General features: G+C 43.6%; 7 protein-coding genes and 1 pseudogene across 27 annotated transcripts; 5 read left to right on the top strand and 3 right to left on the bottom strand.

Annotated features, from left to right (window-relative positions):
• The first annotated feature begins 23072 nt into the window (after positions 1-23072).
• On the top strand, positions 23073-24055 carry LOC138916908 (olfactory receptor 4D10-like). Its single transcript, XM_070230513.1, has one exon. It carries the CDS (start codon positions 23073-23075, stop codon positions 24006-24008), a length of 936 nt encoding a protein of 311 aa, XP_070086614.1. The 3' UTR covers positions 24009-24055.
• Positions 24056-30512: 6457 nt separating this feature from the next.
• Positions 30513-31388, top strand: LOC138916909 (olfactory receptor 4D11). Its single transcript, XM_070230515.1, has one exon. The coding sequence runs from the start codon at positions 30513-30515 to the stop codon at positions 31386-31388; it is 876 nt and encodes a 291-aa protein (XP_070086616.1).
• An 8227-nt stretch (positions 31389-39615) lies between these two features.
• LOC138916907 (olfactory receptor 4D9-like) lies at positions 39616-40551 on the top strand. Its single transcript, XM_070230512.1, has one exon. It carries the CDS (start codon positions 39616-39618, stop codon positions 40549-40551), a length of 936 nt encoding a protein of 311 aa, XP_070086613.1.
• Positions 40552-82339: 41788 nt separating this feature from the next.
• LOC138916709 (olfactory receptor 4D11-like) lies at positions 82340-83275 on the top strand. The gene has a single exon (XM_070229973.1). The coding sequence runs from the start codon at positions 82340-82342 to the stop codon at positions 83273-83275; it is 936 nt and encodes a 311-aa protein (XP_070086074.1).
• Positions 83276-89295: 6020 nt separating this feature from the next.
• On the bottom strand, positions 89296-201754 carry PPFIA1 (PTPRF interacting protein alpha 1). 21 transcript variants are annotated; one of them, XM_070229959.1, is made up of 35 exons: positions 201630-201754; positions 199689-199799; positions 198055-198165; positions 197411-197521; positions 195004-195059; positions 190850-190919; positions 187692-187781; positions 185380-185551; positions 150211-150312; positions 149705-149869; positions 148986-149060; positions 148524-148625; positions 148074-148295; positions 146255-146401; positions 144732-144866; positions 143488-143562; positions 143025-143108; positions 140942-141073; positions 139572-139634; positions 138445-138524; positions 134396-134534; positions 131045-131268; positions 128148-128379; positions 122809-122960; positions 121649-121821; positions 121162-121255; positions 115036-115117; positions 114728-114928; positions 107450-107625; positions 107268-107365; positions 96215-96390; positions 95180-95248; positions 94120-94285; positions 91594-91661; positions 89296-90679 (listed from the first exon to the last, which is right to left on the bottom strand). In XM_070229959.1, exons 8-34 carry the CDS (start codon positions 185413-185415, stop codon positions 91603-91605), a joined length of 3459 nt encoding a protein of 1152 aa, XP_070086060.1. In that variant the 5' UTR covers positions 185416-185551; positions 187692-187781; positions 190850-190919; positions 195004-195059; positions 197411-197521; positions 198055-198165; positions 199689-199799; positions 201630-201754; the 3' UTR covers positions 89296-90679; positions 91594-91602. The 21 variants fall into 21 exon arrangements, 15 of the variants coding, with proteins under 15 accessions (XP_070086060.1, XP_070086068.1, XP_070086063.1 ...); XM_070229967.1 differs by lacking the exon at positions 143488-143562; XM_070229962.1 differs by lacking the exon at positions 187692-187781 and having other exon boundaries at positions 201630-201737.
• LOC138916539 (uncharacterized) lies at positions 200542-201524 on the top strand. The gene is made up of 2 exons (XM_070229165.1): positions 200542-200682; positions 200853-201524. Exons 1-2 carry the CDS (start codon positions 200542-200544, stop codon positions 201522-201524), a joined length of 813 nt encoding a protein of 270 aa, XP_070085266.1.
• Positions 201755-206802: 5048 nt separating the features above from the next.
• Positions 206803-208120, bottom strand: LOC138916417 (olfactory receptor 5A1-like; annotated as a pseudogene).
• A 31688-nt stretch (positions 208121-239808) lies between these two features.
• Positions 239809-240747, bottom strand: LOC138916906 (olfactory receptor 5AN1-like). The gene has a single exon (XM_070230511.1). The coding sequence runs from the start codon at positions 240745-240747 to the stop codon at positions 239809-239811; it is 939 nt and encodes a 312-aa protein (XP_070086612.1).
• Positions 240748-259282: the final 18535 nt, after the last annotated feature.

Raw genomic sequence — 259282 nt, 5'->3', positions numbered from 1 at the left:
TATGAGTTCCTTCTATATTTTGGGTATTAACACCTTATATAGGGTTTGCAAATATCTTCTCCCAATTTCTAGGTTGTCTTTTCATTTTATTGATGGTTTCTGTTGCTGTGCAGAAGCTTTTTAGTTTGATGTCATCCTGTAGGTTTATTGTTTTACTATTGTTTATCTTGCCTGGTCAGACGTGGTATTTGAAAGACTGCTGGAAAGACCGATGTCAAAGAGGGTACTGAGTATATTTTCTTCTAGAAGTTTCATGTTTTCAGTTCTCACATTCAAGGATTTAATCCATTTTGAGTTGATTTTTGTGCGTGGTGTAAGATAATAGTCTGCTTCCATTCTTTTGCACGTGACTGTCCAGTTTTCACATGATTTATTGAAGAGACTCTCCTCTATCCATTATATGCTCTTGGCTCCCTTGTCAAAAATTAGTTGTCCATAAATGTGCGGGTTTATTTCTGGGCTCTCGATTCTGTTCCATTGATCTGTGTGTCTCTCTTTGTGCTATTACCAAGCTTGTTTTTTTACTAAACCTTTGTAGTATATTTTGAAATCTGGGGTTGTGGTACCTCCAGCTTTATTCTTTTTCCTCAGCATTGCTTTGGCTATTCGGGGTCTTTTGTTGTTCCATATAAATTGTAGGATTCTTTGTTCTATTTCCGTGAAAGAATGATGTTGGAAGTTTGATAGGAATTGCATTGAATCTATAGATTGCTTTAGGAAGGATGGATATTTTAACTATGGTAATTCTTCCAATCCAAGAGCATGGAATATCTTTCCATTTCTTTGTATCTTCTTCAATTTCTTTCAACAATGTTTTATAGCTGATGGTATACAGATCTTTCACCTCCTTGGTTAAGGATATTCCTAGGTATTTTATTGTTTTTGTTGCACTTGTAAATGGTATTATATTCTTAATTTCTCTTTCTACTACTTCGTTGTTAGTGTATAGAAACGGGACCGATTTTTGTATGTTGATGTTGCATCCTGCAACTTGACTGTATTCATTTATTATTTCTAAAAGATTTTTTAGTGGATTCCTTATGGTTTTCTACATATAAAATCATGTCGTCTGCAAAGTGACAGTTTTACTTCTTTTCTTATTTGGATCCCTTTTATTTCTTTTTCTTGACTGATTGCTCTAGCTGAGACTTCCAATACGATGTAAAATAAGAGTGGTGACAGTGGGCATCCTTTTCTGGTTCCAGTTCTTAGATGGATAGCTTTCCGTTTTTCTCCATTGAGAATAATATTAGCTGTGGGTTTGTCATATATGGCCTTTATTATTTTGAGGTATTTTCCTTCTATACCCATTTTATTTAGAGTTCTTATCATAAATGGATACTGTATCTTGTCAAATGCTTTCTCTGCATCTATTGATATGATCATGTGATTTTTATTCTTCATTTTGTTAATGTGGTGTATCACATTGATAGATTTGCACATGTTGAACCATCCTTGCATCCCTGGAATGAAACCCACTAAATCATGATGTATGATCTTTTTAAGGTACTGTTGTATTAGATTTTCTAGTATTTTGTTGAGTTTTGTTTTCATCGATGTTCATCAGTGATATTGGCCTGTAATTTTCATTTTTTGTATTGTCCTTGTCTGGTTTAGATATCAGGATAATGTTGGCTTCATAGAAAGATTTAGGAAGGCTTGCCTCCTCTATAAATTTGTGTAACAGTTTGAGAAGGATAGGTATTATGTATTCTTTGAATGTTTTGTAGAATTCACCAGGGAAGCCGTCTGGCTTTTGTTTTTTGGTAGGCAATGATTACTGTTTTGATCTCCATACTGGTGATTGGTCTATTCAAATACTCTACTTCTTCTTGATCCAGTTTTGGGAGGTTGTATGATTCTAACAATTTATCTATTTCTTCAAGATTATCCAATTTGTTGGCATATAGCTTTTCATAATATTCTCTTATAATCTTTTGTAATTCTGAGATGTCCATTGTAATTTCTCCTCTTTCATTTCTGATTTTGTTTATTTGAGGCTTCTCTCTTTTTTTCTCGGTGCTTCTAGCTAAAGATTTGCTAATTTGGTTTATCTTTTCAAAGAACGAGCTCTTGCTTTCATTAATTTTTTCTATTTTTTTTTCAGTCTCTATTTCCTTTATTTCTGCTCTGATTTTTATTATTTCCTTCCTTCTACGGATTTGGGGCTTTGTCTTCTTCTTCTTTTTCCACTTCCTTTAGGTGCACTGTTAGTTTATTTGGGGTATTTCTTGTTTGTTGAGGCAGGCCAGAATTGCTATAAACTTCCCTCTTAGAAGCACTTTTGCTGTACCTCATAGATTTTATCATGTTGTATTTTCATTTTCTTTTGTCTGCCAGTATTTTTTATTTCTCCTTTGATTTCACTGACCCAATCGTTGCTCAGTAGCATTTTGTTTATTCACCACATTTTTGTGGCTTTTCTGATTTTCTTCCTGTAGCTGATTTCTAGTTTCTTACCTTTGTAGTCTGAAAAGATGCTTGGTATTATTTCAGTTTTCTTAAATTTATTGTGACTTGTTTTGTAGCCTAATATGTGATCAGTCCTGGAGAATGTCCCATGTGCATTTGAAAACAATATGTATTTTGTGGTTTGGGGATGGAATGTTCTATATATATATCTACTAAGTCAATCTGGTCTAATGTGTCATTTAAGGCCAATGTTTCCTCATTGATCTTCTGTTTGGGTAACCTATCCATTGGTGTAAGTGGAATGTTAAAGTCCTCTATTATTATTGTGTTACTGCATATTTCTCCTTTTATGTCTGTTAATGATTACTTTATATATTTAGGGCCTCCTATATTGGCTTCATAGATATTTACAAGTGTTGTATCTTCTTGTTGCTTTGTTCCCTTTATCATTATGTAGTGCCCTTCTTTGTCTCTTGTTATAGTTTTTGTTTTAAAATCTATTTTGTCTGATATAAGTATTGCTACCCCTGCTTTGTTTTCTTTGCCATTTGCATGGAATATCTTTTTCCGTCCTTTCACTTTCAGTTTGTGAGTGCCTTTAGGTCTGAAGTGTGTCTTTTATATGCAGCATATATATGAGTCTTGTTTTTTTTATCCAGTTGGCCACCCTATGCCTTTTGATTGGAGCCTTTAGTCCACTGACATTTAAAGTAGCTATTGATAAGTATGTATTTATTGCCATTTTGTTACTTTTCATTTTCTAGATGTTTTAGTAGTTCTCTGTTCATTCTCCTTCTCTTGCTGTCTTCCCTTGTGGTTTTATGGCTTTCTTTAGTAATGTGTTTGATTTCTTTCCTCTCACTTATTTGTTCACTTATTATAGGTTTCTGATTTGTGATTACCATGAGGTTCCCATATACTATTCTACATATACAGCAATCTATATTGAGTTGATAGTCTCTTTAGCTTGAGCTCTTGTAAAATCTCTAATCTCTTACTCCCCTCCTCCCACATTTTATGTTTTTGAAATAATATCTAATTTCTTATTTTGTGTGTGTCTATTCATTACCCTCTTATTGTTGAAATAGGTAATTTTAGTACTTTTGTCTTTTAACCTTCATATTATCTTCAGAGGTGGTTGATCTGCTGCCTTTACTGTATTTTTGCCTTTACCAGAGATTTTTATTATCTGTTTGGTTTTTTGATAATTTTCTTATCCCTATATGTGATCTTCTCTTTCCCACTTAAATAAGTCCCTTCAGCATTTCTTTTAGAACTTGTTTCATAGTAGTAAACTCCTTTAATTTTTGCATGTCTGGGAAGCTCTTTATCTCTCCTTCCATTCTGAATGATAATCTTGCTGAAGAGAGTATTCTTGGCTGTAGCTTTTTTCCCTTTCAGCACTTTAAATATGTCATGCCACTCTCTTCTAGCCTTTAGGGTTTAGGCTGAGAAGAGCACCAATAGCCTTATGGGCTTTCCTTTGTATGTCATTTATGGCCCTTCTTTGCTGCTTTTAAGATTCTCTCTTTATCTTTAATTGCGGACATTTTAACTATAATGTCTCTTGGTGTGGGTCTCTTTGGGATTATCTTGTTTGGTGTTCTCTGTGTTTCCTGTACTTGGGTGTCTGTTTCCTTCCTTAGGTTAGGAAAGTTTTCATCTATTATTTCTTCAAATAGATTATCTGCCCTTTTGTCTCTATCTTCTCCTTCTGGGACACATATAATACGAATGTTAGTGTGCTTGATATGGTCCCAAAGTTCTCTTAGACTGTCCTCATTCTTTTAAATTCTTTTTTCTTTTATGTGTTCAGCTTGGGTGATTTCCTCTAGTCTTTCATCCAGCTTGCTGATCCTTTCTGTATCATCTACTCGGCTATTAAGTCCCTCTAGTGAATTTTTCATTTCCAGTATTGTATTCTTCATTTCTGACTGGTTCTTTTTGATATTTTATAATTTTTTGTTGATGTTCTCAGTGTGTTCATCCAGTCTTCTCCCAATATCTATGAGAATCCCTATGAGTTTTTGCTTGAAATCTTTGTCAGGTAGATTGCTTATTTCTGTTTCATTTAATTCTTTTTGGGAGGGGGGTTGTCCTGTTCCTTGGCATGGAATGTATTCCTTTGCCTACTGATTATGCCTCTTTCTCTGTGCTTATTTCTATGTATTAGGTGAGTCAGCCATGTCAACTGATCTTGGAGAAGTGGCTTTATGTAAGAAAAGCCTTTAGAGGCCCAGTAGTGTGCTTCCCTCTCATCAGCAGTCCAAATGATCCATGAGTGACCGCTGTGAGTGCTATTTATGTCCTTCTGCTGTGTCAGGGTTGCTCTTACTGCAGATACTCAAGGAGTCTAGTCTTTCACTCCCTGGCCAGCTGTTTGTAAATTGGGTTTGGGGAGCCCCAGCAGCATTGGCAACAAGATCTAATAGCACACTTTTGTTGCAGTTTTCCTGTTACTTGAGTAGGTACCCAATGTAGTTGGTTGCTAGGCTCAGGGGATAACAGTTGCTGTAGGCCTCAGGCTTGCAAGGCTATTGTCAGCTCTCTTAGAATCACAGTTCTGGGGGGCAGGCCCTAGGCATGGGGAGCACTCAACTGTTTCAGGCTTCAGAAGGTGGGGCAAATCTTGTTTGTGGGTTTTTGTGAAGCACAAGTCTTCTGCCACTGATAAGCCCCCCCCCCGCCCCCAGTCCACACACACCATAAACACAGTCCTGGCTCATGAATACTTCCTGATCTCCTGAAGGGTACTCTGTAACCCCACTGTAGATGTCCCCACCCCTCCACCAATGCCCCCCACAGTTCACCTGGTCCTCACACAGGCCCTGCTTCACAGAGGTGGACACACCAGCCTGTCTGTAGAGGATTAAGGTACCCAGTCTACGCAGGCTGACAAGTAGCATGAGGGCTTGTTGTTATGTGGTTCCAGTCCCTAGAGTGGGCTGCCTGCCCGGGATGAACTGAATTAAATCCACTCTTTATTGGGTGCAGGGGTGTGGCAGACCCTTGAACTAACAAGCCAGGGGAAGAACTCCAATGGCATCTGCCAGCATCTATGTCAGCTCTCCTGTACTTGGTCACAACAATGGCTGCCACTAATGTCTCAGTCTCTGGAGAGGTCTCATCACTCACTGAGATGCACCCAGAGCCTGCCAGGTGAGTCTCTTTTCACCAAAGGACTGTGGAGCTTTCTTTTTGGTGATTTTAGGTTGCTGTCTGAGATGGGTGAATCTATGTATGGGCCTTTTAAGAGCTGGATATTTCCAGCTTTCTTCTGATAGCTTTTCTGGGGTTATTCCCCATTGCAGTTAATAGCCAGTGGAGCCAGATAGTAGGACACTTATCTCAGTTGTGCTGAGTCTGAAGGATGCTTATAGTGGTACAGTGCCCTTACTAAGGGCCCTACTTCTCCAAGGGAGGCTGCATACCTTAGGATGGCTCCCATCTGGCTGGCTGTAAAGCTCCACCACTCACAAAGGTGGCTTCTTTTTCTCTCCATAAGGAATTTCTCTCTCTTCTGCCTCAGTCAGGACAGTTTCTTGTTGTGGGTGTTCTTTTTATCCACATTTCAGTTGTCTGTCTGGGATAATTTTTCCAAGAATAGTTGTGACCTGGCTGTGTTTGTGGGAGGAGGTGAGTTCAGAGTCTGCCTATGCTGCCATCTTGACGAGATCCTCCTTGGTTTTTAGTATTTAAAATTGTCTCTATTTCTTGAACAGATACTTCAACATGGAAGTCAAAGGAAATGGAAGTATTTGAATCACAGTATCTGCAATCTTATACTCAAGATCTGGGCATCTGTGTGTGTCTTTATGAGAACACTAAATCAAATGTTAGATTCAATAACATTTGTTGAGACCCATATACACCATAGAATAGAAACATCCCAGGAAAAATGAGTGTTTTGCAATATTCATGGAAAATGAATGTACAAATTCATTCAATCGGAGTTTCAATAAACCAGGGCTTTGAGTATGTCCAGACAGACACTTGAAATACCTGACAATCATATATGGGAGGATGGAATTTTTTTACTCTCTCTTTCTTCTAGAGCACAAATCCTAGTAAGATTGAGTAAGTAAACAGATTCATTGAAATGTAGCAGTAGGATAATTATTATGATAATAATAATGATAATGTAAGCCTGCATTCCTTCATTTTCATTTATTGGAAACAGCTAGATTTTTTAATTTATAATTTCTTATATTTTAGAAACATAATACAGTGCATGTATTATTTATTACGTAATTTCTTCCATGGGAAGCATCTGATACACAAACACTTTAATATTTCTGCAGGCAAATGGATGAATATTTCCACAAACATGCAATAAATAAAAACTGTGCATGGTGTCACATAAATTCAGATCAAATTTTGCAATAAAATTAATTCACGTCAGATCAGAGTTTACTGCCAAATGTATTCCTAAAAATTTTCCAGCATTCAGAGTTTTGAGATTTCAGAATGACTTGCAAAAAATGCAGAAGCTGAGTAAGAGGGAGTTGTAGTAGGAAGAGTAATCCCCCCACAAAGATATTCACATCCTAATCTTCAGAATCTGTGAGTATGCTATTTAGGTAGTAAAGGAAATTAAGGTTGCAGGTAGAATTAAGGTTGCTAATGAGCTGACCTTGAAGAGGGAGATTACCCTGGATTATCTGGGAGAGGGCCAATAAAATCACAAGGGCCTTCAAAAGTGAAAGAGGTAGAGAGCATCCAAGATGGCGCCGTGAGTAGTCCTCTTTGTCTCTCCCCCTTCGAGTCTACAATTATTTGGACACTTATCTCTTAACAAAGGATATCCAGACAGCATCTCAGGACGTCTGAGATACCCACGCGACTATACATCGGAAGGCGGACGGACTTTCCTCTGGGAGGATGTGGAAATAGGTGAAAACTCTCCGACCCTGACTGAGCAGCCGAGTACCCGCAAGCGGCTTTCTTCCAACGGACGCCCCCAGAAGATCTACACACATCTAGGGCAGGAGCGAGCACACAACAGAGGAGCGACGGTGGAAACAGGTGACCAGAACCCTACCTAAACCCCCCGCAATTACTCCTAAACGCAGAGGGAAACTTTGGAGTTGCACACCTGGGCCCATGGGGAGAGTCTCTCCCCGCCATTGGCGGGGAGACCCCGCCTGGTGTTCGCGGCACTCGGAGGGTCCCAGAGAGAGTCGCTGAGGGTACAGAGGTCTCCTGGCTGCCACTGCCTGCACGGTGGGGCTAGGGATTGCCGGAGATCTCCGAGCGGACTGGGACTGGGTGAAGCTCCAAAGGCCGACTCCACGCCCTGGAGGGGAAGTTACAGAATTCTGCCCGGGCAGCAGAGAAAACTCTCTGTCTTCCATTAGCAGAGGGGCCATGCCCAGCACTCAACTCCAGGAAAGCCCCGGAGAGAATCCCAGAGGGCGGGGCAACCCCCAGCTGCCATTGCACGCCCTGTGGGACTAGGGATTGCCGGAGATCTCAGAGAGGACTGGGGCTGGGGGAAATTTCAAAGGCCGGCTCTGCGACCTGGAGGGGAAGCTCCGGAGTTCCTCCTGGGCAGGAGACAAAACTCTCTGTCTGCCATTAGCAGAGGGGCCATGCCCAACACTCAACTCTGGGAAAGCCCCGGAGAGAATCCCAGAGGGCGGGGCGACCCCCAGTTGCCGTTGCCCGCCCCGTGGGACTAGGGATTGCCGGAGATCTCAGAGAGGACTGGGGCTGGGGGCAGTTCCAGAGACCCAGCTCCGTAGCCGAGGGGGAAACCCTACAGGCTCACAGCAGCCTTAGGGAAAGCCTCTGCACAGCACCAGTAGAAGGCACCTAGCCGGCAGCCACAAGGCTGGAAGACCCCAGGGCAAAAGCAGCATAGCTAGGTGAACTAACCACAGACTGTAGAAAATGCCAATAGCTCTCCTGCAACCCATAGAGGACAAGTGAGATTTTGTGGGTGCCGACAGCAACGGAGCGACAAATATAAGTGATCCCAGCCCTGGCCACTGGAAAAGCCCATAACACCGTTGCAGACCCCAAGGAGGGAGCACATCTAGGTGGGCTGCAACAGTAGGCATCAGCAGCCTGAAGCCCCCCTGTGACGGCCCCCACAGCAGAGGAGGGAATCCAAAGGACCACTGTGACTATGAGGAGGGGCCCAGGCCCAGTTAGCAACTGCAGACAGGGTTCCTGGTTGGTGCAGTATAAACAGCTGCTCCCCCACCGCAGCAGCTGAAACAAGTGAAAGGAGCAACTAAACTCTATCTCCATGCAGAGGCACAAATCAACAACATCAAGCAATATGAAAAAATACATTAAATCTCCAGAACAGAAAGATAGTAACAAATACACAGAAAACAATCCCAAAGAAAATGAGATATATAACCTAAATGATGATGATTTCAAAACAGCCATTATTAAAATACTCAATGAGTTAAGAGAGAATTCTGACCGACAACTCAACGAGTTCAGGAGCTATGTCACAAAAGAGTTTGATATGATAAAGAAGAACCAAACAGAAATATTGGAAATGAAGAACACAATAGAGGAGATTAAAAAAATCTAGATGCTCTGAACAGTAGGGCCGATAATATGGAGGAAAGAATTAGCAATTTGGAAGATGGCAATATAGAATTGCTGCAGGCAGAGGAGGAGAGAGAAGCAAGACTAAAAAGAAATGAAGAAACTCTCTGAGAATTATCAGACACAATTAGGAGATGCAACGTAAGGATTATAGGTATACCAGAGGGAGAAGAGAAGGAGAAAGGGGCAGAAAGCCTATTCAAAGAAATAATGGCTGAGAACTTCCCAAATCTGGTGAGAGAGATGGATCTTCAGGTGACAGAAGCCAATAGATCTCCAAACTTTATCAATGCAAGAAGACCAACTCCACGGCATGTAGTAGTGAAGCTAGCAAAAGTCAACGACAAGGAGAAAATACTAAGGACAGCCAGGCAAAAGAAACTAACCTACAAAGGAACCCCCATCAGGCTATCAGCAGATTTCTCAGCAGAAACTTTACAGGCTAGAAGAGAGTGAAATGATATATTCAAAAATCTGAAGGACAAAAATCTACAGCCGAGAATTCTCTACCCAGTGAAAATATCCTTCAAATACGATGGAGAAATAAAAACTTTCCCAGATAAACAAAAATTAAGGGAGTTCATTGCCACAAAACCTCCACTTCAGGAAATCCTCAGGAAAACCCTCATTCCTGAAAAATCCAAAAAAGGAAAGGGGCTACAAAACCAAGAGCAGAGGAGATAAGTAGAAGGACAACAACAGAGAGTAGCAGCTCTACATCAGAACAGATTAAACCATGGGACGAGAAACAAAGGAAATTGAAGAAAACCGGAAAACAAGACACAAAATGGTAGTGGTAGGCCCCCACATCTCAATAATCACTCTAAATGTAAATGGATTGAACTCCCCAATCCAAAGACACAGAGTGGCAGGATGGATCAAAGAACAAGATCCAACAATATGCTGCCTCCAGGAAACACACCTCAGCCCCAAAGACAAACACAGACTCAGAGTGAAGGGATGGAGAACAATACTCCAAGCTAATAATGAACAAAAGAAAGCAGGTGTCGCTATACCAATATCAGACAAGGTAGATTTCAAAGCAAAACAGATAAAGAAACACAAAGAGGGACAGTATATAATGATAAAAGGGACTCTCCACCAAGAAGACATAACACTTATAAGTATATATGCACCCATCACAGGAGCACCAAAATTTGTAAAGCAACTCTTAATAGAACTAAAAGAAGACATCAACAACAATACAATAATAGTAGGGAACCTCAACACACCATTAACACCAATGGACAGAACATCCAGACAGAAAATCAACAAGGAAATAATAGAAGTAAATGAAAAATTAGACCAGATGGACTTAATAGATATATATAGAACACTTCATCCAAAAACAGCAGGTTACACATTCTTCTCAAGTGCACATGGAACATTCTCAAGGATAGACCATATTTTGGGAAACAAAGCAAACATCAATAAATACAAGAGAGTTGAAATAATATCAAGCATCTTTTCTGATCATAATGCTATTAAACTAGAAATGAACTATAAGAAAAAAGCAGAGAAAGGTGTAAAAATGTGGAGACTAAACAACACGCTTCTCAACAAACAATGGATCATTGAAGAAATTAAAGAAGAAATCAAATTTTATCTGGAGACTAATGAAAATGAGAACACAACATACCAAATCATTTGGGATGCAGCAAAAGCAGTCCTAAGAGGGAAATTCATCGCAATACAGGCTCACCTCACTAAACAAGAAAAAGCTCACATAAGCAACCTCAAACGACACCTAACAGAACTAGAAAAAGAAGAACAAACAAAGCCCAGAGTCCGTAGAAGGAGGGAAATAATAAAAATAAGAGCAGAAATAAATGATATTGAAACAAAAAAGACAATAGAAAGGATCAATGAAACAAAGAGTTGGTTCTTCGAAAGAATTAACAAAATTGACAAACCCCTAGCCAGACTCACCAAGAAAAGAAGAGAGAAATCGCAAATTAATAAAATTAGGAATGAGAGAGGAGAAATCACAACAGATAACAATGAAATACAAGAGATCATAAGAGAATACTATGAAAAACTATATGCCAACAAATTGAACAACCTGGAAGAAATGGACAAATTCCTAGACTCCTACAATCTCCCCAAACTGAATCAGGAAGAAAGGGAGAATCTGAATAGGCCAATCACAAGTAAGGAAATAGAAACGGTAATCAAAAACCTCCCCAAAAATAAGAGTCCAGGACCAGACGGCTTCTCTGGAGAATTCTACCAAACATTCAAAGAAGACTTAATACCTATTCTCCTCAAACTGTTCCAGAATATTGAGAAAGATGGAGTACTCCCTAACACATTCTATGAAGCCAACATCACTCTGATCCCCAAACCTGACAAGGACAACACAAAGAAGGAGAACTACTGGCCGATATCACTGATGAACATAGATGCAAAAATCCTCAACAAAGTTTTGGCAAACCGAATACAACAATACATCAAAAAGATTATACACCATGATCAAGTGGGATTTATACCAGGGACACAGGGATGGTTCAACATCCGCAAGTCAATCAACGTGATACACTACATCAACAAAATGAAAAACAAAAACCACATGATCATCTCAATAGATGCAGAGAAAGCATTCGACAAGATCCAACACCCATTTATGATAAAAACCCTCAATAAAATGGGTATAGAAGGAAAGTACCTCAACATAATAAAGGCCATATATGATAGACCCACAGCCAAGATCATACTCAATGGACAAAAACTGAAAGCCATCCCTCTGAGGACAGGAACAAGACAAGGGTGCCCACTTTCACCACTCCTATTCAACATAGTACTAGAGGTGCTGGCCAGAGCAATTCGGCAGGAAAAAGAAATAAAAGGAATCCAAATAGGTAACGAAGAAGTAAAACTCTCGTTGTTTGCAGATGACATGATCTTATATATAGAAAACCCCAAAGAATCCATAGAAAAACTATTAGAAATAATCAACAACTACAGCAAAGTAGCAGGGTATAAAATTAACGTGCATAAATCAGTAGCATTTCTATACACTAACAATGAACTAACAGAAAAAGAACTCAAGAACTCAATCCCATTCACAATCGCAACGAAAAGAATAAAATACCTTGGGATAAACTTAACCAAGGAAGTGAAGGATCTATACAATGAAAACTACAAGACTTTCTTGAAAGAAATAGACGATGACATAAAGAGATGGAAAGACATTCCATGCACATGGATTGGAAGAATAAACATAGTTAAAATGTCCATGCTACCTAAAGCAATCTACAGATTCAATGCTATCCCAATCAGAATCCCAAGAACATTCTTCACAGAAATTGAACAAACAATCCTAAAATTCATATGGGGCAACAAAAGACCGCGAATTGCTAAAGCAATCCTGAGCAAAAACAAAGCCGGCGGAATCACAATCCCCGATTCCAAAAAATACTACAAAGCTACAGTGATCAAAACAGCATGGTACTGGTACAAAAACAGGTCCACAGATCAATGGAACAGAATTGAAAACCCAGAGATAAAACCACACATCTATGGACAGCTAATCTTCGACAAAGGAGCAGAGGGCCCACAATGGAGAAAAGAATGTCTCTTCAACAAATGGTGCTGGGAAAAGTGGACAGCCACATGCAAAAGATTGAAAATTGACCATTCTTTTTCACCACACACCAAAATAATCTCAAAATGGATCAAAGAACTAAAGATTAGGCCTGAGACAATAAGTCTTTTGGAAGAGAATATAGGCAGTACACTCTTTGACATCAGTTTCAAAAGAATCTTTTCGGACACTATAACTCCTCAGTTGAGGGAAACAATAGAAAGAATAAACAAATGGGACTTCATCAGACTAAAGAGCTTCTTTAAGGCAAGGGAAAACAGGATTGAAACAAAAAAACAGCTCACTAATTGGGAAAGAATATTTACAAGCCACTTATCTGACAAAGGGTTAATCTCCATAATATACAAAGAACTCACACTGATTAGCAACAAAAAAACAAACAACCCGATCAAAAAATGGGCAGAGGACATGAACAGACATTTCTCAAAAGAAGATATGAATATGGCCAATAGACACATGAAAAGATGGTCATCATCGCTAATCATCAGGGAAATGCAAATCAAAACTACACTAAGATATCACCTTACACCCATTAGATTGGCAAAAACATCCAAAACCAAGAGTGACAAATGTTGGAGAGGATGTGGAGAAAAAGGAACCCTCATACACTGTTGGTGGGAATGCAAACTGGTACAGCCACTATGGAAAACAGTATGGAGATTTCTCAAAAAGTTAAAAATAGAAATACCCTATGACCCAGCCATCCCATTACTGGGTATCTCTCCTAAGAACCTGATATCAGAAATCTCAAGAGTCCATTGCACCCCTATGTTCATCGCAGCATTATTTACAATAGCCAAGAGTGGAACCAGCCTACATGCCCAGAAACTGATGATTGGATAAAGAAGATGTGGTATATATACACAATGGAATACTACTCAGCCATAAAAAAAGACAAAATTGGCCCATTCACAACAACGTGGATGGACCTCGAGGGTATTATGTTAAGCGAAATAAGCCAGTCAGAGAAAGACGAACTCTATATGACTCCACTCATAGGTGGAAGTTAACATATTGACAAGGAGATCTGATTGGTGGTTACCAGGGAAAAGGTGGGGGGGGTGGGGGGTGGGCACAGAGGGGGAAGTGGTGTACCCACAACATGACTAACAAAAATGTACAACTGAAATCTCACAAGGTTCTCATCTATCATAACATTAATAAAAAAAAAGTGGAAGAGGTAGACAGAAGAGGAGGTCAGAGTAAGCAACGTGAGGAGTACTTGAGTTGACATGGTTGGCTTTAAAGACGGAAGTATCCACAAGTCAAGGAATGCAGCTAGACTCTAGAAGCTAGAAAAAGAGAAGAATGGGTTCTGCCTTAGAACCTCCAGAAAAGAATGCATCCTGCCAACACCTTGATTTTAGCTTTGTGAGGCCCATGTCAGATTTCTGACCTACAGAATTTTAGGATAATAAATTTGTGTTGTTTTAAACAACTAACTCTTTGTAATTTGTAACAGGAGTAGTAGGAAACTAATATAAGAGAAATGCTTCAATTGGAGACGAAGGGGCTGTATGGACTGAAAAGGGAAAGAAAGAGAAAAATGAATAAAAAGGGTCAGAGGTGGGACAGGGCTCAATCAAGGGAAGGTGCCCACATGTTTCTCCCAAAAGCCTAAGAATGAGCAACACACCATGCACAAATCTCAAGTACAAGGGCAATGGGCTAGAGAAGCCAGTCCCAAGCTGTCATCACTTTAAAACTCTGTATAGGATGAAATCGACCTTCAAATCTGAAGTAAAGGTCTAATTTAACACTCTCATAAATTCCACATGTAATTGGCTAATAGTGAGATGACTTGATATCAGTTGAAGTGCCCCTAGACTTTATGAAAAGAGACTCAGAGATGGAGTCTCAAGCATTTTGTATATTGACTATACTTACCATATTAGAATTTAAAATGTCATCCACTGTAAACTGTATTTGCCACTTTAATGACAGCTAAGTAGTAAAAATGAAGCATTTCCATATCACATGTACTCATTGATTGTAAGACAAATCTTAATTTCACGGATGTTAAAATATGAAAGAAAAGTTCATCTTAGAACTCAAGAAATTGAATACTTAAAAATACAGTCATGTGTCACATAATGGCATTTTGGTCAATTCAGACCACATTAATGACTGTAATCCTACAAGATTAATACCATATAACCTAGGTGTATAGAAGTCTGTATTATCTAGATTTGTGTGAGTACACTCTATGATGTTCACACAATGACGAAATCACCTAAAAATGAATTTCTCAGAATGCATCCTCACCATAAAGCAACACATGACTGTATGAGGTAATCAGTCCATGTCACACACACATACACATGCAAACACACACAGTCACACACAAAGACTTTTCCAAAGAGAGACAGGTAAAAAGTAAACAAGTTTTATTTTGTCAGCCATGTATTTTAGGAACACAGAAGACTGTCGTCAACTCACTAGTACAAAACAGATTTTTATAATCAAATTCTGATCGTCAATAACACATTACATTATTTATGCGCAGTTCATCATTTTCTTGGTATTAAAATAAAGTGTGAAACTTCTATTTTTGCTCACTTTAGGGGACCAAAGATGCTACAGCTACAGTTCCTCATTTTGGAAGACATGAAGATACTTATCTTATGGGAACCTGATAAGATATTCTCTTCTAGACACCCTCCTTTTGTTTCCCAAAGATCCAGGCACATTCAGGAGTTACACTTTTCTCATTGAACATATAAACAAATGCACTCTATGGACTTGCAGCCTTTCAAGAGAAAGAAGTAAAGAGTGCGTTGAAATGTAATTTTTAAAATTTCCAGGATATACTAAAGTATATAATTTTCATGGGAATTATAGGTTACCAAAATGGACTAAAAGAAAGTAGAAAAATCTTAACAGAAAGTGCCCCTCCTCCTGCCCAGCACTCCAGCTCTGCCATCAGACAGACCACCACACAGAGAGAAAAGTAGCCAGCAGCTGAGGGGATCACACAGGTGAAGGAAAGTGCCCCTCCCCCTGCCCAGTGATCTAGCTCAGCAACTGGCCAGAGTGCCACACAAACAGAAAAGGAGTCTGTTTTGAGCTAGGGAGCTGCAGATTGTGGCAAGCTTAGAATACACAGTGCCTGACCCCACTCAGTGGTGGCAGTTGGAAACTGTGAACAGATAATATCACGAGGGGCCGGCCTAGTGGCACAGCAGTTAAGTGTGCATGTTCCACTTTGGCAGCCCGGGGTTCACCAGTTCGGATCCCGGGTGTGAACATGGCATTGCTTGGCATGCCATGCTGTGGTAAGCGTCCCACATATAACGTGGAGGAAGCTGGGCACGGATGTTAGCTGAGGGCCAGTCTTCCTCAGAATAAAGAGGAGGATTGGCAGCAGTTAGCTCAGGGTTAATCTTCCTAAAAAAAATAAAAGATAATATCACGAGATGGAGACAAAAATCCAGGCCATCAAGCTGTATGAAGATATTAAATCTCAAGAACAGAAGGAAAATGACAAGTACCCAGCAATCAGCCCCAACAGCATGGAAATTCACAACCTAAATGACAGAGAATTCAAAATAACTATCATTAAAAAAATATTCAACGAGTAACTAGAAAATGCAGAAAGGCAGTTCAATGAAATGAGGAACTTCTTCATAAAAGAGATTGAAACTATAAAAAGAACCAATCAGAACTGTGTGGAGATGAAAAACACAATGAATGAGATGAAGAAAAATCTGGATTCCCTAAACAATAGAGCTGATATTATGGAGGATTGAATTACCAACTTAGAGAACAGAAATATAGAAATGTTTCAGATGGAGGAGGAGAGAGAACTGAGATTAAAAAGAAATGAAGAAATTATCTGAGAAATATCAGACTCAATTAGGAAATGCAACATAAGGATTATAGGTATTCCAGAGGGATAAGAGAAGGAGAATGGAGCAGAAAGCTTGTTCAAAGAAATAATAGCAGAGAACTTCCCAAACATGAGGAAGGAGCTGGAAATGCAAGTGAAATAAGCCAATATATTTACTAACTGTATCAATGTAAAAAGACCTTCTCCAAGGCATATATTAGTAAAGCTGGCAAAAGTCAATGACAAAGAGAAAATATTAAGGGAAGCAAGGCAAAAGAAAACAACTAACAAAGGAACCCCTAACAGGCTTTCAGTGGATTTCTCAGCAGAAACCTTACAGGCTAGGAGAAAGTGGAATGATATATTCAAAATTTTGAAAAACAAAAACTTTAAGCCAAGAATAGTCTATCAATCAAAAATATCCTTTAGATATGACAGAGAAATAAAAAGTTTCCCAGATAAACAAAAGCTAAGGGAGTTCATCACCACATGACATTCCTACAAGAAATCCTAAGGCCCTCATAGTGGAAAAATAAAAGGAAAGGGGCTACAAAGCCCTGAGCCAGGAGATAAATAGGTAGGCAATAATCAGGAAAATGCAGCTGTCTATTAGAACAGATTAGTAAACACTTAACTATAACATTAAAGATAAAGGGAAGGAAAACACCAAAATAAATATAATCTTGTCATTTTAACACAAACTCACAACGCAAGATGGAAAAAGATATGACAATGATAACCTAAAAGGGGAGGAGGAAAGAGATGGAATTGGTTTAGTCTAATGAAATAAAAGGCTATCAAAAATGCACTAGCTCATCTATAAGATATTTCTATAAACCTAATGGTAATCAGTAAACAAATAATTAAAACAGAGACATAAGGAGAAAATCAAGAAAATCATCATAGAAAACTACTTAACCCAATTGGTAATCCAAAATACATGGGACGAGAAAAAAGGGAAATGCAGAAAATAAGCAATGAGAGGGGAGCATTAAGCCCTCATATATCAATAATCACTCTAAATGTAAATGGATTGAATTCTCCAATCAAAAGACAGAGTGGTAGGATGGATTAAAAAACAAGACCCAACAATATGCTGCCTCCAGGAAACACATCTCAGCCCCAAAGACAAACACAGTCTCAGAGTGAAGCAATGGAAGAAGATATGGATTGGAAAGAATTGGAAAGAATGGAAAAAGAGGAGGATTGGCAGCAGTTAGCTCAGGGCTAATCTTCCTCAAAAAAAAATGTTTATAGAAGGAGAGTAACTCAACATATTAAAGGCCATATATGACAAACCCACAGCCAACATCATACTCAATGGAGAAAAAATGAAAGCCATCCCTCTGAAAGCAGGAACAAGACAAGTGTGGCCACTCTCACCACTCTTCTTCAACATAGTATTGGAGGTTTGGGCCAGAGCAATTAGGCAAGAAAAAGAAATAAAAGGAATCCAAATAGGCAATGAAGAAGTGGAACTCTCACTATTTGCAGATTAGATGATTTTATATGTAGAAAACCCTAAAGAATCCATTGGAAAATTATGATAAATAATCAACAACTACATCAAAGTGGCAGGGTGCAAAGTCACCTTACAAAAATCAGTAGTATTTCTATATTCTGATAATGAACTAACAGAAGAGAACTCAAAGATACAATCCCATTTAGAATTGAATCAAAAGGATAACACGCTAAGGAAGAAATTTAACCAAGGAAGTGAAAGATCTGTTCACTGAATCATAAGCCATTGATGAAAGAAATTGAAGAAGATATATATAAATACAAAGATATTCTATGCTCATGGATTGTAAGAATTAATATTGTAAAATGTACATACTACCCAAAGAGATCTACAGATTCAATGCAATCCCTATCCAAATTCCAATCACATCTTTCACAGAATTAGAAAAAGCAATTGAGAGAAAGAAAAATAAATTCGGAGGCATCATACTTATGATTTCAACCTTTATACTACAAAGCTTTAATAATCAAAACAGTATAGTCTGGCATAAAAACAGACATACAGATAAATGGAACATAATCAAGAGCTCATAAATAAATCCATGCATATACAGGCAATTAATTTACAACAAAGAAGCCAAGAATGTACAATGGGAAAGGGATACTCTCTTCAATAAATGATACTGGAAAAACTAGATAACTAGATGCATAATAATGAAATCAGACCCCTGTCTTACACAGCTCAGAAAAATTATTTGAAATGGATTAAATATTTAAACGTAAGACCTGAAACAATAAAACTCCTAGGAGAAAAAGTCATGGAAAATCTCCTCAAAATTGGCCTTGTCAATAATTTTTTGGATATGACACCAAAAGCACAATCAACAAAAGAAAAACTTAATAAATGAAACTACATCAAACTGAAAGCTTCTGCACAGCAAAAGAGACAATCAAAACATGAGAAGACAACCTACAGAATGGGAGAAATTATTTGCAAATTATGTATCTGATAAGCTGTTAGTATCCAAAACACATAAAGAACTGATAAACTCAATACCAAAAAACACGCAATCTGATTTAAAAATGGGCATAGGAACTGAATAGATATTTTTTTAAACAAGGCATTCAAATGGCCAATAGATACATGAAAATGTGCTCAACATCACTAAGCATGAGAGAAATGCAATTCAAAACCACAGTGAGATATCACTTCACACCTGTTAGAATGGCTATCATCAAAAAGACAAAAGATAAGTGTTGGTGAGGATGTGGAGGAAAGAAAATCCTTGTGCACTGCTGCTGGAAATATACATTGGTACAACCACTGTGGAAAACAGTAGAGAGGTTCCTCAAAAGATTTAAAATAAGACTACCATATGAACCAGCAATACCATCTCTGGATATATACCAAAAGGAAATGAAATTAAGGTCTTGAAGAAGTATCAGCACTTCTATGTTCATTGCAGCATTATTCACAACATTCAAGATATGAAAGCAATCTCAGTGTCCATCAATGGATGGATGGATAAAGAAGGTGTGGTCAGTCACAAAAAATAGAAAGTCCTGCCATTTGCAACAACACAGATGGACCTTGAGGGCATTATGCTAAGTGAACTAAGTCAAACAAAGACAAATATTCTATGATCTCATATATACATGGAACCTAAAAATCTGATCTCATAGAAACAGAGTAGAATGAATGTAGGTTACCAGGTGTTGGGGATGGGGAGAAGTAAGGAGATGTTGGTTAAACTGTACAAATTCCCAGCTATAAGTTGAATAAGTTTTGGATCTAATGTAAAGATGGTGATTATAGTTAACAATATGGTAACAATACTTGAAAGTTTAAAAGAGAGTATGTCTTAAATGATCTCACTACCAAAAAGAACGAGTAATTATGTGAGGTGATGAAAGTGTTCGCTAACACTAAGATGATAAGCATTTTGCAGTTATAAATGTATCAAATCAACACATTATATGCCTTAAACACACTCAATGATATATGTCAATTAAATCTCAGTAAAGCTGGGTTGGGGGAGGAATTACCCATCTCAAACACATAACCTGCATCATGCACTTTTTAATCTGTGCAGGCTAGTTTACAGTACTAAAACAAAATGGAAAAGCAAGTAAATCCAAACCCATCAGCATTCTGCAAACAGTGGAAGTTCATTTTATATAAGATCACATCATTCAATAAATTCAGGTAATCTTAAGTAACTATTATGATTTTGTAGACAGCTTTACTAACATACTTATCTAGATGTATCCAAATTGAGAGTTTCCATTTGAGTAGAGTGTTGGAAAAAAGGAAAAACGTGCATTCCCCAAACGTCATCTAAGTCTTGTTTCTCTACATGCAGAGACTTAGAGCAACATCATGAGACTATAATCATTCTGCATATAATTAGAAACTAGACTGGTAGCAAAGGATTTGAGGTGCAGGTTTTTTTGAGATTTTTGACAATCAAAATGAAACTGATTTGTCTATACTGTCCTCTGAGCCTTACAAGCAATGAAAACTGGACCCTTTTTCTCTCTCAGGTGCAGTATTTGGCATGTTTTAACAAAGTTCTTATTGAGCTATGGATAAACAGATAGATTTCCTCTACTGCCTCTAAAGAATTTGGATATCAATCAAAATGTGTCCGTCTGTGTATGCGTGAATGTGTGTTTACACATGTGAATGTTTCAGTAACTTCTTAATAACTCCCTTTGAAACTTCATCACCAACAACAGAATCAGGCACTGAATTCCACTTCCTTGTCCAATATTATTCCCTTTGCAATTCTCACATTAAGCCTGAGGCTGAGGGATTTGCACGTAAGATAGGGACACAGAGGAAGTTCTTGAAGATGTGATTCTTTGAATCTGCCCTTTCTTTCCTGAAAGGAGAATAAAGACACTAAAATATTTAGTCTTCCAAGAGGCTCTGCCTTCAGAAACAATATTTTGAAGAATTAACATCACTAGTGTCACTAGTGTTCTATTCTGGTCTGTACCTGATGACATACAATTTGTAGTTGGAGTTTCAGGATCAAAGGTATTAGGTAAAGATGTTAAGATTTAGCTAAGGTTAAAGTTATCGATAGTGACATTGAAATGTTGTTATTGATTATACAAACTATGTATGAATAGTTTGACTTTGATATTTTCCAGGTATACTAAATGCTTCAGAGCCAAGATGATCTTCTCAGTGACAGAAACAACAAAGGTGGGTGTTAACTATTGGAAGAGAGGTGATATGTTAAGAGGGATTCAGAAATGTGGTCCACTCAGTGTGAGAGAAGGCATCATTCGTTTGCTGTGATCATTTGAGTTGCTTCTTGATGAGGTAGTCTCAGACTAAGCTCCACATAAATTGGGTTTCCAGAACCCCTTTCTGAAAAATTCTTATCTTCAGACAGACTTTACCAAATTTTCTTTTCTTTGTTTTGTTTCTCTGAGAAAGATTGTCACTGAGCTAACATCTGCTGCCAATCCTCCTCTCTTATGCTGAGGAAGATTGGCCCTGAGCTACTATCTGTGCCCGTCTTTCTCTATTTTACCTATGTGGGATGCCTGCCACAGCATAGCTTGATGAGCAGTGCATAGGTCCGTGTCCAGGATCCGAACCAGTGAACCTGGGGCCACCAAAGCAGTGCATGCAAACTTAACCACACGGCTATCAGGCGCACCCCAAAATATTCTTGTTATACAAAATGAGACCCTATATACATAAGATTGAAGAGGCAAACAAAACAATGTTTTTTCCATCCTATTTCTATCTTTTCCTTAACTTCAGTCAAACATAGATTCACACTATATTCCATCTGAAAAACAGGAATAAAGGATAGTGGTGAAAATTCAATGTCAACATTTCATAACTCTTCACACACAGTAAACACTCAAAAAATAGCAGCTTTTATTACTGATAGAAATCATTATATCTCTTAGCATAGTTCCTATCCCAACCAAATCAATCTCTACTTTTCTCTTGACATTTTACATTTTATCATGCATTATGTTCATCAATTTATACAAATCATTCACTTTCGCTAAGCTGCAAACACTTTAACAATGTGGTCCCATTTGTTCATATACATTTGAACATTGCAATAAATGTTGACTTGCTAAGTATAAGGTGGAATAAGTAATAATTATAAAATTTCCTAAGAATGACCAATAACAGCTTATAAAAAATAGGTATTATTCTAAACATATCTACATCTCTCCCTCCTGTGTGAACCCTCCACTCTCTTAGCTTTGATCCACACAGAGAAAGAGGCAGAAGAGAGTGTGGTTGATAGAGTATGGATGACCTTTCAAAAGTGGGTCACTATCTTTATTCTCTCCCCCACACTCAAGCAAGGATCACAACAGTTACGTGAGATGAATAAGTTCTAGAGAATTGCTGTGCAGCACTGTGGCTATACTGTATTGGAACCCAAAAATTTGTTGAGGGCAGCTCTCATGTTTAAGTGTTATCACAATAAAAGAAATTAAAGATATTCTTTGATATTTGTATTTATATATTGTTTCAATGTGTTTCTTAAAAATAAAATTTAAATATTTAAAAATAATTAATAAAAAATCTGATTCGTATAAGGTAATGACAAAGAAAAGCTACATATATGGAATAACAGGTGACATTTTAAGAAATTCAACATAAAACAGCCAACAGTAAGGAAACTGACTCATGCCACAGCAACATTGTAGTAAGAAACAGAATGATACTCTTTTTTTCTTTTTAGCAAGACAAGACCCTGTGGAAGTCAACAGAAAGTTCGCTAATATGAATATTAAACTTTCATACTATGAGTCTACAGTGGCTGGAACCACATTGTACTTATCTTTCTGTTTATGATTCAGATATTTTGGACATTCGATATATTTGGATGGAAGAAAACAATAGCAAAATTTGAAAACTAAAATAAATTAAATAAAATGTTATGTAAGCATCACTGCTGAACATAAAGTTTGTTCTTTTCAAAAATAGTTTTATAAGAACAGAATTATTGAATGACTTTACATGGGATAATTTGATTTGATCACCAAACTGACTGCAATCTTAAAAATTTAGACAAAACAACAAATCACAAACAGCGCAACCACGCGAGGAACATTCTGAATTGTATTCTTAGTGCTTGAGAAGAAAACAAAATAAATAGCCAAGTCTTTTCAAATGAAGAAGCTTGAAACAAGAAAGAAGTTGACTCAATGGAGCTAAAAAACTGCACGAGGGTCAAAGAATTTATTTTCCTTGGCCTAACCCAGAATCAAGAACTGAACTGGGTCTTATTTCTTTTCCTGCTTTGGGTGTATGTGACAACTCTGCTGGGAAACCTCCTCATCATGGTCACGGTGACCTGTGAATCTCGCCTTCACACCCCCATGTATTTTTTGCTCCGGAATTTGTCTATTGCCGACATCTGCTTTTCCTCCATCACAGCTCCCAAGGTTCTGGTGGACATTCTGTCACAGAGAAAGACCATCTCCTTCAATGGCTGCTTCACTCAGATGTTTTTCTTCCACCTTGTTGGAGGGTTGGACGTATGTTCTTTGTCGGTGATGGCATTTGATCGCTATGTGGCCATCTCCAAGCCCCTGCACTACGTGACCATCATGAGCAGAGGGCGATGCACTGCCCTCATTGTAGCCTGCTGGCTGGGGGGCTTTGTCCACTGCATCGTGCAGATTTCCCTGTTGCTGCCCCTCCCATTCTGTGGACCCAATGTTCTTGATACTTTCTACTGTGATGTCCCCCAGGTCCTCAAACTAGCCCGTACTGACATTTTTGTGCTTGAGCTACTGATGATTTCCAATAGTGGGCTGCTCACCACACTGTGGTTGATCTTCCTGCTTGTGTCCTACACAGTCATCCTAATGATGCTGAGGTCTCAGGCAGGGGAGGGCAGGAGGAAAGCCATCTCCACCTGCACCTCACACATCACTGTGGTGACCTTGCACTTTGTGCCCTGTATCTATGTCTATGCCCGGCCCTTCAATGCTCTCCCCACAGATAAGGCCATCTCCATCACCTTCACTGTCATCTCCCCTCTGCTGAACCCCTTGATCTACACTCTGAGGAACCAGGAGATGAATTCAGCCATCAGGAAACTGAGAAGAAGATGTGTACCTTCTGAGAGGATATAGACTGGTCGCTCACTCCTTCTCACCACCTTTGAAAATGTTCATCAAATAAACCGCATTGACTAAAGGATTTCTAAATAATTTTGATATTTCTACTGAGATGCACACGACTTTCAAAGATTCTGTTTGGCATGCAATAATAATGTAAAAAGATACGTTTCATGTTGCAAAAGGAAGCAGAGAAATCAAACTTTTAGCTGAAGAGTTGCATAATGCTTATGCAATAAAGCCTTGGAAGAAATAAAGAAAAGAGAATATGTATGCACTCAGAAACTTTATCACATTGGAATTGTTGTGGGGGTTTCATTCAGCTCTATTGCATATAATTGAGAAATACAAATGTTGTTTACTTCAGATGTACAACTTGATGTTTTGATATACATATAGATTGTGAAATGATCATTGGGGGAAAATGGATTAAGGTGGGACCTCTCTTGGTTATCACTTACAACAACACGGAAATCTCCAATTGTATAAATAAAATTAACAATAAGAAAAAGCAAATATATATATACTCAGACATTCCCACTATATTCTTGTTACCAGGAAGGGAGCTGAGAAACATAATGCAGCTTGGGCATTGGATTGCTAAGGTCTTTCATGAAGTAATCACATTTTAATGAAGTAAGCACACTCAAATTAAGTTCTTCCTCTGACTTTCTGATATGAGTAAATTAAATAACTACTACCTGAAGATTTTTCCGTCTGAAGCCCACACTCCAGTGGTTGAGTGCAAGTGCTTTGGAAGCCAGCACAGCTTGAGTTAGAATGTGGACCCCAGTAACTATGGGTTCTATGACCTCATGTAGGTCCTTACCCTGACCTTCCTCTGAACCCCACGCCTACTGACCACACTTCCATGACATTGCCTCAGCGACCGGGGCTCAGCTCAAGCACCACACTCAGGACCTTGTTTCCAATTCCCTGTCCTCCTTCCTCCTATTCCCCGAGTAGGGCTATGATTTATGTATTGTATCCCCAGCACCTAGCACAGCAAGTAGAACGTAGAAAACTGTCCAAAAAATGGTTGAGTTAAAGAACTCAGTGAATGAATATCACCTCTCACTCCTTTCTGTTTCTCAAATCATTGGAGAATAGGAGTAAGAAAACAATGGATTTGTTATTATTTTCTGTTAACATGACTCCCTAAAAATGACAGAAACCTATGAAGCTGCTTCAGACTACGCATATACATTCAAAAAGGTTGGCATGAACGGAAAAACATTATTCAATACATGAACTTGGTTTTTATTTGTTTTCTTGTTCTGCTATTTACAGCATTTGGGAGTTTTTCTTTTTTGCCCTTCATTTCTGCAGGTAGATCCTAGATCTTAAAATTTTTGAAATTAGACAAATGTTCATGTCACAGTACAAATGTCAGTTCAAAAATCAGACATGCAAAGGTCCTCAGGTGGGGATGTGCCCAGGCCTTCATAAGAAGATGAGAGGAAGCAAGGAGGAGACAGGTAATAACTGTAGTCAGAGAGATAATGAGGCCACGGGATCAGGTCCTTAGGACCTTTTAGACATTGTGAGGATTTTGACTTTCACCTAAATAAGATGCGATGCATTTTGAAGGGCTTTGAAGAGCAGAATAGTGATGAATGTTTTAGCAGAAATGCAGTGCTTACTGTTATGAATAGACTGAGGTGGGGCAAGGACAAAAACAGGGAGACCAATTAAGAAGCTATTGCAAAAGTCCCAGGAAAGAAATAATGAAGACACAACTTAGGGTAGTAACAGTGGAGGTGGAGAGAATGGTGAAGAACTCTGAAAGTCGAGCAAGTAGGAGTTGCTGATGGATCCAGTGTGGATTTCCTGGTGATGTGTATGTCCTGTGAGAACTCCATCACCCACTTTCTTCATCCGCCCATTGAGATCTCCTTCACTCTCATCTACATAATCCTTTCAGGTCCAATGGCTCCTTCCAATACTTGTGTGTCACACTTCAGGAATTACCCTACATGGGTGAAACTGCCTAAGGAAGTTGTGCAGAATCCCTAAGAATAGGCATTTATGTCCCAACAGAAAAACTACTAGGGGAAACATCAGAGGTAAGGTGGAATTCTGGGTAAACTGACCTAACAGGATTCTTGCTGAAGGCAGGCCAGGGTGATCAAATATCACTTGGGGCATGGTGGATGGTGAGGAACCTGATTACACACTGATGGTGATCAACATGGAGGGTGGGGGATTTTGGCTAAACTGAATTAGCAGAATTCCTGTTAAAATTTGACAATGCAGAGACAAGCATGGAGGTCCCAAAATGGAGGCCTAGTTGAGAAGTTCAGGGGAGCCTGAGTAGAGTTTGGTCAAGGGGAGAATCTTTGTCACTGCTAAAAACTTTTAGATCCTACACAAAAAGTGTGTTCCTAAGGACATGTGCCTGAGTCACATCTTGATTACTCCCACTGAAACCACCTCTCCATCAGTAGAATTTTTCCACAACCACATCCAATCATATGCCCTCTGATAATTCTCACACTAGTTCTGGGATTGACAAATTGGTACATATGATGGAACACTGTGAATCAGTGTGGAAGAGCCAAGGAAATATTATTCCCTGAGTCTGCCCTTTTCCGCATAAAGAAAGCCACTGAAATCACTGGCTTTCAGAGGGGTATTTAACAGAATTTTCTGAAGCCAAATGATTCCCAAGGTTCGTGTGAACATTGTTTAAGATGTTGGAGAAGGAGATTGGAAATTTTAGGTAAGAAACATAACTCTTCATGAGTGTGAATGACTATGGTGTCTGAGCGTCAATGAATAAGCATGAGAAGAGGAGTGAGAAAAACTGAAATCTAGATGGAATCGTTAAGATTAATAAATACACTTTGACTAAAAATAATGCAATATATACCCAAGATGCTGCATTCCAGGGTGAACTATCAGTGGCAGACAGCGCAACTAAGAAATATGAACAAAGAAGATATTGTGAAAGGAGAGTCATAGAAATGAGTTCAGTTTGGAAGTAGGGAGGAGGAAACTCTTTTTTCCTGGGATCCCTTGAATTGCACAAACAAGAGATTTTTCTCATGCTTATTTCATGTAGACGGATCTCCTCAAACTGAAATGCTAAATTTAAAACTAGAAAGAAAATAAAATATTTCAAAAAAAGTTGAAAGAATAGGACAATGAACACCTACATGCCTGTCCTTAGATTTATCAAGAACTAAAATTTTACAACGATTTTCTTTCCATGCCTACATATTTGCATCCTTTTCTTTCCAGCCAAACCTCCCACTCATCAGCAACTGTTATATATTCAAGGGGTCCCCTAAAGCCAGGTCTCCCGTTCTCTCCACTCCCATGTGCCCCAAACATAAATGTCACCTCCTCCATGCAGCTTCCTCTGAGCCTCTTGGTGAGAAATCACCCTTTTCTCACACACAGCTCATCTGTCTTATGACGGTCCCCATCACACCCGTATCACTATTATATTTCAGTTGTTTCTCCACTGGTTTGGGATTATATTCATTTCTCTCAAATAACCTAGACCTCTGCCAATTTTTTATCAATATTTGTTAAATAATGAAATGGAGTAAAAATAGAAGAAAAATGGAGCAGAAGGTGGAGGATGTTGTCTGAATTACGAAAGGTAGTTTGTGAACATGGACCTATTCCTTTCTGACAAACAGGCCTGACTTGGAGTATGAGGTACTGTACCTTCTACCCGTCTGTGTAGACCATTATCTATGGTTTACGTGGAGGTCCCTGTGGAGTGTTTTCATAACTAGGTAGGACCTCCTCATTATCTCTAGTAACTAGATTGAGTTGGTGTTTTCTGGTGATCATTTCCCCACTTTAACTAGTCAGAATTGATAGCTCAGCTACTAATTAGTTCAACACACTCTATTTCCTGATAAGCCTCCTGGGTTAAGGTTACCCAGCATAATACACATCACAACAGATAAGCAGCCATGTGTGCTGAGACTCTGCATATGTTAATTCACCTAATCCCCATAACTTCCCTGTGAGGTGGATATTACTATAATCCCCATTCCACAGATGAAGAAGTGGAGACTCCATGAGGTCTCTCACTTACCCAAATGACACAGTGACAAAGCCAGGACTTGAGCACAGATAGCTCTCACTGCAGAGACCTGCACCAGATTTCTCTGGTCTGCTAGGATGATGTCAGATAAGAAACCAAACCAAGCAAGCACTTTCCTTGCTACCATACACTGTAACCACCCTCTGGGCCACTCTCATTGACAGTAAAAGAAACATACCCCCTATTTTCCCCCAAAAAAGTATGTTTTGATGAAGCTGTTTTAGAAAACATATTCTAGAAAATGTACAGCTCCTCTAAAAGATTGTCAGTACATTTAAAGGAGCTGTGTGCCTGTGACAGTTACTAACCTGGAGTTTTACTTTAAGGTAACACACACATAAGCACACTTATTGCTTAGGCAATGCTCTAAGTATTGATGCTTTTGCATAGATTAATTCATTTAATCCTCACAAAAATCACACAAGGAAGATGCTATTGTTTCCAAATACTGATGCGGAAGCTGAGGCCAAAGGGGTAAAGTAACTTCTCTTATACCGTAACCAGTAAGTACCCAGCTGGGATTTGAACAGGCTATGTGATGCCAGAGGCTGCCAGGTATCTGCCTGCATGCTCTGATTACTCTTGGTGGCTTGTTTAGTCTCCCATATTAAGTAGACTTTAAACAAAATTACATACAGAAGAAAGACAACTTGAACAGAAAGTGAGCTAGGTGAAAATAAATTTCTTCATTTGTACTGGAAAACCCACCCAAAAAGTGAAAGAAGTGACTTTCACCTTTCTTTTCTTTCTGATTATGGTAATAAAAAAGAGATAAACTGTAAAGAAAGAAATTAAGTCCCTTTCAAGGATTCACAAAAAATAAGAAAGGAATTCAAAAGCAAAATGATTATATTGTAAGCACACACTTAACATTTTAGGAAACTGATAAACTGTTTTCAAAAGTGGTTGCATCATTGTGCATTCCCACCAGAGTTACAATTCCTCTACATTTTTGTCAACTCTTCATATATCCACCTTCTTTATTTTAGCCATTTTAGTAGATGTGTACTGTTATCTCACTATGGCTTTCATTTACATTTCCCCAGTGATGAATGATGTTGAGCATGTTTTCATGTGCTTATCGGCCATCCCTATATCTTCTTGTTGAAGTGCCTGTTCAAAGCATTTGCCCCCTGTTTTTTAATTAGGTGGTTTGTTTTCCTATTGAATTTTAAGAGTTACAACCATCCTATTCTTAGGTACGTACCTAAGAGAAATGGGAATATATGTCCACACAAAGACCTATACACGAACATTCATAAAAGCTTTATGTGTAATAGCCAAAAACTAGAGACAATCCAAAGATTCATCAACAAGCAAACTGAAAAACAAAATGTGGCACATGCATACTATAAAAAGGAAAAAAATATTGGCACATGCAAAAACATGGATGTATTTTGTAAGTGAAAGAAGCCAAACAAAAAGAGAGTACACATTGTAGGATTCCATTTATAGAAAGTTCTAGAAAACACAAACTAATAGATAGTGACAGAGCACAGATCAATGGTTACCTGAAGAAGGAAGGGCAGAAGGGACATATTATAAATGGCCACAAAGACATTTTTGCATTGATAAATATATTAACTATCTTCAACACAGTGATGATTTCGTGGGTATACGCTTATGTCAAAATTTATCAAGGTGTACGCTTCAAACATATGATTCTATTTTATGTCAATGACAGCGCAATAAAAAAATAGCATTTAGGAAATAAATTTGACCAGTGAACGTAAGAGAAGCTCTGCGTTACCACTTTTATTTCATAGCTGAGGAGTTATTCAACTCCAGGGCTTTTGGTACCTAAAGTAGTTTAAAGTAAAGACAGAAACAAAGAAATCCATTTAAGGAAGATAAGAACAATAGAGAAGAATTTTACAGCTTTAAAATTTTCTAATTTTTCACACCATTAAACTTGTGATTCAAAAAAAGGAGGAGTGCTTCTGTGAAATTCAGTTGAAGGACAACCACATTGCAGATAGGAGTTCTTAAAGTATTTAAACGGAGCACCCAGTCTGGAAAGAACCCATACTCGTGTGGATCCTCAAAGGACCCCAGTGGTACCTAATAGGCATTGTCTTATCCACACACCAAACTGCATCCATTTTTGTATCCCTTGTGCCAAAATACTCCATTTCTGAATATTTAACATTCACTTGTTTATCTTGGATACTTGGAACTTATATTCCGAGATCACTATTTTTATGCATTTTCTGAAATACTTATAAATTACAGAAGAAAACAATAACTAAATGCATGCTTGTGTAATGAGATGTCATGTAGGACATGTTAGCAATAACCTTGGAAAGGCTCTTCATGTACTGATAACACCTCACTAGTTTTCTGACCTAATACCTGACTCTGTAAACATGAATCTATTAATGGAAAGTAAACACTTTCTGAAATAACACTTTTAATTTTTTCCAAGCAATACGAAGAAGAAGAAATATGATTCAATGGAGTTGGGAAATGGCACCAGGGTAAAAGAATTTATATTTCTAGGACTTACTCAGTCCCAAGATCTCAGTTTGGTCTTATTTCTTTTTCTGTGTTTTGTGTACATGACAACTCTTCTGGGAAACCTCCTCATCATGGTCACTGTGACCTGTGAGTCTCGCCTTCACACCCCCATGTACTTCCTGCTCCGCAATCTAGCCATCCTTGACATCTGCTTCTCCTCCATCACCGCTCCAAAGGTCCTGGCAGACCTTCTGTCAAAGATAAAGACCATATCCTATACTACCTGCATGATGCAAATATTTTTCTTCCACCTGCTTGGTGGAGCGGATATTTTCTCTCTCTCTGTGATGGCATTTGATCGCTACATAGCCATCTCCAAGCCCCTGCATTATGTCACCATCATGAGTAGGGGGCGATGCACTGCCCTCATTTTGGCTTCCTGGGTGGGGGGCTTTGTCCACTCCATCGTGCAAATTTCCCTATTGCTGCCCCTCCCTTTCTGTGGACCCAATGTTCTTGACACTTTCTACTGCGATGTCCCCCAGATCCTCAAACTCGCCTGTACAGACACCTTTGCACTTGAGCTCCTGATGATTTCCAACAATGGCGTAGTCACTACCGTTTGGTTTATCTTCCTGCTTGTGTCCTACACAGTCATCCTAATGATGCTGAGGTCTCAGGCAGGGGAGGGCAGGAGGAAAGCCATCTCCACCTGCACCTCACACATCACGGTGGTGATCCTGCACTTTGTGCCCTGCATCTATGTCTACGCCCAGCCCTTCACTGCCCTCCCCACAGATAAAGCCATCTCTGTCACCTTCACTGTCATCTCCCCTCTGCTGAACCCCTTGATCTACACTCTGAGGAACTAAGAAATGAAGTCCACCATGAAGAGACTGAAGAGAAGACTCATGCCTTCTGTGGTGGAATAGAGTAAGAGTTTCCAACCTCTTCATCACCAAGGACTAAATACATTACTTTTCCCACAAGTTCTATTTACATACTCAAATATGTTGTCAATAAACTAATATACATTTACTAGGTAACAATTTATTTTCTTAGTTAAGTTAATAGGTTGCTGGTAACCCAAGCTTCTGGTAAGCATGAAGGAACTAGTGTTATAGGATTGAGCTCATTGATGTATTTCCATTCAAAGATCAAAGTAACAATGTGTCAATCAGGACAACTATATGGCAAGTGAAGAGAATGATTGAATCCATCTCCTTTTCAAGAGGTAAGTAAACAGAAGCCTAGAGTTAGAGTGATTTGCTCAAGATCCCACATCCACATAATTACAGAGATAAGTCTTCAGATACCCGATTGATTGCTCTTAAACTATGTGGATGTAATTTATTACATTACTGGACCTGTCTATGCCAAACTGTGATCCTGTTCTAGAAAGATTTCATGATCAGTGCATCTGAAGCACACATATATGGGGACATATGGCCCATCACAGATTAAGACATTTTTTCTGCTTAGTTGAACTCTACATGGGCTTGTGACCTCTTGAGAACCTCAAAGGCACACAATGGTTGTCCTCCTGGATTCCTATCAGGAATGAAGAAGGCTTGAAAGATTTCCAATAATGGCCTACAGGGATTTATCTCATGCAGAACTACATGTACCAGATTCACATTCTTGTGGTAGGTTTAGACAAAGGCAGAACCTCAGAGATCCTACACAAAGAGCAAGCCATTCTCATTATTCAAGAACTGATCTTCTAGTCCAGCCTTACCAGGGCCAATCTCAGATTGGCTTCTCCATTGAGAATTTACACTCTTCCCACTTCTCACTGCCCAAGAGAGAAAGGAAGGATTAACGAAGATAAAACTCTAAACAGTCTGTTTTTCAATCTATTGGTGTTTGTGAAGAAGAAGTATAGGCTAGTGTTTTTTGTCTGGGAAATCATGGTAAAAGTAAACCATTATAGCTGAATGCTCTAACCTCAGAGTCATATAGCCTTGGGTCCAAATCCTATCTCTGCCATCCCCCAGTTGCCTAATCTTGAGCAGGTTATTTTATGTCTTCAGAAGTCATAGGTCACCTATAAAAAGGTACTTAATTACATGTCATGGAGTTGTTGTCAGGGTTAAAATGAGATGGTATATGTGAAACATACAATGCCTGGCAGGTAGTATATGCTCAGTGAAAGGCTAATGTCATTTTAATATCATCCAAATGGCTGTGCATTACGCACATTCTGACCCAACCCTAACCCTAATCCCCATCGACCTGTTACACTCTTCTCCTACAGGACCCATACTCCTCATTATTGGGAAAAAACTGATGGGGTAGAAAACATGGGAATGTACGTTGAATTCAAAGCATCTTTCATCTTAAAATTTCCAGCTTTTGGTCATTAAAATATGACAATAGCTTTGCTTATTATTGTTACAACTTAAAGAGTCATCCAGAAACTGTTGAGATAAAGCATAGGAGAGTTTCATATTAAAAGAAGGTAATGGGTCAAATATAAACCCTTGGCTTTTAGAGTAGAGATAAGGGATCCGAACAAGATGTCAGAGCACCCAGGACAGAGAAGGGCCCAAGTAGAGTTAGCCAAAGGATACTGAGCGTTGAGGACAAACTTTACTTATGTCCCACTTTGGATCTGGAATGGCACCATAAGCATTCATTGCCAAACTGGTTCAATTCATTGCAATTGCTTGTCACCTGGTCTATCAATACCAAATTTTTACAATATTAACCTGCTTCCCCTAAAATGAAAATTCTAAGAATAATTCACATTTGTCGAGTCACCGTTCACAAGGTCCTGCTTCCTTTGCTCAGGCAGCACTGGTCGCGAGTCTCTAAGCTTTCCTATATGAAATTGCCTATGAAAAATGCATACCACAAACTACTTTATAGTCTATTTCATGCCAATGTATCCTTTTCTCTCCTTCCTATGTCTCGTGACTTACTCAAATCAGATTTTTATCACTATGTCAGAATTGGATGGCACCAAAGATCTATGGGGTCTGAATCACTAACTGTATCTCAGAAGCATAACCCCAAGAGACCAAGAACCAAAGAACCCTTGCCACATCACTGTCCCTGAGACTTCCTCAAGCCACGTTTAAACACACAACACAATCTGATTCAATAATCCAGGGGAAGGGGAAAGAATTACATCTGATTACAAAAACATCTATCATTGATCTGGATGGTGTAAAATCTAAAGGTGGGCTGCATTTTTTCCAACTAAATCAGCCTTTATTATTTTTAAGCTCTGCTGCTAAGACCCATGGAAAAGTCGACTGGCTGCTCTGGACACACACATAGCTTTCAAAATACCCTTTCTTACATTGCTCCCTGAATCAAATATTTCAATGATCAACATCTCTGGGTACCTGTGAACACAATAACATAAAATAATTCTGAAGTAATTAACCTGATGAATATCAACAGCTGTCACTAGGCTACCTTCCTAGATTCTAAGGGAGCTGTGGGTCTTAGAGATGTAGATTACTATAATTGTGTAGCATCAATGAACACATTGCATTCAACGAAATTGGACATATAAATCCACATCAATCAATCTCTGATAGCTGCCCTGACAGTAGCCACAAAGATTTGATTTTTCCATTACTACTCTTTTAATTAAGCTTTACATCTCAGTCAATTAAAGCAAAGCAATTTTGGTTAGAAGGAAGACAGCACAGCCCCTGGTGTAGTTTAAAATGCTTTCTTCTTGAACCAAGAGGGATGATGCACTGTCTAGAGAAACATATGTGTACTGAAAGTGCACTGGTGCCTCTGCATGTACATGTGAGATGGAACATGGAGATGAGGGAGAGAGAGGAGGAGGGCTTGATGACATTTTAATGACTCCCACAGGAACTCCATTGAATTGGTCACTCAGCTTCCACATCCATATGCAACTACATTCCCTTTACTGATTACTTTAATAGGCTTGTGGCTGACAGACTAATAGACGTAGTTGAGTCATGGTAAGGCAAAGTGGAATTGTTGAATGATATGATTCCCTGAGGTTGCCATTTCCCATATGAAGGAAGAAGATAAAAAAAATCACTAGCCTTGAGCTAGGCTTTCCATTAAACAATGAATTTCCCCAGAACCTACATCTTATAAGATGCAGTTGGAGCATTATAAGAGGATCAATTTCCCACTTGAAGACTGATGTCAGTTAGTGTTGGTGTGTGTGAACTTCTAAAACTGATAAGCTGTTAGGGCTTATTTGTCAAAAATGCTGCCATTGTGTGGAATGTTCCTTTTGAAACCAAAACTCTTAATGAAGAAAAGAAAAAGGTTAGTTTTTCATGACTAGGAAGTTGGGAAGTGTGGCTTGAAAAATATTAGAAGGTCAGTTGACTCGAGGGGATGGGATGTATTCTACTTGGCATGATGTTGAGGTTGAAAATTATTTGAAGGCAATTGAGAAGGTGTTCATATCCCCAGCTCTCAGGAGGGTGATTGCCTTGAAAAACAGCACTCTAAAAGCCTTCCTAAATTCATTATATGCTTCCTAGCCAGCTTTGCTTCTTGTCTGGAAGTAGAAGTTTGGGGCTTTAAGCGAGGTCTTTGAATGGCTAGCTTATCTGTGTCCTCATGTGCAACTGAATATGAATAATGTTCCTAAAATTTTTAGAGATTCATTCAAGAGTAGAGGCTTTTCAATGTTAGGAAAGAGAAAAAGGAGCAGCATTTCCTCAGTGGGAAGCTGGAGTATAGGGATAACATTCAGTTTGCAGGTTCTTACGAGATGCTTGATAAGCTTCTTTCCAAAGGATGGTCCTCTTTGGTGTGATTTTTAAGAAATCCTGTGATCCTTATTTTGACCTTGCAACACATAAAATTATATTTCTCTATCCATTTTCCCCCTTCCTCCTCTTATATGCATGAGTTTCACTACAATGTGCATAATCCTATACTTTCAAAGTATCCTTGCCACTCTTTGCAAAAAGACAGCATCCATAGGAACAGACCAGATCCATTGCTTTTGAGAGTTCATGTTTGAGGAGATGCTACTCAGAACTCATTTCCCCTGCCACTGAAGCACTATGAAGCTGATCCAGGCAGTTGGTTGAGGTACCCACAATGACTATAAAATTTGCTTTCTTCAAACTCTGCTTTTTTTTTTTTCAGAGTCACTTCTGACATCATCTCATACTAAGGCAGTCTCAGTCACAGCTCTCACTCACCACCTGCAGGCTCCTTACACCCACAGACTAACTTGATTTGAAAAAGATTTTTCTGAGCCTTTTTCTTTGTGCCATTTTCTGGGAAGGGCTGATCAACACTTGGAAGAACTATAGTTGCAGTAGTTAAGAGCATAAGTCTTTGGAATGAGACAAATCTAGGATTGAGACCTGGCTTTACCAGCTGGGAGACCTTGAGCAAGTTACTTAATCTTTCTGTGTCTCAGTTTCTCATCTATAAAATCAAGACAATAATATCAATTTCACATGGATATTATAGGTTTTGGAGAGATAAAATGAAGCAGTCAGTACAAGAATCACTCCACAAAAGTTTTCTAAAAACAAACTTCAGCAAAGCAGACCTCCATTATTTTGCCAACATTTCCATAATGTTGAGACCTTGAAAGTAGCATGGACCCCCCCTGGGGCCTGATATCAAGATGATTGGATTTGTAAATGAGGATTATAATCTATTTTCTTTCCATAAAGGATTGTAATATAAATAACTATATCTAAACTGCATACACAAATTTATTTATGTTTCTAAGGAGGTGTATGATACAATACTCTGATTTTTTGAACGCGTCTTAGCTCAAATTCATAAGTGAAAAAGAAAAAAGTCCCTAGAGGAGAGAGAGTATTTGTCACTTACCTCAAGTGTTGAGAAGAGGGCTTTGAACGACACAATCAATAGCAAGATGAACCAGTCCCAGACAACCCCACAGAGGAACCTGGCATGTATAAGGAAAGAAGCACTCACCTGGAGCTGATGAGACTGGCAAAATCAGATTCCTCAGCTGCTTTCAGTTTCCTAAACAGACATACAATCTCATCTACTCCTTAGAAGCACCTTGTGTATGAGGTAGGTCTCATTATTTTCGTGTGGTAGATAAATTATAGTGGTGCAGGCTGAGAACTGACTCTAAGCCATTCCCTGTGAAACTCCCATGTATTTCTCATGAGTTTGGTACAATTATGGAGTGATTTGCCCAAGGCCACACCAACTAGGAAGGTGGTAAAATCCAAATTGCCTGACTGTTCCAGAGGATCCACACATGCGTATCCAAAATGCAAGTGTGGGATATGATACTGTTCAGCACACCTCCTGGATGGAGTTTACAAACATCGTATGCCCAAATGGGGCTATTTTCATATACATCCTCATGATTTTGTACCTCCTCCCTTTTCTTTCTGCCGACTCCACCACCTGCAACACTCTTACTGTCTAAACTGTAAACTTCCTGATGAAAAGATCTATGTTTGAGTCGCCTTTCACTCAAAAAGACCATCTCAATGTCATTATGATGGTTAATTTCTGTCAACTTGACAGGCGACATCGCGCCCAGATTAAACATTATTTCTGGGTGTGTCTGTGAGAGTGTTTCCAGATGAGATTAGCAGTTGAATAGATGGACTCAGTAAAGCAGACTAATTGCCTTCTCAATTAAGGTACACATCATCCAATTCACGGAGGGTCTGAGTAGAACAAAAGGTAGAAGAAGGAGAAATGTGCCCCATTTTCCCTGCCTCACAGTGTGAGCTGGGACATCTCATCTCATTGTCTCCTTCCCTCAGACTGCGATTCACACATTGCCTTCCCTACTTCTCAGGTCATCAAACTAGCACTGAATTATACCATCAGCCTTCCGGGGTCTGCAACTTGCAGACAGCAGATCTTGGGACTTCTCAGCTTCCATAATCACATGAGCCAACTCTTCATTATAATTCTACCTTGTATATCTATATATGTCCTATTGATTCTGTTGCTCTGCTGAACCCTCATACGGTCACAGAAATATCTAGAAGAAGGAAGCAAAGAAGGAAAGAGAAACAGGGGAGGAAAAGAAAGGAGGAAAGGAGAGCACAAGTGACAACGTAATCTATGAGGCTTGTTGCAGTGGTTTCCTCAGCAGAAGATTTGAAAACCATTGACTTATCAGTCCAATATCCAAAAGAAAGATTCTAGAGTGGACTGCTGTCATTCATTAAAATCTGTTTCCACACTCTAGATTAACTGAACAGTGCTTTAGGGGTGATTTCTCCACCTTCTAGCCATGGTAAGTATAGTGTAGGGAATTCTTACATCTGAGATGCTAGAGCCCTGAAATTTCCCACAATCGTTATTCTGAACATGTGTTCGTATCACTCTGTGCCATTGACATAAACACCAAAGATGAGGAGACTGAGATGAATCTGAACTGATGACCATGGGATCCGAAAGGAGGCTCTTATCTTATTCTTCCAGGTCAGCAAAAATGAGAGTGCTGCTTGGGGAAACATGGTCTTTTAAGGATTTTTTTCTGAGGTTTAAAGAACAAAGTAAAGAAAACATAGAGAAACGAAAATCAGAATCTGAGAAGGCACTACATGTGGACAGAAGGGCAACCTGCCTAACACAAGAATTCGGGAGGACCTAAAGTCTGTAGGTGAGAAAAAGATAAAAAGGTAACTCAAGTTGTAGCTGGTAAAGGCTGTAACTATATAACTATAAAAGTAACCATTATGAAGTGGGTCGTCAATTAAACCTCACTTGGATGAAAGTCATTCTGTAGACATGAGATTAAAATGTCATAATCACCAGGTTCATTATTTTTAACTTTCTGCTGAAGGATAATATACAAACATACAGAAAAATGCACATTAGTGTACAGCTCAATGAATTTTCACACAAGCAATAAATTTTTGTAACAAGCACCTAGATTAAGAAACAGAACATTCTCAGTAGTTCAAAATCCTCCCTCATATTTCCTTTAGTTTGGTATACTTTTTGTTCTTTATGTGAACAAAATAAGTGGGTGCACACTTTGTTGTGCCTGGCTTAGACTCTACATTGTGCTTATGAGACATTTATGTTGTTTCATGTACCGTACATTGATCATTCCCATGGCTCTATGGTATTGTATGAATTTAACAATTTATTTATCTTTTCTACTGTTGATGGGCATATGTGTCATTTCCAGTTTGAGGCAATTGCAAACAGTGCTGCTATGAATATTCTAGGATACGTCTTGGTGGAGATGACATATGCACATATGTACATACTTCCTAGGAGTGAAATAGATTATTCTGAGGACAGAGATGTATCCTCAGAAAAATCAATACGTACAACTGAATGAACTATATATATGTATCCATTCTAAGATAGGTGATTAGATAGATATACATAGATATAGGTATAGATATGGATATGGATATAGATCATGGCGTTAGCAGATATAATCAGACAGCAAAGTGATTCTCCCGATTTGCACACCCACCAGCAGGCTATGAGAGGTTCCAGTTGTTCCACGTCTTCACCATCACGGGATATTTTTCATCTTTTTCAGTTTAGCCATTTTGGTATGTAGGTAGTAGTTCCTTGCTGTAATTTCAATTTACATCTCCCTGATAATTCATGAAGTTGAATTGCAATTTGAATATCCTCCTTGGTAAAGTTTTGGTTAGTGTCTTTGCCGTTTTCTCTTTCAACATCTATCTTTCTTTACTGATTTGTGAAATATTCTTTACATATTTTGGACCTGAAGCTTTTCTTAGTATACATATTGTAAATATCCTCCCATTTGCAGGTTGTCTGTTAATTCACATAATGGTGTCTTTTGTGAAGAAACATTCTTCATATCAAATTCATGCTTATTTTTTAATAACTGTCATATTTTGTATTAAAAGTACAATTGAATAGGTTCACGGATCTGTCACCTGTGTTTCAGTGGCCACAGTGATAGAACCTACCTGTTTGGATGACTGAGTCAAAAACCTGGGTCCTCTTCCACTGGTGGCACAGAATTGCAGGCACGGCCACATACATAAAAGATGAACTTCCTCCCCAGGAAAGCATCAGACACAAGTGACAGAAAGACAACAGTAGATTTCATAAAACTTTCTTTAACTGCACTTTTATTTCTTCCAGAGATATACTTCAAAAAGGATCTGGGACCCAATGGAGCAGGGAAATTATACCACAGTGAAAGAATTTATTTTCCTGGGAATTACCCAGTCTCGAGAACTGAGCTGGGTCTTATTTGTCTTCCTGTTTTTGGTGTACATGACAACTCTGATGGGAAACCTCCTCATCATGGTTACAGTTACCTGCGAAGCTCACCTTCACACTCCCATGTACTTCCTGCTCCGCAATCTGTCTGTTCTTGACATCTGCTTTTCCTCCATCACAGCGCCTAAGGTCCTAGCTGATCTTCTGTCAGAGAGAAAAACCATCTCCTTCAGTGGCTGTGTCACTCAAATGTTCTTCTTCCACCTTCTGGGAGGTGCGGATGTGTTTTCTCTCTCTGTGATGGCATTTGATCGCTACATAGCCATCTCAAAACCCCTCCATTATGTGACCATCATGAACAGGGGACGATGCACTAGCCTGGTTGTGGCCTCCTGGGTGGGGGGCTTTGTCCACTCCACTGTGCAGATTTCTCTATTGCTGCCCCTCCCCTTCTGTGGACCCAAGGTTCTTGCCACTTTCTACTGTGATGTCCCCCAGGTGCTCAAACTCGCCTGCACTGACACCTTCACTCTGGAGCTCCTGATGATCTCTAATAATGGATTGGTCAGTTGGTTTATATTCTTCTTTCTCCTCATATCCTACACAGTCATCCTGAGGATGCTGAGATCTCATACTGGAGAGGGCAGGAGGAAAGCCATCTCCACCTGCACCTCGCACATCACTGTGGTCACCCTGCACTTTGTGCCCTGCATCTATGTCTATGCCCAGCCCTTCACTGCCCTCCCCACAGATCCTGCCATTTCTGTCACCTTCACTGTCATCTCTCTTTTGCTCAATCCTATGATCTACACCCTGAGAAATCAGGAAATGAAGTCAGCCATGAGGAAACTAAAGAAACGACTATGGCATTCAGAAAAGATTTAAATTCTATGAAGATGAGCTAACACTAAAATTTAAAGAAAGATATTAAATTTTACTTCCTCAAAGTGTCCAGAGATCACCTTAATGCCAAAAAGAAAGGGGCATCTATGGATACCATGGGGTCCTAAAAGAGGCTGGTCCTATAGTACGTGCTGGGGACCCATGGGTGATACTGCTTTAAGGTGAGACCCATTATGTCTTCCACTACTCACTTTCAATTATTCATTCCACATATATTTACAGAGTACGTATTATGTGCTTGGCAGAGGTGGGATTCAGACTGCTGCAGAAAGATTAAAGATAGTCACTGTCCTACAGGCACACTCCAAGATGCTATAAGAGGATATGGACAAAGTGCAGTGGAAATATTGTAGGCACTTTACTTGAGAGCTTCAAAAGACATTCGACAGTGAGGAGACCTTTTCAAGGGGAAAAAGGTAGAAAGGGACAGTCTAGGCAAAGTCAGTATTTGCAAAGGGAAAGACTGGTGTAAGAGTGTGTCACGTTCATGCAACAGTGAGCTCGTTTTAGCCACGAAGTAGTACACTCCTGGAGTCAATACCAGTACTTGACGTTTGGAAGGAAAAACTCCATCTGTGGTCTCCTGAGCAATGCAAATCTGTGATTTCTACTAGGGACAGAGGATCCCCAAATCACTCCAAGGCCATGGTTTCCTCCTGGCAGAAGGAGGTAATGCTGTAATTGGGAGTATTCAGGAAAAATTAACACTGATGAGTAGAGGCTTTGGACAGCTCACCTGGATTCATGAAAGGCTTAAGCAAACACAGATGCTAAGCACTCCCATGGGAAGCAACTGACTCCCCATTAGAGAGCAGGATTATCCCAATCACAGACTGGATAGGCCCAAATGTCTCATTGTTTCTGTTTTTTTGTTTCTTGGGAGTTTTTTTCCAGGTTTGTTGAGATATAATTGACATGTAACATCATGTAAGTTTAAGGTGTAAAACATGTTGATATGATAAACTTATATATTACTATATTATTACCCCCATAGCATTAGCTACCACCTTCATCACATCACATCACTGGTGCTACTGGACCATTGGGATTCACAGAGAACCAAACTGAAATGAAGGAGATAAGAGGAAAGAAAATTTAATAGAAAGGATGGAATGGTGATCAAAGTAAGCCTGGAAATAGCATGATAATAGGCTAGAAGGTCAGGATCCAAAACATAGAACACTGGAGGAGAGTGTCCAAAGAGGACTGGTCAAGAAGACAACCCTCACTTATCCTCATACTTTCTAAAGGCTAGTTGTAAACAAACATCTAATCATGCAGAAGCTCCTATAGAGACAAATACCATCTTCTTTGTTGATTGCTCCTCCATGTGTTCTATTTTTTGCCCATCACCCAAACATTTTCTGAATTATTATCTAATATGAGACTTACTTGCCCAAGCATAGAATTGAACAAAGACATAGGTTTGTCTTCAGCTGTATCCATCTGCAGACCAAATGACTATTTACTGCCTGGCTCCCTCTTTGCTCTGGCATCATTGTTCTTCAGATCCTACCTACTTTTCACAATGATTCCTCTTTCTTATATTTCTGTTGACTTGACCTTGAGAAAAACCTTTGTGAATGGGCAGAATTTTAAGTAACCAAAGATATATGCAATCAGAGTTTATGTTCTCAACTGTAGGACCCTGAAAATGATAGAAACCCAGCAAAATCCACCCAGGAAGTTGCCTTGGACTGTTTACACATGCAAAACAACCTCATCACACACAGAGATGGAAAGCAATGGAATTCAGGACAACACCATTAAATTTACTTCTCTTTCAACATGACACCAATTAATTATTTGGATTAATCTACCTCTTTCTCAAGGTGGAGACATTTTCTTTGGAATTATTAGATATTAAACTGATTCTAGCTTATTCTACACAGGTCATATATACTTGGTCCTACCATCTGATTTTTTTCTATATAAAGAAGGTTGGTTTTAAACCTCCACAACATTTTTCATAAGCAGATAAATGTATCTACATACACAAACTGGCTGGTTTAGGAGTGATCCTGCCATTCTGGACTTGTTTGAGAAATTCCAGAAGGTTCAGGTTGTTGAAGCTTAATTTCTAGGACTCTAGGATAGTCAGCAAAACAGAAACTATATTTAAGCATTCATGAAGTTTCAGCCACAAAACTCTGCCCTGGAGGGATATGCAGAGTTTTGTTGTTGATATTGTTGAGGCATGACTGACATTTCAAGTCAGAAAGGGAATGTTACCAACAATGCTCTTATGCAATAAAGACAACTATTAGTTACTACTTTATTAGTAATCTATTTCTGTGTAACATATTAACCCATAACACAGTCGCTTAAAACAACACACATTCCTTAAGTCACAGTTTGTGTGGGATGGGAATCAGTCAAGACCTAGCTAAATCTTCTGCTTCAGAGTCTCTCACATGGCTATGTCAAGGTGTCACCTGGGAGCTGCAGTCTCATATGAAAGTTCAACTGGGGAAGGATCCACTTCCAAGCTCACTCACATGACTGTTGGCCAGAACCACAAGCTATTGGATGGAGGGCTCAGTTCCTTACTGGCTGTTGGCTGAAGGCCTTCCTCAGGCCCTAGTCCTATGGGTCTCTCCAACATGGCAGCTTACTTCAACAGAGGGAGCAATCAAAGCAAAGGAGAGTGTGTCAACTAGATAGAAGTCAGTCTTTTATAGCCTCATCTTGGAACTAATATCCTATCACTTTTTTGATATTCCCTTAAGAAGCAAGTCACTAAGTCCACTCTACACACAAGAGGAAGGAATTGCACAACTTCGTTAATATCAGGGCAGGAACTGCAAATTTCTAGAAGTAAACTATGAACAATCATTGAAAATCATGAAATAAACCTAAAAGTTATTTATTCAGGAAGGGTTACAAAAGACTAAGAAAAAGAAATAAGGGGTAAGTGAGAGTCTCAAAGATAATTCAGATATACTGAGCCCTTGTGACAAGAAGAATGATAGTATCAGCTAAGAGAAGTATTTAGTTCTTGATAACAATGCTCAAATCGATTTTAGACATTTTAAGTTACAAGTGTGCAATATATGCAAGTGAGAATATCCATAGACCTATGGTGAGACAAGGTTTCAAAAATGACATTGGGAGTGAGACAAGGGGGAAAATGGAATTCTTTGCTTTTAGGATCTCTGGAACCATAGGGTCTAGAACATGGAGGTGCTCAGTAAATATGTCACAATTAAATACTTGATGAGTGAATGGTACCGACACATCATTTGTCTGCTTATATCTCCTCTTCATGTGAGCAGCTTGATGGAAAACAAGAGCAAATGCATTTCTCAGTCTTTATGATGCTTCTGCTTACATATCTTAATAGGACATGAGCACTCAATCTACCTAGAAATAAAATGGAATGGGCTGCCACACTGGGAGCTCTATTCATTTTCCCTCAGTTCCTACCTCCTAAGGAGACAGACTCTTGTTTGTCCCCTGTAAGCCCTTCAAGCAAAGATATCTGGGCACAAGGTCCATGAGGATTCATCTTCTCCTCTACACTCGCAGAATTTCAAAACCAAAACATGCATGTCTGCACACATCTTCTAGTGCATCTTTGACTTTTCAATAACATTCAAGGAAGCTTCATCACAAATGGAAAGTTTGGCTATTCAAGTTCAACAATTCCATGAAAATATATTCCGTTTGGTGATTCTTCTACCAGATCTTGGGCTGAGATGCTGATTCTCATGGGGCAGTGTGGCAGGACAATGCATAGACAATCAAATATAACAGGATGGCACAGACACAAAGGATAGGAAACCTGGAACACTGTCATTGAGAAGGAACACCTTCAGGAAGTTAAGTAGATTGAACATAGTCCTTGAAGAGTAATTGAAAGCAAGAAGGGCACAAATGTGAAATAGAGCAGAAGTTCTTGGGTGTCCATGCAATGGCGTAAAGCATAGCACTGTGATGTGCAGACAACCAGTAGGCAGCTGGGACATCTATCTCAACATTGTAGGGATCTAGCAGCTAGTTCCCACTTCAGTAATAGTTACCCTATGTCTACTTATTAAGTATATACTTACATACTAAACACTGTAAACCTTCTTCTCTATTACTTCCGTTGTAAAAGCAACTTTGCAGCTTCTTTTTAATCAACTCACTTATAAAATACACTGGCACAAACCCCCGCAACCATTCAGTATGTGTAAAGAGTCTTAACTTTTAAGGATCTCCATTGCCTTTCACTCCCTGTGACTTTGTCCAAATTGGATGTGAACTGGGACTTCTATAGTTGGACTTTGTATAGTTGGACTTTGTTTGTCCCATGTATAACTACAGCAATGGCCACAATCTAGAACTACAGGTCCTTCTGTTCATACCACTGCCTCAGGTATGAATTAGTTCCACTAGTTGAAGAAAGAAAAGGCTATGTCCAATCCAACAAATAATTGTATTTTCATATGTGCACTATTTTGTCATTTCCCTTACAATGGTATATGAAAATACCCCATAAAATTTCAGAGTAGATCTAATTCTCCTCTATATCACCAGTGTCTGGAAGAGTGCCTGACATGTAAGAATCTAGAAGGAAGTGTTGGTTGAATCTGTAGAATGGAAGGAAATGAATGTATGTTAGAAATGATACCAAAATCTACTTAATCTTGGATTTAGTACTTAAAATTGACTGTATCTCTTGAACAGATACCTCCACAAGGAAGCCAAAGGAAAAGGAAAAGATTGAATCAGAGTGTCTGTTATTATACGGAAGACTTTAGCCTCTATGTGGGTCTTTTTGAGATCACCAAATCAAGTGTTAGATCCAAAAACTTTTGTTGAGACTGAGGTACACAATAGAATAGGAACATCCTAGGACAAATGAATGTTTTGCGATATTCATGGCAAATGAATGTACAAATTCAATCACAGTTTTAAAAAACCAGTGCTCTGAGTATGTCCAGACAGACACTTGAAATGAATGGTAATCATATAGAGGAGGATGGGATTTATTTCCACTTTCCTCCTTCTGGAGCATGGGATGTAGTAAGACTAAGTAAACAGAGTCATTGAAATGTAACTATAGTCTAATAATTACAATAATAATACTAATAATACAAGACCATGTTCTCTTATTTTCACTTATTGTAAACAAATAGGTTTGAGAATTTAAAATTTCTTAGATTTTAGAAAGATAAAACAGTGCATGTATTGTATATTATATCATTTCTCCCATGGGGAGCACATGATACCCAAACAACATAATACTTCTTCAGGAAAATGTATGAATATTCACACTAAGTGCAATTAATAAAATCTAGGCATGGTCTCACATTAATTCAGATCTGATTTTGCCACAAAATTAATTCAGGTCAGATCAGATTTTACCACCAAATGGCTTTCTAAAAATCTTCCAGCATTCAGAGTTTAGAGACTTCAGAATGACTGGCAACAAATACGGACACTGAATAAGAGGGGATTGTAGCAGGCAGAATAATCCCCCAACAAAGATATTCACATCTTGATCCCCAGAATCTGTGAGCGTACTATGTTAAAAGGAAGGGAAATTGAGTTTGCAAATGGAATTAAGGTTGCTAATGAGGTGACCTTTAAATAGGGAGATTATCCTCGACTATCTGGGTGGGCCCAGTGTAATCACAAGGGTCCTTAAAAGTGGAAGAGGTAGACAGAAGAGGAAGTCACACTAAGGCGATGTGAGGAGTACTTGACTTGACGTGGCTGGCTTTAAAGATGGAAGGTTCTACAAGCCAAGGAATGGGGCCAGCCTCTAGGAGCTAGAAAAAGTAAGAAAATGGATTCTGCTGTAGACCCTTCAAAAAGGAATGCAGCCTGCTGACACCTTAATTTTAGCCCAGAAAGAACCATGTTAGACTTCTGACCTGCAGAATTGTAGGATAATGAATTTGTGATGTTTTAAGCCACCAAGTGTGGTAATTTTGTTACAGCAGAAATAGGAAACTAATACAAGGCTAATGCTTCAGTTGGAGATGAAGAGGCTGTTGGGGCTAAAACAGGTAAAGAAGAGAAAGACAGATGCAAGGAAAATGGGTCATGGGTGTGAGAGGGACCAACCAAGGGAGGGTGGTCATAGGCTTCACCCAAGAACCTAAGAATGAGCACCACACCCATGCACACATCTCAAATAAAGAGCAATCAGCTAGAGAAGCCAGACCCAACCTGTCACTTTTTGAACTCTGTATAGGATGGAATAGACATTTGAATCTAAAGTAAAGATCTAATTTAACACTATCTGAAATTCCACTTGTAACTGATGAACAGGAAGACCATTCGATGCCCCTACACTTTATGAAAACAGACCCAGAGATTGAATTTCAAGTGTTTTGGATAGCGAATATACTTAGCATAGTGGAACTGAAAATGTCAAGTGCTGTAAAATGCATTTGCCACTTTAATAACAGCTAAGTAGTAAAAATGAAGCACTACCATATTACATGTACTCATTGCTTGTAAGACATATCTCAATTTCAGGGACATTAAAATGTGAAAGAAAGAAAGATTTATCTTTGAACTTAGAAATTCAATTTTTAAAAATAGAGTCATGCACCGGATAACAACATCTTGGTCAGTTTGGGCCTCATTGACAACAGTGGTCCCATAAGATTAGTACCACATAGCCGAGGTGTATAGCATGCTGTATCATCCAGGTTTGTGTAAGTACATTCTATGATGTTCACACAATTACAAAATTGCCTAACAACGCATTTCTCAGAACACTTCCCCGTGGTTAAGCAATGCGTGACTGTATGAGATAATCTGTCCCTGTCACACTCACGTATACACACAAAAACACACACACTCAAACACTTTTCCAAAGAGAGACAGATAAAAAGCAAACAAGTTTTATTTTTTCAACAACAGGTTTTAGGAATACAGAAGACTGCCATCAGCTCACAAGTAGAAAAGAGACTTTATATAATCAAATTCTAATCGTAGATAACATCACATTATTTACATGCAGTTCATCATTGTCTTGATATTAAAAGAAAGTGTAAAACTCCTAGTTTTCCTCACTTTAGGGGACCAAAGATGCTACTGCAACAGTTTGTCACTTTGGAAGCCATGGAGATATTCATCTTATGCCAACCTGATAAGATACTCCCTTCTAGAAACCCTCCTTTTGTTTCCCAAAGATCCAGGTACATTCAAGAGTTACATTTTTCTGGTTGAACATAAAAATAAGTGCACTCTGTGGACTTGCAACCTATCAAGAGAAAGAAATAAAGACATCCATTGAAATATAATTTTAAAAATTGACAGGATGGGAGCCACTCCCATGCCCTAGTGATTTCATTCAGCCTGCTCCACTTTGGGAGTCCAGATTCATTTCCTGAGCACAGACCTACACCAGTTGTCTGCAGCTATGCGGTGGCAGTGGCCCATACACAAAATAGAAGATTGGCACAGATGTTAGCTCAGTGCAAATCTTCCTCAAGCAAAAAGTGGAAGATTGGCAACAGACATTAGTTCACAGTGAATCTTCCTCAGCAAAAAAAAAAAAAAAAAAACTGACAGACTGGAATAGAGCATATAGTTTTCATGGAATATATACATTACCAAGTGGCTCAAAGAAAGGAGAAAAATCTTAATAGATCAATAATTGTAGATGAATTGAAAAGTTGTCAAAAATAGACTCTTTGAAAAGGCACCAGGTCCGAATTGTTTTGTGGGTGATTTCCAATAAATATTTCAGGAGCCAGTAACTCCCAATTTGCTTATGGATTTTAAAAGCTTCTTAACTCATTCTATAAGGACAGCATAACTCTATCCATGAATTAGATAATAGCCCATAATGTATGTAATACTATTACATATCTGATATATGTATACACACCAATTACATCTTTGAACATAGTTGTAAGTTCTCACAAAACATTAGTAAATTACACAACAATGAATTAAAACAATGAAAAATCATGATCAAGTAACGTTTTCCAGAAACTCAAAGAGAAATCCAATTCAGTAAAATAACAGATTAAGAGGAGAAACAGTAGGATTATCTCAATGATGCAGAAAATACTCTATACAAGTCAACCCAAATTCCTAGGAAACGAAACACCTTAGAAGCCAGGAACTAGAGAAAAAGTGTATTATTTGAAACAATATATATAAGCAAGAACAACATAACAAATATTATACCTAATGATTAACATTAAAATAATTTCCATTGCCATCTATAACTAAACATGGATGGCCATTATCACCACTAATATTAATCTTTAAACTTGAATTCCCTTAAAATACTAAAACACAAGAAAAAAATGAGAAAGTATATAAATTTTTGAAAGCTGGAGGAAAAAAATCCATTATCCTCCATTATTGAGGGTACGTATCCAAAATAATACAATGAAATTTCACTGAAAAATTATAGAAAATAATAAAAGAATTCAGAAAGGTGGTCACATACTAAGTCAAATCACATACATCCTTAGTTTCCTATCCACCATCAATAACCATGGAGAAAATGTGATAGAGCTGTTTCAGACAATATGAAAGGCCACATATCCATGAAATAAAGTCTTGATTTAAACATGCACTCACATTAGAAGTGCTTATAGCAAATATTAACTTAAGTGCATGTCAAAATTCACAGGAAATGAAGGGAAGGACTCAGAACCAAAGGTAGATTTAATGCGGGAACCCAGAGAATTGAAAACACCTCCATCAGTGAGAGGGTAAACTGGAAATAAATCCACCTACCAGCAAAGAAGATAGCAGTAAAACTTCTATCCCTCAGTTCAGGCTTTGAATGGAATAAAGATAATCACTTCTAAGAATTCAAAACTTTGACATGAGTTTGGGATTCAAGTTTGTAACGCCTACATGGAATGGGAAGCCCCAAAAAGAAAAATTAACTAAGAGTGATGCAGGGTTAGTAATGCCCTATTATGCCCAAAAGAAACAAATATTTGCCCTCTTAGAAGGAATGCACACTGAACCCAAGCTTTCCAAACTTTCCACATAAATAGCTGTGCATAAATTCATAATTCACAATGACAAAAACCATGCCAAAACAAGCAATTATTAGGAAAAATCGAAAGAGACAACAAAAACACAATCAGACTCTCAAGGAGTTTGAGTACTGGAGTACTCAAATACAGAATATAATATAAATATAGGAGTGAAAAGAAAAAAATTAAAGTAGATACTTTAAAAACATGAGCAAGAAGCAGGATAATAAGGAAACAAAGGAGATTTATATAAAGAGCAAAACAGAACATTTAAATTACAGGCCAATATCACTGATGAACATCGATGCAAAAATCCTCAACAAAATACTAGCAAATCGAATACAACAATACATTAAAAAGATCATACATCATGATCAAGTGGGTTTCATTCCGGGGATGCAGGGATGGTTCAACATCTGCAAATCTATTAACGTGATACACCACATTAACAAAATGAAGAATAAAAATCACATGATCATCTCAATAGATGCAGAGAAAGCATTTGACAAGATACAGCATCCATTTATGATAAAAACTCTAAATAAAATGGGTATAGAAGGAAAATACCTCAACATAATAAAGGCCCTATATGACAAACCCACAGCAAATATCATTCTCAATAGAGAAAACCTGAAAGCTATCCCTCTAAGAACAGGAACCAGACAAGGATGCCCACTGTCACCACTCTTATTTAACATAGTATTGGAAGTCCTAGCCAGAGCAATCAGGCAAGAAAAAGAAATAAAAGGGATCTACATTGGAAAAGAAGAAGTGAAACCGTCACTCTTTGCAGATGACATGATTTTATATCTAGAAAACCCTAAAGAGTCCACTAAAAAACTTTTAGAAATAATAAAGGATTACAGTCAAGTTGCGGGATACAAAATCAATGTACAAAAATCCGTTGCATTTCTAATACACTAACAAAGAAGTAGCAGAAAGAGAAATTAAGACTACAATCCCATTTACAATTGCAACAAAAAGAATAAAATACCTAGGAATATACTTAACAAAAGAGGTGAAAGACCTGTACACTGAAAACTATAAGACATTGTTGAAAGAAATCGAAGAAGACACAAAGAAATGGAAAGACATTCCGTGCTCTTGGATTGGAAGAATTAACATTGTTAAAATGTCCATACTTCCTAAAGCAATCTATAGATTCAATGCAATCCTTCAACAGTTCCAACAACATTTTTTACAGAAATAGAACAAAGAATCCTAAAATTTGTATGGAACAACAAAAGACCCCGAATAGCCAAAGGATTCCTGAGAAAAAAGAACAAAGCTGGAGGTATCACACTCCCCGATTTCAAATTATACTACAAAGCCATAGTAACCAAAACAGCATGGTACTGGAACAAAACAGACACATAGATCAAAGGAACAAAATTGAGAGCCCAGAAGTAAACCCACATGTTTATGGACAGCTAATATTCGACAAGGGAGCTAAGAGCATACAATGAAGAAAGGAGAGTCTCTTCAATAAATGGTGTTGGGAAAACTGGACAGCCACATGCAAAAGAATGAAAGTAGACCATTCCCTTACACCACGCACAAAAATCAACTCAAAATGGATTAAAGAATTGAATGTAAGACCCGAAACCATGAGACTTCTAGAAGAAAACATAGGCAGTATGCTCTATGACATTGGTCTGAGCAGCATATTTTCAAGTCCCATGTCTGACCGGGCAAGGGAAACAAAAGAAAAAATGAACAAATGGGACTATATCAAACTAAAAAGCTTCTGCACAGCAAAGGAAACCATCAACAAAACGAAAAGACAACCTAACAATTGGGAGAAGATATTTGCAAACCACATATCAGATAAGGGGTTAATATCCAAAATATACAAAGAACTAATACAGCTCAACAACAAAAAAACCAACAATCCAATTAGAAAATGGGCAAAGATCTGAACAGAGATTTCTCCAAAGAAGATATACAGATGGCCAACAGGCATATGAAAAGATGCTCAACATCATTAGCTATCAGGGAAATGCAAATCAAAACTACAATGAGGTATCACCTCACTCCGGTCAGAATGGCTATAATTAACAAGACAGGAAACAGCAAATGTTGGAGAGGGTGTGGAGAGAAGGGAACCCTTGTTCACTGCTGGTGGCAGTGCAAACTGGTGCAGACACTATAGAAAGCAGTTTGGAGTATCCTCAGAAAATTAAGGATAGATCTACCATAGGATCCAGCTATTCCACTGCTGGGTATTTATCCAAAGAACTTGAAAACACAAAGGCATAAAGATACTTGCATCCCTATGTTAATTGTGGCATTATACACAATAGCCAAGACTTGGAAGCAACCTAGGTGCCCATCAAGGGACGAATGCATAAAGAAGATGTGGTATTTATACACGATGGACTATGACTCAGCCATAAGAAATGACGAAATCCAGCCATTTGTGACAACATGGATGGACCTTGAGGGTATTATGCTGAGTGAAATAAGTCAGAGGGAGAAAGTCAAATACCATATGATCTCACTCATAAGGAGAAGATAAAAACGACAAAAAAAAATCCACATAGCATTGGAGGTTGGACTGGTGGTTACCATTGGGGAAGGGGGAGGGGGGAGGGCAAAAGGGGTGATTAGGGTCACATGTGAGGGGATGCACTATAATTAGTGTTCGGGTGGTGAGCATGATGTAATGTATACAGAAATAGGATGTACATCCGAAAAAAAAATTTAAAAAAAAATGGAAATGAAAACTATATGAACCGAAAGAACTCCCTGAAATGGAAAACATATAGACAAATGGATAGAATACACAAGAAAGGTGGCTAGGAGACATGGAGAAGAAAACGAACAAATTTAATAAATAATACATCTGACATGAGTTCCAGAAGAAGAAATTTCTAAGAATAAGGAAGAAACACTGCTTTATGAGATACAACTGAGAAATTTCCACAATAGATGAAAAATACAAATTAGATTCAAAACATACCATGAGAGAATACATAAAGAGTCATCCACATATAGTCACAATGTAGCAAAACTGTGAATCACACAGACAAAAAAACGTCATTCCTATACACTAACAACAAACTTTCAGAAAAAGAAATTAAGGAAACAATTTCAAACTCTGGGATAACATCAAGCACACTAACATTCATATTATAGGTGTCCCAGAAGAAGAAGACAGATACAGGGGCAGAGAATCGATCTGAAGAAATAATAGCTGAAAACTTTCCTAACCTTAGGAGGGAAAGAGACATCCAAGTAGAGGAAGCACAGAGAGCATCAAAAAAGGTAAACCCAAAGAGGCCTACACTAAGACACATTACAATTAAAATGTCTAAAATTAGAGATAAGGAGAAAATCCTAAAAGCTGCAAGAGAAAGGCAACAAGTGACATACAAAGGACACCTCATAAGGCTATCAGCTGACTTCTCAGCAGAAACCTTACAGGCTAGAAGGGAGTGGCATGATATATTTAAAGTGCTGGAAAGAAAAAACCTACAGCCAAGAATGCTCTACCTGGTAAGGTTATCATTCAGAATGGAAGGAGAGATAAAGAGTTTCCCAGACAAGGAAAAATTGAAGGAGTTTATCACAAAGAAACCAGTTCTACAAGAAATGTTAAAGGGACTTATTTAAGTGGGAGAGAGAAGGCCACAAATAGGAATAACCAAATTATTGTTTTTAAAAGAGGCAACAAAATCACTGGTAAAGGCAAAAATCCAGTAAAGGTGGCAGATCAATCACCTATGGAGATAATATGAAGGTCAAAAGACAAAAGTATTAAAATTACCTAAACAATGATAAAAGGGTAATGGATACACACACACAAAATAGGAGGTTAGACATGATATCAAGAACTTCAAATGTGGGAGGAGAGGAGTAAAGAGTAGAGCCTTTAGAAAGAGGTCAAACTAAAGAGACCATCAACTCAATATAGATTGCTATATACGTAAACTGTTACATATGAAACCTCCTGGTAGTCGCAAACCAGAAAACTATAATAAAGACAGGAAAACATTGAGAAAGAAACTCGAACATAATAATAAAGAAAGCCATCGAACCACAAGGGAAGAGAGAAAGAGAGAACGTAGTGAATAGAGAAGAACTACTAAAACACCCAGAAAAAAGTAACAAAATGGCAATAAGTACACATTTATCAATAGCTACTTTAAATGTCAATGGACTAAATGCTCCAATCAAAAGACATAGGGTGGCCAATTGGATAAAAACCAAGACCTATATGTATGCATACAAGAGACACACTTCAGACTTAAAGACACTCAAATACTGAAAGTGAAGGGATGGAAAAAGATACTCCATGCAAATGGCAAAAAATAAAGTTGAGGTAGCAATACTTATATCAGACAAAATAGACTTTAAAACAAACACTGTAATAAGAGACAAAGAAGGGCACTACATAACAATAAAGGGAACAACCCAACAAGAGGTTATAACACTTGTAAATATCTACGCATCCAATAAGGGGCACCTAAATACATAAAGTAATTATTAACAGATATAAAAGGAGAAATAGACAGTAACACAATAATAGGACAATGACACTCCACTTACACCAATGGATAGATCATTCAAACAGAAGGTCAACAAGGAAACATTGGCCTTAACGCATTATACCAGATGGACTTAGTGGATATATAGAGAACGTTCCATTCAAAAACCGCAGAATACACTTTCTTGTCAAATGCACATGGAATATTCTCTAGGATTGATCACATATTAGGGGACTAAACAAGTCTCAACAAATATAAGAAGATCAAAATAATACCAAGCATCTTTTCTGACTACAAAGCTATGAAACTAGAAATCAACTACAGGAAGAAAATGAGAAAAGCCACAAATATGTGGAGATTAAAGAAAATGCTATTGAACAACAACTGGGTCAATGAACGAATCAAAGGAGAAATCAAAAAGTACCTGGAGAAAAATGAAAATGAAAATATGACATGCCAAAATCTATTGGATACAGCAAAACCAGTTCTAAGAGGGAAGTTTATAACAATACAGGCCTACCTCAGCAAACAAGAAAAACCCCAAATAAACAGTTTAACAGTGCACCTGAAGGAACTGGAAAAAGAAGAACAAACACAGGCCAAAATTGGCAGAAGGAAGGAAATAAGAAAAATCAGAGTAGAAATCAATGAAATAGAGACCAAAAAAAAATAGAAAAAATGAGTGTAACCGAAAGCTGGTTCTTTGGAAAGATAAACAAAATCGACAAATCTTTAGCTAGACTCACCTAGAACAAAAGAGAGAAGGCTCAAATAAATAAAATCAGAAATGAAAGAGGAGAAATTACAAGAGACACCTCAGAATTACAAGATTATAAGAGAATACTATGAAAAGCTATACACCAATATATTGTATAATCTAGAAGAAATACATAAATTCTTAAAATCATACACCTTCCAAAAGGAATCAAGAAGAAATAGAGAATTTGAATTTTAAAATAAGCAGTAAGGAGATCAACAGTGATCAAGAACCTCCCAAAAAATAAAAGTTCAGGACCACTTGGTTTCCCTGGTGAATTCTAGCAAACATTCAAAGAAGAATTAATGCTTATCCTTCTCAAACTCTTCCAAAATATTGAAGAGGAGGGCAAACTACTTAAGTCATTCAATGAAGCCAGCATTACCATGATGCAAAAACAAGACAGAGACAACACAAAAAAATAAAATTACAGGCCAATATCACTGATGAACATGGGTGCAAAACTCCTTACCAAAATACCAGCGAATCGAATACAACAATATTTTTAAAAGATCATACACCATGATGAAGTGGGATTTACTCCAGGGATGCAGAGTTGGTTCAACATCCACAAATCAATCATCATGATACACCACATTAACAAAATGAGGAATAAAAATCACATGATCATCTCAATAGATGCAGAGAAAGCATTTGACAAGATACAGCATCCATTTATGATAAAAATTCTGAATAAACTGAGTATAGTACGAAAGTACCTCAACATAATAAGGGCCATATATGACAGAGCCACAGGTAATGTCATTCTTCATGGAGAAAAACTGAAAGCTATCCCTCAAAGAACGGGAATCAGACAAGGATGCCCACTTTCACCACTCTTACTTAAATAGTATTGGAAGTCCTAGCCCAGAGCAATCAGGCAAGAAAAATAAATAAAAGGGAGTAAAATTGGAAATAAAGAAGCAAAACTGTCAATATTTGCAGATGACATGATTTTATTTATAGAAAACCCTAAAGAATCCACTAAAAAACTTTTATAAATAATAAATGAATACGGTCAAAGCAGGATACAAAATGAACATACAAAAATCAGATGGGTTTCTGTACACTAACAACAAAGTAGCATGAAGGGAAATTAAGAATACAATCCCAGAGTGACGTCAGCAACATGGCGAAGTGAGCAGTTTTCTTTGACTCTCCCCCTTCAAATCTACAACTAATTGAACATTAATCAGTCATCAAAGAATATCCACACAGCACCTAAGGACACCTGAGAGATCAGCACTGCTATACATCAGAAGGTGGACAGACTTCCCCCCAGGAGGATGTGGAGACAGGTGAAAACTCTCTGACTCCTAGACAGCCTTGTACCTGCAAGCAAATCTCTACTGGCTGACAAGCTCATAGTATCGCCACAGCACCAGGGGCGGTCATGCATGTGCATCAGCAGCACAACTGTAGAAACAGGTGACTATAGCCCCAAGACCCCTGCAATTGCTCCTTAGCCCAGTGGTAAAATCCATGGTCCCACAGCAGCTGCAAGGAGAGCCTCTACTCGGCCTTAGCAATCAGACCTCTGGGAGGCCCTGGGGCAAAAGAGGCTTGGCAGCTGAGCAACCCACCAGCCGCATCTAACACACAAAGCCCTGCTGCAGCCCTGAGGAGACAAGGGACATCCAACACACAAAGCCCCGCTGCAGCCCCAAGGAGGCAAGGGAGACTCAGTGGGATGGTGCAAGTGGATAGTGACAAGTTGGAGCCCCAGTGAGACTGCTTCTTGGTCCAGGGGGAAAATTCACAGTCCCACAGCAGCTTCAGGGAAAGCCTCTGCTCAGCATTAGTGGAGAGGCCCCGCCCAGCAATCAGAAGGCTTGGAGGCCCTGGGCACAAAGGGGCTCTGCTGGCTGAGCAACTGTCGGCTGCATTTAATACACACAGCCCTGCTGCAGCCTGGAGGGGGCAAGGGAGACCCAGCAGGACTGCACGAGTGGGTGGTGACAATTTGGAGCCCCAGCCTGACTACTCCCTTGTCTGAGAGGAAAATCCACAGTCCCAAAGCAGCCACAGGGAAGGCCTCTGCTTAGCCTTAGTGGAGAGGCCATGCCTGGAACTCACAAGGCTGGAAGGCCCTGGGGCAGAAGTGGCACAGCTGGGTGAGCTAACCACAGACTGCAGTAGATACCCATAGCTCTACTGTGGTCCATAGTGGACAAGTGATATCTTGCGGGACCTGACAGCGGTAGAGCTGCAATTCTAGGTGAACCTGCTCCCGGCCACTGAGAAAGAGCATAACACTACTGCAGACCCGAAGGAGAGAATGTGTCTAGGCGGTCTGTGAGAGTAGGCACCAGCAACCCAAGGCCCCCTTGCGATTGTCCCCACAGTTGATGAAAGACCCCACAGGGCCACTACAATAATGAGGAGGGGCCCAGGCTCAGTCAGGAACAGCTGACAGGGATCCTGGTTAGTGCAGATTAAACAGCTGTGTTCCCTCCCCCCACCCCACCAGTAGAAGCAAGTGGAAGCAGTAAGAAAACTCTATCTCTATGCAGAGGCACAAATCCATGCCATCAAGCAGTATGAAAAAATATACTAAATCTCCAGAACAGAAGGAAAATGACAAGTACCCAGAAAACAATCCCAAAGAGACTGAAATCTACAACCTAAGGGACAATGAATTCAAAATAGCCTTCGTTAAAAAACTCAATGAGTTAAAAGAGAGTACAGATAGACAAATCAACGAGTTCAGGAGCTATGTCGCAAAAGAACTTGATACTATAAAGAAGAACCAATCAGAAATGTTGGAGATGAAGAATACAATGGAGGAGATTAAGAAAAATCTGGACTGTCTGAACAATAGGGTCAATAATATAGAAGACAGAATTAGCAATTTGGAGGATAGGAATATAGAAATGCTGCAGATAGAGGAGGAGAGAGAACTAAGACTAAAAAGAAATGAAGAAACTCTCTGAGAAATATCCAACCCAATTAGGAAATGCAACATAAGGATTATAGGTATCCCAGAGGGAGAAGAGAAGGAAAAGGGGGCAGAGCACCTGTTCAAAGAGACAATGGCTGAGAAATTCCCAAATCTGGGGAGAGAGATGGGACTCCATGTGACAGAAGCTAATAGATCTCCAAACTTTATCACTGTAAAAAGACCAACCCCAAGGCATATAGTAGTGAAGTTTGCAAAAGTCAACGACAAAGAGAAAATATTAAGGGCAGCAAGGCAGAAAAAAATAACCTACAAAGAAACCCCCATAAGGCTGTCAGCAGATTTCTCAGCAGATACCTTACAGGCTAGAAGAGAATGGAATGATATATTGGAAACTCTGAAGGACAAAAACTTGCAGCCAAGAATACTCTAGTGAAAATATCCTTCAAATATGATGGAGAAATAAAAACTTACTCAGGTAAACAAAAGTTAAGGGAGTTCATTGCCATAAGACCCCCCTACAAGAAATGCTCAGGAAGACCCTAATACCTGAAAAAAACAAGAAAAGGAAATGGGTTACAAAACCCAGAGCAAAGGAGATAAATAGAAAGTTAAAGTAAGAAAGTTGCAGCTCTCCATTAGAACAGGTTAGCAAATGCTAAGTATAACATTAAAGATAAAAGGAAGGGAAACACCAAGAATAAATATAATGTCATTTTAACCACAAACTCAGAACACAAGAAGGAAGAAAAAAATCTGACAATTATAACCTAGAAGGGGAGAGGAAAGGGATGGAATGGCTTAATCTAAGGAAATAAGAGGCTATGAGAAAATGGACTGTCTCATCTATGAGATGTTTTTTACAAACCACATGGTAACCACTAAACAAATAACAAGAATAAAGACATAAATTGCCAATAAAATATAGAAAACTTCTTACCAGAATTGGTAGTACAAAAATCTTGGGACGAGAAACAAAGGAAACGCAAGAGAACCAGAAAACAAGCAATAAAATGGCAGCATTAGGACCCCACATTTCAATAATCACTCTAAATGTAAATGGATTGAACTCTCCAATCAAAAGACACAGAGTGGCACACACCAAAATAAACTCAAAATGGATCAAAGACCTAAAGATTAGGCCTGAAACAATAAGTCTTCTAGAAGAGAATATAGGCAGTACACTCTTTGACATCAGTTTCAAAAGAATCTTTTCGGAGACTATAACTCCTCAGTTGAGGGAAACAATAGAAAGAATAAACAAATGGGACTTCATCAGACTAAAGAGCTTCTTTAAGGCAAGGGAAAACAGGATTGAAACAAAAAAACAGCTCACTAATTGGGAAAAAATATTTACAAGCCACTTATCCGACAAAGGGTTAATCTCCCTAATATACAAAGAACTCACACGGCTTAACAACAAAAAAACAAACAACCCGATCAAAAAATGGGCAGAGGACATGAACAGAGATTTCTCAAAAGAAGATATAAATATGGCCAATAGACACATGAAAAGATGTTCATCATCGCTAATCATCAGGGAAATGCAAATCAAAACTACACTAAGATATCACCTTACGCCCGTTAGATTGGCAAAAACATCCAAAACCAAGAGCGACAAATGTTGGAGAGGTTGTGGAGAAAAAGGAACCCTCATACACTGTTGGTGGGAATGCAAACTGGTACAGCCACTATGGAAAACAGTATGGAGATTTCTCAAAAAGTTAAAAATAGAAATACCCTATGACCCAGCCATCCCATTACTGGGTATCTATCCTAAGAACCTGAAATCAGAAATCCCAAGAGTCCCTTGCACCCCTATGTTCATCGCAGCATTATTTACAATAGCCAAGACGTGGAACCAACCTTCATGCCCAGAAACTGATGATTGGATAAAGAAGATATGGTATATATACACAATGGAATACTACTCAGCCATAAAAAAGGACAAAATTGGCCCATTTGCAGCAACATGGATGGACCTCGAGGGTATTATGTTAAGCAAAATAAGCCAGTCAGAGAAAGACGAACTCTATATGACTCCACTCATAGGTGGAAGTTAACATATTGACAAGGAGATCTGATTGGTGGTTACCAGGGAAAAGGGGGGGTGGGGGGAGGGCACAAAGGGGGAGGAGGTGTACCCACAACATGACTAACAATAATGTACAACTGAAATCTCACAAGGCTGTAATCTATCATAACGTTAATAAAAAAATAAAAATAAAAATAAAAAAGACACAGAGTGGCAGGATGGATTAAAGAACAAGACCCAACAATATGCTGCATCCAGGAAACACACCTCAGCCCCAAAGACAAACACAGATTCAGAGTGAAGGGATGGAAGATGAATCTCCAAGCTAATAATGAACATAAGAAAGCAATTGTTGCCATACTTATATCAGACAAAGTAAACTTCAAAGCAAAACAGATAAAGTGAGACAAAGAGGGGCAGTTTATAATGATAAAAGGGACACTCCACCAAGAAGACATAACACTTATCAATATATATGCACCCAACACAGGAGCACCAAAGTATGTAAAGCAACTATTAACCAAACTAAAAGGAGATATCAACAACAATACAATAATAGTAGGTGACCTCAACACCCCACTAACACCAATGGATAGGTCATCCACACACAACGTCAACAAGGAAATTGTAGAGTTAAATGAAAAACTAGAGCAGACAGACTTAATAGATATATATAGAACACTCCATGCACAAACAGCAGGTTACCCATTCTTCTCAAGTGTGCATGGAACATTCTCAAGGATACACCATATCTCAGGGAATAAAGCAAGCCTCAACAAATTCAAGAGGGTTGAAATAATATCAAGCATCTTTTCTGACAATAATGCTATGAAACTAGAAATCAACTACAAGAATAAAGCTGGGGAAGGGACAAAAATGTGGAGATTAAACCACATGCTACTGAACAACCAATGGATCATTGAAGAAATTGAAGAAGAAATCAAATATTTTCTCAGACAAATGAAAATGAAGACACACCATACCAACTCATTTAGGATGCAGCAAAAGTGGTCCTAAGAGGAAAATTCATTGCAATACAGGCTCACCTCCATAAACAAGAAAAATCTCTATAAGCAATCTCAAACGACACCTAACAGAATTAGAAAAAGAAGAACAAACAAAGCCCAAAGTCAGTAGAAGGAGGGAAATAACAAAAATTAGAGCAGAAATAAATGAAATTGAAACAAAAAAGACAGGAGAAAGGATCAATGAAACAAAGAGTTGGTTCTTTGAAAAAATAAACAAAATTGACAAACCCTTAGCCAGGCTCACTAAGAAAAAACAGAGAGGACTCAAAAGAATAAAATTACAAATGAAAGAGGAGAAATCACAACGGATACCACAGAAATACAAAAAATTATAAGAGAATACTATGAAAAACTATATGCCAACAAATTGGACAACCTAGAAGAAATAGATAAATTCTTAGACTCCTACAACCTTCCAAAACTGAAGCAGGAAGAAATACAGAATATGAATAGAACAATCACAAGTAAAGAAATTGAAACAGTAATCAAAATCCTCCCCAAAAATAAGAGTCCAGGACCACATGGCTTCTCTGGAGAATTCTACCAAACATTCAAAGATGATTTAATACCTATCCTTCTCAAACTATTCCAGAAAATTGAGGAAGATGGGTCACTTCCTAACACATTCTATGAAGCCAACATCACCCTGATCCCAAAAACCAGACAAGGACAACACAAAGAAGGAAAACTAGAGGCCAATATCACTGATGAACATAGATGCAAAAATCCTCCACAAAATTCTGGCAAACCGAATACAGCAATACATTAAAAAGATCATACACCATGATTGAGAGGGATTTATACCAGGGACACAGGGGTGGTTCAACATGCGCAAGTCAATCAACGTGATACACTACATTAACAAAATGAGAAACAAAAACCATGACATCATCTCAATAGATGCAGAGAAAGCTTTTGACAAGACCCAATATCCATTTATGATGAAAACTCTCAATAAAATGGATATAGAAGGAAAGTACCTTAACATAATAAAGGCCATATATAACAAAGCCACAGCCAACATCATACTCAATGGACAAAAACTGAAAGCCATCCCTCTGAGAACAGGGACAAGACAAGGATGCCCACTCTCATCACTCCTATTCAACGTAGTACTGGAGGTTTCGGCCACAGCAATTAGGCAGGAAAAAGAAATAAAAGGAATCCAAATAGGCAACAAAAAAGTGAAACTCTCACTGTTTGCAGATGACATGATCTTATATACAGAAAACCCCAAAGAATCCATAGGAAAACTGTTAGAAATAATCAACAACTACAACAAAGTTGCAGGGTATAGAATCAACATACATAATCAGTCGCATTTCTATACTCTAACAACAGACTAACAGAAAAAGAACTCAAGAACACAATACCATTCACAATCACAAAAAAAGAATAAAATACCTTGGGGTAAATTTAACCAAGAAAGTGAAAGACCTATACAACAAAAAAAAACTACAAGACTTTCCTGAAGGAAATTGATGACCACATAAAGAGATGGAAAGACATTCCACGCACATGGATTGGAAGGATAAACATAGTTAAAATGTCCATATTACCTAAAGCAGTCTACAGATTCAACACTATCCCAAGCAGAATCCCAAAGACGTTCTTTACAGAAATTGAACAAAGAATCCTAAAATTCATATGGGGCAATAAAAGACCCTGAATTGCTAAAGCAATCCTGAGTAAGAAAAACAAAGCTGGAGGCATCGCAATCCCTGACTTCAAAACATACTACAAAGCTACAGTGATCAAAACAGCATGGTACTCGTACAAAAAGAGGTGCACAGATCAATGGAACAGAATCAAAAGCCCAGAAATAAAACCACACATCTATGGACAGCTAATCTTTGACAAAGGAGCTGAGGGCCTATAATGCAGAAAAGAAAGTCTCTTTAACAAATGGTGCTGGGAAAACTAGACAGCCACATGTAAAAGATTGGAAATTGACCATTCTTTTTCACCATTCACAAAAAGAAACTCAAAATGGATCAAAGACCCAAAGATTAGGCCTGAAACAATAAGTCTTCTAGAAGAGAATACAGGCAGTACACTCTTTGACATCAGTTTCAAAAGAATCTTTTTGGACACCATAACTCCTCAGATGAGGGAAACAATAGAAAGAATAAACAAATGGGACTTCATCAGACTAAAGAGCTTCTTCAAGCCAAGGGAAAACAGGATTGAAAAAAAAAAAACCCCACCAATTGGGAAAAAATATTTGCAAGTCATATATCCGACAAAGGGTCAATCTCTATACTATATAAAGAGCTCACACAACTCAACAACAAAAAATAAAACAACCTGATAAAAAAAAATGGGCAGGGGACATGCATAGACATTTCTCCAAAGAAGATATACTGATGACCAATAGACACATGAAAAGATGCTCATCATCACTAATCATCAGGAAAATGCAAATCAAAACTACACTAAGATATCACTGTACACCCGTTAGAATGGCAAAAATAACCAAAACAAAAAGTGGCAAATGTTGGAGAGATTGTGGAGAAAAAGGAACCCTCATACACTACTGGTAGGAATGCAGACTGGTCCAGCCACTAGGGAAAACAGTATGGAGATTTCTCAAAAAATTAAAAATAGAAATACCATATGATCCAGCCATCCCATTACTGGATATCTACCCAAAGAACCTGAAATCAATAATTCCAAAAGTCCCATGCACCCCTATGTTCACCGCAGCATTATTTACAATAGCCAAGACGTGGAAGCAACCTAAGTTGTCCATCAACTGATGATTGGATAAAGAAGATATGGTATATATACACAATGGAATACTACTCAGGCATAAAAAAGGATAAAATCATCCCATTCACAACAACATGGATGGACCTTGAGGGTGTTATGTTAAGCCAAATAAGCCAGATAGAGAAAGACAATCTCTGTACGACTCCACTCATATGTGGAAGTTAAACATGTAGACAAAGAGAACAGATTAGTGGTTACCAGGGGAAAGAGGAGGTGGGGGGAGGGCACAAAGGGTGAAGGGGTGAACCCACAATATGACTGACAAACAATAATGTACAACTGAAATCTCACAAGGTTGTAATCTATCATAACCTTAATAAGAAAACTTTTTAATAAGAAAACTCATCTGAGGAGTTATGGTGTCCGAAAAGATTCTTTTGAAACTGATGTCAAAGAGTGTACTGCCTATATTCTCTTCTAGAAGACTTATTGTTTCAGGCCTAATATTTAGGTCTTTGATCCATTTTGAGTTTCTTTTTGTGAATGGTGAAAAAGAATGGTCAATTTCCAATCTTTTTTTTTTTTTTTTTTAAGATTTTATTTTTTTCCTTTTTCTCCCCAAAGCCCCCTGGTACATAGTTGTGTATTCTTCGTTGTGGGTTCTTCTAGTTGTGGCATGTGGGACGCTGCCTCAGCGTGGTCTGACGAGCAGTGCCATGTCCACGCCCAGGATTTGAACCAACAAAACACCGGGCCGCCTGCAGTGGAGCGCGCAAACTTAACCACTCGGCCACGGGGCCAGCCCCTCAATTTCCAATCTTTTACATGTGGCTGTCTAGTTTTCCCAGCACCATTTGTTAAAGAGACTTTCTTTTCTGCATTATAGGCCCTCAGCTCCTTTGTCAAAGATTAGCTGTCCATAGATGTGTGGTTTTATTTCTGGGCTTTTGATTCTGTTCCATTGATCTGTGCACCTCTTTTTGTACGAGTACCATGCTGTTTTGATCACTGTAGCTTTGTAGTATGTTTTGAAGTCAGGGATTGCGATGCCTCCAGCTTTGTTTTTCTTACTCAAGATTGCTTTAGCAATTCGGGGTCTTCTGTTGCCCCATATGAATTTTAGGATTCTTTGTTCAATTTCTGTAAAGAACGTCATTGGGATTCTGATTGGGACAGCGTTGAATCTGTAGACTGCTTTAGGTAGTATGGACATTTTAACTATGTTTATTCTTCCAATCCATGTGCGTGGAATGTCTTTCCATCTCTTTATGTCGTCATCAATTTCTTTCAAGAAAGTCTTGTAGTTTTCATTGTATAAATCTTTCACTTCCTTGGTTAAATTTATCCCAAGGTATTTTATTCTTTCTGTTGCGATTGTGAATGGGATTGAGTTCTTGAGTTCTTTTTCTGTTAGTTTATTGTTAGTGTATAGAAATGCTACTGATTTATGTATGTTGATTTTATATCCTGCAACTTTGCTGTAGTTGTTGATTGTTTCTAATAGTTTTCCTATGCATTCTTTGGGGTTTTCTATATATAAGACCACGTCGTCTGCAAACAGCAAGAGTTTTACTTCTTCATTGCCTATTTGGATTCCTTTTATTTCTTTGTCCTGCCAAATTGCTTTGGCCAACACCTCCAGTACTATGTTGAATAGGAGTGGTGAAAGTGGGCACCCTTGTCTTGTTCCTGTTCTCAGAGGGATGGCTTTCAGTTTTTGTCCATTGAGTCTGATGTTGGTTGTGGGTTTGTCACATATAGCCTTTATTATGTTGAGGTATTTTCCTTCTATACTCATTTATTGAGAGCTTTTATCATAAATGGAAAATAAAAGAAAGAAGCTGTAATTACTTTTTGAAGAATTCAACCTCTTGTCCTATTATGCGTCTACATATGGGCCTCAAAGGCTGAATGCAGACAGTAAAACTTCTTTTAAGGGCTTATCAACCATGCCACATCCACTATTTTTTAAAATTTGTACATAATAATTTATAAAACATGCAGGGAAATTTCTTAAAAAATGAGAAAGTAACATCCTGGTCAAGTCAATTAGCTCTAAGCTAGCCATTATATATTTTATTGGTGAAGAATTCACATCTCTTATGATTTCTGGGCAAGGTGTGCTACCTCAAAATGTGTGGGGATTTGAATTTAACAGAATCAGAAAAGACAGTCCTGGTTTTAAAGTGACCCCTACTATCTGGCTGGGGCTCTATTTACTATGCAGCACAAAGAAACATTGTTATTGGACACTATTTTTATAAATCTCTAATTCTCTGACTTCATTATTTGTAATAAAATTTACACAGAAGTGGATATTGTTAGTACAAATATGTCTAAACTTCACTTTTTCCCCCAAATATATGTCAAATAACCTGAACTTGTAATTGGGAATCTTAAAATTTGATTCAATTATTTCTTTTTCCCAACTGTATATCTGATGTTTGCACTCAAGTCAGTCTGTATTATTTAAAACCATCCATGTCGGATAAAGAAGATGTGGTATTTATACACAATGGACTACTACTCAGCCATAAGAAATGATGAAATCCAGTCATTTGTGGCAACGTGGATGGACCTTGAGGGTATTATGCTGAGTAAAATAAGCCCGAGGGAGAAAGTCAAATACCATATGAACTCACTCATAAATAGAAGATAAAAACAACGACAAACAAACACATACCATCAGAGATTGGATTGGTGGTTACCATAGGGGAAGGGGGGAGGAGGAAGGCCAAAAGGGGTGATTAAGCTCACATGTGAGGGGATGGACTATAATTAGTTCTCGGGTGGTGAACATGATGTAATCTACACAGAATTCGAAATATATTATGATGCACACCCAAAAATAAACAAATAAATGAGAAAAAAATTTTTAAAATAAATAAATGAAAACAAAATAAAACCGTCCATGTTAAACCAAAATATAGATCAAAGCAAAAAAGAAAAAGAAAAAGAAAAAAGAATACAATCCCAAATTGCAATGAAAAGAATAAAATATCTAGGAATAAACTTAACCAAAGAGGTGAAAGATTTGTACTCTGAAAACTATAAAACATTGTTGACAGAAATTGAAGACACAAAGAAATGGAAAGATATTCCATGCTCTTGGATTGGGAGAATTAACATAGTTAAAATGTCCATACATCCTAAAGTAATCTACAGATTCAAAGTCATCTGTATCACAGTTCCAACAACATTTTTCACAGAAATAGAACAAGGAATCCTGAAATTTATATAGAACAACAAAAACCCTGAATAGCCAAAGGAATCCTGAGGAAAAAAGAACAAAGCTGGAGGTATCACACCCCCTGATTTCAAAATATGCTACCAAGCTATAGTCACCAAAACAGCATGGTACTGGCACAAACACAGACACACAGATCAATGGAACAGAATTGAGAGCCCAAAAATAAACCCACACATGTACAGACAGCTAATTTTCAACAAGGGAGCCAAGAACATGCAATGGAGCAAGGAGAGTGTCTTCAATAAATGGTGTTGGAAAAAGTGCACAGACACAAAAGAACCAAAGTAGACCACTATCTTACACCAAACACAAAAATTAACTCAAAATGGATTAAAGACTTGAATACAAGACCTTAAACCATGAAACTTCTGGAAGAAAACATGAACAGTACGCTCTCTGACTTAGGTCTTAGCAGCGTATTTCCAAGTACTATGTCTGACCAGGCAAGGGAAACAATAGAAAAAATAAACAACTGGGACTACATCAAACTGAAAAGCTTCTATACAGCAAAGGAAACCATCAACGAAAGTAAAAGACAACCTAACAAGTGGGAGAAGATACTTGCATACCCTATACCTGTTAGGGTGTTAATATCCAAAATATACAAAGAACTCATACATCTCAAGAGCAAAAGTCTATGAACCCATTTTAAAAATGTGCAAAAGATCTGAATAGAGATTTCTCCAAAGAAGATATACAGATGGCCAACAGGTGCATGAAAGGATGTTTAATGTTATTAAATATCAGGGAAACGCAAATCAATATGAGCATGAGATATCACCTCACTCCAATCAGAATGGCTATAATTAACAAGACAGGAAACAACAAGTGTTGGAGAGGATGTGGAGAGGAGGAAACCCTCATACAGTGCTGGTGGGAGCGCAAACTGGTGGAGCCACCAGGGAAAACAGTATGGAGATTCCTCAAAAAATTAAAAATGGATCTACCATATGATCAAGCCATTCTACAGCTGGGTATTTATCCAAAGAACACGAAAACATGAATGCATAAAGATACATGCACTCCTATGTTCATCGCAGCATTATTCACAATAGTTAAGACCTGGAAGCATCCAAGGTGCCCATAAAAGGATGAATGGATAAAGAAGATGTGGTATGTATACACAATGAAATACTACTCAGCCACAAGAAACAATGAAATCCGGCCATCTGTGACAACATGGATGGACCTTGAGGGTATTATGCTAAGTGAAACAAGTCAAAGGGAGAAAGTCAAATACCATGCGATCTCACTCATAAGTCAAATATAAAAACAATAACAAACACATAGAATGAGAGATTGGATTGCTGGTTACCAGAGGGGAAGTGGAGAGTGAGGAGGGCGAAAGGGGAAATTAGGCACATGTATGTGGTGATGGATTGTAATTAGTCCTTGGGTGGTGAACATGTTGTAATCTACGCAGAAATCAAAACACATAATGATGTATCCCTGAAATTTATATAATGTTATAAGCCAATGTTACCATAATTTAAAAAATTAAAAATCAAAATAAGTGAAATATGTAGAAATACCATAAGTTTAAAACCAATTTAAAAAAGGAAAACAATTCAATTTACAATTGCGTCAAAGAGTAAGAAACATAACCAACATAAGCAACAAGGTGAAAAATCTGTTCACTGAAAACCATAAGACGTTGATGAAAGAAACTGAAGAAGAAACAAACAAATGGAAATATATTCCATGCTCATGGGTGAGAAGAATTAATATTGTAAAATGTCCACAATACCCAGAGATCTACAGGTTCAATGCAATCCATATCAAAATTCCAATGGCATTTTTCACAGAAATGGAAAAATAATCCTAAAATTTGTGTGGTATCACAAAAGACAACTAATAGCCAAAGTAATCCTGTGAAAGAAGAACAAAGCTGGAGGCATCACACTTATGATTTCAAACTACATGCTACAAAGACATAATAATCAAAACAATATAGTACTGGCATAAAAACAGACATATAGACCAATGGAACAGAATCACAAGCTCAGAAATAAACCCATGCATATACAATTAATTATCAACAAAGAAGCCAAGAATATACAATGGGAAAAGAATACTGTCTTCAACAAATGGTACAGGTAAAAACTTGATAACATGCATAATAAAGAAATCAAGCTCCTATCTTACACCACTCACAAAAATGAACTTGGAATGGATTAAAGATTTAAGTATAAGACCTGAATGAGGTATCACCTCACTCTGGTCAGAATGGCTATAATTAACAAGACAGGAAACAACAAATGTTGGAGAGGGTGTGGAGAGAAGGGAACCCTTGTTCACTGCTGGTGGCAGCGCAAACTGGTGCAGCCACTATGGAAAGCAGTTTGGAGTATCCTCAGAAAATTAAGGATAGATCTACCATATGATCCAGCTATTCCACTGCTGGGTATTTATCCAAAGAACATGAAAACACAAAAGCATAAAGATACATGCACCCCTATGTTCGTTGCGGCATCATACACAATAGCCAAGACTTGGAAGCAACCTAGGTGCCCATCAAGGGACGAATGCATAAAGAAGATGTGGTATTTATACACGATGGACTACGACTCAGCCATAAGAAATGACGAAATCCAGCCATTTGTGACAACATGGATGGACCTTGAGGGTATTATGCTGAGTGAAATAAGTCAGAGGGAGAAAGTCAAATACCATATGATCTCACTCATAAGGAGAAGATAAAAACGACAAAAAAAAAAAACTGCACATAGCATTGGAGATTGGACTGGTGGTTACCATTGGGGAAGAGGGGAGGGAGGAGGGCAAAAGGGGTGATTAGGGTCACATGTGAGGGGATGCACTGTGATTAGTGTTCGGGTGGTGAGCAGGATGTAATGTATCCAGAATTTGAGATATGATGTACATCCGAAAAAAATAAAAATTTTTAAAAATTTTTAAAAATTAAAAAAAATGTATAAGACCTGAAATCATAAAACTCCTGGAAGAAACAATAGTGACAAGTTTCCTAGACATTAGTCTTGGCAACAAGTTTTTGGACATGACACCAAAAGCACAAGCATCAAAAGAAAAATTAATAAACATTTCTTTGGGACTACATCAGACTAAAAATCTTCTGTACAGCAAAAGCAATCGACAAATGAAAAGATAACCTACAGAATAGGACAAACTATCTGCAAATGATATATCCAGATAAGAGGTTAATATCCAAAATATGTAAAGAACTCAAAGCAAAAGGACAAACAATTCGATATAAAAATGGACAGAGGACCTGAATAGATATTGTTCCAAACAAGACATATATAAATGCTCAACAGTTATATGGAAAGGTGCTCAACATCACTAAGCATCAGAGAAATGCAAATCAAAACCACTGTAAGATATTACTTAATACCTGTAAGAAGGGCTATCATCAAAAAGACAAGAAATAATAAGCATTAGCAAAGATGTGGAGAAAAGGAAACCCTTGTGCACTGTTGGTGGGAAAGTGAACTGGAAAAGCCACTACGGAAAACAGTATAAAGGTTCCTCAGAAAATTAACATTAAAACTATCATATGAGCCAGCAATCCCCTCTCTGGCTATTTATCCAAAGGAAATGAAATCAGGATCTTAAAGAGGTATTGGCACTTTCATGTTCATTGTAACATTATTCACATTATCCAAGATATGGAAACAGTCTAAGCATCCATCGATGGATAAATGGATAAAGACGTGGTATATATATATGATGGAATATTATCGGTCATAAAGAAGAAGAAAATCCTGCCATTTGAGACGGACGTCGAGGGCATTATGCTAAGTGAAGTAAGTCAGACAGAGAAAGACAAATACTGTATTATCTCATATATATTTGGAAGCTAAAACGCTAAACTCATAGAAACGGAGAGTAGAATGGTGGTTGCCAGGTGCTGGGGGCTGGGCAAAATGAGGAGATATTGGTGAAAGCATACAAACTCCCAGTTATAAGATGAGTAAGTGCTGGAGATCTAATGTACAGATGGTGATTATAGTTAACAATACTATAACAATACTTGAAAGTTGCTAAGAGAGTATATCTTAAATGATCTCACCAGACACAAAAAAAGTGGTAATTCTGTGAGGAGATGAAGGAGCAAGCTAACACTACAATGATAATCATTTGCAGCATATAAATGTATCAAATCAACCATTGTAGACCTTAAACACCCATAATGATACATGTCAATTCTATCTCAGTAAAGCTGGGGAATAAAAAAAGAATTACCCATCTCAAACACAGAACCTGTGTCATGCGATTTTTAATCTGTGTAGACTAGTTTAATGTACTAAAACAAAGTGGAAAAGCAGGTAAATCCAAACCCATCAGCATTCTGGAAACAGTGGAGGTGAGTTCTACATAAGAACAACCCATTCAATAATCTGAGTTAATCATGAGTAACTATTGTAATATTGTAGACAGTTTTACTAAAGTAACTTAGCTTGCAGTAATCCAAATTGAGAGATCTCATATGAATAGAGTGTTGGAAAACAGGAAAAAATTGCCTTCCTCAAACATCATCTGTCCTGTGTCTCTACATATGGAGACTTATAGCAACATCATGAGACTATTACAATTCTGTGTATAATTAGAAATTGGACTAGGAGCAAAGGATTTGAGGTCCAGTTCTCTTCTAGGTGTTTGACAATCAAATTGAAACTCATTTCTATATAGTGTCCTCTGAGCTTTACAAGTGATGAAAATTGGACCCTTAGTAGTCCCTTGGGCACAGTATATGGCACGTTTTAAAATAGTTATGATTGAGCTATAGATAAACAGAAAGATTTCCTCTACTCCTTCTAAGTAATTTGGACACCAACCAAAATGTGTCCGTCTGTGTGCGGGTATGTGTGTTTACACATGAGCATGTCTCAGTAGCTTCTTAATAACTCCCACTGAAACTTCATCACCAACAGCAGAATCAGGCACCGACTTCCACTTCCTTGTCCAGTAACACTCCCTTTGTAGGTCTTATATTAAGCCTCAAACTGAGGGATTTGCACGTAAGACAGGGATACAGTGGAAATTCTTGAAGATGTGATTCTTTGAATCTGCCCTTTCTCTCCTGAAAGGGGAGTTAAGACACTAAGATATTTAGTCTTCCAAGAGGCTGTCTTCAGAAACAAAGTTTTCAAGAATTAAAGTCACCAGTGTTCTGTTCTGCTCTGTACCCAATAACTTACTGTTTGTAGTTGGAGTTTCAGGATCAAAGGATTAGGTAAAGACGTTGAGCTTTTAGCTAATGTAAAGGTTACGGATAGTGAAATTGAGATGTCTTTATTGATTATGTATAAATAGTTTGACTTTGATATTTTCCAGGTATATTAAATGCTTCAGAGCCAAGTGATCTTCTCAGTGACAGAAACAGCAAAGGTGGGTGTTAACTGTTCGGAAGAGAGATGAAGTGGTAAGAGAGATTCAGAAATGTGTTCCACTCAGTGGGAGAGAAGGCATCATGCATTTGTTACTTCCTTTGAGCTGCTTATTGGTGAGTCCACCTCAAAACAAGGTCAATGTATATTGGGTTTCCAGAGCCCCTTTCTGCCAAATTCTTGTCTTCAGGCAACATTGTCAAACATCCTTGTTCTGCAAAATTAGACCCTATACATGTAAGATTGAAGGGGGACAAAAACAGTTTATTCCACTCTATTTCCATCGCTTCCTTCCTTTCAGCCAAGTATATATTCATCATACATTCCATAAGAACACAAGTATAACATTAATACTCACTAAAGGATTGTGGGGAAAATTGAATAAATCAGCGTTCATAAGTCTTCAAACATAGTAAATCCTCAAAAACTAGTAGCCTGTGTTACTGCTGGAAATCATGATATCTCCTATCCCCCCAAATCTACCTCTACTTTTCTCATGACACATTTCACATTTTATCCTGCATTATGTCCATCAATTTATACAAATCATCTGCTTGTCTTAGGCTGCAAACCCTTTGACAATGTGGTCCAACTTATCCACATACATTTGAAATTGCAGGAAGTGTGCACTAAGAACAAAGAGGAGCAAATAATAATTGTAAAATTTCCTAAGAATGATCAACAACAGATTCTTGAAAATAGGCGTTATTGGGGCCAGCCCAGTGCTGTAGTGGTTAAGTTCGCGTGTTCCACTTGGCAACAGATGTTACCTGAGGGCAATCTTCTTCACAAAAAAAAGGTGGGGGCATTATTCTAATGATACCATTGTCTCTCCCTCCTATGGGATCCCTCCACTCTCTTAGCTTAGATCCACAAAGGGAAAAACACAGAGGAGAGTGTGGTTGGTACAGTATGAACCACCTCTCAAAAGTAGGTCACTATCTTTATTCTCTCCCCGACACTCAAGCAAAATCACGTCAAGGATGACATCACATTATGCAAGATGAACAAGCTCTAGAGAATTGCTGTACAACATTGTAGCTATACTGTATTGCGTACTTAAAAATTTGTTAAAAGGGTAGGTCCCATGTTTAAGTATTTTGATCTCAATAAAAGAAAGTAAAGATATTCTTTGAGATTGGGATTTACATATTGTGTCAATGTGTTTCCCAATCATAAATTGTAAATATTTTAAAATAATTATTAATCAAATAATCTGTTTAGTATAAAGAAATCACAATGATGAGTTACCTACATGGAATAATTCTGCAATTTTAAGAAATTCAATGTAAAACAGCCAACAGCAAGGAAACTGACTCATGTCACAGCAAGATTGCAATAAGAAACTGAATGAGATCCTTTTATTCAGAAAAACAAGACCTCTTGAAGCCACCAGAATATTTGCTAATATGAAAATTCAATTTGTGAACAATAAGTTCTCAATGGCTGGAGCCATGTCTTCCTTATCTTTCTATATAGTGCTTCAGAAAATTCCTGACATTCAATAAATTTGCGTGGAATAAAAAATAATAATAAAATTTTAAAACCAAAATAAATTAATTAAATAAAATATGCTAGGCCAATGTGACTACTAGACGTAAATGATATTCTTTTCAAAAATAGATTTATAGGAAAAGAATTATTCAATGACGTTTCATGTGATACTTTGATTTGATCATGAAACTGATCATAATCTTAAAAACTGGGAGAACTCAAGAAATTGCAAACACCACAACCGCAGGAGGAACAATCTGAATTGCGTTCTTAGTGCTTAGGAAGGAAACAAAATAAACAGCCAAGTATGATATGAAGTAGCTTGAAACAAAAGTGAGAGAAAGATGACTCAATGGAGCTGAAAAACTGCACCAGGGTAAAAGAATGTGTTTTCCTTGACCAAACCCAGAATCAAGAACTGAACTTGGTCTTCTACTTTTCCTATTGTGGGTGTATGTGACAACTCTGCTGGGAAATCTCCTCATCATGGTCACCATGACCTGGGAATCGTGCCTTCAACCCCCATGTATTTTTTGCTCCGTAATTTATCTATTGCCAACATCTGCCTTTCCTCCATCACAGCTCCCAAGGGTTCTGGTGGACCTTCTGTCACAGAGAAAGACCATCTCCTTCAATGGCTGCTCCACCCAGATGTTTTTCTTCCACCTTGTTGGAGGGGTGGATGTATGTTCTTTGTCGGTGATGGCATTTGATCACTATGTGGCCATCTCCAAGCCCTTGCACTACGTGACCATCATGAGCAGAGGGCGATGCACTGCCCTCATTGTAGCCTGCTGGCTGGGGGGCTTTGTCCACTCCATCGTGCAGATTTCCCTGTTGCTGCCCCTCCCCTTCTGTGGACCCAATGTTCTTGACACTTTCTACTGTGATGTCCCCCAGATCCTCAAACTAGCCCGTACTGACATTTTTGTGCTTGAGCTACTGATGATTTCCAATAGTGGGCTGTTCACCACACTGTGGTTTATCTTCCTGTTTGTGTCCTACACAGTCATCCTAATGACGCTGAGGTCTCAGGCAGGGGAGAGCAGGAGGAAGGCCATCTCCACATGCACCTCACTCATCACTGTGGTAACCCTGCACTTTGTGCCCTGCATCTATGTCTATACCCGGCCCTTCAGTGCTCTCCCCATGGATAAGCCCATCTCCGTCACCTTCACTGTCATCTCCCCTCTGCTGAACCCCTTGATCTACACTCTGAGGAACCAGGAGATGAAGTGAGCCATCAGCAAACTGAAAAGAAGATTTATACCTTCTGAGAGGTTGTAGACTGTTTGCTAACTCCTTCTCACCACCTTTTAAAATGATTGTCCATCAAATAAACCAGATTGACTAAAGGATTTCTAAATAATTTTGATATATCTACTAAGATACACATGACTTTCAAAGATTCTGATTGGCATGCAGTAATAATGTAAAAAGATACATTTCATGTTGCAAAAGAGAAATCAAATTGTTAGCTGGAGAGTTGCATAATGCTTATGCAGTACAGCCTTGGAAGAAATAAAGAAAAATGAATCTGTATGCACTCAGACAATTTTATCACATTGGAATTGTTGTGGGGGTTCGTTCAGCTCTATTGCTTATAATTGAGAAATACAAATGTTGTTTATTTCAGATGTACAACTTGATGTTTTGATATACATATAGATTGTGAAATGATCATTGGGGGAAAATGGATTAAGGTGGGACCACTCTTGGTTATTACTTACAACAACATGGAAATCTCCAATTGTCTAAATAAAATTAACAATAAGAAAAAGCAAATATATACATACTCAGACATCTCCACTATATTCATGTTGCCAGGAAAGGGGCTGAGACACATATTAGAAACATAACAAAGCTTGGACATTGGATTACTAAGGTCTTTCACGAAATAATGTCATTTTAATGAAGTAAACACACTCAAATTAAGTTCCTCCTCTGACTTTCTGATATGAATAAATTAAATAACTGTTACCTGATGATTTTTCATCTAAAGCCTAAACTCCAGTGGTTGAGTGCAGGTGCCCTGGAGCTAGCACAGTTTGAGTTAGAATGTGGACCCCAATAACTACGGGTTCTGTGACCTCGTGTAGGTCATTACCCTGACCTTCCTCTGAACCCCACACCTACTGGCCACATTTCCACCACATTGCCTCAGCGACTGGGGCTCAGCTCAAGCACTGCACTCAGGACCTTGGTTCCAATTCCCTGTCCTCCTTCTTCCTATTCCCCCAGTAGCACTATGCTTTCTTTATTCTACCCCCGGCACCTGGCACAGCAACTGAAACAGAGAAAACATTCAAAAGATGGTTGAATTGAAAATCTCAGTGAATGGATATTGCCTCTCACTCATTTCTGTTCCTCAAATCATTGGAGAATAAGGGTAAGAAAACAATGGATTTATTATTATTGTCTGTTAACATGACTAGCTAAAAATGACAGAAACTTGTGAAGCTGCTTCAGATTACACATATGCATTAAAAAATGTTGGTATGAAGTGAAAAACATTGTTCAATATGAGTTTGGTTTTTATTTGCTTATTTTTCTGCCATTTACAGCTGTTGGGAGGTTTTCTTTTTGGCCTCTTATTTCTGAAGGTAGATCCTAGATCTTAAAATTTTTGAAATAAGAAGAATGTTCATGTCGCAGTACAAATGTCAGTTCAAAAATGAGACATGCAAAGGTCCTCAGGTGGGGCTGTGCCCAGGCCTTCATAAGAAGATGAGAGGAAGCAAGGAGGAGCCAGGTAATGATTGAAGTCAGAGAGATAATGAGGCCACGGGACCAGGTCTTAGGACCTTTTAGACCATTGTGAGGATTATGACTTTCACTCTAAATAACATGAGATGCATCTGAAGGGCTTTGAAGAGCAGAATAGTGATGCATGTTTTAACAGAATTGCAGGGGCTCCTGTTACAAATAGAATGAAGAGAGGTGAGGACAAAAACAGGGAGACCAATTAAGAGGCTACAACAATAGTCCCATGAAAGAAATAATGAAGACATAACTTAGGGTAGTAACAGTGGAGGTGGTGAGAATGGTGAAAAACTCTGAAAGTCGAGCAAGTAGGAGTTGCTGATGGATCCAGCGTGGATTTCCTGGTGACATGTGTGTCCTGTGAGAACTCCATCACCCACTTTCTTCATCTGCCCATTGAGAGATCCTTCACTCTCGTCTACATAATCCTTTCAGGTCCAATGGCTCCTTCTAATACTTGTGTGTCACACTTCAGGAATTACCCTACGTGGGTGAAACTGCTAAGGAAGTTGTGCAGAATCCCTAAGAATAGGCATTTATGTCCCAATAGAAAATCTACTAAGAGGTAAGGTAGAATTCTGGTAAGCTGACCTAACAGGATTCTTGCTGAAGGCAGGCCACGGTGATCAAATATCACTTGGGGGATGGAGAATGGTGAGGAACCTGATAAGATACTGAGGGTGATCAACATGGAGGTTGGGGGATTTTGGCTAAACTGAATTAGCAGAATTCTTGCTAAAATTGGACAATGCAGAGACAAGCATGGAGGTCTCAAAGTGGAGGCCTAGTTGAAAAGTTCAGGGGAGTCTGAGTAGAGTTTGGTCAAGGGGAGAATCTTTGTCACTGCTAAAAACTTTTAGATCCTACACAAAAAGTGTGTTCCTAAGGACATGTGCCTGAGTCACATCTTGATTACTCCCACTGAAACCACCTCTCCATCAGTAGAATTTTTCCACAGCCACATCCAATTATATGCCCTCTGATAATTCTCACACTAGTTCTGGGATTGACAAATTGGTACATATGATGGAACACTGTGAATCAGTGTGGAAGAGCCAAGGAAATATTATTCCCTGAGTCTGCCTTTTTCCACGTAAAGATAGACAGGAAGCCACTGAAATCACTGGCCTTCAGAGGCGTATTTAACAAAATTTCCTGAAGCTGAATGACTCCCAAGGTTCGTGTGAACATTATTCAAGATGTTTGAGAAGGAGGTTGGAAATTTTAGGTAAGAAACATAACTCTACATGAGTGTGAATGACTATGGTGTCTGGGTGTCGATGAATAAGTGTGAGAAGAGAAGAGTGAGAAAAACTGAAATCTAGATGGAATTGTAAGATTCATAAATACACTTTGACTAAAAATAATGAAATATATACACAAGATGCTGCATTCCAGGGTGAACTGTCAGTGGCAGACAGCACAGCTAAGAAATATGAACAAAGAAGATATTGTGAAAGGAGAGTCATAGAAATGAGTTTAGTTTGGAAGTAGGCAGAGGAAGCTCTTTTTTTCCAGGATCCTTTGAATTGCACAAACAAGAGATTTTTCTCAGAAAAAACAATGAGATTTTCTCATCCTATAGATGGATCTCTTGAAACTGAAATCTACAGAGGTTTTTCTTATGCTAAATTCAAAACTAGAAAGAAAATAAAATATTTCAAAAAAGTTGAAAGAATAATACAGTGAACACCTACATACCCTCCCTTAGATTTATCAAACAATAAAAATTTTGTAACAACGATTTTCTTTTGCATGTCTTTCCGTGCCTACATATTTGGATCCTTTCTTTCCAGCCAAACTTCCCACTCATCAGCAACTGTTATATATTCAACTGGTCCCCTAAAGCCAGATCTCCCATTCTCTCCACTCCCATGTGCCCCAAACAGAAATGTCACCTCCTCCATGCAGCTTCCTCTGAGCCTCTTGGAGAGAAATCACCCTTTTCTCACACACACCTCATCTGTCTTTAGACGGTCCCCATCAATGTCATATTATTAAATTTCAGTTCTTTCTCCACTGGTTTTGGATTATATTCATTTCTCTCAAATAACCTAGAACTCTGCCAACTTTCTATCAATATTTGTTAAATAGATGGAGTAAAAATAGCAGAAACATGGAGCAGAAGGCAGAGGATGTTATCTGAATTACCAAAAGTATTTTGTGAACGTAGGACCTATTCCTCTCTGACAAACAGTACTGACTTGGGGTCTGAGGTACTGTACCTTCTACCCTTCTGTGTAGACCATAGTCTATTATTTACAATTCCATAGTCCCTGTGGAAGGATATCATAAGTAGGTAAGACCTCCTCAATATCTTTAGTAACTATATTGAGTTGGTGTTTTCTGGTGATTATTTCCCCACTTTAACTAGTCAGAATTGATAGCTCAGCTACTATTTTGGTTCAACACACTCCATTTCCTGATGAGTCTCCCATGTTAAGGTTACCCAACATAGTACTAATCATAACAGATAACCAGTCATGTATGTTGAGACTCTATGTATGTTAATTCACCTAATCCTGATAACTTCCCTGTGAGGTGGGTATTACTATAATCCCCATTCCACAGATGAAGTGGAGACTCCATGAGGTCTCTCACTTACCCAAGTCACACAGGGACAAAGCCAGGACTTGAGCCCAGATGGCTCTCACTGCAGAGACCAGCACTTGACTTCTCTAGTCTGCTAAGATGTTGTCAGATAAGAAACCAAACCACGCAAGTGCTCTCCTTACTACCAAACGCTGTCACCACCCTCTGGGCCACTCTCATTGACAGTAAAAGAAAAGTACCTCCTATTTTCCCCAAAAAAAGTATGTTCTGATGAAGCTTTTTAGAATACAGATTCTGGAAAACATACAACTCTTCTAAAAGATTGTCAGTACATTTAAGAAGCTGTGTGCCTGAGACAGTTACTAACCCAGCGTTTTACTTTAAGGTAACACACGTATGAGCATACTTATTATTGCTTAGGCAATGCTCTAAGTATTGATGCTTTTGCATATATTAATTCATTTAATCCTCACAAAAATCACATGAGGGAGATGCTATCGTTTCCAGATACTGATGCAGAGCCTGAGGCCAAAGGGGTAAACTAACTTCTCCTGTAGCGTAAGCAGTAAGTACCCAGCTGGGATTGCAACAGGCTGTGCTATGCTAGAGGCCCCCAGGTATCTACCTGCATGCTCTGATAACTCTTGGTAGCTTTTTTAGTTTTCCATATTAAGTAGACTTTTGACAAAATTGTATACAGAAGAAAGACAACTTGAATGGAAAGTGAGCTAGGTGAAAAGAAATATCTTCATTTGAACTGGAAAACACCCCAAAAAAGTGAGAGAAGTGACTTTCACCTTTCTTTTCTTTCTGATTATGGTAAGAAAAAGGAGATAAACTGCAAAGAAAGAAATTAAGTCCATTTCAAGGATTCGCAAAAAAAAAAAGAAAGGAATTCAAGAGCAAAATGATTATATTGTAAGCACACGCCTAACATTTTAAGAAAGTGACAAATTGTTTTCAAAAGTGGTTGCATCATTGCACATTCCCACCAGAGTTACAGTTCCTCTACATTTTTGTCAACTCTGATATGTCAATCTTCTTTTTTTATTGCAGTAACACTGGATCATAACATTATATAGCTTTCAGGTGTACATCGTAACATATTTCGAAGACTGTGTAGATTACATCATGTTCACCACCCAAAAACTAATTATAATCCGTCACCACACATGTGAGCCTAAATCATCCCTTTTGCCCTCCCCTCTCCCCTATTCCTCTATGGTAACCACCAATCCAATCTCTGTTGCTATGTGTTTGTTTGTCGTTGTTTTTATCTTCTACTTATGAGTGAGATCATACTGTATCTGACTTTCTCCCTCTGACTTATTCCACTCAGCATAACCTCAAGGTTCATCCATGTTGTCACAAATGGCTGGATTGCATCATTTCTTATGGCTGAGTAGTATTCCATTATGAATATATACCACATCTTCTTTATCCATTCTTCCCTTGATGGGCACCTAGGTTGCTTCCAAGTCTTGGCTATTGTGAATAATGCTGCAATGAACACAGGGGTGCATGTATCTTTATGCATTTGTGTTTTCAAGATCTTTGGATAAATACCCAGCAGTGGGATAGCTGGATCATAAGGTAGATCTATTCTTAATTTTCTGAGGATGCTCCATGTTGCTTTCCATAGTGGCTGCACCAGTTTGCACTCCCACCAGCAATGTATGAGGGTTCCCTTCTCTCCACATCCTCTCCAACACTTGTTTCCTGTCTTGTTAATTATAGCCATTCTGACCGGAGAGAGGTGATATCTCATTGTAATTTTAATTTGCATTTCCCTGATAGCTAATGATGTTGAACGTCCTTTCACGCGCCTGTTGGCCATCTGTATGTCTTCTTTGGAGAAATCTCTGTTCAGATCTTTTGCCCATTTTTAAATTGGGTTGTTGATTTTATGTTGTTGAGATGTATGAGTTCTTTGTATATTTTGGATATTAACCCCTTCTCTCTTATTTTAGCCATTTTAATAAATGTGCACTGTTATCTCATTATAGCTTTCATTTACATTTCCCCACTGATAAATGACATTGAGCATCTTTTCATATGCTTAATTGCTAAACCTATATCTTCTCGTTAAAGTATCTGTTCAAACCATTTGTCCCTTTTTTTTTAATTGGGTGGTTGGTTTTCTTATTGAATTTTAAGAGTTACAGCCATTCCATTCCTAGGTACTTACCTAAGAGAAATGGAAACATGTATCTACATGAAGACCTCTACAAGAATATTCATAGTGTAATAGCCAAAAACTAGAAACAACCCAAATGTTCATCAACAAGTGAATTGATAAACAAAATGTGGCACATCCGTACAATAAAAGGGAACAAAATATTGGTACACACAAAACATGGATGTATTTTGTAAGTGAAACAAGCCAGACAAAAAGAGAACGTACACCTTTTAGGATTCCATTTATAGAAAATTTTAGAGAATGCAAACTAATGGATAGTGACAGAATGCAGATCAGTGCTTGCCTGAAGAAAGGGGGCAGAGGGGACATATTACAGAGTCACAAGGACACTTTTGGAGTGATACATATATTAATTAACTTATATCTTATTATATCTTAATATATATTAAGACATATTAATTAACTATCTTAAACATATTGATGATTGCATGGGTATATGCGTATGTCAGAACTTATCAAAGTGTACACGTCAAACACATGAGTCTATCGTATGTCAATGATAGCGCAATAAAAAAAAATAGCTTTTAGGAAAGAAATTTGACCAGTGAACAGAAGAGAAGCTCTGAGTTACCACTTTTCTTTCATAGCTGAGGAGTTATTCAACATCCAGGGGTTTTGGTACCTAAAGTATATTAAAGAAAGAAACAAATAAATCCCCTTAAGGAAAAATAGAACGATAAAGAAGAATTTTACAGCTTTAAAATTATCTGATTTTTCATAGCATTAAATCTGTGACCTAAAAAAGGGAGGAGTGCTTCTGTGAAATTCAGTCCAAAGACAATCATTTTGCAGATAGGAGTTCTTAAAGCATTTAAATGGAGCACCCAGTCTGGAAAAAACCCCACATTTGTGTAAAACCTCAAAGGACCCCAGTTGTACCAAATAGGCATTGTCTTATTTACACACCAAACTGCATCCATTTTTGTATCCCTTGTGCCAAAATATTCCCTTTCTGATTATTTACTATTCACCTTTTTATCTTGGATACTTACAACTTCTATTCTGAGAACATTACTTTTATGCATTTTCTAAAATACATATAATTTACAGAAGAAAACAATAATTAACTGCATGCTTACGGAATAAGATGGCATGTAGGATGTGTTAACAATAACCTTGGAAAGAGTCTTCATGTGGTGATAATGCCTCACTAGTCTTCCGACCTAATACCCAACTGTAAACCTGAATCTATTAAGGGGGAGTAAACCCTTTCTGAAATAACACTTTTAATTTTTTCCAAGCTACACAAAGAAGAAGAAACATGATTCAATGGAGTTGGGAAATGGCACCAGGGTAAAAGAATTTATATTTCTAGGACTTACTCAGTCCCAAGATCTCAGTTTGGTCTTATTTCTTTTTCTGTGTTTTGTGTACATGACAACTCTGCTGGGAAACCTCCTCATCATGGTCACTGTGACCTGTGAGCCTCGCCTTCACACCCCCATGTACTTCCTGCTCCGCAATCTAGCCATCCTTGACATCTGCTTCTCCTCCATCACTGCTCCAAAGGTCCTGGCAGACCTTCTGTCAAAGATGAAGACCATATCCTATACTAGCTGCATGACACAAACGTTCTTCTTCCATCTCCTCGGTGGAGCAGATATTTTCTCTCTCTCTGTGATGGCATTTGATCGCTACATAGCCATCTCCAAGCCCCTGCATTATGTCACCATGATGAGTAGGGGGCGATGCACTGCCCTCATTTTGGCTTCCTGGGTGGGGGGCTTTGTCCACTCCATCATGCAAATTTCCCTATTGCTGCCCCTCCCTTTCTGTGGACCCAATGTTCTTGACAGCTTCTACTGTGATGTCCCCCATGTCCTCAAACTCGCCTGTACAGACACCTCTGCACTTGAGCTCCTGATGATTTCCAACAATGGCTTAGTGAGTACCCTGTGGTTTATCTTCCTGCTTGTGTCCTACACAGTCATCCTAATGATGCTGAGGTCTCAGGCAGGGGAGGGCAGGAGGAAAGCCATCTCCACCTGCACCTCACACATCACGGTGGTGACCCTGCACTTTGTGCCCTGCATCTATGTCTATGCCCGGCCCTTCACTGCCCTCCCCACAGATAAAGCCATCTCTGTCACCTTCACTGTCATCTCCCCTCTGATGAACCCCTTGATCTACACTCTGAGGAACCAAGAAATGAAGTCAGCCATGAAGAGACTGAAGAGAAGACTCATGCCTTCTGTGGTGGAATAGAATAAGAGTTTCCAACCTCTTCATCACCAAGGACTCCTTTCATCATTTTTCCCACAGAGTCCTATTTATATACTCAAATATATTATCAATAAACCAACTACACGTACTAGGTAACAATTTATTTTTCTAGTAAATTAATAGGTTGCTGGTAACCCTAGCTTCTGGTAAGCATAAAGTAACTAGTGCTACAGGATTGAGCTGATTGATGTATTTCCATTCAAAGAACAAAGTAACAATGTGTCAGGACAACTATATCGCAGGTGAAGAGATTGATTAAATCCAACTCCTTTTCCAGAGGTAAGTACACAGAAGCCTAGAGTTAGAGTGATTTGCTCAAGAACTCATATCCACTTAATCACAGAGATAAGTCTTCAGATACCCAATTGATTGCTCTTAAACCATTTGGATGTAATGTATTACATTACTGGACCTGTCTATGCCAAACTGTAATCCTGCTCTAGAAAGATTTCATGATCACTGCAAATGCAGCACCCGTATATGGGGACAAATGGCCCATCACAGATTAAGACTTTTTTTTGCTTAGTTGAACACCACATGGGCTTGTGACCTCTTGAGAACCTCAAAGGCACACAATTGTTGTCCTCCTGGATTCCTATAAGGAACGAAGAAGCTTTGAAAGACTTCCCATAATGGCCTACAGGGATTTATCTTATGCAGAACTGCACGTGCCAGATTCACATTCTTGTGATAAGTTTAGACAAAGGCAGAACCTCAGAAATCCTACACAACGAGCAAGCCATTCTCATTATTCAAGAACTGATCTTCTAGTCCAGCCTTACCAGGGCCAATCTCAGACTGGGTTCTCCATTGAGAATTTACACTCTTTTCACTTCCCACTTCCTGAGAGAGAGAGAGGAAGGGTTAAAGAAGATAAAACTCTAAACAATCCAGTCTTCAATTTGTTGGTGTTTGTGAAGAAGTAAAAGGTAGTGTTTTTGTCTGGGAAAGCATGGTAAAAGTAAACCATTATAGCTGAATGCTCTAACCTCAGAGTCATACGGCCTTGGGTCCAAATCCTATCTCTGCCATCCCTCAACTGTGTGATCTTGAGCAAATTATTTCATGTCTTCACAGGTCATATGTCACTTATAAAAAGGTACTTATAATATCCATCTCATGGAGTTGTTGTCAGGGTTAAAATGAGATGGTATATGTGAAACATACAATGCCTGGCAGATAGTAAATTCTCAGTGAAAGGCAAATATCATTATTAATACCATCCAAATTGCTCTACATTATGCACATTCTGACCTGAACCCTAACCCCAACCCCCAATGATCTGTTACACTCTCCTACTACAGGGCCACTACTCCTCATTATTGGAAAAAACTGATGGGGTAGCAAAACATAGGAATATACATTGAATTCAAAGCATTTTTCATCCAGCTTTCTTGGGCCAGCGCCATGGCCAAGTGGTTAAGTTCGTGTGCTCTGCTTCAGCAGCCCAGGGATTAACTGGTTCAGATCCTGGATGCAGACGTGGCATCACTCGTCAGGCCACGGTGAGGCGGAGTCCCACATTTCACAACCAGAGGCACTCACAACTAGAACCTACAACTGTGTACTGGGGGGCTTTGGGGAGAAGAACAAAAAAAAAAGATGGCAACAGTTTTAGCTCAGGTGTCAATCTAGGAAAAAAACAAATTTCTAGCTTTCTGTCATTAAAACATGACTACAGCTTTGCTGGTTATTTTTATAGCTTAAAAAGTCATCCTGAAGCTGTTGACATAATGCATTGGATAGTTTCATATTAAAAGAAAGTAATGGATCAAATATAAACCCTTGGCTTTTCTGGCAGGGATAAGGGATCAGAACAAGAAGTCAGATCACCCAGGACAGAGAAGAGCCCAAGTAGAGTTAGCCAAAGGATACTGAGCGTTGAGGACAAACTTTACTTATGTCCCACTTTGGATCTGGAATGGCACCATAAGCATTGATTAACTAACTGGTTCATTGCCATTTCTTGTCACCTGGTCTATAAATTCTAAATGTTTACCATATTGACCTACTTCCCCTAACATGAAAATTCTAAGAATAATTCACATTTGTCAAGTCACCGTTCATAAGGTCCTGCTACCTTTGCTCAGGTAGCACTGGTCACGAGTCTCTAAGCTTTTCTATGTGAAATTGCCTATGAAAAATGCATGCCACAAACCACCTTACAGTCTATTTCATGCCAATTTGTCCTTTTCTGTCCTTCCTATCTCTTGTGAATCACTCAAATCAGAGTTTTATCACTATGTCAGAATTGGATGGCACCAAAGATCTATGGGGACTGAATCACTGATTGTATCTCAGAGGCATAATCCCAGGAGACCAAGGACCAAAGAACTCCTGCCACATCACTGTCCCTGAGACTTTCTCAAGCCATGTTTAAACACACAACACAATCTGATTCAATATTTCAGGAGAAGGAGAAAGAATTACATCTCATTACATAAACATTATCATTACTCTGGATGACATAAAATCTAAAGCTGGGTTGCATTTGTTCCAATTAAATCAGCTTTTATTATTTTTAAGCTCTGTTCCTAATAGCCATGGAAAGGTTGACTGGCTCTGGACACACACACATAGCTTTCAAACTACCCTTTCTTACATTGTTCCCTGAATCGAATATTTCAATGATCAACATCTCTGGGTACCCGTGAACCCAATAACATAAAATTATTCTGAAGTAATTAACCTGATGAATATCAACAGCTGTCACTGTGCTACCTTCCTAGATTCTAAGGGAGCTGTGGATCTTAGAGATGTAGATTAAGATAATTGTATAGCCTCAATGAATATATTGCATTCAACAGAAATTGGACATATAAATCTACACCATTCAGTCTCTAACAGCGGCCCTGGCAGTAGCCACAAAGATTTGATTTTTCCCTCACTACCCTTTTATTTAAGCTTTATTTCCCAGCCCCCTAAGCAAAGCAATTTTGGTTAGAAGGAAGACAGCACAGTCCTTGGTGTGGTTTAACACACTTTCTTTAACACACATCTGCCACATTCATTTGGTCAACCAAGTCACTGAGGCTGGCCAGGCTGCAGGGGATGAGACCCCACCTGTCAGTGGGAGGAGCAGCAGAGAAGCTGCAGCCCACGTGAAGTTTTGTCGTACGCCATAGTTCATCAAGTCTAAGATGCCATCGTTTGTAAGACACATCCTGACTTCAAAGACACCAAAATGTCACAAAGGAGTCACGACAGAATGGATGAAACGTAGTGCGTGCATGCTGAGTTGTGGTGTAAAATGGGTGGGCTGCAGTTAATGTTCAAAACTTGGGTAAATTACATTCCAAAGTGAGGACCAAGAAGCAATTTTTCCCGACATCTAAAGACTGAGGGTTTAAAACACAGAGGGTCTCCCTAAAATAACTATTAAAATATTATTATAGAAAATGTCACACAAATGCAAAAAGAGAATACTATGATAAACCCTCATGAATCCATCACCCACCTTCAACAACTATCAACCCACACGGTCAATTTGGTTTGACCCATATCCTGACCTACCCCTCCGCCAAGATTATTGTCAAGCAAATCCCAGACACGGTCATTTCATCTGTAAATACTGGGCACACAACACGTGCCCTCGGTTGTAATCATAGTAACCCACTTGGCCCAGCAATGAATAACACCTCCAGCCTTCCTCATGGCAACAGTGAACACGGATTCAGCTCTGCTGGGAGCTGGGGAGGAGAAAGGGAGGTGCGGGAAAGCTGAAATTCTCATCCCCCAGAAGGAGATGCCAAGAGGCAAAGTCCACACTGGAGGAATCGAGAGGCCACATTAAGCACGTGTTATGTAGGAGCCCGGGCGTCACGGCTCCCTCTCTCGGCTCACCATGTTCCCACCGGGGGGTGGGTCCCTTGGGGTAGAGCCAGGTCTATCCATCCGGGTATCTCCCGGGCAGGGCAGCTCTTCTCCAGAATGTCGAAAGGTGGAATGGGGTGAACGGGGGCCTCACAAGCATGTGTCTGTGTGCAAATCGCAGGATCCTGTGAACGTGAGTTTATTTGGGAAAGGGGTCTTTGTAGGTGTAACTAAGTGAAGCGTCTTGAGGTGAGACCATCCCAGATGACCTAGGTGGGCCAGTGACAAGTGTCCTCGTAAGAGACAGAAGATAAGACACAGGGTGGGGCCACGTGAAGACAGAGGCAGAGACGGGAGACCCGGCTCACAGCCCAGGAGGCCAACAAGCACTGAAAGCGGGAAGAGGCGAAGGATGGATCCTCCACGCCAGCCCTGCTCCTCCCTGCACTGGGTGTGCCCTCGGCGTGTGCCAGGTGGAGGGGGCGCACGCAGCGCTGGCCTCAAACAACAGGACTCCAAAAGGTGCCCCACTGAGTCAAGGACACGCGGTTGCAAAACCACTGGCTACTACTCCTCACCGAGGAGTTAAGCTAAGGAAATGTCAGAAACAGAAGCCTCTGAGCTATTTGGGAATGCACTCGATGACATGTCGGTGGTTAGGACAGCACCCACAGCACCCGGACGCCCACCTCGCTATCCACCTGCCGGAGATACAGGGGAGACACGCTCCTCCCCAGACCCTGGGGAGCCCATCCCCATGAGCACAGGACTTAGCCAGCAAAAGAGCAAAGAAAACCCCAAACCCACAATTACCTTAAAGTGCATGATGTGAGACTTGAAAAGAGAAACTTAAGGGCAGCAATTATGAGGCTAAAGGAGGCTCGACAGAGTTCTAGCGGTGGGAAGGGTCCAGAGAGTCTTCAGTGTGGCCACACCTGGCTTGCGAATGGCTCCCATCCCCGCCGACTGCGGGCGAGCCCTGGGACACTGCGTGTGGGGCGAGCAGACCCGGGAGGCGTGGCTGAGAGTGCGCCTAGCACAGCAGAGTGCGCCTAGCACAGCAGAGCTACTGCAACACCGGCCTGTGCTCTCTGCGTCGTTCTGAGCTGACCTTTTGTTAAAGGCGTAAACGGAACCACCGAATGAAGTTTTAATCAAACACCTGCAACTTAAAGAGTCAATGATGACCTGGTCTGCTTCCAGAAGCTTCAGGCTACCCAAGGCTTGCCCAGCTTTGGTCAGGCAAACGGACTGGTGGGTGAAAAAGCAGGGAAGCGCTATGTGCTTTTGAGTCTCACGCTTAAGTGAACCCAAGAACGAGGAAATGCCAAGAAAAGGCTGCCCCCAACAAAACTGGAAAACCAGCCAGCACAGGCTCTCAAGAGAACACCAAACCACCGGATCGCTGTGCCCTGACGGACACCAGCTGGAATGTATTCACCCGAATAAAGAAAACACGTCACTCAGGAGAGGCGGCCGTCAGCCCTGGAAGGACAGCAGAACAGGAAAAGGAAAACCGAGGCGACAGTCAGCAGCGCCCACCCAACACAGCGCGAGGCATGGGGTCGGCCTGGGCATCGTGCACCCTCAGACCTGATGACAATACTGCGGTGGGGGGAGGGCGGGCGACAGCACGTAGGGGCTGAGGCATCGGGTGCCCTGGGCCTGGCGCTGCCAGCCACGAGCGCCGCGTCTTGCCGCCCTGCAGCCGGGCGCGTCCTGCCTGCCTGCCTGCCCGGGCCCGTCGGCGCGTCCCTCCCCTCTCGCGCCGGACTGCTTCATGACTCAGGACTCCATCTGAGCGCTCCGAGACCAGGCTCCCTGGGAACCAGAAGGACACAGCCCAGGGCGGGAGCAGCAGGAGAGCCGGGCCCCAGTGCGCGCATGGACTGACGCGCCTCCGCGCCTCCCTGTGGCCTGCGGTGCCTCTGAGCGCCAGGCTGCCCGGGCCTGGTCCCCCAGGTCTCAGCGAGAGAGGGTCTGGGCCTCGGGGGCCGAGGCGGGAAGCCCCTGGGCTTCCTGGCGGGGACGCCCCCATCCTGTGCTTCCATCCCCAGCTTTTTCATTCTGTCAACTGATTTCTACCCAAGAAAGTCCACTCGACCACACTGCCGCCACTGAATCAGCCTGGAGCCGGAGATGAGCCAGCTGCGGCCGATTTGTCACAGGATGACAGCTTATTCTCAGTATCCTTTATTGGCAGTGGAAAACGCCTCAGTACTTTATTGAAAGAAAGCAATAAATAATACTGTGATAAAAATAGTTCAAAAGGAGACTGTACATACTTTGTTACATAATCAGGAGGTTCACACAAGATTAACAGAAAACAGAATGTAACAACGAAAGAATCGTACAAGGAAGTTAAAAGCAGAAACCGAATGTAAACCGTCCACCGACAAAATGAGCTGTATAATAAATAATGCACCGTGGTGGGAACACATTTCCTGCTGGCTCTTTAATGTGCCATTTAAAAAGGAAAAGTTACACCTGCTACTTAGACAGTCCAAAACGGCTATATCGTCAAAAGCTAAAAATGTACCAATAGGTCCCTCCTTTCAACATGTTTACAAACAAATGTAAAAAGATGATTTACATAAGAAAAAATAAGGCCTTTAGTAGAGTCGCACTGCGTGGTTTCCTGGTTTCAGGGAGCCCGCGCCTTCCTCTTCCGGCACGGGCATCCCTGTGGAGCGCGGTGCTTCCTGCTTGGTCCTCAAAGAGCAGCGGGGCGGGGGCCCGCGTCCACCCGTCGGGGCAGAGCCCGGAGAGCCCCCCAGCCCTTCCTGTGGCCGAGAGAAGTACTCCCGGCTGGGGCTCGTGCCGGGCGCTGAGGACAAGCCGTGCGGGTCTCCAGGGACGAGCTCTGCAAGCTACTGAGAGCCACCAGAGATGCTCACAGTTCTGACGGCCCCTTCAGCCCAAATTTTATCAGAAGCTCATATTTAACACCAGGTACTTTCAGTCTGTTCACGCTGCAGGATAAAGCATTTCTTGCTAGAAAAAGTAGAGTAAGGTCAGTCATTAAAACGCAATTGCTTGAAATTAAGTCTGCTTGTTTCAAAATGATTGTTGTAGAGCTGGTTACATTTGTCAGGATAACGCGCACCATGTCATGATGATCTTACAAATGCAAATGCAGTAAAATCCTCTTCTCTCTCGCCGATTATTATTAAAAAATTAATGATAATTACAATAAACGCATAATTTACAAAAGCCCTGTATCTTTTCATAGGATTTATACATACAAGCATTACAGTACATTCGTTTGAAAGACTAAAATTAGATAGAAGAACAGAATCGATTTGAAAGGATATTTATAGCCTGGATATACATGAAAAAGTAACTAACTATATAAATGAAGTCATATGTTTACATAAATATAAGAAACATTAAATTCTAAAATATTTTCTCTATGGTATTCGTGAATTTTTCACTAATTAAAAACTCTGTAATAAAATATCTTAGGGTCCATGTAACAAGTATCAACAGATTGCAGATCCACTGAATTCTGAAAGGCCGTCTTCGCCGGGTCCCGAGCGCTGCACGGTCATCTGTAGAAGTAGTGTGGGTAAACTGGAAAGGAAGCACAAACAGGACAATCAGCCTCAGGACGGGCCGCCCGGCGCACACCTGCGTCCTGAGGCCCAGCCCTGCCTCCCTGCCCCTTGCGCTGTAGCTGCTTGAGAACTGAGATGAAACGTCAAGGAGTACGCGTATCAATGAGAAAATTCCTTGCTGACTTCCTTTTGGCGTATGTCTAACAGTTACCAATTAAAAAGATTAGGAAACCAATCAAACCTTCTGGCGGAGACGTGAAAAGTGGAGAGCGGAACACAGCCCCCGGCCCTGGTGCCACGAGCAGGGGCTGGGCTCCCAGCCCCACGTCACCCCTTCAGCGCGAGCGGGCTGCTCGTAACTGCACCCCTGCGATGGCAACGCAGCTGTGTGTTTAAAACCACCCACCAGGCCCTCAGGGTTCACGACAGCGTGGCCCCAGGAAACCTGGCTGTGCGGGGTGCGGCTCATTCAAGAACGTGTATTTCGAAGAAAGCCAGCGGGCGCCGCTGACCTGGGAGCGACACCAGCGCGGACGCCAGGGTCAAGGCGGAGAGCCGCCGTGCCGGGCGCTCTCAACCACGGGTGGTCGCCAGCCAAGAGCTGAGCCGGTGAGCTCCTGCCACGCGCTGCTCTCCTGCCTCCCCACCCCCAAAAGACATTAGCAGATACTGAAAAGAGTCCAGCACTTTCAGTTTTAAGGAAAAAATGCAAATACACTTTTTTCCTTAACAAATGAGGATACACGAACCCCTCTGTGACCAACTGTGAGCATACAGAACACCAGAACCACGTAACGGGTGCAGCCGGGCTTGCGTGCGTGTTCCTAAAGGCCTGCAGGAACGGAAACGGGCTCTCCGGGCCAGGCAGCGCCCCCGTGCGGTCACCCGGCCGCCTCTGCGGCCTCCGGGCACGCGGAACCCTCTACTCACCACGGGGCTTCAGCAGGAGTAAGTCCTGACCGTGGCGGCGTCCAGCCTCTGCGCTCCCGACACGCTGCCTGCTCCGACACCGGGGAGGAAGCGTGCAAACACAGCGTGCGGTTAGTCTTCAGACGTCACACGGGGCACACGTACACACACATCTGCACACCTACAACACCACCTACTGAGGGCTCCCAGGGAAACTGCTAGATGGGAGCGGATGAGCCAGGGAAAGAGAACCTAAGCGTCGCCAGGAGGGGCTTCTCTTCAGCCCCCAGCAGCCCTGGGAGCCACTGGCAGCTAATCTCACGACAGCAAGGACGCCTCAGATGATACACACTTCGTGATGTCCTCTGTGTAAGTGACAACTACTTCAGCTGGTAAATTTGTTTCTCCTGAAACTCTCTAGATTTGCAGAGCAACTAGACTTTTCTTCGGGGCCTAAACGTGATATCCCCAAGGCCGGTGTGAGGTAGATAACCCGGGGCAGCGCTAGACACCACGGGGTGCAGGTGACGGGAGTCAAATGCAGGCCTGGCCTGAGGGAGACGCGCCCTCGGGCCACCTGCCCTCCGCGCCTGTCTGAGGGAGCATCCAGGGCACTCCTCCCCAGGGCCGGGCTGCAGGGGGTGGGTAGAGGACAATGACTCATCTAAGAACACTAAAACCCAGTCTCAGTTTCTGCCGGAAGTGATGTGTACCACTGATGCCTTGTTCCTGTCGAGAAACACACGGCACGGCCCAAGAGGTGAGCCCCGCCTCTCCCTTGCAACCTGGACAGAAAATGTGCAAACACCTGGAGCAGATATTCCCGACTGCCAATTACACAGTTTGTGTTCCCTCGGGTCCAGCAGGAACACGTTTTATCAAGAATGTGCCGTGGTTCCAGAAGAGATGGCACGACAGCCGGCACTGTCGGTGAGCATGGGTCATCTTTCCAAACCCTGACCCTGAGGTCCCAGGAGGCCAGCTATAGCTTCCCCGATGCCCCTTATTTAAGAAGGCATTGAGCAGTCCACTCTCCCGGGGTTGGGCCTCAGTTTTCCTACAAGGGTCAACAGCCGTCTTCCATGTAATATATTCCCTACACCTCTCTCTAGGCTTATTTTTAATTTATCTGAACTCAAATCTCAATGTCGCCGTCAATACTGAACACGGGAAGTGTGACTGAGTCTGAGGAAACTGGGCACGAAGCTGTGAAGAAAATCAGAAGGCGCTCCGGCAGCCTATTCAATAAGTGGAGGGCCGAGTTACCGTTAGAGTTATACAAATTACCTCATGCTCCTTGGAATAAGAATGCTACTGAAGACACTGCTACTCTTGCCCCATTAACCAGATCACTGAGCTCTGCAGAGAGATGCAGGCTTCCAGCAGCAGTGCTGCCCTGGGGGCCATCTCACCAAGCGTCCGGCTGAGCGAAGGCTTTACACACACGCGCTTTTCTCTTATTTTGATATAAGCAAGTGAGAGCCAAACTCACAAACCTACATATGGGAAGGGCTAAGAACAGGGAAACTTGTAAAAGCCAACTCAGGACAATTTTTAAAAGCGCTTCCTTTCCCATAGCCGATCCATGGGCCACAGAGATGAGAATGAAGTCCTTCGTAACGGGAGTGTGGCTACAATGGCCCCAGCGGCCAGCACCACACGGGACCAGGACCCGCAGACGCCTCCTACGAGCCTGACGAGGAGCAGCCGTTTCACTGCCACAGCCGCTGAAGAGGACACGGCTGTACGACAACGGCCCTACAGACGGGGAGACTGAGGCACAGTGCTCGAGGCTGTGCCCCTCCTCAGCGGCAGAGCCAGGGTCCACAGAGGCCATCTGCCCTTGATCCTGTCATCGTGGGGGCCGCGGTCAGAGCTGAGAGGTCTGTCAGTAAAGCGCGGCCAACTTGTCATCAGCCGTGTCCTCCAAGCGGAGCGGCGGTCAAAGGGAAAACCGCAAGCTCCATCTGGAACCCTGACTGCAAGGCTCGTGCGCTCCCACGGCCCACCGCGCTCCAGTGACGACCTGCCCAGGCTCACCTTCTTCCTCCTCTCCGTCCTTATGGTGCGCAGTGACAGGGACCAATGCCAGCAGGGGTGGAGGGAGGAAAGGGAAGGCTCACAGAGGGGGAAACTGTGTTCTCTAAGATGGACTCAGTCACCTCTCCAGGTGGAGAGACGTCCCGGGAGCACCCGGCGTGGCCCGAGAGCTGCTGCACCACCTTGCGGCGGAGCCTTCCAGGGCTGCCTGCCACACACACAGGCTACAGGACGTCCACTCAGCACGCCGAGAACACACGCGACGCTCAGCTTTATTAGTTGGAAGGATATGCTAAGATTCAACCAGACAAGACTCTAAAAAACCTACATTATTGTTAAACTGTTATGCACAGATGTTAGGATTCATTTTAAAACACTTAACCTGGGCATGCACCAGTACTCAATGCCTTGTAACACACCCAAGAGGCCATTCTGGATCACTGTTAACATTCCAGCCACAAAGCTGCTCTTGCCGCCCACAGCGGCTGGCCGCCCCTGCACACCTACCGTCCAGCTGCGTCTTCTTCGGCTGCATGGAGGGTGAGGACAGAGAGGAGGTGACCCGGAAGTTGGCGGGGAGAGTCTCTGCGGACCCAGCAGCTAAGCCACGAACATCCTTTGGTCTAAATTTTTTTCTCCAAGAAGGTGCTCTCCTAAAGCTTTTATCATCGTCCTGGGAAATTAAAGGACAGAAAACAAGACTGATTTTAAAATAAAGGACAAAAATAGACAGTCAAGTTACCAGCCTTGAACCTGACTGCTGAACTCGTCACTGCATGTTTGTTCACACCTATTTAACCCGTTCCTGATAACCACAGGATCTACTGTCCCCACCGGGAACTTCTGAGAGTGACGGGCCCAGTAACACTATGTGGGGCCCTCACTGGGCATCGATGAGGACGGCCCTGGGCCGGCCAGGTGCATGTGCCTCCTGTTCATCACCCCGTTTCCTTTCTTATCTTGGAGAAATCATCTTCTTGCCGTATAAGATAATACATTTCTATTTGTCTTAAAATAGTTTCCAAGCTGTAAGCAGTTCTGCCTTAGAGCCGGGGAAGAGCCAGCATGCGCTCCTTTAGCTGTCCTCCTAGTCACCAGGCAAACTCACGTTTTCTTAAGGGGCAACGAAGGAAAGAATAAAAACAGTGTGGGAACAAACCAGTCACGACTGTGTGAGGGGAAATTAACATGTTGCGTTTCTCTAATCTCCTTCTAACAGGTTTCTCCAAAGCACAGGGACTCTGGATTGGGGTCAGACATCCAGAGGTCCCCAAACATAGCCCATGGACGCCATGCCTCGGCTGCCACCAATGTTGATGGGAACAACATTTTTGAGGGCTATCAAAACTTCAATAGCAAATATTTTAAAAACAGAAAACCTCAGACTGAAAATACGAGTTTCTTACTATCTCATTTGTTAACACATTTTTGAGAGCAAAGCTTAGCTCAGGAGGTAAAATCATCCCCACCCTTAGAAGAGAGACTGCCGACGGGGCTCACGTGCGTATAAACAAATAATTCACACTGAATGCAAATTTAAATAAAATTCATTAGGCTGAAAACTCACTTCATCAAACCTTCTGTCCGTCCCCATGACCAAAAGGTTGTTAAATTCTCGTTCCAAGACAGCGCGAGCCTGAAATCATAACGAAACAACAATACCGCAAAGCTTCATCAATCTAATCTGAAGGACGTTAACATATCACAACTGTTTTTCAAATCAAGACTTTTAAAAAGCTCAGGCTATAAACACCTTGAGCCATGACAGCATTTAATTTAATTGAATTAATTAATTTATTTGAGGAAGATTAGCACTGAGCTAACACCAGCTGCCAATCCTCCTCTTTTTTGCTGAGGAAGACTGGCCCTGAGCTAGAATCCATGCCCATCTTCCTCTATTTTATATGTGGGACGCTGCCACAGCATGGCTTGCCAAGTGCTTCCACGTCTGTACCCGGGATCCGAACCAGCGAACCCCGGGCTGCCGAGAAGCAGAACGTGCGCACTTAACCACTGCAACACCGGGCTGGCCCCCACAACCACATTTTAAATTAGGGGATTCCTGCGGAGCCCATGGATGGGCTTTCAGGGAAAGGGACCCATGACCGCTGGCAGACTATCTACGAAAGTGTGCTCTGTGGGTTGGTGCTGGTGGGGGGATGGGGGGTATCGGCAAAAGACATACAATCTTCTGTAGAAGAAGAATAAATTTCCTGATTCTCAGGTGAGCCCGTGTGTCAAAAAGAATCACACAGGGCAATAGAAACAAAATTAACAGAATCTCCATCGGTGTACCTATGAGCATTTCTCTTTCCACGTAAGAACTAAATACATGTCGTCACTCCTACGAGCATATGGACTTGAACGAAGTTTCCCCTTTTTTTTTAATCGCAAGACTCTCATGCTGACAACAGAAAATGGAAGGACAGGCAAAACTAATGAAGAATTAAGCATTGCTGGTTTGGAACCAGTATTTTGTGGATTAGGGATAGTTGTCTGAGGTACTGTGAAGTTTTGTGTCCACTCAGTTAACCAGCTAGACGTCTCCATCAGGAGACCTGACTGAACGCTGAGTGAGAGCCGGGCCGGCTCTGCAGCATACCTGTGTGTTCTGCTTAGGGATCCGTAACAAGAGCGCCAGTGCGCTGAAATCGAAGGTTTCATCTAAGGCCACAAGTGCACCGTGAACGCCACTCTCCACCAGATTGTTTGCATATTCTTTAAGGCCAATTGAGAGGATCCAGCGAATCACTCGATCGTTGCTCCACACAAGCACGTCTACAGGTGAACAGAAACAATTAGAACGGCGTCTGCACAAAGCTGTCTTCATCATGCACACCTGTAACAGCACACAGAAGGTGGGCAGGCAACCGCTGCTGCATTTAGAGGTCACGCCTCGGCCCTCCTCCATCGAAGGGAAACTGTCCCACTAGAACTCATGCTGCCAAAGAACCCAAGAGCAATGAAGTTCTTACGGACATTTATTTTCCAGAGAACAGAAAATGAGGAGGATCCAGGGTCAGAAACCAGAAGGACAGAGAAGAAGCTGAATGCCCACCAGGCACGAGCGCGCTTCCTCTACAGCCTTCAGAGTTTCTGAAACACTTTCTTTTCGTCAGAGAAGGAGTTGGCGCCCTGCTCGATTCAACACAAATCTCTCATTTGTAATCTTGAAGCTTGTTTCCTTGAAGCCTTTTTTGTTGTCTCATTTTAAAAAGAGAGAAACTTAAAGATACTCTCCAGCATATCAGAGACTGGGGGGAAGATCTTACACCACACGAAGTGATCCATTATTAAATTCGCTCTAGTAGAGATCTAAAAATAGCCACTCCATGAAAATATCTCCGGATGCTCACCAATCACTTCCAAAGACAACTTTTGTCAACTATAAAAAGATTTAAAACAGATACAGAAAACAGACAAAACTGATTTACCCATTTTATTTCCAATGCCCTTTTATACTATACACACACACACTATATATATAGTATAAAATATACGCACTACATATATAGTATAAAGTGTGTATATATATATAGTATAAAAGCTGGCTTACGGTTTTTCTTGTGATTCACGTTAGCTCAATCATGACCAGACTATCCTTTAAACGGGCTGTGTCCTCAACCAGTTTTGTCTTCAGTTTCTTTCTTTGTAAAACCTGGGGAAGAAGACAGCACTCACACGCACAGGGTTGTGGGAAGGATTAAATAATTAACCTCTGAAAGTGCTTCGAGTTCTTAAGTCTTACCTATTATTATGACTGTTGTTAGTGATTTCTTTATTCTGAAAATTCTGGGAGATTTTACTTTGAGCTTAATCGTTAACGTCTTACTTAAAAGCAGACTATTGTAGTCGATGCTTTCGAGGCATGCCGGGTGAGAGGCTCCCATTGCATCTCCCCACCTGCGCTCTCACTGAGCCGCCTCTGCCATCGTCCCCTGCTAAGGAGCTCCTCCTCCACCTCCAAGGCCCAGCTGAACCAGCGCCTCTGTGCTGCCCCCTGAGCCCTGGAGGCAGAGACACAGGGCTCCGTCTGTGCTCCTGAAGCCCTCTGATAAGTGGCTAGAGCAGAATCGCCGCACTGGAGTCCAGTGAGCCGATAGCAGAGTCCTGCCCGTCTGTGCCCTGGTGTTACCCAGCAGTGTGGCAGGGGGTGGCATTTCTGAGTGAAGGAGTACACACGTCAGAACAAGTCACAGGAGGAGTGTTCCCCTTGAGACGGTTCGCGCAGACTGACGTAAGCACAAGAAAGTAGGCACAGGTGCTGTGGCTCAGAGGAGGACCGTGCTTCCTCCCAGAGATGCAGGGCGTGGTGGCGCACCCTGGTGGTAAGTCACGAGCTGCCCCACAGCACGGCCGCACACAGACAGGTGCTGTGGTGCTGCGGCCAGGGAGCGAACCTGGGCCGCTGAGTGCTGGGGGCCAGACTTGAACCACCAGGCCATGAGAGGAGGGTCTTCAAAGCACTCATCTCCAACCCTCCCTCCTCTGTAAGGATGCCAGACTAGTTTTCTCCACTTAACAAATTTCCTAATATTTTTAAAAATGGGAAATCACTAACCCACAGCCAGCATCATACTCAACGGGGAAAAACTGAGCGCCATCCCCCTGAGAACAGGAACAAGACAAGGGAGCCCACTCCCACCACTCTTACTGAACATAGTACTGCAGGTTTGGGCCAGAGCAATTAGGCAAGAAAAAGAAAGAAAAGGAATCCAAATTGGCAGTGAAGAAGTGTAACTCTCACTGTTTGCAGACGACATGATTTTATATAGAGAAAACCCTAAAGAAGCCATGGCGGGGCCGGCTCGGTGGCTGAGTGGCTAAGTTCGCGCGCTCCGCTGAGGCAGCCCAGGGTTCGGATCCTGGGCACGGACATGGCACCGCTCATCAGGCCACGTTGAGACGGCGTCCCACATCCCACAACTAGAAAGACATGCAACTAAGATATGCAACTATGTAACAGGGGGGTTTGGGAAATAAAGCAGAAAAAAAAGATTGGCAACAGTTGTTAGCCTAGGTGCCAATCTTTAAAAAAAAAAAAAAAGAAGCCATGGGAAAACTATTAGAAATAAACATCTACAGCAAAGTTGCAGGATACAAAGTCTACTTACAAAAATCAGTTGCATTTCTCTACTCTAATAACAAACTAACAGAACGAGAACTCAAGAATAGAATACCATTTACAATCGCAACAAAGAGAATAAAATATCTAGAAATAGGGGTGACGTCAGCAACATGGCAGCGTGAGCTCACCCAGGACTCTCTCCCCTCCAAATTACAACTAAAAAGAGCAACTGCTTTCCAACCAAAAAAAAAAAAATCCCAATAACAGAAATCCTCACAGACCCACAGCAGCCAAACGACGGAAGGCGGAGAGGCTGGAGCCGCCCTCAGAGGAGCTGGAACGGGGTCTTCGCTCCCTCCCCTAGAGACTGGGATCGCTGCCGTGGGTGTGAGAAGGAGCAGGGGAGGGGCCGTGCATTGGGAGATCGTGCAGGACTCCCACCGCTGGAGCAGCGGAAACCCTCTAACAGGGGACAGCTTTCGCGTGGGGGAACCCCAGCAAGCCAGGGCCCTGGGAGACCAGAGAGCGAGAGCTGTGCCAATCCAGGTCGGCATGAGAGAAAGTGTCCCTCCTCCCTCAACCCATGCTGGGTGCCACCATCGTGGCTGAAGGCGCAGGGCTCAGAACCAAGGCTCTCGACCCCCATCTAGTGGCGACAGGCTGTACCTGCAACCAAATAACAGCATCATGCGCAAAAACCTCTCCTCTACCATCCAGCAATTTATAAAAGTTCCAGTCCAAAAGGAAAACAATAAAAACACAGAATTATGTCCTGAGGGCTTGGAAATGGGTAAAGTAAGTCAAGAGGAGTTCAAAATAGCTATCCTCAAAATACTCAATGAGGTAAAGGGAAATATAGAGAAACAAGTCAACAAGTTCTGGAGTTACTTCACAAAAGAGATTGAAATTATAAAGAAGAATCAATTAGAAACACTAGAGATGAAAAACACAATGGACCAGATAAAACAGAATACAGATTCCCTGAATGCCCGTGTAGACACCATAGAGGAGCAAACTAGCATAATCAAAGACAGGCTGAATGGCTCCAGACAGAGGAAGAAAGACAACTAAGAATTAAAAAAACTGAAGAAAAGCTCAGAGAAATAGCTGACTCAATGAGAAAATGCAACTTAAGAATCATCGGAATTCCTGAGGGCGTGGAAAAGGAAAATGGAGCAGAAAGTGTGCTCAACGAAATCAGAGAAGAGAACTTCCCAAATCTAGGGATTGAGAGAGAAATGTGTGTGGAGGAAGCTTTCAGATCTCCTACATTTGTCAATGTAAAAAGACCTACTGCAAGGTACATAGTAGTAAAAATGGCAAAAATGAAGGACAGAGAAAGAATACTCAGGGCAGCAAGGCAGAAGAAAAGAACCTACAAAGGAACCCCTATCAGACCTTCAGCGGATTTCTCGACAGAAACCTTACAGGCTAGGAGAGACTGGAGTGACATATTCAAAACTTTAAAGGATAAAAATCTTCAGCCAAGAATACTCTATCCAGGAAAAATATCCTTCAGATAGGAGGGAGAAATTAAATCTTTTCCAGACAAACAAAAGCTAAGGGACTTCGTAGTCACAGGACCTTCACTCAAGAAGGCTCTCATACCTGAAAAAAGAAAAAAAGGGAGTAAGGGGTCACAAAACACAGAGTAGGGAGACAAATAGACAGAAGCTAAATAGGATAGCAAATATTCAACTATAGCATTAGGATAAAGGGAAGGAAATCACCAAAGCAAAGATAATCTTATCACTCTAACCACAAACTCACAACACAAGTTGGAATAAGAGATGAAAATAATAATTTCGGAGGGGAGGAGGAAAGGGACTGAAACAACCTAGGCTAAGGAAGTAAGAGACCACCAGAAAATGGACTATGTTATACACGAGATTCTGAATACAAACTTCAGGGTAGCCACTAAACTGAAAAACTGAACAGAAACATAAAACATAAATAAGGAAAAATCTAAGAAACCCAGCCTAAGAAACTGCAGAAGTCAATGGGTAGGCTAAAACACACAGGACAAGAAACAAAGGAAACACAGGAAAACCGGAAAACGAGCAACAGAATGACAGCATTCAGCCCTCATGCATCAATACTCACCCTCAACGTAAACGGACTGAACTCGCCAATAAAAAGACACAGAGTGGCAAAATAGATTAAAGAACGAGATCCAACAATTTGTTGCCTCCAGGAAACACACCTCAGCTCCAAGGACAAACACAGGCTCAGAGTGAAGGGGTGGAAGACAACACTCCAAGCCAATAGCAAACAAAAGAAAGCAGGGGTCGCAATGCTTATATCAGACAAAACAGACTTCAAGATAAGGCAGGTAAAGAGAGACATAGAGGGCCAATATATAATGATCAGAGGGACACTTCATCAAGAAGAAATAACGCTTATAAATATCTATGCCCCCAACACAGGAGCACCAAAGTTCATAAAGTAACTATTAACAAACCTAAAAGAAGATATCAAAAATAACACAAAAATAGTAGGGGACCTCAACACCACACTCACATCAATGGATAGATCATCCAGACAGGAAATCAACAGAGAAACAGTGGAGCTAAACGAAAAGCTAAAACAGTGGGACTTCATAGATACATATAGAATGCTTCATCCAAAAACAGCAGAATACACATTCTTCTCAAGCGTGCATGGAACATTCTCAAGGATAGACCATAGGTTGGGAAACAAGGCAAGCCTCTACAAATTTAAAAAAATTGAAATAATAACGAGCATCTTCTCCAATCATAATGTTATAAGGCTAGAAATTAATTACAAGGAAGAAGCTGAGAAAGGCACAAGGATGTGGAGACTAAACAATACGCTATTGAACAAGCAATGGATCATGGAAGAAATTAAAGAAGAAATCCAAAAATACCTGGAGACAAATGAAAATGATAGCATGCTATACCAACTCATATGGGATGCAGTAAAAGCTCTATTAAGAGGAAAATTCATCGCCATTCAGGGACATCTTAACAAACCAGAAAATCAGCAATCTTAAACTACACCTAACTGAATTAGAGAAAGAAGAACAAACAAAGCCAAAAGTCAGCAGAAGGAGAGAAATAATAAAAATCAGAGCAGAAATAAATGGTATTGAAACAAAAAAGGCAGTAGAAAGGATTAATGAAACAAAGAGCTTGTTCTTTGAGAAGGTAAATAAAATTGACAAACTCCTAGCCAGACTTACAAAGAAAAAAAGAGAGAAAGCTCAAATAAACAAAATCAGAAATGAAAGAGGAGAAATAACAACAGACTCCACAGAAATACAATGGATTATAAGAGAATACTACGCAAAAACTATATGCCAGCAAAATGGATAACCTACAGGAAATGGATAAATTCTTGGACTCCTACAATCTCCCAAAGCTCTCTCAAGAAGGAGGAGACAATCTGAACAGACCAGTCACAAGCAAAGAGACTGAAACAGCCATCAAAAGCACCCAAAGAATAAACCCTCAGGACCAGATGGCTTTCCTGGGGAATTTTACCAAACTTTCAGAGAGGATTTAATACCTATCCTTTTCAAGCTATTCCAAAAAATTAGGGAGGATGGAACACTTCCTAACACATTCTACGAGGCCAACATCATGCTGATACCAAAGCCTGACAAGGACAGCACGAAAAAGAACTACAGGCCAATACCGCTGATGAACACAGATGCAAAAATTCTCAACAAAATTTTGGCAACCAGAATACAGTAATTCATCAAAAGGATCCTACATCATGATCAGGTGGGATTCATACCAGGGACACAGGGATGGTTCAGCATCCGCAAATCAATCAATGTGATACACCACATCAACAAACTGAGGAATAAAAACCACATGATCATCTCAATAGATGCAGAGAAAGCATTTGACAAGATCCAACAGCCATTTATGATAAAAACTCAACAAAATGGGGATAGACGGGAACTACCTCAACACAATAAAGGCCATAGATGACAAACCCACAGCCAACATCGTACTCAATGGGCAAAAACTGAGCACCATCCCCCTGAGAACCGGAACGAGACAAGGATGCCCTCTATCACCACTCTTATTCAGCATAGTACTGGAGGTCCTGGCCAGAGCAATCAGGCAAGAAAAAGGAATAAAAGGAATCCAAATGGGGCGGAAGAAGTGAAACTCTCGCTATTTGCAGACGACGTGATCTTATACATAGAAAACCCCAAAGAATCCATTGGAAAACTTTTAGAAGTAATCAACAACTACAGCAAAGTGGCAGGATATAAAATCAATTTACATAAATCAGTAGCATTTCTATACTCTAATAACAAACTAACAGAAAAAGAACTCAAGAACACAATACCATTCATAATCGCAACAAAAAGAAGAACATACCTCAGGGTGAATTTAACTAAGGAAGTGAAAGACCTATACAATGAAAATTACAAGGCTTTTCTGAAAGAAATGGATGACGACATAAAGAGATGGAAAGACATTCCATGCACATGGATTGGAAGAATAAACACAGTTAAAATATCCACTCTACCTAAAGCAATCTACAGATTCAACGCCATCCCAATGAGAATCCCAATGACATCTTTACAGAAATAGAACAAAGAATCCTAAAATTCATATGGGACAACAAAAGACCCTGAATTGCTAAAGCAATCCTGAGAAAGAAGAACAAAGCTGGAGGCATCACAATCCCTGACTTCAAAACATACCACAAAGCTACAGTAATCAAAACAGCATGGTACTGGTACAAAAACAGGTGCACAGATCCATGGAACAGAACTGAAAGCGCAGAAATAAAACCACACATCTATGGACAGCTAATCTTCGACAAAGGAGCTGAGGGCCTACAATGGAGAAAAGAAAGTCTCTTCAACAAACGGCGCTGGGAAAACTGGAAAGCCACATGTAAAAGAATGAAAATTGGACCATTCTTTTTCACCATTCACCAAAATGAACTCAAAATGGATCAAAGACCTAAAGGTAAGACCTGAAACCATAAGGCTTCTAGAAGAAAATATAGGAAGTACACTCTTTGACATCAGTATTAAAGGGATCTTTTCGGACACCATGTCTTCTCAGAGAAGGGAAACAATAGAAAGAATAAACAAATGGGACTTCATCAGACGAAAGCGCTTCTTCAAGGCAAGGGAAAACAGGAGTGAAACAAAAAAACAACCCACTAACTGGGAAAAAACATTTCCAAGTAATACATCTGACAAAGGCTTAATATCCATAACAGATGAAGAACTCACACAACTCAACAACAAAAAATTAAACAACCCGATCAAAAAATGGACAGGAGACAGGAACAGACATTTCTCCCAAGAAGATATACGGATGGCCAATAGGCACATGAAAAGACGCTCATCATCGCTGATCATCAGGGAAGTGCAAATCAAAACTACACTAAGATATTACCTTACACCCATTAGAGTGACAAAAATAACTGAAACAAATAGTGATAAATGTTGGAGAGGTTGTGGAGAAAAAGGAACCCTCATACACTGCTGGCGGGAATGCAAACTGGTGCAGCCACTATGGAAAACAGTATGGAGATTCCTCAAAAAATTAAAAATAGAACTACCATACGATCCAGCCATCCCACTACTGGGTATCTATCCAAAGAGCTTGAAGTCAGCAATTCCAAAAGTCCTATGCACCCCAATGTTCACTGCAGCATTATTTACAATAGCCAAGACATGGAAGCAACCTAAGTGCCCATCAACAGATGACTGGATAAAGAAGATGTGGTACATATATACAATGGAATACTACTCAGCCGTAAAAAAGAACAAAATCGTCCCATTTGCAACAACATGGATGGACCTTGAGGGAATTATGTTAAGTGAAATAAGCCAGATAGACAAGACAATCTCTGTGTGACTCCACTCCTATGAGGAATTTAAACCTGTGGGCAAAGAGAACAGATTAGTGGCTACCAGGGGAAGGGGGGGTGGGGGGTGGGCACAAAGGGTGAAGGGTTGCACCTACAACACGACTGACAGACGATAATACATAACTGAAATTTCACAAGATTGTAACCTATCATTAACTCAATAAAAATTTTTTTAAAAAATAAAATAAAGTAAAAAATCTCACAACATGAAAAAAAAATACCCAGGAATAAATTTAATAGGGGGTGGGTGAAAGGGGTGATTAAGCACACGTGTGTGGTGATGGCTTGTAATTAGTCTTTGGGTGGTGAACATGATGGAATCTACATAGAATTTGAAACATGCTATGATGTACATCTGAAAGTTATATAATGTTATAATCAAATGTTACTGCGATAAAAAAATAAAAAATAAAAAGATCTATACAAGGAAAACTATAAGACATCACTGAAAGAAATCAATAATGACAAAAGAAATGGGAAGATATTCCATGCACATGGATTTGGAAGAATAAGCATAGTTAAAATGTCCATTCTAGGGGCCGGCCCGGTGGTGCAGCGGTTAAGTGCGCACGTTCTGCTTCTCAGCAGCCTGGGGTCCACCGGTTCGGATCCTGGGTGCGGACGGGGCACTGCTTGGCAAAAGCCATGCTGTGGAAGGCGTCCCACATACAAAGTAGAGGAAGATGGGCATGGATGTTAGCTCAGGGCCAGTCTTTCTCAGCAAAAAGAAGAGGATTGGCAGTAGTTAGCTCAGGGCTGATCTTCCTAAAAGAAAAAAAAAAAGTCCATTCTACCTAAAGCAATCTATAGATTCAATGGAATCCCAATCAGAATCCCAATGACATTCTTCATAGAACAAAGAATCTTAAAATTCACATGGGTCAACAAAAGACCCTGAATAGCCAAAGCAATCCTGAGAAAGAACAACAAAGCTGGAGCATCACAGTGCCTGACTTCAAAACGTACTACAGACCCATAGTGATCAAAACAGCATGGTACTGGTACAAAAACAGGCACACAGATCAATGGAAGAGAACCGAAAGCCCAGAAATAAAACCACACATCTACAGACAGCTAATCTTCGGCAAAGGAGCTAAGAATATACAATGGAGAAAGGAAAGCCTCTTCAATAAATGGTGCTGGGAAAACTGGACAGCCACATGCAAAACAACGAAAGTAGACCACTACCTTTCTCCATACACAAAAATAGACTCAAAATGGACCAGAGACTTGAAGGTAAGAGCTGAAACCATAAAACTTCTGGAAGAAAATACAGGCAGTCCACTCTTTGACATCACACTTAAAAGGATCTTACTGAATACCATGTCTACCCAGACAAGGAAAACAAAAGAAAAAAAGAAACAAGTGGGACTTCATCAGACTAAAGAGCTTCTGGAAGTCAAAGGAAATCAAGATTAAAATGAAAAAACAACCCACCAAATGGGAGAAAATATTTGCAAATCATATATCCGACAAGGAGTTAATCTCCATAATATAGAAACAACTCACACAAATGAACAACAAAAAAAACAAACAACCCAATCAAAAAGTAGGCAGAGGATGCGAACAGACATTTTTCCAAAGAAGATAGATGGATGGCCAATAGGCACATGAAAAGATGCTCAACATCACTAATCATCAGGGAAATGCAAATCAAAACTACATTTAGGGGCCGGGGCCGTGGCCGAGTGGTTAAGTTCGCATGCCCCGCTTTAGAGGCCCAGGGTTTCGCTGGTTCAGATCCTGGGTGGAGATATGGCACCGCTCATCAAGCCATGCTGAGGTGGCACCCCACATAGCACAGACAGAAGGACGTGCAACTGGAGGATACAACTACGTACTGGCAGGCTTTGGGGAGAAGAAGAAGGGGAAAAAAGAAAAAAAAGATTGGCAACAGATGTTAGCTCAGGTGCCCGTCTTTAAAAAAAAACCCAAAGAGCAAAAAACTACACTTAGATATCTTACACCCATTAGAATGGCTATAATCACCAAGACAAAAAACAACAAGCGTTGGAGAGGTTGTAGAGAAAAGGGAACCCTCATCCACTGCTGGTGGGAATGCAAACCGGTGCAGCCACTGCAGAAAACAGTACGGAGATTTCTCAAAAAGTTAAAAATAGAAATTCCATACAACCCAGCTAACCCACTACTGGGTATTTATCAAAAAAAAACTGAAATCCACAATTCAAAGAGACTTAGGTACCCCATGTTCATGGCAGCATTATTCACAATAGCCAAGATGTGGAAGCAGCCCAAGTGCCCATCGACGGATGATTGGATAAAGAGTATGGGGTATATAAATACACAATGGAATACTACTCAGCCATAAAAAAATAGATGTAATCGTCCCATTCGCAACCACATGGATGGACCTTGAGGGCATCCTGTGAAGCGAAATAAGCCAAATGGAGAAAGACAAACACTGGATGATTTCACTCCTATGTAGAAGATAATCAAACTTACGGACAAAGAGAACAATTTAGTGGTTACAAGGGGCAAGGGGTGTGGAAGGTGGCCACAAGGGGCGAAGCGGCACACTCACATGGTGTCTGACAAATATTAATGTACAACTGAAATTTCACAATGCTATAAACTATTATGACCACAATAAAAAAAATACTTTTTTTAATTTAAAGAAACTAGGAAACCACTTAGGCTGCTAATACACTGGGAAGCAGAAATACGCTAAATCAATTAAACGTAATGTACTAGCCTTTTATTTCATTCTGGCTTTCTTCTCTTTTTCTTTCCAGTTCTTTCCGGTCATAATTCAGCCTTCGCAGGCACATAATTCCACACTGGAAGCTCTTTCTATTTACAAAAGAAACAAAATTACAGATGGAAACAGTCAAAAGCCTCCTAGCCAACGAGCAGGAACTGTGTGCAACGACTGACCTGTGGAAGCTGTCCGCCATCTTCAGCTGCCCGCGCAGGTCCTTCTTGGTGAGATAGGCCAGCATGCGCGCGTCCACCAGGCACTCCATGAAGTAGCTGCGGTATTGCGGGAGGCCCAGGCTGGGCAGCCACTCGTTCCCGATCCAATCATGGTTCATGTCCCCGTAGGCGAGCGTCTGCTTTCAACAAGCAAGTACGATCAGTTCAGGAAAAAGAACACCCAAGAGGTCACAAGGGCAGTTTAAATAATCTTTAAACTGGATTTTTAACCTATTACATATCCTTAAAGCTTAAATGAATGACAACACTGTTCTTTATCATTTCAAAATAATTTGATCTCCTATGTACTACCTTTTAAATTTGTCAGTAGAATTTTAACAGAAGGTATTATACCACTGAAAACCTATGACTCATTCGTGTTTATAAATTTAACCTATTTCCCCAACCACAATAAAAATGTAGCTGATAACACATGATCTTTCTGAAGTAATTTTTGTGTATAATAATATAACAACAAAGAATGATCATGACTCATGAACAAGTTTGAAGGATCAATCCACTGTACACAAAAATATCTGTGGCTGGTTTTAATTTTAACACTTTGTTTTCCAAATTTCCTCAACAAAAAATCTGTTAATTTCAAAATCCGTGTAAAAAGTGAACTGAAGGGGCCGGCCCCGTGGCTGAGTGGTTACGTTGGCGCACTCCGCTTCAGCAGCCCAGGGTTTCACCGGTTTGCATCCTGGGCCTGGATATGACACTGCTCATCAAGCCATGTTGAGGTGGCGTCCCACATGCCCCAACCAGAAGGACCCACAACTAAAAGCATACAATTACATACCAGGGGACTTTGGGGAGAAAAAGGAAAAATAAAATCTTAAAAAAAAAGTGAACCGAAAAATAGTTTTAAAAGAAGAGAGAAGCAAGACAACAACTGACAGAACTGAAAGGAGAAACAGAAAAATCCACAGTTACAGTCACAAGACCTCAACCCTCCTCTGACTCAGTCACTGATTGAACAAAGAAGCCAAAACAGGCAGACAGACCCCCTCAGTAAGGATCCAGAAGCCTTAAACAACACTATTGACCAGCTTGACCTAAGTGACGTTTCGTGGAACACCCCACCCAATAATAGCAGAATACGTTCATTTCAAGTGCGTATGGGATTCTCCAAGACAAATCTCAACAGATCTAAAGGGACTGAAATCATACAAACTATGTTCTCTGACCTCAACAGAATTAAATTAGAAATCAATAATAAAAAGATATCTAGAAAATTCTCAAGTATTTGGAAATTAGCATACGGCTAAATAACCCACGTGCCAAAGAAGAAAACAAGAGAAATGGGAAAATATTTCTAACTGAATGAAAGTGAAACACAATCTATTCAAAAATTGTAGGACATGGCTAAAGCAGTGTCTTGAGGGAAATTTATAGTATTAAACACTTATGTCGTAAATGAAGGAAGGTCTCCAAACAACAGTGTAAGATTCTACCTTAAAAAACTTGAAAAAGAAGAACAAATGAAATCCACAGCAAGCAGAAGGAAGAAAATAAAAGAGCAGAAATCAATGAAACAGAAACAAGAAAAATAAAACTATGAAACTAAAATCTGGTTCTTCATAAAGATCAGTAAAATTGACTAAGCCCTAGACAGAGTGACTAAGAAAAAAGAAAAGACGTACATTACCAACATCAAGAATGAAAGAGGGGACACACTATAGGACATAGACACTGAAAGGGAAAACTGTGAACAACTGTAAGCAACTTAGATAAAATGGGCAAAAGACATAATCTGTGAGAGCAACTCATAAGAAAGAGATAAGTTGTATCTTATCAGGACTCAAATTTGCAGTTATAAACTTTCTCTCACATACACATAAAATCTTTACCTTAAATGTCTTCACTGGTGAATCTTACCAAATATTTATGGAAAAAATACCAATTCTACACTATTATTCCCCAAAAAATAGAGAAGAAATGCCTAACTCATCCTATGAAGCCAGCACTATCCTGATACCAAAACCAGACAAAGACATTACAAGAAAACTACAGACCAGTATCTCTCATAGACATAGATGCAAAATTCCTCGACAAAATATGAGCAAATTAAATCAATAATAAATTAAAAGAATAAGCTATCACGACAAGTGAGGTTCATCCTACGAACATAAGGTTGGGTCAACACTTGAAAAATCAATGACATTCATCCTATCAATGGATTCAAAAGAAATACCACTATATCATCTCAAAAGATGCAGAAAAGGCATTTGACAAAATTCGTCATTCATTTATGGAAATCTCAGCAATCTAGCAATGGAAGAAAACGGCCTCAACCTGATAAGGGGCATCTACAGCAAACACAGGGCTGACATCACACTTAACGGTGAAAGACAATGTATTCTTCCTGAGATCAGGAACAAAGGGTCTGCTCTCACTAATTTTATTCAGCGCTGCGGTGGAACTCCTAGCCACGGTAACAAGGCAAGAAAAAAAAATCAAAAGCATAGGAATTGGAAAAAAAAAACCTGTCTTTATTTGCAGATGACCTGATTAGCAACATAGAAAATGCACCTACAAACTGGCTGTGAGAACTACAGCGAGCTTAGCAAAGCGGCAGGACACAAGGCCAGGACACAAACACGAGCTGTGCTTCTAAATACTAGAAGTGAACTGGAAACTGAAATTTACAAAATGCCATTCACAATGTCATCAAAGTCATGAAATCCTTAGGGATAAATCTAACAGAACACAGCCAAGCTTTGTACAATGAGAAATAAGCACACACATTATATGTATCTACAGACATATCCAAAAAAGGCACTCGCTGCCCCTCTGTCCGAGACCAGCTGCGCCCGCAGGCCTTCTGCAGTCCCATCACGGAATCCCTGGACACAGTCCCTCTCAACTACCACCGTGCTCTGCCTTGAAAACACGGCCTCTGGTCTAATTTATCACTTACACCAACCAAGCTGGAAGAAATGACTCACACTCCAACAAGAATGCTCAAATTCGAACAGAAAAAAACATTTTCACTATTTTCTCTAAGCAACCATGAGTGGGAAAAACATCAAACATTTTCGGGAAATCATCACACTGTCATGTTTTTCACTCTTTCAAACCTTACTCTCATCTCATATGCCTGAGACTTACGCATGAGCATCTGGTCTCATTTCCTTGCCTGTGATTACGTATTCTTAAATGGGCACACAACGCAAAGATTTCTAAATAAGAGAATTCCATGGAAGCGGAACCCTCCTCCTTTTTGTTTCCTCATCATACACTCTAGTCACACTTCTTAAGTGGTCAGCGTCAGATAACATAGGTCAGCGACTGAGGATCAGGCCCAGTCCAGGGAGCCCTCCATCTCCCGGGCCGCCATCAGAGCCTTCTGAAAAAGCCCTTGACACGGATCTCCATCATCGGACAACACCTGGGCCAGAAGAGGCAGCCACTGCCCAGGGCCTGCTAATCCACCACTGAAATGATCACAAACACACTTCTGTGATCTCTGTAAACTGTGAGGGCCGGCGGCAGGGACTGTGGCTGTCCCGCTCACTCCTGTGTCTGCAGCAAGCAGCACAGCCTCCCACAGACAGCCCACATGTGCCACTTGCTAAATGAAGGCACCCACGGCTCTCACCACACCTTGATGCTTTCTTCCCGAGGGCCCGAGGAAACCTTGAACCTCCCCTCGGCTTCAGAGCTGGCCACGAGGTAAGGGCACCGGAGAGGAACACTGTGTGACCGCAGCCCTCAGCAGACCGGGCGGCCTCACAGAGCCCAGGAAGCCTCTTCACTCCTCTCATCTGGGGGAGGCGACAGCGAGAGCAGCTCTTGCTTACTAGGAACACTGAGTGTTGGCTAACTCTGCTGCCGCGGGCACAGCTCACCCGTGTTTGTATTTCTACTGCAGAGAGCAAACATTCCGCTTATTTAATTTATACCTCGTGCCCCGGACACAGGGAATTTCCTACTCAAGTGCTGACAAAGTTCTGCTTCCTAGTGTGAAATACACCGACATTTAAGTAATTACGAAATGCACCCTTTTTAATTCACTGATGGTCATCAGTGGCCTTGTAAAGAGGTAGCTGACCAGGTTAAATCATTAATGAGGATATTTATCTGGCGTAGCAGCACAGAAGGCCCAAATCAGGAGCAGAGGGCTCACACCATCATATTATAGCTTCTCTCTTCTTTTGTTACAAAGAGAGAGAGAATTGGCTTTACGTTGGGAATACAAACAGAGGGAAACTGGCATTTCAACCAACAACTTGTACTCAGGAAAATTCTGATTTGAAACTATCCTGATTCTTTTCAGACATACAACGATCCCGTGAGGACCCTGAGCGCTCTGCCCTCAGCAAGAGCCTCGGGAGACGCCGCCTGCTCACACCGCGCGGCTGTGCGGGTCCCTCTAAAGTGCGGCATGTCACACAGCAACGCTGGTGGGGTCACAGGCAGGGACACGGCTGTGTTAGTCGAGCTGTCTCAGAGGAAGGCTGCAAGACACGTGTGGCAGCTTTTTGTGAGCTGAAGAGCTGGGGAGCTGAAAACGGAAAAGTACATTAAGCAAGAAGAGGCTTAATTTCTGAGAATTCCATTAGTAAGAAAGCCTTTTGATCAGCACTTAGTAAAACACCAACACGAAGACCCGGACGTGACGTCTCCACAGCAACTCCTGTGCTGGAAAGTTCTCAGAATTCAGTTTTCCCACCGGCAGACCTTGCGGTTAAGTTACCCAAGCGGGTACTTAAATCCGCAATGTCAGGAGCCGCCGAAGCCCCAGGACCGCGTCCAGGAGCCGGTCCGCTACACAGAGCCGTCTACGCTAACCAGAACTGACACCACGGCCCCACGGAAGAGAGGTTCAAAATTGTCCATGAGACGTGCTCTTTAACTCTACGCTCTGCTTCCGCCTAATGCTTTCAAATTGTTAACAATATTCTGAAAAAGTTAAGATGTTAAAAATGTCAAGAAAAGTAAATTACGAGTTTTCATACGCCAATTCTTTTTGTTGCTGTACATATAGTGAAGAATATAGTATAGAAAGTCTCCAACCTGAGCCCAGCTTCCCTCCTCATCCTCCTGATGTTACGTGGTTAGGAATGAAAAGAACACAGCTGTTAGTATCGGTGAGCTTAGTAAGGCAAGCAGATCAACTTCAGAAGGTGCAGCGAGACGGAGGGGAAAGTTCGAGAAATCAAGGTATCATGCAAAACGCATGCAAAACAACAATCCCAGCTTCTCAGGCAGGAGCCGAGGCCCCCCCGGCAAGCACACTCAGTGAGGGAGAAAATGGGCCAGACCCTCAAAATGGAGTGTTCGGCCGAGGCCTCTCCCTAAAGGAGGTGTGAATTCAACCTACTCTAAAGAGAGAGGGCCTACCAATGTAAAGTTCCTGGAAAAATCGAAAATAAGACAAAATACGGATCCTATTTTATACATTTGACTAATACCTAGCGGAAATACTTATCAGGAACAACTGAGTGTAAAATGACCTTTCTGTTTCCCACAAAAAGGCCGGGAATGGTGCCGCTTGTAAGTGGGGTGCCCTGGGAGGAGGACAGGCTCGGGGCGGGACTGACCGTTTGTGGCGAGGCCGCGAGTGTTTCCATCTCCTCATGCGTTAACCAGACATTTCCTGTGGTCTACGGTGACCCAGGGACCACCACATCCAGGGCGAGGGAAGCAGTGACAGAGAGGAAGGTGGCAGACACGTGAGCCACGGGCACACAGGAGGAGCAGGGGAGGCGAGGCCCGTCTCCCCCTCTTCTCATTTGAGATGCCCACGTAGAAAAGGAGAGAACATCGACCAGCTCGCCCTTCTTAAAGAGTGACCACACCTAATTAATGCTGTGTGGTCAGCCACACGAGAAGAGCCCATGATTCCTAGAGCTGGATCTGCCCTGCTCACCCCCTGAGGTATGTGAAATATAAAGAGAAGAAAATACATTTTGCGCCTCTCAAAGTGTGAGTAATTCTCCAGTGCCCATCAACCCGCCCCATGGGAAAGGGCCTCAGCCCAGGAAGCCCACGCAGCCGAGCTCCGGACTGGGGGAGACAGCTCGGGGCAGGCGCTCCCAGGATGGGGCCTCTCGGCCTGCACAACCTCGCCGGGGGGCTCAAGAGGCAGGGAGCAGGACTGAGTGTGTCCAAAAGAAGGCCCAATCGCAACTGTACCGGAACACCGGCCCCACGTCCCGTCCCCGTCACTGCAGCCGCGGACAGCCAGGCCCCGCGGCTCTCAACTCAGAGCTTCCCGGGGGACGGGCTCTTCACCACTGGCCGTTAACCTCAGCTCGCAGGACGCGAGCTTTCTCAAGACAGTTGATAAAAACTTGGGGAAAACCACCCCAGCGCCTTCACTTGTAGAAAGGCCACTCTCATGTGAAATGATGGGGGAACAGGGACCAGATCGGATACTGCGACAAAACTTTCCACTGGGAGAAGAGCTGTCTGTGCGACAGGTGAGAACACAGGCTGATTGTCGCTACCACAACTCTTTACTAAGAGACAAAATCAAACAAACAAACAAAAAAGGCTCTTAACACTTTTTGTGCAAAGGAACCGAGGCCTGAATCGGGCCCTGACCTGCTACTCAGAGAAGCATGCCTGTGAGGCTCTTGGTTTCTTAATCAGGGTTTTTCTCTCGAGAGTAAACCAAAAGCTAAAAGCAGAGAGTGGGCACAGGGCCAATGAAAAGAGTCTGCACTTTAGAAATGAGGCGTTGGCCTGCCCTTATCTCCCAGTAACCGCTAATGTTTTCATTAGATTAGTTTTTAACGTTTCAAACAGGAGGACCCTCTTTAAGGACGTTCGAGGTCTCCCCACGGGGAGCAAACCGGATGAGCACAGGTAATGCCTGGTGCGTGAGCACACGCAGGCTAATGGACTGCTCAGAACCCTGAGCTCCCAGGGCCCTCAGTGCCAAAAATGGAAGCACCGAGGGGCCCAACGTCACATTAGAGTAAAACACTGCTTATAGCGCAACTGGGGATCGAGGCTTTTTTCCCTTCACTTTTGATGAATTTATGTTTAAATTTGTGATCGCTACTGTTGTTTTCAGAAACTCCTACTTCTATGTTACAATGCAGCCACTGAAGCCAGGCTGTTAAAAAAAGCATTCAATAAAGTATTTTTAACCACTCAGTTTTCACCCGTTAGAAGCTGTGATGTTTCTGCAGGCTGAAATTTTAAACCGGAGCCCTGGGTGTGTTTACGAAGACTTGGAGAAGCAACGTCAGGAGGGGATAAACTGCTTTCAGGGAGACGCACCGTTCTTGACGTAGGAGGGGCTGACGGACTCGTGAGGGACGTGATCGCCTGAATGGCCAGCCTCAGCTTCAGCCTGTGCAGAGGGTTGCTGATGCCGATCTTGCGCTGGATCTCCGTGTCTGACAGGGTGGACATGATAGCCCCACTTTTCACGTTGGCTCGGCAGGCGGCCACATACCAGGCTGGCAACCCAACCCAGAGCTAGAGACAGGAAATGTTAAGGCCAGAAGGTTATGCACAGTGTGTGAAATGGATTAACACGTTCACATGAGTCACATACTTGATCCAGGATCGAAAGACGACTATACCTCCAGCCAGACGCCAACAGTTGGCCCATCCCATTGTGCAAAAGGTAAACCTTGTCTCCGGGCTTCCTTGAGCAACTCATGCCTACAAATAACCAGACAGTCACAGTGAAAGACTCGATCACACGCATACAGGAAGCAAGTTAGCAGAGTACTCGCTCTATACACTTTCACAAGCATAGTAGCACATATCTCATTATTTTCCTTTAATCTTCTAAACCATCCACTTAACGGTAGTTTGGTACATGTCAGGAAGAACTCCTGAACAATGAAATGCTGACGGACTCGACAAGGTTCTCTGTAGAATCATCTCCTCGCAGAATTAAAGAGTTATTACCCACTTTAAAAAAACCCAGCAGAGCCTTTGTATCCAAGGTAGGACATTCAAGCGAAAACATACTCGCTCTTCTCTTTCTAAACGATGAGGGAAAATATGGAGAAAGAGGAAACTAGACCGGGTCTGAACAGAGAAGCCTGCCTCTGTGGGAGCTTCACAAACGTTCAGCGTTCACACCACCAACACCGAGAACAATGTGGATTTTTAACACTAGGAATGGTCTACTGTAGCAAGCAAGTAGTGGACTGGATTTTGGCTGTTTCTCTTCCACGTTGCTAGTTAGCTAACTAGGTACTTGCTAAATTCAGACATTGGGTCATTCTGTGGTTTAACCCACAGGCTTCAAATCCAGAAAATTTCAACCCGGACAGTTTCTACCAGGACCCCAGACGGAGTGTGAGCCTAAGATGCCCTGCGCTGACAGCTACCGTGGGGCAGGAGGCAGGGAGGAGTCCCAGGGCCCTCGTGAGATCAGAAATATTCTGTAGGCCTGATTTTCAAATAGGCGAACTGGAACTTTACCACATTACCATCTTTGCAAATGATTCTGTCTACTGGGAACATGGCTATGTAAGAGAGAACAAAGAAGCTTCACGAATCTTATCTTACTGCTTTGTGCTGTTTACCTCCAAGCCTTTCTAAGACACCCTATCACTTTGACAGGGAGAGCCTCGGAGAGGAGACGGGGCTGCTCACCGCACGCGCCCCGACACCCCAAGTCATTTTCCATAATCATTTCTACAGAACACGTCGTCGAATCTTTTACTTCTAAAGATACATAACAGCTCTTCAACATATTGAAATACTATTAGACTTTTCTTAAGACTATGAAGTCTACGGACAATTAAAGCTCAAAACGTTTCACACAGGATCTCAAGTAAGTGTTCCTTAAGTCACCCTTAGGCTTCTGGGGAATAACAGATATTGTAACTATCCAGGATAATTCGACCAGAGGATGCAACAAATATCTTAATAGCTCAAGTAGAGTTAACAAGGGGCAAACTTCTCTAGTTCAAATAAGCAAAGCTACTCATAAATAAAAAAGCAGCCAAGTCCACTGGAACTGCCATCCCCCTGACACAGGAGGCCAATGCTGGACGGAGGGGGGAGGAGGGCCTCGCTGGGCGGGACCGACCGCCAGTGTGCTGAATTAAGTGCCACTTTGTGTTTCCTGGGGACAAGTTCTCCTCAAGGACAGTGGCTCTATCTTATGTTAACATGTCTGTGAGCCATAGGAGCCATAGGATCAAGACAAACACCTCCTCGGCAGACAGAGCAGGGAAAGACCTGAACCCTGACAGCACGGTCAAGGCCCAAGTCCTGCCCGCCTGGCCCGGCGGAGGGGCGGGGATGGCACTGGTGCCGGGCCAACAGGGCTTTCCGATCCCCACACTCTGAAGTGAACTAAACAGGTACTGAGTCCGGGGCACTTGGCAGAGAGTTCGTTTTTCATATGAAACAGACACTCATTGTACACAGGAACATAGGGTTAAAAATAGTCTGGTAATTCCATCATCTGGGGACTGGTGCACACCCTTCTGACTTCACCTGCAATGGTCGTTGGCTTTTATCAACAGCTTTCTCTAGTATGGATTACTTCTGGGTTTCACAGCGCAGGCCCAGCGCCCTGCTGAAAGGGCGATAAGGCAATGGAGGGAGAACGATGCATCTCTTAGATGCCGCCGAGAGACGCGAGAAGTGAGCGCGAGGGCAGAGGAGACTCCAGCTGGGCGGCCGGCCCAGGTCTCTGTCTGCTTCCAGCTCCCTCCCCTATCAGGCTAGTTGGTGACCTTGAAGACCCCACACGGAGCCAGATCCCTGCGTTATCACCCCAGGCAGGAACACCAGCACCCCCTTCTTCTCTGGGGGTGACTGTTCTGTCACGTGACGAAGGCCCCTGCCCGTGGGAGAGGAGAGGGCAGCGCCCCTGGAAGCTGTGCAGGGTAGGGTGAGCACAGGATGCGGAGACCAGACTGGAGACGCCGGGGCCAGCGCCACTCCTGCCCTCTCTGGAGCTCGGTTTCTCGAACAAATACGCTCCCTTCTTGCTCGGTCTAGGAACTGCCTTTCCCTGCTGGCCACTGAGAACGGCCTCAGGCAGACGGCCGCTCTCCTTCGTTTGTGACTACTCATCAGAGCACTTTCTAAGAATCAACAGAACCACCCGTGTGGTTCGACTTCACCGCAACCAGAGATCACCACGATAGCTGCTGAGTCCTCGCGACAGCTAACCGCCAGGGCACGAGGTCGTCTTCTACTGGCCCTTCGCTCCAAGGCCTGAAACCCGAGAGATCGAAGGCGGCGGGCCTCTCAAGTGCCGTGCGTTTCTCTGCATCCTAAGTCTACCCGAGGCACCCACCTCTGTTCTGCAGAGGCTGAGGCAGAAGCTGATATCCTGGGGCAATGAGGTATATTCTGTGTGCCCAGATTCTGCGGACCCAAACCACTGCCCAGAAGCAAACACAAGACTCGTCTGGTTTCTGTTGTTACGTATTTCCCTCCTCTGCTTGGAGATACTGCAATCTCTGTCATCGCTTTGTCCACCTTTAGGATCTGCGATCTCCGTTTACAGAGAGCTACTCGAGAAACAAGGGCGGGGCTGCCGTCCCTGTGGAGTAAAGGGACGAGCGCTGGGCCCGCGATAGTCAGCCAGCAACTCGCGGCTGCTTGGCTGGGACTTGACCTCCTCCCTCGAAGATCATTCTAGACCCCAAGGGCGATTTTTTAAATACCTCTATACCAGGAAACTGATGTGCCATGCTTCCCAGCCTTAACATTAGAGTCAGAGGAGAAAGACATTCAGAAATATGCTAAATCCCCTGGGGAACAGGCACACGGATGAGACAAAGGTCATGTAACCCGTGAGTGACGGCGTGTGTTTTATAACTAGGACAGGACACGATGATGAAGTTATCTTTCATAACGAGAAGCGGTGTGGGCTTTGCTGACCAGACCCCAGATAAGGTGTACCATCCAAGTGACACACGCACCTCGTTTCTCTGAGGCTGACACTTTCAGTACCATGGCACCTTGCACCAACACCTGCTGGGCTCACGTCACAAACACGGCTCTACGGCCCACGCAAAGCACTACTCCCGCCATGGGGTGCAGCTCGCTGTCAGAGGCTGGGGGTGGGGGGCGGCCAGGGTGAGGGGACCCGGCACAGCTCTCAGCAAAGCAGCACGACTCTCCCGGAACCTCAGTTCAGAGCCTGAGGCTGGTGACCGCCAACGCCACAGGCTGTAACACACGCTCAGCACAGCACACCCTCCGCCTCAACTTACCCTGCGACCACACTAGAGTCAACCAGGGAGAAACGGGAAAGAGAGCATTAGAACACCAGGTTACTTAAGGCGACGGAGTTCAGACAGCACCAGGGACGCCCGGCAACGCTGTGGGAGCACCGCCAAGCGGACGAACACAGTGATGCTGATTTCACGCCAGCGGTACCCTCCACGGATTCATTAAGCATGTCCAGCACCGAACGCGCCCACCACTCTCTTTTATGTAACTTTGACAAAACCTGAAAGTGAGCTCTCCACCGAAGTCACCAGGTTCTTGAAAACTCTCTAAAAGTGGATGTGTTTGGCTGTGTGACTTTGGCAGCTAAAGGCACACTTTTGAGGTAATAAAAAGAAATATTTCTGAGGACCGTATTTTGATTCTTACCTCTATAATGCCATAAACGTAAAACTGTATTCCAATAATACTTTTTCCGGATAACTCAAACATTTTCCCACAATTATAAATAAAGCATTTTTCCTAAAGTCAATTTTATTTCTGGTTAACTGACAGAACTAAAATTACCCACTGTAGTCAGACAAATAACCTCCACACTTTGAATTTTTCCCTAGTAACTTACTAGTACATCCTAGAACTTGCCGTGCACGACCACAGAGTTCAGAGAACGGCCTGCCCCTGGACAGTTACAGCTATGGTGACACAGAAGTGCAGAGCCAATGCCATCACGGGGAACCCGGAGCTCCAGAGAAACCTGCCTACCACCCACCACCACACACGCTCCCCACGCAGCGGGAAACGGAGTCACGTGCCGGGACAAACAATAAAGGCTGTCTCCACACAGCCAAGTGCTTAAGCATACCTCCTGCGAATTACAAAATAAATTTAGAAAACAAGGGTGACCCAAACTTGGGCCAATTTGAATAGTTTGTGACCCTACAGGAACCATGAACTTCCGGGGACGAGGACCGAGGCGCACTGCCACAAACCTTACGGATTTTATTCCAGCATGTGCAAGCGTGTGCACTAGAACACGTCAGCAAAATCTAACGGACACATTTTTCCTGGCATGGCTCCAGGAGGCAAAAGGCCTGGCTGGGATACGTTTCACAAAGGCAAATGGCAATTACCCAAGTTACTTTAAAACATTTTTATACAGTTCAAAGACAGCAACGTTCAAAGCACGTTTTGCTTTCAATGGTGTCTGCGGATTTCCATTCACGGGGACCTGAAAGACTGAGTATTCCTAGGGCATGGTGAGCAATAACAGAAACAACGGCACTTCGCCTGAAATAAGACCAGCAGTGGGCCAGTCAAGAAGATTAGCACGATTCTGAGAAGAGAACGAAAATGAGGCAGGGTTCGCAAAAGGGAACCCAACCGGCAACTCTACAGCTAAAGGCACGTGGCCTCTAGGGGAGAGGGTCCCCGGGCCCCAGCGTGGTCCTCGGGGCGCACTGTAGGCCCGGGTGCCACACCAATGAGGCTGTCTCAGGGTACTTGAGTGGCCAGACGACCTTTCCTATCGTCAGACTGACCACAGAACCTACCAATCGTCAGCCTGTCGCAAGGCCCAGCTTTGCCATCTGACCACTGGCTCTCGCCCGTCTTCCCCATTCTCAAGGTCAGCGCTTCCCTCTGGGACTGCTAACTGCCCCTTCTGTCATAGAGGGTGGTTCAGTTTCAGTTTTCAGTCGCCAGTTCACTGGGATACTGTCTCTCCCTACCTCGTTCATCTACTTAATTCTGGTTGACATACGGTCAACCAACACACAACCTGCTCCCGATCAGAACGAAGCCAGAGAAACACGCACACACTATTCCTCCATGCCCCTACCCCGGGGCATCGCAGCGTCTCAGCACCTTTGCAGAAAATGATCACCCTGCTATCACCTATTTTCAGAGTCAAGACAAATCGGAATCAAAATTTAATAAACAGACCACAAAATCACGAGTCTATTGAAGATAAAAATACAAAATCTACCGGAGGAGGAAAAAAGGGGCAACACAGCGAATATTTCCTGACAGATCATAGCCCGCACGGCAAACTCTGGATGCTGGTGATCAAGTCGGAGCGGTGGCTGCAATTACACACTCAGTTCTCCCTATTTTAGGATGGCTGGCACTGTTGCCAGTGCTTTACGTGTGTTTATGTAGCGACAGATGTGTGTCTAACACTCACAAAGCCGTGTGAGGCGCGTACCGCTGCACTCCCATCTTAGAGGAGGAAACCGGGAATGCAGCAAGGCTAAGCGGCCCGTCCCCCCAGAGCTGACGCACTGGAGCCGGACTCGGGGCCCCACGCCTGGCGGGGAGCCCTCCTCGTCAGACAGCTCTCCGGGGGACGGGAGCCTCCCCTGAGTCCTCTCCCCCTTCCTGAGCAGAGGCTCTCAGCCCCCCAGGAAGCACAGTCTCTTAAAAGCTTTAGGTTAACCTTTCAGAAGGTAATATAGACACATAAATAGATACTACATTTATTAAATAAACGTTAGTTAAAAATCAGGCACAACTGAGAAGTGTTCAGTGAGATGGACGAATAACGAAAAGCTTACTTTTTTTGAAGTTTCCGGTTTTTCTCCGCCTGTCCTCCTAGTTTGCTGAGTCCCAAGGCATCCTGAGCTGAGTTTTCGGTCTCCGAAACGCCAGCTGTGAGGGCCCAGCGGTTGAAACAGCGAGAGAAATCAACACGGCCGCATTAGGTGAGTTCAGAAACAGGTGGAAGAGCACTTGCAGGCAAAGAACACCTCTAAAGGCTAAGTTTCTGACTAGGCAACCAAGGCACGAGAATGCTCGAGAGACAGTGAGCCCTTTCTGTCTGGGACGCCAGGTTGTTCAGGGCCAAAGAACGTCCACCGTGGCTCTCTGGGTCGCATGTGTCCCAGAGAAAACATATGCCTCCTGAGCTTTCACTCCCTGAGAACGCCCAGCGTCTTCGACAGACCGCCCGTGGGAACAACCGGGGGCACACAGTAGGCACACACACGGCAGGCCCCCCGCCTCCATCCTAAGGGTTAAGAATGTTTGCTGGAAGCCACCCACCTTGTCCTAATGACTCCTTGCCGGCATGTCCAGGTCGGCCCTTTTCTTTCTTGCCAAACAGGCGGCCGATGGAGGACTTGATGCCCTTCTTCTTGGGGGCTTTGTGGAGCGAGTCCTGGCCACTATTACTACTGCTGGGGTTGCTCACGGGGCCGTCCTGTGAGCCTGTGGAGCTTTGGGGACAGAAAACGATCTTTAATGAGCGCCCTCGTCCCAACACAACGTTCCATTCACAGGCACTAGAACACTCCACGCTTTTAATACTTGCTCTTCCAACTACATGAGCATTCCAAGTCTCCTCCAGGCATGTCTCCTTCGCAAAATGCATCGCGTGTAGAAACGAAGGCTCCCAGCCATCCCACCACGGAGAACCGTTTCTGAGGAGCTGAGGCTCTGAGCCGGAGCTCTCCTTCTGAGAAGGCTTCCAGTCCGAACCATGGAAGGCAGAGAGCACCATGAGCCCACCTGAGGGCCGCCCCTCGGCTGTGAAGATGCTCTCCCAACTGGAGGCCTGACCCCAGCGCCCCAGCAACCTCCCCAGTGCCACCGTCCCTGCCGCGAAACAAGAGCCACAGGGCCTACTGCAGAGGCGGCGAGGATGGACACCTGCACCCGCCACCGAGGGCTGCCAGGGCGGGACAAAAGCACAGCCCGTGGTAGTTTGACATAGGAGCACACTAGTCACCCACTGGCTCTCATGGTCCCTGTGGGGAGGCGCTTGGAGCGCTGGGGACGAGGTGGGGCTCTCCACAGCTCAGAGGCAGAGAGTGCATCCGAGCGGCGGGACACGGACGGTCCTGCAGAGCAACGGTCAGAACACGCCACATGCTTAGCAAATGCTCCACAAGAAGAGAAAGTTCTCACAAGAGTCAATTTGCAGACTCTGAAGAAATGAAGGCTTTCTAAGATTGCTGCTATCACTGAACTCTCTTTCTAAACTCACGTCGCCCAAACAGACAGCATCTTCTGCTGGGCTCACCTGAGCTCCCAGGGCAGCCCGAGGGCATCATCTAAATCAACTCAACTCAATTAACCAGTATTTCTTTAAAGTCATCATTCTGACTTTTTTCCCCAAGAAGAGAGCAATGGATTTCTGAAAGCTGAGCATGAGAAGGCGGTCTGTTTGGAGCCGGGCTAGGGTGGGACGCTGCCCTCCTTACTTCCGTAAGTCCCTGAGGTCCTCGTGGCCGACCGTGTGCAGCGCCCCTTTGTGCAGCCTGTCCAGCCGAAGGGACCGCGGGGAGGGCGGGGGCGAGGTTTCACATTTTATTATCGTCTTGTCGTCTCGTACCTCTTCTAGGGAGGCTGGCAACTGAGGGGTTGAGACCAGTGTAAAATTAGTGAACAACACACTGTGACCAAAAAAACCCCACAACACATAGGCTTTAAATTATAACCATAAACTTATGTGGAAATCCACGAGCTATGCTTTCTGCTGAGTACAACCAGCCTCGTTCTAGCCCAACGCCACGTTAAAGGACCGTCTTACTTATCAGGAGCAGGAGCACAGAGCAGAGCCCGACTCCTGGCCTACGAGCACCAGAACGAGCGCAGAGACCCGGGCAGGACACACGGGCACTCCTCCTCCTGAGCCTCCTCGCAGCCCGAGGGCCCGCCCGCCCTAGGATCCTAGGCCACCACGAGGACAGCCACTGAAGGGCACCGAGATCTGAACCACGCCCAAAACCTCGTCCTCACACAGCACGCACGGCACTCACTGTCCCTGATGAGGAGCTGAAGACGAACGTGTTTATCTCCTGATGCATTCAGAAGAAACACCAGAGAGGGCAGAAACCTCTTGGGTAAACTGTCCAGAACTTTTTGTTTTGGGAGAAAAAGAGAAATAGCTTGTACCATGATCCACTATCATTTTGAGTAGGGATGCACCTTCCTGGACTCTGTAACAAGTGGAAAAGCAAAAAGGGATCTAACTCCTGCATCCCAGACACGCCTGTCTGTCTCATACGTCTCAGCGTGCAGAACAGATGCTATAAACTGAGGTCTTTCTACGCGGTTTAAAAGCAATTTGTTTAAGCCGGCTCAAAGCAGTCCTGGCCTTCCACTGGAAGATCCTCTCCTTCAGACTGCCAGTTTTCCCGTGTCGGGGAACGTGAGGACAGGAAGGAGGCGGTGGGGAAAACGTTAACTCCGGCAGGTCTTACTGATCCATGTGGCTCCGTGGTGAAGGCAGGGCTGGAGTCCTCAAAACGTGCGTGGCAGGCGTTTGTACAAATAGCAAGACCTGAGCAGCCAACTTGGGCTTTTTTAATGCGACTGTGTAGAGTGTCGCTCCACTGCAGCCCCACAGCGGCTCAGTGACAACCAAGGGGCTTAGTGCAAAACGGAGTCGAACTCATTTAAGATAGAACCTTAAGCCGTAGCTGGATAGATTCCACATGCTCTCCTGATTTCAAATTACAATCTGCAGACAACCAAAGGCTACGACGGCTAGAAACTATCAATACGAAACTGAAACAGGGAGAGATTTCAAACTGAGGTTAAAACAATCACCTATAAAAAACAAAAAAGAACAGGACAGGGAGCAGTCCACGGGACTGAGTTCACTGTCCTCAGCGGAGACAGAGCTCAGGAGGAGCGGCCCGCCCTGGCCGGTGGCTGCTCCCGTTGCGCCCCCGTGGTGAGGGGCCCTGCCCAGCCTGGGGCCCGCCAGGCTGGGGCCTGCACGCTCTTTCAGAGCTGACTGGAACGAAGCTCCCCGACAGCTGGGGGGTCACGGTGGCGTAGGCCAGGGACGCTGAGGAGGAGGACAGTGCGCGGCCCACGCCGCCCGTGTCTGCACCATGCCTGCACTCCTGCCTTTCATCCTCACCACAGCCCCACAGCAAGGCCCTCGAAGGAGCCAGCCAGCCAGCCCACAGTGCCGTGAGCAACAGGGTCAGGCTGTCCTGCCTGGACGTCAATCAACACGCTCCTTCCTTCCCTGAGAAAGCCTTCCCACCGAGGGAAACACGGATGCGAGTCGGCGGGACTGAGGGCATGCTGTGCGCCGCGGGGCCGGTTATAAGCTCTGCTCCTTGCAGATCGTGCACGGCCGGGCACCGTCTGCGGCCACCCCGAGGAGCGCGCTTCTGTCGTTGTCTTCACTTAAACAGGAGGGCAAACCAAGGCGCAGAGAGGGCGAGCAGCACACCCGGGTCACAAATCATCACTGACAGCGGGGACTTGAGCCTGCGTTTCGCTGAATCGCCACGGTGCTCTGCGCAGCGGAGGGCTCCCACGGCTGCCGCCCAGCTCATGTGCTCTAGGCGCTGCGGTCAGAGGACAGCTGCCCGAGCATCCGAAGGGCGGCCTACGAGCGCAGGATCAGGCAGCTTCTGGGTGGGGGTGCAGGCTATGCACATGGCGTGAAGGTTAGGAGGAAGGCATTCTGGTCAACAGATCTGCTCCCCAGTGCGTGCATGTCCTCCAAGAACAGGGAGGCCCGATTCACGACTATCTATAAGGAGAAGAGGCCCACTGGCCCCCGCTGTCAGGGACGAGTGAGGAGGTGAGAGAATCTGCAGAGAAGTCAGGCCGTGGGGGAAGCGACTCAGTGTCCTGGTTTTGAAATCAGACCAGTCCACACTGCAGCGTTCCCTAACTGTGTGCCCCTAGGCACAGCACGTGGCCTCTCCGAGCCTCCGTTCCACATCTGTCCATGGGGATAACGACAGTAACCTGCATCTCACGGGAAGTCCATGAGGACGAGAGAGCAGACTCGTAGAGCACTCAGCACAGGGCCTGGCATACAGTAAGAGCTCATGACAGCTAGCTATGTTTTTTTTTTTTTTTTGAGGAAGATTAGCCCTGAGCTAACTACTGCCAATCTTCCTATTTTTGCTGAGGAAGACTGGCCCTGAGCTCACATCCGTGCCCATCTTGCTCTACTTTATATGTGGGACACCTCCCACAGTATGACTTTCGCAAAGGGGTGCCAGGTCCACACCCGGGATCCGAACCGGCGAACCCCGGGCTGCCGAGGAGCAGAACATGCGAACTTAAGTGCTGCGCCACCAGGCCGGCCCTTCTAGCTATGCTTATTAAAATTAGTTTTTCCCCAAACTAAAATCTGTGGCTCTGCTTCAGTAATTTCTCATTGAAAAAATACTATAGCCATTATAAATAAGCATGCAACGATGAGAAGGCAAATGAGTGGAAGAAAGGCACACCCTTACGCCTGTCCCAGCATTCTATGCAAACCACCAGTGACCTGTCTCCAACAGGACAATCGTCATTTGTGACATGCCAGGTGAGTGTCAACATGTCCATTTAAATGTCAGTGATTCACAGGGCTCATTCATGCCAAATGATAGGTGCCCGTCAATACTTCAGAGAAACAAAGGTATGTTAAATTACTAAACACTTGACCTTTCTATGATGTTTCCTTAAATCACTAGGCTGACGGACGCATGCAAAGAAATGAAGAGAAACCAGATTTACTGCATACTCTGAAGTTAAAAATTCAAGGATCAGTACAGGTAAATATATTAAAAAGAGAATGACAAGACAGATATAAGCGAGCTGAGATTCAGAGAAAACGTAACTGGAAATGGAACATCTTTTTCACCATGAAATTTAAACAGTAAGTTACTCAAGATTTACTAGAGAAACACTATAAATCGTTACTCAGGGAGATAAAATTCTATTACAACATATACAATTTATTAAAATACGGCATTTTATAGAACAAAGGGCCCTAACAGTTGTCTATTCTAAGCCAAACTTCTCTAGAACTTAGTTTGCCCTAATGAAAAACATGTCTCTAAACATCAATTTAGTTGACGAGGAAGTTATTGCAAGACTTACTATAAAACTGAACAAACCTACTTTTAGTTATTAATCACCTATTGGTCATTCATATAAAATTCTTACCTAGAAATTGATTTAAAATTTCTCAAACATAAATTTTTTGATTAAAGCAGGGTACCCTGTGAAAATACGTAAGGATAAAAGCTAGCAGAATAGCAGGTGGAATCTTCACATTCTATGATTCCTATGAGATATGTGAATTTAAAAAATAGTCTATTAAAGGCATTAATTGTTTATGTCCAACAAGTTGATGAAATTTACAGTCTTGACTATAAGCATTAAAACCAAAAGGTATACTGTTTGTGTCAAGTTTCCGTTAATTCTATACTTGGCGGATTATCTCTGTATATATAAAAGATTTCATTTCTGAATTACACAAACCCTACACAGTTTGAATAAAAGCACTCTGATCCAGCGATATCATGCCTGTATCCACATCTGTTGTACAGTGACACAGCAGTAAAAACGTATCACTACTGAGGGAAAAAGACACTATTTCATGAGAAACGAAGATAACGCAGAAACCCCACTAATGAGCCCCAGTGGCCCCCACACACACACCATGGCCCCCACTGTGGCGGTTCCCTGAGCACCCCGTGGAGGGGGTGTCACAGCGCGGGCTGAGGCCTGGACTAACAGTGACAAAATAAACAGAAGGATGACACAGGAAATCAAAACTAAACACGGAAGCAGACACAGCGTCAGCCGGCACACACAACTACAAAAACAAGGAAAAAGAAAAACAGAACTGTTTTTACAAATTCTCTGAAAGGAAATAAGCATGAAATTGTCAAAGAGCTTAAAATATCAGCTAATGAGCTAACGATGTAAATTATAAAAATACTATGTCAAAACACCGCGAAATGGACTAGTTACCACTTCGGACGCTACTAAAGCGATTCACGGTTCATTTAATTACACGCAGGCTAACAACGCAACTAAAAACGAAAATGGGTGGTAGCAGAAGAAATGAGAACGGAAGCGCAGTGAGAAAGCAGAACGCTGTCAACATGATTTCATGCATTCACAAAACCCAGACTAAACACGTGAGAAAGCTAGGCACTATTCTTTAGAGCAGCACGCTGTCGCGGTCCCTGCACTTCCAGAGGCTGCGCACGAACGCAGCCCCGCGCTTCCCGGGGAGGCCAAGCGGCAGCGCGCTCTCACTCACGCCACCCTGGATTCACCTGCAGAACCGGTGCCAAGCATGCCACCGAGGGCATTATTAAGAGGACCGATTTAGCTTTTTCTTCAGTTTTGTTTTTGACGGCATATTCTGTACCCTCCAGTCAGGCATCCCGAACGTAAAGACAGACAGCACTGACTCTCTCTGCACATTTTCCTATATGTTACGATGGCTGCTGTATTTACTTTTGTTACACTGTCTATCGCTGGAAAACAAAAATATCCCCCTAGCTGCCGAACCCTGCAGAGCTGACCACGCTCAGAGCTGAACAAGTGAAAACTTCTCTGGAGTTCAGGCATCACCCCAATATTAAAATTAATTTGTCACCATGCTATTGTTGAATGATTAAATATGAGTTGGTTTTAAAAATCTCAAACCTCTGAGCATAACAAATGCACCTGATTTTCTTCCGGGTTAAAAATAAAGCATATTCGTGGTGTCCAAGACTTAAATCAGGTGTGTCGGGGGCGAGGGGAGACAGCACAAGAAAAGACAAATCCTTACCAGAGTCATGATACCTAGTCTGTCCACCTCCCGAGCTGGGCTGTGCGGAATCCTTCGCGGGGTGGACCGGCCACTGTTCGGAGGAGAGGAGCCGGCGAGCGAGGAGGCAGGGTAGAGGGGAATGGAGCTCACTGATCTAAAACGACGAAGATTGCCAAAACTCCCACTGCCAACTCGACTCTCAATCTCCTCCGCCCGCTGCTCTGTGTTTTCCTTTTCTTCCTGTATCAACCTAAAGTAAAAACAAAACAGTCATCCTTCCTTCATTAGCAGACAGATTAACGGGTTCAGATGAAAAAATCGGTGCTTGCATTACTGTAAGGAAACTCCAATGACGGTTGCTCCAACAATTAACACTTCAGCAAAAACGTTCTACTTTTTCTCTCTTTAACACACTCGGCTTCGGAACAGCACAAAGTACACCTTCCACTGAGTCTTACCAACTATCTCTGATCACTCGCGTTTGATTTTATTTACGTACCCCACAAGTCTGGAGGGGCTAGTTGGCAACTCTCTTACTACACAACGAGATGTTTGAATTTTACAGCTCCGACATTCCCACTTCTCAGGGCACAGCTGCACATTTACCTATCGGTTTTTTTGACTGGAAACTGGGAACTCTGATATAATCAAAAAATCAATTTACAAAGCAATCAGGAGTTTCCAAACACTTAAGTCTCTAGACTAGACGAAAACATTGATTTTTTTTTTTTAAAGGTTGAGTTCGAACAAAAGTATTTTGTTTGTATTATTTGACAGAATTCTCCACCAGCCTCATCTGAATGAATTCACGTCAACCATGCTGCATTAATTTGGAAATTCATAATTAAAGCTCTTCTCTCCTAATGTATAGTGGATGCTTAAACAGCAGTTTTAATATTTGACTATGCAAATCATTACTCTAATATTAAATTAGTAGTAACCTTGCAGTAACCTGTCCAATTAAAGTTCTACTTATATATTCTGAAAGTACTTTCTGTTACTGATACCAAGGCAGTGGACAGAATTTACCATTTATATCAGGTCAACTTGCTACATAAAGAAGAACCCATTTTACTTAGCAATACACTGTGAAAAATAAAAGCTGACGTTTATAATCCTTTCGCGTTTCCCACAGCGATGGGGAAAGGCAGTCTTCCGGGCTCTGCGGGGTTGAACACAGCACACGAACCGTGGTTTAGGGAGGCAGACTGCAGGCCGCACACCCCTTCCTTGCAGAGCCTACAGCTCTCCCTGGAGTTAGTTCTGCCCCTCCTTCCCTCCTGCAGGCTCTGCGCAGGAACCGGCACTTGGCGTCTGTGTCAGCTTGACAAGAACAAAATGTTGGCAGCAACTCTGCCCGGACCTCCCGCAGGGTCACCGGCACACGGCTGGTCTCTGTGTGCATGCAGGACCGGACCACGGCTGCCTCAGGCCTGACAGGGCAGATCTTGGGCTCCCTGTCACCCTGCACCCAGACCTAAGGCCTCTTAATCTCCCCTCGGACGGGCAAGTCTTTGGCTTGATGAGCAGTGCCATGTCTGCGCCCAGGATCCGAACCAACGAAACACCGGGCCGCCTGCAGCGGAGCTCAGGAACTTAACCACTCGGCCACGGGGACAGCACCCCCTCGGACAGGCAAGTCTTTGGATTGCACCCCACAGTCGGCCCTTTGTCGTGTAAATTTACTGTTATAACTGCTAAGAGGCTTTCGAAAGAAAACACCTCTGAAACACTGACAAGGTTAAGATTCAAACCATCCTTTGACCACTGTCTTTTTTTTTTTTTTAAAGATTGGCGCCTGAGCTAACAACTGTTGCCAATCGTCGCCTTCTTTCTTCTTCTTCTCCCCAAAGCCCCCAGTACATAGTGCTGGATTCTAGTTGTGAGTGCCTCTGGTTGTGCTATGTGGGATGCCGCCTCAACATGGCCTGAAGAGCGGTGCTGTGTCAGCACCCAGGATCCAAATTGGTGAAATCCAGGGCCGCCAAAGCGGAGCGCGTGAACTTAACCACTCGGCCATGGGGCCTGTCCCTGACCACTGTCTTGTAATGAACCAATTTTCACATTCTATTAGTTTAATAGAGGAAAACGCAAGTAGGAGTGGGAATTTGCCAATCTGAAAACCTCGGCTTTCTGTTCCAGGTGGTTGGGTGACACACCTGAAAACGTGAGGCTCTGAAAGACACACAAGAGGGCCCTCCTCAGCGCTGGAGGAGGCACAAGCGGCAGGTGGACGCTGCCCCAGCTCCCTGCCCCCCGCAGGGTTCAGAGTTGGGGGACACTCAGGCTGGAGGGGGGCAGGAAACTCTCCCTCCCGCTTCCTACTGCATGTTTCACCTTCGCTTGCCAGTGGACTGAACTCTGGCGTTTCTCCTCGTAAGTCACCCACCACCTGGCACTGCCCGTGAAAAGAGTCCTGCTTCTTACCCACAAGGGCGCCAGGCCAGTCCACCTCCTCCTGGCTCTCCATGGTGCCCTGCCCCACACCACAGCTCCCCTCTGCACTTCGGAGCAGGGAGGCCTCCTCCGATGTGCGCTCAGCTCTCTGCACCCCGCCCGTCTCTGGAACCCGGCCTGGGATCCAGAGTGGCACAGGTGGACACTGAGCTCCCCGGCAACGCTCTCCAGCTGTGTCATCGGCTCGTGGGGGAACGGACCGAACCCCTTTCACCCTTCTGCAAGATCTTACACAAGTGTACCCACACCACAACTGTGGCGAGAACGCCCGGTCAACTGAACTTTCCAATCAAGGGCAACCTCAGAACTTAAAACTATTCAAACAGGATTGAACTAAGTTTTACTATCATGGGACGTGTAGAATACGTCCACAGTATTTCTTCCAGACTGTCCTAGGTAGTATACAATTCTTTAGAGACATGCATGGTGTCTGTGGTGCTATGCACAAGCCCACGTACCTGATCTCCTTGTTGATGGCGTCCAGCTGCTCCTGAAGCATCATGGCCAGCGTCTGGGCATCGGCCTGCCCACTGGGGGACAAGAGGCCAGCTGGGCTGAAGATGGTGTCCCTGTCGTCTTCGCCGTCGGACGCGTCCACATCACTCTCGAAGGCCTGCGCCACGTTGGCCAGGACACTCGCTTGTTGGGCACGTTCCCAATCCTGTTCATTAAGAGTCTGTACCTAGAAACAAGAAAATCAAATCTCAGCAAAGATGGAAAATAACAACCAAGTTACAGCAACTTACAGTAAACCTAGCAGAAACTTAAATATCTTTTAAATAGAAGCCCAAAAGATTTTGGAAAAATAGGCCATGCTTGTAAGTTGCTGACACGTATTAAGCAGGCAGTACTTCAGGGGCAGGACAGTCGATTACTTAGACTGCCTGGTAACAGTCACATCTCACTGTGGACACAAGGCATTTCCATGACGTTATTCACAATGGTGACAAGACCGAGTGCAAACAAAAACTGAAAATTAGAAAAATACACCATGGGGGGGCCGGCCCTGTGGCATAGTGGTTAAGTTCAGTGCACTCTGCCTCGGTGGCCTGAATCCACGGGTTTGGACCTACACTGCTAGTTGGCCACGCTGTAGCAGCGAACCACATATAAAACAGAGGAAGACCGGCACAGACGTTAGCTCAGGGCTAATCTTCCTCAGCAAAAACAAAAACAAAAACCACACACACAAAAACATGGCACGATCAGCCACGCTAATGGGAAGTAAAAAGTTCACTACATCCACGGCAGCTGTGTTCACTGCAGTTGCCACACCACTGTACTAGTGTTATCGAGTAACACACCTCACTGGAGTTCCCCAATCCTCCCTCTTCTGAGCCCGGTGTGAACGAGCACAGACAGCAGCAGGCAGGGGCAGAAGGAGACAGCAGGGCAGCCGTCGGATGCACTCGTCTCAACACCCAGGGAAGAGCGAGCTGGCGGACCACGGTCTCTAGAGAACTGAGGCTCTCGGAGAAAAGGCTCCTCTGTGCCGAGCCAACTCCTGTCTCGCGTGATGGAGGGGTACCGTGTGCAATCAGAACGCGCACAGAGAAGGCATGCGCGCCGGGGCCACGTGACCCATCCCGTGCGGCTGTCTCAGCCCCTCTCTCGAAGCCTCCATCTCTTCCTCTCCCGTCCTCACTGAGCCCAGGGCCCTGCCTCCCACTTCACTGACACGACATTAGAGCAACCACAAGACTTGAGATGCCCTGCTGGCTTATCTCCCCGTCCCCCGGGCCTTTACCCATGCACTCCACCTCCCCTCCCAAGATCTGAGGTCGCGGCCAGGTACCTGGGCCCCCACCCAGGCCAGCCCCACCTCTGGGCACGAGGCGCACCCCCTCTGGCTGACTCCAGGCTCGCCTGCTGTGCTCCCTCCCTCTCTCGGGGTAATCGATTCTCTACTGGCCCACACCCATCAGCCTGAGAAGGTTTGCGCCCTTCTCCCTCCTTCAGATAACACACCAGAACCACGGAACCTGGATGCCACGTCTCTTTCCAGCCACCACTGCACTTCGTCCCGATGCGTAAAAGGTCTCCAGAGCCGCCTCGACTCTGCCTCCACCTCCTCTCCTCCTGCTCACCTCCCCTCCCACAGAGCTGCTCCAGGATCAAAGCGCCCACCTTAAGAAGTCCGCCACTGACCTCCACCGCCCTCTCGTCTGGCCCAGGCCTGCTGCTCTTCCCTCTTCCCTGAGCATCTCGCTCACTCGGCTGCAGGCCCCGTTGTCCAGGGTTTCTGCCTACCTCCTTGTCACTCTTTAGTCTCCTGCCGGTCCTTTCTCAGTCTCCCCAACCTCTCAATTTTGGAGGGGCCCACGGCTCTATCCTGGAAGCTCCTCTCTATCAACAGGCACCCACTTTGGACTTGATCTCATCTTACACCTTTAAACACCATCTGTATGGTCATGACCCCCACATCTTTATCTCTAGTCCAGACTTCTCTCTTGGGTTCCAGGCCAGAATATCCAACTGCCTACCTGACACGTCCACCTGGACAGCAGATAGGGCTGTCGACCTGATCAGGGCCAGGCTCCACTCGTCTCCCCTGCCCCGCAGTCTTCCTCATCGCAGGAGACAGCCTCCAGCCTCCAGCTGCTCAAGCACGGGCCCTCGGGGGCCTCACTCGCCTCTTTGTCTCATACTCTATATTCAACCCATCAGCACATCGTGTTGGCATGACCTTCTAATATCTCCAAATGGGTCCTTCCCTTCCTTGGCTCAAATGTCACCGTCCCTGTGAGACCTCGCTGGCTACCCTACTTAAAACTATCATTCCCCTCCTACAGCTCAGGGTACCCCGGGTTTCCTTTCCCTGCTTATGACCATCGGAAACCCTGTGGTGGTTTAAATATACGTCCACACTTCTCTAACACTCCTCCCTTGGCCCACAGTGAGGGCAGGACTCGCTAACTCACTCTAACGCACCGAGTGCAGCCCAGGTGAAGGCGTGCTGCCTCCAGACCAGGGCCTCAGAGGCTCTGGGGCTTTCTCCTGGCTCTCTCTCAGAATGAGCCCGGAGCAAAGCTGGCGGGCACCTTTCCAGGACACTCAAGCAGCCCCCAGAGAGGGGCCAGGCAGAGCCAGGCGAGTGAGCCTGGAAGTGCACTCTTCAGCCCCAGGCGAGAATCCGGACGGCTGCAACCTCAGGAGAACTGAGCCCGAACCGTCCTGCTCACAGCCCCGAGCCCACGGAACCTGTGAACTCTAAGTGCTCCTTGCTTTAGGCCACTGAGCTCGCAGCAGCCTGTGACCGCAGTGAGAGGAAACTGACACACGGCCCGTACTGTACTTCTCACGCACGCTGGCTCCTCACTAGAACGTGCGCCCTGGCGGTGCGGGCATCTTCTCTGCCTGTATTCACTGCTGGAGCCCTAGTCTATAATGACGCCTGGCCCAAACCAGGTGTGCACTGAATACGGGTGCTGTAAATAAAAATACGCAGAAGTAGATAAAGACGTGCTGTTAAACAGACACAAGTAGGAAGGTATTTAAACTTCCCGATGTGAATTCTTCTCACTAAAAGATGACGGATACACGCATTCATTCACGCTTATCGCTGCTTCCAAACCGTACTAATTACATTACGTTGCACTTAAGAGTAGGTCATATTCTATCAGAACTTGTTCTTCAGAAAAAAGCATGCCTAAAACGAAACTCTTAGCCAGAAAAAGGAAAATGGGGGGAGGGGAAGAGAGAAGGCGACCTATGACCATTGGAATCCCCAAAGTCTCAAAGTCACGGGACGAGCAGGAGACACGCCCGAGGGCCGGCAGCTCGCGGGCGGCGAGGACGGAGGCCCTTGCCTTGGACGACGGCTCATCCCGCAGGGCTGCCACGCGGCCTTTCTGGGGGCGCCGCAACACCGCGCTGCTGCTGGAGGCGTCTGCGGGACCGTCTGCCACAGGGAACCTGAAATCCGAGACACTGCCCAAGTGGGGTCGGCTGAAATATGGAAAACAAAAGGTCATTATTAGATAAGAAAAGCGAACTAAGTTTGTTAGTCAAGCCAGAAGCTGTCAATTTGGAAAACACGTAATTTCACAGAAAAAGGACTCCAAGGAGGGCACCTCTGTCCTCGCTCCCGCCAGCGTTGAGCCTTTCAGCCCCGCCAGCGGGGACACTCCATACCTAGGAAAGCCAATGCTGCCACTGCAGACCTGGAGATGAGAGGATGGGGTCCAGCTGTCTGGGCCGTGGAAGAGGCATCCGTCACCCATGTCAGGGCCCGCAGAGGGGTGCTCAGCCCTGCCTCTGCTCGACCTTCTCCTCGACCCACCAGGAAGCACCCGCACCCCGACCTGCGGCCTTCCACGGTCACTCTCCCATTTGTGCCAGGCTCCGCAGTGTGAGGCTGGTGGACACCGACACTCCTCTCTCTGCGTGGCACTGTCTGAAGCGCTCCCACAGGCCCCTCGGAGGGAGCGGCTGCAGAAGCCCTTCTGACCACAGCTCGGGCTGGTATGAACCGGGCTGGGCAGGACGCTTTGAGGATTCCGAACCAAAAGCAGAGACTGCGTGCAATCAGACTGACAGACAATCAACACGCCCGGCTAAAACAGTCCCCTGAACCAGTGACTGGGGCCCTGAGCACCCGCGAGGGAGACGCTCAAGAGAGTCACTAGGAGAGGCCCTGGGGAGGAACTGGTGAGCGGAGGCGAGGAGGGCGCAGCCCAGCCCAGCGCTCAGCCGTGACCGTGGGCACCCCAGCCACACCTCAGTCCTGGCCCGCCACCGAGGGCCTCCCTGTTCTCCGGAAAGAAGGCTGGCTGCCTTCATTTTCAGGAGGCCTTACGATCTGAGAAGACAGAGTCCATTCATCTGATTAAAGCCAGTTAGACAGGGGACCCCTCGAGCCTCCCCACCCGATCGTGGACAGGGCCAGGGTGACATGCCAACTCATCTACTTTTGGTACACACCTCTCGACAACTTTTTAAAGAAATACCTTCTTGTAGCGTTACACGAGATTTACTGCCTGTTCGAAGATCTCCAAGTCTGGAATTCCCCTTGGAGCACACCCAGCCCTACTTCCTCTACCCCTTACTCCTCACGACACTCTCACTCTCCCTCAGGGTGACTTCCAGCCCAACTGCTCTGGGGCCGTGAGACGGTTCAACGGCAGATGAAAGCGATGCACCTGAAATCCTGCGTGTACCTCTGGATGGTTCGGGAAGCACAAATGCTTCCCGATTCTGACACCCCTTCCCAGGCTTACCTGCCTCCCGACCCGCCACCACCCTGCAGCTGATCACTTGCTGAAGCCTCTCTTCTATATGGCCAATCTGTTTATGGAAGGCCACCCATCACCGTGCTTTTCCACTCCTCAAGCTAGACTACCTTTTCTCATGGAGAAGATCACAAAAACAAGATGACCGATCTCACCGTGGAGTCACACCAAATGAGCTGAGCCTGCCCTGCCTGCCAGACCCCTTCTCCTCAGTCCACCCAAGGCCCTTCCACGCCTACTGTGATTGGTCTTCCCCCCGTTTCTACAGCTCCCAACCACCTCTCTTCTAGGCCACTTGACATGCAGCCTCTAGCCTTGCCTCCCGGAAACAAAGCCCTTCCCTCCGCATGCAGCCTCTCCTGCCCACTGTCTTCAGACCACTCCGCCCCAGGTGACCTTGGCCATCCCCTCCTGCCACCTCTGCACTACCAGAGCAAAGAGCTCCTTTCTCTCCTTGTCTTTCACCTCTAACATCACACCTGGGACCGGCAAACATGTCAAGACGTCTCCATCGGAAAAACTGCCCCCAGCTCTGCCACCCCCTCAAGCTCCTACACCGGCTCCCTTCCCTTCAGGACTCGACTTCCACAAGAGTCACACACGCGTGTCCACTTCCTCTTCACCCACGTGCCTGTGAGAGCCTCCTCGCACACACGCCTGCAATCCCGAGCAGCAGGTCCGCCTGCAGCGCTCTAATGACACGAGCCTTCCACCAGCGAGGACCTGAAGCAGAAAGCAAGTGCCTGTTCCCTGCACTGGTCCTCCTCTGCACCTCGCTCTCTGAAGCGCACACTCTCCTCCTCGAAACTCCACCTTCCAGCGGGTTCGGCGTCAGGGGAAGCTTCTGGCTCTGCCTCTCTGTCCTCGCTGATTTCTCCTCTAGTTTCTAGGAGTGGGTTAGGCAGGGACAGCCGCAAGATACCCTAAACCTTCAGGATGTCCTAACTTGGCAAATGCCGGAACACCTGCAGAGGTTCGGAGCTTCCTCCTGAGTCGTGTTGGAGGCAGGGGCCCGTCTCCTGTGTTTCAGTCACTGCCACCAGGTAAGCGCTTCGATAACTTTTGCTAAAGCGTAACTCTCACTTGATGACCATTTTCTACAAAGAAGTAAATCACCTAAATGAGAATTACCGCCTCTACCACGATGAGGAAGAAAAACTCAGGATGCTGGGCAACTTGGTAGATTCACGCCGAGCCAGGGGGCTCACTCCCGCAGCAGCCGGCCCGGTCACGCCTCGAAAGATCTGCGAGCGCCACGCCGTTAACTCTCAGCCTCTTCAAAACATACAGACTCCAAGCGCCGCACCAGACACGCGAACGTCAGGGCATCCTCCCGCTCCAGCAGCGCAGGCTCTCCGCGGCCTTCTCTTTCACCTCGAGGATGCGACCGTCACTCCCAGGTGGACGGGGCTTCCTCTGGCACCCTGGGCTCTGTCCTCCGATCCCGACACCATCACGCCCACACTCTGGCGGGTGCCTCAGACTCATATGCCCGACACTAATCAATCGTCCCCAGCCCCACCTCCTCCTGCGGTTCTGAGTTGAGTCAAGGATGTGACGGGAACCTCCAAGGTACCAGAACCTAACCTTCAGGATGATGCTGTCCTCTGCCCTCCGGCCTGCTCCGAAGCTCCAGGCTCCCTGAGCTCAGGCCAGGCAGTGTGTTCAGTTGGCTGCCCCTGTGGCCTGCATGTGTTCCTGTACACACACGGCAGGGGCTGGAGTGTGTCTGTGAGTGCGTGAGCTCCCCGTACACACACAGCAGGTGCTGGAGCGTGTCTGTGAGCACGTGAGCACCCTGTACACGTATGGCACGTGCCAGAGTGCGCCTGTGAGCATGTGAGCGCCCTGTACACACACGGCAGGTGCTGGAGTGCGTCTGTGAGGGTGTGAGTGCCCTGTACAGACACGGCAGGTGCTGGAGTGCCTCTGTGAGCATGTGAGTGCCCTGTACACACACGGCAAGCGCTGGAGTGCGTCTGTGAGCATATGAGTGCCCTGTACACACATGGCAGGTGCCGGAGTGGGTCTGTGAGCATATGAGTGCCCTGTACAGACATGGCAGGTGCTGGAGTGCGTCTGTGAGCGTGTGAGCGCCCTGTACACACATGGCATGTGCCAGAGTGCATCTCTGAGCACGTGAGCGCCCTGTACATACATGGCAGGTGCCGGAGCATGTCTGTGAGCGCCCTGTACACACACAGCAGGGGCTGGAATGTGTCTGTGAGTGTGCGAACACCCTGTACACACAGGGCAGGTGCTGGAGCGTGTCTGTGAGCGCATGAGTGCCCTGTACACACATGGCAGATGCCGGAGCATGTCTGTGAGCACCCCGGACACACACAGCAGGTGCTGGAGAGTGTCTGTGAGGGTGAGAGCGCCCTGTACACACACAGCAGGTGCTGGTTGCGTCTGTGAGTGTGCGAGCACCCTGTACACACACGGCAGGTGCTGGAGAGTGTCTGTGAGCGCATGAGTGGCCTGTACACACACGGCAGGTGCCAGAGCAGGTCTGTGAGCACGTGAGTGGCCTGTACACACACGGCAGATGCCAGAGCACGTCTGTGAGCGCCCCGTACACACACAGCAGGTGCTGGAGCACGTCTGTGAACGCGTGAGTGCCGTACCCGTGGTGAAGGGACGCCCCTCTCAGCCTCGCTTGGTCCAGCTCAGCCCTCAAGGCTTCGATGTCCAGTGCGAGCTGATCCTACAAAACAGCAAATGATACATACTGCAGCTGTCTCCTTCAGGATTTAAAATTATTTGCATCAAATGTTGAACATAACCATAATAGGTTAAATTAGCAGTTATAAATATCAAGTATTTTAGTTCTGAGAACGTTTTCTCCGAGAGTCCTATAGTAAACATAAACACTCAGACCACCAAATTAGCTTTATAAACCCTGATGCATAAAAAGTCATGTCTTAGTCAAAGAGAAGTTTTTAGAGGCGAAACACCGAGTCATTAACAATTATTAATTCTGTAGAGAGATTTGGGGTGGGAGAGGCGAACAATACTCACCTTCTACTGCACAGACTTCCCTGTGTTGTCTTTTTCCTTTCTGTATTGTCTTTGTCTCACATCGAGCACACATTCATTCATTCATGAATCATTTGTTCATTTGTACGTCCAATCTCATTTCTGTACACGTCAAAACAGTAAGGAAAACTGACAAAAAACTTTTTAAGTCACCTATAACCTTCTAGATCTATGCTGTCCCATACAGCAGCCACTCGCCACACGTGGCCATTGAGCACCTGAATGGGGCTGGTCCAAACTGAGATGTCCTGTAACTATAAAGCACACAGCGGGTTTCAAAGACCCACTATGAAAAAATGAATGTAAAGCAGCTCATTAGCTTTTATATTAATGACATGATAAAATAACATTTGACTCTATCAGGTTAAGTAAAACTAATTTCACATTACACTTTTAAATGTGGCTACTAGAAAATTTTAGATTATACATGTGGCTCCCATTACATTTCTGTTGCACAGCACAGTTCTAGAGGACAGGTTTGTGCTAAGGTTTTAGCTTCCAAATGAACCCAGAAAGGACTCAGAACTCTGATCCCTACCCGCTGCCAGACTTAACATCCACCGCCAACACAAACGCATTCACGCACAACTCTAGGAGTGCCATAAATCTTACAGCAGGAAAGTTTGACCCCACTTCACCCAACGTCTGTAGTAGTTATAGCAACAGTGAACTCGCTCAATTCACGGATTTCTCAATGATTTAGACATTTAAGTACCTTATCATGTTGCGTTTCTTCTAACTGCTTTTTTGCATTTTCAACTTCTCGTAATAGAGAATTCTGCAAAAGATGAAGAGTCCTTTAGTGTTGATTCTTGAAAACGTTCCACATAATAGTATGGCTACATTTCTGTCTAAGACAATAAAGTACCACGGAAAAGGGGCCACGTGAACGTACTCATGAGCAGTATTAGAGTGAAATGCAACAGTGAGACCATCGCAACTTCTCATGATAATTTGTAAATACAGAACCTACTACCTCCGTGATGGATTTTTCTAAGTAAGCATGTCAAGCCCATAGTGTAGGCCTATCTGCATCCGTTAAACTGGTTTATAGTAGCTTTTAGATTTTACAATTCATCGGTCACTTGGGAAACCTGACATAAGTTTCAAACGTACAGTTTAAATCTAAGGTAAAAGTATTCTGCCCTTAAGGTTGGCCCACTGATCAAGGAGGAAAGGGGGAAGCGCCCTGTGTGGTCTCTGATAACGCCTTTCCTGACGGGCTCTGTGCAACAGGAACGTCACGTCATTAGTAATGACCACTGGTCTCTCTCGAATGAGCGTGACCACGGTGCCCACCTCAGGGCAGGCTCTGGCCGTTATCTTTAGGGACACCCGTGTAGTCGGGACAGGTCGTGCCAAGGCCCAATGCAACTGTCGCCCATGAGAGCTTCTCTGACAAATTCTAGGGCTCTCCTTCACCCTGGGGATGGCTGAAGTGTCCCCATGATGAGAGGAGCATGAGTCCTGCTCAGACGTTTTCCAAACCGAATGGAGGGAGAGAGGGAGGAGCTGGAACACTTTCAGTTGATCCAAGCCTTTATTTTACACCATTCTCCTACACCGTTATGTTTATAAACGAGACAGAAATTAACTTCCGACGCAGGAGCAACGAAGGGGTGAGGGCTGGGCCCAGCAAAAGATTCCAGTGCAGGGGCTGGCAAGCGAGGGCCTGTCCCTGTCAACAAAGTTCTACTGGAACACAGTCACTCACTCACATGTCATCAGCGGCTGCTTTCATGCTCATTATTAGTAGGCATGAAATTATTTTGCTCAATCACTCATAATTCGTAAAAGCCTAAAATTTTTACTATCTGGACCTTTATAGAAACAGTTTGCCAACTCCTGCTCTAGAGAATAAGAATGGTAAACAAGCTTCCATACACACAAATTGGGCAAGAACATAACAAACGAGAAGTTAATTCAGCGAGCGGTTAACAGTTGGCACTTTTTCCTCCTTACGGAGTCATTTCTACTTCCTGTAATGGCTGTTAACCACCATTATGCAGCATCCCTGGGGAGCAGAACATGGGCGATCTCTTTGTAAAGGATGGGAAACCTTCGGCGAGGTGTGTGACATCCCACCTTGTCTTCCAGGGCAGCCATCCTCTCTTTGAGATGAAGCTGGAGCCTCTCATCAGACTCTGACAGAAGCTTGTCGACGGTGTCGGACAGGCGTTTGTTATGCTCCTCGTTCATCTTCTCTCTCTGCCTTGCCTGGAACAGGAGAAACAAACACCTGGCCACTGCGAGCAAAGGCAGGATCGTTTCCCCCACCGTGGAGTCACCCGTGCCGCCATCCCTGGGCTGTTCCGGCCCTCCGCCATCAGTGGACGTCTACACGATGACCAGGACTGCCTCACAGGCGCAGAGAAAGGCAGGGCCAAGTCTGCGAGAGCGTTAATGAGAACGTCCACTGCTCCTTAAACGAGGCCCTCACGGGGCCTCAGCAACGTCACCCATCCCTGACTGTCGGGTGGGCTCCAGGAGCAGATTTACACCCAGACACAGCAGAGTTTCAAGGGGATCAGCTTATCCACACACCAGTGGAGGAATCTGCCCATGTAAACAGAAGCTTGCGTCTGGATTCCGGAGAAAAAATGAACTCAACTCACAAAGCAAAAGGTAAAGAAATTCATCTGGGGAAAAAACAGTGGAGACAGAGACTTTCACCTGTTCTTTATACTCCTACATCACTTGAATTTTTTGTAATGAATGTTTATGTTGAAAAATTACAAATAATCACGAGTAATTTTAAAACTTAAAAATAAAGCTGCTAAGTCTGTGTTTTATAAAACTATCATCAATTTCATGGCTTAAAAAGCTTGCTTTCACCCCTTATTCTGAACAAATACAAAGGGCACGTGGAGGGGACAGGAAGGGCTAACAGGCGGCACCTGTCAGGGTGAGTCCCCCGGGCCGGTGGGCAGCTCCCGGGCAGAGGGCAGCATGGCTCGGGGGCTGAGACCTGCGCTCAAGCCACGCTGCCTGGAGGAGCAGCCCACAGGGAATCACCAACACAGTCAAGCCCTCCGTGCTTCAGCATCCTCAGCTGACCACCACGGGTGCCAGCATCTCCCTTTTCTCATGGGTCACGGTCAAATCAAACAGAAGGCTCTCAGAATCATGCCCAACACAGCAGCTACCACCATCTGGAGAGACCCAGCTCACCACACAATAAGGCACCGGTGTTCAAATATTTTTAAAGCAAAGCAACTTAAACGTTTACTTGGAATTGCCTTACTTATTAATGGCACCCCTATCTCAACACTGGTCCTTCCAAATTCTATCAACAGTTCTGAAAGTGAGGAAGTGCATCCCCAAACGGATAAAAATCTCTGCCTAAGAGCTACGCCTGTGCGTATGGGGGGCAGGCAGAGGACTAAGATACAATCTTCTGAAGGGAGTCAGAATGTTTGAAAGTCTGCGGTCCACGCCCAAGAATACGGGCTTCTGGTGAAAATAAAATCTGACGGCCTTGAATTGGTGTCGTAAGGTTGGGTGCCAGCCGGACGCAGGACGGCCACTCGCTCCATTGCCTGGATGCTCCACACTGACACCTGACCAACTCCTCAGGGAAAACTCTCTCAGGATTCAACTGACACGAGCCTCCACTGCACACTCTCTTCACAGCTCACAGCTCAGTCACAGTCTCTTCTTCCTCGCCAATACCCACCTCTGCACACACCTGTGTGTCTGCAGTCATACTTTGGTACTTTGGGAGACAGTCAGGCCCGTGACCTGAATTTGGGCTTTCAGTGCCATATCCTAAGCAAGTGGACCTGTCATCTAGGACAACACGCCTCACTCTAAGTTTCACGGGGACCCCAGGCCAGCACCTCAGGTTTCAGGGGCGCCTGGAGCAGGTCCCCTGACGGGCTGGTCAGAGAAGCAAGCGGCCTCCTCGGGCTGGGGACCCACCTCCCTGCAGGGCCTACGGGCACCAAGCTCTTCCCCTGCTGCAGTGCTGGCATGACTGTCCCCGGGGTGGATGCACCTGTCAGCAGACGACTCGTACATGAGGCCACAAACGAAACACACATGACAGGATGGAGAAGGGACCGGTGTCCGCGTCGGGACAAGTGGAATCACGAGGTGTCGCTTTCCCCTGCCTGAGCGCGTCCCCCCGCACCGGGCTCGGCGCTCGGCCTTGTGCCTGGACACGTACCCGCTGCAGCTCTTGATTCTTCTCCTCCAACTGTGCCTCCATCTGGCGCAGCCTCTCCTCAATGTTGCCGTGTCTCTCCTCGGCCTGTCAGCAAACACAGTGTAAGTTCAACCAGTGCCTCCGCTTCCCTGGCAGCATGCTGTACACCACTGCGGCGGCAGCCAGCGGAACATGCTCTGCGTGCACCACTGTCAACCACGTGAGACGGAAAGCGTCTCCTTACATCTCCCGACACAGCCTACGTGGCTTCACGTGCTCATCTGGGAAGCGGTTAATCCTCTCACGTTGGTGACGCTGAGGCAGGACTGGTGTTGGTGATAAATGTGGTGAGAGAAATGTGCTTCCCCGACCCCGTGCCCAATTTCAGTGGATCGTATGCTCCCCACCCTCACACCGCGTTTGGTTAGTCAGCAGGGAAAGCAGGAAGCAGCAAGCGCGAGTGAGAGCAATGCACACGTTCTACCTTCCTGAGCTGGGAAGTAAGTTCGAACAGTTTAGCTTCCTTAGCAGCAGACATTCCAGAAGACCAAGGGTCAGACTATAAGGTCAACCAGGGACAGGAGAGATGACAGGGGAGAGAAGAAACCGACACTTTAAACACAGATCACGAAGGAAGAGAAGCGGTTCTGCGACAGCTGTTAGCAATGAACTTGCTCTGAGGGAGGCCTGTGCGCACTCGACAGCATCTGACCCACCCAAGGCGAGTTTTCACCAGCAGCAGCCTGTGCCTGTCCTGCCCTTTTCCCACGGGTGCCCTCCCCAGCAGCTCACTAAGCTCGAACCAGGCGACATGAAACCACTGACGGAGGCGCCCACACAGGCCTCTGCCAGGAGGCCCCCTGGCCCGGGGCCGCTTCTCTGCCTGGCTGACTCCCACGGGCACTGGAGGCTAAGCCTTCCCTAGGCCCAGGGAGGCTGGGCTCTCTGTCATCACGTGCTTCCTCCTCCCGTACGGGCCACCTGCTTCTAGCACCTACAACATCATTCTGAAGGTGCCTAGTCACCTGTGGATAGAGAGGGCAGGGCGCGTGTCTTGCATACGCCTAGTCAACATTTGTTGAACAGATGAATGAATAAATTGTTTAAAAATTTGTTTATTACAAATTTATTTTCATTGTCTTTAAAAGAAAATGGCAGGGCTAGCCCTGGTGGCCTGGTGGTTAAGTTCGCTGTGCTCCGCTTTGGCAGCCCGAGTTCAATTCCAAGGAGCAAACCTATACCACTCATCTGCCAGTGGCCATGCTGTGACAGCAGCTCACATACAAAAAAGGGGAAGACTGGCAACAGACGTTAGCTCAGGGTGACTCTTGCTTAGCAAAAAAAAAAGAAAAAGTAAAACAAATGAGAATGGTGTTTTCTGATTTCTGGGACCAAGTCTATCCTTCTACACAAAGCTTCCATCCTACACTTTGAGTTGCTGACTAACTCTAAGCAGCAGTGACTCTTAGATCAAGCAGCCTGGGGATGAACAGCACACACCTGACAAAACTGGAGAGAAATTAGTTCAGGGATAACAAAAGAGGAGGCTCACACTGGACATTTAAAAAGCGGTCCAATCTCAGACAACGCAAGACTAAGAACCAATCTGAGCTCTTTCGTGGGCGGAGGTGCACCGACATAAGAACAAAAGGTAAACAAGGCACACAGGGAAATCATCTCAAGATCAAAATCCCGACATTGGCCCCAGAAGGGAACCCAAGGCGGCACCTTGGAGAGCGCGGCCACCCTCTGGGCCAGCTCCGCTTCCACCTCGGGGAGCGTCTCCGCTTTCCGCAAGGTCTGCTGCAGCTTCTGCTCCGCCAACTCCAGGCGCTCTTGTAACCGGCGGTTCTTATCCTCAGTCTACGAAACGAGAGCAGAGCATCAAAATGGACCAAATCTTCTGGCCCTCTCCATATTGACAAACTGAGGAAAACTCTAAACGCAGACATCTCCTAAACCAGCTCTGACAGAAGCAGCACTGTGCTGGCAGGCACTTCAGAGTGAACCTCGTCTTCCACTGTTTGGGCTTGATTTCAATGTGCAAAGCGCCTCTGCCAAAGTAGTTACTTTACCTAAATATCTTTGAAGAAGTCTTTTTTCTTAAAAAAAAACAAAACAAAAAACAAAGTTCCTATACATGAAAGAAAACGCATTTTCTGTGGAAGCTTGCTCATTCTTATTGACAAGTTAAGGAAGAAGAGTCATCATTAACCCTTTTTAAAAAATAACCAGACCCATGATTTGAAGGTAACACTACTTCCAGCCAACTGCCAGGGGCAGGTAAGCCAAAAGATGGCCTTCTCCTTTGAAACAGAGACCTTCGAAGAGTCGGCCTAAGGAAAAGCTAGTCAAGCTATTTTTGTAAATGTATCATTGTTCTTTTAAAAAGTCCTCCTACTCTAAAAAAAAACTTCAATGTGGGAAATTTAGACAAGAACTTCTTAAAAAAAGAAAATTTTAAAAATCATCTGTAAGTTCAGGTTCCTGAGAGGCGGACATTTGCTCCTAAGCAGCTTTCTCCTCTTCCTGTGTGCACGTATCTCCGTAGACATACAGACAATATATTACGCTTGAAAACCTTTGGAAAACGCGTCACACTGTCCACAGTATTTTGTGGTCTGCCCTTTAAAGTCATCCCTGTGAACAACTCCCAAGCTCTCAAACAGTATTCCACAATAAAATTGTTAATGGCTTCCTAGTATTTTATGTTTTATTTTTATTTTGGGTTTAATGATATACTTTATGATATACCAGATGAACTCACTTTATTTTCAAGAAGCTGGATTGGGGTTTTCTGGTTAACTCGATTCTCTGGGGCTACAGAGAAACAGGAGCAAGCGTGCCTCAGCAAACCGCAGGAGGGGCAGACTCTCCCTGCTGGCTGCATTTCTAAACGCGCCATGTATTACACTGACCCAGCTGTTAACAAGCAGCCACTGCCTTGCAGCTCTCTGCCACTCTGCTCCTTTGGTAAAAACGCTAACAAGCAACAGATTAACATTCACTGAAAACAAAACAAAACAGGAGAAAGAAGCAAGGAGTGCAGTTCCATAAAATGGTTAAATCAAATCCTAAGTAATTAAAACTGGCCAGTTGAAGTCATTCACCCTTTTGAACACAGTAGTCTAAGATTACAAAAACTTTACATTGGGCCTTGGTTTCCAACATGGAAGTCACAGGAAAAAGGCCTTTAACTGCCTTAGTAATTATTCAGTGAAAGCCAGACAGAGCTCTGTAAGATCCCCTACCTGGCAATGCACGGAGTCTTTGTGCGCGATTTCGTTTTCGAGTTTGTCGTTGAGGTCGTGCACAGAGGTGGCCTCCCACTGCGCCGCGAGATAGCGCTTCTCCAGAGCAGTGATTCTCTCTTCCATGTCTTCCTTTTGGGCCATGGCCTACATTAGGTGTTTCAGACGGAAAAAAGGTGAATGCTAAAGAGAGAAAAAACTGGACTAAACTCTAATTTTGAAATCAAATATAAAATTAGTGTCCTCAGAATTCAGTTGACAGAGATGCCAGTTTCCTTCAAGGTGAATGGCAATGTACCTATCTCAAATATCATAAATATTCATAAATATTCACCTACTATGTTTGGCCACTCAGTTTACGAAGCTCATCCTTTTCTACATAAGATTACCCAGAAAAATGGATAATAAAATAGCCCAATCTTGCAAGAATCCCAGGAGGTGAAGGTCTTGACAATGAAGACACGACCTCTGTGTGCCTCACGATGCAAGTGCGCTCCTGCAGGACGGGGCGAAGCCCCTCAAGGACACGATGCTGAGACACTAGGCTCATTTTCTTGGCTAGAAGTTGGATGAAATCTCATGCAATTACCACAAAATTAAAGCAATAACATTAACAAATGGGAACAGAAGTCAAAGTTCAATTTAATTGGATGCAACCTTCTGATGCCTCATTCAGCAGCAAAATTCTATTACACAGTATCGAACCCTGAAACCAGGACCAGAACTTTCTGATAGCGCCATTCCTGTCCCCCAACCTAAAAGTCCATTTCAGGTCCCTCTTTGTTTACTAAGGAACTCACGTTAGCCACGTCTTAATATTCAAAGTGACGGGTCTTAAAGAAGTTCGAAATCCTCTGCATATTAAACTCCGCCACATAAATAATCTCCTGCTGCCAAAGAACAATATAACTAAACAAGTTCTGTAATAAACGTAGTCTTTTTCTTTGTTTTGAATTCCTACAGAAAACTGCTCGCACCGAGTTGCTGAAGGGGCAGTGCGGCTGCTCCGCACCCACGTGAAAAGGTCTGAAGGGTCTTCCCGACAGGCTCTCTGAGATGGTCTCGCAGGGGTGCGCGTGCGTGTGTTCTGTTTGTTTACAAAGGACGGGCTGCAGTGACAGGAGGAAGCACCAGAGAAAGTATCCAGCCCTCATTTGCTCTTATAATGATGGTTAGACAGATTCTCGTAAATAATTCTACGTGCAGAAACATGTGCCGGAAACGAGTCTATTTCTGCATATTGTTCCAGCACGCTCCTCACGGCACAGTGTGAGCCAATTCCACTCTCGCTGTGGTCCGACCTCTGACATTCAATACCGTCACCCATCCCTTCGCAGAGCAGAAGGTCAGAGCGCCGGAAGACTGCCAGGAACGCGCCCTTAACGCTCAGCAGATCACGCTCACATCACTTTCAGGGAACAAGCAGACAACCGAAACCAACATTCCCCTTAAGCAAGAAGGAAACCTGAGCATAACGAAGAATAAATTCAGACAGCCTGGAAGCCGTGGACGTGAGGGACCCACAGACCAGGGCACTACAGCCACACCGCAGCACGGCGGGGAGCCGCGGCCACCAGGCTAACAGACCAGCTGGACCGGGGGTCCTCCAGCTCCGAAGACCTCAGGGAAAGGAGGCCTCACCACCGAGATGGGGAGGCGCCTACCACAGCCTCACAGTGCTGTTCTGTTTGGCCGTCACTTATACAGTAACCCAAAGGCTGGAGGGAGCTGGGAGTGTGAGGGACAAGATGAGCGAGGATCAAACCCAAACCGCCCAGCCCTGGGACTCCAGGGCAGCGCCGTCTCCACCACCACTCACTTCGCGGACGTCCCGCTGCAACTTGGTGTTCATTTCCTCAGATTTGATGAGAGCTTTCCTAGCGGTGTCCAGGTCTTCCTCCAGCTCCGTGACGTGACTGGAAAGGGCGGCCAGACGCTCCTTCATCTGCCTCTGCTCTCTCGACTGCTTATCTATGACTTCCTGGACCTCGATGACTTTAGCAAGGTCCTCCTCCTGGCTTAAGGAACCATTGGAAGATCGCTGCTGGGGGAAAAAAATCCTTAAATAGGCTTGTTTGGTGAGCTAGGAAGTAAAGGACTTCCAGGAGGAAGGTAAAACCAAAGCTGATTTACGAGACCTGCTGGATGGCACAGCGCTCACGACACTCAAGCTCGAAGCGGGGCTCGACAACAGTTGTGAAACAGTGCTGCACGCACACTGCGGGCAGATGGAACTAGGAGACGACAAAGAGAAAGCCCACGGACTTGCCTTTCCATTAGTGCTCCGTGTATTTTCTTGTTTGCGGTTTACGTCAAGCACCCCATCTTTGAGAGTTTTTTTCTGATTATTCTGTTCCTTAAGAATCATTAGCTAAAACCAAAAAAAATTGGATAAGAGCAAAGAAATAAGGAAAGATAGCAAACTTCTTTTGGAAAAACAGAACTATAAACTGTAACCATAACACAAAAAGAAAACACATGGTGGTGTCACCCACCCTGAGGGGAACCAGGTTATCAAAACAGAGTTTATTATCTCCCGGCCAACCGGGTACTTAAGAGACTTTTGCAACTTGGAAATAAAAGTCTAGTTTACGAGTCATTCAAATGACCCAGATTCAGAAAGATAAAGAACATCCGATATCCACCACTAAGGCATCATACTTTTTTCAAAATTAAGAAGTAAAAATTAACAGCCCTCAATTCCAAGCACACAATGATTTAGCAAGCTTACCTCCTCGTGTGTGGCTCCTAATTCTTCTTCCAACAAACTACATCTTTCAAGTGCTACTCGTAACCGCTCTCTCACCTGAAAACAGCAGGGGTGGAGTGTGTGGGTGCACACTTCTCCAAGCCTTCGCGGACAGTGACCCTATCACTAGCAGAATATAACACAGAACACCTGGAACGTCTCTCATTGATGTTACCGTCATGGAAACTTGCTATTAACAGCTTTAAATTTTAAGTTTGAGAAAAATCTTCTCCCTAAATAAATTACATTACCCAATTCTTAACAGCAAATCTATAAACGGGATATAATAAATTTTAAAACATTTATGTCAGGGGCTGGCCCCGTGGCCGAGTGGTTAAGTTCGCGCGCTCCGCTGCAGGCGGCCCAGTGTTTCGTCGGTTCGAATCCTGGGCACGGACATGGCACTGCTCATCAGACCACGCTGAGGCAGCGTCCCACATGCCACAACTAGAAGGACCCACAACGAAGAATACACAACTGTGTACCGGGGGCTTTGGGGAGAAAAAGGAAAAAACAACAAACAAAAATCTAAAACATTTCTGCCAACTAATACTTTTTAACCATATAGAACTGTCTTCTTATAGAAGAACTTTGTTGAGAAGAATTCCAGAAGGTACTAAGAGTAAACTGAAGCTGCACACGCACAACGCCCGCCGGGCGCACAGCGCGCAGCCCAAGGCTGGCCCCGGGGCCGCCGGTACCTTCTCATCCAGAGCTTTGTGGTGCTGGAACAAAAATTTCAGCGCCTTCAGCACTTCCACCTCACTGGACACGCCGGCGGGGGACTGCGCCTGCCTCTTCACCACCGTCATCCTCAGGGACGGCTCGTGCCTGGAGACGAGGTACTCTAAGTGCTCCAACAGCAGCTGGGAGAAAAGGCCAACACAGACGCAAGTTTAAACAACACCTTCAATTGCACATTGGGATTCGGGGCAAATCAATCCTTTCCATCTCATGCTGAACCAGTGTGAATGCCTTCAATCCAGTAGAAAGTTAGAGAAATTCCTCCTCAAATGGATCAAAATACTAATTCTTAACTATGAATTTCAAGAAAAGTATGAGAACGCTGAACTGATCGATCACAGTTAAGTCGTGGGAAAATGTCGAAAATGTGTTTGAAACCAGGTAGAGTGGACGTCTTTCGAGTTTAAAGCCAGCCAGAGTGACTGATAGTGGCCCAGAGGCTCAAGTTCCGGCACCTACTGACCCTGGTGTTGTTTCTTTCGGCCTTCATTTCGGCAACTTCTTCCTCCCTCTCAAGGAGCTGTTCCCTGCACGCACTGAGGTCTTTAATGAGTGCTGCATACTCCTAGAAAATAAGGGGGGAAAGAGATCTTTTAAGGACAGACTCCCAGCAAGCCACCCCAGTCCTCACACAGGCAACCCCAGCCGGAGGCTCTAAGGGACCTCCGTGGGGGGTCGAGCCACCAGCCCAAGACCGCGCAGACGCCGTAACTCAGACGCCACCCTCCCTCCACCCCTGCACCTGGGCACACGCACAGCGGAGGAAGAAGGGACTCCAAGCCCACCTCCTCAGACCCAGAGAAGCCCTCGACACGTTCCTGAGCAGGAATCCTGACACCAAGTGGACACAGACATCTTTAAACGACTCGCACCCCGGTGACCTGGAGCCACCGGAGAGTAAAGAGGCCCCGAAGGCCGCCGCCCTGTGCCCAGCCTCCTGCTCTACGCGGATTCTCCCCTGGGGAAGAGCATCCCCAGGAAAAGGCTGATGGCACTCCAACGCTAACGGATTGGCCAAGTAATTACTCAAAGCCAACTCCCTAATGTGGACTTTTCACAAATGCCGGTAAGCCTTTGGTAGGAAGGGGAAGTTTAAGAAGACTTATTTCTGGGGCCGGCCCCGCGGCCAAGCGGTTAAGTTCGCGCACTCCGCTGTGGCGGCCCAGGGTTTCACTGGTTCGGATCCTGGGCGCGGACATGGTACCGCTCATCAGGCCACGCTGAGGCGGCGGCCCACGTGCCACCACTAGAAGGACCTGCAACTAAGACATACAACTATGTACGGGGTCGGGGGGGATTTGGGGAGATAAAGCAGAAAGAAAAAAAAAAAAGAAGACATTTCGTTAGCTAAGGGGAAAAAGTTCCTTGACGACATCACTGAGAGGAGAGGTGCCAGGCGCTCCCCTTGTCAACCGTGGGTCACTTCTAACTGCAACACTGAGCACCCTCACACAAACACGATGTCATTAAGCTGGGGAGAAAGGAAAGCACTCACATTCTCCTGTCAGTTTTTCAATGGAGCAAAACTCCTCTGAAATAATTAAAATTATCTGCCAACTGCCAACGTTTCTCAACATTTTAAGAGTTTTCTCTTTACTGGACAAAGGAACGGATAAAGGTTCACCTAACAAATAATCCAGCTGCCAGTCAAAATACGAAAAGAGGCTGATTGAGGTAATTCTAGAAAATCAATTGACAAACAGGTGGTGTAAAGCTCATTCCTAAATTAATCATTTGCAACTCAAAGTCAGCATTACCATCTGTGGTCAATTAGAATTTGACTTTATAAGGCTAGCCCACAAAAGCCTATTTGAGCCATGATGCAGAACTGAAATACTTACCCCTGGGGGATGAAAGGAAGCAAGCCATATTGTTACATTCCACAATGGAAAAGAGTAAAGTGAAAACATTTATTTTTTTCTCGAATGCTGTTATCTCAAGGGTAACAAATAGAAGGGGATGGGGATGGAGACAGTTTACAGAGATCTTGAAGGACACGTGAACATTTTTGTGGATATAGTCAGCTAACGCCCATTTTATCTAATTTCTTCTTCAAGAGTCTATGACTGTGGGTGATCAACTTCCAGCCTGACAGCATGAGGAGCTCTGCTGACCTGCTCCCCAGTGAAACTCGTGAGATTAATAGATCAAAACAACTATTCGTGGGGCCGGCCCGGTGGCACAGCAGTTAAGTTCACACGTTCCGCTTCAGCAGCCCGGGGTTCGCCGGTTCAGATCCCGGGTGCGGCCATGGCACCGCCTGGCATGCCATGCTGTGGTAGGTGTCCCACATATAAAGCAGAGGAAGATGGGCATGGATGTTAGCTCAGGGCCAGGCTTCCTCAGCGAAAAAGAGGAGGACTGGCAGTAGTTAGCCTAGGGCTAATCTTCCCCCAAAACCAAAAAAACAACTATTCAAAGCCTCTGACCTGGTCCTAAGGGCAAATAACAAATGAAGAAACATCTATTTTTCAAGAAAATCTATGAAGATTCCGTGGAAAGGGACGAGTCTGCGGCTTCTGCACCAAGACTGCTCCCTCCCCCACCCCAGCTCCAGGAGGTAGAGACTCCAATCTAGAGGCTGCAGCCAAGAACACAGGCTTCCCGTCCCCTCGCCCCCATCAGAAGGACTTCTTCCTGGGAGGGGCAGGACAGCAGCATTTCCCACCTGGGCCCCCAGCTACCTGGCGCAGAGGGAAGCATGGTGGAGATGTGCGGGCTCCCAGGTTCTGCCCAACTTCCACTCAAGGAATAGAGGCTCACGCCACACCTTGGGTGGCGCGTGCTGAGAATCCTGGCCCTGATCATCCCCGCCCTCGCTCTCTGAGGCAGTGGTTCCAAGGCTGCAGAGACCCCAGGCTGCTGCCCACCCCTGCCAGTGCTCAGCTCCTAGAGCACAGGTGTCACTCAGAGGAGCCTGCCATTGTCCGCACCAGGCTCCAGAGCCCTAGTTCAGAGATTTTCCGGTGGGGGGGCAGGGGGAGGCAGTAAGAGAGCTCCTAATCTCGTCCAAAAGGAGCTGACTCCACGGGTGAAGTTTAAGCCTAAGGGCGCTCTCAAGAACAGTGGGGGTCAGGTGACAGGCAGCTGGGCAGCTGGGAGGAGATGACCGGCTTTCCCAAGACACAGCCCAGACGGTACCCCGCTGGTGTGCAGGAGGGAACTGGAGCTTCGGGGAGCTGGGAGGAACCCTCCTGGGGTCAGGGCAAATACCAAACTCTGACCTGGAGACAACTCCTAGAAAGGAGGCAGGATTTGACTGGGTTCGTGTGTAGGGGAATTTATGCCCCAGGGCACTGCTGGAACTAGAGCAATTGGCTGGCAATTAGTGGAGTTAACAGCTGGGTGGGTCAGGGACAGAGGGGAAGAGGGCCCCTACCACTGCCACTACCGCCCAGGGCGACTGGGGGCCTGTCCAGAGCCGCACCTCCCCGCCCCCCCCCAGGAGCACAGCCGGGGGCCACAGACACAGGCTTCACTGAAATCATCCAGCTACTCAATAAACTGGTTAAAATGGTAGGTATATACGTTTTCATTGTACAAAATTAAGGTTTAACTTTATTTTAGTTCAAATGGATAGACAACAGTTTCAACACCAATAGTTACTCAAGTCATCCTTTCCCCTGCTGAAACGAATCGCTTTACTCCATATGGTCTGTATATTTTATCACAATTTACACACACACGGTGCCCTTGGAGAAAAGGCTGCTCCTGAGAGCACAAGACTGGCTAAAGAACACGGACGACTCTGTACTTCAGTATTCCACCGCAGGCCTGCAAACAGAAAGAAACTCCGGGAACACTAAAAGAAGTCATTCAATGTGCCTTGAAGCCTGACACACACTCCCTCAAGGGAGATGCTGTGTTCAGAAGAGCTGGTAAGAGGGTGAGGCCAGAAGTGGAGGGACCAGGCAGGTATTGCAATGACGCAGGCAAGACCAGGTGAGCGAGCGCACTGTAAGAGAAGTCGGAGGGCTCCGAAGATGCCCTGGAGGAGAGCCAACAGGATGTGTTGACAGACCCAACAGATCTGAGAGGAAGAAAGGCCCAAGAGCATGCCAAGGATTCCGGCAGGAGCAAGGGAGGGACGGAGTCACTACGTTCCGAGAAGGGAACGAGCATGGGAAGAGCACGTTCTGAAGAGAGGGGCGGAAGTCCAGTGTGGACTGCTCCATTTGAGATAGCATCAGACACTCACACGGAGTGAGATACCCAGTGCAGAGCTGCAATTCCCTGTCTGGAGTTCTCGGGAACGTTGGCCAAGACGGGATAGCAATTGCATTCCACGCAAATGGACAAGGCACTGAGCGCAGACAAGAAGAGATGAGGTTCCAGCCCTGTGACAACCTAACATTGGACGGCTGGGAGATGAGGGGCATCAACAAAGCAGACTGGGAGCGGGCAGTGGGCAGGAGGACATGCCGGAATCCAGCGCTCCCAGCAGGAATCAGCCCTATCTCTGATGCTGGCTGACCGATCACTGATAGGTGGATCTGCTGAAAGGCAGGTCAACGGTGACCGTGAGAACAGCAGTTCTGGCGCAGAGGCAGGGCCGAAAGCCTGACTGGGCTGAGGTCACTAGAGAGCAGGAGGAGAAGCGAAAACTCCTTTGAGGAACTGGGCGGTAGAGGGGGAAGAGAAACAGGGCAGGGGCTGCAGCAGACATGGGTTTAGAAAGACCTTCTGGAGGACGAGACAGTGTGCGTGCTGACTGGCAGGAAGCCAGGGGAGCGGTGGGACTGACAGAGTAACTCCCCTGAGTAAGCGCGAGCAGATCGGGCCAAGCGGCCAAGTGCAGAGGTGGCCTTTCCTGGGTGCACACAGTTCGCCCACAGTAAGAGGAAGGGCAGCCGAATACACGGGCACAGATCCAGGTAAATAGGTAGACATGTGGTGAGAGTTTACGCAAGACCTCTTCTGATTTCTTCCAATTTCACTGAGAAAACAGAGGACTTGGCGTTAAGTTTAAGGGTGGGTGAGGAGCGCTGGGGAGGGGAAAGGGGAAGGAAGAAAACAGCCACCTAGAAGAGAAGAGTCGCTGTCACTGTGGCGGCATGCAGGTCCACTTCTGGTCACTGGTCACGACAGCGGACGGAGAACGCACTTACTGGGTGCAGGCTTCTGCCGGTGAGTACAGTGAAGTGAAAGAGGCGAGGGAGGGGCAGGGCGTGCAAGGCTGTGATGATAACGGACCATGGGATTTCAGGGGAGTGAGGAAGAAGGGAGAGGGGAGAAGGGCGAGGGACCATGACAAGTGGCAGGGGACCTGCAGTCCCAGGAGGGTTGAGTATCAGCGTTTTATTTTTAAGTCTTACTAGCTGTCATGGACAAATTTCGCCACCTTTAAATGAAACGCCTAGTCGAAGCACAACAAGGTGGACACTGGACGCTTCAGGGGGTGCGTCGAAGCTCCCCTGCGCACCGGGACGAGGAGCTGGCTCCTACACGGACTCACACCGCCTGGAAAGAGGGAGCTCCGCCCCGGAGCCCACTTGTGCTCCCATCGAGCCCCTATGCTGGATGCCTGTCACCTCGCTTTCCCGTGACCTCCTCCCGCCCCCCTCCCCAGGCAAGCCTCTGTCTCTTTCATGCAGTTCCCCTAAGTTCTTCCTAACAGCCCAGACTGTCTTCGTTCACCTGTAAAGAGAATATGCTTCATTCCTATCGCTGGGTTATATCTCAAAAGAAATCTGTGACACACTGCTTTGACCATGGTAGAAAACACATTTACAGAACTTGACAATTATTTTTACTCCTTAAAGGAAAACCTTTTCCCTTGGCTCAAAAGAATTCGACAACTGAAAAAGCATCAAAGCAAATTTAAACTTAGGAGTTTAGATACACATTAGACAGGAAATTCCAAAGTTTAAGATTCCAGAAGCACGTTCATATGTGCACTGTGTATCATTATTGCAGAAAAAACTAGCACAGGCTGAACAAACCCCAAATATGTGCAGTAAATGATCTCCCCTATTACCATCACAGGAATCTAATTGTCAGCATCTACCTTTTTCCTCTTTAGAAAAAAAACGTTGCTCTAAAAAATACTGTAAGCCACATATACTACTAGTCTAAAGTATCATTCTATTTACTATAATTAAAGTATCTCTGAAACTGAACAGATCCAATAATCACTGGGATATTTTCATTTAAAGTATAAGTCTGAGCAATACAGATTTGCATTTCCGTTTGACACTTTCTAGGATTGAGAACAGGGAAGGTAACAGCCATTAACACCAGCTCAAGAACTTGGTTTCACATAACGCTCAAAAATGCTGACATTTAGCATTTCTGGACAAAAGGTTCAGATCTGGATAACAGGTCCAGATTATGCAAACCAGACATTATTTATCAAAATCCGCCATGAGACCAATTTTAAGTTACGTCCTATGGATCAGATGCAACATTTAGCTCCGAAAGCAAAGAACATTCTTTCTTCCCAGTCATTCCAGTAGCTCCCAGCAACTGCAGGACTCTGGGCTGGAAGCAGCCGCCCTTCCCACTCCCCCAGCCCCACGTGAGTCCTGCCCCCCCCCCCCCCAAATTCTTCACTCGGCCATCCCACGCTGCGCTTCAGCATCTTTCACTCTCTAGCATCTCCATCAGTACTTTCGTTTTATGTTTTAGCTACTCTTCATTATTTTCGCTAACCTGCTGAAACAGGAGCGAAGCTTCAGTGGCGGCAAAAAGTACCCGTCCTCTTGGTGTGGGGACAGGGAGGGTAATAAACAAATAGAAACAGGGTCTAACTGTTAGCACACCAAACGAACCCCTGAAAAACTGACTTGCAGAACTGACAGATTATCTTGTGCCAGCAGAAGCTACCCGCTTCAGCCTTAGGTTTTAAAGCATGTCAAATTGTGAAATAAGGGAAATTGGAAGTTTATTTACGAGTCAGCAAATCATATGTTTCAAAACTCCAGCATCTTGATTAAAAGTGTGCTTAGAAAGGTTATTACAACTATCTATTCCTGTTAACAGACTATGTCTAACTGTCTGTTCATGTCGCATCTAACGACGGGAGAAGAGGCACAGTCAGAAGACAGCAAACTTTACGCCCTTGGAAAAGCTGACCGTCAGCTCACTAGACTTGTGGAAAGCCACTTTTAAGGCAACAGCACGGGATTTTCAGTCACTGAATGTCATTTGCAAGCAACAGAGTAAAATGCATAAGCAGTTACAAAGTCCCAATACATCTAATTTCTTTTCTTGTCGGTTTCTCTTTAAGAAATGGATACTGACACAATTTATGCTGCTGCTCAGCATTTAGGGATTCATAGCAGAGACTGTATAATCCGAACCGAAAAAGACAGTACAGCACAGTATTTCAGCGTCATCTCAACTTGGTTCACAGCAAACACACACCATGCGTATTTTTTACGTCTTTAAGATAACACAGAGACGGACACCCAGCAAACAGCTAATGCAGGTTACCCACCGGGACTGGGAAAGGGGGCTGAAGCGAGACTTCGTTTTTAATTTATATTCCTTTTTAAATTTTTAACTATGTACTTGCCTTGTATTTAAAAACAAACAAAAAAAAGACCAATCCTCCCTTCTCTTTTTGTCTCCCAAAACCATGCTAGAGCACAGGACGCGACCAGAATATGGACTGTCCACGTGGACACAGAACTTGTTCAGAAACACCTGCCCCCTCAGCCACCACACCCCAATCCTGAATCCTGTTCTTGCTCTCTGCAACCTGGCCTCAGGCCCCGCTGCTGCCCTGAAAGCACTCTGGCTCAGACACAGCAATCCCCTCGCCTGCGCTAACCCCAGGCAGGCTTCGTGCTCGCTGACCTCGCCAACCACCGTCAGGGAGCATGCGATCCCACCTTCCCCTTCTCTTCCCCTCGTCTTTTTCCCTGCTCATCTCGTAACTGCTGAACAAAAGGTTCCTGGGTGCCCTGTTCACTCTCCACACCTGTGTCCTGTGTCCAAGGCTTTAAGCCCCCACCCCGGCAACTGTCCAACTGCCCGTCAGACATCTCTACTTGGACGCTTAAACCACCTTCCCCAAACGGAGTTCATCACCCTCCTCCCTGACCCAGCCCCCAACTCCTCCCAGGCCCTCACTCAACTCAGCAGAGGACCCACCCAGGCAGTTGTCCAAGCCAGACTCCCGGACGTCACATCACCCACTTCCTCTCCCCCCACATTAACCAGCTGCTGGGTACTAATTCTGCCTCCTACCTGGATCTTCTGGAGGGTCCTCGCTGCCTCCTGCTCTGCCTAGGCCACCAGGTCTCCTTGGTCTGGAGGGGTGGTTCCAGAAGTCCGCTCCTGGAGCTCTGACCCTGCCTCTCTCTCCAGCCTCCTCCCTCATCACTCTGTGTCTCCTACTCGGCATGTCAGTCCCAACTCATCTACAGTTCCTACAACACGTCTGTGCCTCGGCTGTGCCCTCTGCCTCAGGTCTGTGAATCGGCCGGTCTTCCCCTGGCCACCACTCGCCCTGCTCAGTTCACGGCCTAAGGGCCGTGTGCTGCAGAACAAAACACCCGTCCACCTCAGAGGTTTGCAGGCGGCACAGGGAACCGTGCTGTCCAGACCAGCTGCCTAAAAACCACCTGTGCAGCTGATGAAAATACAGACTCCTAGGCCTCAGCCTACTGAATCAACATTTCTGGGGTGGAACCTGGAATATGTATTTTTAAAGGCTTCCCAGGGGAATTCAGTAGCCATGCTGGGAAACAACTGACCTTTATGACCTTGGACTGGTCACTTAGTTCTCCATCTTGACCACTCATCTAAAAATACGGGGAGCAATATCTACGTTCTACCACGGCCACAAGTGTGACATCAAATGAGGACGCTGGAAATGAGCCACTCCGCTGAAAGGCCTCACTGTCAGCCCTCAAACACAGGCGATGGCCGCCACCTGGCCCCGCCGAGCTCCTTCCACAGCATCTCCGGGCGTTTCCACCAGGAGCAGGTGGCTAACAGGGTTCTGACGGGCTGATTTTTGCAATATTGCTAAAACGGATGTCACTTAAGTACCTTCAAACGTTAGCTCAGCTCTTAACAGAAGCATTCCCACCCATGATGGGGAAAACGATCACACGTACACTCACCTTCTTCCAACAGGGACCACTGGCTGGCTTTCCAGCCCGCCCTGTCACCTCCCATTACCTTCGCCACCACACTTCAGAGGCGGTCTGCACTCCGCCCCGCGTCCCCGTGCTCATGCCCGCCCAGGTTCTCGCTGTCCGCCCCCTCTCCCTGCCACTCACCGACCTACCGCTCTCCAAGATCAGCAAACCTGAGCGCCACCTAGCCCTCCGCTCTCCCTGAACTGGACACTTCGCCAGCTGTCGGCCCGGGGGCCTGCTCTCGTCTTCCAAAACTCGTCTCTGCTAAGTGCTGAGCAGCCACTGCTCCCAACAGCAGCTCAAACCTGTTCTGCCAAAAACCGAACGTGACTTCCATTTGGAGGAGAAAAAAACTACCTTAGTGTTTTTTTTTTTAATGTACGTATGGACCAGGTCAAAAATACACTGTGCCAGATGGTTACACATTTACCCATGATTGCCAAAACCTGGAAGCAACCAAGAAGTCCCTCAGTGGGTGAGTGGATGAACTATGGTCCACCCAGACAATGGAGTACTATTCAGCACTAATAAGAAGGAGCTATTAAGCCGTGAAAAGATACCGAGGAATCTTAAATGCACATTCCTTGGTGAAAGAAGCTAATCTTGGTGAAAGAATCACATACTGTATGATTCCAACTATATGACATTCTGGAAAAGGGAAAACTATGGAGATGCTCGAAAGATCAGTGATGGCCAGGGCTGGGGGAAGGGAAGGATGCACAGGGGGAGCACGGGATTTCAGGGCAGTGAAACTACTCCGGATGACCTATAATGGTGGACACAGGTCCTTACACACGTGTTCAGCCCACAGCAGGTCCAGCACCAAGAGCGAACCCTGACGTCAACCGTGGACTCTGGGTGGTGACGATGCATCAACGTAGGTTCAAGGACTGTAACCAATGTGCCACGCTGGTGGGGGGTGTGGACAGTAGGGGAGGCTGGGGGAGTGGGGGGCAGGAGGTATACGGGAAACCTCTGTATCTCCCCCTCAATTTTGCTGTACGCCCAAAATGGCTCTAAAAAATAAAGTTTATTGAAAAAAACCATCCTGTGCCTCTTTCCTAACTGTTGGCTTGGCAACTAGGGAGGATGCATTGTGTGGGAGTCTAATTCCAAATGAGCATCCTTTAGAGCCAAACCTGAGCATCTCTGTAGGATGTGGTCTGTCCACCGGCTGCAGGGGCACTGCCAGGCGGCAATAACACAAACACAACTCACAACTTGGTCTGCCCACTCTGACATTTGATCATTTTTGACATCTTAACTTTTTTTACTCTTGAGAGAACTGCATTACCTCACAGTAATTGAAACACTGATGTGAATTTCTTTTCCCCCCAAGACTGGCACCTGAGCTAACAACTGCTGCCAATCTTCTTCTTCCCTTTTTTCTTTCTGCTTTTTCTCCCCAAATCCCCCCAGTACATAGTTGTATCTCCTAGTTGTGGGTCCTTCTAGTTGTGGCATGTGGGACACTGCCTCGGTGTGGCCTGACAAGTGGTGCCATGTCCATGCCCAGGATCCGAACCAGTGAAGCCCCGGGCCGCCGCAGCAGAACGCGGGAACTTAACCACTCGGCCGTGGGCCGGCCCCTGATGTGACTATTTTATAACACTATTTTCAATCCACATCACTCAAAGTCAGAAAAAATGGGACCACACTGCTTTTCTTTTCTTTTCTTTTTGAGATTTTTTACTACGACAAAAGTCACTAACATAAAATTCACCATCTTAACCATTTTCAAGAGTACAATTCAGTGATTTTCAGCATATTCACAATGTTGTGTTACCATCACCAGTAATTCCAGAACATTTTGGTCACGCCCCAAAAGCTGATCCATTAGCAGTCACTCCCCATTACCTCCCCCCTAGCCCCTGGCAGCCACAAATCCGCTGAGTCCATGGACTCGCCTGTTCTGGACGTTTCGTATAAATGAAATCACACAATATCTGTCCTTTCGTGTCTGGTGTCTTTCAGTCAGCATCACATATTTAAGGTTCATCCACATCGTAGCGTGTGTCAGGGCCTTGTTCACTTTTATGGCTGAATAACATTCAACCGCATGGATGGACCATGTTTTGTTTATCCCTTCATTCGCTGATGAACATGTGGGTTGCTTCCACTTCCTAGCGATCACGAATAATGCTGCTATGAACGTTCCTGCACAAGTTTTCATGTGGATTTATGCTATGTTTTCTCTCGGGTGTACACATGGGTAGACACATTTCTTTACAATGGCAATGAGTGAATTATTCCTTTCCTTTTTTTTTTTAAAGATTTTATTTTTTCCTTTTTCTCCCCAAAGCCCCCCAGTACATAGTTGTATATTCTTCGTTGTGGGTCCTTCTAGTTGTAGCACGTGGGACGCTGCCTCAGCGTGGTTTGATGAGCAGTGCCATGTCCGTGCCCAGGATTCGAACTGACGAAACACTGGGCCGCCTGCAGCAGAGCGCACAGACTTAACCACTCGGCCACGGGGCCAGCCCCGAATTGTTCCATTTTTGTTCCTCATTTCCAATTTAAATTTCTAGCTATGTTAGCCATCACTCCTTTCTTCTTTGGAAGGCATCTGCTTTTAAGCAAAAATGGGGATTTACTCATGGGCAGTGAGTATAAGATTTGCTTCACGTATTTTTACCTTTCTGCTAAATAGTAAACCAAAATGTTTTCGGTTGTTACAAGCATGTTGTATTTAAACACAAATAATGTCTCACAATTAGTCAAGACAATGTGAAATATGAATGCACACGTATATTTCAAAACAATCTGAAATATTAGTGTGAAAGTATATTTCAGAAGCATAACATTTCAGTGCATAATAACAGCGAAATACTCACAGGCAAAAACATTCTGATTAAATTTTTCAAACGGAGCCTGAGCGGCAGGGGAGAATCAAACCAATGAAATAAAAAATCAAGGGCAGAAATATTTATTCAAATAGGAATGAGTGCCTTCTGGAATCTTCTAGGTAGGTTTTTTTTTTAAACATTACTTTTTTACAAAAGACGACTACCTTAAAGAGTTTCAGATAAATTAACAACACTAGATAATAATAAAATGAAAACACAATATGAAGCATATTAATGTCCAGTTTATATTCACACCATGTTTCAAACTTTCCAGTAAAGCAAGTATGTGATTTTTGGCGCTGCTCGTGCTTACTGGAGTATAAAATAGTTTTCATTTTCGAATACTTCCTTTCATAGATCTATGCACGTGCCAAAAAACCACTGAATCATAAAGAAACTGTCTTTACAGTATGAGACCAGAAACTGCCTGCCTGACCTTGACAGCCTAAAGCCATCATTAGGAGCAGCGTAAAATCCACATTTCCACGGAGATGTTTTGGCCATCACAAACTTTTACAAAACAGGGATAGCAGCAGCAATGGAAGGATGCTCAGGACAGAGCTTTTTTTCACACCAACTTTTAAAACTTTGTTTTTTACAAATGGTAATAAAGGTATCCATGGAGGCCTCCCTTCCAGCCCTGGTGGCTCTTCAACTCGGCAGGCAGCTGAAGGCAGACGCTCCCCGTTTATCCCGAGGTTCGACGCGCGGAGAATCCAGTGAGACACGCATTCCCTCTAGTGCCTCTCCAGCAGGGACACGGCCTGAGGACGGCCGGCCGGCTCGCAGCGTCCTCCTCCTCTCACAGCCGCACTGACACAAAAGCCGTAACGTATTTATTCTTCTCCTACCGATGGACACTTACGACTGTGCTTCCGATCTTTAGCTCTGACAAACAGCATGGCAACAAATAACCTTGTACATGTATCATTCTGCACGTGTGCCAAGTGCATCTGCAGGATAAAACCTTAGAACTTCTGAGTCAAAGGTCAGTTGCAATTTTAATAGCTACTGCTAAATTATTCCTCCTGGGCCAGCAGCTTATGAAACACCTGTTTCCTGTAGCTCTGCCACCCTGGTGTGTTATTAAACTTTAGGGCCCACTTTCTTTTTTGGATCCATCTTCCATTCCCTGTCGCCCATCAAATAGGGGTCTCCAAAATCTTCTCATATGACAGGGACTGAACGCATGCCTGGGCATTTGGTGAGAGTTCCAGAGGCAATATGTTCTTCGTGACCCTCCGTCACTCCCCTGGCCCTCTCATGACCAAGGGAACTCTTCTGACATTTCACCTGCAAAGAAGGCTCAGCTCGTATGCGAGACTGTTGTACTTGCCCAGGTCTCTACTTGACAATCTGTGATACGAACGGCACGTTGTCCTTATTTCAGTCACGGTTATTCATTTTTCTCGGATCAAATACAATTGAGATTGGTCTGTGTTTACTTATCCTAACACACTTTTATGGAGTGGCCACCTCTTCTTTCACATTTCTCTATTTTTCTATGGAATGGCTTCTGATCATCTTCTCTTAAACTCATTCATCAGCAGAAGGTACAAACATCTGACTTGCGTCTTCGGTGCAGTCGTGCCCAAACATTTACAGAATGAAATGTTTCACCGTAAACTAACTTTTTAAATTTACTTTATTTTATAATTAGGATATTGTACTGATTTTTTAAAATTATGTACAAAAAGGAGGTACTGGATTGCTCTGAGGGACAGACCCAGAAATGGACCTGCTGGCTCCAAGACCTATGGAATTGAATTCTCAACGTTTCTAATGTTATAAATTGCAGTGTACTAAATAAAGATTAGTTTTACTGTTTTTGTCATTTCCTCATACATTGATAATTTAAGAGAGTTTGCAATGTCTTGAAAAAAACGTAACAATCACAAACACAATCGTCTCCATCAATGATTAAGATTGCTTTGTAGCAGGCCAGCTGCATGGTCATTTTTATAGTCCCATGCAAAGTGAGGACTGTCTTACTACTTTTTAGAAGATAAAACATTATTTGCAAAAATAATGTTTTATTTCACTGCAATTTCTCTATGTAGAATCTTTGCCCTTTCTTTTTGGCCAGGAAGACTGCCCCCGAGCTAACATCTGTTGCCAATTTTCCTCTACTTGGCATGTGGGTTGCTGGCACAGCATGGCTGATGAGTGGAGTAGGTCTGTGCCCAGGAGCCAAACCCGAAACCCAGGCCACTGAAGTGCAGTGCACCGAACTTAACCACACCAGGGGGCTGGCCCCAAATCTTTGCCTTTTTTAACCTCCCATGGCAATAAAGGACAGATTAAAATATTACGCTATTACATAACAGTAGAAAGAATCACAAACCTGTGATTATTCAGCTTGACACCCCAGTTATGAAGCTTATGTAAACATCACATACATAGTCTGTGTGCCTAAACACAAGGCGACTTCAAGGGGCCAGCCCCCCATTTCCCTACGAAGACGCTGCCCGAAAGCTTGGCCACGTTAACACACCCTTCCAGGAAAGTAGAGCACCAGCCGACTCTGACTCCGACTCAGCCCCACAAATTTATTACAGTAAACAGGCAGACAAAAGTGTTCCTGCCAGCTGCACGCTAAGTTACCACATCGAACATGCTTACTCTGCACTTACATCACCAGGCTTTAAAACATCTCCGCGAGACCCTTAAACTATGTTTCCTAGTCTTCCTTGCTTGACAACAGCAGCTCATCTTTTAGTGAGCCCTTGGAGACTCATCTGACACCATCTACCACGAGGGAGTCCCTCCGTTAGGACGCTCCACCTGCGAGTCACTGCTCCGTCACTCACACTCCGCCACGTTCCAGAACCACTGGTGGTCCCGCCTTAGCATGTGGTGGTATCCCTCCCGGCAATGATGGCTCCACCAAAACACGGAGCCAATAAAGGCATAGAAGTGATGGAGGGTGCCAGTGTTCCAGGCATCCTGAACCTGAGAGGGGAGGACAGTAACCTGATTAACGCCCCCGCTCCTCTAGTAAAATGACGTCATACTGGTCTCCCCAGCCCCTCTCAGGAACAGCTTTAGAGCTTACAGGTTAGCAATTCTCCTGAAAAGTCCTAGGCTGTGAGCAAGGTTTCCCCGATTCAGTTACTATTTTAGCATTTTTCAGGCTTGTCAGTAGTTCACACTAGCACTTCAATTCTGCAAAGAAAGCCACAATCCACTCTTTTGCGTGTGATGAAGCACTCTTTGAAGTTATTTCATGACCTTTATTACATGAGGACGTCCGAGATGTGGAAGAGCGTTTGGACACCACCCCCTAGGCCTTCATAGGTACCACCGAGCACAACGGCACAGAAAGGGATCTAAGACAGGACCTGCTCTGTCACACTTTGAGACTCCACTACTGACGGGAACAGAAATGTCAAACAAGACCCCCGCGGGTACTATTCAACAGCCCCACTCTGACGGCAACTGGGTCCCCGCACACTGCACCTCACTGCCCTAGAGCCACCCGCAATTCCCAAGGCAGGCAGGGAACGAGCACGGAGAAGCTGGGCCAGCACTGCAACACATACGGGGAGACCACACCTGGAAGCTCCAGCTGAGCGCACAGGACACCGAGGACAAGCGAGCAGCCTGCTCTCCTTTCCGTCTCTGACGAGCGTTTTGGACACACGGGACAGAAGGGCATCTCGGGCTGAGGCAGGGGTCTCGACATCAGCCGTGCCTGAAAGTTCTCCATGCGGGATTCCTCCCGCGGCTCCATCACGCCGGGTCAGCAGAAACACAAGTTCAGAAGGAGCACCTACGGCTACCTGAGGCTACACCGACAGCAGCTCCTCCCCGCCTGCTAACAAGTCAAAGAAACACAGGAGCTGCGGCGTGCAAGGCCACGCAGCCTCGGCTGAGAGTAGTGAGGACAGGTGAGCCCGAAGACGCTGTCGACCCCCTCTCCTGCAGTGTCCACAGCAGGAGTGACAACGGCCCCCGGAGCACACACAGCTGGCTGGCGGATCTCAGGTAAGGGTGCAGCGTCAACAAAGGCGGCCTCTCGGCACCTGCAGGGCCCCCATCACGCTGCCCCACCAGAGCGCTCTCGGAGAACTGACTCCAGCCCTCGGGGACCGCCCTGCCGTGAGCTCACACCCTCGGCGCCTTTCTGTTCCTCTGTCGACCCTTCTCCTCCCACCCGGCGTGCCTGGCACACCACACCCCTCCGCAGCAAACCACCCTACACGCAGCAGGCCCGCCCAGCCGGCCCACAACTGCGCCCTCTGCTCGTGCTCGCGCGCCCGTGGCAGCTCCTCCTTCCCAATGCCGCCCCAGCCCAGCGCCTCCCGCATGCCCAACACGACGTCGCAGCCGGAGCTCAACCCTGCCGCTCTGTACAGGCTCCGCCGGCCCCTGAGAAAGACAGCACCTGTCCCTTCCGTGCAGCACCACACTCACACGAGTCTGCTCGAGGGAAAGAACTGCTCCCCTCACTGTTTCAAAATCCCCAGCCCGGGCGAACAATGTAGTGTTCAAACAACAGGTCCCCGTGGATCTGAACCAGCAACGACTACGTCTGACTGTGAATATTACCGCGTTGTAACCTTCTTAAACTGTCATGGCTCCGTGTATTCACGTCTTGCAAACCAGTCTCACACGAGCCTTATATTATAACCAGTTTTACCTACCCTCTAACTTAACAAGAAGGGCGTCTCAGAAAGAACCAAAGGTCTAAGTACAAAACTGGAACGGAAGCTACTTTATTAGGGATTTCCTCTCGAGGCTCCAGCAAGCTCAGGAGACAGCAATACCAGCTGGAGAAGGAGCAGCCCTATTAATCTGGACAATTTACTGAACAAAAAAGTTGGGAGGCACGATGCTAAGTACTCCTAAGACACAAATATTCATTGTAATAACTTTATACGTGCTTAATGCTTGACTGGTTTTCAAAATATTTTCCAATATTTATCACATAAAAGTAGATGTCACATACGACAGGAAGGCATACATAATGAGCTCACTTCACAGACTGGAAGACAGGCCCGGGCAGGTTAGTGACCTACAAAGGTCACTTGGCTGATAAGCAGCTCGGGACTCAGAGCTCAAGACGATGTCATCTTCAGGGGGAGATCCCACGGTGAGCACCCAAACCAAGCCCCCGCAGGCTGTACGCCCTCCCAGTCACCCGAGTCGGGGTTACGGGGTCTGCAGACAGACACCTCGCATCTAATGAAGGCCCATCTTCTGCAGGGTACAGCGGTGGATGCTTTATTTTAGTTCTCACTAAATCTGCCTATAATATTGGGAAATAAATAGTATCTCTACTTTACAGACGACAAAACGGTCTCAGAAGTGAAATATCTTGGCCAAGATCAGAAAGTTAGTAAGCAGAGGATCCAAGATTTGACACGGGTGTGGAGGGGGAGGTAGAGGAGGAGGGGAGGGTGGGAAAGAAGAGGAAGCCACTCAGCAGTCAGTGAAAAAGCAGACTGTTCCACGCTCACCCAGCAAGCCCACCGCCATCATCCCACGGGGAGAAAGAGGCTGGCCACACGCCCCACAGGAGATCTTTTTGTGATTTCTTTTGCCCCCTCAAGAATGACCTTGATCCTACTCTTTCATCTGCGTTTTTCTTAAAGCTGGTGGCATTTTGAAAAACTGGAGAAAAGATAAAAGGAATCACAGTAAAACCAGCCCCAAGCACCAAATCTGTCGTCTCCTAGAGATGGGAGCGACTCTGAATCCCAGTAGGAATCGGAGTTGGTCCGAGCAGACCTCACAGGGGTGACCTCGGCCTGGAGAGGCAGCTGGGGTCTGATGAAAGCGAGGAGAGGGAGAGGCAGTACCCGAGCAGGGAATCGCGCAGGACCAGGCGTCAGGGAAGGGGAGCAGAGTGAGCAGACTGGTTGGGCAGAGTGAAGGGGCATTTACAGAGGGAAAGATGTGGGAAAGGTGAATAAAGCCAGAACACGGAGCCATGAATGCCAAACTGCCAAACACCTGCTGCCATGGATAGGCCCTGCCAAAACCTTCTCATGCCAGAGGTCTGGGTTACCCTGGGAGCTAGGTGGCCTGGAAAGGAAGAAAGCACAAGCAAAGCCACCTCATGTAGACACCAAGGCCCCACGAACGGCCCAAGCTAGCGCACCAGAGCACAAAGGAAAACAGAAATGACGTGAGAGCAGAAAACACCGGACAGAGCTGCGGACTGGCCCTGCAGGATGAGCGAGGAAGGGCAGAGGAGGCGCGTGAAGTGGGGAGGGAGGCGGGGAGACTCGAGGCTGACCAAGGAGGAAGGCGGAGCAGGACCCTGGACTGAGACACAGCAGGACGTCTACGGGCCGTCTAAGGGATACGGCAAAACTCGGGGCTGGGCATGCAGGAGCATCCCAAATGTGGAGCTCCAGACAGAAACGTGGCGATCATCTTCAAAAAGGGGACGGGTGACCCCACAGAGACGAAGGAATCTCCAAGATGACGACTAGAGCAGAGGGAGCAGAGGGCTAGGATTTAACGTATTTCCTAGTCAGTGGCACAAAACTTTCGTTCAAATGAAAATAATTACCCAAGAATGTGTGGATAGCAAGTGCTTCCTTTCCCTCCGTCCTTCCCGCAGAGGTTTTCCAACTGGAACGAACCTAATGCCCGCCAGCGAGCGCAGCAAACAGAACCACGGAGACCCGAGCACAGGCGGTTCAGGAGCTCCCTGGAAATTAAATTACTGGCAATGCTTAAAGTTACTGCAAATTAGCACTACGTGTGTCACTATCTCTTTACACGGCATTACTATAAAACTTCCCACCAGAGGCTCTTCAGACGAATTTACAACTGAAGGAACACCGGCAGCGTTTCAAAGCACAGAGAAACCCGCATCCCGAGTCCCAGACACGGTGGGCAGTGACGCCCTGCCCTCCACAGCTCGTGGGTTTCCAGGCCAGGCGGGGGCACGGGCTCGCAGCCTGGAAGCCGCGGAAAGAGCGGCTACTGTATTAACGCTTCCAGGTCTGCTGGAAACAGCTCCCTTCCCGCAGCGCCCAGCCCTGTGGACACAGTTGGGGAACATGAAGGGGAACGAACTGGACGTTAAGGGTTTGTACAAACTACGCAGAACCTATAATCAGGAATCTGCTTCCACACAATGTCTTAGTTCATCGTCAAACTTCGTTAGGAACAACTATTTCTATGGTTTGCACAAGAAAACAACCTCGGAATGCACATTCTCTCCAACTTAAACCCTTTATTCTAACCACCTACTACTTTGTCCTGCATGGGCCTTTCTCCCACTCTGGTGACTGTCAGGCACCCACCATACACACATCAAAAAGACACGCTGTCCAGTTTGTGAAACTGTCTCACAGAAATGGAGTCAAGATCATCAGGAAGGAGAATAAAAGTAACAAACGGGGGGGGGGGGGGGCGGTATATAACTCCAAATCCCTAATCCCCGGGTTTATTTAACACGTGTTCTCTTCCCTTCTCGGGGAAGTCAGGGCAGGGGAGGGGGAGGCGGCAGTTGGCCCCGATAATCCCAGCCAGGAGGAGCGTTCCAGCTGCCATGTAAGTAACACTAAACTGCCTTCTCCAGCTGCAGAGGCACAGCTGCAGTGATTTCAGGCACGCTGTCACAATTTGTCACCTGTTTTGGCTGCCTGGCCTCTGAGCCCCTCCCCAGGCCTGGGAACAGCACCGGGCCAGAGGAGCTGAGAGCCCCAGGCACTTACTCTCCCGGCCTCTCCTGCATTTGGGGCAGCGCAGGACGGCCCCAGGCCTGCCAATCTCAGACTTGAGACAAGAAGCGAGCAGTGTGCAGAGGCATCCTTTAATCGCGGGCCCCGCCGGGCAAGGATGCGGCAGGGGGGCAGCACTGGACCGAGACACGCCTGGTGTGGATGCGGCAGGGGGGCAGCACTGGACCGAAGCACGCCTGGTGAGGATGCGGCAGGGGGGGCAGCACTGGACCGAGGCACGCCTGGTGAGGATGCGGGAGGGGGGCAGCACTGGACCGAGGCACGCCTGGTGAGGATGCGGCAGGGGGGCAGCACTGGACCGAGGTACGCCAGCTCAGGATGCGGCAGGGGGGCAGCACTGGACTGAGGCACGCCTGGTGAGGATGCGGGAGGGGGGCAGCACTGGACCGCAACACACCCGGGGGGGCCTCCAGAGCTCTTCTCCCACCCTCCCATCGACGCGGGGAACCAAAGGCCTTAGAATAATTTATTTCTCTGCACGGATCACCAGGCAGCTTGTCGCTAAGCCCCCTGACTCAGCAAGTTTATTTTACTCATTACTTGTATTCTCACAATGTAGAACTTCACCCATCTTTCTCTACGAAAAGTATGAACGCACAGTAAAAACACCACCGCCTTTCAGATAAAATACCCCACACTGTGGACATACGGGGTGGAGAGAGAGACTGTCACTCTGTCCACCACACATTTGCATACCGTTTGCACTTTTTCTTCGTCATTCTCCTTTTTTCCCTATTGGTCACGGTTAACTGTGGGAGTCAGAGGGAAGCACTCTTCACCATAACCAATCTCCACACTCATTCGCTACCGGCCTCTGAAGGGGCTCCCAAACCTCTCCGTGCCTCAATTCCTTCACTGTCAGACGGGCTGCGGAACAGGCCCCTGCCTTCCAGCACTATTTATAGTAGAAAGAATGCTCTACAGTACTGTTATGAGACTCAGGGAGATAACTCACAGAAAGAGGCTTAGAAGCAATAAATGCTGGCTATTATCTCATTTAATCCCCCAAACATCTGTCTACCCAGCCCTTGGACAGACAGTGCCTAACACACGGCAGACAATCAATATTTGCTGAAGCAAAACCGACAGTTACCGTCCCTAACTGACGGATGAGAACTCCGAAGGCTCAGAGACGAGGTAACTGACGCAGGGAACTCGGCGAGGATGGGGCGCGAGTCCGCCGACTGCCCACCAGGCTGCTTCCTCCGAGCCTTGCCCACCGGGACCGAGGGAGACCGGGGGTCTACCTACAGAGACGGACGGCAGCACAGGAAACAGGGCGGCACACACCCACACACCTGCTGCCACTGTCCTCTGCAGTCAGTCTGTCCGCCGGAGGAGGGACAGGCACTCAGCACGTTGCGTGAGGCGCCTTCAAACAGCACGAAGAAGGAGACGCCAGCTGGCTGACGGTCTCCCTTCCGTGTGTATCTCTGCGGGAGCTACAGGAGCTGAGCCACAAAACAGCCAAGTAAAATTCTATACGGGACTTCTTTAACTCTGTGCATCAACTGCATTTCACACTCAGTCAAAAATGAAGTCTTTCATATTTTCATTTGCATGAAAATAACACATCAGACTATCCTAGAATTCATACTCAAGACTCTTCAAAATACCCTTGCCCTGCCACAGCTGTTTCTATTGCAGGGCGCGCAGGCTATCGCGACCTCACCTGTCACTCACATTTTCCCCATGAACTATTTTTAAGGCGGGAGCAAGAGTGTGTCCTAGCTTCTTAGCAGCACCCCGGGATTTCCAGAGATGTTAAGGGCTCAGCGACATTGATTAGTCTTCTTCAGCATGGCGCTACACGAAATCAATTTCCATATTACTACTGGCAAAGGTTTAAAAATACATAGGCAGGAGGGATAATTACCCATTTGCAAAGCAGAAAAACTTGGAAATGCAAGATATGCTTCAAGCTCCCAGATTATTTTCAGAGAAAGAGGAAATTTCCTCCTCAGAATAAGAATGAGCCTCTGGAAGCCACAAAGAACTCCCTCGGTGGACCTTCCCTGCCCAGCGAACCGCGATCCAAGTCAGCAGAGCTCGGCCAAGAGCTTCCTTCCAGCCACAGGGAAAAACCTACCAAGTGGAAACATTTTGTCCGCTCTCTCATGAGCATTAGCAAGCGCCGACAAGGCTTTCCCTATGCTTCATTTCTGAGAGTGAAAGGGGCACGACTGCTAATTGCCTGAGGATAAGAGGCAAAACCCAGGCCTACCCTCAGGCAAACCGGACCGTGGTCCCCCACCTAGAAGGCGTGAGTGGGACAGGGACGGGAGGAGCAAGACTTCCGACTATGCCTTTTTCTATACTTCTCGTTTTTGAATCACGTAAAAGCTTTATGTATTTGAAGAAAAATTAACTCCAGAAGAACAATGTAAACCCTAAACTTAAGAAGCAGCAGAAACAAATGAACTTTGCAACTTCCAACAGAAGGCCCGATTTGGGCAGGAACACCAACGGGCACTCCAACTGTTTATCAAATGTTGTGCGGTTATGTTACTTCACATTGCTTTGAAACCCATTATTCTAGCTATGTATTCTTAAGATAGGTTTATTCTAACATCCAAAAGAACTACAAAGAAACTCTAAAACTTCACTCAACAGGATGATTATAACAATACGATATTAAAAGGTTTAAACTATTTTATGTGTATCATAGGATAAAAAAATTAAGGCTAATATCATTAGAAATCAAAACTGTCAGTCTAAGACAAGAAGTACAAAATAAGGGCCGGCCCCGGGGTCGAGTGGTTAAGTTCATGCGCTCCGCTTCGGGGGCCCAGGGTTTCGCGGGTTCGGATCCGGGGAGCAGACATGGCACTGCTCGTCAGGCCACGCTGAGGCGGCATCCCACGTGCCACAACTAGAAGGACCTGCAACTGAGATATACAACTATGTATCGGGGGGTTGGGGGAGATCAAGCAGAAAAAAGAAAAAAGAAAAAAAGAAAGAAAGAAATTAAGGGGAAAAAACTAGGTTTAATTTGTAAAGGAAATACCAATATGAAATCCAGGTTTTTCTTTTTGTCAACATTTTTCTCCAGCTCTGTCCCGAAAAGAACCTAGATGTGAACCTCTGTGACAGTGAGCACACCGAGCCCCCAGATACTGATTTCTAAACAGCATTTCCCCACCAAAAGGAACCAGGGCTCCTCAGAGGAACGACTGCAGATCTGAGGCAGGAGAAACACAAAGTGGGTCTGCGACAAATTCTGTGTCAGGAAACAACGGAGCATTCAAAGACTAATAGGGCCCTGGTGAAAGGACACAGGAGCCCAGCTGAGGGGACAATCTGAGTATCCAAAGGAATAATGATGATAACTGACTGCAATACACTGAATAAATACAAATGCAAGGGGCCACAGCAACTGAGAGAGAGAAAGAGAACAGAAAGGGATGCTCCTTACTGAAGAGGAGCAGCTAACAAATGAAGGAGGATTGAGTCAGAAAAATCACCACTTCGCAACCTCCAGTACAGGACCCGGTTCGGGCAGGAACACCAATGGGCACTCCGACTACTAGAAGGCCCCAGCTGACCAGGAAGGTCGCTGGGAATGGGCTCCCTGTCTGTGGCCCTCCGCAGACGCCCGAGGAAGCTCCGGGAGAGTCCAGCGTGGTCTGCAGTCACAGCCAGGGCCCGCTGCCCCACCTCCAACCACAAGAACGGGCCCACAGGAACTCATGTCCCTCCTGAGGTGATGCCAAAACCAGGGGGAAGGAGGTGAGGCTGGGAGGCAAAAGCGAGAGATGGTAAACCCATGAAGTGGGAATTACACATTATTTATGCTTTAAATGGTTTCTAAAAATAAATAGATGCTGGCATCTATTACTTTTCTAACTTGCTCAGGAATAAAGGATGTAAACACGCTAAGTTGTTATGGTGAACATCCTTATGCCGAAAGTCCCCTCCAGAAAGCAACCATTTCTGGAGCAGAAGTAAAACTGCTCGGGCAGAATACGAGCACTTTTGAAGATCTTTATTCACAGGGCAAAACTGGTTCTCCAAAAGAGTTAGTTATCAAATTACTTAGCAGTCGTTAGCACGAAGAATCAGCAAGCAGAACACAGGGTGAGTAAAAAAGACCGCCTTCTCTGAGAACAGCATATTTACAAAGAAGTTTCCAGAAAACAACACATCTGCATGTGAGGAACTGCCCACAGCTCAGCGCGGCGGGTGCCAGACCACAGGGGGCCGGGGCGGGAGAGGCCACGGGAGCCAACCGCTCCTCGAATCACCCTGATGGAAAAAACGGTCCAGCTCTCGCCAGTGCACCTCAGAGGCGGGCTCCGACAGGACAGGCACACGCCTCAGGACCTGCAGACTGCAGGCTGAGGAAGAGGCGAAGCGGGCTCCCCGGTTTCTGAGCCCCTGGCTGGGGGGAGGCCACACTGCTCACAGGAGGAGGGACAGACGAGGGCAAAGGATGGTTGTGGCCGATGTTGAACTGAAGGAACCCAGAGACCGCCCAAACGGAGGTAGAGAGCGTGGCGCTGAGGCAGGTCTCTGCGAGACAGAGCAGAGGGCGTGGCTGAAAGTACAGGGATCACGGCCTCCCCAAGTCCGCCTGCACAGACACCCAGGACAAAACAGCCACGGCTGCAGCCACCGCACCGTCCACACATTTCACCTGCTCCAGCTGAACCCACACAGCCCTTCCGTCCTCCAGCTCTCCTTGCACAACTGAAACATACCTGGGTTATGCGCCCCTTACTACATCCTGACTCTTCGGCACCTAGAACAGTGCCTGCCCCGTAACAGGCACTCGGGAAGTATCTGAACACAGTGCTGTGCACGTGACAGGCGTACACACACAGCCGTTACACACCCGCCACTGAAACATTCTCTAGCTCTGCAACATCATACACATGCACACTGCTCTGCGCTCTGTGGGGTGGGCGATGTGAAGGGGACTTTAGTGCTGGCCCAAAGCACTAACTTCACAGCTCAACCCAGGCATCAGGAGTGCCTTCTTGGACCAACGGTTCCTACTCCCCATCCGTTCTTGCCTCCAGCTCAACCCATTCTCCACACAGCACCAGCGTCATAAAAACCCACCCAAATCACCTCAACCCCTTCCTGAGAAGCCACAATACCCTCGGGCCCTCAGAAGTCCTTAAAAACAAAACAAAAATCCCAGCTCTGCTGGGGAAGGCTCCACCTGACTCCCAACTCCCTGGTCCCCCTCACCTTGTTCGTCTTTTCCCTCCGCCTCCGGTCCAGGAACCTCCGCAACAGCTTCATGGCCTGACGCGGCCAAGTTGTTCCTTGCCCCTGGCCTTGGCCCCAGCAGGCCCAGCACCGGGAAAGCGCTCAGGCTGGCTCCGCTCAGCTTCAGATCTTGGCTCAAACGTGAGCCCTCCGAAAGGCCTTTGCTGGACCACGGTGTGCACACAGGCGGCCTGCCCACACACCGGGTCGTGTCTTTCCTCTTAACTACTTCCTCCTGTCAGGGTGCGCTCACAACCTGTACTGATCGTGAGAAAGGATCCGCTCTGTCAGCTCTCTGAGGACTGCGATCCTGTGTGCCTCCACCACTGTCTCCCAGGAGCACGGAACCTGGAACCCGGAACCAGATATAGTCACAGAGGGGCTGGGGGTGGCGCTGGCTCCTGCAGACGATTAAAGGGACAGAAACAGGAAGACAAGAAGGCAGAGCTGGGGGCCGGCCCGGTGGCACAGTGGTTAAGTTCACACTCTTCACTTGGGCGGCGTGGGGTTTGCTGGTTCGGACCCCGAGGGCGGACCTGCACACCACTTGTCAGGCCAGGCTGCGGCAGGCATCCCACACATAAAACAGAGGAATTATGGGCACGGATGTTAGCTCAGGGCCAGTCTTCCTCAGCAAAAAGAAGAGGATTCACAAAAAGAAAAAAAGAAGGCGGGGCCAGCCCCGTGGCACGGCACTTAGGTTTGCACGTTCCGCTTCTCTGCGGCCCAGGGTTCGCCAGTTCGGAACCCGGGTGCGGACATGGCACCGCTTGGCATGCCATGCTGTGGTAGGCATCCCACATATAAAGTAGAGGAAGATGGGCATGGATGTTAGCTCAGGGCCAGTCTTCCTCAGCAAAAACAGGAGGACTGGCAGTAGTTAGCTCAGGGCTAATCTTCCTCAAAAAAGAAAAGAAGGCAGGGCTGCTTTCAAAGAGATGGCAAGTTGAGTGTGTAGAAAAGAGAGAAGATGCAAATAGTCCAATACTACTTTGAAGGGATATATTTAACTGTTTCATAAACCAAACACAACAGAAATAAGCCTGATTTTCCTACAAGAGCAGCAGTCAGTAACGGCCACCAGAGGGGCACTATCTAAACTGAAGGGGACGTCTAGAATGGACCCTCAGTCAGCAGTCACTGAGCTAGTCTCACCTCATGCGGACTACGAGGTCAATTCTCCCTCATTTACTCACCAGCTTAAGCCCAGCAAGGGCTTGAGGAAGCCTTGCTAAGAGCACTCAGGATGAAACGACAGGGGCGCGCCGCACCCCACTGGAGATTAGAGCAGTCCCCGGGAGAAGCCTGGGTTCCTCCACCAGAGCCTCTCCACTTGGCACCTGCTTCCTGAATAGTAGTAACTCCTCGTTGTGGGGGCCGCACTGCAGAATGTGTAGGAGCACCCCTGCCCCTAGCTGTGACAACCAGAACACCCCAGACACTGCCCAGTGTCTGCACCTTCCTCTGTCACCCCAACCACCCGAGCTGTCCCCCGCATCATCTTTCGTCCTTTCTCCTCCTGCCGACCGGGCTGCACCTGCACCTTCTTCCTTTCCAGCCCCCAGCACACCTCATACCGCTACCAGTTTAGCCTCGACCTGTGCTCTGACAACCAACACACCCGACACAGGTCGACTCAGGCGTCACGAGGTCGTGGCTTTAAGACCTTACTCCCGAGGGCGTTCTGAGTCCTACAGACACGCCCCGTCTCAGGCATTGGTGGACTCTGGGGGACCCACAACTGGGGTCCCACCCACAATTCAACCCAAATAGATTCTCTTTTCTCAGTCTTACATACTGGAGCTCTCTGAGTGAGACGTCTTATTAAAATCTCATTCGGTGCTTTCAAAAACACTGTAAAATCACTGCACTAGATTTCAAGAACAAAATCTGCATTTTCAACTTTAAAATGAAACCGGAGGGAAGCTTAAAAGCAGTAATTTGTTTAAACACTCAAAGTGAAGACTCACATGTGATCAATTCACAGAATGTCACTTAACCCCTTCCAACTCTTAAGCCTTCTCCTCTGCCACTGCCAGCCTGTCATCACAAAGCCTGCCCTGGGCTGGCTCAGGGCAAGGGGAAGAGGAGGGAGCAGTGCCAGGATGGAGCGTCCGCGCAGCAGCTGAGAGAGGAGCCAGGAGCGGAGGTGCTGCCTGTGTGTCCTGGTGGGGTGGGCCACCTGCTCCGTCTTTCCCTGTGTACGTGGCTGGGCCAGGGCAAACGGGATGCTGAGTAGAAAAAGAACAGGGGGTACTAAGCAAGGACTAGTGGGTTTAGGTTGCTCTCATAACAATAACGATCACTATACTTACTAGGACTCTGACATCTTGCTTCAGATGGAGAGGGAACACCGATTTGTTTGCCCACGTCCAGCTACATACACGAACAGCCTGCAGGAGATCCACTCACCAACAACTAGAAAAGCTGGATACACTTTTAAGACTGTTTGAAGGCATCAAGGAGATACTGAGGCAGCCAACTGGAGGGGCAAAGATTCCAAACAAAAGGGCAGCCCACTGAGGCCAGTCTAACATTCCGAGAGCCACTCTCTCCCTCAGGGCATGGGACGATCAGGTGTTCCTCAGGGATTTGGGGAAATGCACCAATAAGCTGGGAAGAAAACAGCAGAAAGCCAAGCAGAAAGTACTGGCTAACAGAGCTCTGGAGAGTTCCATGGGGCTGGGAAGACAGAAATTCAAATACAGGCCTGACAAATCAGACGGGACTTAAGGCACCAAGATCTCTGAGAAAAGGGAGGCAGAGAAAATGAGCCCAGCACTGTGCAAAAACTGCCTGAGAGGCTGAGCCTTCAGGAATCTCATTGTCTTCAGGTGACAAAAATTGGGCTTCAGGACCTGCCAAGGAGGAGGGGCCCCGGGAAACACTTCAGGCTTTCAGATGGAGACCCGGGGGCTACACACTGGGTGAGAGGGCAGATGAAGGCAGCTTATAAGGACTGAGGCTTACAAAGACCGAATCCAGCCTAGAGTCGCTCAGAAGCTGGCTGAACGGAGAGTGTCTGTCCTCTGGGTGTGTGTCAGAGGAAGCACTGAGGGAAGACAGCATCACCTAGAGTCTCCACAGGTTTTCATCCATAACGCCCAAGGTTCACTTAGAAAAATAACAACAAACAGGACCAAGAGAAAAAAGGAAAACAGAAATAGAAACAGACCCTGAGGTGACCCATACAGTGTAGTTATCAGATGCAAACTTCAACTGGTCAAAAATAGACTTGACAAAATGAAAATTTTCACCAAAGAATCAAAACAGATTCTAGAACTGAAAAATAGGGTAAGTGAAATTAAGAACCCAATCTATGGGTTTAAGCTCAGGTTGAACACAACTGAAGAGAGGATCAGTGAACCAGAAGACAGGTCAGTAAAAAACAGCCAGATAGAAGTCACAAGAAAAAAGTCTGGAAAATACAGAAGGAGCCCAAAAGACATGTAGGACACGGTAAAAGGTCTAATGTCCATATAAATGGGGACTCCCAAAGTGAGGAAAGACAGAACAGGGAGTAAGAAACATCTACAGACAATGGTCAAAACTTGTCTGAAATTGATGAAGGAATCAAGCCATTGACTCAACAAAGAAAACCACACTTTGGTTTTCAGCAGTCCTTCGGAGTGTGCCTAAGGCAAGAACAAAGTGTCAAAAGGAGCCAGACGAAAAAAGGCACCACCTTCAGTGGGACAACAGGAACACTGAGAGCTGACTTTTTAAGGAAAGGGAAGGAAGCCAGACGACAATGGATTGGCATCTATAAAATGCCGAAAGAAAATAACCACCAACCTGGAATCCTATACCCAATAGAAAGTCAAGACAAAATATAGACTTTTCACTTCAAAAGTGAAGACAAAATATAGACTTTTCAGGAAACAAGAATGAGACAACTCATTGCCCACAGGCGTGAACTAAAAGGATTATGAAAGCAGTTCTTCAGGGAAAAGTAGTCTCTGACAGAAATACGAAAAAACGAGGAGTGAAGAGCAACAGAAAGGGTCACTACGAGAATCAACCTTCATAAGCACTAACTGTACAAAACGAGGATAATGCCAAAAATGTATCTAAAATTCAAAAGTATGATAATGACACAGGAGGCGGGAGGGAGTTCAGTGCAGTTCAAGTGTCAAAGGAAACAGCAGTGTCAGGAGGTAGTAAAAGCAGTAAATAAGGCTCAAATGTAAAATGCACCCTGTATCTAGGAATGTACACAGCCAACAACCTAAGAGAGAAGTACCGAACCAAACACCACGATAGGTCTAACAGAAGGCCAGAGAGAAACACAGCACAGCATAGGTGGAACAAACAGAGAACAGATAGTAACATGGTACCTACAAACCAAAATACCAGCAATTATATTTAAATGGAGCAAACGCTCTAATTAAAAGATAAAAATCGTCAAATTGATTAAAATCAAACTAGCTGTATACTCTCCACAGAGGCACGCTTAAAAATACAAGATCACAGACAGGTGAAAGCAAAACATCCCCAGGCCAACGCTACCTAAGAGAACACCGATGTGGCAAAGATCACTATCAAATAAAGCAGCCTCGACAGCAAGAAGCCTGACTAACGAGGAGCATTTCACAATGATAAAGTGCAATCCACCAAGAAGATAAAAACGCTAAATCTGAATGCACCTCACAACACGATCTCAAAAGACAGAAAAATTGATAGAAATAGAAAAGGAGAAACAACCAAAGCCAACATCACAGTGGGAGGCTTTAAGACACATCTCTCAGTAACTGATAGAAAAAACAGACCCAAAACAAGTACGGGTGTAGGGGTCGGCCCAGTGGCGCAGCAGTCAAGTTCCCACGTCCCACTTCGGTGGCCTGGGGTTCGGCGGTTCAGATCCTGGCTGCAGACCTACACACTGCTCATCAAGCCATGCTGTGGCAGGCGCCCCACGTATAAAGTAGAGGGAGACGGGCACAGGTGTTAGCTCAGGGCCAGCCTTCTTCAGCAAAAAGAGGAGGACTGACGGTAGATGTTAGCTCAGGGCTAATCTTCCTCAAAAAAAACAAAGTAAGAGTGTAGAACTGGGCTGCCCACTAAACAGTCACATGCAGCTATTAAGTACCTGAAATGTGCCTACTTCAAATTGAGACGTGTTGCAAGAATGCACACCCGATTTTAAAGACTTATCACAACAAAAAGAAGGCAAAATATTTCAGTAGTCTTTTCATGTTGATTACACATTGAAATTATAATATTTTGGATATTTAGGTTAAATAAAATACATTATCAAAATTAATTTCACCTATTTCTTTTTACTTTATGTAATGTGGCTACTAGAATCTAAATTATATGATTAGCAAACTTGATCTAACTGGTATACATACAACACTGCATTCTCACCGATAAATAACATTTTCAAGGGCCCAAGGAACGTTTAACAAAAATGAATGTACGCTGGGCCATTAGGAAAGCTCGACTCATTTCAAAACGTTGAAATAATGCAGGGTGTACGTAGAGATTACAACAGACTGACAGTTTACGTCCCCCTAAAATTCGTCAGCCCCAAGGTGATGGTATCAGGAGGCGGGGACTCTGCGAGGTGATTAGTCTGGAGTTGAGAGAGCTCCCTCGCCCCCTCCGCCATGTGAGGACAGTGAGAGGCTGGCCGTCTACGAACCAGGAAGCGGCCCCTCACCAGCCACGGAATCTGCCGGTGCCTTGATCCGGGACTTCACAGCCTCCAGAACGATGCGAAATAAACTTCTGTTGTTCATAAACCAGTTAGTCTATGCATCTGATTATAGCAGCCCCAAAAGACCAAGACAGGGATCTTCATGCAAGGAAGGTAGAAACCAACAAAAAGCTAACCAGAGAATCCCCACAAACGTTGGGAAGTCAAGTGACATAATTCTTTAAAAACTTTATGAGTAAAAAAAGATACCACGATGAACATCAGAACATGTTTTCACACAAGAGAGAACGAAAATCTGGCTTTCAAAACTTGCGGGATGCAGCTAAAGGTGCACTTACAGGGCCAGCTGGAGCCTCACATACATAGACTGGAAAAGACGAAAGAGCCAAAATCAGTTAAGCATCTATCTCAAGAAACTAGAAAAAAGAACAGCAAACAGAACACAAAGCAAATGGAAGGAAAAAAGCATAAATTAACAAAATAGAGAACAAATACTAAACAGAAAAAAATCAATAAAGCCAAAAGCTGTCCTTTGAAAGGGCTACTACAATTCATAAGACTAGCAAGACCGATGAAGAAAAAGAGAAAAGGACAAATTACCAATATCAAAAATTTTTAAAAGGGGATATTACAAGAGATCTTGCACAAAATAAGGATATTATGAACCATATTACACTTAATAATCGGAAAGTTTGGGTGGCCTGAACAAATTCCTAGGAAAAAAGAGCATCTTACCCAAACAGACACAAGAAGAAATATAAAATCAGAAAAATCCTATTTCCACGTGAATAACTGAATCTGAAACTAAAAGCCTTCTCACAAAGAAAACCTTACACCAGCTGGTTTTGCTGGTCAATTCTTCCAAAACTGCAAGGAAGAAAACACCAGTCTCACAGGGGCTCTTCTGGGAATCAACAAGGAACGCTTTCCACCTTGTGTTAGGAGACGAGCATGAGCCAAACCTAACAAGGACAACACAAGACAGCAAAGTTACAGACCAAGCTCTCACAAACACAGACGCAACAATCTTAAAATATTAACAAACAAAATCCGGGGAAAGCAGAATACATCAAGGTCAGGTTGGGATTCTTCTAGAATTGCAAACTAAAAGGTAAATCACCACATAAAAGGGAAAAAACTGGACTGTCTCAAAAGATGCAGAAAATGCACTTAAGAAAATTTAATAATTTAATTCATGATTTAAAAAAACACTTAGCAAACTAATAGAGGAGAATTTGGATATTTCGATAAAAATATTTATGGAAAAGCTACAGCCAACATCAGATATAACAGTGAGATACCGAAAGCCTTCCCTCTGACACTGGGAGGGAGACGAGGATCCCTACCCTCACCACTTCTACTCAGCACTGTGCTGGAGGTCCCAGCCAGGCCAGCGAGGCAAGAAAAAGAAAAACGAGTACAGCACTTGGAAACAAAAAAGAAAAGAAACTGTCTCTTGCAGACATACTTGTGAACACCTACAAAATACAAGAAGAATTACTATTAGAAATAAATGGATTTAGCAAGTGAATACGCAGAAATCAATTCTATCACTATATAACAGTAATAAACAATTACATAATATATTTATAATAAAATAAGAAATGTGAAATATCTATGAATAAATGTAATTAAACATGTAGACGATATATATACAGAAAACTGTATAGTATTAAGACAAATTAAAGAAGAGCTAAATAAATAGAAGGCTATATTGTGTTCATGGATTTTAAAACCCATGTTTTTTCCCTCCGAGGAAGACTAGCCCTGAGCTAACATCTGCTGCCAATCCTCCTCTTTTGGCTGAGGAAGACTGGCCCTGAGCTAACGTCCATGCCCATCTTCCTCCACTTTATACGTGGGACGCCTGCCACAGCACGGCTTGATAAGTGGTGCGCAGGTCCACAGCCGGGATCCAAACCTGCAAACCCTGGGCCGCCAAAGCAGAGCGCAAACTTAACCGCCGCACACCGCGTGGGCCCCTGTAAGACCAATATTAAGAAGCTGTCATTTCTCCCCACGCTAGTCTACAGATGAAACGCAATCTCAGTGAAAATCAGAGCACGTTTTCCGGGGAGAGGCGGCCACGCAGACTCTACATTTTAACCGAGGATGTAAAGGGTGAAGATTAGCCCAGCTAGCCTTGCACAAGAACGAGGCTGGGGGACTCAAATTACCAGATGCCAGGACAGGCTAAATCTACAGCAATTTACACAGCGTGCTGCTTGTGCAAAGACGACAGAAAGACCAACGGGGCAGAGCGGAGTCTAGATCCAGGCCCGTATATTTACGGTCACTTGCCTGATGACACAGACGACACTGTCGTGCACTGGGGAGAGGAGGGTCTGTTTAATAAATTATTCTCGGTCAACTGTATAGCATACACTTAAGGAAAAAAAAGGAACCTTGGCCGTTATCTCACACCACAAACAAAAATCACTTTCAGATGGATTACAGGTCTAAATGTGAAAGATAAAATCATAAAGCTTTTACAGGATAATATCTTCATGATCTTTGTGATACTATCTTCCAATGAACACAAAGAGCATTCAATATTACTGAAAAGACTGATCCATCGGGCTAGATTACAATTAAAACTTCTGCTTATCAAGACACCACTGAGAGCCAAAGGGCAAACATACACAAGAATGTAAAATAACCTGCCACACACACATGTACTCAGAATATATAACTTGTACTCAGAACATATGAAAAGAACTCCTTCAACTCAGTAAGAAACAACACAGAAAACCCAATCGAAAAACGGGCAAAGGACAAGCACTCACAAGAGAGGATCTCGAAACCGCCAACAGACACACACAAAGAGTCTGCTTCTGCGCGTCCCCGGCCACCGGGCAGCGGCCAGCCCACAGCACACTGAGCCTCCTCCACTCGGTGCCCACCGGACAGCCGCAACGAACGAGCTGACGACACCAAGCGCTGGGGAACGGCGGACGGCTCACACACGGCTGGCGGCAGCACCGCCACTTTGGGCAGTGTCTACTCAGGTTGGACAGACGCAGACCCTGGCCCTCTGCAGTGCCACTCCTGTGAACACCAACAGAAACGCATACATACCTGCACCAAAGAAACAAGCACGAATATGCAGGGCGGCGTTCGTCTGAACTAGGAACATCCAGAATACCCAAGAATGGCAGAAAGAATAAATGACGGTAAATTCAGAGACTGGGTTCCTGGGCAGCAGACAAGAAAGAACAAAGCTACGAGACAACGCGAGTGGATCCCACAAAGGTACTACTGAATGAAAGAACCAAGAAACCAAATGTACGTATAACTTTATTTCACTTAGACAGTCAAGCACACGGGAAAGTCATCAATGGTGGAAAGCCAAGACCACTGCCGGCTTTGGGGGACAGTTCCTGGGAGTGGGGACGAGGGGGCTTCTGGGAAGCTTGGCCATGTTTCTCTCCTTAATGTAGGCGGTATATTACGAGAGTGTGTTCACTTAGTGAAAAAGTCACTGAGGTGCACACTTACGCTTGGGGAAATTCTCTGATGTATGCTACAGCTAAATCTTTTATAAGTACAGCATTTCGTGCCAACATAAAGTGCCAGGAAGACAAATGCATTTAGTTAAGCACATGCCTCTCTGGTCACACTATTAGCCACGAAACATGAGACAAACGCCAGGAATCGGAAGGGTCCTGAAAGTGTTCACTCAGTGGTTACTGCGTTTCTGAAACGCTGGGCTCAGGGACCGCTGACGTCACCGCCTTCTCCACCCGGCGAGGCATTTCCAGGCTACAACACTGAGCAGTGGCTGGAAACAAACCACTGAGCGACCGGCTCCTCCGCCGGTGCGATGGCCTCCGCCGCTCCACACTGGACTGCACACACTCCTGTCCCTTCCCTGCGAGGGCCCCTGAGACCATTCTCTCAAAAACTACCTTATCAAATACGCGGTATCTGACACACACTTCAGTGTAAGTGCCCCAAATTACATGAAAACAAACACAGCTACAAAACCAAACAAACAAAACTACTGAAAAGATAAATACATGAAAATCCCAGTAAAACATAATTTGACCAATCCTTCTAAGCTGTGGTAATAAAATTTGACCTAAACGAACTTCGTAATTTATAAGATTCAGAGGACAAAAAACTTAATGATTCTCTAACCCAACAGAGAAGGAGCATTATAGCCCTGCATAGCGCAAATTAGATGTTAAAAAGGAAACCCAGGGCCTGGCCCCGTGGCCGAGTGGTTAAGTTCGCACGCTCCGCTGCAGGTGGCCCAGTGTTTCGTTAGTTCGAATCCTGGGCGTGGACATGGCACTGCTCATCAGACCACGCTGAGGCAGCGTCCCACATGCCACAACTAGAAGAACCCACAACAAAGAATACACAACTATGTACCGGGGAGCTTTGGGGAGAAAAAAAATAAAATAAAATATTTAAAAAAAAAAAAAAAAAAAAAGGAAACCCAAATGTTTGGCTAATCAATCTTTCAGAAGGACTGACTAAGCCAAGAAGCGCATTAAGCTTGTCATTACTCATCTCCTAAGTCAGTGCTGCAGACCCATCACGAGAGTGTAAGTGTGCACCCACTCGGTCCACCTGAAAGCACCACAGAGGCACCTGTTATGAGCAAGTAAAATGGCACCAAGACAGCACAGAGGCCCCCGGAACCCACGTGCCCTCCACTTTCCTAGGTGCCGCTTTCCTCCTTCACCTGCCATGACACCTCACTCAGCTCCCGAAGGAAAGGCTCTGACACCCTGGTCCCAACGCCAACACACCGGGACTAACAAGTTCAGTGTGACTCTAAGCTTTGTAACTCTCATCCGCCAAGGACAAAGTTCCAAAGGGGTCAACCTCCAGTCTTCCACCCCCTAAAACAGATTGGATTTACAAAACACAGGTGTTCTAATAAAGCTGGTGTGTAAAAATATTTTCTCTGTGAAATCCATCCTATTTGTCCACTAAATTTCATTAGGATATTGGAAATATATGATGAAACCCATGGGAAATACACATTTAGTGAGAAATGGCTTAAGACGACAGGTCAGAAGGCACCACACAGCGGGGGGCAGATCAGTCATCAGAGAAGGCAACTTTCACAGGGCAACTTAACAGGGGCCCCCCCCGTACCTGCAGGATAGTGGCCCTGGGCCTCCGTGCTTTCATAGACGGCCTCTGGGGCGTAGGCCAGACCCTGCTGGCTATCGGCGTCCTGGTAGTCGGCGGCCTCGGTGCTGTACACGGGTTCCGGCTCGCTCACGGGGCCTCTGTAGCTCGGCTCGGCCTTGAACGAAGCCGCATCCTGGGGAAGAGCCAGGGAGACAGTTCACATGGGCCAGGTGGGTCGCTGCCACGGCCAAGGGAAACACACAGACCACTTCTCGGTCCAGCTGAGACCGAGCAAATGGACAGGGAGAAGAGGAGGCAACACCTGCCGACGTGTGCAGACGGCTTCGATTCTAACCGTGCTAAGTGTGTTCAGAGGGACCACGTGGCACTTCTTCCTGAATAACCCCCATCCTCACCGCCCCCCAGCGCCCGCAAATCCTGCAGGAACTGGAACCCGCACGGCTGTCACGAGCTGAGCGCTTCTCAGGCTGTCGCCTGGGGCAGGTCTGGCCTGTTTCTTTTTCAGGTCCCAGCCCTCCGACGGCCACCCAGCAGCTTCACAATGTCACCCCATCACACGGCCAGAGCTGGCAAGGCCGCGGACGGCCGGGTTCTGTCCTAACCAAGTCCTCTGGCGGAGGGGCGGGAGGGAGGGAGCACCAGGTCACGTGCAGGAGGAAATCACCAACTCCCTGGTCACAAGCACCGGGACTTCCAAGCTCGAACCCAAGTCCTGAACTCCTGATCATCAACGGTGGCTTTCACCAGTGTTTCCAACGAGGGTCCTCCTGAAGGCGCCCTCCGGAGCCAGAGGCGGTGGGGCATGGGGAGAAGCTCCAGGAAGGGCCGGTGCTCAGGCACCAGCTCTCGATGGAGGGTGAGCAGCACAGTGCGTGCTGCCTGGGAGAGGTACTATGAAGGCCACAGAGAGGGCACTCCACCTCCAGGCCAGGTACCAGGAGTCACTCAAGGGTTAAAGAGGGAGGGACAGAGCCAGAGGCTCCTTTTGGCAAGGTCCCCCTGGATTCAAAGGGAACGGACTGGAGGATTAAAGGCCAGGCCATGGTGTGGGGGCACGAGCTGGCTGCCCGCACCCTCAGCTTAGTCATGTGGGGGCACCGTGAGCAGGTGGGCGCTACGGCGGGCATCCCACACTGGCAGCACCCTATTCTCCTATCTTCCAGCAACGCCACCTCTGCCCCACCCAGCACAGGGTTCCAGCAGGGCTGCTGATCTAGGACCCACCTCCCATCCCTGCCAGGGACAGCATGCCATCTTGGCCTTCTCAAGAACCAACTGCTCAGTGACGGGCCAGTAGTGGAACATGATGGGGGGGGTGGCTCAAGGTCCCCGTTTTCCATTGGATTACGAATTATAAGGCCACATCCAACACACCCGCCCAGAAGTCCAGAAGGACACGGCCGCCACACAGAGGGAACAGCAACACAAGGAGATGACCCTGGTGGTGATGAGACTGTGGACCTGAGGCCAGGCCTGCTGCCCCGGCCCACAGCTCTCCCCGCATCCTCGTCCCTTTATGCCTCAGCTGATATGAGTTAGTTCTCATCCCCTGCGACTCAATGATCTTTGAGGGCTAATGTCCAGGGAGAGAAGACGGGTGTGGGAACCAGGACAGTGGCCGCAGGGCCAGAGAAGGGATGGAATTCGGGGCTCAGCCGGGTATGGCCATGGACGGTGGTGGCAGGGGTGCTCCCGAGAGAGGGAGATGCGGAGACCCCGTGACGGAGCGAAGGAGAGCTGAGGCAGGCAGCTCAGTAACTCAGATCAGGAGAGAGCATGGGGATCCGTGTTAGCAGGCCCTGGGGACACAGGCAGGCACTAGGCACTGACGACACAACTGAGGAGAAAGGGCCAAGGACAGAGGCTCTGGAGCGGACACGTTCAAGAGGGGCTGAGGGAGGGGAGAGCTGGAGAGGGCTCCAGTGAAGCGAGGCCACGCGGGAGAGGCAGCTGGGTGCCGCAGGATGCGGATTCTAGAAGAGCGGGGTCAGCGCAAATGCAGCATGACCACGTGAGCTCCGGACCAGAAGCCATCCACTCGGTGTTCGGAGACCCCACTGGGGGGCTGCGGGCTGGCTGAGGAAGGGGGCCTCGTCCAGGAGCCCAGTGAGGACGGCCATTCTCGGTGAGAAGCAGGCCGTGTGCCCGGGAGCGTCCCCCAGCACCAGGAGGCTGCTCGCCAAGCCGCCCTCTGTGGATGGGCACCTAGCAGAGCTGAGGAGGGAGCCCACGCCGTCCGCGGTGGCGGCACTGCCCCAGGAGGGATGGCTTCAAGAAGCCAGAGACTCACTCACAAACAACGCAAGACCCACCTCATAGACGGGGCTGGAAGGCGGCCTCTCCTGTGCCGGCTGAGGAGCAGGGGACGCGGGCGGGGTCTGCTTCCCGGCTCTGGCCTGCTCCTGTGATCGACAGACACGCAGCACTCAGAACACGCCTAGGACACTCTGGGTCACCAGGCCGCCTCCGCGGCAACACGGCTCCGGCAGAAAGAGCAGAGAGGACCAAGCACGGAGACCGAACACCAGCAGGTCTTAAGGGAAGTTTGCTCTGAAGTGAAGGTCACGCAATCAGTCAAGTATTCTCAAGAACTAGGACCTCGGTGGCCCGTAATACTCCTGCTGCCACCACATAAGCCACAGGATTTACTCACTGTGCAGTCGGCAAGGCAACAGTACCACTACCCAGCTACAACCCCCGTCCCACCCAAACCCAACTCAGACTTTTAAAATGGACAGAATGTATTCTGCACGTAGTACGGACATGAATCTTTGGGGCTCAGAGCGAGGACTGTCATGGACAGAATACGGCCCCTAAACAAGCTGACATCCCAGGCCCCAGATGCTGTGAACACGTGACCTCACAGGGCAGAAGGGACCGCAGATGCGACGAAGTTAGGCATCTGAGATGGGAGACAATCCGGGATTATCTGGGTTGGCCCATGTCATCACGGGGTCTTACAAGAGGGGGACAGCCATGTGAGAGAGAGAGAGCAAAGCAGAGGGTGCAACGCGGACGGCCCCAGAAACTGGAGAAGGCCAGGGAACGTCGTCCTCTCCAGCCTCCAGAACGGACGCAGCCCTGCTGACCTGTTAGGACTTCTGCCCTCCAGCACTATAGACAGGAAATGAGTGTTGTTTTAAGCCACTAAACTTGTGGCCATTTGATCCAGCAGCTACAGGAACGAGTTCTGCCAGCTGGAAGGCTGGATTTTTCTCCAGGTTTCAGACGAGGAGACTGAGCTCCCGGAGAGGGTAAGTCACACACCCAGGGACGCATGCCGGCGAGGGGCAGAAGCGGAATCTGAGCCCTCTCCTCCCCACCCCCCAGGAGAGTCCCAGCACCACAAGTCACTTGGACGCACCCACAAGTACTTGAGGCAGCAGAGCGCCTCCTCGAAGGGGCTGTGCCTGGGCTGGGCGGCCGGGCTGAAGGTGGGCTTGCAGAGAGACCGGGAACTGCAGAGGCACAGGGCCACGGATTCGTCTATGAATCACTTCTAGAAACATGTCTCCAGGCCACGGGCTCTAGGACAGCCCCTCTCAAAGGTGGCAGGGTATAGGCAGACTCCTTCCCAGAGGCGGGCTTCCAGGATCTGAGAGTCAGGCGTACGGGACCCAAGTCAAACTCTCCTCGCCTGCCAGGAGGGAGCACTCAGAAGACATGTGCTGTCGGGGAGCCGAGTGCTCCAGCGCCCTTCCACAGCCCAGGGGGTTCTGCTGGGAGCAGTACTGTGCCGACGGAGACTCGCTCTCACTGGGGAGGAGGAAGAGAGCAGACGGGTGGCAGGGGCTGGGGACAGAGAAGGACAACACACCCGAAGGGACAGCAGGAGAACCTCAAAAGGAGAGAGGTTAGGTGACGATGATCAAAAGTTTTCTTCTTCTCAAGCAGCCCATCCCTTCTGCATCTTGTGGATGCTGAGGCGACTTAGATGGCAGGGGTCAAACTTCTAAGGCAAAAAATGAGGAGGGCACTATTTGAAAAGAAGACCAAGATAGCAGGAAAAAATGCCTTGTAGTCTGTGAGCGTGTGTTCTGCAATGAAAGAAAGCTAACTTACAAGCAGCTTACTAAAAACTTGAAGGAGACATGTCTAAAAGTTTTCCAGCAATTAAGGAATAGTAAATGGTAACCGTAAAACTTGCTCTTATTCCGACTTCGCCGCACGTGGTAAGACAGCAGGGCTTATTTAACTCACGTCCTCCGCGTCGGCATTTTCTGTCTATTGCATGTTAATTTCCTCGATTATCCACGTTCTCAACATTCCCCCCCATGATTTCGGGCAGAACGTCCACAGAGTTAAACACACCTTTACGGTTTATCAATGTTGCATGCATGACTTCAGACTCTACCTCGTCACTACCCCAAAAAGAGTCATGATGAGTGTCTCCACCCCCATTTCATGGACCAGAACATGAGGCACAGAACAGCGAGCTCATCTGTCACGGGTCGCCCAGTTGGTAGGCGAGAACGTAGGGACCTGAGCCTTCAGACACCAGCCCCCCTAGGACAGGTTGAGGGAGGAGGAGCCCACCCCTCCGGCTCACCTCCCAGGCTCCCGCTCCTACCTTCTCTGGTGGGAAACACTACAAACACTCACAGGAAAAGGCAGCAGACCCAGGCTGCAGACCCCTGGACTAGAAGAGGCCCTCACACGAGCAATCACCTGAAAGGACAGACTGCGGCAGCCTGGACCAGGCCCAAGGAGGAGAAGGAGCGAAGGAGAGAGTGCCTACTCCAGCTCACGCACAGGCGCTACAACACATCCCTCGGGTCACAGCCAGGGCCGACCGCGTCCAGGGGCACCAGCGAGCGTGTCTGAGCAGCAGGTGCCACAGGACCCTCCCAGAACGCGGTTCCAGCAGCGAGAAGGGCCCTCGCACACGTGCAGTTAACCCAGCTCTACTTTGGGAGGCACCCACCAAAGCAGATCCCCACGGCCGGAGAGCACAACACGCAGTGTGGGAAAGCTGCCTCTGACCCTCTGCAGGAATAAAGAGGATCTTCCCTCAAAAGGCAAGTCAATTTCTTTCCTGAAAATACACAGAAACGACTCTGCTCCCCATTCAGCTCCATCTCTCCACTCATGCTCCATCTGCTCCCAGTGCACATTCTGCCAACTACCCTTTTTTTTGAGGAAGATTAGCCCTGAGCTAACATCGGCCACCAATCCTCCTCGTTTTGCTGAGGAAGACTGGCCCTGAGCGCACATCCGTGCCCATCTTCCTCCACTTTATATGTGGGACGCCTGCCACAGCATGGCTTGCCAAGTGGTGCCATGTCTGCACCCGGGATCTGAACCAGCAAACCCCAGGCTGCCGAAGCAGAACGTGCGAACTCAACTGCTGTGCTACTGGGCCAGCCCCCCAACTACCCTTTGCCCTGAGCATTTTCCTGGGACAACCAAAGAGCGTGGAATTTCCTCCTGGAAAAACCACAGTGCCGGTAGGGGGTCCGCCAGGACTCACCTGCTTCGACAGGGACAGTCTTCTGATACGTGGAGGCCACCTTGGCGACATCCTCAAGGGTTGAAGCATTCTACCGAGACAGGAAAGGAACATCAGGAAGGCACTGTTCTCTGCTCCTCACACCCCGTGACGGCTGCCACCTCACCCAGACGGCAAAGCCTGCCCTCGACCTTCCCAAAGAGCCCACCGGGGAGCCCAAAGCTTTCGTATCTCCTTCTCTGTTCTGCAAGTTAACTGAGGCATGAAAAGGGTTACGACACACACTTGCTGGTGACGACGTGGGTCAGCGTGAGAAGAAAAAGTACACGCGTGAGGAGGGATGGACAGGCGGAGCACAGAGGATTTCTAGGGCAGTGAAAATACTCTGTAGGGCAGTGCAAGAGGGACACATGTCCTTACGCACGTGTGCAAAGCCACAGAACGTCCAGCAACAAGAGTGGACGCTAAAGTCAACCGTGGACTCTGGTGACGACGACCTGTCAGTGCAGGCTCGCGGACTGTACCCAACGTCCCAGCTGGCGGAGGATGCTGGATGGTGGCGGAGGTTGTGCGTGGTGGGGGCGGGGGGCATATGGGAAATCTCTGTACCATCCTCTCAAATTTGCTAAAACTGCTCCAAAAAAAAAGAGTAGGAAAAAACCCAAAAGCATATCTACACCTGCGCAATCAGAAACCAGGTGCGGGTTCTGCACTAGCCCTCGCCCCGGGAGGGGACACAGTGCCGCAAGCCTCGCCTGGCCTGACCGTCCACATCCCCCACAAGCGTGAGTACGGGGGCCCAATTCTGTCAGACGACACTTTCAGCGACAGCTGCTCCTTCAAGGCTGATGCTGACGCAGACACTGATGCAGACAGGCTCTGGGAACCACGGGCCATCCTCAGTTTCTTCGTGAGCAACCACTTCCCAGTGACACACCTGGGGCGTGCGACAGTCACTGCCTTCCTGACACAAATCAGGGGAGCAGGGCCCCGAGGACGTGGACCTGAAGTTAGCGGGCACTGTCTGAGGGTGACTGTGAGTGGCAGCTCCCTCCCCTCCAGGCACAGGCTGAGCCCTGCGCGGAGTGCCGCACTCACAGGCCAGGCCCCCACCCTCCCCCAGAGCCCCGTTCTCCCTCCACAGCCACCCCGCTCGGCCAGAGCACAGCTGTCCGCCCACCCGTCTGCCATGCCCAGCCACAGCCAGCCTGAGAGCCCGGCGCCCGGGCCACCCTGGCCCCCCTGCCCCCCTCTCCGAGTGCGACCGCTCAGCTGCCCTGACCAAGCGCTCTCCCTTCCCAGACCACCCGCCCACCAGACCTGGCCTCTGCCACCTCTCTCCAGAACAATCTCTTCTCACACTCACTCCCTGCCCTGCCCCCCACCTCCGGATGTCCCATCAGGCTCCTGCCTGCCCTGTGGCTTCAGGGGTAGGGGCGTCAGCACCCTCCCCATGGGCCCCTCCTGTCGCCCCCATCTGCCCAGCCCAGCCAGTTCTCTGCCGTCACCTGGGGGCTTCCAGCAAACACGGCCCCCAACCTCTCATTCTCGCTTGCAGCGTCCCCACCACACCGCGCCCGACCTCCTCCACAGCACGCCCCCATCACCAAGACCCGCTTGCCGACTAGAAGCTTCTCCCTCTCACCGCCCTCCTCTACGCGGCGCCTGCTCCTCCCTCCCCTCGGTCCAGCCTGGCAACTCAAGGTCACGACCTCTCCCAGGTCCCACCTGCTGGACACCCCTCAACCCGTTTCCATCCCCTATAGGGACTTCACACCCGAATCCCTCCACACGCAGCTCACTGGGACCCCGCGCAGCTCCCTCACCTTCCTAAGCCTCAGGCCGCCAACCGCACAACACGGACGCCGTCACACCACCAACAGGAACCACAGTCACCGTCAGACACAGGCTCACCCAACCTCTGCGCCAAGCCACCACGCTGCCTCGGTCGCAGGCCCCCTCGTCAGCCTCTACCGTCCACGGCTGCGTCTCAGTGACCCCACATTCTCCACCAGCACCACCTCACGGTCTCCCTCCACATGCCTGTCTACGGCCTGGGCTCCCCTACACGTTCTGGTCTCTTCCATCTTAAACAGAACCATCCCCTCGGCTGACCGCTGCCCAGCTCACAGGACCACAGTGGGCGGAGCGGGCCCAAGCTTGCCGACTCTACGACTGACCCTCCCCACACGGTGCGGGTCCCTGCAGGCCAGCTTCCCCCAACCTGCCCCCCAACACCCACAACAATGCCCTCACCAGGACTCCTGGGGCTACCACGTTGCTCGCCCAGACGTCGCCCCCACCAGCAGCACTGCTGGGCACAGGTGACCCCCCTGCCCCAAAGCTGTTTACCCTCAGACCAGCACCACCAGACCCTGTGGGCTCCCCCCACCTTGCTGGGTGCACTTCCCAGTCTCCTCTACCAGCCTGACTGCTGCCATCCCCAGGTGTGTCCCTGGGCCCGCTCACCACTCTGCAGGCTCTCCTCGCCTCCGACTTGACCCCGGCTCCGTCCACATCTGTGCAGTGGCCGTCTGCCTCTGGTCCAGCCGCACTCTCGTCCACCTGCCCTGCTGGGTAGCCCACCCCGGACACACCCACAGCCGACTCAGCTACCCACCCCTGCTCCTCCCAGGCGCCCCAGCTCAGCAGAGGCCCACCGCCCACCTGGGGCAGTCCTGCCTGCCCCTGCCAGCCCTTAAAGCCGGGGGCTTTACCTCCCGCCTCGCTGAGGTCAGTGCCGCTCTCCCTCTGCCACGAGCCCCTGCCCGAGCCAGCACCGCACCCTGCTCACACCGCTGAAGCCACCTCCTAACTAGGGCCACAGCCTTGCTGCTTCTCCGCAATCCACTTCCACACTGTGACCAGGGTCTTCTCAACACAGATCCCGTTTGTGTCACTTGCCTGCCAAACCCTTCGAGGGCCACTCAGGACTCATCTGATGAAGAACGAAACCTGACGTACGTAGTCTGCAGGGCTCCCCGAGATGGTCCCTCCCAGCTCCTCACCCCTCGGCCCTCCTCTGCAGTGAGACCCTAACAGTCTTTGCGGCGTCACCCCCACCCCTGCACACACGCTATGCCCCTGCTCTCCAGGCTCCTGGCCCATCTTCCCGGCATGCTCCACCCGTCAAAGCTGAGCCCAGCCTCTCACTTCCCCAGGACCCTTCTGGCCCCTCAGCCTGAGCCCTGGGCCTGCCACATGCTCCCAGGGCCCATGCGTGGTCACGTGGTGGAGCCCCTGGGTGACGGCCTCTGTGTGGTCAGCTGTGAGCCTGACAGCAGCAGAACTCCGTGAGGACTGGCCCTGCTCTCCTTGACCACAGGCCGGGCACAGGACCAGGCAGGACGGCCTCCGTCTTTGCTCAGGAGATACAAGCCACACGTGTCCTCGTGTGGACAACTCCACACCTGCTCTAAGTGTAGACTCTGCTATGGCTGGACCGTACGCTAGAAAAACGGCCGTCTGATACACTTAAGACTGACTCTCAGAGATCCGACACCGTGTGACAAAGTCCCCAGTGAGAAACAAGCGTGTTCCCCGGGACACCCGTGGGAGGCGGTGCTGTGGGCAGGACCTGCCTCTACACGGTCCCTGTCCCGTGGACCTTCCACCATGAACCATGATACAGATGTTCTAGACCCGCGCGCTCCCAGAGCCGCCGCCGCCACGCGTGCCTACTGAGCTCCTGACATGGACAGTGTGACCAAGGAGCTCAATTTCCAGCCGGTTTACCGCTAACTACTTTGGATTCAAACAGCCACACGTCCTCAAGGGTCTCGTGTTGGCCCCAGAGCCTAATGCCTGGCTTCCAAAGGTGGCCCCGCCACTTGCTGCTATGCTGTGGCCAAGCACTGAGCCTGCCTGGCCAGGGACCCCCAAATGCAAAAGGGGACAGGGACAGTCTCTCCCCCACAGCACAACCATGTGGGGTACCGGAGAGGATGTCCGTGACCGGTAGACGAGGCCTGGCATACAGGTCAGCAATCGGCACCATCAGTGATGACACGTGCCCGACTTAAACGTTCGTGCTTCTGAAAACCTGAGCCACACCCCACCCCAGACCATCCACGGAGCCGTGCGCTGACACACCAAGAGCTCCACGAATTCCCGGACCTCCTAAATTCCCGAACACGGCAGCAGAAGACACTCAGGCCTGGATCTGGAATCCTTACCTTGTCCATCCGGTCCTTCTGGACCCCGTACTTTCCGCCGAATCCTTTGGAATAGTCTGCAAAGTGGCACAACACAACACTTACACTTAGGCTGAGGACCAGCGAGGTGCCCGGGGCAGAGGCATGCAAACAGATCCAGAAACAGCCCAAGAAGACGCACCCCGAGCAGAAAGAGACCAGAACCGCACCCCGCGCGGTCCTCACTTGCAAGCTGAGTTGGTTTCTACCCGTGGTGTTCAGCACACAGGCGGGGGAGAAGCAGAAAAGGGGTGTGCGCATGCGCCCCGCGCTCTCCTGAGGGACAGAGGGTGCCGTGTGGGCTGGCAGGCAGTGAGCCGAGGGCCCAGCACAGGCGCGGGGCAGCGTGCCACTCCAACAGCACAGTCCTCCACCTGGCACCGCTCCCTCCCTACTAGGACTAGGCAGAGGCTCGAGGCAGCTGTTTTCTTGCTTTTTAAAAGAAAAAAAAAAATTCCATGGGGAAATTCTACCAGCCAACTCTTAGGACGTAGCAACACAGATCTCCGTGACAGTCACACCGTCACACGGCCTTAAGGCCACGCAGAGCCAAGGCCATCTCCGCGCAGGCTGCCGGATCAGCACCGGATCAGGTGCGTCCACCGTCCCTCGCCTGAACACGGCCGTGTGTTCCCAACCAGGGGACGGAGCCTACGCTCTGCCCTGGCAAGGAGGACCGTCCTTGTCTTCCGCTCGTGTGTCCAGGTTCTAACGGCCAAGTCCGAATTTGGACAGCAATTAAATAACTGCTCTAAGGAGAAATGTGTTCACCGTGTGGACTCCCAACAGATACACCTAGAAATTTCCTGTGTCTTCTTAGCTTCCTGTACATACCGTTTAGCTCTGTGTGGGGAAGTTATACGTAGGTGGTGTCGTCAAAAAAACCAAAACAAACGAAAAACACCTCCCACTCCTGGTCAAAAAAACACCACCACGATGAAACAGAGACCACACAGAACACGGCTGCCCCTGCCCCTGCCCCCCGGTGACCCACGCCTCTGGCTGAACTAAACATGGTTCTCCCCGTCTCAGAGGCAGTCAGGTGGCTTACTCAGTAGGTAAGTCACGGTCAACAGCAAGAGCTCCAGCAGAAGGCTGCTGGGAGACCAGGGACACCCCGCTCCAGGATGGAGCCACGTTATGGGTTTAGGGCAACACACCCTGCAAACTACGGCCATGTCTTGCCAAGCACAAACCCCATGGTGCCAGGGAACAAGTGAATGGGGGTGGGAGGAGTGCAGGCGACCATGGCTCCAGCATACACCTGGGTTTCAACGCCCGAGTGCCCCTTGAGGGCACAGAGGGTGCTGGCAAGGCTGAGGCTGGAAGTCTGTGCTAGAAGTGGCCGCACTGGAGGGGAGGCGGGGGCGGGGGGTGGTGAGCAACGGTGCCTTGCTGGGACTCGTGCTTGGCCAGCCTCTCCTTGTAATCAAACCCCACAGCACAGGAGTCCTGCCTCTCGGGCTGAACACCAAATCTGCCTCCGAAACCAGTCTTATAACCTGGAAATCCCACAACAGTGAAGAAAACCGAGAGAGGAAACACAGTTCGGTTAGAATCGTGGGAGCATGGGCAAGAATCAAGTACATCGTTTAGAGAAAGGAAAAGCTCTGCCAGGCTCAGGGGCTGCAGAGCCAGCTCGCAGGCTCAGCAACAGTCAAAACTGGGCTCAAAGGTTAGAGGGCAAACTCAAACTCTTAACACTCCAGCCAAGATCAGAGACCGGGTTAGGAAATGTATTTCAAGTAATTCGGGAAAGCCACTCCATGCTTTGAGGTTTCTTTCTAGGTCCTACCCACGCTGCAGACAAGAGAACGCATCTCTGCGCATGTGAAGAAAGAGACACGTTATACACGAGGTTACTGCACGGCAACGCGTACCAGCCCCACCTCCATCTGTGCTGGCTGAAAGGACGGGGTGAGTCTGGGGCTCACTCAGAGGTCTCCCGTCCCCACGTGCTACTTTCCCAGGGACATGGTTCTGTCGTGGAAAGCACACACTCCCGGGCAGAGAGGAGGCATCCCCTTCCACAGCCTACAGCACGCTTTATCAGCACCAATTCATGGACTGGATCGCTGTCGGCCCTCTGGCCGCCCGCTGAGGGCAGAAAACAGCATTCCCAGAGCTGCTGCAGGCAGTGACCGGCGCTCCAGAAGCCCAGTGACATGGGGCCTTCTCGCGGGAGCCCTCCCGTGGGAGGGGACGGGGGTTCCTCACTCCTCTAGCTGAAGGGCTGTCTCAAATCACGGGAGGGCTACGACAACCTCCCACACTGAAGACACAACACCACTGCTACAGAGACACGGCAAAAACACGGCACAGTGACGGACCTGGGAAGGGAAATAAACTCGGGAAACGATCCCAAGTAGGAGATTCAAAATGAAGGTACCTTTTTGGGATTCGTGCAGCTGCAATTTCTCCTGGTGATCCCGGCCAAGAGAACATTTGTCTTGTCTGTCTGTCTGCACACCAAATTTTCCTCCAAACCCTTTCACGTAGTCTAATGGATTAGAAAAAGGACACAAACTGGTATTAACGGATAGCCCGGGCAACAGAGAGAAAACATGTTTTTCAACGCACGTCAATACACACAATTCGCTCAATTCATCCCTTCTCTCTCAGATCTTCGGTAAAACTTTAGGTAACACTCATCAAGAGGCCCTCCTCATACAGCGTCTGGAAACTGACCCCATCTGTAATCCCAGCGTTCCGAATAAACGCAGACGGGACCCCACAGAAGCAGCGCCAAGCGATGCAGCTTAAGCAGCAACCGGAGCCCCACAGTCCCACCACTTACACACGCGACACTATTAGCACAAGCGGCACTGCTGGGGTGTCAGAGCCAAAACAACTGGCAAGAGTCGATCTCTCATGTAACAGCTGTGTTTCTGCTTTGCTGTTTTAAAGCTGGCTGCTTAACTGAGAGATGTCCGTATTAAGGGCTGCTGGTTACGCTCCGTCTCTGCCTGCTGCTCTGGTTACCACCCATCCCGTTAACGGTCACCGGCTGGAGAGCTGGTAAGATGCAGGCACCTGTCTGGGACTCGTGCTTCTCCGTTTTGCCTTGATACTCAAAGCCGACGGCACTTTTATCCACCTTGTCCTTGTCGATACCGTACTTGCCACCGAAGCCTTCGGAGTAATCTAAAAACAAGGAAAGCAGTTTACAGGCCAGCAACACAACCAGCGAGCAAGCTGTGGATTCCAGCAGGCTTCAAGAAAGTACTTTTAACACTCAATTAAAAAAAATATAAACCAAAAATCTTTTAGGCTCACTATAAGATCACTGATACAGAAAATATCTAAAAGTCTTGCTCATATGTAATAACAGGACTAGGAAGAGTCCTATAAAGACAGCAGATTTATAACTGCAGCATCTTTCCTTCATTCCAAAAGACAGCATGGAGTAACAGTTTATTACAAAGCTTCTGGATCAGCACGAGCTGAGCAGCCGGCTTTTAATGGGTCCCTCTGCTTCATGGACCAGCACAAGGAGAGGCATGCAGGGGTGCCTGCAAAGACAGGATAAACCTGGAACGCCCTCCAGAAACACACGCCCTCCAGAAACGCCAGTGGAATGGTTCCCTCTGCACTAAAGGAGGACTCCATCGTGGGCACGTCAACGCACGAGCGCGCGGAGCAAACCCCTTCCGCAAAGGCCTGGGGCTGCCGAGGAGCCTGCCTGCCCAGGCACTTGGGGCTGTGCCCCCGACCTCCCAGAGTGGCATTTCCTCTGCCCCAGAGGCCTCTTGGGGAGAAAGTCAGTGCAGACTGCAAGGCATCCAGCAGCAGGTCCTGAGGTACTGGGTGCGCGTGGGGCAGAGGAGCACAGGTCTGCTCCAAGGAGGGAGGGAGAGAAGGCAGTGACAGCGACCCCGTGCCGCAGGCCACCTGCTGTAACGGAAGTGACGCCTGCGGCAAAGGGACACTGGGCTGGCCCACGGCCAGCTCCTCGCAGAAACGCCAAGCCAGTGGGGTTTCCAGTGCTGGGTTTTGGTTTTGTTCTTTAAAGAATCCTGGGATTTTTTTTAAATACGTGAGCTCTCAGTTTTTATATGTTGGCAATCATTTTAAAAAATCTAAATGTACAGGCCAAACAAAACAATGAGGAGAACCAACCGTTCGTGGCCTCTGCAGGAGGGACTGAATCTAACGCCCTCCACCTACAGCCCTCGCTGGGTGACGGCAGTAAGTGACCCGCGAGGCCGCCACAGCAAAGGAAGCCAGCACGGCTTCTGAGGACAATCTGGCAATCTATCGAAATTTTAATTCAGTGTTCTCTGACCCAATTCTATTTCTAGGAATTTACTCTTGAATAACCACTTAGGTACATAAGACACAGGGAGAAGAATACTCATGCAGTCGACTTTTAACATCGAAAATTGAAAACAACCTAACTTGTACATTCCACAGAGGAATGGTTACGTAGACTACGGGATCTTCCCACCACAAGGACTGAGCAGTCACCAAAAACGCGACAGACCCCTACGCTGACCTGAACGGAACAACAACGGCCAAACGTTTGAGTTAAAAAACCGTGTAACTATAACGTGACCCGCCGTACACAGGGGAAACGCCCCAGTGCGCATGTCTGTAAGCGTGTGGGAAGCAGCGGCGAGGGGGCAGGCCGCGCGGTGGACCGGCTGCGGGGCGCCGCCCGGGCGGACCTTTCTGCGACTCGTGCTTCTCCGTCTTGCCCTGGTAGTCGAAGCCCACGGCGCTCTTGTCCACCCGGTCGGCCTGCACGCCATACTTGCCGCCGAAGCCGCTGGAGTAGTCTGTGGAGACACGCAGCAGTCGGCATGGGAGCAGATAGGAGCTAACCCGGCGCTTGGTTGAACCAGAACAGAAACGACTCGCGGTGTGACTCAGCAAGAGATCAAGCACACATTCTAAAACACACGAGCCACCCACTATCACCCACGCGTGACGCTCGACTCAGTCTACAGCGTCCCTTTCACCTGTTAGGGGCACTTCGTTCCTGATGGCAGACGTGAACTGCGTTCCCACCTCGGAAGTTCACCGTTCAGACACTTTCTGAGCACCGACTGCACGGCAGCGAGCAAAGGTCTGAATCACCACTTACATACACTCAAAAGTGTTTCAAGAATAAGTCTAACAAGATGCTTCCACTACAAGTCAGCTGTGGGGCGGGAACGGGGTGGGGGTAACTTCCAGTTCCTGGGGGGTAGAGGATCAAAACCAACTCTGCATCCCTTTGGCTCCTTCTTCCAGCGGGTCTGAAAGTTGCCTCTAGGACTCTGCCCGGCTCCCTGAGCATCTGGGAGCACTTTTCCAACCAGAGGAGAGTCAGGACTGCGCCAGGGGCTCAGCCGCGCTCAGCCACGGGCAGGGGGGCCCACCGACCCACAGCCCTGGGATCTCAGCCCTCGCCAGCCGCCAGCCGGCGCCCGGCTGAATCCCGCGGTCAGGGCCTGGGGGATTAGCCAGGCAGAGCGCCGCGGGGCCCAGGCAGCCCCGCGCCAAGCGGAGCGCCCGGGGAGGGCGCACTCAGTGGGGATGCCGCCAGCGCTGCGATCAGAGGGAAACGGAACCCCCCCCATCCCACCCCCGCCCCCAGGCCCGACACGTCCACAGACCGCGGGCGGAGGAAGCCCCGCACCCGCTCCAGGGAGGCCGCCCGCGGAGATCGAGTTCCTGGTGCCACACTCAGGCGATTCCAACAGCGGAACCAAAAACCCAGAAGCACCTTTCTGCTGATTTCCAACACAGCCAGAAGAGGGATGGCTCCAAATTTAGAGCCTCTCGGCCGTCTGCAGCTGCGCGTGTCGCTGCATTTCCAGTGACCTGATTGCTAAACCTCCCTGTAGGTGCGGGCCGGGCCGCAGGAGCCGCGGCTGCGACGGCCCCGCCCGGGCGCCAGGGAGACCCCGGCCCCTCTCGGTCCTTCCCCGCAGGGCCCCACTCCTACCTCGCCCCGCATGGACCCAAACCCCTCCCCGTCGGCCCTCCATCCCCTTCCCCTAAACCCCAGGGCCCTGATCCCGTCGCCCCCGATCCCGGACCCCTCCCCGCAGGGCCCCTCTCCTACCTCGCCCCGCTTGGACCCCAGCCCCTTCCCCTCGGCCCTCCACGCCCCTCCCCTAAACCCCTGGGCCCTGAGCCCCTCCCCCCGGATCACACCCCCTCCCAGCATGGCCTCTCTCGCACCTCGCCCCCCTCCGACCCTCGGCCCCTCCACTCTCTCTTCTCCTAGCCCCCGGGTCCCGGGCACCCTCTCAGACCCCAGACCCCCTCCCCGTCTGGCCCTCTCCTCCCCTTCCTCCCTGCAGCCCCGGCCCCTCTCCTTCGGACCCCTAAACCTCAGAACTGCCCCTTCCTCCCCGACACCAGGCCCTCCCCACCGCTCGGCGCCCCGCCCCTCACCCCGCGGCCCCCCGGCCCCCACCCCTCGGCCCCCGGCCCCGGCTCCCACGCCTGGGGAAGCCTCGCCCGCGCTCCCCCCGCGGCCGACCCGAAACCGCGAGCGGAAGAGCGGCTAGACCGCTGCGGCCGCCGCTTCCTTCCCTTTTCGGGGCCCGGGGGCGCCCCACGAGCGCCGCGGAGGGGCCGGCCCGCCCCGCCCGGCGGAAGCCGCGCTCGCTCACCGCCGCCTGGCTCCGTCCGGACCCACTCGACTCCGACTCCGGCTCCGGCCCCGGCCCCGGCCCCTGCCGCTCCGCGCCCGCCGCTCCCAGGCGCCCTGCTCCACTTCCGGTTCCTCGGGTGGGGGCGGGGCCTCATCCGGGTCCCGACGAGGCCCCGCCCCTCCCCGGCACGTCGCGCCCCTCGCCCGGCCGCCTCCCTCGCGCGGCCGCCTCCCTCGCGCGCGTGCGCGGGCAGCGCGGGCCGAGCTCCGCCGGGCTGCGAGCCTGCAAAGCACGCGTGGAAACAGTCTGTTCCTACACGCAGAGTCAATGTACGGAGCGAAGGCTCCAGAAGGAGGTTTCTTTTCTCTTTTTTGAGAAAGATTAGCCCTGAGCTAACATCTGCCACAAATCCTCCTCTTTTTGCTGAGGAAGACTGGCCCTGAGCTCACATCCGTGCCCGTCTTCCTCTACTTTATATGTGGGATGCTTGCCACAGCATGGCATGCCAAGCGGTGCCATGTCCGCACCCGGGATCCGAACCAGCAAACCCCAGGCCTCCGAAGCAGAACGTGCGAACTTAACTGCTGTGCCACCGGGCCGGCCCCCAGAAGGCGGTTTCTTCACTGAGTGACTGGGAAGAATGAGGGGTTTGTAGGCTTAATGAGGAAGTCAGAACTGGAAGGAGGGGAACTAACACTGGGGAGGCAGCCTGCGGGCCACGTGGCTTCTGCCCCTCAGGAGAGTGTGTGGCCCAGACCAGCTGGCCACATAGCGATTGTGGATACAAGGTAATCCTTTTAATACAGGATGGTTCATTTTTCCCTGGAAACAGCTTTATGAGTTGAAAATTATTTTTAAGAGCATCTTATTGAGATGTAATTTGCATAAGATATAATACACTCGTGTACAATTCTGTGGTTTTTAATATAGTCACAGGGTGGTGTAACCATCACCACGACCTAATTTTAGAACATTTTCATCCCCCCCCAAAGAAGCCCACCTTGTTAGCAGTCAACCCCTGTGCCCCGCTCCCCCGCCCCCGCAAGCAGCCACTCATTACTTTCTCTCTGTGAGGTGGGTATTGTTGCTTCCGTTTCCCAGATGAGGACAGCCAGAGCTCACTGGGGCTTTCAGCGGGAGGGTGGCGTGAGCCGTTTGTGACACCCAGATCCATCCAGCCTCTCTATGGAGAACAGACTGCTTCAGAGTCACATCCGGCGAAAAGGCAAAAGGCGGCGCCCGTCTCCCCTTTGACACACCGTGTCAGGAGAGTGTGTGGCAGAGACTGGCTGGCCAAGTAGCATGACAGATACAACGTCAAATTTGGAAAGCGAAAAGGTTTAGCCGTGCTCAAAAACAAGTTGAATGTCTCTGTGGACCGGAAGTGAATAGAAATGTGACGTGGGGAGCTGAGGCTGTAGGCCTGCTGGGCCCGGGGCGCCCACCCTGGTCCAAGGAGCCGAAAAGGCAAATGCAGTGAGGACAACCTGCCCAGCCCACACAGGACCCCAGCGGGCCAGCCGCTGTGGCATCCACACCACCACGCAGGGCGGGATAACTCGGTGTGGCAGAGAGTGGATCCCCTGCCCTCCTTCTGGACTCACTGGGCCTCTGGCTGCCCAGCTCCACATCTTCCAGCTTCTCTAGGTGACGGGTGCGGCCACATAGCCAGGATCTCACAATGGAACATCAGAGAGGAGGATATGCACCGCTTTCTGGCCCGTAAAAACGCCCGCACGGCTTCCCCCTTACCATAGGTTGGGATGACGGCAAAGATGGATCCGTGCCCGTTGCTGCTGAGACAAATTACAACCAAGGTTGTGGCTGAAAAAATCCAGATACTTACAGTTCTGGAGGCCGGAAGTCTGAAATCAGTTTCGTTGGGCCAAAGTCAAGGCCAAAGAGAGACCCCAAGGAAGAGCCCGCTGCCCCTTCCAGCTTCTGAAGGCCACCTGTACCTGCATTCCGTGCCTCGGGGCCTCTTGCTCGAGTCACTGAGACTCAGGCTTGTGTTGTCACATCTACTTCCTCTCTGTGGTGGAATCTCTCACTGCCTCCCTGTTGTGGGGACCTTGTGATCACACTCAGGACCCAACCGGATAATCCAGGAGAATCTCCAGAGTCCCTTTTTCCATATAAGGTAATATTCACGTGTTCTGACGATTGCCGAATGGACATTCTCGGGGGCCGTTATTCAGCCAGCCACATTAAGGTGACAGGTAGACCTTGGAAGCCATGTGCTGGAGACGGCAGAGCCCCCACTAGCCTGGGTCCCTGCGAGACTGAACGGAACAGATCTTCCTTACCATCCCCTCCTCCTCCTCTGTCTGACCGGGAACATACACCCTGGCCTGTTGCATGAGATGGAAATGAAATCCTGTGTTTAAGACATGATCTGCGCAGTCAATTTGTTACAGGTGTCTGGCCCACCCCAATACAGAGAGCTTGGAGGCGAGTGCAGAACAGGAAGACGGGCAAGGCCCCACACCGAGGGAGGAAGAGAAAAAGCAAAACAAAACACTTCCCACTAGTTATAAACCAATGTTGCCGCAATTAAAAAAAATAAAGTAGGGGCTGGCCCCGTGGCCGAGTGGTTAAGTTCTCACGCTCCCCTGCAGGCGGCCCAGCGTTTCGTTGGTTCGAATCCTGGGTGCGGACATGGCACTGCTCATCAAACCACGCTGAGGCAGTGTCCCACATGCCACAACTAGAAGGACCCACAACGAAAAATATACAAATATGCACTGGGGGGGGGTCTTTGGGGAGAAAAAGGAAAAAAAAAATCTTTTTTAAAAAAATAAAGTAAAAAATATTTTAAGAAACACTTCCCACTTAAAAGGGAAAAGAGTTAGAGGGAGAAAACTCCCCAGGCTCTTGCTCTCTGGAGTCATGTTTACCATGGAATTATTCCCCTGCTAATTTTTCATGCCCCACTTTGCCATGTCCCTTCTAATTCAATTCCACACTTCCTCATGGTCCTACTATGATCTCATGATTATAGCTTTTCTTTTAATGAACTTGGAATCATTTGTGGTGGAAAGGACCTAGTGATCATCTGTTTCAATACCATTAATTTCCAGGTGGGGACTAGAAGCCAGTGGATCTAAGAGATTTGCCCAAGATGACACAGCTGGCTGGTAATATAACCTGACAACAGTAAATTAGATATGTGGACACTTTTACAAAGCACTTTCATTTTAGACAAATACATACATGCACTTTCTCAAATACCTAACCTGAATCAATCATCTCAGCAGTCCTATGAGGCATACATGGTGTGATTTACTATGCATAAGTGAGGAAATCACAGCAAAAAGGAATACAATAAAACTAATTCATGATAGAGCCATGACTTATTGTGGTTAATACCATGGGCATTGGTGTCAGCCAATCTGGGTGGAATTCCAGCTTTCCATTTATTGGTTGTGTGACCTTGAGCAAATTAACCTCTCCAAGCCTAAGTATATATCACCTATTAAATGGGGCTAATAATAGTAGCTACTTCATACAGCAGTTTTTCATAGAATCAAATCAGATAATGCTCATAAAGCACTTAGCCTGTGAGGTACACAGCATGCCTCCCATTAACAGCAGGTTTAATTTGTGTGTTCTGAATTGGAGTTCTTTACAACATATTATGCTGCATTACTAATCCTTCATTAAAAAATATCTGTTTAAGATCATTCTCACAAACGTTTCTTGTCTTTTTTTTTTTTTTTTTTTGGTGGAGATCATCTACCCTGCCATTACTAGGGAAACAGAGATGTTTTAGGAAGGTCTCATTCTTGGTTTGCTCTATTTCAGTTAATATTAATTCTAGAGAGAGAGTGGTGGGTGGGGCAATGAGTTAATTATTTAATTTAACTCTTCCTAATAGGTTAGTAGTCAGATATTCCCACAAGTAAGAACTGTAATAGATTAATCTTTTAAATTGAACAGATTCTTAAGATGTTTTTAAAAATATAACACCAAAAGTATAGAATTAGGGCACCCATTCAAACCATGGAGAGCATGTTTCTGGTCAATAAGAAGCATCTATGCTCCACAAATTAAATTTTGTGAGACTTAAGATGAATTGTGGCTACTCTGGGAAGAACATGGAAGACCTCAATATGCTCAAAGCTTCTATCTGTAAAATGTGGATAATTTCTCAACTGCCAACTTCATATGGTAATAGAAAAAAATCACATCCATGCAATTTAACTATATGAAGTGTAGAGTATTGTATAAATACTAATGTAATATATGTGAAGCTTACTATTTAAATTCTCCTCTAGGGGCCAGCCCTCTGGCCGAGTGGTTAAGTTTGTGCACTCCGATGTGGCAGCCCAGGCTTTTGCTGGTTTGGATCCTGGGCATGGACGTGGCACCACTCATCAGGCCACGTTGAGGTGGCGTCCCACGTGCCACAACTGGAAGGACCCACAACTGAAATATACAACTATGTACTGGGGGGATTTGGGGAAAAAAGCAGAAAGAATAAAATATAGATTGGCAACAGTTGTTAGCTTAGGTTCCAATCTTTAAAAAAGTAAAAAGTAAAAAAATTCTCCTCTAAAAGTATATGTCCATTTAAATGTTCTTTAAATTCTCTTAGTTGGACTGGAGTCTACATCATACCCCCAAGTAAACTGGCTTTGCTGCTCCCTGGTCAAACTTAAGGTCCAGGAATATTTGGGAGACTCAGATCTCTGGGACTCAGATCCTGTCTCCCTAGACACACCATGACAGCCTGCATTTCTGAGGTCTTGCATGGTCTCTGGTAAGCTACCATAGAGCAGGCTACAGGCCAACTATGACCAGAAGTTGATGACTTTGACTTCTTTCTAGCCTCTGAGAATCTCTCTAACTCTTGACCTTATTGTGCCCCTTCTTTCTACCATTCCTTTCACCCATACCTTTTTCAAAATTCGCTTCACAAGGAGGCTCAATGAGTAAGATGGAAGGAACAAGCTTATTTGGGAATAAAGCCAGATCAATCTTTCTTCTTCTCCTCTCCTGTCATATTTTATCTTTCTCTGTCTTTCCTTCAGTCTTTCTATCTCTCTCTTTCTGTGTCCCTCCCTCTCATACTCACTCTCTCTCCCTCTTTGAGGTGGAGATTAAAAGTACTCATTTTAAAATAATTTTTAAGTTTCACAACTTGATTTTATACATTATTTTATTTTATTGAAATACATATAAAAGCTTAACAGTTGAAAATGAATAAAAGACATTTTAAAAATCATAGGAGAAAGACTGTGTGGATTCCTAGGTTCTTGTCTATCTCTGCATATAATGTCTATCAGAACCTCTGTTCTCAAAATATGGGGTTTACCTACGTGGGTATAATCCTGGGAACAAACCTTTTAAACTAGATTCAATGTTCATAACACTGCCTCAAACTGATCGCTTGGTAGTGTGAGCTAAATATGATGGCACCAGGAATCAAGAAGTGAGTTTTTCACTTCTCTCTATCTAGCTGTTGTATGACCTACAAAAAGTTCTTACATGTTCTTATCTCTATTTTCCTTATAGGGGAAATAACACCTGCCCAAATATTGTTTTTATGGAGATAAATGTGTTACTCTCTTTGTCATCCTCTTGAGGGCCTCTTTGATCTCCTTGTTCCTGAAACTATAGATAACGGGGTTTAACATGGGGATTAGGATAACATAGAACACTGACAGCACCTTGTTTTGCTTCTTGGAGTGGCTAGAGTTAGGATGCAGGTACATAAAGAGGCTTGTGCTATAGAAGATTGTCACAACTACTAGGTGGGAGGCACAGGTATTGAAGACCTTGGCACTACCTTTGATGGAAGATAGTTTCAGGATGGAAGCTACAGTGATTGCATGAGATAAGATGATTACCAAGAAGGAACCAAACCCAACAAGAATAGATTCGAGAGACAGAATCATTTGGCTGATGTAGGAATCAGAACAAGACAAAGAAATAATCTGGGTTACATCACAGTAGAAATTTGGAATGATATTGGGCCCACAGTAGTAGAGACGAAAGCAAGAAACTGTTTGAACTAAGCTACCAAGGAAACCACTCCCATAGGCCCCAGCAATCAACTTATGACAGAGGCCAGGAGCCATGATGCTCGAGTACTGCAGAGGCCTACCGATACCAACAAATCTGTCATAGGCCATGGTGGCCAAGATGCAGCATTCAGCCTGACCCATCCAGCACCCAATAAAATACTGGGTGGCACAGGCAATGAAGGAAATGTTTTTTTCATCTTTTAAGAAGTCTGAAAGCATTCTTGGGCTAGTTGAAGAAGAATAACAGATGTCTAAAAATGATAGGAAACTGAGAAAAAAGTACATAGGCGTGTGCAGGTGGGAGTTCATCCTGATTACGATGATAAGACCCAGGTTCCAGATTAGAGTCATAAGGTAGATCCCTAGAAAGACTGGGAATAGTACACGCTGCACCTCTTTTTCATCTGAAAGTCCCAGGAGAACAAACGTGGACACAGAAGTCTCATTTCTATTCCTTTCCATGGACATGGTTAGTGTCATCTACTGACAAAAAGATGACAGATGGAAATTATTTCATTCTCAGAAAACAAAAACAAGTATTCTTCGTCTTTTTCCAGTCATGCAGCTGACTAAATATACAACTTAAATCATCATGTTGAGTTAATCTGTCTTCCACGCATGATTACTAAACTTAAATGAACAATTCCCTTCAATAAACATTCTCATTCTCTTTGGGGACAAAAGACAGTAAATTGGCATTATGAGTACATTATCCTCTGAAATGTCTTAATTTCATGTTTTAACTTCCTAGAATTCACAAATATATGAGAATCAGAAATAGACAAAACTGGTGAAAACTGCTATCTCTCGATATGGTGAAACGAAAATTCTCCTCACACATGGCTCTGATGTTAATCAGTGCTTGAAGAAGTCCCTGAATCATGAGGCTTCATACACCAAATGAGGATGCTGGAGTACATGTCTTTTAAAATCTCCTTCGGGGGCAAGCCCTAGAGGCCTAGCGGTTACGTTCAGTGCCCTTCACTTAGGGTACCTGGGTTTGAATCCTAGACACTGACCTACACCATTCTTCTGTTAGAGGCCATGCTGTGGTACAGCCCACATAAAAAGAAAAAAAGGGGAAATATTGGAAATGGATGTTAGCTCAAGGCAAATCTTCCTCAGAAAATAAATAAATAGAATCTTTGGAACCAAGATTCCACTAAACTGTAATCAGGGAGGGTGGACTATCTTGTAACTGCCTTTCTGTTTTCATAAAACCATCTGAGATCTAAAAATAATGCCATAGAATAGTGGGAAGAGTCAGAGACAAGATATAGTTTGGAAATGGATGTGAGTTGAACAACTTAATGATTCTAGGAAAGCACCTGAGAAGTTAGATAAGATAAGTTTGAAAGAGCCATTATGCTCCTTTCTTTGCAGGTGCAGCTTTTTCTTTCTTCAAATCAGAGATACTTATAAGTTAAATTATCTAAGACAGCGACTCTTGATCTTCTTTGAGTCAGTGATACATTTGAAAATCTGTTACAAAGTCTGAACCCTGTACCCAGGAAACTGCAACCACTTATCACCTCTGCATATGGTTTTATTGGATTCTCTGTCACCCTCAAGTCTATTCATGGTTCCTAGATTCAAGACTTCTGTAGAAGTAGAGTGATTTGAACTCATGTAAGGATGAGGATGCTTAGGCAAGGGATATGGGGATTAGAAAACTGAGGCAGGATTTCTGGAAGTCCTTTCTCTTTTTCTCCTTGGAGCCAGTCCAGAGAAGTTAAGCACTAAGTCTTCAGGCCAAACAGTAAATAACCAAAATAATATTTTTGCATAAGACACTGCATGCCCTCTTCAAGATGCAATAGCTGTCATCTCTTCAGGTGGTCATTAGAACATCTCCAGCACAAGTATATTTTTATTCAGATGAACTCAAACTAGAAAGAAAATCATGGGAAGCCATGAAACCTAGAAAATATATGTCACATGTAGCTGAGAGTTTTGTGTTTGCGTAAAGTAGAAGTCTTGGAGATTCCCCTGGAGAAAGACTGCAACATTAGTGGAATAAACTATGTCTATAAACTACAAATACCTGTCAGTATTAGCCATCCAGAATGACTTTCTTTTCGCCAATCATTTCCCAGCCTTCTAGGACCAAAAATGAACAATATGAGAAAATCCCCATTGAAGCATAAGGCTGTAGTCTGAGAAGTGAGGCAGACGGGTTCATTTCCCAAAATTAGATCTGTCTTTGCTTCATGGTGAACTCTTTTGAAAAGTATTCTGAAGGAAGGAAGTTACTAATTAGAAAATAAATGCAAGATTTGAGATCAATGTGGAAGGAAAAATGGGAGCAGACAGAATGTGTACAGTCATGTGCCACGTAACAACATTTCAGTCACCAACAGACCGCATAAATGATGGTGATCCTGTAAGACTAGTACCATATAGCATAGGTGTGTAGTAGGTATACCAAGTAGGTTTGTGGAGGTACAGTCTATGATGTTCAGACAAAAACGAAATTGACTAATGATTCATTGCTCAATGTTTCCCCACAATTAAGTGATGCATGAGTGTATTGATCGTGCCAGACTTAGGTGTGGTTCTGTCCACAGTGAGACTGAATAGAAAGAGAATTTTGTGAGAACAGAGCAGAAAACTGCATTCTTCATCATCATCGCAGTCATCATCTTAACCAACAATCATGACAACAAAAAGATTGATTTTACATCTACGATATATTCTGTTCATCTTCTACTCACGGAGGTATTCACAGCTTCCTCTAATGTCCATTCATTCAATAAGGTAAACTTAAGCCTGATGTGCTATCTATCAAACACAGGTAATATTCTGAAATTGTCTTTATATTTCTAGTATATGCCTCTGGAACCACAATTAAATGTCTGTCATTGAATCTTCTTGCTCTACCCTCCACTTCACTCAAACATCCATTATTTGTATTTCTCTCCTGTGTTCTGTTTAATTTTTACAGATCTCTCTTCCAGATAATTTATTCTATCATAAGTTTTGCTAACTGGTTGTTTAATGCATCTGTTTAATTTCACATTTCAGTGATAATATTTTGTTTTCTCTCTAAAGGTTTCATTTTGTTCTTTTCCTGAGTGGTCATCTTTGATAGTCTCTTATTCTTTCATCATACTTTCCATAGCATCCATTATTTAAACATATTAAACATATTTATTTCTTATTAATATCTAATAATTTAACTACATAGTTTTGCAAATCTGATTTTATAGTTTGATGTTATAGCTGACTCTTAGCAAGGTATCTTGTATTTTTGTCTGCTTAGTGATTTTTTTTTATCTTAATTTAGCATTTAAAAAAAATTTATCTGTGGGAATCACTGAGGCTTGAGTTTAAAATGTCTTCCTTCAGAAATGCTTTATATTATTTCTGTCAGATACCTTAGGGGCAACACCAACACAGAATCCCTTTAAACAAAAATTTTGACTTGGTGTCTTTTGGTGTCACAATAGTCAAAGATATAAGCTGCATATCTACATGAGTAAGTGTATGAGATTAAAAATTATCAGAGGAAGGAGGAATGTTAGCATCTTAGCAGTGAAAGACAGTCCTTCTTTTTGTCCCACTTTTGTAAGAATGAATTAGACATCCATTCTTGAGCAAAAACACCTTGTGGGAGTTGTGGTATCCAGGGCCATAGACCAAGGGACCCAGGAAAAATCTTGCCTACCTGTGTATCCCATAATCAAACAGACCTCAGAATGGGCTGCAGAGCCAGCAGGAGTCAGTGAACCTACCTAAGTCCATCTGGGTTATGATCAGGTAAAGTCTGGAGAGTGCTGTCTTTGGCAGACACCCATGAATGAGAGAGACTTTGTGGAACCCCAGCCTTCTTGAGAGTGGAGTACAGTGAACTATTGGAACAGAAAAGCAGCATGAGTTGGTCACAGTGGGGAAGGTGAGAGGAGCATTCCAAGGACCACTCATTCAAGGCAACAATGCACAGTCTGAAATATTCAACGGTGGTGAACTATGCCACAGGGGAAAAGAACAGTGAGTGAGTGCCCAGCCGCTTCAGTAGTGTTGGACACAGCTGGAGAAATCTGTGTCTCTAAAAAGAACCTAGCGCACTGAGACAGGTAGTTGGTGATGGAGGGAGGGGGAAGATCAGGAAATAAACAAATGATAATAACAAAAGACATTAAATGAGCATAGTTCCTGCCTACTGCACTCAGGATTTCAGCTGAAATCCTCCGTGAGCCTCCAGGAGTACCTCACCCAAGAATCTCCCCCCGAGATCAGTGGGAACCACAAGGCCCCAGTGCCAAACCCACACCTCTCCCCACTCTGCAACTGGCTTCTTGTGAATATTTCTAAGGGAAGCAGTGACAACAAAGCTGGTAAACTGGGTGGTCTCAGAAAAATAAACCTGGGTCTACGGCAAGAGAGAAAACACAAACATGAGCTATAGCACTAGCTTTGAGAAAACAAATAAGAGGTTTCCAGTAGCCATCCTCGTGAATTGTAACGAGGAAGACACAATAGCCTAAAAATTCTGCCAACCATGGTAGCAAGCAGAGTGGAGCACATTCACCCATATAAAGGCAGAGAAAATCTCAGATATAACACCACCAGTGACGGTAAACCCCATAGGAAGGCAATTAGTAAAGATTTTAGGAAGTCTTTTTTAATTCAAATGTAAAAGCAGCAACCAAAACCTACAAGAAATATGAAATATCAAGGAAATATGTTGTCACCTAAAGATGACCATAATCTCCAATTTCAGAAGTTTAAAGGTACATAATTTTGTGACCAAGCTAATAAAGAATTCAAAATAGCTTTTTGAAGAATCTCAATGAACTACAAGGTAACTAAAAAGACAATAATGAGGTTAGGAGAAAAAAATGAACAAAATGATATATATACACACACACACACATATATATATATGTACTAAATAAACCAAAACTATAAAAAAGAAACAATTTCTGGCACTGAAGAATTCAATGAATGAAATGAAAAATGCAATAAAGAGCATTTGCAGTAAAGAAAACTGAAGACAAATAAGTGAGCTAGAAGACAAGAAGTTTGAAATAACCCAGTCAGAGCAAGGCAAAGAAAAAAAGAAAGACAATAGAGCAAAGAAAGCCTGTACAATCTATGGGATTTCATCAAAACAAAATTAAAAGAATTGAAGATTGAAAGGAAAAAAGAGGAAGAAGGCAGATGAAAATTTATTTAGGGAATAATACTACAGACTTCTCAAACCCGGAGACACTTGGACAGCCAAGCTCACAAAGCTTATAGACCACCCAATTATTTCATGCCAAAAGACTTTCTCCAAGACATATTATAATTAAACTTTTAAAAATCAAAGATAAACACAAAATCCCAAAAGCAACTAGGGAAAAATGATGGTAACCTACAGAGGAACCCCCATTAAGTTACCAGGAGTTTTCTCAGCCACATCCCACAGACCAGGACAAAGTGAAATGACATACTTAGTGTTGAAAGAATAAACTGCCAGTCAAGAATACTCTATCAGGCAAAGTTATACTTCATATATGAAGGGAAAGTAAAGAGTTTCCCAGAAAAACAAAAGCTGAGATTGTTCATCACCACTACATCTTCCTTCTAAAAACTGCTGAAAGGAGTTTTTTGAGCTGAAATGAAAAGACACTAATCAGCAACATGAAAACATACAAAAGAATACAGCACAGTGATAAAGGTAAATATAAAGGCAGACTGAAAAGACTAATTCTGTAATAGGATGGTGTGCTAACCACTAAATTGTAGTATAAAGACTAAAAGTGAGGAGTATTATATAATTATAGCTACTATAATTTGTTAAAGAATACAGAATATAAAAAGAGGCAAAAATAACATAACAATGTAAAACAGAAGAGTAGAAGGGTCCAGTTTTTGTAGAAAATGGAAGTCAAGCTGCTATGAGCTTAAAATGGACTGTTTTCCTTATGAGATTTCTATACAACCCTCATTGTAATCACCTAGTGAAAATCTAGACTAGGTTCACGAAAGATAAGAAAGGGGAAACAGAGCCTACCACCATGGAAAAAAACACATGTGCAAAGGTAGGTGCACACAAGAAAAAAGGAAACAATGGAAATACAAACAACTGGATAGCAATGAGTAAGATGGCATTAGTAAGTGCTTACATATCAATAATTACAATAGATGTAAATGAATTGAATTCACCAAAAAAAAGGGCAGAGTCCTAGATAGATGAAAAATCAAGATCCAACTATGTGCTGCCTACAAGAGGCTCACTAAGCTTTCATGAGACCCATAGGCTCAAAGTGGAAGAATGGAAAAAGATATTTCATGCAAGTGGAAAACAAAAGAAGGCAGGAATAGCTATATTTATATCAGATAAAATAGACTTTAAGCCAAATATTGAAACAAGAGACAAAGAAGGTCATTATATAATAATAAAGGGGTCAATTCATCAGGAAGACATAATAAATGTAAATATATATGCACCCAAAATCAGAGCACCTAAATATATTAACCAAATATTAACAGATACAAAGGGTGAAATAGACAACAATACAACAATAGTAGGGGACTTTAATACTCCATTTTCAGAAATGGATAGATGATCCAGAGAGGAAATTCCCACAAAAATGTTCAACTTGAATCACGTTAGACCAAATGGATATAACAGACATTTATAGAACATTCCATCCAATAGCAGCAGAGCACACATTCTCCTAAAGTGCACAGAAAACATTTCCAGGATAGATCACATGAGAGGACACAAAATGTGTTTTAGAAAATTTAAGATTTAAATCATACCAAGTATCATTTCTGACCACATTGGCATGAAACTAGAAATCCATTAGCAGAAAGCTGAGAAATGAACAAATATGTGAAAACTAAACAGCACACTACTGAAAAATCAATGTGCAGCTGAGAAATCAAAAAACATCTTGAAACATATAACAATGGAAATATAATACACCAAAACCAATACTATGGTACAAAAGCAGTTCTGAGAAGGAAGTTTACAGCAATAAATGCATACATTAAGAATACAGAAGGATCTCAAATAACAACCTAACCTTACACTTCAAGGAATGAGAAAAGAAGAACAAAGACCAAAGTGAATAGAAGGAAGGAAATAACAAAGACCAGGCTAGAAATAAACTAAATAGAGACCAGAAAAACAATAGAAATAATAAATGACATTAAGGGCTAGTTTTCTAAAAGATAAACTATATTGACAAATCTTTAGCTACACCAACAATAAAAGACAGGAGACTCCAATAAATCAGAAATGGAAGGGGAGACATTACAAGTGATAGTAAAAAATACATAAGATTATAAGAGACTGCTATGAACAATTACAGCCCAGCAAATTGGATAATCCAGAAGAAATGAATAACTTCCGAGAAATATACAAACGGTCAAGATTGAATCAGGAAGAATCAGAAAATCTAAATAGAAAAAAATCAAGTAAGGAAATTGAATCAGTAATTGAAAACCTCCTAACACAGAAATCCCCAGAACCAGATGGCTTCTTTGGCAAATTCTACCAAAGGTTAAAAAAAGTATTAATGACAATCCTTCTCAAACATTTTCAAAAAATTGAACAGGAAGGAATACTTCCTATTGCATTTTGGAATTGAAAGTATTACTCTGACACCAAAGCCAGATAAACACACAAGAAAAGAAAACAAGAACAGCACACAGGAAAAGAAAACTACAGACCAATATCCATCTTGAAAAAGATGCAAAAATTCACAACAAAATATTAGGAAACCAAATTCAACAACACAGTAAAAGGATTATACACCACGAACAAGTGGGATTTATCCTAGGAAAGGAAGAAAGTTCAATGAACAAATCAATAAATGTGATACACCACATTAGTAGAATGAAAGGTGAAAAACATGATCATCTCAATAGATGCAGAAAAAGCATTTGACAAAGTACAATATCCTTTCATGATTAAAACCCTGCAAAATTGGATCTAGAGGGAATGTTCCTCAACATAACAAAGAACATATAAAACAAACCCAGAGGTAATATTATAGTCAACGGTGAAAAACAAAGCTTTCCCTCTAACATTAGGAACAAGACAAGGGTTCTCACTCTCACCACTCTTATTCAATATAGCAACTGAAAATCTTAGCTAGAGCAAAAAGGCTAGATAAAGAAATATAAGACATACAAATGGGGAAATAAGAAATAAAATTAGCATTACTTGCAGATGTTATGAGCTTGTAGACAGAAAATCCTAAAGATTCAACCAAAACTGTGTTGAAAGTAATAAATGAATTTGATAAAGTTCCAGAACAAAAAGTCAACATTCAGAAATCAGTTGTGATCCATGAGCATGAAATATCATTTCATTTCTTTCTGTCTTCAGTTTCTTTCAACAATCCCTAACTGTTTTCAGTGTGCAGGTCTTTCATCTCCTTGGTGAAATTTATTTCTAGGCATTTTGTTGTTTTTATTGTGATTATAAATGGGATTTTATTTTTGATTGCTCTTTCTGCTGGTTCATTGTTAGTATATAGAAAAACAACTGGAGCTGGCCCCCGTGGCTGTGTGGTTAAGTTTACGTGCTCTGCTTCAGCGGCCCAGGGTTTCTCCGGTTTGGATCCTGGATGCATACGTGGCAACACTCGTCAGACCATGCTGAGGTGGTGTCCCACATAGCACAACCAAAAGGACCTACACTTAGAATATACAACTATACACTGTGGACTTTAGGGACAAGAAGAAGAAAAGAAGATTGGCAACAGATGTTAGCTCAGATGTCAATCTTTAAAAAAATAAATAAATGAAATGGGTATGATCTTTGCCTTTAAAAAAACAACTGATTTTTGTATATTGACTTTGTACCCTGAAACTTTATTGTATTCGCTTATTATTTCTGATAGTTTTTTGATGGATTCTTTATGGCTTTCTAAGTATAAAATCATGTCAACTGCAGATAGTGACAGTTTTACTCCTTCTCTTCCAATTTTGTTACTTTTTATTTCTTTTTATTGCTTAATTTCTCTGCTTAGAACTTCCAGTACTGTGTTGAATAAGAGTGATGAGAGGGCCATACTTAGACAAAGATGTTTTGATATTAGTTAAATCCCCTGGAATTCAGCAAATTATTATTTTTCATTCAATGCTTTATTATTAATTTCTAGAGTGTGCTGGGCTTTATAGAAATTGTCTCATTAGATTCTAAATGTTTCTATTTCTCTCATTTTACAAGTGAAAAACACAAGTTAACTGAGTTAAAGACCACATCATTAGGAAATTGCAGAACTAGAACTCAACATCATCCACCCCTCACTCCATAGTAATATTGACATTTTAGATTAGAGATTATTCTTTTCACTGAAGGTGAGAGAATTTGGGTAGGGAGAAAGAGAACCCCAGGAAAAGCCCTAAGTGGAGGGTGTGGAAGTAAGGGAGAGGAAAGAGATAAAGAAGAGAAGAGAGCATAAACCTCATAAAATGTATGAGGACCACAAATCTTACTTCACATAGGTTTTACTGGAAGAATCACTTGGATATTGAGATAACACGGAATCCACTCTTTTCTATAAATCTTGCCCTCTTACCTTGACCTACATCCCCCAGGATAACAGAGCTCTTGCCAAACTTGAAATTGCTCATTTGCTTTCAAAAGATCTATTCAGGTGGGCCCTACTGCACTCCAAGACTGGTGCTTTAGGCCATGAAATTGGCTGTCCATTCACAGCCAAAGAAATACCCACAACTGGATGGGTATTTCTTAAATGTGTTATTAGGGCAGAGGTGAAAAGAGAAAAGACAATGAGGGAGAAAACACTCCAGGTGCTTATTCTCTTGGGTCATGGTTGTCATGGAATTTTACTCCATCTAATTTCATGCCCCACTTTGCCATGTCCCTTCTGATTCAATTCCCCACTTCCTCATGGTCCTATTATGGTCTTGCGATTATAACATTTCTTTTAACAACCTTGGAGGCATTTGACATGGAAAGGACCTGGACATCTTCTAGTCTAATACCATCATCATTTTCAAGGTGAGGAGCTAGAAGCCAGAGGAGCTAAGAGATTTGCCAAAGATGACACAGCTAACTGAGAATACTGCTTGATAACAATAAATTAGATATGTGGACATTTCCCTGTTTACAAAGCCTTCCATTTTAGATATATATTTTTTCTCACTCCGTGACCTGAGCTAATTATCACAGCAGCCCTATGAGACAGATATTGCATGGTTTCCTAGGGATAAGTAAGGATATTGAAGTAATAAGGAATACAGTAAAACTAATTCTTGACAGAGCCACAGATCATCATGGTTAATACCATGGACATTAGTATCAGCTAATCTGGTTTGAATTCCAGCTTTCCATTTCCTGGTTGTGTGACCTTGAGCAAGTTAACCTCTTCAAGCTCCATTAATATCACCCATAAAATGGGCTTATAGTATCAGCTACTTTATAGAGTAGTTCTTCGTAGAATCAATTAGATAATCCTTATAAAGCACTGAGAGTGTGAAGTACGTGGCATGCCTTCTATTAAAAGTAGGTTTAATTCATGTGTTCTGAATTGGAGTTCTTTACAACATATTATGCTGCATTACTAATCCTTCATTAAAAATATCTGCTTAAGATGATTCCCACAAAATTTTGGTTTTGTTTTTTGGGTTTTGTTTTTCCTTTTTTTTTAAGATGGAGCTCATCTACCCTGCCATTACTAGGGAAACACCTGATTTAGGAAGTTCTCATTCATGATTTGATCTGCTTCTGCTAATCCTACTTCTAGAGAGAAAAGGATGGATGGGATAAGGAGTTAATTATTCAGTTTAACACTTGCTAATTGGTCAGTAGTTGTATAGTCACTCTGATAAGAACTGTAAAAAATTAATATTTTAAAAGGAACAGATTCTTAAGATAGTTTTAAAGCTATACCATCAAATGTACAGAAATTTGGCATCATGGACAAGTAGCAGTAGAAATGTTTCTGGTTAGTAAGAACCATTTTGTTCCATACATGACACTTTGTGAGCTTCAAGAAGAATTGTTGCTACCCTGGGAAGAATGTGGCAGACCTCAATATGACCAAAGGTTTTATCTGTAAATGGGTCTAATTTATCCCCTGCCAACTGAACATGGTAAGAGAAAAAAATCAAACCTATGCAATGTAACTATGTAAAGTGTAAAATACTGTGTAAATAGTAACATAATATATGTAAAGCTTAGTCCACAACTCATGCATGAGAAAACATCTCTTTTCAAAATTTTCTTTAAATTATACCAGTTGGACCCTGAGTCTCCATGGTACCCCACATCTGGTTGCTCTGCTGCTCTCTGGTCAACTTAAGGCCTTGAAATTCCATGCACTTAGATCTCTGAGATTCAGACTCTGCCTTCCTAGACATACCATGACAGCCTTCATTTCTGAGTCTGGCATGGTCTCTGGGAGGCTACCACAGAACATGCTTCAGGCCACGTATGCCCAGAAATTGATGACTTTGGCTTCTTTCTAGCCTGTGAGAATCTCCCCAACTCTTGACCTTAAAATTGCCCCTTCTTTCTACCATTCCTTTCTCCCATCTGTTTTTCACAATTCAATTCACAAGGAGTTTCAAGGAATAAGATAGAAGGAACAATGTTATTTGGGAATAAAGCCAGAACACTATTTTTTTCTCTTTTCCTTTAGTTTCCTCTCCTGCTTTCTCCTCCTTCCCCTCCCCTTCCCTCTGTACCCATTTTTTCTGCTCTCTCTCTCTCTCTGTTTTTCTCCCTCTTTCCAATTTTCTGATTCTGTGCCATCTCTCTCACACTAGATTTCTCTCACTCTCTTTGGAATTAATAAGATAAAGTATTCACTTTTAAATTATTTTTAACATTCACATATGCAATTTTATACATTCTTTTTAAAAATTTTCTTGAAGTACAAATAAATTCTCAACAATTGAAAATATATAAAAGAAAAAATCAATGAGGAAAGAACTGTCTGTGTGGCTTCCTAGATTCTCATCATTTCTCTACATGAAATATATTACAGAACTTCTATTCTCAAAGTGTAGGGTTTTATCGACCTGGGTCTAATCATGGATACACACTTTATAAACTGAATTCAATGGTGGTGACACTGCCTCAAATAGATCACTTGATGGTGACAGCTAAACATAATGGCACCAGGAATCAAGGAGCCAGGTTTTCATTCCATCTCTCTACCTAGCTATTCTTGTGACCTACAAAGGGTCACACGTATTCTTATTCTTGTGTTCCTCATAGGGGAAATAACAGCTGCAAAAATATTGTTCTCACTGAGGTAAATGTATTAGCCTCTTTACCACCCGCTTCAGGGCCTCTTTGAAAGCCCTTTTCCTCAAACTATAGATAAGAGGATTTAACATGGGTATAAAGATAACATAGAACACTAACAGCACGTTGTCCTGCTTGTTGGAGTGGCTAGAGCTGGGAAGTAGGCACACAGAGAGGCTTGTGCCATAGAAGATTGTCACAACTACCAGGTGAGAGGCACAGGTATTGCAAGCTTTGGCACTACCTTTGACAGAAGATATTTTCAGAATGGAAGGTGAAACAAAAACATAGGATAAGCTGATAACTAAGAAAGAACTGAACCCAACAAAAATACATACGAGAAAAAGAATGGTATGGCTGATGAAGGGATTAGAACAAGACAAGAAAATAATTTGGATTATGTCAAGGAAGAAATTTGAACTGATGTTGGGCCCATGGTAACAGAGATGAAACCAAGTGGCATAGTAATAGCGATGACAGCAAGGAAACCACTCCCATAGGCCCCAGCAGCCATCTTCTGACAGAGGCTGGGAGCCATGATGGCTGAGTACTGCAGAGGCCTACCAATAGCAACATATCTGTCATAGGCCATGGCAGCCAAGAGGCAGCATTCAGTCAGACAAATCTAGGACTCAACAAAATACTGGGTGGCACAGGAAACGAGCAAAATCATTTTTTGTATCTTTTAAGAAGTCCGAAAGCATCCTTGGGCTGGTGGAAGAAGAAGAACAGATGTCTGTAAAGGACAGGAAACTGAGAAAAATGTACGTGGGTGTGTGCAGATGGGAGTCCATCCTGATTAGGATGATGAGACCCAGTTTCCAAATTAGGATCACAAGGTAGATCCCTAGGAAGAGTGGAGAGAGGATAAGCTTTACCTTTTTTCATCTAAGAGTCCCAGGAGAACAAACACGACTGCAGAGGTTGATTTCTATCTCCTTCCATGGACCTGGTTGGTACCATCTGCAGGGAAAAAGATGGGAGAAGGAAATTATTTCATTTTAAAAAGACAAAAAGAAATACTCTTAATTTCTTTCCACTCTGCAGCTGGCTACATATATATCTTAATCATCAACTTTGAGTTAATCAGTGTCTTCCATTTATAATTACCAAACTCAACTTAAAAAATTCTCTTGCGTAAATACTGTAATTCTCTTTGGGGACAAAGACAATAAACGGACATCATTAGTACATTATCTTCTAAAATGCCTTAATTTCATATTTTCCCAATCCATAGTTTACGAACGTATGAGGATTGGAAACAAAGTAATTAAGGAAAATACTCTCATCTCTTTATATGGTAAAAGAGAAAGAATCTGATCAGTCATGGCTCTGAAATTAATTAAGTGCTTGAAAAAGCCCCTGAATTATGCTGGACCATTAAATGAGGATGGTGAAGTAGGTGCTCTTTAAAATCCCCTTGGGAACTAATACTCAATTAATTTGTAATCAGGGAGGGTGCAAAGTTCTGTAACTGCCTTTCTGCTTTCACAAAGCCAAGAGAGATATAAGAAAAATATAATGAAATGGTAGAAAGAGTCACACGCCAAGACACAGCTTAGAAATGGATGTGACTTACCCAACTTAATGACACCAAGAAGGCTCCTGAGGAGCTAGAAAAGATCAAGTTGTAAGAGCCGTTATCCACCCATCCTTGCAGGTACAGATTTTTATTTCCTCTAATCAGAGATACTTATGAATTAAACTGTCTAAGACAGTGATTCTTGATCTTCTTTGGTCAGTGATACTTTCAAAAGTCTATTGGAAACTCTGGACCCTCTACCCAGCAAACTGCAACCTCTTATCACTTTTGCATATGGTTTTATTGGATTCTCAATCACCCTTGGTTCTATTCATTGTTCTTATGTTCAAGGTTTCTCCTACAAAGTAGAGTGACTTGAATCATGAAAAGGTTACGATGCTTAGGCAATGGACACAGGGATGGGAAACTTAGGCAGGGTTTCTGGAAGTTCTTTCTCTTTTTGTTCTTTGGAGCCAGTCCAGGGAAGGAAAGCACTAGGCCTTCAGGCCAAATGCTAAATAACCAAAGAATATTTTTCATCAGGCACGGTAAGCCTTCTTCAAGATGTTATAGCTGTCATCTTTCCAGACGGTCACAGAACATCTCCCATCAAAAACACATTTTTATTCAGATAATCTCAAAATAGAAAGCAAACCATGGGAAGCCATGAAAAGTAGAAAACAGATGTCAAATGTAGCCTGGCAGTCATGTATATGGGTAATAGTAGAAGTCACGGAGATTTCCCTGGAAAAGGGCTGTGTCTTTAATGGAATAAACTTTGTCTATGAGCTGCAATCATTGGTCAGCATTAGGCATCCCGAACTTCTTCCTACTTCCTAAACATTTCCCATTCTCCTTGTTCCAAAGATGAATGAAAAGAGAAAATCCTTATAGAAGCATAAGGTATAGCCTGATAAATAAGGTAAAAGGGTTCCTTTCCCCAAATATGGATGCAGCTAGGAATTCCTTGCTCTCTAGAGATACTTAGACTACTGAGGCAGATAGACCATGAGCAGAGGGAGAAGGGAGATCAGGTTAAAAGGCAGATAGGAATATCAGAGAGAATTAGAGGAATGCAAGGGCTCATGATTTCAGCAGGAAGTCCTCCCATGAGGCCCCAGGAGTACCTCACCAGAGGATTACCCCACCACATCCACAGGAATGCCCAAAACTCCAGTGCCAAACCCACACTTCTCTCCACTCTGCAACTGGCTCCTTGTGCACATTCCTGAATCTGGCAAACAGACTGCTCTCAGAAAAACAGAACTGGCCTTTGTACAAGGGAGAAACTGCAAACATGAGCTAGAGCACCACCTTCTGGAACAGAAAAGAGGTTTCCAGTAGCCAGCCTAGTGAGTGGTAACAACCAAAGACACAATAACTTAAGAATTCAGCCACAAGAGGGAACAAGAAGAGTGAACCAGGAGTACCCAAAGAAAGGCAGAGCAAACTCTAGATCCCTTACTCACAAAACTCACAAAACTTAACTTGCAATGAACTAAAGATTTAAACATAAGACCTAAAACCATAAAATAGAAGAAAAAATAGAGGAAAACTCCTTGACATTGATCTTGCAATGATTTTTTCTGTATGACACCAAAAGCACAAGAAACACATGCAAAAATCAACAAGTGGGACTAGATCAAACTAAAAAGCTTCTACAGAGCAAAAGAAACAATCAAAAAAATTAAATGCAGCCAACAGAATGGAAGAAAATATTTGCAATCCATATATCAGATAAGGGCTTATTATATTCTATATTTAAAGAACTCATACAACTTAATAACAAATAATCTGATTAAAAATGACATTGAAAATAAATAGACATTCTTTCTATAGAAGACATTCAACTGCCGAAAGGAACATAAAAGATGGTTGATATCACTAATCATCAGAGAAATGAAAATGAAAACCATGAGATATGACGTCACACCTGTTAGAATCGTCGTCATCAAGAAGACAAGAGAGAACAAGTGTTGGCGAGAATGTGGAGATAAGGGAACTCACATGTGTTGCCTTGGGAATGTAAACTGGTCCAGCCACTAAGGAAAAAAGTATGGAGATTCCTCAAAAAATTAAGAATATAACTATCATATGATCCAGTAATTCTACTTCTGGGTATATATCCAAAGGAAATGAAAAAAGGATATCAAAAAGATCTCTTCATTCTCATGTTTATTGCAACATTATTCACAATAGCCATGATATGGAAACAACCTAAGTGTCTGTCAATGCATTAATAGATAAAGAAGATGTTACACACACACACACACACACACACACACACAGTGGAATATTACTCAGACAAGAGAAAGAAGGAAATTCTGCCATTTGCAGCAACATGGATGGACAGTGAGGGCATTACACTAAGTGAGATAAGTCAGACAGAGTAAGACAGAACTATATGATAGTAACATGTGGATTCTAAAAATGCCGAACTTGTAAAAACAAATGGAATGGAAGTTACTAGAGACTGGGGGCTAAGGGAATTGGAGATATGTTGTTTAATGGTACAAACTTTTAACTTTCAGATAAATCCTAGAGATCTAATGCACAGTATAGTGATTACAGACAGCAATATTCTATCTTAAACTTCAAAGTTCCTAAGACACTAGATATTTATTTATTTATTGAGGTGACATTGGTTTATAACATTATATAAATTTCAGAGGTACATCAGTATATTTCAAAATCTGTATAGGCTAGATCTTAATTGTCCCCACCACAAAATAATAAATATAATTATGTGATATGATAGAGGTGTTAGCTAATGCTAGAGTGGTAAGTGCATTGCAATATGTAAATGTATCGACACATCAAACACCTTAAACTTACACAATGTCATATGTCAATATTATCTCAATAAAAATAAATTTTAAAAACAGAATTATCAAGGAAGACTCTTTTACTTTTTCTCTTTCAAACTAAAGCTGAGGGAGGTGTGCTTATCACTGTCTCATTTTGTGCATAGTTTTTTCTTTTTTCTAATAGTTTGCCGTCTGAGAATGTCACTCCTGGAGAGTCCCTGTTTTCAGTGGCATTGAGGGGAAAGGGTGTTGTCTCTAAGTCAATCTCACACGTTGTCTTTTTCTCCTAACTCTTAGATATTTGCTCATTGAAACCCATAATGAGGCGACCAGAGATTCGCAGATCCTCTGGGGAAAATACTGGCCCCAGCTCACTGCCTCTGAGGTTTGTGCTTTTTCTTCTCATTTCTGAATCTTTATAAGTTTATTTGCTTTCTCACTGACTCAGCCTTTAAAAAATTCTTTTAAATTTTATCTGGCATTACTAGTTTCCTTGAATATATAGTCCACAGTACTAAGAGTAACATCTTTACAAATAATATTTCTGTGAAAGAGTTGAATACTGCAGCTTACTCCTGGCCATTTTTTTTCTAAAACGCAAAGCTACTTGATTTGCTTCATTTTTTTCTGCTTCTAATAGGATTGAATTTGCCAGAAGATCAAGTATATTTTTAGGTAGCTAATATTTATTGAGTATGTACTATGTTCCAGGTGCTATTCTGAATACTTCTATGTTTTATCTTATTTTAGTTTTCAACTAAAATTTATGAGATATGTGCACTTGTTATTGCCATTTTACAAATGAGAAGACCTTGGGTCAGAGCAGCAAAGAACTTAAAGGACACACAACCCATGAAAGGCCAAACTGGGATTCAAATCCAGGCAGTCTAACTCCAGAGCCACGTTTTAAATATCTGCACTAAAACTGCACACTAAAATATGTTAATTGCTGCATTAATCTTGTTTCTAAACACTGGAGAGTGTAAAGGACTATACTTGGTGCGTTGGATGATGTAAACGAGCCAATACGGAGCTTATAGCCCAGGAAGAGAGATGAGAAATGTACCCATAGAGACATCGCACAAAACGAGAGATGATGTGTGGCATGGGAAAGACAGAGATAAATTCTTGTAGGTGATCACTGACAGGATGTGGGCAAGAGATTAGAGATTGGGGAATGCCCCCGCATAGTCATTGCAAGAATTTCTCACAAAAGATCTCTAGAATGACAGACACCATTTCAGATGCATTATTATAAAAATGGACAGGGCAATGAAAACGTAATTGAGCATGCTTTCAGTAACATGATCACCACATCTTTTCACATAGATGCACTTTCAGGAAATGAACAGAAAGGCTGTAATGGTGACTGCTTGCCAAGTCAGTGAGATAAACTGAAGGAGAATTTATCTTCTTTCAGGAAGAAGAAATAAGGGGATATTAAAATGTTTTGCAATACGTGCTGGTATAACTGCCAGAAAGGGAAATCTCAGGTTTAGATGGTGAACACTGCAAAGCTTGTACCCACAGATGTCTAAGATAAAATTACCGAGGCCAATTGTACCACACACAGAGAACTATGTCAGACTAGTGATGCTATTCTTTATCCCAGAGCACCTTTTAATTGCCACATTGCTTTTCTCAACCAGCCCAGATTCTATCATTTCTAATTAAACCTTATTTTTAGTTTCCTCTTCTTTATTAAGGACTGCTAAGCTTTCTACCTTTTGTTTTGGATAAAGTTTATCTTAGGATAAAGCTTATGTGGATTCTCTTCCTTCAATTTTTCTCAAGTCATTTCTGACATCAGATAGTCCCCCTCCACATACTGACCTCCATTTTACTCTGCTTAGTAAATTAAAAAAAAAACAAAGGAAATGGAAGGAGACTATTAAAAAGTGGCCCATTTGACAAGCTCTGCTTCTTTAAGATATTTCATCAATAATCCTTCCTAATATTTAGTTAGCTGACTTTGGAAAAGTTCACCATATTTGTAGAGCAGGAAACAAAATCTGAAGAGCTTTGTTTATCAGGAACAATATGGGCAGGATCACTGTCAGAAAACCAAGCATTGCATTTATTCTCAGCTGGTGGTCCCTCACTTCCTCAAGAACTGACCTGTTCATCAAAGTTGAACTGAGTCCACTCAGTTAGGGAGACTTCTGTAGAATGCTCAAATTTGACTTGTTAGTGGAACAAATCAGGAAGTATAGGCCTCTCAATAATTACCCACACCTTTTCTTCTGGCTCTTTGTTTTCTCCTTTTAAATATGAACAATAGTCTCAGAGGGGTTCCAGCTCCCCATTTTATGCCAAAGTGTATTGACACAGCCTATAAATTTAGATCATCCCTCTACAGATTTGTCTTTTCAGGCTAAATGAGCCACCGTAGAAGAAGACTCCTTATAAAAATTAGACTTGAAGTACAATGATATTGAGTTGTTTGCAAACCTTTGAGATTCTTCCTGGGTCCTAGGCCTTCATATTCCTTAGAGCAGAGTCCCTAATTACTTACATAAGAGTGCTGTAAAGATTTACTCTTCTTTTTATTGTGTGTGGTGTACCCAGGTATTCAGAAAGAGCCCACACATAGTTCAACTTCCAGGTTCTGTGAGTATCCTACTCCATCACTACTCTGAGATGAGCGCATGGTCTTTTGTTAGTAAGGTTTGACTCACTCAGCCTCCCTCAAGAATGATCCAGCTGTGGGAGAAGAGGACCTTAAAAGCTTATGAGGTTTCTCTCACATCTAAGAGAGGACTTGGGAACACAGCTTGCAATAAAAAAGGAGCAATTAAAATCATGCAAGCTGTAAATAACCTCCCTCCTGGGTGATAGAGGGGAGACCAACTCTGTTAATGGGTTCCTTTTTTAGGCTCCGAGATCTTGCTTCAGGGTGTTCAAATTTTGAGACATGTTTATGTCAAGGAACCCTCCATTCACCCTGGAAGAATCATGGAGTTCATTTAGAGATCACTTCCATCCTACGCCCAAAGCATAGGAACAATCATCAGAGACCTCTGTCTGGGAAACATGCCAGGAAGTAGTGAACCTCCAGCAATGCTGAGTCAGACTCTCTGTGGTATAGGGAATCTCAGCTCTCTACTTTCTTGTTTTGGACCTTTGTTTTTGTTTTTACTTTTAGATGGGACTTCTTGGGAGGGTTATATTCAGAAAGACCTTCCAGAGATTTGGAGTATGGAAGTAGAAACATAAATGATTCTCTTCTTCTCTCCCATGGCTTTGACTGCTTGTTTTGAAGGAAGAAGTGAGTAGAAGAGTGAGAATGAGAGAAGAAGAAAATTATTTTATGGAGAATGGCAGAGACAGGGAGGAAAAGAGGGATAATGGGGTAAAGTATGTATAATATTTCACCTAACATTTCCTTCCCCACATCTCTGATCATTCCTTTTTCTCAAGTACGTAAGTTATTAGGTTCTCAACCTTCAGAGAAGGGATGTGGCAGCGAAAAGAAATCGAAGCAGAGATGATGTGGCCAAAAACATAAGTAAGTCTCAGAATGGCTTAGAGACAGCACAACTATCAAATAAGTTTAGAGACACCAAAAACAGAGGGACCCTAACCAAAAGATTTTTAGGGCCTGAGTTGGCAGGCCAAAACTTAAGAAAATGTGGTCATGGGAGTCCAGGGAGATAGCAACTGGGCACTGAGGGCTTACACTCTACAGAATTTTCTGTGCCGTAGTCAAAGATGGGAGCAGCAGAACAATTCCCATTTAACCAAGACTCGCTGTGAGCAGCAGAATCATCAGATCTTACAAGTCTTTAGGATGAGGATAAATGGAATTCAGTAGCAATTCATTTGTGATTTGACAGCTGAGGATCTGTTGAGGTAACATATTTCACAAGATGCTGCTATGGAGGGAAGTCAAGGACCCGATTCCCCTGTTGCTGTGGTATCATTCAGCCCTCTAGAACTTAGACACAAATGTAGAGAAAAGAAGAAACGATCCTTTAATTGACTAAGCTTTTTTCACAGAGGAGAAATAAGAAGAGTGCAAAGTAGGAATAGTGTGATGGAAACATAATGAAAATTGTATTTCTTGAATTCCTGATTTTGTAGATTGATTTTCAAAACCTGTCACATGCATCATAAGTATTATTTTCCTTCATGTGTATTATAATAGATCAATTCATTATATCCTAATGTATTTAACCTTTTTCTTCATGTAGCATATGGGTTATTTCCAAGTTGTCAATGAATATTTTTGAATATATCTACTCTGAAGCATTTCTACCATCTGAGTCCCTCCCAAATGGTTCCCAATGACCCTAGCTTCCTGGTATTCATAGGCTTGTGTCTAACCCTACAATATTTAATGGGGCTATCCCATGTAACCAAGAATATTGGTCTCCTGTCATAAGCCAGCTCCAACTTGACAGCTATGTGAGAGATCTACTTTGGAAGTGGATCTTTCAGCCTTGATCTAGCTTCAAAGGACTTCAGCTTTGACCATCTACTAGTATGGAACCACATGAGGCTCCCTAAGCCAGAATTACACAGCCAGGTTGCCCCTGAATTTCTGACCCACAGAAAATATATGAGGTAATAAATGAATATTTTTGTTTGAAACCACAAAGTTTGGTAGTAATTTGTTGTGCATCAATAGATAACTAATATACTACAGGAAGAGACCAGTTACTCAAGGAGAGTCACATTTTTGTGATTCTTGGTATAAATTATAGCATTTTTTTCAGAATTAGGAATCTTTCATGTTTAATGACAAAAGGAAAGAACTGAAACTGGTTAAAACAATCAAGTGAATCCATTAGCTCATAAAATTGAAGTCGTCAGAGAAAATTTGATCCTGTGGCTCAAACAATATTATAAATAAATGTCCAATTTCTTCCACAATATCTTCTTTAACTGAGTGTTTTAATTTTGGAGTTTTAGTTTTTTAAATACCCTAATGCTCCCTGCATCACCTTTGTGTCCTCTGAATTCTTTTCCTTTTATTACTCTTTGTTTATTTTAGAGCCTCTGTGTGGTTGTTCTTTGCTGTCCTTTCCCATTGCAAAGTGAGGCACTAAAAAGCAACATTTCAAGCATGGTTTTTCTGGCCAGATATTGTCCTCTGGTGGGGTTTCTGCTGGGCAATCTGGGGAGGACTTCACAATTGCTTTGATGGGCCCCAGCTTTAAGCATCAGGAGATATATATTTTATCTTGGGCGGGTCTTTCTCCAGAAAGGAATTCTCCAGTCTCCTGCCAAAGAGAAATCATCCCAGCTGGGAGTGTTCTGAGAGTTGAATGAGTGAATGCAGTAGGTGTGTGGTGGAAGGAGAGGCTCAAGCAGGGAGAATCTCCTTTTTCACTGTGCGTTTATCTTAATTCCTCTGTTTTTAGCATCCCCCCTTAGATATGTGTGATGACTCTAAGCCCATACTTCTTGGTTCAATTCTCCAGAGAATAAACCTTCAGTCTTCTGTTAGAGCAAGGGAAGGATTAGGAGGGAGGGACAGGAGTTTCTTGGATGCAAAAGCGGGGGAAGGCCTTGTCTAGTAGTCTAATTGTTCTTAGCAGATTTTTTTCAACCAAATATCCAGTTTTAAGCCCCACTCACTGTGCAGGTCCATAATGCCTTCAATTACTGATCCTTATTGAGGTCTTACAAGGGGAAACAACTTGCTGCTTCTTGTTTTTTGCTCTCCACTCTCCCCAGGACCCATGGCTTCCTGATTTCTAGAATCTGAGTTGGTTATTCTTCATAAATCTGCCTCGTAGTTTCCAACCTTTGTTGTCACATTTCCTGTTATCCATATCTTCATGACTTTATAGGTTTTTTCTAAAAAACTTTTATTATCATTTTAGGTGGCCTCCAAGAATGAGCAAGACAAACATTTGGATTCAGCCCACAAGGTTTAACCAAATATCACAACCACATTTTCAAATTTCTTAAACCATTTAATATTTCCACCAGAAATAAGTTACAACATATTATTGCTCATTGTATTGTCCCCGGCATTCATATACTGTAATATTTAAATTATTTCAACATTTATTTTTTACTGATATTTCATTAGGTAGAAAAATTGATTTAACTTCCCTTTATTACCTTTGATATGAAACTTTTTGTATTTATGTTTATATATTTTTAATCATATTTATTTTCATCCTAATTTCTATTTATCTTATCTACTCATAAAAATGTAATTAGCTTATGCTATTATCTTACTACTGTCTATAACCTACTGATTATTCACTATCATATTTTCTAATGTCCCTAAGGCCTTAAATCTGAGTAATAAATATATATACATATAAAAATGTATGTTATTTAATATATGATAAAAGCACATTTTGCTGTCATTCAGAAACTATAATTAGGCCATAGTTTTAAAACTTAAATTGCAGTATGTCAGGGTTGACTGAAAAACTGAGAAATTCTGTATCCCATGAATAAAGTCAAAAATAAATAATTTTGCTTATATATTTTAATAGATCTGAAAAACAGTTTTGTTGAATCACAATTTTGATTAATTTTACTATAAAAGGTCAGTTATTTTTATTTTTTATTTTTTTTGAGGAAGCTAGCCCTGAGCTAACTGCTGCCAATCCTCCTCTTTTTGCTGAGGAAGACTGGCCCTGATCTAACATCCATGCCCATCTTCCTCTACTTCATATGTGGGATGCCTACCACAGTAGGGCATGCCACGTGGTGCCATGTCAGCACCCAGGATCTGAACCAGCGAACCCCAGGGCACCAAAGTGGAATGTGGGCACTTAACTGCTGTGCCACCGGGATGACCTCATAGGTCAGTTATTTTTAAAACAAAAAAGTAAAGCATATTGTCACAATATAATATAGTCTAATATTTAAATAGTCATGATCTCCATGTTTCTCTCAGAAGAAGTCTACTGAGAACTTATCTGTAATGTGAATTATTCATTTTATTTTTGTTAAACACTTTCAGAAACTTTGTTGAAGGTTGGTTCTTGAATTATTGTACCGTACTTACTGACTTAGTAAGAACCAAAATGTTAAGATTTGTGCTAAGACACAAGGTTAATTCATTTGACAAATATTGATTAGGGGCATACAATCTACCAGGAATTATTCAGATACTGGAATATTGAGGGTTCTGGTAAGTGTAAGTGATAGAAGCCAAGATAACTAAGAGTGTGCTGTGAACTAATCTTCCCCTCTTTCTTAAGAACCCAAAACAGACAGGTACATAATGTCACAGAAAGTTTTATTGAAGCAAGACTCCTCCATATCCTACTCTGAACTCATAACAACTCCTAGAAGAGGCAGGCTACCCTTTGAGGGTGGAGAAAAGATATTGTCAAACACAACTTTAAAGAAACATGCTCAGGACATTCAAATGGTCAACAGGTGCATGAAAAGATGTTTGTCATCACTAATCATCAGGGAAATGCAAATCAAAACCACAATGAGATATCACCACACCTGTTAGAATGGCTATCATCAAGAAGAGAAGAGATAACAACTGTTGGTGAAGATATGGAGAAAAGGGAACCCTTGTACACTGTTGATAGGAATGTCAATTGGTTCATTCACTAAGGAAAACAATAAAGAGGTTCCTCAAAAAATTAAGAAATAGAACTAAAAGATTATCCATCAATCCTACTTCTGAATATATACCCAAAGGAGAGGAAAATAGGATATCATAAATATATTTGCACTCCCATGTTTATTGCACCATTATTTGCAATAGCTGAAATATGGAATCACTGTAAGTGCCCATCAATGGATGAATGGATAAAGAAGAAGTGATACACACACACACACACACACACACACAATGCATTATTATTCTGCTATGAAAAAGAAGGAAATCCTTCCATTTGAGACAACATTGAAAGACTGAGTACATTTTACTAAGAGAGAGAACACACACAGAGAAAGATAAACCCTATATGATATCACTTATATGTGGAATCTAAAAAAGCTAAACTTGTAAAAACAAAGAGGAAAATAGTGGATACCAGGGCCTTGGTTGTGGGGGAATATGAGAAAAGTTGTTTAAGGGTACAAATTTGCAACTAGTAGTAAATACGTCCTAGAGATCTAATGAAAAGTACAGTGACTATAGACAACAATATTGCCTTATAATATTCAAACTTAAGAGATTAGATCTTAATTATTCCAAACACATATTAGACATGATAATTATGTGACGTGATAGAGGTGCTAATTATCACTACAAATGCAATAATATCACAATATATAAACATATCAAATCAACATGTTGTAGAATTTAATTTAACACTTGTATATCAAATATATTTTGATTGAAATTTTGTTTTTATTTTGAAAACAGACACAAGCTGAATATCAAAAAACAAAAGGATAAGAAATTAATGGTGAGTTGCCCCCAATTGTAATTGTAAAATAAAAGTAAATGAAATGCAATGACATCATCGTCATGGCAGAGTAAGTTATTCTCTTTGTCTTTCCTTTCTAAGTTACAAACCATTGGAATACCATTGACCAACAGAAGATCCCCTACACAGCATCGCAGGAAAAATAACAGATCCATACCTATATACAACTGAAGGCAGGTGGCCTGGACCCACAGGAGGCAATGGAACCAGAGTAGCAACACCCTCCTCCTCCCTTGGTATCAGTAATCCAGGGAACGGACCCCAGGATGGAAAGTGTAGGATCTCAAATACAATAAGAAGCAGATCAAAACCAAAGTAATCAAAGCTATACCCAATTAAGAATGGTAGTACTATCACAAGTGCCCCAGCAGAGACTTAACTCACCAAATACTGTGAATAACTACAGTAACATGGTACAAGAGAATGAGAAGGAAAACTCTCCAGAAACCAAATTTGAAGTCACAGAAGAATATAATCTAACTGAAAGAGAATTCACAATAGCTCTTCCACAGTAAATCAATGAGTTACAAGAAAACTCAGAAATATCGTTCAATGAGCTCAGGATTAAAAAAATAAACAAAAAACAAACAAATGTTGGAGATGAAGAACACAATTATGAGATTAAAAATAAGTAAGAAAGCATTAAAGATAGAGCAGAACATATGGAGGGGAGAATTAGTGACCTCAAAGATAGAAACTTAGAATTGATTCAGGTGGAGGAAGAGAGAGAATGAAGATTTTAAAAAGTGAAGAAATTCTTCAAGAAATATCTGACTCAATTAGGAAAAGTAACATAAGGATAATAGATATCCCAGGAGGAGAAGAGAGGGGAAAAGGAGAAGAGAGCTTATTCAAAAGAACAGTAGCTGAGATCTTCACAAACCTGAGGAAGTAACTGGACTTACAATTACTTGAAAGCAATAGAACTCCTAATTACATCAAGGCAAAAAGATCTTACCCAAGGCATATAATACCAAAGCTGTCAAAATTCAATGACAAAGAAAAAATATTAAGGGCCACAAGACAGAAGAAAATAACCTACAAAGGAATATTTATCAGGCTTTCAGCAAATTTACAAGTAGAAATCCTACAGGCTAGGAAAGAGTGGAATGATATATTCAAAATACTGAAAGACAAAAACTATCTGCCAAGAATACTCTGTCCAGCAAAATTATCCTTCAGATATGATAGGAAAATAAAAATTTCCCAAACAAGATCTGAGGGAGTTCATCATCACTAGGCCTATTGTAGAAGAAATGATGAAAGGGACCCTCCTACCTGAAACGAAAAGGAAAAATTATACAAAGCTTTGTGCAAAGAGATAAATAGAGAGAAAGAATCAAAATATTGCAGTTCTATATCAGAATAGGTTTGTATAAACAATTATAACACAAAAAATAAAGGGAAAGAAAGCATCAAAAAACAACTATCGATACTTCAATTTGGTCACAAACTCACAACACAGAAAAGAATAACTCATGACAAAAAAAAAACATAGGAAGGCAAGAGGAAAAGGGCTGAACCTGCATAGGCTAATAGAGATAAGAGGCTATCAGAAAAAGTACTATCTCAATTATGAGATCTTTTATACAAATCTCATGGTAACCACAAAACAAAAAATCAGAGTCACAATTCAGAAATAAAGAGGAAACTGAGAGAAACATCACAGAAAAGCACCAAACTGAAACGGCAGAGAGAAATACAAGTAAAAAGAAACAACTTAAACATAAAACAACCAGAAAACAAAAACAAAAGATAAAATGACAGCAGTAAGCCCTCATAAGGCAATAATCCCTCTAAATGAAAATGAATTGATTCACCAATCAAAAAATGCAGAGTGGCTGGATGGATTACAAAAGAAGACCCAACAATATGGTGTCTCCAGGAAACACATCTCAGCTCTAAAGACAAACATAGACTCAGTGTGAAGGGATGGAAGATGATACGCCAAACAAATGGCAAGCAAAATAAAGTGGACAGAGTCATTCTTATATCAGACAAAACAAACATCAAGACAAAAAATATAACAAAAGACAAAGATTGGGATAATATAATGATAAAAGGGACATTCCACCAAGAATACATAACCCTTTTTAACATAAATGCACTTAACGAAGGAGCACCAAAGTACATAAAGCAACTGTTAACAGTCTGAAAGGGAGAACTTGACAGCAACACAGGAATGGTAGAGGATCTTAACACTCCACTTATTTCATTGGATAGGTCATCCAGACAGAAAGTCAACAAGGAAACGATGGCCTCAAATGAAACTCTAGGTCATATGGACTTAATAGATTTATATAGAACATCCCATTCAAAAACAGCAGAATACACATTTTTCTCAAGTGCATATGGAATATTCTCAAAGATAGACCATATGTTGGAAAACAAAGCAAGCCTCAGTGACTTTAAGAAGAATTAAATTGTATCAAAAGCCTTTTCTGACCACAATGCTATGAAATTAGAAATAAACTACAAAAAAGGCCAGAAGTCACAAATATGTGGAAACAAGCAACATGCTACTGAATAACTGTTGAATCAATGAAGAAATCAAAAAATACCTCAGGAGAAATGACAGTAAAACACAGTGTACCAAACCTTATGGGATGCTGTGAAAGCAATACTAAGAGGGAAGTTTACATAACTACAAGCTTATTTCAAGAAACATGAAAAATATAAAATAAACAATTTCAAACTATACCTAAAAGAAGTAGGAAAAGAACAAATGAAGCCCAAAGTCAGTAGAAGGAAGGAAATAATAAAAATCAGAGCAGAAATAAATGAAATAGAGACTAAAAAATCAATAGAAAGGATCAATGAAACTAAGATCTGGTTCTTTGAAAAGTTAAACAGAATTAATAAACCCTTATCCAGACTCAGTAAGGAAAATAGACAGAAGGCTCAAATAAATAAAATCAGAAATAAAAGTGGAGAAATTCCGATGGACACCACAGAAATACAGATTATAAGAGAATACTATGAAAAGCTATATGCCCACAAAACAGGGTAATCTAGAAGAAAGGAATACATTCTTAGAAACATGTAGCCTCCTAAAACTGAATAAAGAAGAAATAGAGAATCTGAATAGAGCAATCACAAATAAAGAGATTGAAACAGTAATAAAAAATCTCCCAAGGAACAAAAGTCCAAGACAGGGAAGTTCTACTGGTGAATTCTACCAAACATTGAAACAAGATTTAATACCTATCCTCAAACTCTTCCAAAAACTTGAAGAAGACAGGATGTATCCTAGCTCATTTTATGAGGCCAAAATTATTCTGATTCCAAAATCAGACAAGGAAAACAAAAAAGGGAACATTACAGGCCAATATTGCTGATGAACATAGATGCAAATCTCCTGAACAAATGTTAGCAAATCAAATACAACAATACATTGGAAGGATCATACACCACTATCAAGTGAGATTTATTCCAGGGACACAGGGATGGGTCAACATCTGAAAATCAATTAATGTGATACACCATATAAACAAAGAAGAACAAGAATCACATGATCATCTCAGTAGATGCAGAGATAGCATTTGACAAGATTCAAAATACATTTATAATAAAAAAAAACTATGAATAAAATGGGTATAGAAGGAAAATAACTCAACATACTAAAGGCCATATATGACATACCCATAGCTATCACCATAGTTAATGGTGAAAAACTCAAAGCTATTTCTCAGAGGACAGTAACAGGAAAAGGATGCGCACTCTTGCCACTCATTCAACATATTAATGGAAGTTTTGGCCAGAGCAATTAGGTAAGAAAAAATAATAAAAAACATGCAAATTGGAGAGCAAGGTGCAAAACTGTCATTATTTGCTGATGACATAAATCAATATATAGAAAATCCTAGCAAATCCACCAAGAATCTGTAAAAAACAATCAACAAATACAATAAAGTTGCAGGGCAAAACATCAACATAGAAAAATCAGTCACATTTCAATATGCTAACAGTGAACTGTCAGAAAGAAAAATCAAGACTACAATAGCAATAAAATATCTAGGAATAAATTTAACCCAGGAAGTAAAAGACTAATACGCTGAAAACTATAAGACATTATTGAAAGAAATCAAAGAAGATATAAAGAAATGGAAAGATATTCCATGTACTTTGAGTGGAAGAGTAAACATAGTAAAAATATCCATATTACCTAAAGCAATCTACAAATTCATTGCAATTCCAATCAGAAACCCAATGACACTCCTCATGGGAATAGAGTAAATAATCCTAAAATCTATATTGAACAAGAAAGGACCCTAAATAGCCAATGCAATCCTAAGAAAAAAGAACAAAGTCAGAGGTATCACACTCACTGAATTCAAAATGTATTGCAAAGCTAGTAATCAAAAGAGCATGGTATTGGCACAAAAACAGATACACAGATCAATGGAAGAGAATTGAGGGCCCAGAAATAAAACCACACAACTATGGACAGCTAATCTTCAACAAAGGAGTAAAGAATGTGCAATGGAGAACATAAAGTCTCTTCAATGAATTGCATTTGAAAAGCTGGACAACAAAATGCAAAGGAATGTAAGCAGGCCATCATATTACACCATATCCAAACATTAACTCAAAATGGATTAAAGGCTTCAATACAAGACCTAAAACCATAAAAGTCCTAGAGGAAAATATAGGCAGTAAGCTCTTTGAAATCGGTATTAGCAGTGCCTTTTTGAATACCATGTCTACTCGGGCAAAGGAGACAAAAGCAAGAATAAACAAATGGGACTGATCAGACTGAAAAACTGCATTGCAAAGAAATTACCAACAAAAGGAAAATATAACTCACCAACTGGGAGAAAATATTTGCAAATCATGTATGAGACAAGGGGGTAATCTGCAAAATATGCAAAAGAACACATACAACTCACCAACTTGGATACAATATTTGCAAATCATGTATGAGACAAGAGGGTAATATGCAAAATATATAAAAGAATGCATACAACTCAACAACAAAAATACAAACAAGCTAATCAAATAATGTGCAGAGGATATGAACGGACATTTTTTTCAAAGAGGATATATGGATGACCAACAGGTATATGAAATGATGTTCAATATCACTAATCATAAGGGAAATGCAAATCAAAACTACAGTAAGATATCACCTTACTCCTGTCACACTATCTATAATTACCAAGACAAAAATAACAAATGTTGGAGAGGATGTGGAGAAAAGGGAACCTCATACATTGCGAGTGGAAATGCAAACTGGTACAGCCATTATGGAAAACAGTATAGAGACTTCTCAAATAATTAAAAATAGAAATACCATATGATCCAACTAGTCCAATCCCGGGTATGTATCCAAAGAACATAAGAACACTAATTCAAAAAGATATATGCACCCATATGTTCATTGCAGCATTATACACAAAAGCCAAGACAGAAGCAACCTAAGTGCCCATCAGTGGATGAATGGATAAAGAAGATGCAGCATATATACACAATGGAACACTACTCAGCTATTAAAGAAGATGAAATTTTACCATTTGCGACAAGATGGATGGACCTTGACTATATTATGTAAGCAAAAAGTCAGACAGAGAAAGTCAAATATCGTAAGATTTCACTCATAAGTGGAAGATACAAGCAGTAACAACAATAAACAAACACAGGGAAATACAGATTAGATCAGCTGTTACCAAAGGGGATGGGTTGTGGGGCAAGGGGTGAAAAGAGTAAAAGGGCACATGAGTACAATGACAAATGGTAACTATTCTTTGGGGGGTGAACATGATGTAGTCTACATATAATTTGAAATGTAATGATGTATACCTGAAATTGATATAATGTTCTAAATCAGCATTACCTCAAAAAAAAAAAATAATAACAAGCCAAAAATAAGAATTCAATGAAACTCTAAGAATAATATGTAAATGTAATGACATGTTTTGTACCAGTTTGTTCAAGTCAGAGCAATCTCGAAAGTCAACATTCAGTGTTGCTACACATCTTTTTTTTAACCTGACCACAACTTTCTCTCCTACTTCACACAGCAAAAACTGTTCAGAGTTGAGAACCTTGCTTGTACCACCATCTATCTCCTTTCCTGGCCCTTGAAGTCTGCCGGAAATATCAGCATTAGAGTAACACAAACCATTCTACTTCATCTATAATATCACCCCAAAAAACCATAAATCTCTAAGACATAAAATGTTGAACAAAATGATAGGAAAGAAAGTATATCAATTTTCCATATTTGCTCTTTGTCTTTGCAATACTGAATATTCAGTAATTCTGTTATTATGATGAGCTGTCACATGTATTCTCACACCAAATAGTTTCAGATGTTTGAGATATGAAAAATGATTTGGTAGTGTGATCCCATTGGCTATGTGAACCAAGGGTAAATTTTCCAGATTGGATGGGGGAGAAAAAGGGAGAGTTGAGTCCCACAATATCAGAAATTGCTATTGGCTGTGACATGGATTTTGAATATCATCTCCCATCAGAAATCCCCACTGGACACTATGTGCAAAAAATTAACTCATCAGATTCATAAATAAATGGCATTGAAGGGACAAGATACTTCCTTCCATTCCTTTTATGATTCAAATCACCTCCTCCTTCCTTAGACTATAGGTGGTATAGACTAGGATGTAATCAAAAATTTATTAGATGATTAGCATTGAAAGAGGCCTTAGACAAACACTAGCTAGGTAAGATTGGTCTTTGCAGTAGGCACAACCAGACCAATTGCACAGGATTGTTTCTGTCCAAAGTCACATCCTTTCTCTTTGTTCCTTCCTATTCTGGTCAGAAACACAAAACAAACATTGGTCACTTCTGTGTCTTAGTCATGCTGCTGCATCAAAATATTTGAGTGACAAAGTTTCTATATCCAAGAGGACCTCTGTCTGTTACCTTTCCTTTCATGTCAGAGTCCTGCAATTGGGCAGGGTTCAATCTCAGAAACTAAAGGAAGCAACAAGTTTTTAAACCTGATGTTTCATAAATGATGGAAAGATTGATATATAAATAAATGATCAATCTACTCCTCATGTAAGCTGATGTTCATGAACCTCTAGGACTTAAAGATATTGTGTTTGCATGGCATTGAGTCACCTATTGGTCCATTTTGGCATATTATTTGTGTCAAATTAAGTCTTCTTTTTCCAAAGGCAGTATGAATTTTGTTATAGTGCATTCTTGTGCATATTATTCTGGGTTAAGGTGATTCTGATAGGATAAATATGTCAAAAATCTCATAATCTGTGACCTCAGCAATACTTTCCCTTCTTTTGCAACCTCTTCAAGGCGTCTTTGATTTCTTTGTTCCTCAGACTATAAATCAAGGGATTCAACATGGGAATCACCACAGTGTAGAAGACTGATGCAAATCTGTCAAAGCTGGAGGAACCGCCAGAGCTGGAACTCAAGTAGACAAAGATACTTGAGGAATAGAAGAGGGTCACTGCTGTCAGGTGAGAAGCACAGGTGCTGAAAGCCTTGGACCTGCCTTTAGCTGAAGTGATCTTCATAATGGAGATGACAATACAGCCATAAGATATCATGATAATTGAGACATTTATTATCCCAAAGATCACTATTAATACCGCAGTCATGAGTTGTACAAAGAAAGTGTCAGTGCAGGACAGGACTAACAGTTGGGGCATGTCACAGAAGAAGTGGTTGATGACATTAGGCCCACAGAATTGGAGCTGAAGCATGGCACACAATTGGGATATAGAACCAGAGAATCCTGCCATATAGGACCCAAGCACCATTTGAACACACAGAGTGGGTGACATGATGGATGAATAGAGAAGTGGGTTACAAATGGCAGCATATCGATCATAAGCCATGGCTGTCATGAGACAAGACTCACTCGGTCCCATGGTTGAAAAGATGAAGTATTGAACAGCACAACCCACAAGGGTGATGGTTTGCTGCTCCTGGAAAAAGTTGGAGAGCATCTTGGGGACTGTGGAGGTCACGTAGCAGATATCAATGAAGGACAGATTATGGAGGAAGAAGTACATGGGTGTGTGGAGATGGAAATCCATCCTTATTAAGATGATGAGACACAGGTTCCAAATCAGAGTCATAATGTACACCAACAGGAATACAACGAAGAGCACTGCTCTGATTCCGGGGAAATCTGAGAATCCCAAGAGGAGGAAATGGGTGATAGCTGTAATATTTCCTCCTTGAGTCATTGGCTTGGTGCTCCTAAAATGAGAAAAGAGTCAAAAGAATGCATTACTGACTCACGTGAAATGACAACATTATAATTCTCACATCTGCCATTTTCTTCCCTTCACTGAGCACTGAAAAATGGAAAACGCTTTACCGTCCTAGAAGAAAGACTACAGTTTCCATCTAATTGTCAAATAGGACCTTCTCAGTGTTTCAGGTTCCCAATTACCTGATGAGGTCTCAGAAAAATTAAAACACATATTTTAAAAATATTAAATATTTATTAAATTAAATATTTAATATAGGACCCCAGAACCATCTGAACACACAGAGTGGGTGACATGATGGATGAATAGAGAAGTGGGTTACAAATGGCAGCATATCAATCATAAACCATGGCTGTCATGAGACAAGACTCACTCAGTCCCACGTTTGGAAGGGTGAAGTATTGAACAGCACAACCCACAAGGGTGATAGTTTGCTACTCCTGGAAGAAGTTGGAGAGTATCTTGGGGGCTGTGGAGGTCACGTAGCAGATATCAATGAACGACACATTATGGAGGAAGAAGTACATGGGTATGTGGAGATGAAATATTAAATATTTTAAAAATTTTCTAAAAAGCAATAGAAACTCTATAATTATATGAGAGAGATCATTGTAAAACTGTAAGATTTTATAGGAATTTTGAAAATTCAATACATAACTGCTGCTTAATAATAGTGAGGTAAAACTGGCATCATTCCAGAATAAACTTGAAATAGCTCTTCTCTCCAAGATCTCATCCAGGTAGATTTTTAAAATTTTCTTCTTTTACACATAAGAAAAATTACCCTGTTTATAATAACTTCTCAAACTTTTTACAAATATATTTAATACAACACCTTCAACATGGCCTGGAAAATTATATCATAATTTATAATCCTGATATTTTCTTGGGGGATAGCATGTATGCCCAATAAAGTTATGAAGTAAGTCTTCTTAGGGAAGTCTTCATATGAACTATTCCTAAGGGAGGCTGGTACAAATATTAGCCCCAACTACTGTATCAATTGTAGGATATTTTGCATCTTAGGAAACAGCATAGTACTGTGGTTAAGGGTTCAGACTTTAGAGTTTTTATTCTGAATGACGTCATCAAGATGGCAAAATAGGTCATGCACTTTGTCACTCATGCCAGAAAAAACTAGCAACTACTCGTAACAACACATCATTTTGAAAATCCTAGAACACGGGGATGAGGCTGAAATATCCCCATGGGCCACAGAGAATGAGAAGAATCCTGTTAGAAAGTTAGAGGAACAGCTACACTCTGACTCCATGGTCCCTCCCCCTGCCAGCACTGATACCAAAGCCAGATAAGGACATTAGAAGAAAAGAAAACTGCAGGTCAATGTCCCTGACCTGTTGAATACAGATTCTAAATTTTCAAAAAAAAATCCTAACAAACAGAATTCAGCAGCATACTAAAAGGATCATACTCCACTATCAAGTAGGATTCATTCTGAGGATGCACAGATGGTTTAGTATACAAAAATTAACAAAAGTGATAGTCACGTTAATAAAATGAAATATAAAAATCATATAATTCTCCATAGATGCACAAAAAGCATTTGACAAAATTCAACATACATTCCTGATAAAAATTCTCAATAAATTAGGTATAAAAGGAACTAAATCGAACTTAATAAAGGCCATATTTAACAAAGTGACATCTAAGATCATACTCAATGGTAAATGGTTGTAAGATTTTTTTCTAAGACCAGGAAGAAGACAAAGATGGCCATTCTCTTTATTCCTAAAACACGACAATAAGCCCTAGCCAACACAATAAAGTCAAAATAATAATAATAAAGCCTCATAAATGGAAATAAAAGATTGAAATTGTGTCTATTTGCAGATGACATGATTTTACGTATAGAAAATCCTAAAATCTTCACTAAAAACTGTTAGATCTAATCAAATAATTCACTAAAGTCCTGGGATACAAAATAAGCATTCTATATACTAACACAAATTGTCTGAAAAAGACATAAAGAACCAATCCCATTTACAATAGCATCAAAAACAATAAGATGTGTAGAAAAAAATTAAACAGGAAGGTGAAAGATCTCTTCACTGAATACTATAAGTCACTGACCAAAGAAATTGAAAAAGGTACAAGTAAATTGAAAGGTATCCCATGTACATGGATTGGAAGAATTAATATTATTAAAAAGTCTATGCTACACAAATCTGCCAATAGACTCAATGCAATCTCTATCAAAATTCCAATGTCATTTTTCACAGAAATAGAACAAACAATCCTAAAATCCCTGTAGAATCACAAAAGACTTCGTATAGACAAAGCAATCTTGAGAAAGAAGAATAAAGCTGGCAAATGTTTCAAACTATGCTACAAAGCCATAGAAATAAAAACAGTATGCCACTGGCATAGAAACAGACACAAAGACCAATGGAACAGGATCAAGACCCCAGAAATAAAACTGTGTATATATGGTCAACTAACATTTGACAAGAGAGCCTAAAATACTCAATGGAAAAAAACAGTTTCTTCAATAAATGATGATGGGAAAATTGGATATTCACATGCAAAAGAATGAAACTAGACCCTGATCTTACATCACTCACAAAAAAAACCTCAAAATGAATGAAGACTTAAGTTTAAGACCTGTAATCATAAGACTCCTTGAGGAAAACATAGGGAAAAAACTTCTGAACATGGATTGGAAATGATGTTTTGGATATCACACCTAAAGCACAAGTGAAATTAAATAATTAAATAAATAAATACATAAGATGGATTATATCAAACTAACAGGCTTCTGCACAGCAAAGAAAATGATAAGCAAAATGAAAAGGTAACCAACAGAATAGCAGAAAATATTAGCACATCACATCTCTGATAAGGAGTTAATATCTAAAATATATAGGAACACATACAACTCCGTAGCAAGAAAATAAATAATCCAATTCAAATTTTTCATAGGACCTGAATAGATATTTTTCCAAAGAAGACATATAAAATGCCAACAGGTACATAAATATGTGCTCAACATCATAATCATCAGGGAATTTCAAATCAAAATCGCAGTAAGATACCAACTCACAACTGTTAGAATGGCTATAATCAAAAAGGAGACAACAACTCCTGGCCAGAATGTGGAGAAAAGGGAAACGTGCACTGCTATGAGAATTTAAATTGGTATAGTGACTATGGAAAACAGTATAGAGCTTTTTCAAAAAATTAAAAATAGACCTACCATATGATCCAGCAATTCCATATCTTGGAGATATATATATATATACAAAGGAAATGGTATCACTGCCCCTAAAACAAACCTGTATCCCAATGTTCATTGCAGGATTATTTATTATAGCCAGAGTATTGAAACAATCTAAGCAACCACCAACAGATAAATGGATAAAAAGTCAAATTATATATTTATAAATATAAATAACACATGTATAAATAACATAAATAATAGGATGTATCATAAAGGAATATTGTTCAGGCATAAAAAAGAAGGATATCCTGGAATTTGTGACAATATGGATAGACCATCAGGATATTATGCTAAGTAAGATCAATCAGACAGAGAAAGGCAAGCACATTATGGTCTCACTGTATGTGGAATCTAAAACGAAACAAACTCATAGAAACAAAGATCAGATTTGTGGTTGCCAGAGGCAAGGAGTGGAAGGTAGGGGAATTGGGTGAAGGTGGTCAGAAAGTAAAACATTTCCAGTTATAAGGTAAATAAGATCTGTGAATATAATGTACAGCATGATGAGTATAGTTAACAATACTGTATCATATATTTAAAAGTTGCTAAGAGACTAGATCTCAAAGTTCTCATCACAAGGAAGAATACTGTAATTATGTGAGGTGATGAAGATTAATCTTACTGTGGTAATCATTTTATTATATATATATATAGTAAATTATGTTGTACACCTTGAACTTATACAATGTTGTATATCAACCGTATATCAATACGAATGGAAAAAAATAATTTTAGTTTTGATACTCTCTCATGCTCTGAACTTACCCTGGTGGTTTTAACACACTAGAAATGATTTACTCATAACAAAGTGAGGACAAGAGCCCCTTAACTGTAAGGTTAATGGGAGGGTTTTATGAGGAAATTCATGACACTGCTCAGCACACAATCCAGGACACATTAATTGTTCAATAGATGTTGGCTATTACTATCATTGATTACTTACAGATAACTATGAATGACAGCTGTACCTGTAAAAAGGAATGCCAGGGGTGCTAGAATTTATGGGTTAACTTGGGGAAATTCCTGAGACATCATCAGCTCTGTAGACAGCTAGGCATCATTACTTCTGGGCAGGTGTAGATTCAGACCTAGCATCCAGACAAATCAAACCACCTGAAGTCATAAAGACACAAATCACAGAAATGATCTTCTGTTTAGTTTGCTTCAGTTCATGCACACTTGAGTCAACAGATAACCAGCATCAAGCTATGATGAGCATTGATGTCGAGAAAGAGTCAAAGCAACTGTTTCAATTCCCAAATACAACAAAAGTATATTTCATATGTTTGTTGATACATTCAGTGTGTTATAGCTCACTAATAGATTCATAGCAGATAACAACAACTGGCTATGTTCCATATCCAAAGTGATCTTCCTTGAGTTGAAAGAGTAAATCAATATTAATGACCAAGAAAATTTTGAAAAAAGATTAATAATTAAAAAGACTTGGAGATTCAGACTTTAAAAAATAATATAAACATTAACAATTCCTTATTCTTGTAAAAATAGATATGTCAAAAGAAGAAATAGAATTTAACAAGTAAATTTTAACATTGGTAAGAATTTAACATACGATATAGGTAGTATTTTAAACTGATAGAAAAAGGATAATCTCTGCCCGAAGTGATCGCTTAAACCTGGCTCACTATCAGTAAAAAGCATTAGAGGGATTAATAGATATTCATTTATATAATCTTAGGATGGGAAAGAAATTTCTAAACTATAACATGAAGCCAGAAACTATGAGAAAAAATATGATATAACAATTTAAACTTGGCTATGGGTGAAAAACCTACTTATATAAATACAATTGATAAACTGTAAATTGGGGAGAATAGAATCATCTATAATATAATGAGACAATATCTATAAAGGTTAACACATTGTAGATATTAAGCAGTTAATTTTGCACATTCCGCTTTGGTGGCCTGGGGTTTGCTGGTTTGGTTCCCAGGTGCAGACATGGGACCGCTCATCAAGCCATGCTGAGGCAGCCGCCCCACATATAAAGTACAGGAAGATGGGGACGGATGTTAGCTCAGGACCAGTCTTTCTCAGCAAAAAAGAGGCGGATTGGCAGCAGATGTTAGCTCAGGGCTAATCTTCCTCAAAAAAAAAATAAAATAAAAATTTTAAAAAAGGCAGTGGACTGTATAAAGTTGGGAAACACAGAGAAGCATATTTTATCTTAGTTAATCCTGAAATTCAGCAAGTTATTATTTTGATTCAGTGCTCAATTATTAATATCTACAATGTGTTAGCCTTTATACATATTGTCTCATTATATTATAGATGATTCTATTATCCCCAATTTACAGGTGAAAACCAGAAATTAACAGCGTTTGAGATCATACACTTAGGAAATTGAGAACCAGTACTCAACATCCATGCCTGACAGTTTAGTTTAGAAATTATTCTTTTCACTGTATACCATAGAATTTGGGTAAGGTGAAAGAAAACCTGAAGAAGAGATATAAGTGCAGGGTGTGGAAGTGAGAAAGAGGGGAGAGTTGAAGAATGAATGAGATTGAGGACCATAACCCATGCTTCATGTACTTCCTCTTCCTACTAGAAGAATCACACAGCAATTGAGATAGCATAGAATTCACTGTTTTCTATAAATCTTGCTCTCTGACCTTGACCCAGATCCTCCAGGAAGACAAGCTTCTTGCCAAAGGTTGAAATTGCTTATTTCTTTTCCAAAGGAATTTTACAACTGGACCCTATTACACTCCAAGATGTGTGATTTTGGCCATGAAATTGGCTGTCCACTCACAGCCAAAGAGATGCGCATATCTGGAGTCCTCTTAAATATGTTATTAGGACAGAGGTGAAAGGAGAAAAGACAATTACAGGGAGAAAACTCTCCATGCACTTGCTCTCTTGAGACATAGAGTTCTTTTCCTGATAATTTCATGTCCCACTTTCTCATGTCCCTTCTGAATCAATCCCCCACTTCCCCATGGTCCTATTATGATCTCATGATTATAGCTTTTCTTTTAATACAGTTGGAGTCACTGAAGTTGGAAAGCACCTAGAGATCATCTAGTCCAATACCGTGAATTTCCTGGTGAGGATCTGAAGCCAGTGGAGCTAAGAGATTTACCCAAGATGACACATCTGGTTGATGATACAGCCTGATAACCATAAATTAGATATGTAGACACTTACTTGTTTACAGAGTACTTTCATTTTAAGTACACTTTCTCAAATAGCTGACCTAAATCAATCATCACAGCAGCAATGTGAGGCAGATAGGGCTGATTTCCTATGCACAAGTGAGGAAAACAAGTCAATAAGGAATACAGTAGAACTTCTTTATTACAAAATCATAACTTATCATGGTTACAACCATGGGCATTGATATCAGCCAATCTGGTTTGAATGCCAGTTTTCCACTAGCTGATTGTGTGAACTTCAGCAAATTAAGCTCTTCAAGCCTCAGAATTTTCACCTATAAAATAAGGCTGATAGTAGTAGCTCCTTGATAGAGTAGTTTGTCATACAGAGAATCAAATTAGTTAAATGCTTATAAAGCACTGAGACTGTGTAGTACACAGTATGCCTTCTATTAATAGGTTTAATTTTGTGTTCTAAATTGGAGTTCTTTTCCACATATTATGCTGCATTACTGGGAAGAAGGCATCAAGATTGAGGTGTAGGTGGACTCTAAACTCCCCCCCTCCCATGGACACAACAAATTTACAACTACTCTTGGAACAATTACCTCTTGGAGATCACTGAAAAGTGAATAAAAAGAACACTGGCAACAAGGGACAGTGCTGGCAGAGCTAGAAGAGGTAGAAATTCCTTACTGGAGAGAAAAAAAGCCACCTTCAAGCTATGACACTTCTCAGCTGGGAGGGAATGATCCTAAGGTATGAAGCCATTTCTGGAGGATTGGGCTGTCTGAGTAGGGGAAGATTACAGCCATAGCAACTTTTAGATTCAACACAAATGAGATAGGTGTCATAATTTTTGGCTTTGCTGGCTATTAACTACAATAAGGAATACCCCCCCAAAGCTATCAGACATAAAGGGAACAAAAGCCTACTCTTAAAGAGCCCATGTGCAAATTCACCCATTTTGGAAAGCAATCTAAAATCACCAGAAAGAAAAGTGTACAGTCCTTTGGTGAAAAGAGAATCACTTGATAGGCTCTGGGTGGATCTCGCTGAGAAGTGAGACATCCACAGGGACTGAGACATTGGCAGTGGGCATTATTATGATCTAGTACAGGCAAGCTGACACAGAAGCTGCCAAATGCCATTGGAATTCTTCCTCTGGCCTGTTAGCACAGGGGTCTGCGCCACCCCCCCCCCCCCCACTAGAGCACTGATTTAATCCAGTTCAGCCAGGACAGACAGCGTGCCCTTGGGACTGGCACCATCTAACAGCAAACCCTTGGACAACTTGTGGTCCACAGATGTGGGGTGCTTGGAACCTCTGCTGCCAGGTGAGTGGGTCTATCTCTGTGGGGCAGGGCATGCATGAGGAGCAGGTCTGCATTGGCAGAGTGTGTGGAGCCTCTGCAGTGATGCAACTGTGTCCACTTAAGTGGGTGGGGGCATGCGCACATGGCAAGACTGTGTTGATGATATATGTGGCCCTGTGGGTGGTGGGTTTTGTCAGCTGCAGCAGACTTGTGCTTATCAAACAACCACATAGGGGATCGGCCCCATCTTCCAAAGCCTGAATAAATTGGATGCTCCCATGCCTGGGGCTGGCCCAACTCAGCTGCAATCCTGAGAGAGCTGGCAATAGCCTTGCAAGTCATAGGCCTATAGCTGTTGTCAGTCCCTCAGTCTAGCAACCAGCCACACAAGGGGAACTACTCACTTAACAGAAAAAGTGCAATAGGGACATGATATGAGACCTTTCAATCAACTGTTCTGGGGCTCCCCACACTTGATAAACTGACTAAGGTGACCATAGCAGCAACATGAAACTGAACCTTACAACCAGCCAGCCAGGGGGACAGCCTAGCCTCCCCAGGCACCTGCAGCAAGAGCAACCCTGCCACAACAGAACACATGTAGCCCCCACAGGGGACACTCCTGAAACATTTGGAACTAGTCACAAGAGGGAAAAAGACTGATGGACCTCAAGGCATCTCTTAAATAAAGCTGCCTGTCTAAGATTGGGAGATGTAGGTGACCTACCTAATACACAGATATAAGCACAGAGAAAGAAGCAAAATGAGGAGACAGAGGAATATGTTCCAAATAAGGGAAAAGGACAAAACCCAGAAAAAGAGCTAAATGAAACAGACATAAACAATCTACCTGACAAAGAGTACAAACTAATAGTCATAAGGGTGCTCACTGATCTTGGGAGAAGAAGGGATGAACTCAGTGAGAACTTCAACAAAGAATTGGAAAATATAAAAAATAATCAATCAGATGTGAAGAATACAATACTGGAAATGAAAAATTCATTAGAGGGACTCAATAGCAGAGTAGGTGATACATAAGAATAGATCAATGAGCTGGGTGAAAGAGTAGAGAAAATCACTCGAGCTGAACATAAAAGAAAAAAAGAATTAAAAAGAACTAGGACAGTCTAAGGGACCTCTGGGACAACATCAAGCACACTAATATCCATATTATATTTGTCCCAGAAGGAGAAGAGAAAGAAAAAGTGGGAGAGAATCTATTTGAAAAAATTATAGCTGAAAACTTTCCTGACCTAAGGAAAGAAATAGACATCCAGGTACAGGAAGCACAGAGAACACCAAACAAGGTAAACTGAAAGAGGTCCACACCAAGACACATTATAATTAAAATGTTAAGAATTAAAGATAAAGAGACAGTCCTAAAAGCTGCAAGAGAAAGACAACAAGTTACATACAAAGGAAACCACATAAGACTATTGGCTTACTTCTCAGCAGAAGTTTTACAGGAGTCAAATCACTTGCAATGGCAAATATACAATAGAGATAGCAGATCAATAAAAAGGACATAAGACAAAAGTACTACAGTTATCTATTTCCATGATGAGGGTACCAGATACACATGCAAAAAGAAAAGAGATTAGGATGTCAAAAACATAAAATATGGGAAGAGAGGAAGAAAAGAGTAGCATTTTCAGCAAGAGGTCAAACTAAAGGGTTCATCAACTTAATATAGATTGCTATATACATAGGTTACTGTATGTGAACCTCATCATAATCACAAACCAGAAACCTATAATAAATACACAAAAAAGAGAGAAAGGAACTGAAACATAATGCTCAAGAAAGACATTGAACCACAGGGGAAGATTCAAGAGAAGAAGAAAGGAACAGAGAAAAACAATTAAAACATTCAGAACAAAAGTTAGAAAATGGCAATAAGTACACTCTTATCAATAGATACATTAAATATTCATAAGCTAAATGTTCTAATAAAAAGGCATAAGGTGGCCAACTGAACAAGAAAAAGAAGATCTATATATATGCTACACACAAGAGACACACTTCAGACCTAAAGACACTCACAAGCTGAAAGTGAAAGGATGGAAAAAGAATCTCCATGCAATGACAATGAAAAGAAGGCTGTGGTAGAAATATTTGTATCAGAAAAAATGGACTGTAAAACAAAACTGTTAACAAGAGGCAAAGAAGGGCACTGCATAATCACAAAAGGAACAATCCAATAAGATGATATAACACTTCTAATTATCTATTCACCCAACATCGAAACACCTAAATATATAAAGCCATTATTAACAGACATAAAAGGAGAAATAGGCAATAACATAATAATAGCAAGGGACTGTAACACTCCACTTAACACTCCACCAATGGGTATATCATCCAAACAGAAGATCAATAAGGAAACATTAGCCTTAAATGACATGTTAGACCAGATGGACTTAGTAGATATATATAGAACATTCCAAACAAAAGCTGCAGAATACACATTCTTCTCAAATGCACATGAAACATTCTCCTGGGTAGATCACATATTAAGCCACAAAACAAGTCTCAATAAATTTAAGAAGACCGAAATAACACAAAGCATCTTCTCTGGCCACAATTGTATGAAACTAGAAATCAACTACAGAATGCAAATCGGAAGAGCCACAAATATGTGGAGATTAAACAAAAGGTTACTGAACAATGATTAGGTCAATGAAGAAATCAAAGGAGAGATCAAAAAATACCTGGAGAGAAATGAAAATGAAAATAGGACATGCCAAAATTCATGGGATACAGCAAAAGTGGTTCTAACAGGGAAGTTTATAACAATACAGGCCTACCTCAACAAACAAGAAGAATCTCAAATAAACAATCTAACAGTATACTTAAAGGAACTGCAAAAAGAAGAATGAACCAAGCCCCAAATCAGCAGAAGAAAGGAAAGAATAAAAATCAGAGCAGAAACAAATCAAATAGAGACAACAAAAACAATAGAAAAAACTGATGTAACCAAGAGCTGTTTCTTTGAAAAGATAAATAAAATGGACAAAACTTTAGAAAGACTCAACAAGATAAAAAAGACAGAAGGCTCAAATAAAAAAAAATCAGAAGCGAAAGAGGAGAAATTGCAATGGACACCTCAGAAATACAAAAGATTATAAGAGAATACCATGAAAAGCTATATGCCAATAAATTGGATAATCTAGAAGAAATGGGCAAATTCTCAGAATCATACAACCTTCCAAAATGTAATCAAGAAAAAATAGAAATTTGAATAGACTAATCACCAGTAAGGAGATCAAAACAGTAATCAAAAACCTCCCCAAAAACAAAAGTCCAAGACTATATGGCTTCCCTAGTGAATTTGACCAAACACTCAATGAAGATTTAATACCTAGTCTTCTCAAACTCTTCCAAAAAAGTCAAGAGGAATGAAAGCTTCCTAACTCATTCTGGAAGCCAATATTATCCTGATAACAAAACAAGACAAGGACAACACAGAAAAGCAAAATTACAGGCCAGTGTCACTGATGAATATTGATGCAAAAATATTCAATAAAATGCCAGCAAATTGAATACAATTCATCAAAAAGACCAAGTGGGATTTATTCCAGGGATGCAGGGATGGTTCAACCTCCACAAATCAATCAATGTGATACACCATATAGACAAAAGGAAGAATAAAAACCATATGACTATCTCAATAGATACAGAGAAAGGATTTGACAAGATACAGTATCTATTTATGATAAAAATTCTAAATAAAATGGGCATAGAAGGAAAGTATCTCAACATCATAAAGGCCATATATGAAAATCTCTCAGCTAATATAATTCTCAATGCAGAAAAACTGAAAACTATTCCTCTAAGAACAGGAACCAGAGAAGGATGCCCACTTTTTCCACTTTCATTTAACATAGCAGTGGAAGTTCTAGCCAGTGCAATCAGGCAAGAAACAGAAATAAAATGGATGCAAATTGGAAAGAAAGAAGTGAAACTGTCACTATTTTCACATGACATTATTTTATATATAGAAAACCCTAAATAATTGCACAAAAACTTTAGAAACAATAAATGAATACACTAAAGTTGCAGAATACAAAATCAACATACAAAAATCAGTTGGGTTTCTATACATTAACAACCAAGTAGCATAAAGAGAAATTAAGAATGCAATCCCATTTACAAGTGCAACAAAAAGAATAAAATACCTAGGAATAAACTTAACCAAAGAGGTGAAAGACTTGTAGACTGAAAACTATAAAATATTGTTGAAAGAAATAGGACACAAAGAAATGGAAAGATATTCCATGCTCTTGGATTGGAAGAATTAATGTAGTTAAAATGTCTATACTTCCTAAAGCAGTATACAGATCAATGCAATTCCTATCAAAGTTCCAAAGACATTTTAAACAGAAAAAGAACAAAGAATCCTGAAATTTATATGGAACAAAAAAGACTCCAAACAGCCAGAGGAATCCTGAGAAAAAGGAAAAAACCTGGAAGTATCACACTCTCTGTTTTCAAAATATGCTACAAAGCTATAGTAACCAAAACAGCATGGTACTGGCACAAAAACAGACACACACATCAATGCAACAGAATCGAGAACTCAGAAATAAACCCACACGTCTACGGGCTGGCCCCTATGAGCAGCTAATTTTTCACAAGGGGACCAAAAACATACAATGGAGAAAGGAAAGTCTCTTCAATAAGTGGTGCTTGGAAAACTGGACAGCCACATGCAAAAGAATGAAAATAGACCACTATCTTACACCATACACAAAAATTAACTCTAAATGGATTAAAGATTTGAATGTAAGATCTGGAACCATTAAACTTCTAGAATAAAAGATAGGCAATACACTCTTTGACATTGTTCTTAGCAGCATATTTTCAAGTACCATGTCTTACCAGGCAAGGGAAACAACAAACAGATGGGACTACATCAAACTAAAAAGCTTCTGCACAGCAGAAGAAATCATCAACAAGATGAAAAGACAACCTAATAATTGGGAGAATATGTTTGCAAACCATATATCTGATAAGGGGTTAATATCCAAAATATATAAAGAACTCATGCATCTCAACAACAAAAAATCCAACAACCCAATTAAAAAATGGGCAAAAAATCTGAACAGACATTTCTGCAAATAAGTTATACAGATAGCCAACAGGCACATGAAAAGATATTCAACATCACTAATTATCAGGGAAATACAAATCAAAACTACAACAAGATATCACCTCATACCTGTCAGAATGGCTATATTTAACAAGACGGGAAATAGCAAGTGTTGGAGAGGATTTGGAGAAAAGGAAACTCTCAAACATTGCTGGTGAGAGTGCAAACTGGTGCAGCCACTATGGAAAAAAGTATGTAGATTCCTCAAAAAATCATGATCTCGTAATTACAGCTTTTCTTTTATAAAACTTGGAGTCATTTGAACAGCAATGGACCTAGAGATCATCTAGTCCAATAACATCAACTTCCAGGTGACTACCCAAAGCCAGTGAAGCTAAGAGATTTGCCCAATATGACACACCTGGGGGCTAATATGGCACGATAGCAATAAATTAGATATGTGGACCCTTCCCTGTTTACAAACCACTTCTATTTTAGATACATACATGTCCTCAACCACCTGACCTGAATCAATTATCACAGCAATCCTATGAGGTCAACATGGCATGATTCCATGTGCATAAGTGAGGAAATTGAAGCAATAAGAATCCAATAAAACTAATTTATGGCACAGCCACGTATCATTGTAGTTAATACCATGGGCATTGGTATTAGCCAGTATGGGTAGAATTCCAGGTTTCCAAATGCTGTTTGTGTGAACTTGAGCAAATTAAACTCTTTAAATCTCTTTGTTATCACCTTTAAAGTGGTGTCGACAGTAGTAGTTGTTTCACAGATAGATTTTCATACAGTGAATCGAATTATATAATGATTACAAAGCTCTTATAAGAGTGTGAAGTACAGAGAATGCCTTCTATTAACAGTAGATTTAATTTATGTGTTCTGAATTGGAGTTCTTTCCAACATATTATGCTGCATTACTAATCCTTTATTAAAAATATCTACTTAAGATGATTCCTGAAAACTTTTTTTTCTTGTTTTTTGTATTTTTTTTTAAGATGGAAACATCTACCCTGCCATTACTAGGGATACAGCAATGCTTTAGGAAGGTCCCAATCACGGTTTGATCTACTTCAGGCAATTTTAATTTTAGAGAGAAAGGCATGGATGTGGCAATGAGTTAATTTGATTTAACACTTTCTATTTGTTTTGGAGTCATATGTTCCCCCTGATAAAAAACTGTATAGAATCTGCATACCACTGGCAAGCAATGGTAGTCATGTCTCTGGTCAGTAATAACCCATCTGTGTTCCACAAATCATAGTTGTGAAACTCAAGATGGATTGTTGCTATGCTGGGAAGAATATAGCAGACGTCAATATGCCTAAAGGTTCTACCTGTAAAATGGGGACAATTTCTCATCTGCTAACTTTTCATGGTAATTGAGCCAAATCACACCTATGCAATGTAACTATATGAAGTATAAAATGCTGTATAAACACTAATGTAATACGTAAGTAAATTAGTCCATAAACTCTTGCCTGAAAAATATCTCTTTTCAAATTTTCCTGAAATTCTCCTGGTTGTGCTCTGGCTTTCCATGGTACCCCCCGACATTAGCTGGCTCTGCTGCACCCTGGTAAAACTTAAGGCCTTGTAATCCCTGGGACTTTCAGATCTATGGGCTTCCGACGCTGCCTCCCAAGACACATCACACCAGCCTTAATTTCTGAGGTCTCTTGGAAGCTACCATGGAGCATGTCCCAGGCCACCTATGCCCAGAAATTGATGACTTTGTTTTCTTTCCAGCCTCTGAGAATCTCCCTAAATCTTAACCTCAAAAGTGTGCCTTCTTTCTACCATTATGTTTTCCCATCTCTTTTTCACAATTCACTACACAAGGAGTCTCGAGGAGTAAGTTGGAGGAAATAACAATGTTATTTTTAAATATGCCACACCAGTCTTTCCCCTCCCCTTGCCTCTTGTCTCCTCCCCTCCCATCTCCTTTCCTCTACTTCCTTTCTCATTCTCATTATCTTTTTCTGTCTTTGTACTTTTGTTTCTATCTCTCTCTTTTTGTGTCTCTCCCTGTCACACACTCTTTCTCTTTCTCTCACTTTCTCTATTCATGAATAAGACGATAAAGTATACATTAGTAAATTATTTTCAATTTAACATATTTAATTTTGCACATCATTTTATTTTTATTCAAATATATATGAATGCTTAATATTTGAAAATAAATAAAAGACATTTTAAAAATCCTAGAGAAAAGAAGCATCTATGTGTCTTTGTATGTTCTTGGCATTTCTGTACATATACTATCTATCAAAACCTGTACTCACAAAACAGAGAGTTTTATCTAAGTGAGTCTAATCATGGAAAAAGGCTTTGTAAACTGAATTCAGTGTTTATGATGTTGCCTCAAACAGATCACATGGTCATAGTAGCTAAACATAATGGCACCAGGAATCAAGAAAACCAGATTTTAATTTCTGCTTTTTACATAGATATTCTTGTGACATACAAGAGGTCACTTAAATATTCTAAACCCTGTCTTCATTATAGGGGAAATAATACCTGCACAAATATTGTTCCTAGTGAAGTAAATTGTTTGTCCTCTTTACCATCCTCTTGACAGCCGCTTTGATCTCCTTGCTACTCAGACTATAGATAAGAGGATTTGACGTGGGGATAAGGGTAAGATAGAATACTCACAGTACCTTGTCCTGCTTTTCAGAGTGTCTAGGGCTAGGATGCAGGTACACAGAGAAGCCTGTGCCGTAGAAGACTGTTACACCTGCCAGGTGGGAGGCAAAGGTATTGAAGGCCTTGGCAATAGATTTTATGGAGGATATTAACAGGGTGGAAGCTGCAATGGGTGGAAACCATGGATTAAGAGGATAAAGAGAAAAGAACCAAGGGCAGTAAAACAACTAGCAGAATATCAGTCTTTTGGATGATGAAAGGATTGGAGTGAGGCAAGGAAATAATTTGAGCTATATCACAGAAGAAATGTGGAATTTTATTGAGTCCACAGTAGTAGATATGAAAGCTAGGGCCTGTTTGAACTAAGCTACTAGGGAAAGCACTGCCATAGGCCCCAGGAACCATCTTCTGACAAAGGCCAGAATCTATGATAGCTGAGTACTGCAGAGGCCTACTGATAGCAACATATCTGTCATAGCTCATCATGGTTAAGGAGAAGGACTCAGTGAGACATATCCAGCACCCAGTAAAATACTGGGTGGCATAAACAATGAAGGAAATCCTTTTTTCACCCTTCAAGACGTCTCAAAGCATCCTTGGTTTGGTGGAAGAAGAATAGCAGATGTCTATAAATGACAGGAAACCGAGAATAAAGTATATAGATGTGCGCAGGTGGGAGTCCATCCTGATTAGGATGATGAGACCCAGGTTCCAGACGAGGGTCACAAGGTAGATCCCCAAGAAGACTGGAAAGAGGGTAATCAATGTTTCTCATGTACAATCAGCAACCTTAACTGAAAAAATCCTCTATGATTAATATTGCCATTCTCTGTGGGAACAGAATGAGCAATAGGCATCATTAGTACATTATACCCTAAAATATCTTAATTTCCTGTTTTCCCATTCCAGAGTTTACACATATATGAGAATTGGAAATAGACTACATTAGGAAAATAGTGCCATTTCTCAATATGGTGAAAAAAGAATGATTCTTCTAAGGTTTGGCTCTGATATAAATTCAGTGCTTGAGGAAGTCCCCAAATCATGCTGGACCTCATATGCAAGATGAGATTGGTGAAGTAGGTACTCTTTGAAATCTCCTTGGGAACTAATATTCCATTAATCTCTAATGAGGGAAGGTGGACAATTCTGTAACTCTCTTTCTACTTTCATAAACCCTGGATAAATATAGGAGCAATGTAGTGGGATCATGGGAAGAGTTACACACCCAGAGCAGCTTGGAAATGGATATGACTTACCCAAGTTAACGACACTAGGAAGGCTCCTGAGAAGTTAGAAAAGACAGGGTTGTAATAACCATTATGCTCTCTTCGTTAAAAGGGCAGATTCTTTTTTTTTTGAGGAAGATTAGCCCTGAGCTAACTACTGCCAATCCTCCTCTTTTTGCTGAAGAAAACTGGCCCTGAGCTAACACCCATGCCCATCTTCCTCTATACATGGGACACCTACCACAGCATGGCTTTTGCCAAGTGGTGCCATGTCCACACCCGGGATTGAGCTGGCGAACCCCGGGCCACCGAGAAGAGAACGTGTGAACTTAACCACTGCGCCACCAGGCTGGCCCCAGGTGCAGATTCTTATTTCCTCAAATCAGATATTCTTACGAGTTAAATTTTCTAGGACAATGATCCTTGATCTTATTTGTGTCAATGATACTTTAGAAATCTTTTGGAAACTCTGGACCTTCTACCAAGGAAACTGGAACCACTTACCGCCTTTCTATATGGTTTTATTGGATTCTCAATCACTGTCAATTCTATTCATAGTTCCTAGGCTAAAGAATTCTCCTATAAAGTGGAGTGACTTGAAGTCAAGTAAGGGTTAGGATGTTTAGGCAATGCACATGGAGATTAGAAAGCTGAGGCAAGATTTCTGGAAGTTCTTTCTCTTTTTATCACTGGAGCTAGTCTAGGGAAGGAAAACACTAAGTATTCAGGACAAATCATAAATAACCAAAATAATATTTTGCATCTGGCACTGTATGACATCTGTAAGATACTAAAGCTGTCACCTCTTCAGGTGGTCATTAGATCATCTCCCAACACAAAAACATTTTGTTCAGATGAACTCAAATAAGAAAGTAAATCATGAAATGCTATGAAAGGTAGAAACTAGATGCCAAATGTAGTCTAGGAGTTGTCTATATGAATAAAAGTGAAGTCTTGGAGATTTCCCAGAGAAAGGCTGTGACATTACTGAAATAAACTGTGTCTATGAACTACAAATATTTGTCAGCATTAGCCCTCCAGAGTGTCTTCCTTTTCCTCAACCATTTCTAGCCTCCTAGGTCCAAAAGAAAGAATAAAAATGGAGAATCCCTTTAGAAGCATAAAGCTATAGCCAGAGAAGTAGGTAGAAGGGTGCAATTCCCAAAATCATATCTAGACTACTCAGCCAGGTAATACATGCTGAACAGCAAGGGGTATTGAAGGGTCATAGTTCCTGCTGTCTGCACTCAGGATTTCAGCAGAAAGTTTACTCATGTGCCTCTAGGAGTACTAAAACCACACCTCTCCACACTCTGAAGCTGGATCCTTGGTACTTGTCTGAGGGCACAGTGAGAGTAAATCTGGTAAACTGAGTGCTCTGAGCAAAACAGACCAGGATCTGTGGGCAAGGGAGAAATCACAAACATGAGCTGTAGTGCCACATTCTGGAAAAAGGAAAAGACATTTTAGCTAGCAGATCTGGTTTCTGGTAAGAACCAGAGAAAATGCAATAGCTTATGAATACTGCCAGAAGAGAGAGCAAGAAGAGTTGAGTATGTGTACCCACATAAAGGCAGAGACATTCCCAGCTATAACCCTACTAACAATAGTATACTTCATCTAAAGGGAACTAGTAAAGGTTTAAGGAGATGTCTGTCTCTTCAAATGCTGAAGCAGCAATACAAACCTGTAAGAAACATCAAATATTAAGAAAACATTCCTCACCTAAAAATAACAAGAATTCTCCAAGAACCAAGTTGAAAGGCAAAGAATTATGTGATCTAGCCAATAAAGAGTTTAAAACAGCCATTTCAAAAACACTTAATGAACTACAAGAAAAGTCA

This window comes from Equus caballus, chromosome 12 (assembly GCF_041296265.1).
Source record: "Equus caballus isolate H_3958 breed thoroughbred chromosome 12, TB-T2T, whole genome shotgun sequence".
Lineage (NCBI taxonomy): Eukaryota > Metazoa > Chordata > Mammalia > Perissodactyla > Equidae > Equus > Equus caballus.
Note: the sequence above shows the minus strand (reverse complement) of the source record. Positions and strands in the feature narration are given on the sequence as shown.

Excerpts from the sequence above, each read along its gene's own strand:
- PPFIA1 (XM_070229957.1), bottom strand. The coding sequence starts at position 190,918 with ATGCTTCAACCCTTGAGGATGTCGCCAAGGTGGCCTCCACGTATCAGA. Across the intron at positions 149,061-149,704 it reads ACAAAGCTCTGGATGAGAAG|GTGAGAGAGCGGTTACGAGT; the intron begins GTACCGGCGGCC and ends TGCTGTTTTCAG. Across the intron at positions 122,961-128,147 it reads GACTAGGTATCATGACTCTG|TTGCCAGCCTCCCTAGAAGA; the intron begins GTAAGGATTTGT and ends TCAACCCCTCAG.
- LOC138916906 (XM_070230511.1), bottom strand. The coding sequence starts at position 240,747 with ATGACTCAAGGAGGAAATATTACAGCTATCACCCATTTCCTCCTCTTG.
- LOC138916709 (XM_070229973.1), top strand. The coding sequence starts at position 82,340 with ATGGAGTTGGGAAATGGCACCAGGGTAAAAGAATTTATATTTCTAGGA.
- LOC138916539 (XM_070229165.1), top strand. The coding sequence starts at position 200,542 with ATGCCGCCAGCGCTGCGATCAGAGGGAAACGGAACCCCCCCCATCCCA. Across the intron at positions 200,683-200,852 it reads CCGCGGAGATCGAGTTCCTG|GTGCGGGCCGGGCCGCAGGA; the intron begins GTGCCACACTCA and ends ACCTCCCTGTAG.
- LOC138916908 (XM_070230513.1), top strand. The coding sequence starts at position 23,073 with ATGGAGCTAAAAAACTGCACGAGGGTCAAAGAATTTATTTTCCTTGGC.
- LOC138916909 (XM_070230515.1), top strand. The coding sequence starts at position 30,513 with ATGGAGTTGGGAAATGGCACCAGGGTAAAAGAATTTATATTTCTAGGA.
- LOC138916907 (XM_070230512.1), top strand. The coding sequence starts at position 39,616 with ATGGAGCAGGGAAATTATACCACAGTGAAAGAATTTATTTTCCTGGGA.